Source organism: Perca flavescens, chromosome 17 (genome assembly GCF_004354835.1).
Source record: "Perca flavescens isolate YP-PL-M2 chromosome 17, PFLA_1.0, whole genome shotgun sequence".
NCBI lineage: Eukaryota > Metazoa > Chordata > Actinopteri > Perciformes > Percidae > Perca > Perca flavescens.
In genome coordinates this window covers 6,139,889-6,428,246 of record NC_041347.1, presented here as the reverse complement: position 1 = coordinate 6,428,246, position 288,358 = coordinate 6,139,889, and the positions used below count along the sequence as shown (strand labels likewise).

Genomic DNA, 288,358 nt, shown 5'->3' with positions numbered 1-288,358 from the left:
ACTTACAAGTGCAACAGCAAGAACGCCAGGTCAGCATCAGATTTGACTCCTCTCTCGGTCAGTCTGCCGTTTCTTCTTCCTCTGTTCCTCCGACAATGCTTTCCTAACTTTCTGCTTCTTTTTTGCCGGCTCAGATATGACAATAGTTTGAAAAACTCCATCGCTACCTTGTTCTTATAACTAGCCGGTTCATATATGTGTGCAGTGCCGTGAAGTTATTCGTTACATGGCGAGACCTGATATCACACGATACCTCCTGATGCTGAGGCCGCCAGATCGCCAGCCCAAAGTTGCAAGGGGGGGGTTCCGCTCACAGGCGCTAGGGGGGAGCGAGACGACCACCATTCAACCCGAAAAAAGTCATATAACCATTCCAATGACTCCGAAGCTGTTCAGTTAAGGTGAATTAAGCTAAAAAAAAAAAAAAAAAAACGGTATAGTTTCCCTTTAAACTTGGTTGAAATGTGTAGCATGGGCCCAGGAAGAACACATTCAATTTTTTATATTTTTTTTCCCATTCGTTAAAATTGCGAGATGGCCTTGGCGGAGGTCTTGAGGAATGCCCTTCTAGTTATGTAAATGTGATGTGATCTTCTATATGAATCCAAGTGCCAAAGTCACTTTTCTTCAAAAGTCAGAGCAGAAAGTAAGACCTAATAGTTCCACTGGGAGCCAGTGAAGGTGGGCGAGGGTAGGGGTGATGCGCTGCCAGGAAAACAAGGAAGTATTCAAATAAACCTCATAATATTACAGCAGTTTTCAAGATTAAAGGGCTTTTGTCTCGTGATTACACTTTTTCTCGTAAAACGACAACTTTATCTCATGAAACGTTACGTTTTCTTTTTATTCACGGTAGCCCTGATATGTTGTAATAATAAGTCAATAGGCCTACTTAATAATCAGTCTGCCTAAAGAGCCATTACAGAACGTTTACATGGAGTAAATGCTTTAACAGACAGATACAGCCAGCAATGTTACTGTATCATGTTTTAATTCTGTCAGTTTTCTGCCTTGTAGGAGAACCAGTTGGGTGTTAGCAGGAGTGAAGAAAATCAGCAACCCAGTGACCTACAGTTCTTGACCAGACCAAGAGAGGAGCTGACCCCAGAGAGCTACAGCCTCTCTCACAGTGACGTCTCACGTCCCTCGGCCTCAAGAAAAGACCCCGGCTCACCCTGGGGCGTCTCGGAGCTCGGGACCAGGCTGTGCCATGAAGAACCCAGTTTTGTATCCCCTTTCCCTGGCAGCAGATCAGCTCAGCGGAGCTTCTTAAACTCCACCGTGGAGGTCCAGAGACCGAACCCACCTCTTAGGCCACAACTGACCTCTACTGTTCTGTATCCTACTTACACCCCTCGCTCAGAGCACTCCAGGCCAGGCCAGACCCAGCTCAGGCTGGGAGGGAGGGAGCGGAGAGGCAAGGGAGAGACCAAACTATGCTCTTCTGGAGGACATATAAGAGGACATCCAATGTCTCCCCACCAGGCCAACTACTGGGCCTGTGCCATCCCTAAGGCTTTGCCTCCATCTCCAGACCGGACATCTGCAGGCTGGGACCCAAACAGGGAGTACCAGGCCCTGCTGGACTATACCTACCCTCTTAGACCGGGGCAGTTGCTCTGTGAGGGGGACAGCTCCAAGTTCCAGGAAGACTCTCTCTTCCAAACATACCCAAACCTGCAGGACTCAGGGATTGAACTGGACCATCTTTGTAGCTCCGCCAGCCTGTCAGGGTTGGACTTTTCTTTTAGCGTGGGTCATAAGTCCCCTGAATCCCCCGGTGGTCCGCCCTCTGGTGCCTTGCTCTGCCGAACAGACCCTGTGGCTTTGTCCTTGGACAGTTTGGACGATAGTAAGAACAGAGATGAAATCAATTTTTGCAAGTGTGACGGCTGCCATCATCAGCACCACGCACTGTCCTCCTCCAGCACTGCTCTCCCACAGTCCAGGTGTGTATGTGGGGAGGTGGACGAGGAGTTCTGGCCTCTTCCAGAGCAGCTGGAGGAGCTACAGCTGCTCCCCAGACAGGTCAGTGTTGTCGACACTCTTTACTGAAGGACCACACTGGTGCCTTTGCATGTTAAAACCCATTCACCTCAAATCACTCAAGCTGCATTATTGCTGATCATTTTCCAAAGTAATATGTTTTAAAATTGCGTTCATTTAACCATGGTCTGAAAATCTACCTGCAGAGACTTAAATGCTGGTTTAAGTAGCAGTTTTCTTCAAAGTGCCCCTCTCTTGCCGGCAGAGACACACATTATACAGTATATACTGGGTAATACAGTAACAGAATAATATATGTATGTGTTCAACAGCATACTGCAACAATAACATAATACCAAAAAAACTTGAACTTCAACTTGGGTGTTGAACGTCAAAAGTAACGTTACCTGAAAACAGAGTGTAGTTTCTTTTTAGCATCTCACATCACACTTTCAGTCACTATGCAGTGTTTCCTTTAGGATTTTTTTAGCAGTGGGGGCAGGTCTTCATTTAAATTTGCAAGACCAGGCTTAAATGAACTGACAGCATAAGTTATACGACTTACAGTTCTCAAGGACATACACACACGATCTCAACTGGCTAGTTATCCTCGTGTGTCCGCGCTTTTCTCCAACATGCACTCTAACAATGCATCCCTATTTCTGATACCGTGGGGGGGCAAAAATCTTTCCGTGGGCGGCCGCCACTGTCAAATCTACATAGAGGGAACACTGCTAGGAACACTACTACAGTCAGAAACATTGTGCCAAAATATGAACAATAACGTCGCTGTCAACGGTAGGGCTGCCACCTCTTAGTCGATTAGTCGACTAATCGGTCATTTTGGTCTTAGTCGACTAAGATTTCTTTAGTCGATTAGTCATTTTTTTAAGCTTATTCATGCTTAATTACTTATTTCCAAGAAACTTCTGAGCACATTTATGGTAAACACAAGATTTAAAGTGGTGCTTTTGCAGGATTAATTGTGGAGAAACTCAGTTTTACAGATGGTTAATTAACATACATTTATATTGTGCTTTTCTAGTCTTAACCACCTCTCAAAGCGCACAGCTCTGTCAATTAAATCAACTAATCGATTAGTTGACAAAATTGTATAAGTGTTAGTCGACTAAGAATTTCTTTAGTCGAGGACAGCCCTAGTCAACGGGCTTATCTGCTAATTTTAGCTACCGACCATTAGCTTGAAACCATCCAGCAAATAGACGGTACCATAGGGTGCCGTTACCTGAAACCCGTGATTCAACGTCACCGCTCATTTTACAAACAGTTTAACAACGAAACTAAACGCTGAGTGAACATTACTAGCTAAGTTTTTCATGTTGGTTTTGAGCGGTATGCACCCCCACTAACCTGGAAAACGGTTTTAAAACGGTAACGTTACTACAGCGTGTCGGAGGAATACAGCGCTCTCCTGCAACGGGAGTCCGAGGCAGAGGGACCGTCACCGCAGCGTTAGCTAACATTAACTTCTTGTCTCATCTGGGGTCTGATAAACAGTAAATTCATCAAATTCAGTGTCCACAATGCTATTTTCCATTAAACTGTAGCTGTCCTATTTCACGGGACCAGTGTGAGTGCGAATTTCATGTCGCTGCCAAATTGGGGTGCTCAAATGCCACTTGTTGGTGTAGCATAGTTGCTCCTTCACCTGTTTAAAGTTAATCAGTGTGTTGGTGATAATAGGGGCCATAGGCTAGCATACACGTTTTTGGACACACACCTGCAAAGGCAAGGTCTTGCAGTTTTAGACTTCCAGTGAGGTTTTGCTCTATTTCTCTCCATGGGACTGTAGATGAGGGGTCCATCCAAACTCTGAGGGCCATAGCTGACAGGCTCTGTGATACACTTTAAGGTTGGGGAGGGCCAAGCCTCCCGTGTTTGAGGTACGTTGTAGGGTAGAGTATTTTAGCCTAGGTTATTAATTATTACAAATATATTGCCGAATTAAGGTATCAAGTTTCTTCCAGAAATTTATTGGTGGGGCTAAGGGGATTGTACCTAAGAAATTCACACGAGGAACTATGTTCATTTTAACAGCAATCCTGGAGCGTAGTGATGCCGGTAGCGCAGACCAGTTGGCCAGATCTCTTTGAACACTACTTTATATAGTTTCATAGTTGTCCTGGACAACTCGCTGTAGGGATGCGTGTATGGTGATGCCCAAATATGTAATTTTGCTTTGGGTTGGTATCGTAACACTAATGGCTGATGCCACATTGCCTGTTGTTCAATAAAAGAAGACTAGATTTATTCCAGTTAATTTTATAGATTGATATAGAGATTGAGCCAAATTCATTGAAGATCTTAAGAATTTTTGGAATAGAGTCCTCAAGATCAGCAATGTACAACAAAATATCGTCTGCTAATAATGATACTGAGCTGCTACTGGAGATCACTGATTCAAGCACACTTAGCTGCTTCTCCAAGACCCCAGCGATTAAGTCCTCCATGTTAGAGAATGCGTTTACATCGGTTGCTCTGTTAGCTACCTCTCCATTAGCCGCCGCCATGCTAGCAACTTTCTCTGAACGAATAAATAGTTTTAGGCTACAACGAGACCTGCTTTTTCATGCCTGCAGGCGTTTCACTGAGTCACCGTAATAACAGAGAAAACAGTTTGGTGTTGAAGAAAAAGTAATAGACCTGGTTATTTAATGAAAGACGGAGGCGAGTGCTGGAGCTCTAGTCTCTTGCAACCATTGCGGGTGCTGGTCACGTGTAGACCCCCCCGTTTTGTTTTTGAAGTCCTCCTTTATGAAATATATACAGATACATATCCTGTTCAGAATAAAATAGCATTGATTGCCACAAACATGCCTACTTGATTCTGTTGGCTGAATAGATGAAAACTCTGAAACAAATATAGTGTCTAAAAGGTTGGAAAAATGTATCATACAGACACACCATCATCTTTTTAAACAAAAGTACACTATGGAAAGTGTGTACTTTTCATAGTTAAACAGAATGTGGAACAGTGTTTTTCAGCTTCAATATTTGTTAGTTTTTCTGCATTCCCCTCAGCGAAAGATGGAAAGTATTTGGTCCTTCTGTGCAGGTGAGGGAAGTAACAGCCCAGCTGAGCCGGCCTGTCACAGCCAGCTGGGAGTCTCTGGAGCCGGGCACCCCCTCCATCCTCTCCTCCATCACCCTGCCTGAGAAACAGAAGGCTGAAGTCAAAGAGCTGGAGGGCAGCAATCAGGACACAGGTGAAGGAAAACATGATCGGCAGAGAGGATGTATCAGTAGCAGTAGTAGCTCAAAGTCTTGAGACAACTGACAACTGCATGGCCTATTTCTCGCTTAAAATGTTTTCAGAAGCATGTTTCAGTACAATATGAGATCATATTCTGAACGGCAGCCATGACATGTCTGGCTTAGAATTTCCGGAGAAAACAAACCCATGTGACGCGTTCGTCCAATCAGCTGCCGGTTTTCATTTCTTGGGCAACAATACAGAGTAGCGCCGCCTGCTGCTATGGAGACGTAGACTCAAGCTCAGACTTGAGACTTGACTTAAACTCAAGCTCAGAGACTTGTGAGCATCTCTGAGAATGGGTAAATAAATGTGCCATTAGCTTATGCTTATGCCTCTATTGGCTAAATATTGGTGCAGGATAAAAATGGAAACATGGTAAAATAGTGATGAAACAATCACACTTTGGTGCAAAGGGCAACCTTAAACAAATAATATCCTACAAACAGTAGGTATGATGATAACTGAGGTATATGATCACTACTTAATATTTACAACACAAATTGGTCTAGTACATCATGCTGGACCAATACTTTAAACAGACCGCTACAATGGAAGGTAATGAATGGTAGGAATAAAAAGGTAAAAATACTGCATAAGCAGCTGAAATGGTTTGCTAAAAGTATTGACTAAACGGTCCAAATAGTTAGCTAAAAGTATTGAATAAACGGTAGGAATAAATAGCTATTAGCTGCTGAAATAGTAAGCTAAAACTACTGACTAAACAGTTGATATAGTAAGCTAAAACTACTGACTAAACAGTTGATATAGTAAGCTAAAACTACTGACTAAAAAGTTGATATAGTAAGCTAAAACTACTGACTAAACAGTTCAAATAGTTAGCTATAACTCCTGACTAAACAGTACTTCACGTATGTGCGCATACATGTCCATAAACAAACAAGCTGTCTTTAGTCATTTCAACACTGCCCGTATAGACCAGCTGCATTACTGCCACTACAAGGAGTGTCAAATTAGAACAGAACATATGTTCTCTCTTGCTCTCTGGTGATATCTCTCCATGCAGATAGCTTAGGTTTTATTGGTCCAGGTTTGAAGAAATCATTCTCTGAGATATCTGCCTCCACTCCAACGCAAAGGAGGTGAATGGAGTTAAGTTTGTGGTGCTTAATGCAGTGACAAATTACATCTCAAAGAATCCATCTCCTGTCCATCAGCAGCTGATCGAAGGGACTTTGAGACAGTGAGGAGGAGTTCTGGAGCCTGGGTGGAGCCTGTAGGAGGGGGACTGAGTCCATCCAGTCTCAGGGAGGTGGAGGTTTTGGTGGAGCAGCTGTGTGGCCTCACCCTGCCTGGCAACAAGAGGGGCAGCCAGGAGGACCAGGAGCAAAGTGACTCCCTGATGCAGCACATCCAGGTAGAGACATGATCTGACCTTCCACACAAGAGTGTGACCGCAGTATTCCTGAATATGACCGTATGATACAATGGAACACACTGCCTTCATAGTGACATACAGCGTTTTGACAATTGATTTGCTGGTTGACAATTGATTGCGATTTGAAATGTAAAATCTGCAGGGTTTTATTTTTGATTTACATTGGGACGTAACCATCATTTGTTTTAGGTCTTCTGCTCACACCTGGAGCAGCTCATAAAGCAGTTATATACAGTGTCAGAGAAGATGGAGCTGCTGGCTGCGCCCACTGTAGACATAGACAGTGTAAAGTCATCTCTGGCGGAGTATCAGGTGAGATGCAGACAGCAGCTGCACGTGTGCTTCTGTTTTTACTCCACTGGAGGTCTGCATAGGTGGACACACATTTGTGAGTGCGATTTCCCCTGAAAGAAACTGCAGATTTTTTTTGTTGTTGCCAGGAACACTTTTTCGGCTGGGTTTAATAATTCACTCGGTCCCTCTTCTGTTCAGAAAATAGGCTGTAGGCCGTCTGTCATCTGAGATGAACTTGACAGTGACGTATCTGTGCTGTACCTGTCATTTTCTATTTTAGGTGTTCTCTTTGTGGAGAAACACTGCACAAAAGTAAGCAAGAGTTATTGCATTTCGGTGATGCAGTTAGCCAAACAATTCAATGACTTTGAGTGGCTCAGAGCATCAATGCTTATCTATGAAGCATTAACAAGCATATAAAACTGAGAAAAGCAGTGGAATGTCAGTTTGGCTTGATAAAGAAGCTAAAGAATGTATTGTTTATTAAAATGGACTGTCAATGGGCTACTGAGTAGTGATTCCCAACCAGGGGTACGTGTACTTCTGCTGTTGCCAGGGAGTACTTGGAAAGATTGTAGAGCAGCTCAACTAATATGAAAAAAAATTAATGTATCAGCTGTAACACCTGAATACAGGGATTTTAAATAGACAGCTAAAATTGAAGGTAATGAATGGTAGAAATAAAAAGGTAAAAATACTGCATATGCACCTGAAATGGTTCGCTAAAATTAGTGACTAAACGGTCCAAATAGTTAGCTAAAAGTATTGAATAAACGGTAGGAATAAATAGCTATTAGCGGCTGAAATAGTTAGCTAAAACTACTGACTAAACAGTTCAAATAGTTAGCTAAAACTACTGACCAAACAGTTCAGATATTAAGTTAAAAGTATTGAATAAATGGTAGAAATAAATAGCTATTAGCGGTTGAAATAGTTAGCTAAAACTACTGACTAAACAGTTCAGATAGTTAACTAAAACTACTGACTAAAAAGTTGAAATAGTTAGCTATTATTAATTATTTAATTTATTTATTTTTAGTCAGGTAAAATCACTCCTGAGGTGAGCACATGTTAGAAATGGTCAGTTAATCAACACGCATTCTCATGTTTTCAATGTCATGATTTGGCCTTTTATTGAAGGACAAACTGCAAATTAATTATTTTAACTTCAAACAAAAGGATTCCTATTCTGAGCAACAATTGATTTTAGTTGTGCGGTTGGAAATATATTGCCCTTCATGAACACCTGTTCACCTGTCCTAAATCAAAGGGTCCATCACGCCTACAGATCCTGTCACCCTATCAGACAACCGATTATCATAATTGACACAAAAACAATACCTCAACAAAGGACATTCAACACATGATTCACAACAAAAAATTAATGTCTCAACATTGTTCTAAATCAATACATTTAATTGACCATTATAAGGCGATTCATACATGCATACATTTGTAAGGTGCCATGAACTCAAAAGTCCTTGGTGACAACATTAAAGATCAAGAGTCAATTGTCCATTTTTTTCTTCAATAAAATAAATTGAAGTCCTTCAAAGTGTCGTTTTTTTTTTTTTTTTTTTTTTTTTTTTTTTTTGACAAAAGGTCCATCTTTTTAAGAGTCAACAACAAGCGCTCACAAGAGTTAATTTCACAAATCACTTTCCTTTTGATTCATTCCAGAAGTAAATTCAGAAGTACGTTTCAGTCAATGCTTCATATCTGGTCATTTAGCTCAAGTTGTCTGGCTTGTCTGGTCATGTCTCTTACCATGTGTGTCATGTACACTCACCTAAAGGATTATTAGAAACACCGGTTACATTTCTCATGAATGCAATTATCTAATCAACCAATCACATGTGAGCTGCTTCAATGCATTTAGGGGTGTGGTCCAGGTCTAGACAATCTCCTGAACTCCAAACTGAATGTCAGAATGGGAAAGGAAGGTGATCGAAGCAACTTTGAGCGTGGCATGGTTGTTGGTGCCAGGTGGGCTGGTCTGAGTATTTCACAATCTGCTCAGTTACTGGGATTCTCACCCACAACCATTTCTAGGGATTACAAAGAATGGTCTTAAAAAGGAAAAACATCAAGTATGCTGCAGTCCTGGGGGGTGAAAATGCCTTGTTGATGCTAGAGGTCAGAGGAGAATGGGCCGACTGATTCCAGCTGATAGAAGATCATCTTTGACTCAAATAACCACTCATTACAACCGAGGTATGCAGCAAAGCATTTGTGAAGCCACAACACACACAACCTTGAGGCGGATGGGCTACACCAGCAGAAGACCCCACCTGGTACCACTCATCTCCACTAAAAATAGGAAAATGAGGCTACAATTTGACAGTTGAAGACTGTAAAAATGTTGCCTAATCTGAGGAGTCTCAATTTCTGTTGAGACATTCAGACGGTAGAGTCAGAATTTGACTTAAACAGAATGAGGACATGGATCCGTCATGCCTTGTTACCACTGGACAGGCTGGTGGTGGGGGTGTAGTGGTGTGGGGGATCCCTTTCGCCTTCAGAACTGCCTTCATTCTTTGTGGCATTGATTCAACAAGGTTCTGGAAGCATTCTGTAGAAATGTTGGCCCATATTGATAGGATAGGGTTAAACACGGCATTAGTATGGTGTTCCTAATAATCCTTTAGGTGAGTGTATATTAGAGTGGAAAAGAAAGATCAACTCTACTCAATAAGTATAAAAAGTCACTTCATCCACATTGTGTTCTAACGGTGTAATGTGACACTCTTGTTGTCAGAGTTTTCAGAGAGAAGTGAGTGGTCAACAGCCCCTGACCTCCGGTGTTCTGCACACCGGACAGCTTCTCCTCCGCTGCATCAACACCATGTCTCCACGTCAGTTTGTAACATGCAACATCACGAACACAAACTCGACCTCATTATCTCCTCACTAAGTGTTTTTGTATTCTCTCTGCATTTCCAGTTTTAAGAGACACCCTTCTGTTGATTGAGAGGCAGCGTGGATCTCTGGAGACCCACAATGAGCACTTGTTCTCCTCCATCCTGTCTGCCATGGACAGCCTCACCCAGCCCAGCCCGGTCCAGCACAACAGAGAGGAGGACCCGGGCCCTGTGGGGGTCCAAGGATCCACTTTGTAAACAGACTGCACAACGCGTCTGTGATATGATTCATCTTACTTATTTCGTTATTATCTTACTTTCTTCAGTTTCATAATACAGGGCTCTCATTTCTGTTTCTAATACATACATGTTCCACTCATAGTTACTCTCACCATTGTATTTATCTGTCAATTGAAATGTCTGTGTTTAAATGATAAATTACATTTCATATTCCACCTCACAGACTGTGAATATATTTGTTAGGTCCTTCATATGCTAAATTTAAAAAATGGATAATTATTGCAATGGCACACTGTGATGTCAGTGGACATAAACAGCTGTGTGTCTGGTCTACTTCATACACACCAGTCAGTCTGATCTCTGTCCAGTTGGCAGGTTACAGTCATACACCAATCCAGCCCTTTTTTTTTTTTTTTTTTTTGTCACATGATACAATTCCAGTGAAATGTAATCCCATTAGCTCTGATTTGTACTGTTCTGGAGGATATGGCTACTTGCACTATGATCTTAAGTTGTAGAAGAGGATTTTCTTACAGGGATCAATGACTTTTTAACGTTTTCTTCCCGGCTGCTTTAATTACCTGGACAGGTGGTCACTGTCCACGTGTCCTTGCAATATGTGCAATTGCTCTTGGGGGAATTTTTGGGTCTCTGTAAATTATAGTGTGGTTTTGGTCATTTGTGTGAACTCACTCTCTAAAAAAGCCTTTACAACCCGAAAAAACCCAACCTGTTCACTGTACTGTAATTCAATCAAAGTCATTGAATAAAGCGGTTTGTTTCAAATAGTGGTTTTAATCTGTGTTTGTCATATTGTGTGCCGTCTGTCTGGTGTGGACATTAAGAGGAAACTGGAAAGGTTGCTGCACTGACAGGCCAATCAGGTCAGACTAGTTTACGATTTCAAAGACTTTGGCATCGACCCCATTTTGGGTTAATGACAATTATGAGGGAAAACGGCTGTTCATGTCTTTTTTTTTTTTTTTTTTTTTTTTGGCTTTTATTGCCTTTTATTTGTAGGACACATTAAGACAAGAAAGGTGGGATAGAGAGGGGGAATGACATGCAGCAAATGGCCACAGGTCAGTACTGAACCCACGGCCGCTGTGACAAGGACTGAGCCTCTGTACATGGGGCGCGCGCCCAACCAGGTGAACTAACGAGGTGCCCCTCATTTCATAAAATAATTTTATTTGAAAATAATTCTAATAAAAACACATTGAAGAAAAACAAGGTAGGCTGTGACATCTTTTAAATAAAATAATGTTTTCTATATCTTTTTAGATGAAAGTGTCACATTTAAATTAACGGTATTTATATTGCCAAGGCCTTCAGCTGAATGATTGCTCTGGTAATGGCCATCCCATCATTACGTTTTCTGTCACATAACTACACACTCCTGTCAATCTCTTGGAAGCGGCATGTTTGACTTTGAAGTAGAATATGAAAGTAAACACATCATTATAAATCTTTTATTTCTAAACTTAGCACAAAAAGTAAGGAAATTTATGTTTGGTAGATTATTTCTCTGTGGTAACAATGCTTTTTGGCAATAAATCTTATACCGTTGGAAAGCCTGTTTAGTTCCCTTTCAAATGGTGCCCCATTTGTATGGAACACGCATTTGTGGGATGAGCAACAGCGCTGAGAATATGGGTGAAAAAAAAAGGACTGCTGGCAGGCCATTCCATCCTCTCCACTCCCACATCCTGGAGGTAGTCTCTGATAAACCCCGCCCTGTGGGGGCGAGCGTTGTGATCTTGGAGGATAGAGTTTGGTCCCAGACTGTGGAGATATGGGATTGAATCTCATCTCTATATCTCTCTGCATTGAGATTGCCTCCAATGATGACAAGCCTCGTTTTTCCAGTGAGGGAGATGGCGCCCACACCATCACACTGCCTCCACCAAAAGGTGTTACTCTATCGGTGCAGCAATCAGCATAGCGTTCTCCGCGTCTTCTCCACACTTTGACCCTACGATCCAACTGCCGTAGGCAGAATCAACCAATCCACCAAACACCAAACGAGTCAATGGCAGAATAAGCTGTTTGGCATTGGCAGAGAAGATTTGGTAAATTTTTCATGGGCGCAACCCACATACTGAGCTCCGCTGCTCATCCCACAAATGCATGTTCCATACAAATGGGGCACCATTTGAAAGGGAACTAAACAGGCTTTCTAACGATATAAGATTTATTGCCAAAAAGCATTGTTACCACAGATAAATAATCTAACAAACACAAATTTTCTTACTTTTTGTGCTAAGTATATGCTAAATACCACATCCACAGGAGGAAATTCAGTGGTTCTAAACCATTCTTTCCTGGTTTTATGACTGAGTTTAGAAATTACATTGATTAAATTATTAAGTACTCAAAAAATACTAAAGCCATAAAAACTCTGGTTCTATATGAGTTGCGTGTGACCTCAAAGGTTTATTAATAAGGTTTTTTATTTTTTCTCTGCCTACCAGACTGTCCACCTAGGCTGTAGGCCTACCCCTGTATGTTGTGTATCTGATGTAATGCTCTATGTAATTTGTTCTGTGTTGTATTTGACTGTAATTATTTGTATAAATAAAAAAAAAATAATAATAAAAAAATCTCTTGGAAGTGGCCACTTTGAGGACCGCGGTAAGATTTTCTCTGGCTGTTTGCATTTTTATACAATGTAACATCTCCATGACAACGCCTCGTTGTACTTCCGTTCTACTTATGAATGTGGATAGCGTTAGTGAAAATGTCAATCTGGGATATAATCAACAAAACAGAACTAAATAGTGGTACTGGATGGTAAACTAGCCTACTGAGGGCTGATGTAAATGCATCTGTGTGATGTCACTGGAGAAAATACCTGTGAAATAATACTGTTGAAGATAAGTACACATCGTTGAGAGGTTTTAGTATTTGTCCGGAAGTTGTGTATAGTGTGTAGTTTTGACACGAGGCACTGGCTGACTCGGCTCTGCCACGTTTCACTAAATGACGTAATCCCTCCCGGGGCTGACAGTTGGACACCGCACACTCAGCAAGAGGGAGAGCAAGGGCCGGTTAGCGGGACATCTCCTCACACCCCCCTGTTTATTCGCTTTATGTGTACAGCTGTAGAGTGTGGTAGCAGTCTCATTTAAAAGACAAGGCCTCCGTAAAACCAAGCCACGTATTTGGTGTTATTCCGGACTTTGGCTAACCAGCTGGCTAATGTTAGCTGTTTCCTGGTTGGAGTTGCAGCCATTTTGGATTTTTACTGAGGAACAGCTAGCCGGGTTCGTGGTTTCGGGAGCAGTAAACTAGCCACCACTCCCGTTTTCGTAACACCGCTGCTTATCTGCAGACAGGGACAAGGATACGCTTGACGAGAGGGGATACAGTACAACGAGTCAACAATGAATCCCGAATAGTAAGTATCATACTTAAGAACGTTGTGTTAGCTACATTCTGGCCAGCCAACTAGTTAGCTAGCTAAGGTTAGCTAGCTATGTGCTAACAAGCGTTTGCAAATAACTTGTCAGCAGTTGAACTCAATAACATCAGCTGACATAGCTAGCTAGCTAAACCTTAATGACCACCTGGCTGTACCTGCCTGAGACGCTGTTGACATTTTCTAGGGGTATCGGTGCAATGTTGTTTTGTTATCAGTTGATAGATAAATATAACAAGTGCTTATTAACACCTTTTAGCCAGTTGTTGTGCCAGCTGCAGTAACGTTAGCTTTTGTGACTGGTTTCGGTTCGCTGCGTTTTATGCAGAGATGTGACGTTAAATACGGACAAAAGGGGCCTTGTAGAATTTTGACTGCTAACGTTAGGGTTAGGATTAACGTCAACTGTTTTTGCCTGAACAATTGTTATTGGATTTTGATAGATTAACGTTACACAATGATCAGCTACGCTGGCTAGCTAAATCTAGTTATTCAATTCATACAATCTTAATGAAGATGACTTGACAACAAGGGTTTCCTTAATTCAAGCTTTTGAAAAACGACACATATTGCCCGGTTGCCGATGGTTAACGTAATAACTTTACTTGTCTGCGTGTGTCATTGTGAAAGCGTTATTTCCTTGCTAGTATGAGCACACGTAATGTAGCAGAAGTCATTTGATGTTTACATCCAGGTATTTATTGGTTTTACGCTTTACCTGGTGTTGAGCATGACTCAGTTATTAGCTAGTCATATGGTCTGGTATTGCTGAAGCAGCCTCTTAGTCATGTGTAGGTCACATGCTATACGACAATCCCTCGATTTCACCACAGCAGCGTTGAGCAATCACTTAGTTCAGCTAGCTTTTGATATTGCATTGATAAATGCTGACATGGATGTACTGTAGAATGTCTGGAGTCCAACTTTTCCTTGTTTGTCAAGCTGTTACACAATACTACTCTTAAAGCTAAAAATTGTATAGTACTTTTTTTTCTCGTCATTACACTAAATAGTGATATTCGATCACCATTCTGCTTTGTAGACACAATATAAGATAAAGCATCTTGTGTTAATGATTCACCTCTTTGGTATAGACTAGATCAGGGGTGTCAAACTCAACTTCCCGGAGGACAACACCGGGAAAAAAAAAGAATAACATTAAGGGCCGGACATATGTACATTTTACTGACATGCTTTATTTAATCGAAAAAAGTCAAAGATTTGTACAACATATTGTATTATTGCATGTCTCCTATAGTCTTCTCACTTACAGCTTGGTTGACATCAAGCCCCAAAAAATCTAACTTAGCCATCAAAGAAAAAAAACATCTGATAAAGTGGCAAAAAGTGTTGGCAAAAGTGATTTTAAAAACTACAGGTAAAGCAACAAAAAGTAGGTGGGCCAAAATGTATTATGAACCTAAATTGATATGCGGGCCGGATCAAAATCTGCGAGGGACCGGATTTGGCCCGCAGGCCTAGAGTTTGACACATGTGGACTAGATAGTCCATTCAAGGTCCAAGCTCTTTTATCTCAATGAGAGTCATTGTCAACATGAAAAGGAGGCATCTTTAAACCCAGAGAAGTCTGTAATTTTCATTAATGACATGGAGCGTGTTGTTTATACCCCTTCCACACCGAGGGCTCAACCAGGGTTGACCTTGTGTTTATAAGGGTTATTAACCCATGTCGATCGACTTGACTTTGCGACATTAGAAATTTGTGTTCTTCTGTTTAATAGTAGATTGCAGCCTCGCTGAGCATTATCGCCACCTATTGTCTCTCAACAAAATATATACTAACAAATCACTAACTAGGGCTGTTGGAACAAATACTGAAAGTCAAATATAATTTGAATAGTTAAAAAAATGAATACTATTCAAATGTGACTTTTTTAATTAAATATGTTGAACCTCTTCTTGCTTTGGCCTACAGTTCACTCATTTCACGTGTTATGAACACTAAGTTAGCGGGAGTGAGAAACACAAGGCATTGTGAGGTCTAAGCTAACGTTACGTACCGAGTAACGTTATTACAGGGGGAGTGACAGGCTGCGGAAGAAGGATGGAAAATAGTTTTAATATGACTTTAAAATCCTAACTGCATCGCGGGTTATAGTAACTTAGCTTAGCTGGGAGCTTCATGGAGAAAGCTGCCCTACAGCTGTCAGTTAGTTTCGACTTCATATAATACCTTCTAACAGCTGTATTCTCAGTAACGTGACAATCTGCAAGAAACAGATTGTTTATAAATCACTAATTTAGTAGTGGCAGCACCGTTTGGCCTAGTTATCAATCATTGTGCTAACTGAGCACAGTTAGCCTTTACAACAGAGCCGCTTCAATACACTTGTAGAAGTGTTTGTCGCTGTGTGCTCGTGGGACTTTCACCCAGGAGAGCCGGGATTGCGTCATGCGTGTGGCTTTTTTCAACCGTTTGACATGTGACGTTAGCGATGCACGGCACGTTCTCGCAGTAACACGCAACGTGGCGACGCCACGTGGTGTGTATGTTTACATTCACTGTATACAGCGTAGACATACACGTGGATAGCTCAAAATGCATACAGATAACACACCATTTGGCTTTAGGAAAGTGGCGTGTATGTTTACGCAAAGTCATGATGCCATGTTGCGCTTTGAGTAGTCGTTAAAGGTCCAATATGTAATATTTGTACTGTAATAAATCCAAAAATGACATCAATGCCTCATCAGATATTAAGGAAACATGTTAAACTGAAATACTATCTTTTCTGACAACAATGCTAATTTCAGTATTTTTTCTTTTTGAAATTTAAATTCCGTGAAGGAATTTATCTTTATGTTTTGATCTGTGTGTTGTTATCCACGGCCCAGTTTGACAGGCAGGCCGGGTTGCCAGATATACCTGTAAACACGTAAACCCAGCGCGCTACAGCCATGAAAGCAGCAAACAAACGAACAGGATCAACGGAGATAGATTCTACATGACATAAAAAAAAAGAAAACAGCATGTTTCTAACAGTTGCGTGACCAGAGACGTAACAACCCCCTGGTAAATATTGGAGATGTATTTGAAAGATGGAGACAGCTTAGACCCCAAAAGGACGCAGAGTTGGCTTATTTTCTCCTGAACAGGTAAGCATTAGCTTCAGGCTAATTTATCACAGCTACTAGGCATGGGCATTTTTTGTCATTTCAACATTTGTGTACTCACATTGAATTATATAGCTAGAGTACCCGAGTTGGTTACTCGCAAAAACAATTGAGACACAGCCAGTAAAGTGATCCCGACTGGTCCTGGCTAACGTCGCCATGCTAACCCTGCTAACTGTTAAAGTTACCGGGAGGACCAGGCATGCAGCCCATGGCTGTTTACAGCGTGTAGCCTCTTCAGCGGCTGGAGCCGACAACGGTGAGTTATTTTAAACCACGAGAGGGGGGCTGTAAATCGGAAAGAGAGGACTGTGAGTTTGCAGTGTGTTTAGCGATTGTTGCCGTAATTCTAAGCCAATGAAGTGTGTTCCGTCGGCAAGGTAGTGGTATTTTTAGCGTTTCGTATTGTAATTCTAAGCCGAGGAAGTGTGCCTGACTGGCGTGTGGAGAGGACAGTGAGGTTGTTGTGTTTTTAGCGGTTCATACTGTAATTTTAAGCCGAAAAAGTGTGTCTGTCAGTTGGTTACAGAGCTCAGCGTGAGCACGGGCTTTTATGACTGTCAATATAGCCAGCATCTACCGTTAGCTACTCCGCTGTGCTGTGGAGTAATGTCTGGCTATGTTAGACTAGCATCTAACGTTAGCTACTCTGCTGTGCTGTGAAGTAATGTCTGGCTATGTGAGACTAGCATCTAACGTTAGCTACTCCGCTGTGCTGTGGAGTAATGTCTGGCTATGTGAGACTAGCATCTACCGTTAGCTACTCCGCTGTGCTGTGGAGTAATCTCTGGCTATGTGAGAAAAGCGTCTAGCAACATTGTTGTGAATGCTGCGGTCTCAGCCTGGCAACCCCCGTGAACTTTGAGTCTGGGCAGGAGGGGGCGGGGGAGACGACTCTCCAGTATTTTGAATTGGTAGTGCAGTAACTATTTTAACCGCTAGCTGCCAGTATTACACACAATATTACATATTGCACCTTTTTAAGACTAGAAAAGAGCTATATAAATGCAGTCCATTTACCATATACATAAGGAGTAGAGGTATGTGAGACATGTGTCTCTGCTATGTTTTTCCTGGTTCTTTCAGTTGGCTTCATATCCAATCACATAATTGGAGTCCTGCACTTCCTTCTGAAAATGTGACTGAGCTCAGCAATAATGATGCCCCCAAATTGATCGAAAACCGATCATTATCTGCCCATATATACTAAAAACATGTGATCCGGTGCTCGGCATTAATCTCTTCAAGCCGCCAATAAACTACTACACACATAAAGTTAAGCACTCTGCCGAGAGCAACAACTGGATGCCTGTGCCTGATTGCCTGTTCATGTGAAGTCCTCCTGGGGCCTCCTCCCACCCACCTTATTGGCCAGGAGCCACACGTGGTCGCTCAGGCGCGCTCACGGTACTACAAACAAAACGTAGAAAAGGCTGGAAAGACGGCACCCAAAACGCCAGATAGTAACACAAGCAACGATGACTAGTCGTTTTTGGTCCCTTTTCCTAACAGTTATTGCTGGCTGATGCTCACTTTTTTTCGGCCAAAAGCTGTAGAGACAAATTCCACAACTGCATAGCCATTATGGTGTGTTTTGAAATCCGGGAACCGATGCGTTATTATGAATACCACTTTGTTTCTTGCAGAGCGACCGGTCGGAGAAGAGGAGAGTTTAACTTTAGTAGCAAAGATATCCACTGAATAAAGCACATAGATGCATAATAAGAACGGTACAGCACGGTTCGCAGTTTTGTGCACTGTAAGCTGTAGCAGGAAAAGTTAACAACACCCGTTTTCCGGTGCGTTCTGGACTTTGAATGTGACGCACCAGAAGAAATATTCGTAACGCTTATTTGTCTACTTGCAGTGGGAAAAAGGAGTCTTTCATTAGCAGAATTTCCAGTTCAAAAACTCTCATACACTCACTTAAAGGATTATTAGGAACACCCTACTAATACTGTGTTTGACCCCCTTTCGCCTTCAGAACTGCCTTAATTCTTTGTGGCATTGATTCAACAAGGTACTGGAAGCATTCTTTAGAAATGTTGGCCCATATTGATAGGATAGGGTCTTGTAGTTGATGGAGATTTGTGGGATGCACATCCAGGGCACGAAGCTCCCGTTGCACCACATAAAGATGTTCTGTTGGGTTGAGATCTGGTGACTGTGGGGGCCATTTAATACAGTGAACTCATTGTCATGTTCAAGAAACCAATTTGAAATGATTTGAGTTTTGTGACATGGTGCATTATCCTGCTGGAAGTAGCCATCAGAGGATGGGTACATGGTGGTCATAAACCGCTAGCGTTAGTTGGTAACTTAATGTTTGCAGATGATCTGATCTGCCGTACATGCAGATGAGTGGCGGCAGTACCCAGAGGTCCGTGTTTATCCGCCGGTAAAACTCCTTTGGATGACGCGCTTCAAAAGGGTTGAAAATTGGCAACTTTTCTTCTTTAGCGTTTAGCTTATAGCATCCATAAAGAATACTAGCTCTAGCTGTTTGATGCTTCCTGTTTGGTGCTGGAGGGAGCGCACCCATTGGTTGTTGACAATGTTCACGTGATTCACTTCACTACCTAAGACTTCAAACTTACAATAATTTCAAACAAGTTAGATTTTTTTGTCAAAAGTCAAGACGGGGAAAAGAAACTGACTCGGATTGAATTTTATGACCACCTTACAGTACGCAAAAATGAACTTAATGGGTTTTATTTCTATAAAAACAAAATGGTATAGGTGTACGCCAGGCCACCGGAAACACCGCCAAGCCTTAAAAGAGCTCGACTGTTTTAGTAGTACATGACCCATCACTGCTATGAAAGAAGTGTGAGATCTTAAATGTGTTTCCTGGCCCTTACCTTGGCAGACATTTATGTAATTTAACGAGTAAGCTGTAACTCTCTCACTTGGTTAACAATTTCTGAATCTCCTGTTTTTTTTACCTTTCCCTCACAGTGACTATTTATTCAAGCTGCTCCTGATTGGTGACTCTGGTGTTGGAAAGTCTTGCCTTCTCCTCCGATTTGCAGTAAGTTTCCCCAAAATAGCACGTTTATATTAACTCCTTTTTCACCTTAAGTGGGATTCAGTCTTATAGTATTTTGAGTTTTAACTATGCAATGATTTCATGCAGACAGACTGTTGAAAGCGGTCTTCAGTTGGACAACCATATATTATTGCTTTCTTAACTGGGTTACTCAATAACTCAGAAACTAAGCAGCTTAAATGTGCAAATTCAAGCAGTTAACCTGCCTGTAACTCAATAATTTACTGCGCAACATGCTCCATTTTGTATACTAGGGCTGGGTCAAAAAACTGATTAATTACTGCATTGCAATATGAACTTCCCCAATATATATTATCGATTTAGAAAATTCAATAACAATAGTTGTAACAACGTTGTTAAAAGTGTAGAATAAGAGCAAGTTTAAATTTAGCTTGTTATCAAGTTCCGCTCCTGTCGGAGTCACCCTGTGAAACACGGAGATTAAAGTGCTCATATTCTGCTTTTTGGCTTTTTCCCTTTCCTTTATTGCGTTATATATCTTTTTGTGCACGTTATAGGTTTACAAAGTGAAAAAGCCCAAAGTCCACCCCAAAGGGACTTACCATCTCCAACAGAAAACACTGTTCACCAACTGCTCCAAACAGCTCTATTGTAGTCCAGCCTTTACTTCAGAGACAAACGTGGTCACTTTGGAACACATGTTATAATGCTCACGTAGCTGCTAGCATGGCACGCCCTCATACTCTGCTTCTGACTGGCTAGTAGTCCTTACAGCACATGTGCGACTCCCAATGGAGATGGAACAGAAGTGAGATGTCTCACTCTGTAGCTAAAACACAGAGCTCAACACACAGGGTGAAAAGAGGAGCTGCAGCAATATGCAGTACAACAAAAATATGGTGTTTTCTGAAAATTAAACCATGTAAACCTATTCTGGTACAACCTCTAAGTACAATTATGGACCCGAAAATTAGCATAATATGAGGACTTTAAAGGAGAGGAGCTGAAGTGAAGCACTAGGCTGCAACATATTTCTTTTGGTTTAATGAAAGGCATTATTATTTTGAGGATTCTGTTATTACAGTGTTGAAGGAAAAAAGATATTCAAATCCCAAAATTGAAAATCGATCGTTGTGCATTGTTTACCTTGTGCTGCCAGATGAGCTGAGGCACATGTGTGTATGCACTTTAAATTTTATTTTAATGCAGACAGCACTGTAAATGGTTTATTCTTTGCTTAATAGAAAATAATAAAATCTATAAATTCTATAAATTTCTGTCACCTATGTGTATGAATATTGACTTCATGTGAAGTATTGAATTGATATTTAACTGTATCCGTATAGAATTGTGAGGTCTCTTGACAATACCCAGCCTTGGTTACCTCCCACTAGTGCATGTAGTGACTGATTGTGTGTGTGTGTGTGTGTGTGTGTGTGTGTGTGTGTGTGTGTGTGTGTGTGTGTGTGTGTGTGTGTGTGTGTGTGTGTGTGTGTGTGTGTGTGTGTGTGTGTGTGTGTGTGTGTGTGTGTGTGTGTGTATATAGTGAAGCAGGAAGTAAACGGGACATGTGAGCCATCTAACTGACTTTTTCTCTCCGCAGGATGACACATACACAGAAAGTTACATTAGCACTATTGGTGTGGACTTCAAAATACGAACCATAGAACTAGATGGAAAGACCATTAAACTTCAGATTGTAAGTAACCTACTACTTAACTATTAACAGTGTCCTTCAGTAACCATAGCTTACTCAGAAAGTCCGGTTTTCAGGACAGGAGAATTATTTGTCCTTCTCTGTACAACTGGAAACATTAAAGCATTAGTCTGCCCTTACTCTGGATTTTTCTTATTGTCAAAAAATGCCATATAAAAAGCCAAACCGACCATGTGTTGGTCTGTCCCTCAATACTTTCTAGCTTCTCTACTAGGCTTGTGCCGATTGGCGATCAGGTTGGTGTTTGGGTTTTCCTACGCATATATTAAACCAAGCCACTGTTGAGCGTTTTTTGCTCCTGTCACATTATAACTCACCGTGAGCTCATTTTTCACTTTATCTGCAAGTCTGGCATCTCAAATAAAAAAAAAACACAACCATGTCTAGGAGTGGGAATAGCTCCTAAATGTCTTTTAAACAGTATAACAAAGTGTGTTATAATGGCATAAAACAAAAAAAATGAAAAACGTAAGTTACGTTCATTTGATTTTTTTTAAATAGAAAAACAGTTGAAACGGATAATACAAAATTTCCCTAAAGGTACACATGCATATACAGTAATTTTGGCTGTGCATAATTCACACAAAGAATTATTTACATTTTTACAAACTTAACACCAGTGGTGGAATGTAACTAAGTACATTTACTCCAGTACTTAAATCCAAATGTTGAGGTACTTGTACTTTACTTGAGTCGTTTCTTTCCGTGCCACTTTCTACTTCTACTCCGCTACATTTCAGAGAGAAATATTGTACTTTTTCCTCCACTACATATTTCTGACAGCTTTAGTTACTAGTTTTGCATTGCATACTTTTACCTTTTACCTTTTCCCCCTCTATATATGGGCACCTGCTCTACCAACTGAGCTATCCGGACACCCTGTAATAGAGTATTTTAACATTGTGGTATTAGTACTTTTACTGAAGTAAATTATCTGAATACTTCTTTACCACTGTTTAACAATAGACTGTGCTGTGTTTTTGTGCTGAGGCTTGCAGTGTCAGTCACGGATTGGATGAATTTCCATCACATGACTGTGCTTCACACTGTAAAGAGAATTATTGCCCCTTGTAGGGGAAAATCCCTAGAATGTTATGCATTTTACAGCTTCTTGATCATGTAAATGGTTGCTTTTTTGCAATTTTTGAAGATGGACTTGTTGAATGCAAGTTTTTAATCCACTTAGGCCTTGTGGGGGGCAATTAAGGTCTGGTGGGCCACCATGCTTGCAATATGCTAGGGGAAACTATGGATACATTCACTGTTGGTTTGGATCTGCACATGGGATTTGTCAACAAGAACAAAAAATATTAAATATAATCTTTCTTTTTTTAAAGGGGTGATAGTATGCAAAACCGATTTTACCTTGTCATAGTTGAATAACGACAGTTGGGAGGGTAAATAGGATATGTAGAACCTCAAAATCCCATTGACACCTCTTTCCTCTGCAAATCTCACAATTTGAAACTGCCTCTGAAAACACGCGAATCTGAACAAAGCTAAAAGTTGACGTCAACTTCTCAACTCCTCCCTTATTTGGCTCTACCTTCTATCTAACGCCCCAAAATTTACATAGGCCACTAACTGATCTGAGGTCAGTTAGTCTTCTGAATAGGTCGCGCAGATCTCAGAAATTGTTCATCTGCTGTTTTACCACTAAATTCACTTCTGAGACTTTTTTATGCGAGAAATCAGCTATGTAGAGGTAAAATATGGGCCGTTTTATGAAAGTTGATGGCTAAACCGGCCTGCTGTGAGGTAGATGGAGCTCCGTCACGGCTGGCAGCCCATGGTGCTCGATACCCGCGCAAAGTCAACATTTCTGGGTTAGTGGACTACCAAACGCTGCTGCCCTCAATCTCTTACCACAGGTTCCAGTTAGTCTTATAATGGATATGTGTATTGAGTTATTTAAACAAATGATCGGGAAAATAAACGCCTCTTGTCCGCGAGTAAGCTGGATGGAGTTCTATCAATGAGAGCTAGCTAGCTTGCCTCCTCCTAACAAGACCTCTAAAATTCACAAAAATGTATTAAATTGAAATCGGATGTTGGCTTTGTTAAATTTCGATTTAGTTGATTCTGCTTCTTTGAGAAGTGGGGTCAAAACAGGTTGCATGCTTATTTCACAGATTATTTTAGAAATAAAATCTTCTATAATATTCATTCACAATTCCTTTCCTATAGTTTATGGAACCCATAAAACAAGTATGTACAGTTTAATTTGGTTGCTGGTATTAAATAAGATTCAATAACCTTTTCCCTTTTTTGGGCTTGTGATGTATTTTGTGGGCGGAACCCACATTCACTGTTGCAGTTACGCTTCAAGGATATACTGCTACATGTATGTTTAATATTAAAACAGTGTATAAATGTCAATAATTTAAATTTTAATAAAATTGAATGCACCATAAAAAGGTACTGTATGCCTAAAGGCAACTCAATTTAATAAAATATATAGTGGGAGGGTCCCTGCTCCTTCTCTTTTTCAGCTAAGGGGTCCTTGGCCTAAAAAATGTTGAAGACCCCAGCTTAATATATATTGGAAAAGTGGCATACATCGTTTTTCTCTTGCAAAAAAGAATTGTAAGGGCGCTGGGGAGCGCTTCATCCCAGCGCCAAGTTTTGTGTCGTTGACACAACTTAATGCAACGTGACCGAAATTAAGTCACAATCTTGAATTTCAAATAAAAAAAAGGAATCGTGGATGCTGCCACGCCCCCATGTCACGTCCAGTCGGCTTGTCTAGCGGAGTGCTGCGAGTCAGTCAACCTCCTAACGTAGCTACAGCCAGTCAAAAGATAGCATAGCAACTGCAGATGCAGGAGACCCATCGACAGATCTTGAACCCCCTCCTCTTTCACTGAAGTCGCCGGTGTGGAAGTATTTCACACATTTTGTAGCCCACACAGAGCAGCTTATAGTGGTTTTATTAGAGAGGGCAACAAGTTAGCGGACTGCTGAGTCACCCTCTTGGTCTGCTCAGCTGCTAAGACTGCTGTGCTGGCTCGATGGCGTTTTAAGCCCCCAACCAAGCCTTCAAGGCAGGGCTGCGACGGTCGTCTTCAAGGCACCTAACCCTAACATTGCCTAATCCTAGTGCCTTCCAAGCAGCGCTGCCTGGAAGACGACGTTGGGGGCTTAAAACACCAAACACTGCTGCGTCTGCCCTCAGCATTGTCGGCAAACATTTTTTTATTTCCTTTTTACTTTGACAAATTTTGAAGTTTCCAATTGACTGAAGATATAAGTTATTGTTATATTATGTTAATAACTGTTTTAAATTTGACAATGCAGTGTGGTACATTGCGAATAAACGTCAGATATTATATTGCATAAAAGTCTAGTCTAAAAATGGCATAGCAACCTGTGCTTTAAAATAAATAAATGTAAAAATCGAGAATTGAATCGAACCATAACCTTAGAATCAAAAATGTAATCGGATCGAGGATTTGGAGAATCGTGGCACCCCTAGTTACCGGTGGTTGACTACACAGCTAACAACAAGCCTACGGTGATAAAAGCCAATACAACGTTCACCCACAATATACAGTATCCAGCTGATTTGCTTCCACAAATTGGCTTTTCTGTCTTTGTTGTGATAGTTTTTGTCGGACATATCATCAGCTAGGGATAGACGGACACAGCCAGAACGTATATAATATCTCTTTCTAAAAAAGAGATGTTGCTTATTTTTGACTAGAAGCGCTCAGAGTGGCCACAAAAAAGCTTGAGCGCTCCTGAAAAAAGACACTCTTTCTTCTCGTTGGGAACAAGTGCAAAAAAAAGACGCTATATGGACACTCATTCTAGAGCTACTGGTGCTACTACTACTATTTAGGTTAATGTAAACATGTTATTTTTAGATATAAGCCTACAGGGTTAATACAGTATGCCCTCTATGAATTGCATATGTGAATATTATTGCTGACATCAAATTTTCGACTTTAATGTAGTCGATTCATCGCAGGTTAGGGTCGTGCTGCAGCCATGCAGCTGCTTTTTAAGGTTGATTTGTATGTCAGGATGGGAAGGACAGACACAGCACACGCATTGGGGGTCTGCATGTGGAAAGACGTGTTATGAGATGTTGCGGAGGTTTAGAATAAAAGCTTACTTGGGATCAATGTGAATCAAAATGCAGGGCCTGTCACACACAGAGAAGGCAGATTAACAAGCACAGGCTTTCACCATTTGTGCACAGATGGAGAGCCTACAGACAATGACATTTAAAAAACATGCATTACAATATTGTCTTATACAAGGCTGAACAACTCTTCCTCAACAATCTTCTGCCAGAGCTGTTGACCTGGAACATGGAGCCCCAGCCTCCTGGATGAACACACAATGTACTGATCAAACTGCAATAGTTCAGAATATGGCAAGCTGATTCACTCAAGTACAACCGTTGTTTTCACTACAGGTGTTCAGATCAAAAGAATACCATTTAAGTGGCTTTGCAAACATGCTCCACATGTATATAATGTAAACAGTTAAAAGAAGTACAAATAGTTCCTTTACAATCTGTAATTTTAGATTGGTGATCATCTTATCTGGGTATATTTGCTGCAGTGTTGCTCCTAACATCTATAGATTTTGGTCGATAGATTAAAATTTTAAAAACAAAATACCTAAAAGAATGTCCATATACCAAATACAAATTTGAACGTTTTCCATCCCAAACGGTCTTCTTTTGGAATAAAATGGTTAGTAAAAACTGACCCATTGATTTGTTTACATTTTAAATGTTTCATTATTTTGTCTTCCCACAAACTGCATATGAATTCATTAAATTGTTACAGAAATAAAAAGTTCACTACTCCAAATACATCCTTGTGAACTTCTGTTCCTACTGTTTAAGTCCAGGTTACATCGTTGTATATACAGTGGATGTATCGACTACAGTAAAACAGAATACAAAGACTGAGTATTATGTTTAACTATTAGAGCAATGTGGTAATGAGACCAGACAAGAGTGCAAGTACAACAAATAGTTCTTAGTATTTATATGTGTGACACATGAAATAGACTTTGTTAGAACTTAAATGCTCTGTAAAATGTCCATGCAGCACTCATTTAATTGTAGGTGTCAATATTAAAAGTCAGTCAAAAGCGACAAACAAGTTATAAAGAGAAAACCATACCAGTTAACCCACAATGAAACTGGTGTAGTACCCATCTCAGTTCAGCCTGCTATTTCCTTTTTCACATTGTGAATGATTAGCGGTCTCGGAGTGTGTCTAACATTTAGCTACACTTAGACAACCGTTTTTGATGCCCCGCACACTACACTATCATCTTATTCAGGGTGTCTACCTGAGTAAGTGGAATTACAGATGTTAAAAGCTTGAATTTCTTCCATCAACCAATGACTCTTTCCACAAGTATTCTCACATTTGAAAGTCTTCTCGATGTGTCCACTTCATGAGCAGAGAGCCGTTTCTGCCCTGTATGCTGCAAGGTCTTCCCTAATCAAAAAAGAGTTTGTGAGCCATTGATTTGTACTCTGTTACGAACAAGGGGGTAAGCTTCGCTTCAGAATTCGAACCTCCTATGGCGCCTTTTTGATGCTACAAAGCGATCACCTCCCGTTAGCATTCCATTGACTGCCATTCATTTTGACGTCACTTTGACAGCAAATAACTTTACATCTGAAGCGTTTAAAGACTCAATTTGTCCATTTTTTATTTCTAAAGAAACACAACAATGTATAAAAAGCTCCATTACCTTGTACCTCATGTTATGGCTCTGTAGCAGACGTTTTTATAAAAATAGGCTAACAATTGTGTCCTCACCAAGCGACCTACTGTCACATAGTAGAGGAATTACCGTATAGTACAGGAGAAGCTCACAGGCAGTTTGGACTTACATGAGCTGTTTAGGTTTAATTACTAATGTTAACTAGCATGTTAGTGATCAATAATTAGCCTGTGCTTATGTTATCTCCTTACATATACCTACGCTCTCCATCTCTGTAAGATTGGGAATGATTGAGATTTCTCTCGGCACAGCTACCAGAAGACTTCCAACTTTCAGACACGTTGCTCACTTCACATCTACGTTGTCTCTCTCAGTTGGAGGCTGCTCAGTAACGCTCAGCGCTCACCGGAAAAGTGCTTCTAATATCCTTCACTGGTCTCCGTCCAGAGACACGGGATCTGGTGGTCCAGTTTATATACTGTCTATGGTTACGGATGCCAACAGCAGTTTCAGTTTGCAATCAGCGCAACCGGCAGCTGCCGTCTCTCTCACGCACACACTACACACACAGTATGCACACATCATTGTCCACCCAGTGGTATTTTTCGCCAAGACACAATGTATGTTCTTCTTTGTTTTAGCTAGTATGTTGTTTATATTGACTACCATTCCATGTATGAAGTTAACAAGTCTGCCTGTGTCTGTCTGACAAAAGTCTCCAGAGAAAAGAGCAGACATATCAACGTTGCTTGTGAGGCTATGTCTAGAAATTTATTTGAATGAAATGTTTTTTACTTTTTGGGCAACTGGTTGATTGTATATGGCCGATGTATGTTGGACCCTGTGTCATTTCGGCGGGTTACAGTACAGTGAATGCAAAAAAAGAATAAACGGATTATAATTATTGAATCATGTTCTTTAATAACTGCAGCCAAATTAAACAGTATGAAAAATAATTTACAGGTTCCATAAACTGCATGAAGTGAATTGTGAATATGAATTGTGTAAAGATCCTTTTTTTTATATTCTCTGGTGCGCCCTGGTAGCTCACCTGGTTTGAGCGTGCGCCCTATGTAACCGAACTCGATTCTGACCTGCGGCCCTTTGCTGCCCAGAAAACAATCTTTAAAAAGTGTGAATTAAGTGTGTGATCTGTGAATTGAATTTTTCAATGACTCCTTTGGAATCGGAATTTTGGAACCGGTTCTCGATGCCCAAACCTAATCAGTCCCTCCAGGAGGGACTGCCTAATGCCACGATAAGTTATTGTGGCTTTTAGTGGAGAAGTTTAATGTCCCAGAAGGCTTTTAGACTAAGAATAAAACCACTTAAAATAAAACTATTGAGAGACAATACTTGAATTTGTGTTTGTCCAATGAATGGTCAAATTTAGATATTTAATATCTGGAAAAAATAACCGTTAAAATCTTAAGTGTGTTGCCATTGTCAACTGTCGAAGCCAGTCAACAGTATGAACTGTAATCATGTTTTTCCTCTGACAGTGGGATACGGCAGGTCAGGAGAGGTTTCGTACAATCACGTCCAGCTACTACAGAGGTGCTCATGGTATCATTGTAGTGTACGATGTCACAGACCAGGTCAGTATAACACCATACCCTTTCATACCTATTACACCTATTTATTTATACACTAAGAGATTACACCCCTGTGCCACAACTCCACCGATGCTCCACCACAAGTCCTTGCACATCAGACAGTAGTTCTGGTTTTTATTTTACAACCCAGAGATGGTTTAATAAGTGGTGGTGGAACTAAAATGAGGTTCCCCCTGAAACCATGGGGTGATGATGGTTCAGTTTAAACAAAATGACATACAGTTACTGCTGCCCAGGGCTAACAGTTTGGAAATTCTAAGTGGGGATGACTGTGTGGAATTGGCAACTACATGTGGTCTGCCCACATTGGTCAGTTAGTAAACACCTGCTTCAGTTAACTTCACAATATCCTGACTTGAGATCAGACACGTAAGATATGTAACATGGAGATTTCAAAAGTTATAAGGACCTGTGAGGCCATGCTGCGGCCACACTGTCCTCTGTATGTTCATTTGAAGACATGCAGGAGTATGCCCCACTCTTCTTCACTTGGAACTTGGAAGTTTGAAAGTTGCGCAAACTCATTTGATTGGATCCATCGCTTCTTTGTAGCGCTCAAAGTTCATAAGCTGTAACATCATGTTGTCTTGTATTGCTTTCTGTCCTTACAATGTTTTAAACTAACTTCCCCTCAAAAAAAGTGCCAAAACCAGTGAACACTGATCTTCTAGTGCGTTCCATTTACATCGGAACTTGGAAGCCGGTGCTGGGAATGACGTCACGCCGGAGTTGACCACGTTCCGTTAAAACAAGTCAAATTTTACTTTGGGGTTTGCGTTATCCAGGTTAGCCATTGTTAGTACAACCAGTTGATACCAATTCATTAGGCTGTTTTTTGTGCAAACATGTCCACAGAATTTGGCAGTACGATGTGTACGACTGATTTAATGATCCACAAATAAGACACGTGCTAATAAACTGTATATTATTACATTGTTTACTGCTGTTGATGCATGGAGCAGCCATGTTGGATTTCAAGGTCGACTCGTTCGGGGTACTGCGAGAATTCCGGTCGATTTCAACACGTAGATGTGTTTGTAAATTTGGAGTGCTGTCAGTAGCGAGAAAAACGAAAACAACCGGTGTATCCTACACCGAGTTTCCTCCTGCTAGCGTTAGCACCCTGGAGGCTGAAACGGGGCAGGTTTTAAATGTGCTTTTAGCCTCTTAACATGATCAAGATGTCATTACAAGTTCTTACCCATGTGAAGAGATTCCTTCTGAGTGAACACAGTGTTTAGTTCCGGTGTTGAGACGGCATTAAGTGCTTAGGGACCGTCTATAAACTACAACACCGAAAAGAGATGCAACAAAAATATTTATTAATTTAATGATTAAATAAGGTAGTGTCTCCAAACCTACCTCAATTATAACTTGTCTCCTGCTAGTTGTACTACAGCACTTACTTAAAAAAAATAAGCATATGCCTATTTTTGAAAATATTTTTGTATCCCTTTTCGGTGCACTCATCTTAACTGCCATCTCAACACCGGAACTAAATGGAGCTGAATTAGCACAACTTTTATTCATTTCTTTCACATCTACTGCAGTCAGATTCACTGTGTTCACTCAGAAGGAATCCCTTCACATGGGTAGGAACTTGTAATGACATTTTGAACATGTTAAGAGGCTAAAAGCACGTTTAAAACTTCAGGTTGCTAACGCTAGCAGGAGCATAACTCGGTGTAGGCGAAACCGATTGTTTTCGTTTTTTCACTACTGACAGCACTCCAAATCTACAAACAACAGAGCTACGTGTTGAAATCGACCGGAATTCTCCTTTTGAGGGGAGCGCGTTTCCGACTTGAAATTCCGACTTCAGAGTACAATTGGAACGCACTATTAAAATACATCCATATTGCATAAAATGTCCTACATTTAGCTCTGTGAAAGTTGCTGATGTCCTGTAGCAGATTTAGCTACATGTTAATGTTTAACTGCTCCCTGTCTCAGGAGTCCTTCAACAATGTCAAACAATGGCTACAGGAGATCGACCGCTATGCCAGTGAAAATGTCAACAAGCTATTGGTCGGGAACAAGTGTGACCTGACGACAAAGAAGGTGGTGGATTACACAACAGCAAAGGTAATGCACCTGGGTACTCACACACACACACACACACACAAGCTGTTGTGTAAAAATTGTCATGCTCCAAACTAGGGGTGGGCTGTGTGGCAAAAATATCACGATTTAACTAAGTGAGCACTTTAAAGGTTCTGTAATTGACATTTACAACAATAATGAACCAAATGAATCATTTATGCACTGCCTGGGAGTTTGATACATTTCACTACATGTACTTGTATGTAGCATCATCACGCAATTATTTGCATAAAGCTTAGTAGTTGCAGCAAGGGATAGGGTTGGCCAACTTACGTCGGCACTATTACAGAATTGCGTTAAATCAATTGTTGCCAAATGTCGGTACCTGAGAGCAAGCGAGCGTCTCTGTTCTCTCCTCTGCATGTTGACAGAGAGAGGGGCTCAGCTCTGACACAGACTCCGTGCAGAAGGAACCAGACTACTTTGACTCTGCAGCTTGTTCAAGTCACAGTGTGTCATGGCACTGCCGATGTGGTTACATTATTTACAAAGCCAAAAGCCTTCCCGGTGCGGTTAACGTTACACTTTTCTGAGACCGGCACAACAACCTTCTCTTCTCTATGGTGACAACTGGAGGTTGTAGGGCAAGGTGACTTTATTTGTAGCACATTTCACCAACTGTGTGTGTTTATATTATAAAAAAATATTTTATATATATATTTATTTATTTATATATATATATTTATTTATATATTTATATTTATTTTAGTGCTGTCAGTTAAGCGCATTATTAACGGCGTTAACATAAACCCATTTTAACGCAGTAAATTGTTTTTATTGCAAGATTAACGTTCTTTTTGGACTAGCAAACTTTGTAGTTTTTTTTTTCACATGCTATTGCAACAACTAGTAACGTTAGAAAAACCACTGTGTGTGTTGGCCCCTCATATTCAGCTTCCATTGGACCTATATTGTGTTGACTGACACCAAAGTGGCCCATACAGCGGACGTGACATGTTTTTGTGTGCCGGCTCTTTCTCTTCCCTGTCTTCATGTGATGTTTAGTATTTTCAAAGTAAGGAACCTCCCTACTACAAAAAAAAGATGCCTAAGCTGCCATGCTCTGTTCTCTATTGTGTCCAGGAGTTTGCAGACTCTCTGGGCATCCCCTTTTTGGAAACCAGCGCCAAGAACGCCACCAATGTGGAGCAGGCCTTCATGACCATGGCTGCTGAAATCAAAAAGAGGATGGGCCCTGGGGCCACAGCTGGAGGAGGGGACAAGCCCAACGTAAAGTTGACCCCCGGCACTACTGTCAAGCCTTCATCAGGAGGATGCTGCTGAGAGAGAAAGCTCTTTACCCCCCGTCCCCCCGTCCCCCCACCCGTCCCCTCTGCAGGCTCTGCATACCACTGAAACTCGACTGTGTTCCAGCAAAGCCCCACCACAAGTTGACAGGACAGGGAAGACATGGTTCACATGTCTGAGAACAAGAAGAAGAGGTTGCCTGTATTTGTACTGTACATAGTATAGCCACACTACCAAAAACAAATAAAGCATCCTTCTTGTCCTACTGTCCTGTTGTTGATGACTAATTCTACAGATAGGTGACCATTCAACCCGCCGCCCCCCCCTCCGGCTCCCCATCACCCCCTAACCTTGACATCTCGGAGACTACTCTTTTATTTGGCCCTCTGAATGCAGGTTAATGAGGTGTGTGTGTGTGTGTGTGTGTGTGTGTGTGTGTGTGTGTGTGTGTGTGTGTGTGTGTGTGTGTGTGTGTGTGTGTGTGTGTGTGTGTGTGTGTGTGTGTGTGTGTGTGTGTGTGTGTGTGTGTGTGTGTGTGTGTGTGTGTGTGTGTGTGTGTGTGTGTGTGTGTGTGTGTGTGTGTGTGTGTGTGTGTGTGTGTTCGTGCTCCTATAGCAGGGTTGGTAAATTAATCAGTTTCTGTTTGTATGGACCTTATCTCTTTGTTTCTCTTTTCCTTCTGTAATTATTTTTTGCTGTTTGGATCAGCATGTCTGTCCCCATTTTGAAGTGTTTTATTTTTAATTTTTCTGCCAACCTCTGCACAGCAGTGTTTCACTGTTAATTTCTAGTGCAACAGTATATGTACATAAACATTACGTGTGAGTGTGTGTGTATATATTATGTGTGTGTGTGTGTGTGTACACATACACACTCTCAAATCTGATTTGCCAGTTCTGTAGTGTTCATTATGTTATTGGGATAGTCTTGACTCTTTATCTCTGCATTACATCTGTGGCTGAAGACAACTGTAAGTTTGTTGCTCAACATGTAACAATGAAAATAAATATTGTACTACCAGACTGTAGAAGAGGGGAGGACCTGTCTGCGATTCTTGGTGAGATGTGTAGAAAATCTGTTTGAATTATTTATTCTACATTCATTTGGCATATCTATTGCTAGTTCCATAGGGTCTTTTTGCAAATCACTATGTAATATCAGTACAGAATCACATATATAACATAAAATGTTCTCTTTTTTTTCATAATAAAGGCAACTGGATTCAGTTTAAAAGAGGGCTCTGGGACGAATGTTTGCTGTGTGAAGAAGAATGTTAGAACAGTGCTCTATTGTACAGCTGTATATGAAAGTCAGGTGACAAAACAATGGCTGTGTGTGTGTGTGTGTGTGTGTGTGTGTGTGTGTGTGTGTGTAGACCTTCTCATCAATGGTTTGGTTTAGTTGACCTCAATCCTAAACTGCAACGGTGTGGTTCAGTTTCAAAGTTCTACAGAACTGATTGACGAAAGGGCCTGAATCACTGGAGCGTTTGGTAACGTTGGGAGAGAGGAAGCGTCTGAGCCAGCACTTCTATAAAACATGACATCTTGAATGTTGTGTGGAACGCATCACTAAAGAGAAACGCAGCTGACTTCCCAGAAACCTTTGAAACAAGCGTGGCTCACCCAGTGTTACGGTCCACGACAAAAAAAGCTTGTGGAAGTGAAACCTGTGGTGGTTACAATTCTTCCTGCATTTGGAATGCACGTTTAGTCAGATGGGAAGTGCAATTAATGCTGAACAGCATGTGTACCGAGATCAGATACTTCTCTAAACAAAATCTGAGACAGGAGTATTATTTATATGACTGGTATAGGTGGGTTATAAGTCCTTTAATAAGTATAAGGCAGAGCAAGAAATACTTCTCTCAGCAGCTATGTCACATCAATCACAAAAAGGAAGAAAGGCAAGAGGAGAACAAGGGATGAGGGGACAAAGGGAAGAAAGGGGGATGAAAAAAGAACATAGGGCAAAGAATGGCAACAAATGAAAGAACAAATAGATTGGGGAAGATGGGGTCAAGAGGAAAAAAGGCAAGAATGGAAGAAGGAAACGCAGAAAAGATACTCACAGGACAAAGGGAAGAAATAAATGAGGGGTTGGGGGGAAGAGGAGTGTATGATTCACCAAGTTTGTACATGGAAAAATCAAGCTGTGATAGCTTCGTCATGTGGTAGCCTACATCATAGAAAAGACATAATCTGTTACCTTAATGGACCTCTGTTGGCAGAAAGCAGACACTGCAACAACAGCGTTGGCTCACAGAGGATCCTCATTGGCTGAGGACTTCTGGTCCAGTTGGACATTACCCAACACTGAGGAAATATAAAGAATCTCACCTGTTGGTTAAGCAGGGTCAGTGTAACGCTTATCAGTTCAATTTTCTAAGCACAAACGGACATTTGGAAAAACAGAAAAATGGGTTCCAATTTTTCATTTTTTTCCACCTTGACAAATTAAAAAATTTGATCAATCAATCAATCAAGTTTATTCAAGACACTGAGGTCCATAGAGACAACACAATACAGATATATATAAATATAAAACAATACAAAAACATTTAAGAATGGTGCCGATGGGGCATCATTTATAAAACATATACAGGCTTTGAGTCCAATGTTTCCAAAAGCAAGATGTGTACCTTGTGTCACTCTTAGAAACATCACCTATGGACACAATGATCATATTCTTAGACCCTGTCAGTCTGCACATGAATCTATACATAAAACATTCTTAAAACAGCGTTAAAAGTGGGCACATTGTTCGACACAAACATGTCACTGGCACTACTCCACCTAGGAATTTTAAGCACAATTCTTAGTGCATCATTGTAAGCCACTTGAAGTGTTTTCATTTTCGACTCACTAAAATTACACCACAGGTGGGCAGTATACAGTGGAGTGCAATAGGTTTTGAAGAGTGAGATTTTAACCTCAGTGGTGCACATGTGGAATTTGCTAAGAAGTTGCTGCAGGCCAGCACTAGAGGGAGACAGTACCACCAAATCATCAGCAATAAAGCATATGATTAATCCCCCCACCAAGCAGCCAGCCCTACAGCCCTTTAACTCCCTAGATAAATCATCCATGTACAGATTGAATAGCAGCGGAGACAGAATTCCGCCCTGCCGCACTCCATTGGAGACATAGAAAGGGGGCTGACAAACTCAACCCCACCTGACTTGCATAGTTTGGTGAGAGTACCAGAATTGCAGTATCCTGATTAAGTAAGAGGGGACACCATGCTCATGTAGTTTACCAAACAGTTTTCTATGATTGATACGATCAAAAGCCTTTGACGCATCCAGGAAACACATGAAGACTGTAGTATTGCGTGATCTGTACCTATGGACAATTTCTTTAAGTGCATAAATACACAGATCAGTTCCATGCTTGTTCTTAAAACCAAACTGATTATCTGTTGACGCTATGTATTCTGCAAGCCTATCCATAAGGATCCCCTCTAGCCCCTTGGATAGTATACTTGCAAGTGCAATAGGTCTATAGTTATCTATACTAGTTAATTTACCAGTCTTATTTTTAACTACAGGTACTAGCAAGACAGATAACATGGATCCAGGAAGTATGCCATCCATCCATCCATCTTCGTCCGCTTATCCGGTGTCGGGTCGCGGGGGGAGCAGTTCCAGCAGGGGACCCCAAACTTCCCTTTCCCGAGCAACATTAACCAGTTCCGACTGGGGGATCCCGAGGCGTTCCCAGGCCAGGTTGGAGATATAATCCCTCCACCTAGTCCTGGGTCTTCCCGAGCCTCGTCCCAGCTGGGCGTGCCTGGAACACCTCCCTAGGGAGGCGCCCAGGGGCATCCTTACCAGATGCCCGAACCACCTCAACTGGCTCCTTTCGACGCAAAGGAGCAGCGGCTCTCCGAGCTCCTCACGGATGACTGAGCTTCTCACCCTATCTCTAAGGGAGACGCCAGCCACCCTCCTGAGGAAACCCATTTCAGCCGCTTGTACCCTGGATCTCGTTCTTTCGGTCATGACCCAGCCTTCATGACCATAGGTGAGGGTAGGAACGAAAACTGACCCGGTAGATCGAGAGCTTTGCCTTCTGGCTAAGCTCTCTTTTCGTCACAGCGGTGCGATAGATTGAATGCAATACCGCACCCGCTGCGCCCGATTCTCCGACCAATCTCCCGCTCCATTGTCCCCTCACTTGCGAACACAACCCCAAGGTACTTGAACTCCTTCACTTGGGGTAAGGACTCATTCCCTACCTGGAGAAGGCATTCCATCGGTTTCCTGCTGAGAACCATGGCCTCAGATTTAGAGGTGCTGATCCTCATCCCAACCGCTTCACACTCGGTTGCGAACCCGATCCAGTGAGTGCTGAAGGTCGCAGGCCGATGATGCCATCAGGACCACATCATCTGCAAAGAGCAGCGATGAGATCCCCAGCCCACCAAACTGCAACCCCTCCCCACCCCGACTACGCCTCGATATCCTGTCCATAAATACTACAAACAGGATTGGTGACAAAAGCGCAGCCCTGGCGGAGGCCAACCCTCACCTGAAACGAGTCCGACTTACTACCGAGAACCCGGACACAGCTCTCGCTTTGGTTGTACAGAGATTGGATGGCCCTGAGAAGAGACCCCCTCACCCCATACTCCCGCAGCACCTCCCACAGTATCTCCCGGGGACCCGGTCATACGCCTTCTCCAAATCCACAAAACACATGTAGACCGGTTGGGCATACTCCCAGGCTCCCTCCAGGATCCTTGCGAGAGTGAAGAGCTGGTCCGTTGTTCCACGACCAGGACGGAACCGCATTGTTCCTCCTCAACCCGAGGTTCGACTATCGGCCGAACCCTCCTTGCCAACACCTTGGAGTAGACTTTACCAGGGAGGCTGAGAAGTGTGATACCCCTATAATTGGCACACACCCTCTGGTCCCCTTTTAAAAAGGGGAACCACCACCCCAGTCTGCCACTCCTTTGGCACCGTCCCAGACTTCCACGCAATGTTGAAAAGGCGTGTCAACCAGGACAGCCCCTCCACACCCAGAGCCTTGAGCATTTCTGGACGGATCTCATCAATCCCGGGGCTTTGCCACTGTGTAGTTGTTTGACTACATCAGTGACTTCCGCCTGGGAAATCGGCGACAATCCCCGTTATCCTCCAGCTCTGCCTCTAACATAGAGGCGTATTAGTCGGTTTCAGGAGTTCCTCAAAGTGCTCCTTCCACCGCCCTATTACCTCCTTAGTTGAGGTCAACAGTGTCCCATCCTTACTGTACACAGCTTGGATGGTTCCCCTTCCCCCCTCCTGAGGTGGCGAACAGTTTTCCAGAAACACTTTGGTGCCGACCGAAAGTCCTTCTCCATGTCTTCTCCAAACTTCTCCCACACCCGCTGCTTTGCCTCTTTCACGGCAGAGGCTGCAGCCCTTCGGGCCCCGCCGGTACCCTGCAACTGCCTCCGAGTCCTCCGGGATAACATATCCCGGAAAGACTCCTTCTTCAGTCGGACGGCTTCCCTGACCACGGTGTCCACCACGGTGTTCGTGGGTTACCGCCCCTTGAGGCACCTAAGACCCTAAGACCACAGCTCCTCGCCGCAGCTTCAGCAATGGAAACTTTGAACATTGTCCACTCGGGTTCAATGCCCCCAGCCTCCACAGGGATGCACGAAAAGCTCCGCCCGGAGGTGTGAGTTGAAAGTCTGTTGGACAGGGGCCTCCTCCAGACGTTCCCAATTTACCCGCACTACGTTTGGGCTTACCAGGTCTGTCCAGAGTCTTCCCCACCCTCTGACCCAACTCATCACCAGATGGTGATCGGTTGACAGCTCTGCCCCTCTCTTCACCCGAGTGTCCAAAACATACGGCCTCAGATCAGATGAAACGATTATGAAATCGATCATTGACCTTCGGCCTAGGGTGCTCTGGTACCAGGTACACTTATGAGCATCCCTATGTTCGAACATGGTGTTCGTTATAGACAATCCATGACTAGCACAGAAGTCCAACAACAAACACCCACTCTGGTTTAGATCAGGGAGGCCGTTCCTCCCAATCACGCCTCTCAGGTGTCTCCATCATTGCCCACGTGTGCGTTGAAGTCCCCCAGCAGAACAATGGAGTCCCCACTGGAGCCCCATGCAGGACTCAGTCAAGGTCTCCAAGAAGGCCGAATACTCCGAACTCCTGTTTGGTGCATATGCACAAACAACAGTCAGAGTTTTCCCCCCACAACCCGCAGGCGTAGGGAGGCGACCCTCTCGTCCACGGGTAAACTCCAACACAGCGGCGCTCAGCCGGGGCTTGTGAGTATCCCCACACCCGCCCGGCGCCTCACACCCTGGGCAACTCCGGAGAAGAAAAGAGTCCACCCCTATCCAGGAGTATGGTTCCAGAACCAAGACTGTGCGAGAGGTAAGCCCCACCAGATCTAACCGGTAGCGCTCCACCTCCCGCACCAGTTCGGCTCCTTCCCCACAGAGAGGTGACGTTCCACGTCCCCAGAGCCAGCGTCTGCCGCCCGGGTCTGGTCCGTCGAGGCCCCTGACCTTCACTGCCACCCATGTGGCATCGCACCCGACCCCAACGGTTCCTCCCACAGGTGGTGGGCCCATGGGATGGAGAGGGAGTTGCCACGTAGCTTGTTCGGGCTGTGCCCGGCCGGGCTCCGTGGCAAACCCGGCCACCAGGCGCTCGCCGACGAGCCCGCCGTCTGGGCCTGGCTCCAGACGGGGGCCCCGGGCTTCCTCCGGGCAGGGTCACTCCATCTCTGCTTAGCTTTTGCATTCGGGTTTTTGAACCATTCTTTGTCTGGCCCCTCACCTGAGACCACTTTGCCTTGGGAGACCCTACCAGGAGCACAAAGCTCCAGACAACACAGCCCTCAGGTTCACAGAGACACACAAACCTCTCCACCACGATAAGGTGATGGTTCACGGAGAGGAAGTATGCCATGCTTCATTAACCCAGAAACGCATAGAGCAAGTTAAACTGAGATACTTTGACCAGCGTATTTCAGATGTTCTGCTGTTATTCTATCCCGCCCACAGGCTTTGTTCATTTTAAGTTTGTCAATAGCATAACATACTTCCTCCGGCCTGAACACTACACCATCACTGTGAGGTATCTCTCCTATGTTAAACACATCACTATTCACACAGTTAAAAATGATCTCATAGTGTCTCCTCCATAGCTCTGCAATGTTTTCTGGTTTAGTAATGCCATCAATACTAGAAGGCAGTGGCATTTTGCTGTTGTTAACCACTTTCACCTCCTTCCAGAACTCATAAACATTATTAGTTTGTAACTTTCTGGCCATTGAGTTCGCCCTAGTCTGCTCCTTTCTTTTTTATAAAACGCACAGCATATTTGAACCTAGCATTAGACCGTACCTTATGCTCACAGACTGGGCCATGCCTAGGTTTGTCTGCTAAGACCCATCTTCTAAATGTATCTCTTGCCTCCATGTGAACATCATGGACATAGTCATTCCACCCTGGTCTTACAATATGTTGTTTCACCACTTTACTTCTTAGTGGTTTACTTCCATCAACTTAACAGTTCTCAATTCTATCATACATTGCACATAGGTCATTATTGTGACTTACATTCTTACAGCTGTTATCCACACACATAATTGCATCAACAGGTAACTCAATATTTTTCAAGTCAATAACTTGTAATATTGCAGGTCATCTTCTGTGAGCCTTGTCCAGTCCAGTATCTCACCTGGTTTATGGCTGTCACTACAAACAAGCTCAGGTAGACCCTTAATATTTATGGACATAGAGACAGGAATATTGTCTGCTGTGGCCAAACCATCTAGGATCTCAGCCTCCTTTATACAATCATGTGCATCAGCTGTAGACATACAATGGTCCAACCAGGATGTAGTATGCCAAGCTTCACTCACATGTGTATAGCTATCAGCTGGCAGTAATTCCTTAATGGACAAAATAACCTTGTTATCTTTGCAGAATTGTGTCAAGTGTTGACCAAAAAGTGAATTGCTATCTGATATATCAGCATTCAGATCCCCCAAGACAAATATGGATGTATATTCACTTTCCCTTATGTAAGACCCTATAAAAGCAAGCTTATTCAAGTGCTCATTCTCATTTTTGTGACATTCATAAGGAGTGTATACATTTAAGATAATAAAAACATTCTTATTATCCACCACCTTAATTCCTAGGCACCAGTCCACATCTAACCTGATCACAGTGACCAAAGGGTCAAGTTTCTTGTGCCAGAATATGGCCACACCTCCTGGGATCCTGCCACCCAGGATTCTGGTGTTTAAGTCTGTCGTAGATTCCCCTGCCCCATGGAAATCATTATGCACAAGGTTAAGTTTATCCAGATCTTGAATAGCTAAAAAGGTCTCTTGCAAACACACCACATCAGCATTCTCAAAGAGCTTGTCAATAACAGTGCGTTGGGCTCTCGCTCCAGCATCCTGGCCAAGCTGCAGACCACGGGAGTTATAAAACACAACTCTCATAGCAGTTTATCATTTTTGGGACGCCCGTGGCTCAGGCTCACTCATCTCTGTGTCAAGTGGTACTTTAATACCAGCCCCTAGGCTTGCGATTCTCATAAAAGCGCCTTATAGGTCCCTTCTGGCCACTGCTGCGGCGCATACATCTCTGCTACTTCCTTGCATTCAGCTGTAACTTTGATAGAGCTATAGCGAGTATACTCAGTGCCAATCCTCTGACAAGTCACATCTCTGGAAAGTTGTTCTTTTAAATAACTAGCCAGAGTCTCTGAGTCTAGGTCAGGAGCAAGCTTTGTCACGAACACACTCACCAGCTTGGTTGTCACTGCATGTACAGTATGTTCTCCACTGCACCAGTTCCAACTATTCCATAGGTCTTCTTCTCTCTGGGAGGATTCATGCTGGTCTTCGCAGCAGATCGTTTTCCAGAACGTTGCTTGCGCTTGCCATACTTTAATACACGGCTCCATGCAGGGGACATCGCCACCTCAATCCCCCCAGCCAGCTGTCTCCTCAATGACGGGCAACGCTGAGGGTCCGGGTGCAGGCTCCCTGTGACTTGGTCCATGGAGCAGAGCCTCCTCACTGGCCATGGTTGTGGCTGTGTGTCCCTTGCTGGCACCGGGTTGCTCAATCACACTCAGTCGTTTACTAATGTCTGTAGTTATTCCACAAAGGGTCTCACATTCAGTCGACTGCTTACTCACAGTATTTTTCATGGAAGCCAACTCCACACTTAGGCGATCAATCATAGGCTACTAACCAGACAAGCGACATCGAGGCTATTAAAAGTCACTGATGGTAGATCATCCAAGTAATAGGACACAAACCGAGGAGCATAGATAGGCGGAACGAGGGAGAGAACACCATTGCAGTATTTAATAATTGGAGCCCAGACGCATTTTGTAATTTTCTAAATTTCTGATCCTCTGAATAAAAACAGAAAATTGGAAAAACAGTTTAAAGATCAAATATTTTTACTTTGTCAAGGCGGAAAAAAATTAAAAATTGGATAATGGAACCCATTTTTCTGTTTTTCCAAATGTCCGTTTGTGCTTAGAAAATTTAACTGATAAGCATTACACTGACCAAGCAGCATTGGACTGATCAATTATAGAACTTTATAGATACAGATTAGACAACATAAGTCTATTTGGTTTAGTATTAGGTTAAGCCTCCTGTTATCCTCGCGGTCAAATTGGACCCATTATCAAAATGTCTATATTTAAAAAATATATGGGTTTCTTTTCCAACCAAATTACCGAGAAAATAACATGGATGGTTTCAGGTTCGCAAGTCCAGTTAACAATCACTACTTTCATTGAATTTTGAGTTGTTTTATTCAATTTTATAGCATTTGCAAAAAAACTTAAACGGTTTCTAAACAGTATTCTGACTCAACTTTGACATACACTAGTCTGTGATTATCCATCAACATACATCCCTCTAATATTAGTCAAAATAATTCATAATTTCAGCTTTTTTGACTCCAAAATTAGGTATAATTAAAAAATCCAACGAGGTTTACTGACCATGAATTCCAAAAAATAAGTGTAACACTAGTGGAAATAAGTTGGTGTCCGTGGCGTGTATACAGTATGGTGGTAGTGGAAAAAAGCATCAACAGTAAAAAAATTAAATAAAATAAAATAAAATGAACATTGGGAAAAGTGTCAGAAAAAGGGTAAAAAGAAAGTGTCACAAAAGTGTTGGTGGTCAACACGAGGGTTAAGGTATTCCAGCTATTTAGCATTGCTCTTCAGTAGAATGTGGATACATGAGAAAGCTAGAGTCTTGTTTGCATGTGCCTTAGCTAACATTAGCTTACTAACAGCTAACTAGTCCTCAGATAGACATAGGTTGCTAAAATAATCCTTGGACACGTTCAAATCTCATGTTTTTAGCCAGCTACAGGCACGCTTCAGTTAGCCGTTAGTAAGGTTAGCTTGTAACATTATTAGCAAGCTAAGACACGTGCAAACAAAATACTATAGCTTTCTGATTGAAGAGAACCATGTTAGAGTCATGCTATTTTATACAAGTTGGCTACTTATCTCTATTTTCTTGTGTTCACTTGAAAAATGCAGCAGTAAAACAATTAGAATCAGAATCCGGTTTATTGCAAAGTATGTTTTTCGCATACAAGGAATTTGGCTTGGTGTTTTTGGTGCATTGACAAGAAATGGTTTACAGGACTTCTTAAAAACGATGCCTGCGGGCTCTGGATGGGAATAACCCTTGTATGATTGGTCACTAGAAGCCTGTCAGGTAATGCAACACCCGGTACGCTACTGTGGGAATTTTACACAACATCCTCTGATTTAAAGTGTTAAAACAAAAAACATGACAATTTGGAATTATTAAAAACAAAGCAAACATTAAGGGAGTTCTTCTGCCTGTGGGAGGGGTCCAAGTCACTTTACATGTTGGGAGATTATTTTCATACAGTAGATGCAGGAGGCCTGTTGCATTCAGCCTTCCAAAAGCAGGAGAAAAGTAAAGGCTGGCTGTCTTCTGTGGATAGTAAAGTCAGAAGAAGTCTAGTCTGTAAAATATCAACACAATTACCAATGTATTTCCTTCATTTACATTTCTGGCATTTTATTTAGGATTGACATAGGTCTGATTTATTTGCAGGGTTAAAATAATGATCACAATTCATAAATTCCTTGTCTGTTATTTAAATAATATTTGATGAATTGTAATAGAACGTTAATTGCTGTGATATATTCCCTATTTTTCCCAGCGGACCCTGGTGACCCTGGATCCAAACACTTGACTGAAGCGATGTGTAGTTTTAACTTAATCTTGACCCTACGCCGGACCCTACGGCGTAGCCTGACGTGCTCCTCTCCAACAACGTAAATACACACTGCGGCGACACAGACCGCAACACTGAACACACGCTGTAAAATCTACGCTGTGGCTACGTACGTAGGTTCGCGGAAACAAATGTTGAAAAGGACTAATTAAAATCTAGTTTTTAGTGATGTGTTCAAAAGTAGGCTACTTCGCAATGTGCACATTATAATTTATTTTCTAATGTGCTATTGTATGAATCCATGATTGTATAGAGCTCAACAGTGACGGCTCTGGTTCCTGAAGTGGTTTTCTCCATTCAGTTGTTCCATTGACATGCTTAGGGACCGTTTGGTATTTATGGAATGGACCACCGGAGGAAAATAGGGGAGAGTCATGTCTTTTTATTCTTTGTTGAGGGGAGGGTCACCCAACGGTTATTAGTCTAGGGGGGAGGGTCACCCAACTTTTGTATTCAGGAAAACAGCAAAATTTCAAAGTGCCTTGTTTGGTGCATACTTTTCCATGTAGCTCTCAGTCTCAGCCCCCCATCGCTAGCAGATGGGTCTGACCCAACAAAACGGCAACACGAGAATATAATGAAGCTGACTATCTCAAAGGTTTCACATTGCCTCGAGCTCCAGCACCCACGGAAAATACTGAGCATCCACTTGTGCCAGACTGCCTGTAGGCTACATTCATTTAAAATTAAACATTGCCGTTGGTGCAAAGTGAAACATGTGAGCGCTGATCGAGGTTATGTGTCAGTTAAACTTCTCATCTCCAATCCTATCTACAGAGCTCCAGCCAGCTGACAGCGGGGTCTGTGAAGGTGGACAGGCCCGGGCGGCAAGCCAGCAACCCCGGCAGGCACCCGCCGGCTGCCACGTCAGACTGTGGAGCTTCTGAACTCTGACACAGTCGGACCAAATTTGCAATTAGCCATCCACTTTCCTAAAAAGGACCATATTCGAGCTCTACATAGTTGATTTTTTGCATGAAAAAGTCTCAGAAGTGATTTTAGTGATGAAATAGCAGACGAGCAATGTATAAAGATCCCGTTGTTGGCCACAACAGCAATCCACGGCTGTTGTGATTGTTGCAGCGCTTTGCACACCAACACACTTAACTTTGAATTTCTGATTGAGCGGGCTAGCTGTCAATATGGGTTATTACCCAGTGTGCTTTGTTGAATGGTCTCAATGTTTGATTTTTTTTTATTTCATGTGAATACTAGTTTACTAGAGGAGTAACTTAGTATTTCAAGTAATGCAGTAATGCAGGAAGTGTGCATTAGAGTTTCCATACTTATTGTGTTTCCACAACAATGTTAGTGAGTAAATTTACTGAAATGGCCACCATAATAGTGGAGTGTGATGTGTAAGATGAGAAAGCAGAGGTTAAGTCATGTATGTCATGATTGTAAAAAAAAAAACAGTGCTTATCTGTACATCTTTGCCAAGGGCAAACCAGTACAGAAGGCATTAATAATTTGTTGGAGAGGGTCATGCTTCTTTTCCAATTATTTTGGAGGGTCTTGGAAAAATGTATTGCTGGCAAAGGGAGGGTCAAGTCTATTTTGACTAAAGATCCCAAAACTCCTCTGGTAGCCCTTGAAATAAAAAATGAACAGTCCCTTATATAAAGAGTTTTCAGCCTGGAACCAAGCCAACCAGCTAGGAGAGAAATCGTGACCATAAAATAGGTACAGGACTGTGTAAAGAAACTATCGCAGACTTCAATGGTAAAAGCTTGCTCTAGCCGTTCGCGGGTAAGGTGAACATCTCCATGGCAACAGTGAGTTGGACCAATCAGAGACATCGCTGTTACGCTTAGGATTGTGGGTAGTGTCATATTTTTTCCATAAGATTGTTAATAAAAGATGTTTTTCTCAAAACAAGGTTGATTGAGGAGCATCAGTAGCGTGTGGAAAAACTATACACAGCCACAACAGCCTGGCACTTCCTCCTCATGCTGGTCACCAGCCTGGTCACACACTGCTGTGGGATGGCATCCCATTCTTCAACCAGCAGTCCTGACCTCAACCCCATTGAACACTTATGGGATCAGCTTGGGCGTGCTGTTCGTGCCAGAGTGACCAACACAACCATATTGGCTGACTTGTGACAAATGTATGTCTTGTTTCTTCAAACTTCAATCAACCAATCCACCAAACACCAAACGAGTCAATGGCAGAATAAGCTGTTTGGCATTGGCAGAGAAGATTTGGCAAACTTTTCATGGGCGCAACCCGCATACTCAGCGCTGCTGCTCATCCCACAAATGCATGTTCCATACAAATGGGGCTCCATTTGAAAGAGAACTAAACAGGCTTTCCAACGGTATAGGATTTATTGCCAAAAAGCATTGTTACCACAGAGAAATAATCTACCAAACACAAATTTCCTTCCTTACTTTTTGTGCTAAGTTTATATTTTGCCTATATGGACCAGCCTCCTCTGATACTTATATATGACGGCAAACAGTCCAATGTCTGTTCTATGTATTCTATTTCTATGGGATAATGCCGGCATTCGCGGGAAAAATCTGATTAGGTGTGGACCATGTTTCCGCTCAGAGGGGTGGCTGTGATGTGAAATCGTTTTCTCTGTACATGAAATCCTCTGTAGTGTGTAAAATAGGTTTTTGACTTCATCTCTAAATACTCTCCACTAGTTATCTTCATTCTGATGTTCGCAGTTCCTGTTAAAATACTGCAATACCCATACTTTGTTCATACACCACCCTATTTTACAAGTAGTAGTTTCGTCAGAACTGGCGCGAAATGGAAACTACTAGATGCGTCAAGTGAGCCTAACTCCTGTAGAAAATAGCGGAAGTAAAGAAAGTTTGCCATAGAAATAAAAGATAATCACGCCCTCTCAAGGCAGCTCGCCAGCGTAACTAGATTTATTTTGAAAGGTATTGACCGGATGTAGATTCCTTATTTTTGCTGTGAACCGTGCTTCAGGAAACACGCTGTTCAGTGCTGCAGCAGAGTAAATGAGTGAAGTTAAGCTGTGCAAGACGTTTGCACAGTTTTAATAGCTAAGGCATAACGTTAGCTACATATTTTAATTTTATTGCGATAACTGCGGCCCTTCTCGCTCAGAAACGACCTCTAGCCAGCTAGCTAGCTAGTTAAGACAGAGCTTTACCGTTAACGGTAACTTTGTATTACTAATAACCTGCTTGTGTCACGTTAACTTGCGACCAGTTGCTATTTTGTCGAGCAAAATATAGCTACCTGTTCTATTAACGTAGCTAAATTAACGTGACGTTACCTCGAAACGTTAAATTAGCGATAAGTTAGCCACATTATCCAAGTCGGTTGCTTTGCTTTTGTCAAAGATGAGCAGGTAAGTTACATTTATATTTTTCATTGAGTGACTCGTAGTGAAAGTATCTCAACGTGTAACGTTTTATGCTAACCTTATCTGCTAAACATCACGGATTGACATGCATGATGGGTTCGTTTTTCTTTTACGTTAACTGTAAATGTGTTTTCCTAATACGGAGACCTAGCAAAATACTGAACGAACGCCTTCTCCTTATTGCATTCCAAGACTCTTTTCAAGCACATAAAAGGCTTTTCTCTCTCAAATGTTGTGCACATATGTATTTAAACGTCCGTAATTCAGTAACCATGGGCGTACGTTTCATCTAACAGTTTGGGGGTTGGGGTTTATGTAACATGGAGACCATTATCCTTTTTCAAGTTGAGTTAGGTTCATAGGTTTCCCACGTGGTCAAATTATAATTATTAAATTATCTTGCCAGTTGTCGTCGACATAAAGATTATTTTTTGTCTGGGGCAGAGGATGTCCCTTATTTAAATTCAACTGCAGTTGATCTGCCACTTAACACCCTATTGAGCAAAACCCTGTGCTCTGATCTACATAATTAGCCTAATACCAGTTCTTTTCCAATGGCTTGTTCAAAGGGAATATTTGTGTTGTGCCAATCGAGTGAGTTTGATGCAGGATCATATTTTGATCATTTGTTTACTCGCACTGCTTTTGTGTCTGGGCAAGAAAGTAAATGCAGGAAGGTGGTCCTGTGTTCTGGAATAGTGCATATTTCTCGCATCTATGATCAAACCAGCTCATTTAATTTAAATAAGAAGACATTGTCTCTGTGGCTCTCTGTGGCTGCTTTCTCCCCAGGGGACAGGGCTTCTGTGAGCCTTAGTTTGTTCTCTAGAAGAAACTTTTTTTGCCTTCCGCCTCCTTCTCTTATCTCAAACCCTCAGAGTTCAGCGTGATTTATAGCCTGATGTCGTCATACTCACATTCTAGTCAGAATATGAGTTTGATGGGCTGGGATTATGGGGCATGTTTCAACCGAACCAGGAAAGAAAATGCCTCTGCACTCAATTGGATAGACCTACAACCAATCAGAGCAACGGAGACAGATGTCACAGAAGCTGCAAGTCAAAGGCAGGCTTCGACAGAGCAAAGGCAGAGGAGGCGGTTTCTGTGTCGATCTGTTACTTTTAAAATGAATGTGCTGTCGATATCTTCTATAACAGATGCAATGGCGGAATCTACACATCTCAATTCTCCAGTGGAAGTCATCTTTGTTGTAAACAAATTCAACCCAAGCGCTCTTTGGTGACGTGGTTGATTACGTTACTGTTGATCATCTGTCAATCATCGTATAAAGCCCGCCTTTACGATTGGATTGGTCCGAACAGCTCTGGTTGGAGAATAGTTGCTCCACAACGGATCAAGTCCAGGCCGAACTTCCTGACCTCAAATGTTGTGGGCGGGGCTAAGTTCGGCTGGCATCCAGGCTGCGATATTACGAATCCCACTATGGCAACGCCAAGACCCGCCCTTCAATAGCATTCACACACTACTATTGGCCAGGCGTCCATTCTTACATGATTAGGTAAGCATCATGTAGTTGTAGTTGCTAACCCCATCCCCTGACCAATCCCCTAACCCAAACCTAACCTTAACCACTCAAGGTGAAATGCCTAACCTCAACCAACCAACCAACCAACCAACCAATCAAGCTGCTTCGTAGGGCGGGTCTTGTTGTGGCCATAGTGGGATTCGTAATTTTGTGATAAATAATTTTGTGATTTATGCGTCAGCGTAAAATCTACAGTGGTCAGAAAGAACAAGGGAGACACTTTGTTTCTCTCACTATGACTTTAGTGTTGCTACTTGCTCCGAAGGAGTCTCTCTCACTCGCTCTACCCCCCCCCCACACACACGCATACATCCCGGCCTTGCTATTAGATCGATGCACACACCAATGCACAAGTATGAACTTGTTAGACTTACGTAGGCTACTGCGAAAGCTCTGCGTGGAGCCTCCGCAGTACCATAAATCACCCTTTGCCCGACAGAGCGAGAGAACTCACATCCACCTACAATGCTGCCATCCTGGCACCATGAGCTGCTACAGTTTGCTGCTCTGCCACATCACAGATGGCAAAGCACACCTGACCACAGGAGCTGTTTAGCTCAGACTTGCGGAGTACAAGTAGAGCAGTTGGTGCGTTTTGAGGTTGCATCGCGTTCTCACCACAAACGAAACCGCTCCATACTTTTTGAAATTGAAAGCTACTGGGACCACCTATTCACGGGGGCCTCTGTATGCTTCTTTAGTCCGCTTTTGGTGTGTTAGTGTGGCCTTTTTTGTGACAGCCTGTGTAATAACGATGCGGTTTAATCAGCATCTTGACATGCCGCACCTGTCAGGTGGATGGATTCTCGTTGCCAAGGAGCTGTGGTCACTAACATGGATTTAAACACATTTGTGCACAACATTTGAGAGAAAAAAAGCCGTAGCTGTTATAACTTCCCTGGTTACAGACGTATAGGTCTCAGTCATGTTCTGCAAAGTGATTTTCCAACATGTGAATGGAGTTAGTCCTGCCTCCTGTAAAAGCAGCAAGAAAAAATTCACCCTCTGGTTTTGATTTTGTGTTCTTCCTCGTGCCGACAGCGTGAAGGAAGCAACTCGAAGTGGTTCCCCTCATTGCCCCAAACCTGATGAATCGGAGGAGCCGCTGGGCACCGCCATGGAGACTGGAGCTGCAAACGGTCAGTCACAAAGGACTCTAATGTGTGACTTCACGGGGCTCACTGGGGGATTTACTTGAGCCAATCCAACTTTAATAGTGTTACTGTCCTAACTTAAGGTTGATATAATGAGGAGATGATGTATTTTATTCAGTGTTACTAGTGATGCACCGATGTGAAAATTGTGGCCGATACCGATAACCGATATTAATATTGCTGTTATGGCCGATACCGATATTTACCGATGTCGATATCTCTGTATAGAATACATTTTTTTATGATAATCAAATAAGGAACTATTTTCCAAAAGGCATTTTTTTTTAACTTTTGTGATTTATTGTCAGAAATCACTGATAATAGGCACCTTTACCTGTGTGCAAAATATGACTGTCATCAGATTTTCAGAAGAAAATCTAAATATTTATATAAAAATAATTTTTAAAAGGATAGAAGTGTGTCCTGAATTCACACTATGAATAAGCCAACCCTGAGTATTCACAATAAACATCTAACTCACTTGAGACCAAGTCACTGTATTCTGTGAACATTGTACAACAGTTCAAAACTTTTAAAGTACAGTAGTAGGCCTTAAATGGCCAAAGCCAAAAGTATTAAAAGAGGTAAAATGTGAAAATGGAGCCAGAAAAAACTGGACTGAACAGACACTGGCTTTTGCAGTCTGAACTGGAAGTACAGTAACTGCCAAGTACTTAAAGGTTAGGCCTAACCCTTGAAATTATTGAAATTGGTGCCTTCTAGGCCGAGATAAGCCATAAAATGCGTTTTTGCTCATATGGATGAAAGACACCAAATCCCAGAATGCACTTGCTTCGCTGCTTAGACTCTATTCCCAAGCCACGCCCACCTACAGACCGACAGTGAGGCAGCATTCAACTCAACCCAAATGTGTTTTATTGTCATTTCAACCATATACACGAACATTTCACCGTGGCTGTAATGGTTACACATTTAAAATATATAAAAATGACATACAAAACAGGTGTTTACAGTCAACCAAGCGCTAATGCTAGTATGCATTAGCTGAACTTTACGTGTGTGTGTGCGTGCAATAGCTACATGTAGCAGATTATAAACACAGTTGTAAATTTGCGTGAAATGTAGAACGGTCGGCATTTACTAGTCACAAACTTCCCCAGCAGTTAGCATTTAGTTGGATACAAGCAGCTAATTTCTGCACAAGTCCGTGTTAACAAAATCTCCGCTCTTACCCGGCGACGTGTTTCCACAACAAGAAAAACACTGTAGTCTCTGAACTCGCGATGGGAATTTGGTTTAAGTTGGATGTACTCCAGTTTGTTGTCTAATGAGCAGACCCTTGCAACCAGGATTGATGGAACAGGTGGCTGGCTAGCGTTAGCTTTCCACCTAGCTAGGTCCAGCCCCCGTTTGCGTTTCACCGCTGAGAATGTCCCCCCCACACCCCCCATGATCGCCACCGCTGCTGCCCACTCCGGCGGCCGCCGCGGCTGCCCGCTGGTCAAACTAACCTGTACGGCGGACCACAGCAGCCTCTTACTTCCGTACATTCATCTCTCCCCCGCCCACCGAGAGCCGGTGGTCAACTAAAGTTTCCAGTGTCCCACTTCGCCGCAGATTCCGTCTGCAAAAACAAACATCCCCGCCCATACTTCTTCTTCTTCTTCTGATTTCAGCAGTATAGACGCTGTTAAGCGTATTACTGCCCTCCACAGGTCAGATTTAAATCTAAATTCTCACACACTCGCATCTAAGCCTACACACGTCAAATACACAGGAATGATTCATCGGCCCTTTTTTGACATCGGAACGATGTCAAAATCGGCCGATATTATATCGGCGGCCGATATTATATCATCGGCCGATATTATATCGGCGGCCGATACAGTGGGGGAAATAAGTATTTGACCCCTTGCTGATTTTGCAGGTTTGCCCACTTACAAAGAATGCAAAAATCTACAATTGTAATCATATGTACATTCTAACAGTGAAAGACAGAATCCCAAAGAAAATTCCAGAAAATCACATCATATGAATTTATTAAAATTGATAACCATCTGATGAGGATAAACAAGTATTTGACCCCCTGGACAAACAGCAAGTATTCTGGCTCCTACAAGCCAGTTAGTCTTTCTTTAAGACACAGCCCCAATCCGAACCAATTATCTACATCAAATACACCTGCCTCACTCGTTACCTGTATAAAAGACACCTGTCAACACCCAAACAACCAGCATCCAACATCACCACCATGGGCAAGATTGTTGATCTGCACAAGGCTGGGATGGGCTACAAGAGAATCGGAAAGCAACTTGGAGAGAAAAGATCAACTGTCGGTGCAGTTATCAGGAAATGGAAGAAGCACCACACCACCGCCAACCTCCCTCGGTCTGGGCCACCACACAAGATCTTGCTTCGTGGGGTGTCCCTGATCATGCGAACGGTGAGGAATCATCCCAAAACCACAAGGGGGGGAACTGATGAATCAACTGAAGGCAGCTGGGACCACAGTTGCAAAAGAAACGGTTGGTAACACACTACGCCGTCATGGATTGAAATCCTGCCGCGCACGCAAGGTCCCCCTGCTCAAGAAGAAACATGTACAGGCCCGCATGAAGTTCGCCATTCACCACCTGGACGACTCAGAAGAGGCCTGGAAGAAGGTGATGTGGTCAGATGAGACCAAAATAGAACTTTTTGGCCTCAACTCAACTCGTCGTGTTTGGAGGGCAAAGAACACAGAGTACAACCCAAAGAACACCATCCCCACCGTCAAGCATGGTGGTGGCAACATCATGCTTTGGGGGTGCTTTTCAGCCAAGGGGACGGGACAACTCCATCATATTGAGGGGAGGATGGACGGGGCCATGTATCGTGGAATTCTGGACCGACATCTCCTTCCCTCAGTGAGAGAGCTGAAGATGGGTCGAGGATGGGTGTTTCAGCACGACAACGACCCTAAGCACACCGCCAAAGCAATAAAAGAGTGGCTGAAGAAGAAGCACATCAAGGTTCTGGAGTGGCCTAGCCAGTCTCCAGACCTGAATCCGATTGAAAATCTTTGGAGGGAGCTTAAAATTCGAGTTACCAGGCGACAACCTCGGAACCTGAATGATTTGGAGGCTGTCTGCAGGGAGGAGTGGGCCAACATCCCTGCCGAAATGTGCACAAACCTTGTCACCAACTATAAAAACCGTTTGACATCTGTGCTGGCCAATAATGGCTTTTCTACAAAATATTAACATGCTGTTTGTCCAGGGGGTCAAATACTTGTTTTTCCTCATCAGATGGTTATCAATTTTAATAAATTCATATGATGTGATTTTCTGGAATTTTCTTTGGGATTCTGTCTTTCACTGTTATGATGTACATATGATTAAAATTGTAGATTTTTGCATTCTTTGTAAGTGGGCAAACCTGCAAAATCAGCAAGGGGTCAAATACTTATTTTCCCCACTGTATATCGTGCACCACTAGTGTTTACCATACATAGGTTCTACTTGGGCGCTCCGCCCAGGTAGATAAAATCTGTCTTACATTTTTTTTCCCCCAATTAACGATTTTATTTTTTTTACAGCTCACCCAGCCCCACCCCTTCGAAGTCATGCGTGCATGACACATTATCAACATTCACTTCAGACTCAGAGGCTTCATGTTGTTCAAAAGTTTTAAACTACAACTCAGTTGTTTGAGTGACAGGAATCTGTTCAGATGAGATCTTAATGGCTGCAACACAGACATGGATAGTCCAAAGTTTAGGATCCCACCAGACACAGATCAAAACACTTTAAAGAACGAACAATGATCTCTAATAAACAAAACAAGACCTAACTTTAGATGGTATCACTCTTACACGATTTAAAAGGCTTTAGGAGGAGACAGTGTTAACGTGTAGCCTAACTATGAATCATAGTATAGTTTCAAGGTTAAGTTGTTTAATATAGGCTACATAACATTTGGGCTCCGGGGAATCAGGTATTTTATCTGCTGAACCATGAAATTAGTTTGACAATACAACCAGATTTGATTTAAAAAAAAAAAAAAAAAAAAAAAAAAAAGCTACACATCTGTATTATCTTTTAATCTAGTTTGTTTAATATGTAAATAGTTAAAAATATCTGTTAATTTTCTTTTCAATAAATAGTTTATAAACCTTTGTTTGATTTAGTTTATTTACCCCTGTTATTACACGAGTAAACTTACCTGTGCAGGAAATTATGGGAGTTGGATGAAGTTTGAAAAGATATGGAACTGTTCTGAAAATAATGAGGCCATGTGGACTTCTTCAGGCAGTGACCCAGCTTGACCCTCACTGTTTGTTTCTCTAAAGATGTCAATGTGAAATCTGAGGAAATGACATCTGAAGTGGTCATCACTGAGGCAATGGAGGAAGAAGAGAAGCAGCTGATGGAGGAAGGGGAGAGGAAAGAAAAGGAGATGATGGAAAAGGTGTGTTGCTTATTAATTCTTCAGGATGTGTGTTCTGTCCCTTTTTTGTGTTTTACTCTACTTTAAAGTCTGCTGCTGGGTCTTGAGTCGTCCATACCACTAAGCATTACCACACCTCATTTCAGACAGCTGAGTTTAGGGAGTGTCCAAATCCACTTTTGCTAGTTTGACGGCGGAAAAAAGGGTCCGTGCGCCGGGCGCATGGTTCTAAAGGGTTGTACTTAGTGTCTTCATTAATCAGAGGTGTGTTTTGGTCGTGTTGAAGGTAGATGTAGGAGAGTCGTCGTGCGCAGATGGTGACACTCAGGGTAGTCAAAGATGAAGTTTGGAGTGATGGACTTTTATTAATTTCTGTCCAAATTAAGGCCCACAGGCAAAACAATTAATAAAACCAAAATTAAAGGAACAACAAAAAAAGAGAAAAAAATACTTTCAAGAAAAATAAAATAAATCGACATGAGTCAAAACTTATGAAATGGTTCCAAAAATACAGATAAAGCTGTATGTAAGTTGACATGTGAAACTAGTCACTAGAGCCTTACACAGACTTGCGTCCACCCTCCTCTAGCTCCCCGAGCAACTGAAACTGTCAGCCTATATAGGCCTGTAGCACACCCCTGAAATTGGAACATACCAACAACAAATAAAATACAGGGGTGGCTAAGGCGAACAGACAAAAAAAACTACAAACGGCAACAATAATAGATCTAGTAGACTAGAAATTTACTGAAGATTTATACATGACTCATCAAAACATTTCATTAAGCCATTATAAATTAAAATAAATGATTACTCAAAGTTACAGTCACTTCCTGTTACCCCGGATGTAGTAACGTCATTTAAACTCGCCGATGGCGGCAAACTTTCCTTTATCAACAAAAGAGCAGACACCGGTAAGCCATAAAGACTACCTGTTATACTGTTACCTTTTTAAACTAAATAAACAGTAAGTTAACAAAGATGTAAGTGTAATTATTATAAAAGATGTTTGTGACAAACAGTATGGTTTTAAACAGACTATGATGTATTGATGGATATAGCTATAGCCTATAAATCACCGCAGTATTCGCTGTAAATTTGTTCACAAGAACGCTACGGGATTACTGTGTGGAATTCAATAAATGGCAAGTTTAACAGATGATTTGAAACGGAGCATACAGTGGGGGAAATAAGTATTTGACCCCTTGCTGATTTTGCAGGTTTGCCCACTTACAAAGAATGCAAAAATCTACAATTGTAATCATATGTACATTCTAACAGGGAAAGACAGAATCCCAAAGAAAATTCCAGTAAATCACATCATATGAATTTATTAAAATTGATAACCATCTGATGAGGAAAAACAAGTATTTGACCCCATGGACAAACAGCATGTTAATATTTTGTAGAAAAGCCATTATTGGCCAGCACAGATGTCAAACGGTTTTTATAGTTGGTGACAAGGTTTGTGCACATTTCGGCAGGGATGTTGGCCCACTCCTCCCTGCAGACAGCCTCCAAATCATTCAGGTTCCGAGGTTGTCGCCTGGCAACTCGAATTTTAAGCTCCTTCCAAAGATTTTCAATCGGATTCAGGTCTGGAGACTGGCTAGGCCACTCCAGAACCTTGATGTGCTTCTTCTTCAGCCACTCTTTTGTTGCTTTGGCGGTGTGCTTAGGGTCGTTGTCGTGCTGAAACACCCATCCTCGACCCATCTTCAGCTCTCTCACTGAGGGAAGGAGATGTCGGTCCAGAATTCCACGATACATGGCCCCGTCCATCCTCCCCTCAATACGATGGAGTTGTCCCGTCCCCTTGGCTGAAAAGCACCCCCAAAGCATGATGTTGCCACCACCATGCTTGACGGTGGGGATGGTGTTCTTTGGGTTGTACTTGGTGTTCTTTGCCCTCCAAACACGACGAGTTGAGTTGAGGCCAAAAAGTTCTATTTTGGTCTCATCTGACCACATCACCTTCTTCCAGGCCTCTTCTGAGTCGTCCAGGTGGTGAATGGCGAACTTCATGCGGGCCTGTACATGTTTCTTCTTGAGCAGGGGGACCTTGCGTGCGCTGCAGGATTTCAATCCATGACGGCGTAGTGTGTTTCCAACCGTTTCTTTTGTAACTGTGGTCCCAGCTGCCTTCAGTTGATTCATCAGTTCCCCCCTTGTGGTTTTGGGATGATTCCTCACCGTTCGCATGATCAGGGACACCCCACGAGGCAAGATCTTGTGTGGAGGCCCAGACCGAGGGAGGTTGGCGGTGGTGTGGTGCTTCTTCCATTTCCTGATAACTGCACCGACAGTTGATCTTTTCTCTCCAAGTTGCTTTCCGATTCTCTTGTAGCCCATCCCAGCCTTGTGCAGATCAACAATCTTGTCCCTGTCCGTAGAAAGCTCTATGGTCTTGCCCATGGTGGTGATGTTGGATGCTGGTTGTTTGGGTGTTGACAGGTGTCTTTTATACAGGTAACGAGGTGAGGCAGGTGTATTTGATGTAGATAATTGGTTCGGATTGGGGCTGTGTCTTAAAGAAAGACTAACTGGCTTGTAGGAGCCAGAATACTTGCTGTTTGTCCAGGGGGTCAAATACTTGTTTTTCCTCATCAGATGGTTATCAATTTTAATAAATTCATATGATGTGATTTTCTGGAATTTTCTTTGGGATTCTGTCTTTCCCTGTTAGAATGTACATATGATTACAATTGTAGATTTTTGCATTCTTTGTAAGTGGGCAAACCTGCAAAATCAGCAAGGGGTCAAATACTTATTTCCCCCACTGTATCAACATGCTAACAAAACATACACCGGCAACATTCGCACTCCGTCTTTGTGAGCTAAACTAGGTAGCGCATCGCTACAGTGACGGCAGCTGTGCGCCCCGTCACAGGGCGTAACATGCAATAAACCAATCACAGATCATCTCCCATTTCCTTTAAAAGCCAGGCACGTTTGGACCTTGGAGCACTATTATGATGGAGGATTTGCACCGTAATATTTTTATTTCTAATCTTTTGCGTGTGTGTGCTGCTGTGTCCCTGTGTGTGTAACAAGCATAGTGTGCGCACGCTGTGCATAAGCCTAGTCGCATTTTACTAATGCGGAGAACATATTCCTCGAAGTTAGGTATTGAAGTCATTTAGGGTATTAGGTACAAAGAATCATATCGTATTGGCAGTAGTATTAATAAAAAAAAAAAAAAAAAAAAAAAAAAAAAAAAAAAAGTCATTGATGTATGATTGTTGTGCGACGCTTACCACAAGGCCCGAGAAGCGCGGGAGAAGGATTCTCATGAGCTGCGGTTCAAGAGACTGCAGCATTTGCTTCAGAAGAGCAACATCTACTCCAAATTCTTGCTGACTAAAATGGAGCAACAACATAATGAGGTACTGTGTGTGTGTGAATGCCAGTAACTACCTGCGCTGTGTCTGAAGGCTAAATCACTAACGCCTTACACTCCATTTTCTGTCAACTATTGCAGGAGAAGCTCAGGAAGGAAAAATTTGAAAAAAAGACCAAGAAGGTAAGGGAAATTTTACTGAAGCTTTTGTTTCAGCTGAACATTAGAGTACTCTGATTCATAGGTGTGTTTTTGTCTTTTAAAATGCAGAACACAAACTGTGCAGAGCCTGAGAAAGGTGAGCAGGCCTTCTATTGGCTCTTCTACTAAATACAACATGGACAGCTCCAGTACACACTGATATTAACAAACTAACAGCTTAAGGAATATGCTAAACCTTGCTCATGTAAACTTCAAATCCAAATATGTAAACATGTGTGTGAAGTTTTTGACTCTATTCCCTGTTGAACCAGCTAAAAAGAAGAGGAGGAGAGACGAAGACTACAAAATTGCAGATGTCATGTCAAAAGAAGTAAGCTCTCATTTGGCTTTTAGTCCGTCTTGGAACTTTCCATTTACTGATCTGCTCATTGGTTCTGCTTAATTTTGTCTTCCAGGAAATCCTGTCGCAAGCTAAGAAAACCAAAGTGGAGGAAATGGTAATGGTTCATTTTTCTTTTTACGAGATGTCGTGAGATGTCAAGATATTTTAATAATCCAGAAGGGTGAACATTGGCTATAGGAAACTAGGGCCGTTGAAGGCAACACATCCAACCGTACATGTGCGTATCAAACATTTGACCAGGCACCGGCCCAGAAGAAACTAGAAGCCGAGGATATCGAGAAGATGAGCGACTCCAACGTCGACATCAAGAACCGTCTGTCGGAGACGGTGCGTGACAACGCCAAGCATCTGCTCCATCCGCACAGGAAGGTGAACGGCCAGCCGGTCCCCGCCCAGCAGCCCGAGCTCTTCACTGGAGGGGTCATGAGGTCCTACCAGATCGAAGGAATCGAGTGGCTGAGGGTGAGTAGTTGATGAAAATGAGATTGTGGCAGGTGACGTTTGTTTGCTCGAGACTAGACACTAAGCCCTTCCCAATTCCAAAACTGGGAAAGGCTTAGTGGCTCGACGGTAAACGTTGAATTATGGATTTGATTCGCGGGGGTATTTTGCAGACTGTAATGTTAGTGTTATACAACATGGCATCTTTACTTTGCGTAAACATACACTTACACATTTCACTTTCCTAAAGCTAAGTGGCGTTTAATCTGTATGCATTTTGAGCTATCCACGTGTATGTCTACGCTTTATACAGCGGATGTAAAAGGGCGTCGCCACGTGCCGTACTATCGCGAGAACGTGCCGTACTATCGCGAGAACGTCACACGTGTAACAAAAAAAATTATAAAAAGTTGGGTTTAGGAAAAGAACATTGGGTCACGACTTTGACCAACGTCACGCGCTTAGGACAACAATAAACTGTTGGGTTTATGAAAGAAACATTGGGGAAGGCTTAAAAAAAATAAAGTTTGAAAAACGCCACGTGTGGGACGCAATCCCGGCTCTCCTGGGACAAAGTCCTTGCATCCTTTCATACTGCTCTCTACACAACACATAATGTTGATGGCTGAACGGCGTTGATAAACACGCTAAAAAGTGATTATGCGTCTTGATAACACGCCGCAATGGCATACGAATTGGCGTGTCGTACATACGCCACTTTATGAGATCAGTCTGTTATAAGTTAGCAGTACACTTAATTAACCGGACCCAGGGTGAGTCTGATGAAAATGGCTGTCTTTGCGTGGTCAGCTCCGAGAGTCTTTTTATTTATTTTTTTTTAAGATAATTTTTTTTGGCTTTTCCGCCTTTATTTGACAGGACAGCTAGGTGAGAAAGGGGGAGAGAGATTGGGAAGACATGCATCAACAGGTCTGATTTGAACCCTGGACCTCTGTGTCGAGGCATAAACCTCCAAATATATGTGCGCCTCCTCTACCCACTGAGCAACCCAGCCACTCAGAGTCTGCTTACACAGCGCTGTGGAGGAAGCTCCAAGATTAGGTTCTGTTCTGCCTCTGTTTAGAAGTTGTGACTGTACAGCTCACAGCAACTTAATACAATATAGTGTCTGGCTTTTGTTTTGATATTTAGCGTTGGCAAATGTTGGCTTTTCATGGAGTTTCATCTGAGTGAAATAATAGACACTAAAAAGCCAGCGTTACGTAGCACCAACCTTATTCAACACAACAGTTGCGATTTTTCCTGTCAGCTATCCGTTTGTGCTCCAGGAAAGTGAATATGAGTTTGCTTGGTATATCCAGCAATCATGTAACATTGGAAGCAGCAAAAAGTGAAGGGCGGTCCAAGCCGGTAAACCTCCCCCACCCCCCCCTAATGTCCAGAGCGTCTAAACGGCCTGCTGTGCCAGCAGTTTATTGTTTGGCTGTTTAGTTTTATTCACCAAGGAAAGGAAGGAAACTGAGTGTGAAGTAGACTAGATGAAGGGCTCGAGAGATTTGTGTGTAAACCAGCAGCCTGTGGTGTTCCCTCTGTGTCAGATGCTGTGGGAGAATGGCATCAACGGGATCCTGGCTGATGAGATGGGACTGGGAAAGACCATCCAGTGCATTGCTCACATCGCCATGATGATAGAAAAGAAAGTGCTGGGCCCCTTCCTTGTGGTGGCCCCTCTCTCCACTGTGCCAAACTGGATCAACGAATTTAAGCGCTTCACACCAGAGGTAGGAGGACATGTTATTATCTCACCAGGCGCAGAAGTCTGAATGACTTTCTTGTCTGACTGGTCCTTGGAAATGATACCCACCTCAGCGAGTTAAAGACGGACAGTTACATTTGAGCCAAACAAGGTCACACATTGCTAATCAAGCCTATCACCGCCATGGAAAGCTCTGTATTTCTCAGTATACCGGAGTTGTGGTGTCTAGTATTGTGACTCCAATTGCTTTTCTTAAACATGTCGACGGTGTTTGTGCAAATACTCTCGCTGGCAGAGGGGCGAGACAACGGTTCCGCCCTCTATCTTTAAGTCAAGTTTGCAGCTAACTTTCATTGCAGATTTGACACAACTTTTTTTGTTGTTGTGTGAAATAGTCTTGCACGTTGTCTGTTAATGTCTGAGCAGAGCCATGTGTTTGTCCCAGGTGTCTGTGCTTCTTTACCATGGTACCCAGCCAGAGAGGGCCAAGCTGCTGAAGCAGATGCGCAGGCCTCAGGGGCCCCTGAACATGTGTCCTGTGGTCGTCACCTCCTTTGAGATCGCCATGATTGACAGAAAATTCCTACAGGTAGGATCCATGCTCATCGTTTACTTTAAACAGTAATAGTCTCACATTTATCAACAGGTCAGTATTTAACTATAGAGATGCATAAGTTGAGTTAGATCCATTAGTTGATCAACAAAGTAATTTTCAACTATTCTGATAATTGATTAACCTTTGAGTCATTTGTCAAGCAAAAAATCCCAAAGCTTCTCAAATGTGATATTAGGCAAGGCAGCTTTATTTATATAGCACATTTCAGCAACAGGGCAATTCAAAGTGCTTTACATAAAACATGAAAGACCATTTAGAAAACAATTAAAAACAATTTAAAAACATTAAAAGACAAGAATTAAGAGCAGTTAAACATATAAAAGCAGATAAAATAGGTTATTTAAAGAAAGGCAACATTGAAAAGAAAGGTCTTCAGCTTTGATTTAAAAGAACTGAGAGTTGCAGCGGACCTGCAGTTTTCTGGTAGTTTGTTCCAGATATGTGGAGCATAAAAACTGAACACTGCTTCCCCCTGTTTAGTTCTGACTCTGGGGACAACAAGTAGACCTGTCCCAGACCACCTGAGAGGTCTGGGTGGGTCATAGTGTAGTAGCAGATCAGAAATGTATTTTGGCCCTAAACCGTTTGATTTATAAACCAGCAAAAGTATTTTGAAATCAATTCTTTGAGGCACTGGAAGCCAGTGTAGAGACTTCAGAACTGGAGTGATGTGATCCACTTTCTTGGTCTTAGTGAGGACTCGAGCAGCAGCGTTCTGAATCAGCAACATAGCTTGGATGGTTCCCCGCTTCCTCCTCCTGAGGTGGCGAACAGTTTTCCAGAAGCACCTTGGTGCCGACCGAAAGTCCTTCTCCATGTCTTCTCCAAACTTCTCCCACACCCGCTGCTTTGCCTCTTTCACGGCAGAGGCTGCAGCCCTTCGGGCCTTTCGGTACCCTGCAACCGCCTCCGGAGTCCTCTGGGATAACATATCCCGGAAAGACTCCTTCTTCAGTCGGACGGCTTCCCTGACCACCGGTGTCCACCACGGCACCTAAGACGACACAGCTCCTCGCCGCAGCTTCAGCAAGGGAAACTTTGAACATTGTCCACTCGGGTTCAATGCCCCCAGCCTCCACAGGGATGCACGAAAAGCTCCGCCTAAGGTGTGAGTTGAAAGTCTGTCGGACAGGGGCCTCCTCCAGACGTTCCCAATTTACCCGCACTACCTGTTTGGGCTTACCAGGTCTGTCCAGAGTCTTCCCCCACCCCCTGACCCAACTCACCACCAGATGGTGATCAGTTGACAGCTCCGCCCCTCTCTTCACCCGAGTGTCCAAAACATACGGCCTCAGATCAGATGAAACGATTATAAAATCGATCATTGACCTTTTGCCTAGGGTGCTCTGGTACCACGTACACTTATGAGCATCCCTATGTTCGAACATGGTGTTTGTTATAGACAATCCATGACTAGCACAGAAGTCCAACAACAAACAACCACTCTGGTTTAGATCAGGGAGGCTGTTCCTCCCAATCACGGCTCTCCATGTGTCTCCATCATTGCCCACGTGCGCGTTGAAGTCCCCCAGCAGAACAATGGAGTCCCCCACTGGAGCCCCATGCAGGACTCCAGTCAAGGTCTCCAAGAAGGCAGAATACTCTTGTTTGGTGCATATGCACAAACAAAAGTCAGAGTTCCCCCACAACCCGCAGGCGTAGGGATAAACTCCAACGTAGCGGCGCTCAGCCGGGAACTTGTGAGTATCCCCACACCCGCCCGGCGCCTCACACCCTGGGCAACTCCGGAGAAGAAGAGTCCAACCCCTATCCAGGAGTATGGTTCCAGAACCGAGACTGTGCATAGAGGTAAGCCCCACCAGATCTAACCGGTAGCGCTCCACCTCCCGCACCAGTTCCGGCTCCTTCCCCCACAGAGAGGTGACGTTCCACGTCCCCAGAGCCAGTGTCTGCTGCCCGGGTCTGGTCCGTCGAGGCCCCTGACCTTCACTGCCACCCGTGTAGCAGCGCACCCGACCCCAGCGGTTCCTCCCACAGTTGGTGGGCCCATGGGATAGAGAGGGAGTTGCCACGTTGCTTCTTCCGGGCTCTGTGGCAAACCCGGCCACCAGGCGCTCGCCGACGAGCCCGCCATCTGGGCCTGGCTCCAGACGGGGGCCCTGGGCTTCCTCCGGGCAGGGTAACTTCACCTCTTCTACGTTGGCTCATAGGGTTTTTGAACCATTCTTTGTCTGGCCCCTCACCTGAGACCACTTTGCCTTGGGAGACCCTACCAGGAGCACACAGCTCCAGACAACACAGCCCTCAGGTTCATAGGGACACACAAATCTTACCACCACGATAAGGTGATGGTTCCCGGAGAGGAAAATCGATTGTGCTTAATAATAAAATCATTTATTAAAAATGATTTACCTGCCGAAGACCTGACTTTTAGTAGTGTTAGTGTGTTTTCATTTTTTGGGACAGACTGTGGCTGACGAGGAATGGATGCTAAATTTGCAAAGTTTGCAGTTAAGTGCTTATTCGCCATTCTTTGTGGAAGAATCTAATACACAGGGCACAGGCTTGTCCTGGAAAGAGTCATGAGTGCCACTAGGCATGCAGCCTGGACCCAGCACATATCCGTTAATGTTTGCTGCATTTTGCACACAAGCATTCTCATTAGTCTGGGGAGACGGTTAGCTGCTGTCCTTGAGGGGGCAGAGTTGCCTGGCGTTTTGCTTTTGGCCAGGGGAGAACGATGGGAGAAGGAAGGGGGGCATACTTGGTTCCAGCATCTACCAGCTGCTTCATCTGTTCAGTGAACTCCAACATGGGGATGGGGGAAAGGGGGGAGAACAACGGATCCTCAAAGGCGTCCTCAAAGGCTTCAGGGTTGGTACAGGGGTTTGAGGAGTGTTTGACAGGTGAAAAGGGGGGTTGAGATTTCTCGTCTCAGCTCTGTGGTCTCCCATGGTCAAATCTTTGCTTAGGTGGGGGCTGTGATGGATCACTGCCGCACTTTGTGTCTACCTCTTGTTTAGATTCCTCTTGTCTCGTGTCCTTGGTTGAGGGAGCAGATGTGTGGCGCAGAAAGTAAAGTAGGCTAGAGGTGCACAGCTTTACTCCTGGCTTGTTAAGGAAGAGTCAATCTGCTTTAAAAAGATTTCTGTGGTTCCAGAAAATGTTAAAGTTGTCAATAGTTGCCAAGAGTCTGCCAAATCTCTCAGCTCCTCTTCTGACTGGTGGTATAGGGCCACTGATAAACACCTTGGCGTTTATGGAGCTGACTGTGTTCAGCAGATTCATAAAGTCACAATTCAGCACTTCAGACTCTTGCTTTACAACACCATTTGACCCTATGTGCAGTATAATGTTCTTAATAGTTGGGTGTGCTGCCACGATATCCGGGATTCTTAGGGCCAAGTCAGACACCATATCTTTGTGAAAACATAGTATTTTGGTGCTTTTACTGCTTTTTATATCTTTTTACAGCAGTCACCCACAATCAGAGTTTTAGGCCCAGTTGTTAGCTTTCCTTGTAGTTTTTTACTTTTTGAATTGCTCTGTCCTTACTCTGCTGTGTGACGATGAAACGCAATCCAGGCCATCAGATGGATGTCCAGGGTCCTGCAGCAGAGGAGCAAATCTGTTCTCCACCTGTACACTCAGTTGTTGGGGAGGCATTTTGTTGCTAATTTTTTCTTTTGCAGCTGTCCACGGCTGTTTCCTACTAAGTACAGGGGTTGAATGGGCCTGGATGATAATGCAGGCCAGCCGGTCATATCACAAATCTCAGGACGCTGTGCCCTGCCCGTTGCTCGTCCTCCCATTTCCCAGGAAAATGATTTACTCTTAGGCTTTGCACCAAAAGAGTTCCAGGGAGGACTACCACTTGTTGATATATTACCTGTTCCACAGCCCTCCTGTTTCTTTGTAGTCTTGCTGGTGCTAGTTAGCCGTGTGTTAGCATGCTTTTGTCCATTGTTTTGGGTCCATGGTAAAGTGGTGTCATTTTCACATGATCAGTTCACTTCCACGTTTTAATTCTAACCGGTGAATTTTGGTTTCCAGAACTGCAATCTTCTGAAGTAGTCATCAACTGAGAAGGGAGGCATCTTGCTGCTAATTAGCTTTAGCTACAATCACTGTAGAACAGGCTTGGGCTATTGGTAGGCCACGCTCCCACAGAAAAATGTTGAAATATGGTAAAAGCCTGTCTACAAAAATATATAGTCCAGTGATTTATAAGTATCCAAGAGCTGTTGCTCATAGGTTCTCTCAGAGGAAAAGCAAGATTATCAGCAGAAATATGCAAGCAGAGGCAGGAGCAAGCAGCAAAACATCTGCACTGTAAGAAGCAGGAAGCAAGCATATTACTGCTTTTCATTTACATATCTCAGAGGTAGATCAGAGTATATTACAATGGCACTTTTTCAAATAGCAAGGCGTTAGACTGTGGTGTTCCACAGGGGAGTTGCCTAGGGCCCCTTCTTTTTGCAGTTTTTACCAATGATCTGCCGCTTGCAATTGGACAAGCAAGTTTAACAATGTATGCAGATGATTCTACCCTCCATTATGCTGCATCTACATGTTTGGAGCTTAATCAGGTTCTATCTAGGGAGCTCAACATGGTACTAAATTGGATAAATTCAAACAAACTGCATGGTATTTGGCTCTAAATATAAATTAGCACAAGGGCCTAAATTGAATCTTGAAGTTGCAGGCCAATCTATAAAACGAGTAAATAAAGTTGGCTCTCAACAAAGGCGGTCGCATTTCTCTCCCTCTCCTCCCGTTGCCTACCCTGCTTTGCTCTCTTGTCTAGTCTTTGTCTCTGTGTACTTCGAGAGTCTCCCTCTCTGCACTGCTCCAAAAAAACAGAATTATGGATTTGATCAACTGGTCTCTCAGCGCAATTGACACCATCTTCTCGACTAGGAGAACTGGGTTCGGGGGAACTTGACTGCCCTGCCGGAACGTTTGCAGCTGGCTACACGATGGACGCGTGGGACAGGTGGCGGGTTGTGTTCCTAGCGGCTCTTTCCGTGGAGGACATTGAAGATATCTACCTATTCGGAACCATGATAACCGTTTTTTTGCTGATTGGTTCAGACATTACCCTGGTTTATCGAGAAATTAAGAAGACGGGAGCCGAGCAAAGTCCGAGGCTGCCCGTCATGGTCGAAGCTGTGGGCAGAGCTGTCGGAACTCAGATTGTGACTATGAACACCGTGAGCCACAACTTGGATACCATCTTGGTGAAACTGACAGCTTTGGAAAGTCTGGACAACATCTTGGAGAAACTCACGGCTTTGCAAAGAAAAATTGATCGGTTTGGAGACCAGAATGGACATTTTAGAGAAGACGTGTGTAACTAAATGCGCCTACTCGCCCTAAGACAAAACAAATTCCAATCTTATCTTTCGACTCCCCTGCACCAGCACTGGCCTTGGCCGAGGCCAGTGTTGTACAACACTTCCCCCTGGAAGCACTGCAGCGAGGCACACTCTTGCGTTCCTTCCCAGATTCCCACGGACACCTGCTGATTGTTGACTCGGACGTGGTACTGTTCAAGGTTGACTCCATGGCAACCGGCTATGTATCGCTATGACAATCGTGCGGACTGAGACAACGAGATTACAGGGCCAGACGTAGTTTGACTACTCAGGCCTACACACACACACACACACACACACACACACACACACACAAACCCTTAAATATATACAGACATGCAATCACCCACCACACCCCGTATCTCGCTTTCGCCGCTTAGTACCCCCAGTCAGGCGGGTGGGTCTGTGACCAGCGCCTTGCATGGCTGCAGGACCAGATGGCTGCTTGCCTGTGCTGGACTACCTTCACCCCCACACTCCCCTTCCCCATTGCGTGTCTTATGTGCTCTTGTATTGATTATGTGCTTATGTTGCTGAGGTGTTTTTTTCCAGTTCCCACACTGTACCCCTATCAGGGGCAAAGTCTGGGAGTTGCCTTTTTCTCCTCTCCTCATGTCATGCTGTATTTTCTTCCTGCCCTGTATACCCCATTGTCACATTGTATGTTTGTATATGTATGGTCAGGTTGATGTGTTTGTATCTTGTAAAGCGCTTTGTTTTTTTTTTTTTTTTTTTTTTTTTTAAATCTGTGAAATGCGCTCTATAAATAAACTTTACTTGCTTAAGCTTTTAAGACTACGGCTTGATAGTGCATTGTCGTGGTCCGATCACATTGACTATACAGTTACTATAATGGGAAGAGCTGTTGCCACTACAAGGAAATGCTCACCATTTCTACCATCTTCTTTACTAAGGCAAATTGTTTGCACATTAGTTCTATGTCACTTAGATTATTGCTCAGTAATCTGGTCATCTGCTTCAAAAACCCTAATTAGAAAACTTCAAGTAATACAAAATAAAGCTGTAAGACTTGTTTTAAAGTGTAATTTTAGGTCCAATGTAGTTAAAATACATGAAAGTCTTAAATGGAGTGTTGAAAAAAGATTATTAGCAATTGTGCTTAATTTGTTTCACTCTGTTCAAAGTCAGACACAATAATTTATTTTTGATAACATGACATACAGTTCAGATATCATACTTATTTAACAAGAGGAGCCAGTATGGGGCAGATGTTACTTTTACCAAAATCCAGTAACTTGAAAAAAACTTATTTACAGAGCAAGTTCTTTGTGGAATAAAATCCCTACTAACATTCCTTTTATCACAGGAAAGGACTATTTTAAAAAGAAAATCAAATCTTACCTTCATTTAAATTATGAGGTTTCTGATTGTCTTTGTCAATGTAAGCAACCTTAATGTTAGCTACCTAATACATTGAAATATGTTTGTTTTTAAGATATTTCTCTATTTGCTTGGTTAGTTACTTTCATTTAATTGTATTTGTAATTTTTTTTTTTTTTTTTTTTTTTTTTACTTAGTTTTGTTGACAGATATTGTTGCATGTATTTTATTATTTTTTGCTATTTTTTTCTAATTTCTTATCTGTATATGTTATGAAATGTTTCAATATTGTTTTGACTAAATGTGGTGTTTGACCCCAGGAAGACTAGCTGGTCGTCAGCTAATGGGGATCCTAAATAAACTAAACTAAATATCTGATTGTAAACTGAATGTTTGTTTGTTTTGGACAAAATACAACATCTTAATTGATATTAAGCCTTTTTTTTTTTTTTTTTTCTCCTGTTCTCATGTCTGCGTTGTGCTCTAGCGCTTCCAGTGGAAGTACCTGATAGTGGATGAAGGCCACAGGATCAAAAATCTCAACTGTCGGCTGGTGCGGGAGCTGAAGTTGCTGCCCACTGACAACAAGCTGCTGCTGACTGGCACACCGCTGCAGAACAACCTGGCTGAGCTCTGGTCCCTCCTCAACTTCCTCCTGCCAGAGGTCTTTGATGACCTCAAGAGGTATGGATCCATGTCATTTTTCTAGTTAATTACTGAGTGATTATCACAATACTGCAACTGCTCAGACGCACTGCTGAGTTAGTCTGTGAACCCCATCACAATGTTTTTGGTGTTTAATCATTATTGCAAGCGCTGACTTTTTTACAGCAAAACTAGAAAATCTTAAAGTGCTCATTATGTTTTTGGGCTTTTTCACTTTCATTTATATATATATATATATATATATATATATATATATATATATATATATATATATATATATATATATATATATATAAAAAAAAAATCTCTTTTGTTGTGCATGTTATAGGTTTACAAAGTGAAAAAGCCCAAAGTCCACCCCAAAGGGACTTACCATCTCACACAGAAAACACGCTTTCCTTATCTCTCCCACTTGACATTTCTGCACGTGACCTGCTGCAGCACTCCACTTGAGGAGCAGTCGGCTCGGCGCCTCTCAAATCTGACGAAAATCTTTTAAACTGACCTTTGTCGATCAAAAAACAGACCGATTCAGCAACTGTATGGCCTATTTCTCGCTTAAAAGTTTTTCAGAAGCACATTTCGGTGAACTATTTTCATAAAAATACGAGATCGTATTCAGAACGAGACGCCATTAGATTTTAAATTCGGGAGCAATAAGACCCACGTGATAGGTTCGTCCAATTAGCTGCCACGTGTTGCGTTCGTCACGCTCATCCCCCTCATCATTTCCAGTAAGTGTTTTAACATGGGTGTCGAAAGTGGGCGCTACGGCAGTAAGTAATTAACAGTGTACTGACGAACTGTGCAACACACACAGAAACCGAGACAAGAGAACCGAGCGGTTCGGATGTTTTTTCATGAACCGTACCACCCCTACTAGGTACTGTCAGGGCATGCCCTCATACTCTGCCTCTGACTGGCTAGTAGTCCTTACCTAGGTACTGCACATGTGCGACTCCCAACAAAGATGGAACAGAATTGAGATGCTTCACTCTGTAGCTAAAACGGAGAGCTCAACACACAGGGTGTCCTTAGCTGTATAATGGTAGGGAATACCCTGTATATGCAGTTAGATGTGACATTTCTCTTACCAGTTGTTCAGTATTAAGTCAATGCTCAGATTTAACCTTTTGTTGACATGTTTGCTGTGTAGCTTTGAGTCGTGGTTTGACATCGACACCATTAATGAAGCAGAGAGTGTGGTGGCTACTGAGCGCGAGCAGAACATCCTAAGCATGTTGCACCAGGTCAGTCCTCCAAACCATCACTACACAGTACATTCATTAGAGAGACTATTGCACTTATACAAGTATTTAATACGTGTTTTTGATAGAAAAAGTAAATGTCTTCTAATTCCATTTATAAAGTGCAAATTGGTGGAGGGAAGTATTCCCAAGTTCAGTATTTACCCAAAAGGTAACTTTTGTCAAACTGTCTGAATCAGAGATCTGCTCTCATGAGAAGAGAAGTGATGTACTGGTTCAGCTTCTGCAGGAGATTATTATTATTATTATTATTATTATTATTATTATTATTATAAATGATAGAATGTAGTTCTGTTCTTGTTGCTCATAAGGATCAGCCTCATTTTTCATTTGGTACACCGTCATGAAATGAATCACAAAATCAAGTTGTTTTGTGTGTGTGTGTAATAATTGTTTTTGTCTTCAAGACATACTTTAATATATATGTTCTTAATATAGGAAACATACACTATATCCCATCATTTATTGTATCATTTTACACAATGGTGTTGCTAACACTCTTGGATTGACCCTGTAGGGGTTTTGTGCATTGTTCTAAAGGTTTTCTTTGTTTCAGATTCTGACTCCGTTCCTTCTGAGGAGGCTGAAGTCGGACGTTACGCTGGATGTTCCTCCTAAGAAGGAGATCGTTGTTTTTGCTCCTTTGACGGCCAAACAGGAGGCCTTTTACACTGCTGTGGTCAACAAAACCATCGCCAAGATGCTGGGCAAGGAAAAGGTCTGTCTGTACTATAAATTGGTCTGTTTGTTTATTTTCCGTGATGGCACAGGCATTATGCAACATGACCTCACACAAATTGCAACATAAACTTTCATCTAGTCTCATAAAAGTCTTATTACTAGATTATTATTCTAAGTGTCTGACAACATTATGGAAAGGATGCCTACAGAGAGGGATTTCTTTGTTAAAGAGTAACATCCTTTTTGTTTAACATGAAACGGCCCCAAAATCACCATCACCAAACCCACCAGACTCCATTTAACAGAAATGTTAATCAGCATGAAAAAAAGAGCCAGTAAAAGCTGACTGTTGGAAACCGTCTGCTCTCTTGGTTTATTTAGACGGAGGCTCCTGTAGCGTTGACGTCAAGTGGCAGGCCGAAGCGTGGCAATCGAAAGGTGGTCAACTACAAAGAAGCGGATGGATACGCAGAATTTGACGAAGAGAAATATCTGGAAGCGCTCTACAAGGAGCAGGGGGAGAGGTCAGCACTGCCTACACACACCTTCACTTGCTTATTATTTAGTTTTTGGCTGTTTTTGTTCTCAGCGGTATATATACAGTATTTGCAACCAGGGTGTGAGATTTTATTTTAATTTTTTTCCAGGGAAGGCAGATTTCCCCCCTTTCTGGTCTTTTTCATTCGTTCGTTTTCATTTAAAATATCACTATTATCACGGTGGATTACCACGGTGTGGAAACCGCATGTTCCCAGCTTCATCAGAGTCTCCTGTCAGTTGCGCGGCAACTGACAGGAGAAGAGGACAGGACGCTGCAGCTCAGCTGTAAACAGACTTTTTTGTTTATCATTCCTTTCCCATTTTCGGACTTGTTGAAGTGAAGTGTGTAGCCCAGAACCTAAGTTAAAACTATTGTGTAGCTTGCTAAACTGTCATGGGTTTTACTGCCTCGTTATCTGCGTAAACGTTAAAGCTTAAGTGTTCTGCTACGATGTGGATACATTTAGCCCGTGTTACGACGAGACATTTATTTGCCACGTGTTGATATTCGGGTTGTGTTGGGTTATTTGCTCAGTTATGGATGTGTGCCGTAATAGATGTGGTTTATTCTCAGTTTGTGTTACTGAGCAATATGTTACATTTTTTAATTATTACAGAGAAATGAATATAATTCTTAGTATTGTATATTGTTATATGCTGGTGGCTATAAAATTTAGTTTTGGTAAATGTTCATAGTAAGTTAGATGTTTATTAGTCTACATTATTTACTTATATTTCAGAACCACATCCAACTTCACATGTAACGTCAGATACAACTTCATAGTTAACTTCATGTTGGAGTTGTAAATAAATCGGACATCTCTGGTTCAAGTCCTTACCGGACCCCCTACAGCGGGCCAGTGTCTCTGTAGCCCGTTTTCAATAGTTTTTACATTTTTACTATTTCCTATATTTTTGTAATATAATAAACACTATTACTCTTTTTGAAACTATGTCAGCTTGTGTAGGCCTGTCGGTGCTTTCTAAATCTATTGAACACACTTTTAAAAATACCGGATAATACCGAAAACCGTGATAATTTTGGTCACTATAACGTGAGGTTAAATTTTCATACCGTTTCATCCCTACTCTGCTGAATTATTTTCATCACCATTGGGGACAAAATGTACTCTTTAAGTACTGGTTGTTTGACAAACCTTGCCATGTTTTGAAAGCATGTTCTAGACCAGCATTCTTCAACGTTTTTTTTTTTAAGCCAGGGACACCTTAACCGAAAGAGACGGATCAGGGACCCCCCTACTGCATACTTTCAAAGAAATAACAATAATTTGGTGGTCCTCCTGCTGTAACTCTGAGGACCCCTCTGTTGAGGATCTCCATTCTAGACAAAAAATGATCTCCGACTTGTGGCTGTGCGTCAGTCTAACTTTAATCCTCCTATTTCTTCCAGGCCCGCCCCGGTGCTGGAAGTCAAGAGCCCGCTGGATGCCCAAATCAACCTGAAGCTGCAGAACATTCTCATGCTGCTAAAGAAATGCTGTAACCACCCCTACCTGTTGGAGTACCCCCTCGACCCTGCCACACAGGAGTTTAAGGTAACGTACAGTCACCTGTACTGGTTTGGTGTAGTAACGTGGAGCTACAGGTGCTGTTTCACTTGAGAGTATATGTTTTTTTATTTATTTTTTTTATTCAAAGAGGACGAAGGTACATGTGGATGACAAACCGGAATTGCGTAGATGAACAGAATGCGTTAGGGCTGGGACAATATGCTTTTGTCCCGGTTTGATTATTTCACGATACATAGGTGGCGATTTTTAAACGTCGTCGCAAAAAAATAATTTTTTTTTTATTTCTAGAATGTATTTAGTAGTGAAATTGAAGAAGCACAGTTGGTATGCCAGTTTGTGACATGTTCCCTGCTTGACATACTGTCCATCCTGCTGTCCTCCCTGCAGATTGATGAGCAGCTGGTGCAGAGCTCCGGGAAGTTTCTCATATTGGACAGACTGCTGCTTGCACTGAAGAAAAGGGGACATAAGGTGAGAAGGACCCCAGTAGCTAAACGTCAGCCAAAATGAAGTACTATAATTATCTTAAGTAACTATTTATCAACTATTAATGATGAATAGATCTAAGTTGGGGTCCCAGTACTTGCATTTGACCTCTGGTGCTTCAGGGTATATCTACTGTAAGAGAAATCACCTGCTGTGAACCACCAGAAAGTCCTTATTTTTTATTTTTATTTTTTTGTGAATAACAATGTTTTTTGTTAATCCAAAAAAACATACAACTCGCTACATGAACACCCCAGAGATCTAACCACTGACTGTCCGATTAGTAGATGACCACCTAGCCTCTACCACCTGAGCCACAGCCGTGCCAGTATTTACAGTACATATGCATACACGTACATACATATACACACATAAACATTGGTTTTATGAGTTGTGATTGTTGAGAAGCAGCATCTTGCCCATCTTGGTTGCCAGACCACGAACGTTCGCCAGATGAGTTGACGGGAGATAAATTTGAAATTCCTGTTTTGGCTTGTTTCCCCCGTCTGCCTCTCCTGGTTATCCTATAGAGAGCTGCTGCTCCTCCAACTGAAAGTTCTGCTTAAGTAACGAGCAGTGAGAAAGTTGAATCAGTGGGTGGTCAAAGGTTTAGAAGTTCCTCCCTGGTGCATGTGATTAGAGCGAGAGGGAGAGCTAAACAAATAAACAAAAGTGCGAGAGAGCATGTAGCATGTACAGTATTAGCGCAGTAATCTCAGCTACACCTGCTTGATGCTGCTGCTGGTGTGTGAACAATCCTCTGCCAATGCTGTTTGTTGTCCTGTTACATTCTACAGTATGTCAGCGTATTTCTGACTTATGTATGTATGTGTGATGGATTCGTTGTTGTGATCCAGGTTCTGATCTTCAGTCAGTTTACGACCATCTTGGATCTGTTGATGGATTATTGCTACCTGCGGGGCTTCCAGTACAGCCGACTTGATGGCAACATGTCCTACCCCGAAAGAGACGAAAATGTGAGTTTTGAACAACAATTTGAAGAAGGCTGTGCAGAAAGGCTTGGTGTATATTTTATATTGGCTGTCATTTTTTTTTTTTTTCACACATTTTAACGGACACGGGTTCATTGATTTGGTCCCACCCACCGATCCATAGTTTAGGAAATCCGAAAGCGATGCAGCGCTACACCTACGCACGGCCTGAGGTTTTTCTCAGTAATCAGTTACCTCGGGGTCACGGCACATTATTTTGACCAACAGTGGGAACTTTGGGTGAATGCTTTGACTGTTACGTCGACCACTTACTACAAGTAGCCAGACAAAGTCAGCACAGAGCCTCCACCGAGCAGTTCATCAGCTTTGCTCACACTTCATTTAGATTTATTTTTTTGTATCACCCTGTTCCGAATAGAAGGGGATTTTTTCTGAGCTTTTATCTCCATATTTATTTTGAGGTGAGGTTAAACACAATGACAATAGTTGCATGACATTGTTCCATTTAGCTGACCAGTGTACTTTACAATGCGTCTTTTGCTGTAATGCATGAGTTCCATTGCTTTTTTTATTGTGGGATTAACATTTTTTATTTTTTAACAACATACAAAACATACAACTGGCAACATGAACACACGAACGTGGCGTTTGCATTTACGGTGAGCAAGCTGACGATAACGTTAGGTTCGTACTAGTCAAAACTCGGCAACAGCTCAAACATGACACTGACATTACCACCTACCATTACTTAACTTACTCCTCTTCACCCCCTGTGGGACATAAGGCTGCAAAGAGATCTCTTTATCACACAATGTGTTGCACATCTCCCTGGGACAGGTGCATCTTGTCCAGCAGCTCCTCCAAGTTTTAGACACACCAGTTACTGTACTGTTGCCAACTTGACCTGTTTGTGGTGTGAATGATTCATCTCTAGTCTCTGATCTTTTCAGATGAATACTAATGATTTGACGATTGATTGTATAATAATTTTTAAAACTATTACTGTTGTTTCAAACAGCACATTAAAATCTACAGTGTTCATGTAATGTCATACATTAGCAGTGAAATTAATTAATGTATAATCATCATGAAACTGATTTATTATTCAGACTATAATCGTACCAACAATGTATAATCGTGGCGTTGGTATGCTACTTTTGTAACAGGGTTGCTGTTAACAGACATATCGCAGTGATGTGTTGCTGCTTCCACAACATTCCTAGCGTCACAGCCCTAGTGTTCAGTTAACCTTTCCAAGTGTAAAGTGGGACACTACATTGTGTTAGTTATGTTACATTAATGTTAATATATCCATCTCTTGTTTCTTGATGGGCAAGAGTTGAGTTTGCCATATTATGCGCTTAGCATATTTTTTGAGCATATGGTACGTTTGGGGTTATTCTGGACGATAGTGATGTGTTGCTGTAGTATTTGTATTTGTTGATGTTTTGGATTGATGCAATAATGGAGATTTGCATAAACCAAGCATATTTGTTCGCTCCCATGTTGTAAATGGACTGTTCTTATATAGCGCTTTTCTAGTCTCAACGACTACTCAAAGCACTTTAACATGGTACAGGAACCATTCACACACATTCATACACTGTGGCCGAGGCTGCCGTACAAGGTGCCACCTGATTATCAGATAATCAGTCACACACATTTACACTCCGATGCACAGCATCGGGGGCAACTCGGTTCAGTGTCTTGCCCAAGGACACTTCGACATAGGACTGCAGGGCCAAGGATCGAACCAACAACCTTCCGATTGGCAGGCAACCGCTCTACCACTGAGCCACAGCCGCCCCTGTAACAGTATTAAAAACCTAAAACATATCCCTTTTTTAAAGTACACTTGGAACCGATAAATGTGTGATAAATTTGCAATTAATCGCAAGTTACTCTGGACAATCATGCCGATTAATAGCAATTAAATATTTTGCTCTATTGACAACACTGCTATATTGTAGTAGCATTTTTTGAGCAGGTTACTGTTGATGGCTCGGAGTATATTCAGCTCATTAGGAGAGGTGCAATTCTTAAGAATTCGCAACACATTGCCCTCAGTAGACTTTAGATTGTGTCCGTAATTACTAATCATTAGGGCTGGGCGATATGGACCAAAAGTCATATCCCGATATATTTAGGCTGAATATCGATATACGATATATATCCCGATATTCTTTCCGCAAAGTGAGAGCAAATGTTCAGTCAAAGGCAGATATGACATGTCACAAGTAGTTTTATTGAAACCGGCTATTTCAGTGAACAGTTGCAAAATCAAATGAATAAATAATAAACAGGTTTCTTCACCTGGTTCATTATTAAATGCTCAGCTGTTCAAATAACAATTAAATGTAAACAAACACTGTATAACGACAGGAGTCGTTTTTTTTAAATCAAAGCTCCATAAGGTGCACATTTAAATTAAAAAAAAATATCTTAAATAAAAATAGCCTATAAAATAGGCCAATCTTTTTCTGAAATAAATTTGAGAAAAATACAATATCAAAATGTTTTTAGTTTGACAACTATAAATGGCTTATTAAAATCAAATTACAGATTTCCTTCTCTTTTCTTACAAATCCACAGATGGAAATAACGAACATTACAAAAGAATATGACAATCCCTAGTGAGGGCAGCATTTATATATATAAAGACAGAACAAAATAAAGTGCTCAGTTTAAGATTTTTTTTTTTTTTTTTTAAACATCAGCTTGAGAATAACCTTTTACTTTTTGTTAACTCAATTTCTTATCTGAACAGTCTCAACCAGTTGGACAAGAAACAGACTATCAACTCAATAAACATTTCCCCCCTCTTTTTTTACTTTGATAAACAGTAATGCTGTCTTGAGGTAGACATTAGAAGACAGACAAGCGTGTCCTCCTTTGTTTAAAGATTTTGTGCGAGAAACACCAGCCCGTCGACGGCATCCGGCTTCAGAGATGCTCTGTGGCAGGTCACGATATTGCCACTGCAGCTGAAAACCCTTTCGGAGGGTGAACTGGTAGCTGGTACCAAGAGATACTTTTTTGCCTGGTGGCTCAGAGCTGGAAAGACAACTTCATGATCCTTCCACCACTTGAGGGGATCAGTGTCACTCTCCACACTTGCTGACTGCAAGTAACTTGACAGTTCGTTTTCAATAGCCCCTCTCTTGGTTGGTGCAGTGGTGGTGGCTGTGCGCTGCTTGAAGAAGCTTGCCAGTGTCTTAGCTTTTGGTGCTACTGCTGCTTCTCCATCTGCAGGCTCAGGCACAGTGGGCACATGTAGGTAAGGCGGTTGACAGCTGCTCTGATCAGCCAGTAGCGTCTCCACTTCCAAGACAACTCTGTGCTTCAATGCATTGACTTTTTCACTTGGGATGTAGGTGGCCCTGAACCGTGGATCCACAAATGAAGCCATCTCTAATAGGTCAGTAGCGGCTGGGTCAGAATACTTGCTGTTGAGGTACTCAACAATGCTGGTGCAGCACAGGTTTCACATATGATAGAGTGACGTACTCCTCACCTGACAAAGCATTGGTAAAGTCCTGGAGAGGTTTCAGGACCTTTTGGACTGCTTCTAGGACCTCTAAGTCCTGCCAGGTAGGGACAAGGTGCCTGGTCTTTTTGTCATTAGACAGGACTTTGGCCAGTGCTCCTTCCTGCTCCAGGACTCTCTCTATCATCTGCTGCCTTGATCCCCAGAGTGTGGCAGACTCTGTTATGAGTTGGTGACTTGGCAGACCCAGCTGAAACTGGACTTCAGCAAGATGTCTCCTTTTCTTCCAGCTGTATGAAAAACCGCTTACAATTCTCTTGCACAGAGAAATGGCCCGGGTGACGCGCTTGTCATTCATGCCATGTCCTGTCCGAATCATAAAAAAAACTATTAAAACAATGTGCTAATGTGAGAAATTTGACTCTGGTTTCAATTTAACACACTCATACAACTAAGTGCTTTCCAAAATCAAGCTTTAGAAATATTCTACATTGATATTATTTTCTCATTTATTTTTTTAATCAACACAATTTACTCATGTTTCGTTCTTGTTGTTGTTCTTAGTATTTATGCTATTTTTTTTAATGCTACTTATATTTCTACTCCACAATGTTTAGGCCTACGTGTCAACATTAGTTTCTAGTTACTATGCAGTTTGCTCTTTCAATCCAGAGAAAACACTATAGTCTAGTTAATAGCTAAATATGTTACCTTGATCATATCAACAGGCTAACCAACATTTTAAAGTCATAATTACCTCACCTTTACCAGCTGTAACATTAAAGTGGTAAACACATCAATACATCACTAATTCTGATCCAATAACCTAATAAATATGGTTCTGAAATATACCATTCTGTATTGTAAGTGATTTTACTTTAAGTACTTTAAGTTTTGTGTTTTATTAATCTATTTAACCTCTATTTAACAATACATTTTTCAACGGAGACCTGGTCAAGACAGCAGCATAAAACACAAAATTGCAGACTGACACAAAGGCAAATAAGGAAAAACTAACATTTTCATGTTTTTGTTTCAAGTAAAATATCTGAATACTCCTTACAACGCTGCACTCACCAATAGCCAAGTGTAGTCTGTGACCGAAGCACTGCATCCTCAGCCACTCGTTCAGCTCAACCGCTTTGACGATGTTGCTCCCGTTGTCGGTTGTTATAGCAACCAGATGCTTTTCTTGGAGTTTCCAGCTTGCAATTGCGTCCTGCAGGGCCTCGGCTATATGCTCACCGGTGTGATCCTGGGGGAAATAACTTGTTTGGAGACACGCTGTTTTCATCTCCCAGTCTTGAATGAAGTGAACTGTCACGCTCATGTAAGGCTCACACGTCCTGCTCGACCACATATCGCTGGTCAACGCAAAATTGGTCACGTTAGCGAGCCGGTCAGCAAGGTCCTGCCTGACTTCAGTGTACATTTGTGGCAGTGCTTCTCGTGCAAAGTAGTTGCGACTGGGAAGCTCATATCTCGGGTCCATAGTTTTCAATAGCTTTTTGAACCCGACTTGTTCCACAGTTGCAACAGGGACCATATCTTTAGCAATGTGATAGGACACCGCTTTAGTTATAGTACACCACTTGTCACTTTTCTTTTCATAAGGCACACTGCGGGAAAATGAAGTTTGCAGTGAGCTTTGTTTCGGGGCTGGAGCTTTTTCGGGTTGTCGATGGCTTGCGACTGGGGCTTCTGCAGCGCGAAGTTTTACACACTCTTCGTATTGCAGTTTGTGCCGCTGTTTGAGGTGGTGAAAAAGATTTGTAGTGCTTCCACCCCTGGCTGTAACTTGTTTATGGAACTGCTTACATATAACGTGATTTTGTTGCTCATCTGATACTTTGAATCCGAACCACCTCCAAATTACTGAGCCACTGCTTTTTCTTTTACTAACCAATTCCTCCTCCGCACGCTCCGCAGACGTTGTTGCTTCCTCCATGTTTGTTGAAGAGTGAGTGTCTGTCCCTGCCCCTCCCCCCTCTGTGCAAGAAAGAGGAGGGGCGGAGGAGCAGTGTAGAGAGCACCGGGTCAGCAGCTTGCTTGGAGCAAGGATCACAGCGCAAATTTGAACTATATCGATATATGCGATATGGTCTAATTCCATATAACATTTAAAATTATATCGATATATTTTTTTAATATATATATATCGCCCAGCCCTACTAATCATCAGGTTCTTCTTCCCCAGATGACCAAATTCGCCAAAGATCCCGAGGTGTTTCTGTTCCTGCTGAGCACCAGAGCAGGAGGACTTGGGATCAACCTGACAACTGCGGATACTGTTATCATCTTCGACAGTGACTGGGTAGGGGGCAGATTTAAAAAATTCAGAAAAGTATAGTAAACCCGTTTTCTGAAGCCAAGTGTTCCCTGTGTGTGCGTTTTGTTGGTCAGTGTGTGTTTATGCTTCACTCTCCTCTCAGAACCCCCAGGCAGACCTGCAGGCTCAGGACCGCTGTCACCGCATCGGGCAAACCAAACCAGTGGTGGTGTACCGCCTGGTCACAGCCAACACTATCGACCAAAAGATCCTGGAGAAGGCCTCAGCCAAAAGGAAACTGGAGCAGATGGTCATTCACAAGAGTGAGTGGCTTCACTTTAATGGGATACCTAGGTGTAGTACGTTTGCCAGATGCACAACTATTTCAGAAGCAGTCGTTGTTACTGAAAATCTGGAGTCTCCGGCTCCCTCAAACAACGCTAATTCAATTTGTATAAAACAAAAAAATCACAAGTATGCCTAGGGGGCATCTTGAACCACCCGAACCACCTCAACTGGCTCCTTTAGACACAAAGGAGCAGCGGCTCTACTCTGTTCCTCACGGACGACTGAGCGTCTCACCCGATCTCTAAGGGAGACACCAAGTAAATACAATCTGAGACATAAGCCATAAAAAGTGCAGGGTAAAATATATGGATAAAAATATACGTAATAAAATGTGAAATAAGCTCATATAAAGGACAGTAATTGCAAATGAATAAGCTGAATGTAAACATAAACGTAGTACATGCATAAGAAGTAATAAATGTGTGTTAATTTCACATTTCTTAACTGTTCTAAATGTACTTTAAGCCAGTGTGTACTTCTTCTCTACTACTTCTGCTTATTCACATGCGAGTATAACCTCACGCCACTTTCCCACTCGTTAAGGCATCAGTGCTATATTGGCACCGGGTTTCGGTACCCAACCCTAGGTGGAAGGTACACCACTGTGAGGAAAACCGATGTACGCTCTTTGCAAGGGTGGTCTGAAATATATTCCAAATGTGGACTTTTGATGATTTGATTTCTTTTGTTGTTTTTCTCCGCAGATAAGTTCAAAGGTGGGAGGGCAGAGTTGAACCAAAGTAAATCCTGCATTGATCTGGATGAGCTGAAGGAGCTGCTTAAAGCCAGAGGCACGGAGAAGTAAGAAATCCTCCTCTACTCGATCTAGAGAATGGGAAGAATAACTAACACTGGTTCTTTACTGGGACAAACGTGTCGACGTGAGTGGAGAGTGACATTTGGCTGTAACTTTGTTCCACTCAGAGAGGTGAAAGCATCAAGGGGGAAGGTGATCAGCGACCAGGACCTGGAGCTTTTGTTGGATCGCAGTGACTTGCTGGGTGAGGAGATGCACCACTTGTTCAATTTTCAGGGGGGACTTGCAGAAGAACTGATTGCTGGGCAACAGAGTTTCTACTTATTTAGGTTCCCCTAACGGGCTTGTGCCTACGACTATGCTGGAACCAGAAAGCATAGTCATTCCACCAAACTGTTGTCTTCATTTAGTTTTCCACCATCACAAAAGCTTAAAGGGATTGTTAGAAGTAATTTCACCCTAGGGTTAACCCCCCCCCCAGTACTGTAATGTGTTGACTGTGTTGTCCCTTCAATTGACTGTCATAGTACACTTTCTATTGACATTGACTCTTCTGTGTATTGACTACTTGCAGGTATAAATTGTGATTTCATCTCTTATCTGAATTGACCATGGTTTAACGAGTGAGCTGAAGGCATGTATCTTTTCTTTTCAGACAAAGAAAAGGGGAGAATGAAGAAAGAGAAAGTGGGAGTCTTCAGAGTGATCGATGCCGAAGAGACGTCGGAGATCACGTTGACCTGAAACACTTCAGACATGAACTTATGACCCCAGTCCTTAGACGGCTCTCAGCTGCTGTCAATTGTTGTATAGAAAACCTCCTAAAAACTGTTTGTAGACCTTTTTTTTGTCTTTTACTTCAACTGCCTTTTTAGTCTTTTGTTAAATGAGCTTTTTGTGTAACTACTGTAGAATTTTTATTTTACTATCATTTGGGTTTTTGATGGCCGTCAAGCTATTTTGATAAGTTTCTTTAATATTGCCCCTACGCTGGCAGTGGCATTAGGACTATCAGAGGACATTAGAACCTGCCAGTGAAACGCACAAGGCAACCTTTTCATTTTTTTTAAAGCCATCCAAATGTAAATTAGACCAGTAGACTGACTGGTGTAGATCCTGTCTTCACTTTAGGATGCTGTTTTTTTTTTGGCCTTCACGCAAACTGTCTTCTGACTGTTAGCATGCTTTTCTATGCATCGGTTTTAAGACAGTTGTACTGACTTGATCAAGTCCTGTTTGCTTCAAAAACCGTCAGCCAATCAAAATAGAACTTTATTATCTTTAACAATGTTGTAATCTAAGCACTTTCCTGCAGGTTAAGCTTAACATATATGTTCTTTTATATAAATAAACTATAACTTTGTGTTTTTTCCCCAGCATTTGCTGAAAACCATTGTCCTGTCAGGTTCTGTTTCTAGCATTGAGTAGAAATGCTTGACTTTAAAACTTCCAGAAAACGTGATGCGTTCCTGGAAGGCCTTTTCCAGTGCACTTTGAGTCCCATTGGTTCTTGCCATACATCTCGGTCCCACCTTTAAATCCATAAAAAGACCCTTGTGACATGTGAAAGCTGAACAGAAACAGTTTTTCAACAACTCGCTCGCTCAACTAGAATTGTTTTGCTTGAGTTAATTCCTTATTTACTTTGAATACATGTGTATTGGGTTGTAACGTCCCGCATATTCGCATGCTCTCCACGAGTGTCCGAATTTTAACTCTATTGTTTGCTCTAAAATATAAAGACGTCACCCTAGGCTGTAGGAAACTGTGATGGGAAAAAAAAAAATACAAAACTTATTTACAATCAGTTTAGGACAAATATTAGAAACATTTTTAGAAAAAAACACAGGACATATGACAACTTAACAGCACCACAAACCACCCTACAAATAATCAGAACATTGAATTAAATAAGCTTCATGACAAAACAATACAATGCATACTACACAAAAAGAGTCTGGTTTGGGGGTGTGGATAGAGTGTGGGAGGGGGGAAAAAATAAAGTTTTTTTTAATTTTTTTACATCCTGCAACCACAGCTCCTTGGGAACAGCCTCCACAGAAGGGCAATACACAATGCCCCTGTATTGGCTGTGTCCCGTCTCGGCTGTCCTGAACTGCCCACGTTTCCTACACGTGTTGTGCAGTACGACACACACGGGGCATGTATACCATTATGATTATTCATGCCAATTTTATGTAAATATTGGTTGGAGTGTTTTCCCTATCATTGTATTGGGGGGGGCGCCCTCTGTGAAAGAGTGGAAAAAATGATATTATGGTATGTATTGAACAAATTACCGGTATATAATGTTATATATTCAACAACCACTAAACGGATGCGTGAAATAAAGCTGTTTTCACACATACAGGTAATTCACTTCTCGTTAAAAGTTCAATTTATTTTAACTTTAGTTGCGCAACCTTGCTCCTGTTTTCACCTGTTGCTGAGTAACGTACATTAACATGCCATGGTCTCATGAGTGTAGCATACCTGTAGCAAGCTCCTTCGTAGTAACTAGCGGTAAAAACAAACGTCGAAGAGTAGCTCCGTGCTACAGAGTGGCGATTGCTAGTTGTAAGCCGCTACAGACCTCCGTCACAGCTCGTTCGTGTCAGCGGCTTTTAGCTAGTAGAGGTGTTGAGCCGCCATTAGGGGGTGCTATAATGAACGTAGATGCGTTTTGGCAAATAACTCCATTTAAATGGGAAATTTGCAATGGCAATAACTCTGCCGCATTAAATGCTATCATCACAAAACTTGAGATTTTTGATCGACATGCCACTCTGCGGCTCTATACCAGATTTGGCGATGATCGACCTTTAGGGGGCGCTATAATTGGGGTAGAAGCGCTATAGTCAGCGACCAGTTTTGGCCCTTTTACTCAATGTTAATGGGATATTTGCTAGAGGTGTGAATCTTTATTGATCTCCCGACTCGATAGGATGCATCACGATGCGTCAAATAAATTTTTCTATTAAAGCCATATAGGATATTTAATTAATACCTTTTCAAGCTTCAAAAACAAAACATTCTGCTGTGCTCTAATACTAAATAAATTGGATACATAAAATTACTGCACTGAGCACATGGCACTTCCTGAATGTGCGAAACATAACGGAATATTGTTTCTTCTGCTTCTGCTCTGCGATTCTCTGCATTTCCCGGCCGCATCCTGCTGCGTCCTGCTGCATCCGCAGCATCCACCCGTGCTCTACAGCGCCACGTTACATCCCGCAACGCCCTGCTGTGATGTTCCTAGGCACAGAGTAGTCCCGATCGGGTATAGGAGACTGCACTACTCAGTATGACACGATGTGCCCTGCTATGACATGAACTTCCACGATAACCTTCGAAGTCACTGTGACTTCTAATGTGACTGTTATCACCACTGTTCATCACCCCCCCAACCGGCCCGTCAGACACCGCCTACCAAGAGTCTGGGTCTGCCGAGGTTTCTTCCTAAAAGGGAGTTTTTTCTTGCCACTGTCGCAATAGCCACCGCTAATGCTTGCTCTTGAGGGAATTACTGTAATTGTTGGGCTTTTGGAATTTATAGAGTGTGGTCTAGACCTACTCTATCTGTAAAGGGTCTCGAGATAACTTTTGTTATGATTTGATACTATAAATAAATTGAATTGAATATGTAAACAGATATGTTGTTAGGCCTACATTAAATTGTAAACAGAAATAATCAATTATGGCCCGGTCGATTATCGGTGCAGCATCATCCATGTCCACGATTAAATGCATCAAATTTTTTCTTAATTTCATCACCTCTAATATATGCAACGACAATGAGACCTTGCGGCTCACACCTCTTGATATTTCCTGATGTTTGCCTCCCACACTCAACACACTAATTATACTAACGCATTAATAATGGCTCAACCTGCCTGACTATCATGCTAACAGAAACCACAGTCCTATAATCTGTAATCTGTCAGCAAACTTCTTACCAAATGAAAGGTTTATCAGTTTCACAGAAATGCAGTTCAGAGAAGCTGCTACAGAGTGTTTAACCTTCATCCTACCAATAATAAAGTACTGTAAGAAACCATCAGAGCAAAATGTTATTTCTTCTTAGAACGTTAATTATGTAATACAAGTCATGTGAAAATAGATTTTTATTAATTTAGGAAAGTTAGGGTTAATTCGCATATTGTGTAAAATGAAAATAAATACCTTTGTTTAATATAGGATTCAGATTTTATCCCAAAATACAATCCACTTTAAAAGCTTATTTATCATCCTTTGATTCTGGTATCATCGTTTTCAGTCATTTCAAGTGAACATTATTTGTGATCTATTAATATGGTGAAAGCAACTACTATAAAATAATTTACAAGAAAAAAACAATTTTTATTTTGTCTTTCAATACAAAAGTAGAGAGAGACCTTGGTCAAAATAAAGGTTGAATAATTGTAATTTTAATTTAGATTTTACAATTTTCATGTCTCATTCTGATAGTGTGTTCCCATGGCAAACATGAACTAAGTAAATAGTTACATATATTAAAACTTCACCCAACTGCGAATTTAGTGCTTTTTGCAAAAAACACTAATTAAAACAGAAAACAATGATTTATTAGCCTGACAAGCCAGACCCACATGAGACCCCCAGATGTAGGGTCTGGGAACTCACCATTGACGAAGCTCGATCCGAGGGGCGGGATAAACAGTTGTCTTTCAAATTCACTCTGCACGTAATAGGATAGCGCTACAACCAGGCAGAGCAACGAAGAAGGTAGCGGAGCTAGTTGATAGATTAAACTTTTGCCGTATCCGGTCGGCAAAACTCCGAACACATCTTTTTTAAGAATGATTTCAGTGCTGTTCTTTGATCAAAGAAAAGCTGAACTCCAAGTCTTCCAGAAGTCCGCTGTTCCCAGCAGCAGCAGCCATAAGCCCCGCCCACCGACTCTATACACAATGTGATTGGCCTGACCAAAATTTGGTTTTTGCAGCTTGAAAGTCAACGGAGAGTGCCTAGACCCCCCCTGGCTGCCAAATAAATTTGCTGCCACTAGTGGGAGTCTAGATTTCTAGGCTAATGATTTATAGTCATTAGGAATAAATTGATTGATGAAGTCATGAAACACTGGAGTGATAGAATAAAGCACCTGTGAGATATGTTAAAAGGTTTACCTCTGGGGTTTGCAGGTTAATCTTCTTTAATAAAACAATTTAACAAAGATGCAAGCAGTGACAAAGAGTCTCAAAACCAGTTTTAATCACTACCTTCTGGACGTGAATTTCGATTTGATCCCAAGGGCCATTTGGAACATGAGAAATCTTTTATTCCTTATGCAGGCATTGAAAACAGAATGACTGCATCATGAAACACTTTTATAAGATGTACTCTCTTTTATTAATTATATAACTAATTTGCTGCTACCTGCCCATTTGCACTATTGTACCGTATATTGTATACTTTTTAAATAGTGTGTTATTTGCATTGTATGTATTTTTGATGTAAAAGCCGAAGAAAATTTTCCACTGAGGTGGACAATAAAGTTGATCAAATATAATCTGCTTAGCTAGGAAAACCTCATCAGATACATAAATATCAGTCTAGTTTATAAGGTTATGCATGGGTCAACTCCTCCTCTTCTGTCTGGGTTCATTAACTTCAAATCTACCGCAAACCGAGCGACTCAAAGTGCAGCTAGGGGGGAAAAACTGCATTTAGCCTTTAGCGCGTCAGTGGAATTCAGTACCACAGTTAATCAGAGAGTCATATTATTCATTTAAGTGTAAGAAGATTGTTTATTGAAAACTAACAACCTCAACACTAATGCTATTTTAAGTTTGAACAGTATAAAATGCAGTGTTATCCTAAAAACAATGTATAGACCTGCTCTCTTTTCTTTTTATGGATGTTTATGGGCGACAGCAAAGAGCCTTTGGGCCGTACATTGGTATGTAACCCCCAGCCAACAACAGCTGCAGGGTGTGCAGTGCGGTAGCCGACTATGCTTTTTTTCTCTTGGATCCTTATTTTGGAATATGGTCCGGGAACCTGAAATGGTGTCTTTTATTCCTAAATTCTCGTTACACAAACGGCAAATATCCTTTACCGACACGTTGCTTGCATGCTGAGCTAACGAGCTATGCTGGGCCTGCAGCAGCAAGGGCGGGCTTGTGGTTGTATTTTCATACGCTTTGTGGATCTGATTGGTTGATTTGGCCCGTCTATCACCAACATAGGTGATAGACAGATGGTTCATCCAATCAAATAACCACTATTCCGCCCCTTCCCAAAAGTTCTCCAACGGAAAGTTCCCAGATGGATATGCCGAGCAAATGCGAAGCAATCCATCTGGCGGAGTCAGGTTAGCAGTGCGCTGCAGCCAGTGGCGATTTATTTAAGACTGCAAGGGAAGCTCAGCTTCCCCTAAAATGTCTAAAATTTAAATGGTCAAATATATACTATTGTGTTAACATTTTATTGACTAAAATGCGTTAGAATACGTTCATCTCGAAGACGAGTTGGTTCAGAATTGGCTGACTCGATTTCCGTCTCATACATTCCGGTAGCGTCTCAGTGCATTTCCCCGTTGAAGCCTAGCGTCCGGTGACTTCAAAGGGGCTGCTTTGAGCAGTTTTTTTCAGTGCTTTGAAACTAGACGGTCATTGGATAAATGCTACGATTATGTCCCGCCCACGGACGCTCAGCGTCTCTTCGAGTTTAATATCATTTTGTTAGATCGTTTGTTCATTCATTCATTCATACAGTAGGCTAGGCTAGTGTTGTAGGGGTGAACTAGCCAGCTAGCAAACTGGACACGATGGCAGACAATGCTAATATTGTCGACCTGATTTTGGTGAAGCCATTTGAAAGTCTTCCTTATGAGGAGAAACTTAGAATTAAACAACAGGGTTAGATCAACACTTCAGATTGATTTAGTGCAAAAGACAGGGCAAAGTAACAGGTATGTTCAGCTTTCCTGGTATGACAAAGTTAGCTGGCTGTGCTGTGACAAAGAAAATGTACTGCTGGCCATTCCTCTTGATGAAACCTTCCCATGAATATTATAAATTATTATAATAATTATATTATTTATTATTATTATATAATTAAAGTATTGCATTACTATTATATATATTATAATATTAACATAAATAAATGGACAATTTGTATGATGTAGGCCAAAAATGAGCTTCCCCTCTTTGAATGACCAGCAGCCGCCACTGGGTGCAGCCCATTCTCATTCCCAACCGCTGCTTTCCCCTTCAGCGTCTTATATCGAGGCACAAGTTTAACTGCCACAGACACACAGAAACCAACAGGATGAAGCTATACATTCACTCATAATAAGACACTGTGGCAGCTTCCCGCTGAGGTGTTGGTGTGTTTATTTGTGATTTAGCAACACATTCTCATACCTAAACAACATTATAGGTTGAGTTCCAAAGACTCACAAAATGACGCATATGACCGTTCTATTTACAGCCACACGGTGGAAGTTCAACCTGATGAGCCAGATAGTTTGTAACACAGAATCCAAGAAGCTGTCATTGGAAACTGTTTAAAGAAAGGGCAGGCACTTTCAAAAAATACCTGGCAGGTGATTGGATGAACCATCTGTCTATCACGTCTGCCAAATTTTCTTCCAAACACATTTTCTCCATGTTTTTAGGAATAACATGTTGTATAAATCAGGCTATAGTTGATATATGAACAAGCACATAGGGTTTCTCGACTGTGGAAAAATCATTATCACAATTATTTTGGTCAATATTGAAATCATGATTATTTAACACGATTACTCATTAACTTTTGGTGTAACATTGTAATTGTGATTAAAATTTGATTAATTGCACAGCCCTAAAAACCCCTCTGCAAAAACTTCAGAATATAGATAGGAATAAAACTGGAAACATTGTTGCATATGTGGCACTGAAGTGAAGATGTATGGTTTCGAGTATGAGAACAAAACCTTTAAAGAGATGGATTTTAAAATTCCATACATTTTGAAGACACCACAGGTGAATATGTAACTAAAATGTACCACCATGAAACCCCAGTTGATTTTCTTTAAATTAAGACAATTATGTTTTGTATTACACAGTCTCTGAAATGTAATGTTATCATTGTGAACTACCGTATTGCATTTGTGTTCCCCTGGAACACAAGGGTACACAAAGGAAAATACTTTTTATTAAAGTTGTTAGTATTGGGGGGAAGGGGAGGGGTGTTCTGTATCATCTGCTGTAATAGGACTGTTTTGTGTCTTTTGCACTCGTTCAATTGGTTGCTTGTTGGAGATCTTAGAAAAGTATTAACTCAACTGCAAATGCCCAGTCCTATTGTCATCTGAAAGAACTAGTGCACCACCATGGCGTAACTGTTCCCCCAGTTGCATTTCATTTGGCTGTTCACTCAATCAGTCAGTCAGTCAGTCAGGTGGAGAACGACAACAAAATAAATGGAGAAGTGGAAATGTACCTGAGGGAGGGATATTCTGGTGAAGCTCCACCTCTTCCTGTGTGCAGATATACATTAAGGGCAGCACATATTGGAGACAGACAGACAGAAAGAGGGTCTAACTGGACATGGATCACCTGTTGCTGCTGTTGCTGTTGAGCTCAGGTAAGGCTCTGCTTTAAGGCAAGACACTACAGACAAAAACATAGGTTTTTCATGCACTGGTCAGTTTAGAGATTTTGGGCTATTAAGCAGAGTCTTCTTTCAGAAAAGTGGAAAATAGTTATTTTACTACACTTTGTCTCTGTTTCTGTATTTCCTAAATTCACCAAATGTTAGCATTTCATAATGCCTCATTTGCATATTTAAACAACATTTCAAAGACCGTGTAAAACAAAAACATTTAGTGTAAATAATCAACGGGGGGAAGTGTCATGGTGATATCCATTAGTTAAAGTTGTAATCCCTATTCAGCTGTAACGTCTTCAAAATGTATGGAAAAAAAACACATCTTTAAAAGGTTTTGTTTTCATATTGTAAACCAGATATCTCCACTTCAGTAGTACATACACCAATGTTTCCAGTTTCATTCCTATATTCTGAAGGTTTTTGCAGAAGGTTTTGTTTGTATATCATTTATAGAGCTGCCAAATTCAAAACTTTTATGGCACCAACCGAATTGCCTCCTTAGTATTTGATTTGATTTATTGGGATCTCCATTAGCTGGGGCCATAGCCACAGCTATTCTTCCTGGAGTCCATCCAAAACTTGTGCAGCTATACATTGCCGTATTGAGTATTGAGTATTGAAAATGCCTCATCATTCAATACCAAATTTCAATACCTAAGGAGTAAATCTCATCAGCGTCAGTGAGCCAATAAGCATTCAGCATGCTTCTACCAAGATCGAATAATGTTTGTGATTGGCTGTCTAACATTACACGTCAGAGACACGCAGAAAAAACTCTACTTTAGGCACAGAGACAGGACTCACATAGTAGGAGCTGAAAAATAAATAAAAAGATTTGTGCCATAATGTGTAATGTTGTATTTCTTTTTGTTTGATAAAATTGGTATCAATAAAAGTATCGTTTGGGACTCAGTATCAAAGTCACGGTATTGGTATAAAATTTCTTTTAACGATACCCAGCCCTAATCATGTATAGCCTGATTTATACAACATGTCATTCCTTCATTTCAAAATTTGTTTTTTTTCACTGTTCAGATACCGGTACCAATACTGTGACTTTGATGTTACTGTGACATTTCTATTTTTTTTTTATCTCTGTCCCTATACATTTTAATTATGCTTGTTTGTGTTTGTGTTCCTCTTGCTTGTCGTCACTGTAAATGAGGGCAACCTCAGTGTCTCACGAGTTGAAATAAAGGTAATTTATTGATTGATATTTGCCTATTTAAACATACAATTTCAGAACTTGTAATACAAAAAGTGATTGTCTTAATGTAAGTAATCAACTGGGGAAGTGATTCACAGCTTCAGACCAATTTCAAAATAAAACCAATACAATATGAGTTGTTATGAATAAAGGAAGCAGCAAAGCAAAGACATCCTGCAGCTTTATGAAGAACAAATTAAAGTCAAACAACACAGAAATGTGGAAACATGATGCCATTTTGCTTTCAGTTTGATGTATTGTCAGGAGTAGCAGATATATTATGAGACAATTGCTACAGATAATATATTTGAATCAGAACATCATTCTATATAAATCTTAATCCAAACATCATAGTATCGTTATATTTATTTCAGGCCCTCCTAGATGTGTGTAGGACGGCTGATTTAACCCGCCAGTCCTCATCAATATAGTGGTATGTGTCACAGTTGTGGTTAAGGCTACACAATATTAGAAAAAACTGACATTTTTGTTTTGATATTTTTTTTCCTGCGATATATATTGCGATATGAAAAAAAGACAAATTTTAACAGGATGACATAAATAGCTCCATTTGGAAATAAATTTTTCTGAACTAGGGTAATTTTGTAGGGGAGTGCATCTACATAGAATATAAAAAGGGAACTTTTCTTTTGTGAACCATTCTATGTTGAACTTTAATGCTTTACAAACACCAAAGCAAGTAAGCACTTAGTAGTTGAATACACTGGTTGATTCATATGACACCATTGTATTCATATAATAGAGTGTTTCCTCTATGTTGATTTGGAAGTGGCCCGCCATGGCCAAATTTCTACAATAGTGTAGGAGGTTATTGTGAAGTGAATCTCAGTTTCTGTGCTCTGTAGGCTATGTGCATTTAACCACCTCGTGATTTATTCAACACCCCATGTAGCCTACTCATTGGTAACAGCTACAGCTAATATCATTGTGCACTGTAAGTTTATAGGTGCTGCTTTTAGTTCACTTTGTAACTATATTAACCACTGGTGATTCCTATAACATTCATAATTATTAGTAGGCTATAGCTCCTTTATCATTGGCATCATTATACTGCAACTTAAATTTATATATATTATTGTATTTATTTTTGTTTCTTGTAGGCATGTTTCTTCCTCTAAATTTCAGGTTTTTGTCGCCTAGCAGGGCCTGCTTTGTTTGACTGATAAATTGATCAACACTGATTGTAATCGGTGGTTCGCTGTGCATGCAGAGCCTGCATGTCACGCACTAGCAACAAACTGTGTATCTAAGAACACTTAAATCAGTGTAAATTACGTTATATCAGACATAGACTTCTGTTGTAGATGAAGGTTACGTTTCCAACTTTGTGGCTCTGAACCGTAACTTAGTTGGGACAGACCCCTTGATTCTTAAGGCCAACTATATTAGCTTAAAACGATGCATTAATCAGGTGATTTATATTGTCTTTGCAGCGAACGTAAAACACTGACTACTGTAGGTTCACTGCCCATGGAAAAGCATGTTCATCACTGTGTCAGCGGCAGCTACCGCTTACGGTACTTTTCTACACGGGAGAACCTCACTTCCCATAACAAACCACTAACGTTACGTCACATACACATGTTGCCCACATGGCCACCTGACTCAAGGGGGTAGTGTTGACCGGTAACAATCATGTTAAGGAGAACATTGAACATTTCTCTATTAAGCAGCAAAAAAGTTCTAGCGTTAACATCGCACGTCCTGCGATGTGACTATCGCACATTTGCACATTGCGATGTAGACGATGAAACAAAATATTGTGCAGCCCTAGTTCTGGTACCATAATGGCCCCAAAGTTCTGAGACCAGAGAAACCTGGCTGTGCTCCAATCATGCTGCTTTATGCTGATGTTTATCTTCTGATTTTCTCTTTAGGACTCCAGGCTGAAGGAAAACTCAACTCAACAGGTAAATTAAAAAAAGAAAAGAAGAAGGGAGAGACAGAGTCCGTTCCGGCTGCTTTGCGGGGGTTCTGTCTTTTTTGTGGATTAATAAAGCAGAATCAGCAGTCAACTTTTAGTTTAATCTTTTCTTAATTTAATTAACTTCTTCTCTCCTGACTTTCTGCTCAGAGTCTGTCAGGTTGGTGGGAGGAGATAGCCGCTGTGCAGGATCACTGGAGCTGAAACATCAGGGAGACTGGAAACAAGTGAGTGACACTCACTGGAACCTGAAGAAAGCAGCGGTTGCCTGTAAAGAGTTGGACTGTGGCTCTGCTGTTTCTGTAGGATGGAGAGATGAGTCCTCAGACAGATCTGTGTGGAAGATCAAATATGACTGTGTTCAGTCTGGATCTGCTCTGAGGGAGTGTGCAAGATCAGATTCCTCGTCCACCATTGTGGATCTCAACTGTTCAGTTAAGCCAATCAGTGACATCATCTTTGACATAATCTATGATAGTTACTGTTTTTTCTCAGGTTGACACACACATGCACCAGCTAGAATGGTAGCAGACTATCTCCAGCTTTGATGAGCTGCTGTCTCAGTAAATCAGGTGCTGAATGCACCAAGATATATATCTGTTTATGAAGGAGTCATAAGGAGTCCCCTTGGCCAACCACCAACTAGCCTGAAAGAACTCCTCCTTCAGTTTGACAGCTTTCTGGTTTCTACCAGCAGGTTCTTTGGTTGCCAGCGTAACAGGCACCAATGACCTACTAGTCACAACTTTGACCAGCTTAGCTCAGCTGGGGGCTGTGCAGTATATCCACACTCAACTTCCAAAAAAGGAGAAAAACAGCCCCAGGGATTTTGAGGCAAATTACAATAAATTCAGTTCTGTCTGTAAGGTGAACATCAGGAAATTGAAGGTCACCTAGGTTTTTATGTTTGTAAGTCTTTTATCTCTCTCTATTTTATCTTCTGTCATCTCACCAGAATCTGTCAGGCTAGTGAATGGGACTAGTCTGTGCTCAGGCAGACTGGAGGTGAAGACTAACAAGTCTCCCCAGCGGTGGTCCTCGGTGTGTGAAGCTGACTTTGACCAGCAGGATGCAGAGGTGGTCTGTAGGGAGCTCGGCTGTGGGGCTCCTTCAGTCCTTCAGGGGGTGCACTATGGAGAAGTGGAAGCCCCAATGTGGACCAAAAAGTTCCAGTGTGGAGGCCAGGAGTCTGCTCTCCTGGACTGTGGAAGCTCAGGCTCAGAAAGAAACGTCACCTGCTCACCTGGCAAAGTAGTTGGACTCACCTGCTCAGGTAGAAGAGGAGCTGCAGCTTTGATTTGGTTAATTCCTGTTCTCCTGAAAATGACATTATTTTAATGAAGACTCTTGTTTTTTTTCAGAGCCTGTTAGGTTGGTGGGAGGAGACAGTCGCTGTGCAGGAATAGTGGAGCTGAAACATCTGGACTGGAGAACAGTGATTAACTATGACATCACCCCAGATACAGCAGCTGCCATCTGTAAACAACTGGACTGTGGCTCTGCTGTTTCTGCAGATGGGAAAGAGGAGTCTTCATACAGAGATATGTGGAGGGTCAGCTCTGACTGTGTTCAGTCTGGAAATGTTCTGAGAGACTGTGTAACACCACGGCACTTTCACATCGCTCTGAATCTCACCTGCTCAGTTAAGCCCATCCGTGACATCCTCTATGACAGTAAGGTTTCAATTGTGCTCCTTCCTGTCACTGTGACAGTCAGTGGTTTGGGTATATATACACGTTGCCGCTGATTGGTGATACCACTGACACACCCACCAAACAAAATAAAACTTATCTCAAAGGCAGTAGAACACCTTTCCGGGGAAACATGTTGTTCAACCCGGAAACTGAAGCAAAACGGTGCACACGTTTTCAGACTGAACGCTGTTTCAGCCAATCATCTCTCTGTGGGTCCGCACCATTAACACGCGGGCATACGCCTGCGGGGCATCGGGTAGGCAGAGTTGCATACCATTCAAACTAATAAATACAAATTATTTAACAACTGAATTAGCAAATGAATGAATACAAAGTGTTAGAGCATTCAGAGCTCTGTGGAAATGCCACACCAATTAATGTCAATCTTTCTGTGCTCTCACGATCATTTAAATATTTTAATTTAAAAGAAACAAGAAAACTGAGACATGCTGCTCTTGCAAAACGTTATCAATATCAAAATCAATGATGCTAGGCCTTTACATTATAAATATTTATAATATTTATGAATTTGAAAAAAGTACCACATCTAGTTTGAACTTATTTGCGCTGCTAATGGCACTTTTGCCATAGTGCCGTAATTTATTACATAAACTATTAAAACAAACTTCAACATATCATCACAAATGAAACAGAAATTACTTAGGCTTACATTATTACAATAGGTTGCAGCTGCGCTGCTCTCTCTCCTCTCGTCCATCTGTTATTTTGCCCTGTGATGAATTGTGGGATACTTTGAGTCCACTTTAAAGGGTATAACAATTCTCACTATACATTCAGACAGCACTACAATAGCAGACTATAACAAGTAGTGAGTGCATGATTTAGGACACATCCTCTGTGTTTACAGATCTGTTTCAGCCCAACATTTCTGTGTCCTCGTCCATGGACGGGGCCTCTGAGGCCCAGCAGCAAAGCTTTCGGGTGTTCATGGGCTCCACCTTCAACGTCAGCTGTTCCATTCAGCCACAGTACCCAGGAGGCTCCTTTCAGCTTACCTTCACCTCCTTAAACTCAGCACACAACTACACCCAACCAGCTGTTAATCACTCTGCCCACTTCCTGTTTCCTGCTGCAAAGGCCGTCCACCACGGAAGCTACAGCTGTGTTTATCACTACTCTGTTTTATCTCATAACTTCTCCTCCGAGAGCCGTCTGCTCTCTCTCACTGTCTCAGGTAAGCTGACTGTTCACAGGTTTTCAATCAGTTGTATGCACAGTAACATCCATTTTCTATCTGTAAACATGTTACGATGGTGTTTGTACACACAAAATAGGCTAGTACATAATGTGTTGTTATCAACTAGTATTGCCAACAATTGCAAACTTGGCTAGAGTCCCCCACCCTGTTACATGTAATGGTTTTTCCGAGTTGTTCCTGGAGCGCGGTCAACTCAGGTGTAGTCTTGCATTGCCAGACATTCCTCCATAGCGCTGCGGAGGAGGGTCTGTCTAGTCCACACAGCATTCCCGGATGGAAGAAAAACGTGCTCTGGTTTATTGGCTTTTCTTTAAACCAATCACAATCATCTTAGACGGCGCTTAGCGCCAGACGGAACAACGTTTCCTGTGCAAAATAGCCTTGGGAAGGAACTTGTTTCGCTGGAACATGTGTACATTCAAAGGTTTTAGTTGTGCAACAGAAAACTCAGATTGGACAGACAGTCTAGCTAGCTGTCTGTATTTACCCTGTAGAGATCTGGGGAGCAGTTAACCATAGTCCTCATAAATCCACCAGAGTTTAAATTCCAAAACAAAGAAAGTGGAATGTGTGGGACATCCGTCCGAAATGAGGGACAAGAGGCGGAATTTCCGGCGGCACCTGAATATAAACCAACTGAGGTGTGACGTCAGAAAGGTGGGGAAACAAGTGGGATACACCTGAAAGCAGCATGGAGGAGAACAGAAAGAAGAGTGAGGGTGGCTAAAGGAGGAGATCATTCAAAATGTAAAAGGTTCTGTATATGACATTCAGAACATTAATATAGCAGTAAACAATATATTTGCTATGTAAAGATATAATTGAGTAAATGCGTCCTGAGCAGAGAATTAAGTCACACTCCCTCTGTGTGTGTTGTCTGGGGCCCAACTCTTGCTTTGGATGTTTGGTGATGAACCTGTAACAGACCTGCTTCAGCCATTCATCTCTCTGTGTTTACAGACCTACTGTTTCCACCCAACATCTCCTTGGACGGGGACTCCGAGGCCCAGCAGCAAGGGTTTCGGGTGTTCAGGGGCTCCATCTTCAACATCAGCTGCTTCATTCAGCCACAGTACCCAGGAGGCTCCTTTCAGCTCACCTTTACCTCTTCCAACTCGGCACACAATTACACCATGCCTGCTGTCAATCACTCGGCCCACTTCCTGTTTCCTGCTGCAGAGCCTGCCCACCAAGGAAGCTACAGCTGTGTTTATCACGTCTCTGTTTTATCTCATAACTTCTCCTGTGAGAGCCGTCTGCTCTCTCTCACTATCATAGGTAAGCTGACTGTTTACAGGTTTGGAAAACATGATTTGTCCAAACTGAATGAAAATGATGAGCTGACAACATGTTTCTGGAATGACACTTTGTGTTACACATGTCAACTAGTAACTAAACTTATACAAAGTGTATAAATGGCAACAGCACTGTATACTGTAGGATAGAGCATGTTTGGTTACCAGGATAAAAGCATTGTCACACCAAGGATGTAACAAAAAACAGGTTGTATCCTTCTCCCCTGTGCCTGTATAATCCATCCTCCTTGCCTAGAAAGTTTTTTCTGGTACAGTATCTCTCTCTTGCGGATTGAAACAGCATGGCTAATCCATTCATTATTTCAGTTTAACTGTTTTAAATTGCACTTGCTGTCACTGTGGTTGATGACAAATGTGCATCAGCTTTGCAGATTTGTTGTATCTAGCACAATAAAGCTAACTTGTTGACTGTTTATCACCTTTTCACAGTCCAAAGAAACCACGCTTTTTCGGAAGTTATTAGCAGTAAGTTTGGCACACTCGTCGGAGCTTAATAATCAGGAAAACAGTTCACAGTCATATGTAGCTTTATAAAATACACATTAAAAGTTAGGCAAAATGGTTTCTGACAACTCACTGCTCTGCTCTATAACTTTAGTTTTATCATCACCTCTCTCGCGCGATTACCCAGAGGTCAACAGGAAATCAAACTTTCCAGGCGTAAAAAAATACATAAAAACATCTATACTTCTGGTCATTAATTCTCTAAAGTAAACAAGAATTATAATCTTTGAAATATGCTAGTTATCAATATCTATCAAAATATGCTACAGTATCTTATCAATAACCCACAAATTTAAAAATACTAAATAACTGGTGTAAATCAGGCAATTACATCTAAATACATGATACATTTATTCTAATCCTGAGCTCTCAGATCAGGTGCATACATATACACAAACTAAAATATGAAGTAGCCTACATATAAAGTTTAGTATGTTTAAGAAATAAGTATCCATGTTGATGTAATTTTAGATTTTAGGTTGTGTTTAATAGGATCTGTTGGACGTTTTATTCTGTCTATGTGTTAGACTCATGATGTTGTGTGATGTGATGGGATGTCCATGTGTTTGATCAGATCCGACACTTATCATCAGAGCGGTCGTCCTGCCGCTGACTCTGCTGTTGGTGAATGCTGCCCTTTATCTTTACTGTAAGGTACTGACACAATGTCTGTTGTTTGGACCCCTGACTGAAATGAAGCACGCAGTCTGTGTTTATTGAGCTGAAGAGAGGTTGATGCAAGAAGTCACATCTGTGTTCTGTCATGTTTCTCCAGGCTAGCAGGGGACAGAACCTGGGCATGCAGGAGAACATTGAGCTGGATTATTATAACCTGGGTGTGTCTGCACCTGAATGAGGGCCGACTAAAGAGGAAGGAGCTCATCTACATCCAGATGGATTTCTGACACACAACCAACCCCCAGCTCTTTCCTTTAAACAATAAGGCTGTAATTATAATATTACATTATGTAGCGCCTAAATCTCAACATGAAAAGACTAAAACAACAATGTGTTAGTCTCTTCATACTTTGACTTCCTGTCTGTGGCCCTCTGCATCATTGGTTTCTACTGAAGATGTAATCTTTAAAAACACCTAGAATATACAGTTTAATTTGAAAACTAGACAGAGGAAGCAGGAGTACAGGAATCCAAGCAGCCGGTGACATTTGAAACATCATGTTTGTGAACGAGTATTGCCATTTAGTATACTTTTGCCATATCCTGTCAGAATTACGGCAATCGAGAAAAGCTTTAAGTTCAGTTAATTGTTTTGCAAAAATGTATTGTCAAGTTTGTTAAATACTGACCAATAAGGGGGACCAGACGCATTTGCCAAAGCAAATAGAACATGAGCTTTTAGATTCATCTGGTTCATAGGCAAGGCTAGTGAAACATCTGCAGGCTGTTGCACCAGCTATGTGTAAGTTCTCTCTTAGGTTAGGGTCTAAAGTCATTAAATGATACAGTGAAATTAGTTAGTTTGATACTAAACTTGTTTCGATGTTTGGTTGCACAACGGAGACATAAGGTTAATCCTAGTTACTCTGGTATAAAGGCCACGCTAATCAAAATGTTGTCGCAGAGAATGACATTCTCACTTCCAGTGACCAGTCAGGGAAAAGCACTATTGTTGATGTAGTGTATTAATGTCCTGTCAGGGTTGTCTCTTGGGCCCAGTCAAAGCCTGTCTACGGAAAGCGTTTTCACTCCCTGTTTAGCCCCATTGTACCGAATTTGGTTGCAGTTCCGTCAGAGTTCCACTGGGGGTGATCGCAGGAGAGTGCAAAATGAATGGGACTCTATGGAGCTAGATGGCTAAATTGTCACCTGATTGCTGTTGAGAAATCTCAGATTTGATTGTAGTTTTTGCAAGTTCAACATGGATTATAGGTTCGAAAGTTGAATGAACGAGTACTTGCGTCCTTTCGATTTCTTACAGGTTGAGTCGTTGTTGCCCATAACACGCTACCATTCTGCTAATGAATGCTGATTGGTCAGTGAAGGACTGATTACAACCAGAGATCCTGTTTGACAGCATCCGAAGTGGAACCAGAATGACAGAGTGAATATTTCGGCATGGTCTTTAAAACATTAGCAAACCTCTTTCTAGCACGTGTATGTTGATGCCTTGAGAGAACAAAGGAAGTTACTCAGAACTTGCCATAAAGCAGTATCTCTGGCCGTATATGTGTATGACGTCATTAACATTTCAAAAGGCTTTTTAGAACAAAAAAGCGACTCAGCAGTGTATATTTTCTTTGCTTCCCCTTGTAAATGCAACATTCAAATTACTAGACAAAGAAAATTATATCCTGAGGAAATTGGATTTTGAGGGGTATAGCTCCATAGAGTCCCATGGAGCTCCATAGAGGGCCCATGAGCGCCCTATAGTGGAACCAGAGTGGAACTGCAACCAGTTCAGAAGCCGGAAGTATCGAGAGAGTGGAACTTCTTCCCTTATTAGAAATTATTTGGCCCAATTGTCTTTGAACACTTTGCTAGAAATATCGAAGCTAAAGCTACAAATAGCTAGCTCTAATCACCAAACAACGACAACAAGGTATGTAAAGTACGACAAAGCATTATAATTATGTGATAATCCAACCCTAACCTACAGGTAGTGCAAAACACTGACTGTAAAAATAGTGCACGGAGCAGCAGTGACATCAGCCATTGGTTTGTGGACTATAGTTTTGTAGCCTTGAGTTTGGCAAAAGGAAGGATGACCCTGCCAAACCAGAATTGTTTATGGTTGCATTGGTAAATGCTAAAGAGTGAAAGTTTCCATCATTTATTAATCATTAATTTCTTATTTATCTTTCATTTGTTTGTTTATTAGTTTAATCTGTAGTTATTAATTCAATAAATCTTCATTGATAAAGAACTTGGTTCCATGGTTTGTGTGTATGAAATATCTAGTAGTACTCAAGTAGCAGCCATCAAATTATGGGGCTATGATTAACTATCGCTATCAAATTCTTATTTTAATAGGTGCTGCTTCAAGGTCATGAATTCTGTTAATTTGTATACCACTCATTGTTCCTGATAGTCAAAGTTAAACCCTATTACTCTCCTTCACCTTTAATGCCAATTGATTTGTTTATGGGATACTTTTAAGTTCTCAATTATCGTTAGGTATTTTGGTATTGATGAATTAGTAAATATTAATAATTGTTACTGTACTGTGACAGTTGACAAAATCAATTCAAGACTCACCACATAGCTAGAATTGTGTGTCAGTCAGTAAACTCTTTGGATATAATTGTTTTTCGAAAGCTATAACGTTTTGTAAGGCACACTGAGTCAATTTTAGTGATTTTAATCACCAAATAGATACTAAATTGTTTGGTTTTTATCATTTTGGTACACATACAGAGTGAATGAGGTGAATATAGTTTAAAGAGACTGAAAACTACACCCCATGGTGAACTTCATTTTAGCAACAGGAAAATATACTGTACTTTTGATCAAATGGCAGCGTATAAAGTGAATGCAAGAAGATCATTTATTTTTCCATAAAATATACTCAAGCATATACCAGTATGCAGCTCACATTATTGTTGAAGAACACCCTGCCATCTTTTTTAGAGCTGCACTCGTTCCTGAGAAGGTCTAACATGCCTGCTCTAATCTCTGGGGTGAATGACTGGTAGACATTATTTTTGACTTTAAAGAAATTCAGCAGACTGGACAGTCTGGCTGCTTGGATTGATTGTGATGTTGAAGGTGTTGGCAATCACGTGCTCCTCATATTTCAGACCCTGGCTCTTCAGGCAGGAAATAACCTCTCTTGATAAGCGCCACTCTGTGATGGCACCAACGCAGAGCTCCTTTGTGTAAGTCCACAGGACGTCCCAGCCACTGTTATCTGGATAGGATGAGATTGAAGAAATACATTGATTCCAGAATAACTTATTGGTAATAATAATTACTATTTATAATGTTACAGTTTAGAGAGACTCTTGGTCATCTTACAATCTCATAGTCAAGAGGTCTGTTAGCTGTAGCCTCAACAGTCCTCAACACACCATTTTTCCTTGTGTGCCTGAACATCTGCTAAACACAAAAACCCAAGAGAGCATTGTTTTTCCAGCGCAAACAAAAATATCTGCATATGCAGACTGATATATCTTTTGGCATTTCAGTAAAGATTAAGACACAGGTTAAGAGGGTGAAGGACAGAAAGCAGTATGGAAAACTTAGTTCTACTTACCTGCTCCAATGATGATCATAAGCCTGCCATTGTTCTTCAGAAGGCTATGGTAGAACTTGATGGTGTCAGCGAGGTTATCCACATAGTAGATCATCTGTTAAGGAGAGAGTTGTGGGGAACCTTTAATTTAACCTTTTGGATTGAAGTTTACATCCACTCAAACCTACAGTTTGAAGTGTCTTCTAGTCACTGTAGCTGTGTCATGGAGATTTAGGCTATGTCAAAGGATACAGTATATAAGATTATTTATAACACTGATCTTTGTCCACTTTTGTTTGGCAGAAAAGGTTCCGCTGATTTGCTCTCCAATGAATTAAAGCATCAGTTGAGGTCTTCGTTGGGAGCTAAATAAATTTCATTGCGTACACAAAGTAAGACTGCATGACATTGTACCAACAGTTCACAGTAATCTTAAGTCCACCTCACTTTAACCCAGGACAACATGAAGAGAACATGCAAAGCTCAGAGGCCAGAAAGTGAACTCAAAATCATAATTTTTAAATTGAATGTTCAAAAAAGTCATTAGCCTGGCACTCATTCACAAATGCATTTAAAACATGAGCTCGGCAGATTTGTCTGGTTCCCAGGCTACAAAGTCATAATACCTGAATCATGTGTATGAAGTCAAAAGTCTTCATGTCTCCTTTTTCTTTGACTTGCCCCTCATAGTCCTCACTGTGCATGATATACCAAGCAAATGGGATCGTCTGAAGGTTGGTGGTCTTTGCTACCAAAGCTAAAAGTTGGACATAAAGAAACAGAGACAGCGGACAATAACATTGAGATATACAGTATGTATATAGTATACTAGTACAACTAATAAGAATGTTTCACAAAAGGTTCAGAAGTAAGAAGGCAAAAGGACAAGAAAAATACAAATCTAGAATTTATGACACATGACCGCATGTGATGCCGGCTGAGTTGCTGGTGCGGCCAATGCCGGCTGGTATTGCCAATGCAATATATATATATATATATATATATATAAAATGCACAGTGACACGCAACAATATACTTTCAATTTATATATATATATATATATATATATATATATAAAATGCACAGTGACACGCAACAATATACTTTCAATTTATATATATATATATATATATATATATATATATATATATATATATATATATATAAATATACCGGCGTTTCATTTCCATTATTACGAAGTGCTGCAACCGCGATACCTGCTCCTAATGAGCAGGTATCGTTTGTTTCGTTTAGTGAACTATTATCACAGTGTGCACGCGAGTCAGGCCAAAAGGATCCTAAATAAGGACTAAGACTAAAATTCTTGACCCATTGGATCATTACCACAATAATTTAACTATGAAATTAAGGGAATATCCTTAAATAATAACTAGATTTTTTTATAACAGCAACAGAAGTGGTTGATCTACTGTACAGTCCCATATGCGTTGAGTTACAGCCCTACCAGGAACTACTGCTGCGGCTTCTTTTCTGTCTGTAAACCTGTGATGTGAGGCAGGGTGTGGTCACACAAGCCCAGTCACCTGCTCAGGTGTATTCATGCATTTTCAGACTCGCGCTGGAACACTGCAGAACTCACTCCTTAACTGATCTCTTCCGACAACAGCTGAGGTTGTTTGCTGAGACCGATTTAAGACTTTTCTTCACAAAGGATTGGTAGTGTGCGGTAAGCTTTGATTTACTTCATGTAGGCCACAGATTTTCTTCTTTTTTTTTTTTTTACAGAAGCTAAAACATTTTCGAAATTACTACTTGAACAATTTCTGTTTTTGAAGGAAACGGCAGCAATTGGATAACCTTTCTGTTTGTACTTCTACCCTGAACATTACCTGCTGTTAAGTCATGGAGCGTCTGAAGTTAGTCCTGCAGTACTTTCAGTCCAACTCTGAGTCCATCTCCAATGGGATCTGTATCATCCTGGCCTTGGTCAGTGTCAAGCTCTACACCAGTTTTGACTTTAACTGCCCCTGCCTTCCTCAGTATAACAAACTGTACTCTTTGGGAGTGATGATTGTCCCGCCAATCATATTGTTCTTCCTGGGGGTCCTGGTCAACCGACATGCGGGTGTCATGATGGACGAGTGGATGAGACCCAGTGGAAACAGATCCAAAAATCCTGCTGTGGTTAAGTGAGTCAAAGATTGACTTTTTAAATTTACTAAATCAGTGTAACAGAGGCATATTATGGAAAATAAAAATCTTTAGTTTTTCTACATTGAAGCACTGACTGTAAACTAGTATTATTATTTTTTTTATTATAATGACAACTGGGCCTATGTCTTTGTGCAGGTACCTGTTCTCCTCCATGATCCAGAGGGCCCTGCTGGCGCCGATGGTATGGATCCTGGTCACTTTGCTGGATGGAAAGATCTTCATTTGTGCCTTCAGTGTTAGTGTAGACCCTGTACTCTTCTCAGGTATCGGCAAACATGCAACATTCTACATAGGGAAATACATATTCAATGAGTATATGATAGTATACCAGAGTATATCATAGTACAAGCTATACTGTTACTGTTGGCACATTATTGGTCTGTATGATGTATCATGTGGTATGTTTCCTCAGGTTTGCCCAACAATACAGGTCTGGATATGATCAAAATCATGGCCAAAGTGCCTTGCAAGGAGGACATTATCTTTAGAAACAGCTCTTACCGCAAAGCAGTCTCTCGTTACGTTCGCTGCTATTCACAAGTAAGCTGTTACAACCTGAGCTGGATTTTGTCCCCCTATTACTTACATTGGAATTGCTTTAGGAAGGAATTTCTTCACAGCCAGTATGGACGGGAGGAGCAATTACAGTAACCAATTACTCTTTCAATTGCATGTGAATATTGTTTTAAGTTATACTTAAACAAATGTGAAACCAATCCTTTGAAATTAGTGAGTACAATGTTGTCATGACTGATAGATTAAAATAGATGGGATAAAAGTATGGGAAAACACATGTGCATAATGCCAACCCTGCAAAAACTGACTTTCACATTAAATGTTGTGGATTGAGGCTACATGGTGATAGGTCTTCACAATACAAAACAACACACACACACACACACACACACACACACCCACACCCTCTCCACATGTGGGAGTATCATGAATAACTGGTGCCACTACTGATGGCTCTTTGTGCGCTCATCACAGTCACTGCAGCAAATGACTGAAATCATTTGTTGGCTTTGTATATCTAACTTTCCTTACCCTGTCTAGGCAGTTGGCTGGTCCATCCTCCTCTTCCTGATTGTACTTGGAGCACTGGGACGCCTCATCAAGCCCTGTTTTGACGATCATGCCACCTCCCTGCAGACACGCTACTGGAGCAACTACCTCGATGTGGAGCAAAAGCTCTTTGATGAAACCTGTGTCCTGCACGCTCGCGACTTTGCCCGCAAATGTGTGGTGCAGTTCTTTGAGGACATGAGAGAGGACACCGTACTTAGTCTTCCCCACCCGCTTTTTATCACAAACTCTCAGATGGAGTGGGAGGATGAAGAAGAGGAGAGACTTCATGGGATATCAAAGCAGGAACAGGTGGACCAGTTGCTCAACAAGTGGTACTACAATAAACCTGAATTGGACGTCACCAGGATAGCCCACAGACCCAGGATGTGTGTTACCTGGAAGGACCGTGATGGGAAGACTTTATACTCTGATGTCTAGGACACACTCAGTGCTGTATAGTTGCAGGATGAATCATGTCATGATGATCGGTTCACTAACATTAAGCTTTAGAAACAGGTTAGATGTAGGCTACCTCAGAGTAAGAGCATGCTTTGCTAAAGTCAGACTTAACAGGTGGTTGTATATGGGTGGACTGCCAATGCAGTCAGATGTGTATGACTTACATCTGACTTTATATCATTATTGAGTTCTTTGACTTAATGCTTTATACTCTTTGGAGCAAACCATGTTGCTAGGGTAATTTGGCTGTTGGCTGTGGTCTGGCTGGTTTGCATTTAGGTTGTTGCCATGGGTCTCACCCACATAGATGAATGGAAAACATGCAAATGGACATTTGGAACCAAATCACAGACTAACAAAGATTCTATTTACTACTTTATTTTACGTAGTTTACTAAAGATGCACTTATAAATATTTACATTGACAATGTGTATGTATTACAACCACAAAGAATTATACCTACTCTATCCAATAGTTGTAAAGATATTTAAGTCTGGACCAACATTGCCATCTCTAAAGCTAGCTAATTAACAAGGTCTCATTCTCTAATAATTTGTTTGTGGAGATGTATATGATAACTCCAAAAACCTTCCTTGTTTGTTTTTGAAAATAGAATAAAGAAGAATAAATCATAATAATTAATAACATTTGCACCATAAATGGATGCAGAAAAAGGACAAGTTTGTTACATAGAAATTCACTAGAATGCAGGAAATGAAGTGTTTGAAGCTCAAATTTTTTGAGGGGAGGAACCCCAGACCCCCCTTGAGAATGTGTCCATTCAAAAACATTCATACACTGTGGCCTAGGCTGCCATATAAGTGGCCACATGCTTATCACATAAACATCATACACACATCTTTATCAGATTTTAACGAAACCTGGTATGTACGTTCAGGTCAAGGTGTCAGATGTCTCCATCAGTTTTAGGCAGGACTGATGGGAAGAACCTGAGTTATAGGCAATTCCCTGCTAAGCCCAGTTCTTTACAAAGTTCTTTGATTGATGGTGGCCATGATTTATGACCAATCTTGCTCGTTTATAGTAGAAATATGTTTGCAAGGCTCTTTACTAGTTTTGGTGTTGATAGAATCAAATGCACAACGTTTTAGTCATTTCACTGATTTTCACATTATGCAAATTAGCAAAAACATATCATGGCGGAAGTGCATGGTCCAAGAGGTCTTTTGTAGAGCACATTGAGCTGGACTTTTGTGAAAAATATCAAGTGAATCGGACTCACCGTGTCCCGTAAGGGGCGTGGCCTTTCAAGATTTTTGCATCACCATCACGCCAAATGGCATCATATTTTATGGGAAGCATTGCACATCACCATGGTGACAATTTCCATGTCTCTAACTCGTTCTAGCCAACAGTAACTTGAGAAAAGGCATAATTTATCATATAATGCTAAATAGGCTACGTCCACATGCACCAATCAATATGACACTTTAGACCCTGGTTATTGCTCGCCCCCAGACTGTGTACCAATTTTGCAGAAATTCCGTCCACCAGGTTTTGCGGTACTTGTGGTGTTTCTGGTGCCCCCAATGGGTTAAACACTAAATCGTTGCCTAGGCATGAACATATGTTACAATTTTTATGATTGAGTTATGGCCAATTTCCTACTAAGCAAAAGTCTTTAATTGATGCCATGTTTTCTTTTTTTTTTTTTTTTTTTTTTTACCAATCTTGCTTTATTATAGTAGAAATGTGTATCTTAGTCCCGCAAGGCTGCATACCAATTTTGGTGTTGATAGATTCAGAATTGACAAAGTTCTGTTAATTTTACAGTTTTTCACATTATGCAAATTAACAAACAATCCATCATGTTGGACCTTTAAGTTCCAGAGACTTTTATTGTAGAGCACATTTAGCTGCATTTGTGTGAGAAATTTCAAGTCAATCTGATTTTTAAGCCTTGATTATACCGTGTGGCCGATTGGGTTCATATTTTTAGGGAACCTCATGCACATCATTTCCAGGCATTGGGCCAAGTTTCTTGTTTCTAGCTCATTCCAGCTCATGGTAAATTTAGCCACGGCGGAAGACAGCGCATAATAATAAATCGGAGCAAAACCATTAGGGTTCTACCCCTTTGGGGTTTGAACCCTAATGACTTAACAGAAGTAAGCATGACAGGGCCTGCTCTACGTGTGTTTTATGACTTTCAAGGGATTACTAAGACCTGCAAGGTGATGTTTATGTAACTAACAGGAGTAGCCAAGCTACTATTGCTAACAACCTGCATGTTTACTGAACTTGTACTACCTGCTGACCACTGTTGTCTGTGAGAGCGAGTTTTACTTTATCTTCGAAACCACACTGGGTTGGTTTTCATTTGAAAAATATAACAAAGAGCACATACCAGTGGGAATAAAGCATTGAATCATGTCTTTTCACTGCAATGACATTGAGCTGTGCCCTTTTCCTTATATTCGGAACAGAGTTGGATGAAACACATTATAGAATTTAAGGAGAAGGAAGTGTAGTACAGAAGATGGAAAGTAACTTCCCTTATTATTACCGTCTAATAGTACATGTAAGCTAGCAAGGCTATAAGGAAAATCTGCTTATTGGTGCTTTTGGTTGTCCTTTCAAGTCAACAACTGTTTTTAAAGAAAATTCAAAAACAGTTTTTGAAAGTTTGAATGAAAATTAATCTGGATCAATCACTGTCCTCACAGTTTAGTTTCAACTGAGGTGTACACTATTCACAAAAAGTCAGGGATATTCAGCTTTTGGGTGAAATTTCATGATGAACCTAAAATCCACTATAACCTTTACAGGTGAACTTAATGTGACCTTCTCTAAACTTTTGAATGTGCATGTCCAACAGTTCAGTGTTTCACTACTTTCTGCACAACTCGCTGTTCACTAACAAGGAGCTTAACGGCAAAATTCACAACAGGTGTTTGATCCATGCATCGACCAACGCATTTCCTGGTTCAATTAGAATTGGTATTCAAACAGTCGTCCTCATCATGCTGTTCACATTTTGACATCATGAGACCAAGACGACGCCTAACAATTGATCAAAAGTACCTCGCTATTGCGAGGCTTCAAACAGGATGTTCTCAGACGGAAGTGGCCACTGAGCTTAGAGTGTCACAGAGTGTCATCAGCAGGTTGCAACAGAGATACAGAGAGACTGAAAGAGTCACAGAAAGGCATAGAAGTGGACGCCCAGTGGCCACATCCCACGCTGATGGCCGCTTCATTGTGAACAGTGCCCTGCGGCACATTTAAGGGAGGTGAGAGGTACCCAAGTGTCAAGTTAGACCATTCCAAACTGTTTACATCAGCGTGGTCTGCGTGCTAGATGACCTGCAAGGGTACCTGACCACACCACCAGGTGTCATCGTCTTGCTGGACGAGGGACCAGTGGGCCTCGGTGCTGTTCTCAGATGAAAGTCGATTCACGTTGAGCAGAAATGATGGCCACCAACGAGGTTGGAGACGTCAAGGAGAGCGCTATGCATCAGCCACTCTTGTCACCAGACGACCCTTTAGTGGTGGTGGTGTTACAGTGTGGGCTGGTGTGTCTAGTCATTACAGAACTGCCCTACATTTTCTGAATGGTACACTGACAAGCCCATACTACCTGAATAAAATCATTAATCCAGTCATTGTGCCCCTGCATGAACAACACAGGCCTAATTTCATCTTCATGGACGACAATGCTCCAGCTCATTGAGGTCGCATCATTAGGGAACGCCTGCTGGAGACTGGGGTACCTCAAATGGAGTTGCCTGCACTTTCTCCAGACCTGAATCCCATAGAAAACCTATGGGATCAGCTGAGTCGCTGTGTTGAGGCCCGTATCGCTGTGTCCCAGAACCTCAATGACCTGAGGGCTGCCCTTCAAGAAGAGTGGGATGCCATGCCTCAGCAGACAATAACTCAACTTGTGGACAGCATGAGACAATGTTGTCAAGGTGTAATTGATGATCAAGGGCACATGACAAGTTATTGAGACATTGACATTTTTTGTTGAGCTATACCCACCACTGTTGTTGGCTATTGTTTCAATACATTTTTTGAGATGAGGAAATCACCATTGCATCCTTCTACTTAAATGCCCTACTTTCATGATATAATACTACTGTAGCTTGAACTTTTTACATTTTCCATCAATTTCATCCGAAAGCCAGATATCCCTAACTTTTTGTGAGTAGCGTATGTTCCTGATGTGTGTATTCATCCAGGCTCTCAGTTTCTGGGCTGTCCTGCTTTTTTTCGTCATATTGCTCTGTGATCAGAAGCACATGTTTTCACTTGCAGACCACATTCTTTTTCCACTGGGGAGGAAACCGGAGGGCAGTTCCTGACTGTGACTGTTCACTGGTGCCCAGACTGCTAACACAAGACTCAAAGTTGTACGCAAAAAGAGGTACTTCTCTTTCCAGTCTTGAATACAGTAGCATTTTATGTTTCGGACTGGATTTTTTCCTAGTTTTTCCTGAGATGTTATTACACTGGAGGATGTTATTGGATTACAAAGGCTGACTCACAAGCCCCGCCTCAGGACACTGCCAGAGCGTGAGTTTGCATGACTGCATTCCATTGTTACTGTTTTAAATCAAGTGGTAGGATTTTTTTTTTTTAAACATCAGTGTGGGTATGTTTTCCACGGTCTCTGGCTTCTTTTTTGATTGACTAAAAGTGCTATAAGTGTAACACTTATTTGATGCAACTAAAGTTATTGCAAAACAGTCACGTACACTTTAGACTACAGTAATAATCAATACTATCATAATTCAAAATAGAATAGTTCAAAAACCCCAATGAAGAAGCAAGGTAGAGATGGAGTGACCCTGCCCGGAGGAAGCCCGGGGCCCCCGTCTGGAGCCAGGCCCAGACGGCGGGCTCGTCGGCGAGCGCCTGGTGGCCGGGTTTGCCACGGAGCCCGGCCGGGCACAGCCCGAACAAGCTACGTGGCTCCCATCTCTCCAGCCCATGGGCCCACCACCTGTGGGAGGAACCGTTGGGGTCGGGTGCGATGCCACATGGGTGGCAGTGAAGGTCAGGGGCCTCGACGGACCAGACCCGGGCGGCAGGCGCTGGCTCTGGGGACGTGGGGCGTCACCTCTCTGTGGGGGAAGGAGCCGGAACTGGTGCGGGAGGTGGGCGCTACCGGTTAGATCTGGTGGGGCTTACCTCTCACGCACAGTCTCGGTTCTGGAACCATACTCCTGGATAGGGGTTGGACTCTTTTTCTTCTCCGGAGTTGCCCAGGGTGTGAGGCGCCGGGCGGGTGTGGGGATACTCACAAGCCCCGGCTGAGCGCCGCGCTGTGTTGGAGTTTACCCGGTGGACGAGAGGGTCGCCTCCCACGCCTGCCCGGGTGGGGGAAAACTCTGACTGTTGTTTGTGCATATGCACCAAACAGGAGTTCGGAGTATTCGGCCTTCTTGGAGACCTTGACTGGAGTCCTGCATGGGGCTCCAGTGGGGACTCCATTGTTATGCTGGGGACTTCAACGCACACGTGGGCAATGATGGAGACACCTGGAGGCGTGATTGGGAGGAACGGCCTCCCTGATCTAAACCAGAGTGGTTGTTTGTTGTTGGACTTCTGTGCTAGTCATGGATTGTCTATAACGAACACCATGTTCGAACATAGGGATGCTCATAAGTGTACCTGGTACCAGAGCACCCTAGGCCGAAGGTCAATGATCGATTTCATAATTGTTTCATCTGATCTGAGGCCGTATGTTTTGGACACTCGGGTGAAGAGAGGGGCAGAGCTGTCAACCGATCACCATCTGGTGGTGAGTTGGGTCAGGGGTGGGGAAGACTCTGGACAGACCTGGTAAGCCCAAACGTGTAGTGCGGGTAAATTGGGAACGTCTGGAGGAGGCCCTGTCCGACAGACTTTCAACTCACACCTCCGGGCGGAGCTTTTCGTGCATCCCTGTGGAGGCTGGGGGCATTGAACCCGAGTGGACAATGTTCAAAGTTTCCATTGCTGAAGCTGCGGCGAGGAGCTGTGGTCTTAGGATCTTAGGTGCCTCAAGGGGCGGTAACCCACGAACACCGTGGTGGACACCAGTGGTCAGGGAAGCCGTCCGACTGAAGAAGGAGTCCTTCCGGGATATGTTATCTCGGAGGACTCCGGAGGCAGTTGCAGGGTACCGAAGGGGCCGAAGGGCTGCAGCCTCTGCCGTGAAAGAGGCAAAGCAGCGGGTGTGGGAGAAGTTTGGAGAAGACATGGAGAAGGACTTTCGGTCGGCACCAAAGTGTTTCTGGAAAACTGTTCGCCACCTCAGGAGGGGGGCGGGGAACCATCCAAGCTGTGTACAGTAAGGATGGGACACTGTTGACCTCCACTGAGGAGGTAATAGGGCGGTGGAGGGAGCACTTTGAGGAACTCCTGAATCCGACTAATCGCCCTCTATGTTAGAGGCAGAGCTGGAGGATAACGGGGGATTGTCGTCGATTTCCCAGGCGGAAGTCACTGATGTAGTCAAACAACTACACAGTGGCAAAGCCCCGGGGATTGATGAGATCCGTCCAGAAATGCTCAAGGCTCTGGGTGTGGAGGGGTTGTCCTGGTTGACACGCCTCTTCAACATTGCGTGGAAGTCTGGGACGGTGCCAAAGGAGTGGCAGACTGGGGTGGTGGTTCCTCTTTTTAAAAAGGGGGACCAGAGGGTGTGTGCCAATTATAGGGGTATCACACTTCTCAGCCTCCCTGGTAAAGTCTACTCCAAGGTGCTGGAAAGGAGGGTTCGGCCGATAGTCGAACCTCGGGTTGAGGAGGAACAATGCGGATTCCGTCCTGGTCGTGGAACAACGGACCAGCTCTTCACTCGCAAGGATCCTGGAGGGAGCCTGGGAGTATGCCCAACCGGTCTACATGTGTTTTGTGGATTTGGAGAAGGCGTATGACCGGGTCCCCGGGAGATACTGTGGGAGGTGCTGCGGGAGTATGGGGTGAGGGGTCTCTACTCAGGGCCATCCAATCTCTGTATGACCAAAGTGAGAGCTGTGTCCGGGTTCTCGGTAGTAAGTCGGACTCGTTTCAGGTGAGGGTTGGCCTCCGCCAGGGCTGCGCTTTGTCACCAATCCTGTTTGTAATATTTATGGACAGGATATCGAGGCGTAGTCGGGGTGGGGAGGGGTTGCAGTTTGGTGGGCTGGGGATCTCATCGCTGCTCTTTGCAGATGATGTGGTCCTGATGGCATCATCGGCCTGCGACCTTCAGCACTCACTGGATCGGTTCGCAACCGAGTGTCAAGCGGTTGGGATGAGGATCAGCACCTCTAAATCGGAGGCCATGGTTCTCAGCAGGAAACCGATGGAATGCCTTCTCCAGGTAGGGAATGAGTCCTTACCCCAAGTGAAGGAGTTCAAGTACCTTGGGGTTTTGTTCGCGAGTGAGGGGACAATGGAGCGGGAGATTGGTCGGAGAATCGGGCGCAGCGGGTGCGGTATTGCATTCAATCTATCGCACCGTTGTGACGAAAAGAGAGCTGAGCCAGAAGGCAAAGCTCTCGATCTACCGGTCAGTTTTCGTTCCTACCCTCACCTATGGTCATGAAGGCTGGGTCATGACCGAAAGAACGAGATCCAGGGTACAAGCGGCGAAATGGGTTTCCTCAGGAGGGTGGCTGGCGTCTCCCTTAGAGATAGGGTGAGAAGCTCAGTCATCCGTGAGGAGCTCGGAGAGAGCCGCTGCTCTTTGCGTCGAAAGGAGCCAGTTGAGGTGGTTCGGGCATCTGGTAAGGATGCCCCCTGGGCGCCTCCCTAGGGAGGTGTTCCAGGCACGTCCAGCTGGGAGGAGGCCTCGGGGAAGACCCAGGACTAGGTGGAGGGATTATATCTCCAACCTGGCCTGGGAACGCCTCGGGATCCCCCAGTCGGAGCTGGTTAATGTTGCTCGGGAAAGGGAAGTTTGGGGTCCCCTGCTGGAGCTGCTCCCCCCGCGACCCGACACCGGATAAGCGGACGAAGATGGATGGATGGACTATCATAATTAACTTCTATCAAATTGAATAATGCCAAGATACATAGTATCATATTTATTTCCATTTTCTTTCTCTCTCTCTGCAGCCTGACATTGCTAAAACCAAACTCACAACTCTTTGGTGTTATTCTCAGTGAAGACTGGACATCCCGACATGGCTGCACTCATCACAGAGAACTTTAAGTTTGTGTCACTCTTCTTCAAGAGTAAAGATGTGATGATCTTTAATGGGCTGATCGCTCTGGGCACTGTGGCCAGCCAGACTGCATACAATGTTTTTGCTTTTGAATGCCCATGTTCCTCTGGGAGGAACCACCGCTATGGCCTGGCTGCCATTGGTGTACCAGCGCTGGTATTTTTCCTCGTCGGAATAATGATGAACAGGAGCACCTGGGACCTGGTGTCTGAGTGTCGGCTCAGAAAGTGCCGGAAATTGTCGGGAGCCGCAGCTTTTGCTATACTGGGAACAATCATTGGTCGAAGTGTGGTGGCTCCACTAACCTGGTCAGTTATCTCTTTGCTGCAGGGCCAGGCGTACACGTGTGCCCTCAGTGAGTTTGTTGACCCCAGTACAGTGGAGGGCTTTCCCTCAGATCAGGGGCCAGAGGTAATGGCGAAATTCCCGTGTCGAGAAAGTGTTCCAAAAGAGCTGCAAGGCTTCTGGGATGAAATTAACCGAAGACTGAAATATGAATCTCAGGTATTGAATGTACTTTTTTCTGTTTTGGCGGGATTGTCTTAGTTTTGTCCCCTTGTGTATTTGATAAACATTGGTCAATTATAGTTATTATAGCAGCGCACAAGTATTAATGTAAAATATCAATCAATTATCAAATCAAATTTTCAAATGCCAGTCGCTACATTTGATCGTATTTGCCATCAAAACCCATTAAAGGAAATTTTGGAAAGTATGTTCATTTGTTCACACACGTTATAATGCTCGCCTAGCTGCTAGCGTGGCACGCCCTCATTCTCTGCTTCTGACTGGCTAGTAGTCCTTACCTAGGTACTGCACATGTGCGACTCCCAACAAAGATGGAACAGAAGGGAGATGTCTCACTCTGTAGCTAAAACAGAGAGCTCAACACACAGGGTGAAAAGAGGAGCTGCAGTAATGGTGTTTTTTGAAAATTAAATCATGTAAACCTATTCTAGTACAACCTCTAAATACAATTCTGAACCTGAAAATGAGCATAATATGAGCACTGTCATCTAACAAAAGTTAGATGACAGGATTGATACCATTAGTACAGAGCTTGAGTCAGGATGTAGTTAGCTTAGCTTAGCTTAAAGGATGCAGGTGGAAACAGCCAGCCTGGCTCTGTGCAAAATTCCAAAATACACCTAACAACAGCTCACTGATTAACTTGTGTTATGTTTGTTTAATCCGTACAAAATGCAAAAACAAAAAAAAATTGGTTTTAGAGTTTGGAGTTACTTGCTGGAACTATTTCTTGATGAAAAACAGTGAATCTCCATCGAAACAGATGTCGAACTATTTCTTTACCAAAATGAACTGTATTTCTAGCACATGTGGACCAATGATTCATGAGTGTCCACTTAGTATGTAGCAGTATGTAATCGCTATGATTAAACTTATAAATTAACCTAAAAAATTTCAAGTTGCAGTTGTGGTGGGGATTACATGATGTCACTGTGTGAAGCCCACAGTAAGATCAATATCAGTTTAACCTTTGGGTCCAGTTGGTCCAGGATATATTTAACCTAGGTACACAAAGACTTGAAGCAGGAGGAAGCCAGCTCATTCAAAAGTTAAAAATACAATGTCAAACAAATCTGAAAAAGGTCTGATTTACATTTACTTCTATTATAAATATTGTACTCTTTACTCCACCCCTTTATTTGACAGGTTTAGTTAGGCTACTAGGCAGATTTAGATTGTTAATATAAAATATAATAACTGATGATGTATTATTATAGACAGTGTGGTGGAAATTCTAATACATAGGGTGAGAGCTGAAATTAAGGTTCGATCAACAAGTCTTTTAAGTATTTATTCTTTGCGCAAAGAAGGTTTAGGTTTAGTCCATCAGTAGAGTCTTAGAGAAATGAACCAAGAGTTTTGGGAGAGCAGCATCCCTATCTAGTTTCTACAAGGCTAAAAGCTAAGGGTGGGGGGGAGGGGGGGGGGGGAGAGTCTTGTCTAAACCTATTCTGACTATGAGGGAAGAGCAACTTGTGGAATTCCACGGTCAAGCACAAACACATCATCTACTTCAGGGGTCTCAAACTCAACTTCCCTAAGGGCCACACTAGAAAATGAGAATCACATCAAGGGCCAGACGTAGAGTTTATTGCTTTTATGTCATTGGAAAAGTCAAATATATTTTACTGTATTATTGCATGTTTCATATAGTCTTCTCACTCACAGTTTGGTCAACAAAAATGACGAAGAAAATGCCAAAAACATTTGGAAAAAGCGCCAAAAATGTCGAAAATATATATTGTGAACCTAAATATTATACCTAAGTATATAGGGGCCGGATCAAAATTAGCAAGGGGCCGGATTTGGCCCGCGTGCCTTGAGTTTGACACGTGTGATCTACTTGATTTTAAGCAGTAGAGCAACAAACTTGTAATTTACCAATAATGAATTAACTTGTGGACAGCATGAGACAATGTTGTCAAGGTGTAATTGATGATCAAGCGCACATGACAAGTTATTGAGACATTGACATTTTTTGTTGAGCTAATTAATTTATTACCACAGCAACCCGTTCTCACTCCGAACTCATAAAATACGGACGTTTGGACAGCGGCTATCAGCGTCTGAAGCGACGTAAAAAGCGCCCTTCAGCGTGTTTGTATAACATACCAGGGAGAGCAGCAGCTACACTGGGTTTGAAGATGACACACTAAGAGCGACTACGGTGGCAAGTAGTATGAAAAGCCGAAATTCCGCGTAAGGAGATTGTTTGGGGGGGTGTTGGATGGGTCAAACAACACAGGACTTTCACCCAGGAGACCGGGGTTCGTATCCCGCGTGTGAAGTTTCCTAAAGTCGCTTTCTTCTTAAACCCAACCGTCCCATTATTCCCGCGTCACGGAAACGTAAGCCCACCCACGACCTTTTCATTAAGATAACTGCATCAAAAGGGACGCCAATTATAGTCCCGACTAAGCGCGTTTGGATAAAGCGTGTTATATGACGCTAAAGGAGACTTTTAGCGTCAACAACGACAAAGGCACCTGACCAAGCGTCCGTATTTTACAAGATGGGAGTGAGAATCTGTTGACCACAGCTATAACATTAAAGTGATTAACAGACAATAGTCTGCATGGAGTGGTGCACGAGTGTGTAGAAAGTGTCACTCTGGTGCTCTTCAGTTTTAGGATCCTACTAGTTTAGAAATGTTGAAGGAATCTGAGGCACGTTAGAGGATAATGATTTAAAACCTTTAATATATCTGCATCACAGTAATATCATTTATATGATTCTGAAATGAGCCATTCTGTATAATGAGTCATTTTAGATCCTGATACTTTTGTACCTTTAGTGTGATTTTAAATGCACAACTTTCACTTGTAACAGAGTATTTTTACTATGTAGTGTTGTTACTTTGACTTAAGTCAAAGAAATTGGAATATTTCTTTCACCCCTGATTCTGGCCATCCAGGTTTATTTTTTTAAACAGCAGTGAATGGAGTGAACAATAAGCCATAAATGAATTTCTACATTTTGGAACAAAACCAAGTACTACCAACGACCATACCCATTAGGACCTTAACTAATGTTGTGTTACAAGTTATATTGTCAAAATTAGAAAAATTAAAGGGGCGCTAGGTTGAAAAAAACGAAATCTGAACGGACTGAGCAAAAAGTGGAAAAAGTAGGAAAGATGAACCTTAGCTATGATCCCCCTACATTATATGGACAAGCAAGACCATCTCTGTTTCCATTTCCACATCTCAGGAGGCATCGAGGCAGGCGTGTAGAGAATAAACACCATGGATATCTAAAATTAAAATTATGACCACTAACAATTGGATTGTAGATATCTGAAATTTGAGTTCTTCTTAGAAAGAATTCTAGGTGTTTGTCTTGAGGTCATGGTGCAAAGGACCCTAGGGTGAAATTACTCCGAACCATCTCTTTAAAGATGGTGGAGCAGACAAACTTATTAATAAGCAAACAGCAGAACGTTTAGTCAAACGATTAAAATTTGTAATCGCGATTAATTGCATTAATGTCATAGTTAACTCGCAATTAATCGCACATTTTTATCTATTCTAAATGTCCCTTGATTTCGTTTTGTCCCATTATTTTTTCTCATTTTAATGCTCTTATCAACATGGAAAAGTTTATCTGCTTGCTTTGTGCGTTTGTCGCCTAGCTTTGACGAGGGGGGAGAATTGGCATCAGCTGTGTGCTTGGCCATCCGGTGATATTTCAGACTGGACGTGCTGCGATGATAGCTCAGTTCACAATGACAAAACACACAGATCACTTTGGTCTTGTCAATGGAAACATTTCGCAACTTTTTTAAAGTAAACTTTCCGTTCAGAATCTTATTGGCATCCATTTTGGCTTCTCGCACTCGCCATCCACTCAAAACGTAACGTTAGCCTGCTACTCTTTGGCCAGCTCGCAATCCCAAACAAGTTTGTGCGCTGTGCCTGTTGTTTAGTTTCCGGTCTAGCTAGATCCGGTGTGCTGTTGTAGTTTTTCTAACGTTACTAGTTGTTGCAACAGCATGTGGAAAAAAACTACAAAGTTTGCTAGGCCAAAAAGAACGTTAATCTCGCGATAAAAAAATTGACGCCGTTAAAATGGGTTTGCGTTAATGCCGTTAATAACGCTTTTAACTGACAGCACTAATTCAATTTTAATTTAAAAAAATTTGTATTTATAGTATCAAATCATAACAAGAGTTATCTCGAGACACTTTACAGATAGAGTAGGTCTAGACCACACTCTATAATTTACAAAGCCCCAACAATTCTAATAATTCCCCCAAGAGCAAGCAGTGCGACAGTGGCGAGGAAAAACTCCCTCTTGGGAAGAAACCTGGGACAGACCCAGGCTCTTGGTAGGCGGTGTCTGACGGTGCCGGTTGGGGGTGTGATGAACAGTGGCAATAATAGTCACAAGACACAAATGTATCTGATCCAGTGCCTTAGGTGTTAACATCAAGATTGTCTGTTCTTTTCAGCTGATAGGCTGGCTACTGGTGGCAGGAATATGTCTGATGGTGTTCCTGATGCTGTGTATGAAGCGCTGCTCATCTCCACTTGGCTACCTCCAGGAGGACTACTGGTCCCAGTACCGCTCTAATGAAAATGCCCTCTTCCAAAACACGGCAGCCATCCATGCCCGCCTCCTGGCTGCAGAGAATGTTAAGAGCTTCTTTGGCTTTGTGGCAGGCACTGAGGAAGATAAAGCGCAACTGGCTGAGCACCAGAAGGCTAGTCCTATCTGCAGCACTAACTGGAACAGAGTGACTGGTGTCTACCTCTACAGGGAGAAGCATGGACTGCCTCTGTACAGCAGGCTCAATAAATGGTCCACATACAGCCTGGAGAATAACGAGGAGGCCATGGAGAAAGAGATGGACATGCTCAGCTGACAGTATTGTTCTGGAAGATGATCCAGTGACTGCAACCATAATGCTTCAGTATGCTTCAAACTGAGTGCTTTTTTGATCATCAAATAGCCAGCAATACAACCCCCTCCCTCCACTCCTTTACTATTTCAGAACTTTCTCTTTTACAATTTTAGTAAAAATCGTACAATCACGAACACTATTTCCGTCTTCAGACTCGTTTGGACGATACTTCATAAGACCCAGTTTGAAGCATACTGAACCCTTTATTTATCAATACAAAAGCAGCAAAAGAAAGGTCAAGCAGCAGCGGAAGAGCAGATAAAGGACCACAGGTTTTAATTGATGTGTTAGCAGGAGCTTACCATCAGTAGTTGTGATCCAAATTATAAAATAAAAAAATCCTTTTGTACTGGGCATTGAGGTGGTAGGCCATTTTCAGCTGTAACTAAGATAGACATAGATCCCATTTACAGCAAGTGATTTGTGTTTTGATATTTTTGCCATGTATGTTGAGAAGCCCGTCTGCTCTGAAGATGTTCCATTTGAGATACTTTCTGTCAAATGCTTTTCTCTAAGTTCCTTTGCAATGTTCCTTTTAAAAGCTAACATCCTTAATTAATGAACTCAAAACCAAAAGTGTGGCTGTATACTGTCTCTATGAATCTGTCAGAGTACTCTGTACAGACCCAGTCCAGACAAGATGTGACACTTTATGTGATCCTGATCAAGTCGCATATTCGTCCTTTATGTGATGTGTTGGAAGTGTTTCCAGGCAAAATAGAATACAAAAAGATGTGTATATGTAAGGCTGGGCGATATGGAGAAAATCAGATATCACAATATTCTTGACCAAACACCTCGATATCGATATTGTGGCGATATTCTAGGGTTGACAATTGGTGCTTTAACAAAATATCTTCACACTTAGATTTTAGATAAATAATTATCAGTATAGAACAGTCTGGTAATTTCAAAAAAGTACATCACTTTGCTGTAATGCAGCCTTTAAAACCAGGAAAAGACACCACTTATGTCTTATCACGATATTACGATATCCAAAATCTAAGACGATATCTAGTCTCATATCACGATATCGATATAATATTGATATATTGTCCAGCTCAATGTATATGTAATTTTGACACAAATACATTTAATAAAGGACATGTTGATGTTTGCAAGTATCTAGGTTTCTACAAAAATGCAAATATAAATGTAATTTAAAAAAATAACAATAAATAATTATTGATATTATCAAATATTGCACCAATCAATACAGAACGAAATATTCTGTAGCCTATTTTGATGTCAATACTGCCGACGTTGTCTTTGCTGTAATCAAATCAGTATATATTTATGTTTAACATGAAGTATACTACTGCTTGAGCAGCAGCGTTTCTGGCACGCAAGGACATAGAAAACGCCCTGCAGCCGCCGCGCAACTGACACGCAACAGAAACGCCACGCTCACGCCACGCTCACGCCACGCTCACGCCACGCTCACGCCACGCACGCAGTGTGCAGGAGCCCTTAGTTTTGCGCTCCTAAACTTTGCATTAATGGCATCAATGTATTAGACTGATTTGGCTATGATTCCTCCAAAAATTACACATTTCACAACTTTCCTCACGTAGAGGCACATAGATGCCCGTTCTATTTGCCTCGGAAAAAAAATAAACTGGACAAAGTTACAGTTCTACCGTGAGTTCTACAAAAAAAAAATGTTCTTCTTAATTTGCATGTGCCATTCTGTTTTTTTTTTATTCTATTATACTTATTTTTGTAAAAAATTGTTATTGACATCTTGAGTGTTATGTTTTTTTTGAATTGGGTTTATTTGTAATATCCACTTTTGCTGCACACTGGGTGAGGTGGGCCTCCTTGCATAATGTATCATTGGGGAGAGTGGAACTGAGAGAAGGAATTAAAGAGGGCTAAACAAAAGAATGGCAGCGAGGGTGGGAAAAGGAAGTCAGGGGTAGACACTGGAGTTAACCTGAAGTTAGGAAAGATGTTTCTTTATTTCTCTAGGGACTCAGTGAAATTGTGTAGATTGAGGTTGGGGCACTGTGGGTTAAATAAAAAAAAAATGTTTGGCTTATGTGAATGTGGAAGTCTTGAGACAGTGAAACATGTTTTCCTAGAATGTAAAAAAAAAAAAAAAAAAGTATAGTGCAGAAAGAAAAGTATTCTTTGTTAGACTGGCGGGACTTGAGGCTTTTTCTGATTTGTCTTGTGATTTCATTTCTCTGATTTAATACAGGAATGTATATAAGAATCTAGTTCAAACTTTGACCTGTGGAGGCCAGTAATACAATAGTTTACACTGCCGGAATCCTAGAAGAAGAAGAAGAAGAAGAAGAAGAAGAAGAAGAAGAAGAAGAAGAAGAAGAAGAAGAAGAAGAAGAAGAAGAAGAAGAAGAAGAAGAAGAAGAAGAAGAAGAAGAAATTTTCACTGCGCATGTGCGAAAGCCTGTAGGTTCGGGCGGGCTGATTCAAAATATAAACAAGATGGATCTAATATCTGCGCTGCAGTTTCTGAAGTTAAATGAACTTCCAAAAGGTAAATTGTGTATGTTGTAAACGTCCTTTTCTGTTATAACGTTATCGACTGACAGGAATTTAATAAATTCGGATATTTCAGGCCGCCTTGGCTGTTTGTCAAGCAAAGTTGATTGCTAACGTTAGCTATTTCCCGGGTTAGGCGACCCGAGTCCCAGTCCCATATCTAGTAAATGACCTATCGCCGCCTGCTTTGGAAGCAAAACGACCTTAGGATCTTATACTTGAATCGTTGCGAGCCGGTTGCGATTTCGGCATACAACTGTCTAGCTAAATGTTAATATTAAGTACTTCTCTTACAAAATTCCTTCACTGTGTCCACGTTCGGACACTTATTGGTTATCTAGCTACCTATCTATCTATAACCGGACACCCCTAATCCTCGCTGTAAAGTTAAACACTGTCCGTTGCTGGTTTTTCAGGGCTATTTGGTATAAGGTCCCATCAAGGCTGTCAAAACTACCGGATCGTACTTCCGTCCTTCACAATAAAATGAAATGCTTCAACAACTCTGAATTATGCAATAAAAGCTCCTTAATTTCCAGTACAGTAAAAATAGAAACTTTTAAGAGGGAAAGATCGTCGCTCGAGCGTTCTTACTTCTATCCCTCATCAAAGTCACTTTTATATACTAATTAGCTAGCTAGACATGTAAATGTCCATGTACATATATGAAAATTCATATGTAGCTAGATTGTAAGATGGGTATGGATTAGAGGTGTGAATCTTCACTGATCTCCCGATTCGATTACGATTATCATGTCAGCGATTCGATATCACGATGTGTCAAATACATTTTTCTATTAAAGCCATGTAGGATATTTAATTCATAGCTTTTCAAGCTTCAAAAACCAAACATTCTGTAGTGCTCTAATACTAAATAAATTGGATACATAAAACTATATAGCCCTGAGCACATGGCACTTCCTGAATGTGCAAAACGTAACAGAATATGTAAACTGAAATGTTAGGCCTACATTAAATTGTAAACAGAAATAATTGATTATGGGCCTGCCGATTATCGATGCAGCATCGTCCATGTCCACGATTCGATGCATCGATTATTTGATTAATTTCAACACCTCTAATATGGCTCAATTCTGCTAAAGTTTTTGGTGACGGTCGGAAAACGTAAAGTACCACGAAAAGACTGGTTAAGTGAGTCAGGTCGGAAGTGTCCGAATATGGCCAATAGCACTAGCAGCGGGTGGTGTCCTAATGTGGACACAGTGAGCTAGCTACTGTATTTGGGACACGTGCCGCGGTAAATTAGCTTTCATCAAAAAGCACAACCTTCATTGTTCTGAGGGTGAATATGTCATAAAAATTGGTTGTTTTTTTTAATTATTAAAAGCAATATTTTTTGCCCTCAAACACTTACCAGCTTTTAATTTCCCACAGAGAACAGAAACTTTTGAAATTACGCAATAATGTCTGTTGCTGTATTGTATCACTTTAAACATTTAGGCAACATTAACTGTTGTGATTTCCAGCCTGGGTGGACGCAGTGTGGGACTTGGAGTTCACAGAGAGAACACCCCTGGATGAAAACCTAGCGGAGGAGCTCGCAGGCAGTGGAGACAAGGCCTTCATAACCCTGTACCAGTGTTTACTGGCCCATGCTGCTGACCAGCAACAGTCTGCAGGCAGAGATGCAGCTTCGCAGGTAAAACTTTCTGTCCTATGCTCCAGGGAACACAAATCACGATGCAGGGACTTCATTGTCAATTTTTTATTTATTAAGCAACACTTAAAATACAACATGAACCATGTTCTTTAATGACAATTATAATAGAAAATACATAATTGTTGCCAGTTTAAATACATAACAAAATAACCCCTCGGGTTTTTAAGTTTAATATGGTGCAAACCTGTAAATAAAAAGTATTATAAACAGGGGGTTTCCTGGCTCGGAATTAGGCCTGCACGGTTCGGGAAAAAATATGAATCACTATTTTTTAGCATAGAGTTGATATCACGATTCTCTGCCACGATTTTTTTCTCACTAAGTGTAATGTTTATTGCACACATGAACCATGACAAAAACAAATTGACAGTACCAAACAGATTTTTTTTTGGCATCTATAGGACATTGTGCATCACCACATGCCTGTAAACATAGAGGCTTCAAAGAAAATAAATTACATACTGGCCATTTAAGTACATTAGGCTACCAAAAATAGTGACGGAGTTTGTCAGTTGCCAATTTAAGTACAGTATCAAAAACAGAATGATTTTTTTTAGCACGCTCTTTAACTGCATGCTTTTACTAGAATTAACATTCAACTGGCCATTCAAGTCACTGAAAAATAATCTTAAAAAAATCGAAGTCATTTAAAAATTAAATCGCGAACAGGGGTGAATTGAGATTGTGGTTTTATAACGATTTATCGTGCAGGCCTACTCAGAATGGGCCTTAGGGGGGTACACATTGAGCAGGGGGGGTCTGGTGGTCCTCCCCCAAGATATTTTGAGCGTAAAAGACTTCAATTCCTGCACCCTGATACATTTTTAGGCACAAATGTATACATATTTTTAGGCACAAAAATGTAACAATTCAAAATACAAAATATAATGGAATATCCTTATTCAGTATTTAACTGCACTAATTTGACCCCGAAAGTCCAGTTGTTTAATAATAGGGCTTCAATCCTGTTATGGATACAATAAAAATCCTGTTATGGATACAAAACGTTACGAAGTGTAATTTGGGGAGGGGGGGGGGCATCCTGTTGATGCTAGCTTCACAGACGAGCGTTCAATTCCATTCAAAACAATGCAGCTGTCATATCAGCGCCAGACGCATGTGTAAAATATTTCAGCTGTGGATGATAGGGAGGCTGGCTGCTGGCGATTTTTCTTTGGCGCTGGGTATAAACCTCTTTGGGGGGCGCCAACACTTTCTATATGCAGAAAAAACCCTGAAAAATAAATATATTGTCCTTACTGAGTAAAAGCTGAATGTCTAGAAGATTTCAATATATAACTTTAAGCACAACTGCAATTTCTGTAATTGCATTAGAAAATACACAACTAAAGATAAACATAGAGGTATCTCTATTACACAGTATCATACTGTACATGGTTTGTGTGTTGATGTATGCCAAACAAAAATGTTTTGGCCCTTTTGTTTGCACATTACACTTTGCTATATTTTGGGCTGTCACTGTATTAATTTATTTCGTACCACACACATTTTATAACACATTCAAACTACCATGGTTTCTGCCATGAATTTTGAATCTGTTATAAAATAGTTCATAAATAAACTTTTCCAATGCATTTATTCCTGTAGAATTCTCATAATAGCCCATAGAGAGCTGCTGTTCAACCAACTTAAAGCTATGAAAAACTTGCTGGTAGGATGAAAAAAGGTGAAAATGTTTGACAACTTAGTTGTCAGATATTCAAAAGTTCCTCCCTGGTGAATGTAACCAGAGTGGGAGAGCAAATAAACGGAAAAAGAACTAGAGAGCGCATCACAGAGGCTGCTATCTTCAGCTTCTTACCTCTCTCACACAGGCTTTTGTGTACTTTTAATTCACGTTTGTCTGAGTAGCTGTACGTGTCGTTGGCTTTTTAATGTGCAAATAAATATTTAATTTTTTAGATTTTATACTAAAATGTACTGAAGCTAGTGGCTCCCTGAAATGTCCCCTGTCTGGGCAGTAAGCACAGTCTGTCTGCCATGTTGCAATGCAGAGTATCTGGGCAATTCTGGGGGAGAACGAGGTGTCGATCGAGTCTCTGGTGGCTGTGCTGTCCTTCTTTGTCCTGACGGGAAAAGCCAAAGCGGCCAACGTCCAGCAGAGGGTGAGCGGTCTACATGCTGCCTCACTCTACCTGCTGCTGCTAGGAATCCCAGGTGAGGAAATCTAAAAATGGTCACACTCAGCAGGAGAACTGGCAGTGCTCTAGCCAGGACTAACTTCCATCACATTAGCAACAAAGATTCTAGCATCCTTGAAACATCAGTGTGATAAGAACTACCTAAAATGACAGAGACTTATCTTTTGGGGGAGATTGATGTGTGCACTGATTTATTTTTTTAAAGTTTGGCCCATGTCCCATCTGCTAACATGGAGGGGGTGGGTGTAATGACCTATACCATAGCCAGATACCGGGGGGTGCGGTCGAGATGTTTTGGCACACTTATACAGTCAATGCATCAAGAGTTTGGGTTTTTTCACTCGGATGCTTGTGGGTGATTCAGTACCCTTTGTATCATATATTAACAGTTGAGTAATGAAAAATACTTTGAACAAAAAACACTTAATTTTAAGGATTGTATTGTTTTTGCCTAAATGTCATACTAGAAAGCAGATTGGATAACTGTTAGGACTTAATCTTATGGATAGTTCATTGCAACTTAGTAATCAAGTACCGATCAAGTCTATTGCTGAGATCTACGAACATAAAATCAACAGGTCGCTAGAACCAAGAGCAGAAGGAGCCGGAAATAAACCTATCGAGATCATTGAAACCCCTTTTATTTTGAAGTGAAAGTGAGAGAGAGCTCTTTCGAAATGTTACGGTGAGTGCGGTGAACTACAGTGAGTATAGCAGGTTAAAGGTCTTCTATTGATGATGCATGACCATTTTATTGCTTACAGGGAGCATCGCCAACAAGGTTTTCCATGAGGTTTTGTTGGACACGTGTTCAGACTTGACCTCTCACTGCTGGCCTCAGGACTGTGGAAAGAAGCGCAAGAAGGACGGCCTGAAGAGTTCTCAGGCAGAGGGCAAACGCTCCAAACCGCAGCGACCAGACACTCCAGAGGTAAAGTCCTGTATCGGATATCACTCAAACCCGTAGAAGTTGAATTTCTTTTTTTTTGTGGTTCAGATTGAAATGGCTTCTGGCTGGATTGCCATGATGTCCACAAAGGGTGGATTTTAAAAATAGCCCTTCATACAATAAACCATGAATCTGGAGGGAGTCCAATAGAAGCGATACATAATCTTGAGCTGAATGAGGCACACGCTCACATCGCGTGACATAGTTTTAATATTCCTACAGATTCTGCCCCACTCCTACTAACACTTCTTTAATTTCCTCTATAGTCAAATCCACATCAAAGAGTTCTCCTTGCTCCTCTGTCAGTTTGGGAAGCCCTAGTGGCTCTATGAATTGACACATTTCTTCATCAGTATAGGTAGATAATGACCTATAGAGATCAGTGTAAAAATCTTGTTAATATTTACAGTGGCTGTAACATCTCCAGAATATGATCTAACTGCAGAAACCGTGGAGGCTGATTCCCTCTGTTTTATGTATCTAGCAAGCAATTTTTGTCTTTGCCTGAATACACTGAATTCAACCTTCTGATAATATTATTATATTGGTATTTTAATTAGTCAGGTTTCTCAGGCCATCCTGTGACATTCTTTGTTTAATCTCTGTTTCAGAATGTTTGATTTTCCTTTCTATTTGTAACATTGTTTTAGCACTATTCCTCTTACGTAATGAAGCATGTTGTCACATCAGGGCACGCATTCTAGCTCGCCCCTGATAACAGCCTTTTAGGCCTCCCATGCCACCCGTGAACCTGACACTGAGGAACAATTGATCGCCAAGTAATCTTTTAGCTCAGATCTAAGCCATTCTATATTTTCTGGCTCCTGTAAAAAGGAGGAGTTAAGGCGCCACCTATAAGAGCACCTTGTCTCACTTTGAGGCAGCAGGTGTAGGCACACAACGCATGGTCAGAGATTACTATATTTCCTATCACACATCCTATATCAGAGGGAGCCAGTGATTTGGACATAAAAAAGTCCATCCTAGAATGTGTTGTGCGAAAAGAAATGTATAGTCTCTCCCAGCTTGGTTTAAAATTCTCCAGATATCAACCAAGCCTAAAATCTTACTCATCCTCTGTAATGCGAGAGAGGCTGTGGCTGGCCCTGCAGGATGCAACCCCCTAGAACAATATTGGTGCTTCCCTACAGCTTGTAATTGTTTTTCCAAATCTATAAAAAGGCCTGATCATCTACATAAGGGGCATATACAGTATGTTAGCCAGAATTTGTTCTTTTGTTCTATTTCAGCCAGAACGATAACTTTTCAGTATTTCCCACAGGTTGATATTTTAATTAGGGTAGTGGGTGGCACAGGATGTGACGGTGCGGCTGTGATGGCTGGGTTCAGTAATAAACTAGTCAAACAATGGAAAACAATGACTAGGCTCCATAATATAACAAATAACTATTTCCATATCAGACTGAAAGATGATAAAAATAAAGATACAGATGAAGTGTAACCATTGTGTGCTTTGTCAGTTAAATCTGGTTGGTTTGTCAGATGTCATGGTTCAGCAGATAAATTACCTGATAACCCGGAGCCCAAATAGGCTATTATACGTATCGTTAGGCTAACTTAAAGGTATAGTGGAGGATTTCCCTGAATTTTAGAAAAGAACCGCCCTATGTACTTTTTGAAAAAATGCACATGCGCAACACTCTGCCTGCTCCCAAGAGGGAACGCCTATTAAACGTGTGCACGAGAGTGCACTGTTTACAAGTTGCTGTTGGCATGGCTAATACAAGCCTACTTTCCAAAAGAAGATTTGCACTTTTTCACAAATTGAGATGTTTACCGTGTGTGCGCGGTGCATGACTTGTGCCAGGGCTAGCATCGCTAATCATAGCTTACATCAACTTTTACTAGCAGTGATTTTAAATGGATTTCTCCAAATAGCATGCCAAACTTTACCTGTGGAGTAGAAACTTCACAACTGAGGCATCAGTGGGAAGCCCAACCTGTGCTTTTAGCGCATGCCAGCGTGTGAAATATTCTCCCAAAAGCTTCAATGCTTCAATGAATGGCTGAAACCGTAGCTCAAACTCACCACACATACACACCTGAAAGCTAGGGACATGCACGTACGACGGCCTTACGTAACCATATCACCAGAATGATTGACAACTAGGAGGACCAATAGTCTTGATGATCCACCCGGAAAAAGAAAATCCTCCACTATACCTTTAACATTAATGCTATAATTCATACAGAAAGTTAAGTTATTAAACAAGTAACTTTCTGTATGGATCACAATATTTCCTACTAAATCATATAAGACTAAGGCTATCTAAAGTAATATTTTTTTGTTTGGTTAAATCATTGTTTGTTTTTTTTAAGTGTTTTCATCCTTATTTTGGGGATCGTAAACACTGTTTTTTAGGCTACTATACATGTCCTTGTTGTAAGGCTGGGCGATATCTGAAAATCAGATATCACGAAATTCTTGACCAAATACCTCTATTGATGTTGCGGCAATATTCTAGGGTTGACAGTTGGTGCTCTAACAAAATATCTTCACTCTTAGATTTTAGATAAATATTCATCAGTAATGTCTAAGTGTGGATAGGGCAAATAATAGAACAGCTAGAACAGTCTGGTAAGTTCAGAAGACTACATCACTTTACTGTAATGCAGCCTTTAAAACCAGGAAATGACAACACTTATTTCAGAGTAACACAAGGAAATATGTCCAATAGGATCCCAGCCGGTGTCACATTAGCGTCAGTCCGTGCAACAAGAGAGCCGTCAAATCACTCCATATTTTCTATAAATGCAGTTGCCTTTCGGGGGCATTCAAATGTCTTAGCTCCAGCCTTGGCTTCTATTTGAAATTTGGCAGGATACAGGATTTGGAATCTCACCTCTCTCATGAAGCTTTTTCTTACATTCCTTGAACCTGTCAAGCTTTATCTGTGTCGCTCAGGAAATAGCATAATGTTGTTATTCTGTCAGGATAGCTTGCCCTTGCCTCGCCAGCCACCGTCTGTGTGCACGCGTGACCCCGATACAATGTCTGGTTTGCAATTTGGTCATTAACAACTGAGTATGTTGCTTTTGACATCGAAAACGTCATCAGTGATTGAGTGGACACTCCGGGTGAACTCTCTGGACGGCCAGCGGTGCTCAATCGAACATCACAGACCAGGAGCGGAACGTTTAGGGAGCAGCGGCTGTAGTGCTACTAGAGAGTAGGGGGTGTCTGGAAATTATAGTGTACATGTCTCTGTTACCTTCAGATGGACTTGGATGAGGAAGAGGAGGAGGAAGAGCCGCTTCATTTTTCTGGCCATGACTTGATGAAGATCAGAGATGCTGTGGTTCTCCTGGTCCAAAGCCTTCTCAGACTCCTGCAGACATTTTCACTCAAAGACAGACCACAGAGCGCCAGCAACTGCACACGGGTAACTAATGATACCATCATCACACCCACTCCATACCACACTAGTGTCTTAATGTGTGGGCAGTTAACCGTTGCTTTTTTTTTTTTTTTCTCCTGCAGATCTTTAGCAAGCTGCTTTACTTTGAGCCGGTCATTGGAGAGGTAACCTTTGCTGCTGAAAAGTAAGTTTTCTTACTTCTCTCTTTGTCTTGTTAAATAATGTATCCAGGATTTTGGAAGAGTAGACAGTTGTGTTTAGGGGTATCACAAAAATTGATCAAAATTATTTTTACATTTTGTCATGGTTGGCGATTCCCCCAGTATTTTTTTTTCTCTCTCCACACCCAGTACCTGCGCAGGTCTGAAGAGACAGAGGGTAGCTTGCCGGCTGGTAGCCTGTAGCTAAAGACACAGGGTATCGTTGGCTTACATTTTTTTTTTTTCAAGGCTGATACCGATTATTAGTAGTTAATGAAACCAATAACTGCTATTTGGAACCGATATGCATTTACAGTAAAACTGAAACGTAAAGTCAATTAAGATTTTGGAATGTTAGGTATCTGTATGTATGTATTGAAGTTTTTCCATTACATGGTACCTGCTAGACTCGGCCGTGGTGCCCCGTCCTGCTTTTTCCATTGCAGATTTAGTACTGTGTTGGATACTCGTAGGGTACAGATTTGATCATTGGCAAATTATCAAAGATGTTTTATCAATATTAATAAAGTTATAAATATGGTTATTAATAACTATCAAATCGACAAACAATCAAAACGGGGCACCACTCTGCAAGTCAGGGACCAATAATCAAACTGTGGAACAGTCTCATTTCTGTGGAAATCCTTTAAAAGGAAACAAAGGAAGGGGTGATTTTGAGCAGGGACCTGTTCAGCCAGCAATCAGATTTAACACCACTGGTGGTCCCAACAACTGCCTCTTGCGTGAGGCGAGCGTGGCTGGTCGTCATAGCGACGTAGCAGGAAACTGCCATGACCTAATGCGAAACAATATAACAATATTGGCATATATTGTAGTGTTCAATTTCACACTAACATCCATGTGCTTCTGTAGGAAGTCGTCCATTGTTGCCTGGCTTTGACGAGGGGGCGGAGAATTGGCATCAGCTGTGTGCTCGGCCATCAAGTGGTATTTCAGACTGGATGTGCTGCGATGATAGCTCAGTTCACAATGACAAAACACACAGATCACTTTGGTCTCGTCAATGGAACCATTTGGCAACTTTTTAAAAGTAAACTTTCCATTCAGAATCTTATTGGCCCGGCCTGGAAAAGCCCGTCTCGGGAGACAACACAGGGATCGTAAACGTCAAACAAACGCAAGGGTCACAGGCTGTGCACCAAAATACAACAAACTACTCCAGCCAATTACCGACAAGATGGTTGGGGGAGGGGTGGGGGTTAGTGACAGTCAGTTAGTCATGACAGTTACGGAAACATGGGGAATTGTTTGGAAGTTACTTGGAACGTCAACAGAAGTGACAGTGCCGGAACTCATAGTGAACCTTTTAAAACTGAAAATCAAATTGTGACCTTTAAAGCTATAGTGGGTAGTTTCTGTCGCCCCCATGAGGAATATTAAGTAATGACAACACCACTGGCTACAATAGCACATCATTTAGGTCGAGTAAATGAAATGGCAATAATTCCTACTCCTTAAATGTTACCAAACACATTACTGTTCACGAACAGTAAGGCGACATCTGTGTGTGGCCTCAGTCACTTTACTTTTTCAGCGCTCTCCAACTAAGAAAAGCCACACCAATAATTTTCCATATTTGTCTTACTTTTTTGGATTTTAGTCCTTCTGCTGAATGTGTAGGTAATTTCTTAGTTCAGTTCAATTTTATTTATATAGCACGTTTAAAAACAAACTCAGTTGACCAAAGTGCTTAACATGCTCCAAAAGCAACGAGACAATAAACACAAACAAAGCACAATGTACAATAGAAAACAAAAACATAACTGACAGTAGAAAAAGAATAAGGTCAATAAGGTCAAGATATCAAAGTTCAACGTGAACTGAAAGCCAATGAATAATAGTGGGTCTTAAGCATGGACTTGAACGTTTCAATGGTCCGAGCTGTTCTTACATGAATAGGTAAACTATTCCAGAGGTTTGGAGCAGCCACTGAAAAGGCTCGGTCACCTTTGGTTCTTAACCTGGATCTGGGCACATCGAGGAGCATCTGATTGGACGACCTCAGTGCTTTGACAGGCGTGTGGACATGTAAGAGCGCCGATAAGTAAGAAGGCGACAACCCATATACGATCTTAAAAACAATTAATACAATTTTAAATTCAATCCTGAAACAAACAGGAAGCCAGTGGAGCGTGGCCAAAACCGGTGTAATGTGGTCACGCTTTTTAGTCCCGGTTAAAAGTCGAGCTGCTGCGTTCTGGACTAACTGTAACCGACGACGGGATGACTGATCCAATCCAACATACAGTGAGTTACAGTAGTCTAAACGGGACGTAATAAATGCATGTATGACTCTTTCAAAGTCTTAGCGTAGCAGGTAAGGCTTGACCTTTAGCCAAAAGTCTCAGCTGGAAGAAGCTAGTTTTAACAACAGAACTAATCTGTTTGTCAAATTTAAAAGCACTGTCAAAGATCACTCCCAGATTTCTGGTAAAAGGACAAATCTGGGAGCCTAAAGTACCGAGAGTATCTACACAGGCACTGAAATGTTCAGCACGTCCAAACACAACAACTTCGGTCTTATTGTCATTAAGACAGAGAGAAAATTTTGATCCAACCATATTTTGAGAACACTCAAGCAGTTTAACTATGGCTCGATAGTGTCCTTCTCATTGTTTCTTACAGGCAAATAGATTTGTACATCATCTGCAAAACAATGGAAAGAAATGTGTTTTTTTTTTTTTTTTTTAAATGGACCCTAAGGGCAGCATGTACAGAGAAAATAGCATGGGTCCCAAAATGGAACCTTGGGGGACCCCACAGGAAAGAGGGGCAGCAGATGAAGAGCAGTTACCAATGTGGACAGCAAAACTCCTATCTGTCAAGTAGGATTCAAACCATTTTAAGGCAATGCCCGTAATGCCAACACTTTGTTTGAGTCGGGATAAAAGGATAGAGTGGTTGACAGTGTCAAAGTAATAAGTCTTTTAAAATTTGAAATGACACTTGAAGTTTGTCCTTCTTCCACTTTTTCTCAGCTGTTCTGCAGGCCCGTCTGAGAGAGCGGGTATTGTCATTCAGCCAAGGTTCATTAAGAGTTTCTTTTTGAATTCTTAGCAGTACAATCACTGACTAAAACATTTTGTGGGTGCTTCTTCAGGTTTTGCCATGCCTTCACCTTTGGCAGCAGTCCAAAGGTCAACGCTGCTGTTGCCTGTTGTCCTTTCTTAGCGGTGACATAAAAATAAATCGCTCGAGATGCTGCGCGCAAAAGTCGCCGGACTACACCATTTTGTGAACTTAGCTGAGAATCGTGAAACCCCTGGTTGTGTTATTTTTGCAGAGATATTACCAAGCTGAGGAGTGTTCCTGAGATGTCTTTCTATGGCTTACAGCTGCTTTGCTCGCCAACACACGGAGACCAGAAAGACGTAAGATCCAATAATCATGGTCCATAGTATGCACACTACTTACTTACTTACTCCTCTAATCTCACTAAAAAGTAGCAGAGTTGATTCTTGATGTTTTTATCTGATGTTTTTGCAGTCTTTGCGTTTTATTGTCAAATACTGGAGAGTATTAACTCCTCTGGTCTCTAAAAGTATTCAAAAGGATCTCATAAGACCGGTTCAGAAGAACAATATTATTAGTTTTAATGCCAAATCGGAGATATGTCCAATCCTAACTGGTGTATCTGTTGTCCAGTCTCTGCGAAGGGTTTTCCACCAGCTTCTCTACGTGATCCTGATGATGAATAAAGGCAAACAAGGGAAGCCCTCCCTCCTCGTACCCAGCCAAGCCATCCTTTCCACCCGTGACCAGGCCATCCATTTTGTTTGGTGAACAGATGTTTTGATCAACTGTAGAATGACTTGTGTATATCTTAATGTGGTGCATAGCATTTTTGCTGAGATTTGAACCAAGTGAAGACGTTGAACATTTAAGTTAATTCAATTGAATTTGATTCAGTTTTTTTTATAGTATCAAATCATAACAAGCGTTCTCTCAAGATACTTTACAAATAGAGAAGGTCTAGACCGCATTCTATAATTTACAAAGACCCAATAATTCCAGTAATTTCCAACAAGTCCAGTAATTCCCCAAAGATCAAGCATTTAGTGGAGAGGAAAAACTTCGTTTTAGGGAGAAACCTTGGACAGACCCAGGCGGTGTCTGACGGTGCCGGTTGGGGGGGTGATGAACAGTGGCAATAATAGTCACAATAAAGATGATGGAACTATGACTAGAAATAGTTCATTGAGTAGCAGGGCACTGCAGGGCATAGCAGGACGTAGCAGGTTTAGAGTTTTACATTTGTTAAATAAAGTACTGGACTTCATCTCCACAACATGCAATGAATGAAATATTCTCCTCAGTTGGGCCTACACATTATTGCATGAAATACTTCATGTGTGATTGGTATAAAATCATTAGCCTTATTTCAGAGATTGGAGCCAGATTGGTAGATTTATTAGCCTGACACCTGAGATGCTTTGTTAACCAAGAACTATCTGAGAAGCTGTTTGGGAAAACGCAGGCACTTTCAAAAAAAATACCTGGCAGGTGATTAGATTAACCATCTGTCTATCATGTCCGCCATTGTTGTTTTAATAAACCATTGCCGCCGTCCCACACACCTAATCCGAGCCCGTAGCTGCCAGTAGCTCCTCACCGGAAGCTGATTGGTGCGGTGAGCCAGTAGTTCAGACACAAACGCATTAGGCAAGATGAATTTTCGTGATATGTGATCCTGTGTGATCTTTTTATATTGCGAGAATCCAGCTGCTGTGCAAGGTATTTGATCTATAGCTACAAGAGAAATGTGATGCTTAACATTAGGGATGTCCTGATCAAGTTGCCTTGTCCCGTTCCTGATCTGAGCCTTTGAACATTAAGTATCGGCAAATACTGAGTGTGATCCAATATTTCTATTTACTTTAATGATAAAATATCTATCGGAGTTATTGAAGTAACAGCTGTAGATTACACCTATGACTTCTGTAATGGTTAAATTGGGAAAACTGACTCAGGATTAGAAGTAAAAGGACTGTAGCAACCAAAGTCACATGACTTCAAGGAAAAGGGCTGAAAAATGTGGCACTAGATGAGAAGAAAAAAGCATTGCTAACTGGCTTACCATATCTGAAACAATGTGAGGGAATTGATGTTTTTAGATACATTGTTTATTACAATAATGTAAATGCACTTGTTCATCACAGGAAGTTTGTTGCATGGATGTAGAATCCTGATTGCCATCTGTTTTTATTAATATATCTACCACATCAAAATCTTTAGATGTTACTAATCTATAGAAATGTATAATTGCTTGTATTTTTTTCAACATGATCTCTTTATGGTACCCACATCCGTCCTAATTTATTCAGACAATTGCATCTTAAAATGCAGCTGTCAAAAGAATAACGTACAAATGGTGACATTAAGCAACTCCATCTCATAATAATTCCTTTATTTCTGTTGGTAGAAGGATCACTTCACATCAGGATATCTTGTTTGTTGATTACATGGATGTATATCTAGCCATTTAACTGTAGACAATGTTACAAACAATATAAGACTTTGTATGTGATTTATGTGTTTGTGATTGCAGTCATCTTGTTGATGAGCTAAAAGAGCTGGCGCTGCCTTTCCTGCATATCATCCTGCAGCATATCTGCTTCCAGGTAAATCCTCCGGCAAACACTCAGCAGTGATGCATTTCCTGTTTGTGTAAAGTTCAGAGTCTATGTCAACTGTTTCTCTTAAAGGTATGAAAGCAGTCACATCCCTGGCTATTTACAGATGTTTTTTGCAGTTTATAGTTTGATGTTTGCATGTTTTCCACCATGCTGATGCATCATCATAGCTTATAGTGTTTCTGCTGTGGATGTTTAGATGGTGGAGAAGAGTGAGTTTCGAAGCCATGGAGCCCAGGCTGTGGGTATGCTGACGTCTCCGATGGCAAGTACGGACTATGCCTGCTTCATCAAGTGGCTGTTTAACTACTCCAGACACACAAAGGTAACTAGTCCCAATTGTCACCTCAAATGCTACTTGTTGATGTAGTCTGTATTTTATATTTTTGTCATGGTTCACCCGTCACACCCCAATATATGATGACTGCAGGTTTTTATACATGCTCTGTTTGATTAGGACCTCTTCCTCTGCACAATTTGAATTGTGTTAATATAGGCTACAGTGATTTTGATATATTTTGTTCTATTAAAACAATGAACAATCATATTTTTTCCATTAAGAAATGCCTTTAGACTGCAGCGTATGCAATAAAGGAAAAACTACATGTTGCGTTCTCGCTCTGATTGAATACAGAAGACAGATTTACAGCAAACGGCGACAAGCAAGCGGGAAAGTCAAAGCCCAAGCCCTGGCGAAAAAGGGAAATATTGTGAAATTACTTAATAACACCAAGCAGCGGCCGGGCTAATGTTGGTGGAAGGGAATACAGTTTTGGAGAAATTAAAGCAGTATGAGGATGGGAAATACTGTCACCAATTGGCTACCTCAGGGCTCCAGACTGCGACCAAATGGTCGCATTTTGCGACCAAAATTTGAGTGTGCGCGACTGAATTTTACATCCAGTCGCACATGTGCGACCAGTAAATTTGCCCCCTTTTTTTACACGTTAAATGTCGAAACGTAGGTACCTGAGCGCGTAAGCGCAAGCTTATCTGTCCTCTCTGAAAATTGACCGAGAGCGGTGCTCCGACACAAACACACACTCGCACACACACGCAGAGGTGCGATCGGCGCCAACTACGTCGGCTGTTTTGTTGAAGTCACAGTGAGTGATGCCGATAAAGTGGTTTCAAGTATGGTTACAGTTTTTAAAAACTTCACGCAGACAGCGTTTGCTGCGATATGATATTAAAAACAGTCACGGTGCTGTTGACGTTACACTTCCTCTGAGACAAGCAGCAGGCTCAACAGTGTGCAACTGTGCCCTGGTGACTGACTGACAGGCTGAGGTTGTAAGGCAAGGCAACTTTATTTCTACAGCAGCTTTCAGCAACAAGGCAACTCAAAGAGCTTTACATGAAACATTAAAGAGCAATTAAAAACTGTCATGATAAAAATACAACAGGCTAAAAAAGTTCAAAGAAAAAAATGTACCATTATAATTTTTGTATGAATTGGTTCAGATGCGAAAGGTACCCAACCCTAAGGGTAGTAGCCTAAACGATGCATGTTTAATTTTAAGGTGAATTCATTGTAGTTGTAGACTAGAGTTGGTATATTTTTTAAATATTTTGTTTACTGTCATGACAGCGATGGTGCCTTCTATGTTGCATCTTCAAAAGTGACACTGAATTTGAAACGGCACATTGTTATTTCTGCATCTATTATCAAAGTATTTATTAGTAATACAGTGGAAATTAGTAGAAATGTGAACATTTGTTTAGCATGTTGATTTACGGTGTGTGCCCCTAAAATTTCTGGTTGCGCCCCTAAAATTTTCAGTAGGGGGCCACTGTGCTCCTAGAGAAAAAAGTTAGTCTGGAGCCCTGTACTTTTATGGTCCCATGGCATGAAAATTTCACTTTATGAGGTTTTTTAACATTAATGACTTCCCCCAGCCTGCCTATGGTCCCCCAGTGGCTAGAAATGGAGATAGTAGCCAAAGCTGAATTGAGTGGGCAGTAATAACCTATCCATGCAATCACAATCACCACACATACGGCCTCTAGTTTTAATATGGAGCATAACCATATTAAAACTAGAGGCTTGAAACTCCTTTGACTAGATTATTGCTTTAAACAACAATCTAATAGGTCTACTCAATAAGTAAGACAATAAAAGACAGGAAACTACATATTAAAGCAGGAGGCCACTGTGGGGAAACTGAAAGGTAAAATTGCATGAAAATTAACAGGCAATGCTGCTTTTCTTCCTCAGTGCAGCCTTAAAGTACACATAGACAAACAGGACCATCGGGATAGCTGCAACAATGATTTAGGTGCCACCCTAATCCAAGGAAACATGCTGGGCAAAAGAAACCCGTAAGGACTCCGGGGAATAAGCTCCCCAGAGCTAGGTTAGTAACAAGCATTTCTGGGACAAGGATGCACACAGATGAGAGAAGAGAGAAACTCATTGTTTCAAAGGAAGTCCCTTGCAGTCTAAAACTATAACCGCATAACTAAGAGAGACAAGTTAAGGAGAGGAGCCTGGTTGGGCTAGAACTCTCCCCTGCCGGATCGGGCTGTACTTGCCTGCCTTCCTCTACTTTGATTATATCATTGGTTATGTGGTAGATTAATCTGACGACTATGAAGAGAAGCAGAGAAGAGAAGTGGTGCTGTGTCTGAAGATATACACCCTCCCCCGCCGGGCTAGGCGAAAGCTGCAACTCCTCACTATGACACCCTAACTATGACCTTTATCAAAGAGGAGAGTATAAAGTTTACTTTTAAATGTGGTGACGGTGTCTGCCTCCCGAACACAGACCGGGAGCTGGTTAATGCCAATAAAAGGGCTGCAAATACCCCCCACTGCATATAAACTATCAGTAGCTGTAATCTAAGGCCTGGGCCCCATTGTCCACCTCTACCTGTATGTGCCGGCTACCTTGCTGAACTGCATGTGTGGTGTCCATACAGACAGTGTTGCTTTTGTGGCCCTGCTACGGCCTGCCCTATCTTTTTACATTGAGTTTGCCTTCGATAATGGCCATCAATAATAGAATGTTTTGTTTAATTAATATGTATTTTAGACAGAACCACTAAAGGGCTTTTAATTTGAAAGAAACCGGAAGTTTTTTTTTTTTATGTTTGATATATTGTACAGATTCTACATTGCAACTCTTGTGAACGGTGTAATGTTGCTGGTATGATGTCAATATGACTACCAACAAATCTATTTTTGCTGAGAACCGCACGCATAAAATATAGGGGACGCTGCAGATCTCTAGTTCAGCCGAGCCGCGCTGCTCACACAGGCAGCGTGGCTGCTCTAACCTGTTAAAATGGGCGTTGCAATGAAAAGCACAAGTGCTGCTCAGGTAGGCGGTTCAGCCCAGGTCTAAATTTCAGTCAGGCTTCATTACATCCTGTCAGTGGTATCTGTGTGTGTACAGTCTGTTTTGCTGCCTTATTTAGATGGTGTGCCGGCTGTTTTCCGTGGACGTGGTGATGGTTTTGCTGGAGCAGCCAGAGAGGAGGCTGGAAGAGTGTCAGGACCCAGAGCTCACCTGCTTCCTGCCACACAAGTTCTTGATCCAGAGCCTGCTGTTCGCTCGGCGGATGGACGACTCGCCCACTGTCCAAGGCCACGCCCTTGCCTGCCTGGCCCAGTGTCTGGAGCTGCCTTCTTTCAACGTCACGCGGGCTGTCCACAACCTCTTCTCTGCTAGTGAGAAAATGCACTCAATGGAATTGTAAAAACATCTGTATTTGAAAATAGACGTTATCTTGTAAAGCTAGTGTCGATATGATGAATTCGGGCTAATTTTGCATCTGAAACCAGGAGCACTTTCAATAGACCACATTGTAGAGCTGAAGTATGAAAATACATAACTCTTTGAATTATTAGAGAATGTAAGGGGAAGTTTGTATATTTTTAATTTGTATGTTTTTATAGAACTGTTTTCGTGGACACATTTCCACTAAAGTAACTTGTCTACTTTCTCTGTTTAGCTGGAACCCAGACAGTATTGGAAGGTGAAATTACTGAAGGTACACTCTTGTTTCTTCACTACAGAATTTGACAGTGCAGTACACACTCAGGCATGTTTAGCGAGTAGGGCTAGGTATCACTTCAAAAAAATTGCAATACCAGTACCAAGTGATATTAATATTATACCATATAATATTTTACCATTCCATATAAATGTCTTTGTTATCCTGTCAAACCATTTAAAATATGACAGGGAAACCACCAGAGGAAGAGATTGGACAAGGTAATTCAACTTGGAAACACAAACCATGTAACATTGACCTTCGCTGCTATTGAGAGAGTCGCCCATCTATTAATATCACAAGAGATTTTATTAAATAATGGATCCAAATTAACTTTAACTAGGTCTTTTAACTGGGGATGGAATAAGATACCCATATAAACAATACCTTGCTTTGGCCAGTTCAATTGCAAAAGTCTTTAAAAAATTCTGCTGTGAAGCCGTCGGGCCCTGGGGCTTTACTCACAGGCAGGGCCCCCATTTAAGTACCTTTTTTTTTTTTTTTTTTTTGCAGTTTGATAGCCAGGCCTGGTTTACTCTTGTGCATGTGTTTGAAGTGTTGGTGTTTTATAAATATGACTGTATGTTTCAGGGAGTTCCCACCAGAGTCAGAAAACCTACCGCACTCTGCCGTTCAGGACTGTGGAGATAAGCGCCGCGGACGGCTCCGACTGTGACGGTGAGACAATCCAACCTCTGCTACCATTCAAATTATTTTAATGACATGCATTGGGTATTGGGCGGCATTTCGTAAATATATGGGCATGAATTGTTTACAAGCTTGTGTATTTAGTATTTTTGGGTATTTATACCCTCAAAGTCTGACGAGAGATGTTACCATATATTTTTGATGCAGCAAAAGAGAACCTGGCTCTTCTCCTGAGGCGTGTAAAAGACGTGAAGACTAACGTGAGAAAATCGGCATTGCAGGTATTGGAAACTTGGAAACTGAGCTTCACCAGACAGCTTCATATTTCAAATCCAAATAATGATGAGTACAATAACTGATACGTCACCAGTATATGAGTTTCACCCTAGCTTTCTGTGCAGTATACAAAGAGATGCACAGATGATCTTTAACCTCTGTGCTCTGCCGTCCCTCCACAGGCCCTTTTGGGTCTCCTGAAACACAGCGTAATCCCCATGAGCTGGGAGAACCTGGCTACGTTGTCAGAGCGCTGCAGAGACCCAGCGGTTTCTGTGAAGAAGAAGGCCCTGCAATGTTTAGGAGAGCTGCTTACTGTAAGTCTCAACCAGCAGCCCTGAGAGACATTTTGCATTTTTTCCCAACAATCTAGTGACGAGAGAAAAGGGGTGAAGAAAATGTGTTATACAATTTCCAATACACCTTTTTTTTTTTTTGTTATTTTCTCTGACCACCAGGCTAAACCAGAGTGCAATGTGGTGCAGAAGGCATGGCTGCAGGGCGTAGTGCCAGCTGTGGTAGACTCTGAAAACTCAGTGCAGGACAAGGCCCTGGAGGCTCTGGACCAAGTGCTGCTAAGCCAGGTCAAACCGTACTCTGCCAGTCGCCACCTGGATGCCAGTCAGAGGCTGACCTGGGACCTGCTAGGCCTGCTCTGTCATGATTGCCAGTACCTTGGGTGGGGAAAGCTACATTCAGTCCAGTTTGTGTTTCGTACAAAATAAGAACATGTCATACAGCAGAAATTATGTGAAATACTAAATACTTTTATTTTTGAATTTAGATTGAAACTAGTCAAAACACAATGAATACTGAATATTAGCACAAAATATTAGGTATTAGCAGTCATTTCAATCATTATTTCTCTCTTCTTTACTGACCTACAAATAGTGTCATTGCTGGGGAAATGATCACATCCCCACTGCGGTTGCTAATATTGTTTTTTTTTGTCCCCGGTGTGCAGCCGATATTTCAGCAGGGCCTTCACCATCTGGTCCAAACAGAACAAGTTCACGCAGACGTTCATCACTAACCTGATCTCGCACACGGACGCTGATCACGCCGCCGGGGCCTGGCTGCTGCTCTCCAAGGTTGTTACTTCGTCCCCCAGACTGCCCTACGGGAAGATCCTGGATGCCTGGGACAGCATGGTCAGGTGAGAGGGACACACAATATTTATTGACATTTTTACAATTGAGGTCACGTTTGATCTTCAGCTAAGAATTCAGTGTTACCTAGATGGTTTTAATATATTTACTTTTGCTCTTAGTTCAAAGGATGTAAATGTGACAACCTGCTGTCACATCCTGTGTGTGATGGGAGACATTGCCGCACATTTGAACGAAGATACCAAGGACAGGATAGTTGGTAAGTAAATGAAGTGTGGGATGATGGGAGAAATGTACAGGATGAGTCTGGAATTGTCATAATCTCTTTGTCTCTCAAATTGAAATTCAAATTCAAAGGCTTTATTGCCATGAAAGTTTCAAGCACATTTGAACCAGTCCCTCACATTGTACTCACAGCTGTGCATCGCGGCATTTCACTGCTCTTGCAGAATGAAACACAGATGTATGAAACCACAAATCTGATTAATTTACTTGTTAATCGAAGTTGCCGGAACACAGTTTTGAATCGTCCTGGCCCACTTGCCGGTCTTTAACCCCTGGTTAATACCTGAAAAACGTCTTGTTATATATTAGGGCTGGACTCAAATATTTAACTATTCTGACATTCGTTCATTGGGTAGGTTGTTGACTTTCAATTCTTGGATTCAAGGATTCGTTTATTTTTTGTTTTTTTGTAAGAAGAAAAAAGAGAATGCAGGCTGAAATTCACCATGGTGTTTGTCGTGATTATTCTGCTAACTAAATGTCTAGCCACTGGCTAAATCATGCATTGCTATTTCGTCCATCTCAGCCAAGAACAGAACAATGTTGAGTTACAAGCGAGCAGTGTGATGTGTGTAGATGTCTGTATGGTCCTACTGTAGCCGCTTTGTGTTTATTTCAGGCAATTTGATAAAGGTAAAGCTAGTACGGCCGTGCATAATGCCAAGGCTCTCATCGGCGCTGCACCTGCAATGAATGAAATGCAGAGGAGGAGAAAAGAGCATCTGTCTCCACAAAATCATGCCCAGTACCTTTTTTTTTTAATGAAAGTCTGAGATGGCGGGAGGGATAATTTTCTAAAATCAGTTATCATGTCCTTGGTCTTTGTGGTGTTTAATTTGAGAAAGGCCTCATCACACCATTGGACAAACTTAGGGTGACCATATTTTGATTTCCAAAAAAGAGGACACTTGGCCCGGCCTCGAGACAAAAATTCAGACAGGCTTAATTAATGGTTAATGAACATGCTTTATTATGCCTCAATGGTGCAAAAATAACTTTTGTAATAAAATAAAATCTGTAACAACCTGTAACAAAATATCTCTCTTTTAAAATAAATAAATAATATGAAATAATGTTCTAAATATGACCTCTTCTGTGTTAGAAAATCCAGCTACAACAAAATATCTCTTAATACCTTAATCTTAATAAAGACACTGAAACATATGTGCCAGCTTTGCACACGGTGCACTCTGCCTCCCACTAGTCCGGTCCTTACCGGGACGGTACGTGGGACATTTTTTTTTTTTTGTTAAGCTTCACTAAGTCTTGTTTTATGGTTGTACGCAGGCTCCACGCAGAGCTTTCGCCGTAGCCTGATGTTAATACTTGTGCGCTGGTGTGTGTGTCGAGCCGGCATGTCTGTGTGTGTGGGGAGTGGGTGATAGAGCGAGGGAGAATTAAGTGAGAGTAACGGCGAGCAAGTACGACTCTAGAGTCATAGTGAGAGAAACAAAGTGTCTCCCCTGTGTTTTCTGACCACGGTGGGAAATCTTTAGCAGGAAACACTGCGTCATTTTGTGTGCAATGCTGCTCCGCTGTCTGCTCTGGTCCCTGTGTATGTGCGCGTTGCAGAGCTGCCCACAAAGCAGCCGCTCGGGAATTACGTCACACAACAAAGTACCGTAGTACTGTGTGCAAAGCGCCAGTCAATTTAAGTACACGCTTAATAGTCCCATGAAAAAGAGTGAAAACCGGACATTTTCATGAATTTATAAAAAAAACAGTTGTTATGAGGCCAACCCTCACCTGAAACGAGTCCGACTTACTGCCGAGAACCCGGACACAGCTCTTGCTTTGGTTGTACACAGCTTGGATGGTTCCCCGCTTCCCCCTCCTGAGGTGGCGAACAGTTTTCCAGAAGCACCTTGGTGCCGACCGAAAGTCCTTCTCCATGTCTTCTCCAAACTTCTCCCACACCCGCTGCTTTGCCTCTTTCACGGCAGAGGCTGCAGCCCTTTGGGCCCTTCGGTACCCTGCAACCGCCTCCGGAGTCCTCTGGGATAACATATCCCGGAAAGACTCCTTCTTCAATCGGACGGCTTCCCTGACCACCGTTGTCCATCACAGTGTTCGTGGGTTACCGCCCCTTGAGGCACCTAAGACCCTAAGACCACAGCTCTACGCTGCAGCTTCAGCAAGGGAAACTTTGAACATTGTCCACTCGGGTTCAATGCCCCCAGCCTCCACAGGGATGCACGAAAAGCTCCGCCGGAGGTGTGAGTTGAAAGTTTGTCGGACAGGGGCCTCCTCCAGACGTTCCCAATTTACCCGCACTACCCGTTTGGGCTTACCAGGTCTGTCCAGAGTCTTCCCCCACCCCCTGACCCAACTCACCACCAGATGGTGATCAGTTGACAGCTCTGCCCCTCTCTTCACCCGAGTGTCTAAAACACACGGCCTCAGATCAGATGAAACGATTATAAAATCGATCATTGACCTTTTGCCTAGGGTGCTCTGGTACCAGGTACACTTATGAGCATCCCTATGTTTGAACATGGTGTTTGTTATAGACAATCCATGACTAGCACAGAAGTCCAACAACAAACAACCACTCTGGTTTAGATCAGGGAGGCCGTTCCTCCCAATCACGCCTCTCCATGTGTCTCCATCATTGCCCACGTGCGCGTTGAAGTCCCCCAGCAGAACAATGGAGTCCCCCACTGGAGCACCATGCAGGACTCCAGTCAAGGTCTCCAAGAAGGCCAAATACTCCGAACTCCTGTTTGGTGCATATGCACAAACAACAGTCTGAGTTTTCCCCCCCACAACCCGCAGGCGTAGGGAGGCGACCCTCTCGTCCACCGGGGTAAACTCCAACGTAGCGGCGCTCAGCCGGGGGCTTGTGAGTATCCCCACACCCGCCCGGCGCCTCACACCCTGGGCAACTCTGGAGAAGAAAAGAGTCCAACCCCTATCCAGGAGTATGGTTCCAGAACCGAGACTATGCGTAGAGGTGAGCCCCACCAGATCTAACCGGTAGCGCTCCACCTCCCGCACCAGTTCCGGCTCCTTCCCCCACAGAGAGGTGACGTTCCACGTTCCCAGAGCAAGCGTCTGCTGCCCGGGTCTGGTCCGTCGAGGCCCCTGACCTTCACTGCCACCCGTGTGACAACGCACCCGACCCCAGCGGTTCCTCCCACAGGTGGTGGGCCCATGGGCTGGAGCGATAGGAGCCACGTAGCTTTTTTGAGCTGTGCCCGGCCGGGCACCGTGGCAAACCCGGCCACCAGGCGCTCGCCGACGAGCCCGCCATCTGGGCCTGGCTCCAGACGGGGGCCCCGGGCTTCCTCCGGGTAGGGTCACTCCATGTCTACCTCGTTTATTCATTGGGGTTTTTGAACCATTCTTTGTCTGGCCCCTCACCTGAGACCACTTTGCCTTGGGATACCCTACCAGGAGCACACAGCTCCAGACAACACAGCCCTCAGGTTCACAGAGACACACAAACCTCCACCACGATAAGGTGATGGTTCACGGAGAGGTGATGGTTGCTTAATTTAATATAATTTAAACACCTGAGTCATATAAAACTTCACCCCCCCGTACAGTTGTCATGAAGGGTTATATTAGCTGTAATGACAAACTGTTTCTTGTACCAGCTCTAAACCTGTTTATTCTGCTGTGAAGATTTTTTAACTTAGGCATTGTCTGACACAATTTCCGGTCTTCTGTATGTAAACAACTGTCTCTCTCTCTAGGTGATCTGATGTCTTGGTTGAAGACTTTTACTTTGTCTCTGGAGGTGATCTGTGCTGCTGTAGAGACTCTTTATCAATATGGACGCAGTGAAAACATCAAAGAGACTCAGGTTGGTGATCTTGCCTTTTCACTTTAAAATTGCTGACATGCAGTAGGACAGCACTGGAATCAAGCTTTTTTTTCTGCATCGTTTCATAATTAGAAATGTTAGGATGCAAAATGTAAACTAAAGGCCATAGTTTGGAAAACAGCTCTGTTAAGAAAGTTTGGGCCTTAAAATGAAAATTGTGGCAGCTTTTAAACTATTAAATAGCATTTTCAGGTTCATATGTATTTTGTGATTCTACTAGAACATGTTTACATGCTTTAATGTTCAAAAAACACCTTGTTTCTCATACTGCCCATGGCTTCTGCACCGGTATTCACCCTCTGTATGAGATGCTCTGTAGGAGCGCCTGTCTCTTTAATAACCCCGCCCGAGAAAGCCCAGTCTGCTCTGATTGGCCAGCGTGTTTCCTCAAATCTCCGCTCTGCTCCAGTTTTGTTTCACTAGTAGCAGCTGGAGCTGCTGCAAAGGAGTATATAGCAGAACTTTGTACCGTGAAAAATCACCAATAAAGGCTTCTAAACCAAATACTACAGAACCGGATGTCCCAGCAGTAATGTGACCCGAAATTGACCAGCATGGGCCAACAAGATTTCAGCTATCTGGCGTTAGCATGCAGCTACTTAATAGTTAGCAGTATGCTAATGTTAGATTGTAATGGAACGAAGCAGCACTTTCTACTTTCTATTGGCAGCCAAGATGACTACTATTGTTACCAGTGAACACTAATAGAGTACATTTTCTACAGTCAAAAATAATCGCAGATTAAGGCTTTTAAACCAAATACTACACTGTATTACATACAAGAGTAATGTGCCCCGGAATTGGGGAGAATTTAACAACATTGGCAGCTAAGATGACATATTTTACTGCCGCAACAATGTTAAAGGCTCTGACACACCAACCCGATGGTCGACCTTCAGCAGAAAAGCCAGTTGGACTGACTGCCTCCCCAAGTTGGTCAAAAAAATGCCTCAGAACACACCGAAGCGACGCCGACTTGAGCGTACGTTCTGCGCGTGCAAGAGACGTAATACGTCTCCATAACAGCAGGTGCCGCTAATCTGTATTATCGCCCAAAAAATTAAAACCGGCAGCTAATTTGCCATAATGGCGGCTCGTTCGGAATACGATCTCATATTTTACGAAAAATGTTCACCAAAACGTGTTTCTGAAAACATTTTAAGCGAGAAATAGGCCATGCAGTTGCTGGATCTGTCTTCATTTCAGATCAACAAAGGTCAGTTTAAAAGATTTTTGTCAGATTTTGAGAGGCGTTAGTCACGCTCATCCCGCTCGTCATTTCCAGGTTACGCTCCACCAATCAGATTGGTCATTGTGTATGACTGCCCGCCTTCCGATTCATTCATCAATCCATCCATCTTCGTCCGCTTATCTGGTGTCGGGTCGCGGGGGGAGCAGCTCCAGCAGGGGACCCCAAACTTCCCTTTCCCGAGCAACATTAACCAGCTCCGACTGGGGGATCCCGAGGCGTTCCCAGGCCAGGTTGGAGATATAATCCCTCCACCTAGTCCTGGGTCTTCCCCGAGGCCTCCTCCCAGCTGGACGTGCCTGAAACGCCTCCCACACCCGCTGCCCAGGGGGCATCCTTACCAGATGCCCGAACCACCTCAACTGGCTCCTTTCGACGCAAAGGAGCAGCGGCTCTACTACGCCTTCCAATTCAACAAGTCAAATTGGCCCAAATGAAGGCCGACGGTACGGAACAGACTCGAGTCACTGACCTCGCCAGACTGTCAGGCGGGCTGATAATCGGGTTGATGTGTCACTGCCTTTACACCGCAGTATCTTTAAAAAAACAAACAAAAAAAAAACACTCTAGTCCTGCCTACCTTGAGCTGATGACCAATCAGAGAAGTTCGGCTAAGTGTTGCGTAACACTCAGCAGAGAGTAGAAAAAAACTGTTGAAACCGGAGTGTTCAGAACAGTTGGAATTGTGAATGTTTTAGCTCACTGGGATTTGTCTAAAATATGTTTACCTAATTATTTGAATTTGAATATTGGTTTTGGCCACGTTTAACATGACATTGTAGATATGACATAAAATACGGAAAAGTATAATATGTCCACATTAAGTATTTATGTTCTGCGGCTTGACCAGTGTCAATTTGATATCGATATGTTTTAAATTATGACTCAGTGTAGGGTTTAAACTTTAACTGTTTTAATGCTCCTCAAATGTTTTCGGTTGCTTTATACTTGTATAATTTTGGATATTCTGCAGAATCTAAATTTGTAAAATTCCAGCACGGAGCAGGCATAACTCATCAGCCAATATTCATATTCTCTCAATATGATGTCCATCACATCAGCGTCTGTCCTACATTATGATTTAACCAAAATATAACTCAACCCCAATTCCCACTTGTAGTTTCTGACATTATAGATAGATAGATAGATAGATAGATAGATAGATAGATAGATAGATAGATAGATTTGTATTGATCCCAAAAAAATGGGAAATAACGGTGTTGCAGCAGCAAAATATCACACAGCTCACATACAGAGTATACATTAAATAATAGGAAACAATATACATTAAATAATTGAATACTACACAAGCAATATATGTGATTTATTCTGTTTTCTTCAGGCTTTTCTGAACCGCCACTGTGGTGAGCTGGTGTCGGTCTCTGAGGCCTATTTAGCTGGCATCATCCTGAGTGAAAATGGAGCCCAGAACTTCAATGAGGAGCTGATGGTAAGATCTTTCCCATGCAGGTTCAAAGTCAGCTTTAAAGGCCCATTGCCCTAGTTTTTGCGATGTGTTCCGCACTACCATATGTTGGCTATTGGCTGAATAGCTAATCCATCTAAAAACTGTAGTAAAGCAAACGACTATGAGAGCACCATTTAAAATTTGACAGCTGTGAAAGCTATTGGGTTTCTGAGCTAGACTTTTGAGAGTACGCTTATATAGTTTCAAGTGGCTTCCTTGTGAATTTGTTAGCCTGAGCCCAGCTAGTCAAGCAATATGTAAAATGCAACATAATCATGGCATTCATATATATCATAGTAGTTTCAAAGCTGGGTGATTGTCTGACAAATCTAAAGTTACTTAAATTAAATCTAACTCTTTTGTATATACTTTTTAAATGACATTTGAAGGAGAGATTTGAATCAATGCAGATACCCAGATACTTGTATTTAGACAGAACTTACAAGTTTTGCCCTGATATAATTATATCTGGCTCTGGATTGCTACATGGTCGCTTTGCAAAGAACATAACAGTTTTACTTACATTTAACTTAAGACATGATTTGTCAAGCCATCTTATGATATGGTTGATTGAACTGATACGTTTTGAAGCAGCCTGCTGGTTTGTGCACCTGTGTATCTACAGCTACAGTTATGTGCTGCATCTACATCATATAACTGGTTCTTTACGTCAGGACAGGATCATTAACATAAGGCTGAACAGTGGCCCAAGTATAGAACCTTGTGGAACACCACAGGGCTCAACACTAACTTTTTAAAGTGGTTGCCGGCTTGGCAACCAGGCATCAGCTTTTGGTTGCCAAAACTGACAATACGGTCACCGACCCAGAAGCTTCTGCCATTATTTTTTACAGCCTATGGTCCAGACTAAATTACTGGAATTTTTGGATCTTTGTAAATTATATTGTGGTCTAGTCCTACACTATCTGTAAAGTGTCTCGAGATAACTCTTGTTATGATTTGATACTATAAATAAAATTGCATTGAATTGAAAACAGCGGTCCATGAACCAAAGGGTGACGTCACTGATGCTACGTCCATTATTTTTACAGTCTATGGTCTCGACGGAGGACTGAAACTAAGAGAAAAAGTTGTTTGCAAATTAGTGTGGATGTGCACATCACTCTTTTATTTGTCTTAGGGTGCTGCACCATCTCCGGTGTGGGATAGCTGTGCTTGTAATCTAACTGAAAATGCTCTCTCTTCAAGGTGAAACACCTCCACACTCTGGGTGTGGCGTCACTTAACTGTCCTGCCAAGGTTGGCAAGAGGACGGTGCTGCTGGTGGAATCTGTCCTCACAACACATTCTGACAAACTGGCAGGTAGGAAGGATGGACATCTAAGAACAGAGATACTGTGTGTTATCCTGGTTTGGAGGTTAGAAGAATGAGAATTGGTGAGAGTAGTGGTGTTATCAGGTGTACTCCTATTACAGTCAATTGTGGTAAAATCGTGTCAGGTGTTTGCAAGCCCTTTTTAAAAGTCTTTATATGGCCCAGGTAGAGTTATATTAAGCCGGGATTCAGACTAAAATCTGCCCTGCGTTTAAACACCAAGGGATGTGTTGGTAGGGATGTGTTTTTTAAGGTACTGGGAGGACAATGAAATTGAAATATAATACAGGAAATCCCGTTTAACAAAACCAAGTTATGTGTTTAAAGCATATGCCCCTTTCCGACCGGAGGGATTTTTGCAGTTCCTAGAACATAATGTTCCTAGAACCCTTTTTTCTCGTGTTCCGACGGGACCAATTCGGGATTATTAAGTTCCTGTAACTCTTTCAGCTCCTACTTCAGGGCAGGGTCTTTTTCCCTTTTCCGCATATGAACCCTTAGTGACCTAGCAACGTATGAAACACAAACAGTACATATTATTCACTCTCTGTTGCAATTCGCCTACGTATGCTAACTCATAAGACAAACTTTACGCATTCAACCAGCTAATTGTTAATCCTCTTCCAATACTAATGTTCTTCTATCTTCTTCCATCATATTAATTAGGATCATATTACACTGGAGCCTTCGTCTTCTGTGTTTCTCTGTTAAGTACTCCAGCCTAGTCTTTAAACGCCTGGTTGTATGTGGCGCTAAAGTCAAGTGACGACGCTATAAAGACCGTTGCCGTGCTTGCGTCACTCCCTTACCCCTCCTATAGTCCCTATGGCAACTTGGCCAGCGCGAATGCAAATGGAAAAACCTGTATGTGTATGGGTTTCAAATGCGCAAGATGACAGCGGCCGCATCCGGGATATTTTGGCTTTATAGCGGGAGAAAGTGGAGACGCAACTTCATCTTTATATATATAGTTTTGGGTTTTATTTTAAATTGTGACCAAGATGCATATTAAGCAGCTAAGCATTAGCTACTAAGCATTTTGCTGTGTAAAAATCTGGTTGAAAAACACGGTTTTAGCTATTTCTAAATTACCTCAAACCTTGTTTACATTTCTGTACTTTGTAGGTAACTTGTTGGTAACATGGCTGACTTGTTCTTTATGTTGGTCATTGACAGAGTGCGGGGATGAGCTGCCAGCATCACTGCCTCTGTCCCAGTTCAAAGCCAACTCTCTACCTACCAGAGTCAGAGCTCACGGAGTCATTGCTTTAGGTAACCTGTTCTTCTCTGTTTATATCTGCCTCCTCTATATGACAAACATTGTTAATAGCCCTAACTTCCATGCATTTCTGCTGTCTCATACATTGAAAACATCTGAATCAGTAATACTTTGATCCCCCAGATAGAAATCTTTTGTTTGTTTCACACACAAAAATACAATTCACATTGAAGAAATATAACATGCATGTGAGAGTGTGGTCGAAACCTGTTATGGCTTGGATTTATAAAAAGAAATGGAAAAACAAAACAAAGGACATACCTATGTAGAAACCAATAAGGAAACTCCAAGGCACTCTCTTTTAGAAAAATACAAAGCCTTTATTTATGGCTTAGTCATCATAAATCTTAAAGTACTCCGACGCGTTTCGGCATACAAGCCTTCGTCAGGGAGTCAATCAATTTCCAAAACAGGAAGAGACCTTCTTATAAGCTTTCAAACAGACCAATCAAAAAACACAACCAGTCAAAAGCCTCCATTTTGGTAGAGGAAAGTTCAGAGTTGTAGGATTATAGAAAGACCACTAGATGTCCTCCTTGGTATTAAATAGAGCAGTGTATTAGACTACACCCCAAGGTTACATTCAAAACATGCACAGTACAAATAGAAATAGAAATATACCCAATTGAAAAATAAATAAACAATGTGGTTTTAGAGAAAAAACACTGAGATCAAGTTCTTCATTTAGGTCTGGATAACTAGTAGCCTGCAGTTTATCAATCCAGAAACTTTCTCTCTGGTTTAGTTGTTTTTGTCTGTCCCCTTACCTCAGTGACAATGGAATATGATCAATTCCACAGATCTGTACAGTCGATGGATCACTATTATGGTGTTCCTTGTAGTGCCTTGCCATAGGATAGTTCATGTTGCCCGTGCGAATTGCATATTTATGTGCCCAGAAATAGACCTGCATATGATGGGCTGTAACAGGCCCACATAGCACAGCCTTTTATCTGTTTAAAGGTCTTATCCTGGAAGATAAAGATATTATTATTCAATGTCCATTTAGTTAATGACAATAAAAAATCAGTGGGTGGCATTTCCGACTCAGGTCTCCTGCTTAAAAAATGTGTCAGAGCTGCAAGACCCTGCGTCTGTTCAATGTTCGTATACAATGCTTCTACATCCATAATGACTAGATATGTATCAGAGCCTATGTTTTGTAGTTGTGTGATCTTATTCAGAACATCTGTGGTGTCTTGGACAAATGCTGGGAGTGAAGACCGACACGGTTTAATAAAATAGTCAATATACTTACAGACTGGTTCATTCAAACTATCATTACCAGAGATAACAGGTCTCCCTGGAGGGTTATCCACACACTTATGGATTTTGGGTATGTAGAATGATGCCACTCTTGGGTTTTCATTCCACAGAAAATCAAGTTCAGATTTAGAGATCCAGTCGTTGTCTTTGGCCACATGTAGTAGTTGTTTCAATTCCTCTTTAAGAGACTCAATAGGGTTAAATGTCAGTGGTTGGTAAAACTCTGTGTTGTTTAACTGACGAAAAGCCTCTTTTATGTACATATCCTTTCCCCAAATTACTATGGCACCACCTTTATCTGCATTTTTAATTACTAGATCACTGTCTCTGAATAATGCTTCCAACGCCTTCTTTTCAGTGTGAGACAGATTACTCTGCTTAGGTGATCTTTTCTGGTTAGACAAATTTTCAATATCATAATTCACATTTTTAGCAAATATATGTAATGCTGTATTCTGAACCAGTGGGCAAAAAGTTGATTTAGGCTTAAAAAGTCGCCTCTGGGAACAAACAACTGTCTGACCTGTGTCCATGGAGCTTGCAGGTGTGGCCTGTGACTTACCAGTGTAAGTAATAATAATGCTGAAAAATAGGATCTATGATTAATGTGTCAAAATGCAAGAACAGTATTAATAAGAATATTGATTTAAATGTACAGTATTAATGCCAAAGTGAACAAGATTATTGCACATTGAATGATTATTGCGCAGACATAAATTATGGGGTTATAGCTGCTGACAGGAGTGAAATAAGTCCAAGGCCCATTGATTCCTGTGCTTGACTCACACGTCATGGAGTGGGTGGGCGACATTGTCCAAGATGACACCTAACGTTGGACAGTAACCTCTAAGCAATGCTCTCTTAACATTACCTCTCCGTTGGCGTCTGGTTTAGGTAAACTGTGTCTGCAGCATGAGGATCTCGTCCAAAAGTACCTGCCGGTGTTTGCCAGAGAACTGGAGATTGGCACAGAGGTTGCCGTGCGCAACAATGTGGTTGTGATTATGTGTGACCTGTGTGTTCGATACACCAACATTGTGGATCATTACATCCCCAACATCTCTGCTTGTCTGCGGGACAATGAGGCTGTCATCAGGGAGCAGACCCTCATCATGCTGACCAACCTGCTCCAGGTGGGAACTCTTCGACACATTCTTCTTCACTAGGCTGTTTGAAAAATGTATTTCATTGTAGTAAAACAAAAGGGATGATATCAACATATATAATAGTTGTGTCCAAAGCTGTTTTTGCACACACAAATACAACAGTTATGGTTTTTTTCCTTCAGTTAACTTAATGTACCAACAAACGCTAGCGGCAATGAGCACGGTCCAAGCAGATTGCGATATTTGAATGCTTGTTTCCTCTCTAATTGACAAGAAGCTAGGGCTGCTTGAAAATGGAAAAAATAATAATCACGATTATTTTGGTCAATATTGAAATCACGATTATTTAACACGATTACTCATTAACATTTGGATAGAATGGATAGTGTCCAGGGTATAATCTGTTAGTGTCCTTTATCTCACAGAAAGAGTCTTTGGATCAGAATAAAATCTTGGGGGGGGGCAAAGGCAGAGGGACCGCAGGGTTAGCTAACGTTAGCTGTTCCCAGACAACTGAGTTGATTTTGCCTTTTTTCTTCTTTTTTTTGCTCACCAAATGCTGCTGCCATCTTTACTCACGCTGAGTTTTTAAATTCCAGCGGATAATATGCACATGACTTGCCTCCCTGACTGGCTTCGGGAGGGGCGGATGTGCGCGTGCGGATGTCATTCAGAACACAAGACAAAATAAGAGTGTTCTTGCAAAACAAAACATGGCAAAATAATCTTTTTTTTCTCAATTATACTATTTTGGTGATCATTGGGAGCCAAAATTTAAATTTAAATTCAATTAATTGCACAGCCCTACAAGAAGCACAACTTTTGCTTTTCTTTAAAATAATTCATCAGGGTCACAACTATATGCTGATGTTTGGTTCAAGTTTATACATCTTTGATGTAGCTTAATACCTTCTGGGAAGAAGTGTCAGAACTTTACCTGAAAAATGCAAAGATCCAGACCACGTGCAGAATCTAGCATGTTTTCACATGACCTATGACATCATTGTAAAGACTATTCCTTTACAATTTAACATCACATTAGTCTGAGGGTTATGCCAACCAAATTTGGGTCGTAATGAGAACAAAAACAATAAGGCTTCAGTAGCGATCATTGATCGACTCTGCATTCCTCCTTGATGCTACTAGGCTGCTCTGGGAATCTTTAAGCAGGGTGTGTTTTCAGTGTTTATCTATAATCGCCTTTCTTATTTATTTCTAGGAGGAATTTGTGAAATGGAAGGGCTCCCTCTTCTTTCGCTTCATGGTGGCGCTGGTTGACCCAGTCCCTGCCATCGCCAGGTAAATCACACTGCATAGATAGAAAGGTGATAAATAAGAAAATAATTTTAGGACTTAACATATAATCCTCTGGTTTTAAAACTGTGTTGACTTTAAGATACCTGTAGGCAATGTAGTGTGCAGTGTTTGGGAAATCAGCAGCAACATCCTGTTGGGGGCTGTAATATCACAATGGCAGTTTTGAAGGATATCCATGACATGATAATAAGCAACTCTTTCTCATGAACAAGTCTATGCACACCAATTCGTATGATATCCTACGAAATTAGGCGACCAACCCGTCACGTGACGCTGGCAACAGAGCTCCATGTTGGTCGTATCAGCGGCCGTTGGTAGTTTAGCCGACACTAGGTTACTGGGAATGGGCTATAAGGCATGCACTATTGGCCGTTTCAGAGGCTGTTGCTAGCTGGGTTTAGCCGACAAAAGGTGACTTTGAGCCAGGTGCAGAACACCGTGAGATGGCGGTACATAAAGTGAGTGTCATGCATACGATTTATACGATGGACAGATGATCAACAGTAACTTAATCGACCGCGTCACCAAACAGCGCTTTGGGTTGAATTTATTTACAACAAAGATGGCTGCTGCTGGAGAATTGAGATGTGTAGATTCCTCCATCATGTCTGTTATAGAAGATATCGACAGCGCGTTCATTTTAAATAAGGAACAGAGAACCGCGATCACGTATGTATACACATTCCCACAACCATCCGCACGACACGGAAACCGCGTCCTCTGCCTTTGCTCTGTCGAAGCCTGCCTTTGACTTGCAGCTTCTGTGACATATGTCTCCGTTGCTCTGATTGGTTGTAGGTTTATCCAATTGAGTGCAGAGGCGTTTTCTTTTTCTGGCTCGGTTGAAACACGCCCCATAATCCCAGCCCAATAGAGCAGCATCAGACTCATATTCTGACTAGAATCTGAGTATGACGGCGTCAGGCTAGTTAATGTGGTTTATACAGTAATACATTTGTTGAATACATACGAATAACAGTGCTTTACTTTTCGTAGCTACAGTATATGTATGAATGGTTCATGAGAACAGCCTGTAATAAGGAGCAGGAGCATATGTGTATTTATTTTTTGGGGTCTAGGTAGAATGTACAACAAGCACAGTGACCGTTTTTACCATTGTAATGTCCAAGAAAAAGAATATAGTACACATATATTCTCCGTGTTATCTGCAGTGCATACTGTGATTTCCACAGGCATTGCACATGAACAAATGAGCAAACACACAGAGCTCTGATCTAATATTGCTCTGAGCAACTACAGAAATCCACCATAATATCAAACCTAAGTGCCTCCTGTTTCCTGTCCCAGTCTGTGTGAATACTGCCTGGTCCACCTGCTGCTGAAGAAGAACTCCGAAATGTTCAGCCAGCACTTCATCGAGTGTATCTTTCACTTCAACTCCTACAACAAACACAAGTCCTACAACAAGTTCCCTCAAAGTGAGAGGTAGGAAGCTGTGTGGATATTGTTTGTCATCCAGTTCAAAATTGACTTCATTTTGCTTTGATTATTTTCCCAGATGACACTCTTTGTATGTATTATTTTTTTTTTTTTTTTTTTTTTTTTTTGCTTATTTTTTTAAATCTATGTAGAGAAAAGGCTCAGTTTTCCCTGAAAGGAGCTCAGCACCGCGAGAAGCGTTTTCGGATCTACCGCTTTCTTTTGGAGCACTTCACGGACACCCAGCGCTTCAACATCAGCATCAAGATCAACCAGACCATTCTAGGTGAATATGTGTGTAGATTGAGAAGTAAACCAAAGCTAGAAAGCTTCTCATGCATAAAACCACCAATTCCTTTTCCAGTTCTGTGTGGTCTAAATGTTTTTCTTTCTTTGGTGATGATTTTTTTGAAGTGATAAAAATTAAAAAAAGAATTTAACAGTTTAACCCATTTTCTTTGTGAATTCTAGACTATTAACGACCACCAATTTGCTCCTAGAAAAAAAAACTTGTAACCTCTTTTCCTATCCCAGCATGCTTTGCAGACGCGGAGCTTCCTTTGGATGCAGATGGGGCTGAAATTTTATCAGAGACCTTCAACATCTTGAGTCTGAAGGAGATGAAGCTGCAGGCCATATCTACTCCAGCAGGGGGCGCTTCAGGGGAGGAACCTGAGGAGGAGAACATGGCCACTATGGCTAAGGTTGTCCTGCAGGCCGCGCAGAAGAAGGTGGTGTCGCAGGTAAGCAATGTTGGCCAAGTTACTTGTAATCAATTACTTATACATTTTTTTATTTTATCCCTTTACCATAATTACTTAGCAGCAAAAGTAGCATTACATGACTCGTTACTCTACTTTCATTTCTTAGCTCAGCTACGTCAAAGGTGCCTACTACAACTTCAAATCCTCCACACCCACACATAACATCTTCTCTATATAACACGTGTTGAAATAGAAAACAAGCAGCCAACTTACAATTTGGGGGGATTTACTGACCATCCAGCCACAGCTAGCTTAGCCTTGGTGACGGCACACAGCCCTTCAGTAGTCGGACCTGCTGCTAGGCTCACACACTCTCCACATCTTTTAAAACAAAAAAACTAGGTGTGAATGTAGGCGTACCGGTAGCTAATGTTAGCGAGCCAGCTAAGATCACACAACATTTGAGTAATACAACTTTGGAGATACCAGGAGTCACGTGTCTCCTCTTTTGCTAGAAGCACTCTACCTCCCTCCACCTGAAGCCCCTGTGCAAAGTTAACATTAGCACGTCTGGACCGGTCTGCCCACCGAACGCAGAGAGACCAAACTAATATTAACCCTACATATAGCTCTTGGTTAGATAGCAAGGACGTCATTTACGGCAGTCAACTTACGATTTTTGTTACGATTCACGATTTTAAGTTCAAAGAAAGATTTTCTCAGGATTTTTTTAACAGAATGAGCTGCACAAAAATGATTGAAAATATTCCTTTATTTATATAAACTGCTTAAACATGTGTCCTCTTATCAAAAGTGTAACTGAAATTGTATTCTATCTTAAGGTAAAATAATTAACATTTCTGCTATTTAAATGTCTAAAAACAACTAAATCTACAGTATGTTATATATTTTGTTGAGTTTTGTACTACATTATCCCAAATGTTTTCAACAATGTTCAGACCCCAGAGAAATCTGTAATTTTATTTCAATGTCCTGGAACGTTTCGTTTGGTTGCCAGTCAGTGGCGTCATATAACCTTTGACCCCTCTAGTTACTAGGGGTGTGTCAGTACCATAGGTCAGTGCACGATCCGATCTGCGCATGTGCAAGATGTTCACGTATGCCATGACGTATGCGCAGATGATAATACTGTTTTACCACCTGCCCGATCTGTTCCACGCTAGCCTCCACCGGGATAGCTAACAGCTAATTCGGCTAACCGCTAGCCGACAGCTAGATTCAGTCTAAAATAACGCATGCGCAGAACGGATCCTGCAGGCAGAACGGACAGCTAGATTCAGTCTAAAAATAACCTTAAGTCAAACATAATGGGAAAAGCAGGCTACAGCTAAATTAAAGGTGTGATAGAATGCAAAACCGATTTTACCCTGTCATAGTTGAATAACGACAGTTCGGTGGGTAAATAGGACATACATAGAAGCTCAAAGTCCCACTGACACCCCTTTACTATGAAAATTTCATATTTTGAAACTGCCGCTGAAAACTGGCGAATCCCAACAAAGCTGGAAGTTGACGTCAACCTCCCAAAAACCGGAACCTTTGTCAGCCCATGGGTGTATAAAGAGAACGGTCACGCCCCAACATTTACATAGACTACACAACTGACCTGAGATCAGGTAGTCTTCTGAATCTAGGTCGCGCAGATCTCTGCTATTCCATTACAAAATTCACTTCCGAAACTTTTTTATGCGAGAAATCAACTATGTAAGGCTCAAATATGGGCCGTTTTACGAAAATGGATGGCTAATTGCAAATCGCACTCCATACCCGCTCAAAGTCACCGGTTTTAGGATAATGGACTACTAAACGCTGGTGCTCTGACAGAGCTCCAGGGCCTGCAGCTCCCCTCTGCTAGCTAAATGCCCAGTGTGTGTGAGTGAGAGCACGGTCAGCGAGCTTGTTACGCCAGCAATCTTTTACCACAGGTTCCAGTTAATCTTTTAATGTGTGTAATTATAATGTGTTGAATTATTTAAACAAACGATTGGGGAAATAAACGCCGCTTGTCCGAGAGTCTCATTGATAGAGCCTGCGGCTGGATGTAGCTCTATCAATGAGAGCTAGCTCCTCCTATAATTCCTCTGAAATTCACAAATATTCATTAACTTGAAATCGGACACCGTGTTAGCTTTATAAGACATTTAGGGAGATCTTGTATAAGTGGCGTGATGAAATTCAAACTGTAAATATACAGAAATTACGCCAGAAATGAAGCTAACTATCCGTGATTTGTAGCTAGCTACACATAGCTAGGATTGAAGGCACAGTCATAACTAACGAAACCCCCACTGTTCACAAAAATTCATCAATTTGAAATCGGACACCGTTGTTAGCTTTATAAGACATTTAGGGAGATCTTGTATAAGTGGCGTGATGAAATTCAAACTGTAAATATACGGGAATTACGCCAAAAATGAAGCTAACTATCCGTGATTTGTAGCTAGCTACACATAGCTAGGATTGAAGGATCAGTCATAGCTAACTAAACCCCCACTGTTTACAAAAATTCATTAACTTGAAATCGGACACCGTTGTTAGCTTTATAAGACCTTTAGGGAGATCTTGTATAAGTGGCGTGATGAAATTCAAACTGTAAATATACAGAAATTACGCCAAAAATGAAGCTAACTATCCGTGATTTGTAGCTAGCTACACATAGCTAGGATTGAAGGGACAGTCATAGATAACAAAACCCCCACTGTTCACAGAAATTCATTAACTTGAAATCGGACACCGTTGTTAGCTTTATAAGACCTTTAGAGATATGTTGTATAAGTGGCGTGACAAAATTCTAACTGTAAATATAGCTAGTTATGCTGACAGCCAGCCAAGATTAACTGGAACTGTTGTAAGAGATTGCTGGTGTAACAAGCTCGCTGACCGCGCTATCACTCTCACACACGGGCCATTTAGCTAGCAGGAAGAGGGGAGCACAGTCTTACCAAATTTGCAATAAGCCATCAATTTTTGTAAAATGTCCCATATTTGAGCTTTATATAGTTGATTTCTCGCTTAAAAAAGTCTCAGAAGTGAATTTAATAACGTAATAGCCCGACAAACAATGTATAACTTTGCAATGAGACCTGCTGTCGAGTCTCCCATGTGTTTCTATGTAGTTTGCTCAAACCAATCAGCGCATAGCTCATTCTGAATATTCATGAGCATACCATATTTGGAAGAAAAGCTCTTGTTCCAAATAGAGCCATATTCACAGGGTAGTTAAGGGCCTAATAAAATAGCATTCGGGCAATTTTCAGCCCAACCAATGTTACATACCCCATTAGGAGACCTTAAGGAACAGTGTAAAATACCCTATATAATCATTCTATCACCCCTTTAAGACTTTACAGTAATAACAATAAAGACAAGTATTGAGTGATTGTATTTTAAATGAGCACAAGTAAAGTAGAACTGACGTAACAGTTGTTATATATGTTAATGTTTATTTTCAAGTTTTATTTTGAGGGTATTTTAAAGTTAAATGCTGTCTCAGCTAGCGGTTAGCCGAATTAGCTGTTAGCTAAACTAACGTTAGGTTAACTGTGGAGGCTAACGGCAGACCGCTACAATCAGCTAGCGGTTAGCCAAATTAACCGTTAGCTAAACTAACGTTAGCTTCCTGGTGGAGGCTAACGGCAGACCGCTATAATCACCTAGCGGTCCGCCGAATTAGCTATTAGCTAAACTAACGTTAGCTGGGAGCAGATTGGGTAGTGTCGTAACTCCTCGTACCACAGCGCATGCGTGAACATCTTGCGCGGAACGGATTGTGCAGGTGGAACGGATCGGGTACTGACCAGGTACTGACAGGGTTGTTGATGCACTACGATACGGACGTAGGGCTGGGCAATGTATTGATATTATATCGATATGGTGATGTGAGACTAGATATTGTCTTAGATTTTGGATATCGTGATATGACATACGTGTTGTCATTTCCTGGTTTTAAAGGCTGCATTACAGTAAAGTGCTGTACTTTTCTGAACTTACCAGACTGTTATAGCTCTTCTATCATTTGCTTTTTCCCCACTTAGATAGTATGTCCACATTGCTGGTGATTATTTATCTAAAATATAAGTTTGAAGATATTTCGTTAGAGCACCATTGTCAACCCTAGAATATCGGCGCAATATCGATATCGAGGTGTTTGATCAAGACTATCGTGATATCTGATTTTCTCCATATCGCCCAGCCCTATACGGACGTGGATGATTCTGCATCGGTGCAGTAACAGACCATAATCATTTTTTAAGGGCAGATACAATAAAAAGGGGAGTTCATATCTATCTATCTATCTATCTATCTATCTATATCTATAGATATAGATGGATGGATGGATAGATGTATCTGACTGCTTGAATGTGTTGATGAAAACCATGTGTAGCAATTAATAAATAATAATAATAATATTGAGGAGGTGACACATTCGGATATTGAATCAATTTGTTCACAGGATAATCGACATTGAATCGTGAGACCAGTAAAGATTCAGACCCCTACTAGTTACTCTAACTTACGTAAAAACACAATATACACAATATGATACGTTCGAGAATAATTGTAAATCATACAATTTTACAGAATTGTACTCGTAATACAGCTTTTTTTTCTGCCACATGCATCATTTTTTCACTAATGACACGCCACTTTGCAGCATAGTATTACAGCAGAGACCTGATTCATTGATACATTTCCTTATCGATCGATCCAGTTTATGGGATTAGAGCAGACAACGGCCTGGGGACACATAGTTAACGTTAGCCCCCAGCCAGCTAGCACCCAGCTAGCACCCAGCCAGTATCATTACAGCAATCCGAATCCCAGCCAACACAAACTCCAGCGCTGGGTGCTAACGATGCTGACATTTTAATGTTCACGTTTAGCTGTCTTTACAGTTAAATTTAGCCGACAAAAGGTAACTTGTCCACCAAAACAACTAGTTAGGATTACAAAAAAGTGAAGGGGGAGAGATTTCCGAGAGGCGGGGAGATCTACTGCACAACATTGGCCATTGGATATCTCCCCCGCCACGGAATTTCAGCCAGCCACCGGCACCCGCGAAGTCTCTTGAGTAACGTTACAACACACCCCTTTGTGACATGTGAAATATATGGTGATATTGTGGTTTTAGCTGGTGGCTAAGGTTAGCTTGCTCGCTTGCTTGCTAATTGGTCTGCTATCAATACTAATTAAGCTAACTGCTCTAATCCACAGGTCCAGAAGAAGGCCTTCATAGAGAACACAGTTCCTCTTATCATCAGTCTGAAGAGCCTGCTGGAGCAGAAACGCTCTCCTGTGCTCAGAGACCTCATGTCCTACCTTCAGGTAAGACCACATCATGGACATGTGGATGCTTTCTGCATATTCATTTGATTAATACAGTTCTGTTTAGTCATATTATTATACCAGATGGGAAACTTGATCTGTAGTCAGGAGTGCAAGACAAACATACAGAATGTACAAATAAACAAAAAGACAACAATACAAAAACATGTTTCCTGTACATACAATATACAAGCACAATTTTACACAATACTACAGCAGCATATCTCTAGAAAATTCAAAAATTACATGCGCAAATTAAGCAGTGTTATTGCACAGAGAACAAAGGATTTTTTACTTCTATTTAGGGCTGTGACATAACCGCATTACCGGCGGTGACGTGACACTGCCGCGGTGATGACATCATCATCACAGGTTTTATTTATTACATTTTTTGCTGGTGAAAGTTACTGGAGTACATATGTCATATGATGTGAAATATAGTGAACACAATAATCGTTGTTTAGTTATCATTGGCTGTCTTCTAGCCTACATTCAAGAGATTATGGAAAAAAAAACTTATCTTTGACCGTCTATTAAATATATTAGGGAATTTCTTTTGTGTGTCCGATTATTATGAATTATTTCTATGCTTGAGTACTTGTGATATCTACAGGTAATATTTAGTATAATACACGGTGGGGAAGGACATTTCTCACTTCTCAGCTGAGGTGGACACATTACTGCTTCAGTGTTTTGCCATTGCACTTTACACTGTAAACATTAGCCAAGCAGCTAGCGGAGTTTACTTCTGCTTATAGCTTAATCCCGACAAAACAGCATGGTTGAATTTTCACCTGCATGCACTTTTTGTAGCCTAAAATAAAGCATCTTAATTCAAAAGCTTAATCAATTTTGTTTTATTTATAGTATCAAATCATAAAAAGAGTTATCTTGAGACACTTTACAGAGAGTAGGTCTAGACCACACTCTATAATTTACAAAGACCCAACAATTCCAGTAATTTCCACAAGAGAAAGCATTTAGTGTGGCGAGGAAAAACTTCCTTTTTAGGGAGAAACCTAGGACAGACCCAGGGCCAGGCTCTAGGTGGGCGGTGTCTGACGGTGTCGGTTGGGGGTGTGATGAACAGTGGCAATTATAGTCACAATGAAGATAATGGAACTAAACTCCCTGATGCCATTGTTCCCATCAGGTGACCATGCAAGACTACCATAACAAGGTCAAGGACTTTTTCCCTGGCGATGAGCAGCTGGCAGTTGAGGTGGAATTTGCTCTGAAGATGGCTGAGAAGGAGAAAGAGATGGAGAAGCAGATGGACAACTGTAGCTTGACAGGAGACTCCAGGGCTCCAACTACACAGGTCAGTTCACACTACATACAAAATGTGTATTTATAATACAGGGTTCCTATGCAGTATGGAAAAGTATGGAGTTTGATTTTTAGCAATTTCCAGGTCTAGATAAGTATGGAAAAAATAATGAAAACCAAAAATCCTCTTGACCAAGATTATACTCACTCTTAATTTAATAAAAGGACCCAGGATTTTGATTCCAGATCTGGCCCATTTAGACATGGGTAAGATATGGACTAGCTTTTATCGACTGGTGAGACCTCCAATTTCATTTGACAAAACATAATACAAGATTTTTAAAAGGTACCAGTCTAACCATTTGAGTCAGAAGTACAAAGAACGTAGGGCTAGGTAAACTTCTTTATCTCAAATATGAAAATGTATTGCAGAAGTACAAAAAACTGCATTAAAGATTAATTTAAAGTGCTCACATTATGCTCAATTTCAGGTTCATAATTTTATTTAGAGGTTGTACCACAATAGGTTTATGTGTTTTAATTTTCAAAAAACATATTTTTTTTGTACTGCACATTGCTGCAGCTCCTCTTTTCACCCTGTGTGAGCGAGACATCTCACTTCTGTTCCATCTTTGTTGGAGTCACACATGCTCAGTAAGTACTGCTAGCTTGTCAGAAGCAGAGTATGAGGGCTTGCCCTGACAGTACCTAGGTAAGGACTACTAGCCAGTCAGAAGCAGAGTATGAGGGCACTAGCAGCTAGGCGAGCATTATAACGTGTGTTCCAAAGTGACCACGTTTGTCTCTGAAGTAAAGGCTGGACTACAATAGAGCTGTTTGGAGCAGTTTGTGAACAGTGTTTTCTGTTGGAGATGGTAAGTCCCTTTGGGGGGGACTTTGGGCTTTTTCACTTTGTAAACCTATAACACGAACAAAAAAAGATATATAACACAATAAAGGAAAGGGGAAAAGCCAAAAAGCATAATATGAGCACTTTAATACAAATTAAGGGTGGTAGTAGCTCAGTTCCTTAGGGAGTTGGGTTGGGAACTGGAGGGTTGCTGGTTCAAGTCCCCGTACAGACCGAAGTACTGAGTGTGGACTGGTAGTTGGAGAGATGCCAGTTCACCTCCTGGGCACTGCCAATGTGCTCTTGAGCAAGGCATGCAATCCGGCCCATACTCTGAATGACGTATATACTGTAGCACCTTTTTAGATTTAATAAAAAATAAATACAATACATGATAATATTACATTCACTATTGTGATTTATTTAGTTTTGTTTCTGGAGGCATTATTTTTATGTTTAAAAATTATTGATTTTCTTTTCTTACAATAACCAGTGTAGGCCAGTGTATCGGAGCTCCCCACAGTCAGTAAAGGTGAACTGGTGATTTTGCTCTTTCCTCAGTGTTCAGTCCAGGGCTCGCCCATCAGGTCCAGACCCCTCCTCCCGTTTAACTTTGCCACGCCACAGCTGCCACGTCCAAACCCCATGTCTACCAGGCTGGTACACACTGACAGGTAGGTACCCATCCCAGCAGCTGGTCGATACGAAGGATTCACTGCAGGCTTTTGTTGTCCTTTGATTGATGACCATTGATTATCCATTTTCTTTAGTGACTACATGTGTACAATAATCATTACATAATTGCAGATTGAAGCATTTACATTTTGCTCAAACTGAATCGGACTTCAGTATTGTATTCAGGTGTAGTTGAACAGTTCAGCTTGGATATACTAAGGAAGTTAAAGGACTACGCCAGATAGTTCATAGTAGGGGTGTCACAAATTAAAATTTTAAGTCATTTTTATTTCTTATCTAAAAAAAAAAAAAAAAAAACGACGTGTAGATAGCGCAACGTAGCTTAGTTATAGCCTGCTGCTGCACTTTTGGAATACCATGGCCTTCTGCTTCCCTGAAATCCCCGGTGTGGTAATATTTTGCCTTACTGGAGAGTTATGCAAACAGTACAGTTTGTAGGCTATCCTAGAGGTACCATATGCCCTCACAGGCAACACGACAAATATGGTAGGACATATTCACAGGCATCATAAACAAATCTATTTGACTGGGAACATTAACAACTCTCAAATATATGCCGGTTATATCACACTTGGAAACTTATAGCCTATCTTTTTAAAGAATTATGTAAATGACAGTTGTCATAAAAACAACAATCTGTTAATCTTTACAAAGCAAGACCAAGCAGCAACCTCTGGTGCTTAACAATGAAGCCAATGCGGAAGTGCCAAAAACTTCAGCTCATCGAGTGACAAATTGCAGCTGGTTCCAAAAGGAAGTCAATCCCCATTGACCCCAATTATAAAATAATACAAAAATCGGTTTTGTCTCCATAGCTTTACAAGTTCCCCCTTCATGACCACTATATTTACGGTTATATGATCAAAATTGCATAGTCTAACAACAATGTATCCGTCAGGACTGAAAACAAAGGTTTAAATCGAATCAAATAGTGACCTTAAAATCCAAAATCTAATTGAATTGTGGATTTAAAGAATCGTGACACCCCTAGTTCATAGTGCAGATAGAGACAGGAAACATTGGAAGAGAGAGGCAGTATGACATGCAACAGTTGAATCAGGGACATTGCAGTTATAGGCGTCTACACTCAGTCTCCAGGGTGCCCAGTCCACTTCCACTTTGTAAGATTCCTTTTGGTTTCTCTTTATTTATTTCATGCATGCACATGGCATCAGTGAGCATGGGAAAAAACAAACTGTGTGTGTGTTTGTGTTCCATCAGGCATGTGCCCAGATCCAGGCAGGAGGAACACGTTCAGTCAATCGCTCTGGAACGAACAGGTACGGCACTGGAGGTTAAAACTACAATTTACATGTTTAAAGAAACTGAACTTTCATGAGTACAGCAATGGTGTAACCTTTAGTCAGGATTTAAAAGGTCAGAGGTCAGAAAAAGAATAAACCAAACATTCCTGTGATTTTAAAGGTGCTTTTCACTTCAAAAACCAAATCAATTGAATTAAACATCATCATCTCATTCTAATCCAGCGGAATTTTTTAATGGGTTTGCTAACATATTTGCAATATCACAGGTTATTATATCAATTTTGTGTTTACACATCTTTACTTCTTCTTCTTATACATAATTTATGAAAGTGGGTGGGTGGGAAGACAACTGGGTTCCGTTAAAAAATGCCAATGCTCTGATCCGATACTGTGATCAGGACATCCCTACTTGTTAATATCTACAGTTGCTGTAAAAACATCTACAAAATTGGAACTAACTTCAGAAATAGTGGAAGCTGATTCCCTGCGTTTTATGTATCTAGCGAGTCATTTTCCTGCTTTGTCTCCCTATTCAAAATAATTTTGTATTTCCCTGAATAAATTGAATTCAACCTTCTGAGAGAGAATATTATTATATTGGAATTTTAATTGAGTTTCTTAGGACATTCTTTGCTTAATCTCCCTTTCAGCGTGTTTGAGTTTACTGTCTCATTCTAACAGTGTGCCGTTTCTTTTTCTTTTTACTTTCCAGTGATGCCCAAAGGAGCTGTGAATGACCGAGCCATCAGCACACCAAAAGGTACGATTCCACAGCGCCCACTGAACCTCTTCAACACATGCATGCTGTCATCCACATAAATGCTCCCAGTTGGAATTGAACACACAACCATTGGCTGTGTTAGTGTCTTGTTCAAGCCATGGAACTCAATTATGGAACAGTTTTTAAAAAACCAACTGCTAATCCTAACTGAAAAATCTATCTTAGTCCTACTTCCATACTGCAGACTCCAGACAGTATTTCGTCTAGGGCTGACACCTTCTGGTCGGTTGGTCAATGTGCTCTTGTCCAACCAAATCTCCTTGGTTGAACAAAAGCTGGTGTTACTTTCATAAGGCTGTATAAAAAAATAGTTTTCACACCAAAAAACAAACAAGAAATGTCCAGCTGGCATTATCTGGTTGCTATGATACTGAATATCAGTGGAAGTAAAAATGCTGGCACAAGCTCTGGATAAATGGAAGGCTGAAGCACATAGGGAGAAAAGATGGACACGCCGGTCAATTTGGCCAGCAATTAAAAAGATTTCCCACCTCCCCCTCCACTGTGATTGGACAGCTGAGTAAAAAGTGAAAAGTGCAGCATTTAACTTAAGTAAAGTATTGATCAGCGCTCAGTGACCAGAAAACAAAAACCATTACAAGACATTACAGTCAGCGCTCAGCGCAGGATAGACGCTTAGTGCCTTGTCAAGCTGCTGCATCATGCCAAAAAAATATGCTGGCCTGAAGAAAAAATGCTTTGGTGGACACACAATGCAGATAAGCGTGCATTCTGTGCTCTGTGGCTGATTTAGTAAATCTAAAGAGAAGTATTTTTCCCCATTGATCGTTTGGTCGATGGGTTGAAGCGGTAGCTAGGTAGAAGTAGGAGTGATTGCGTCCGAAGCAGAGTCCCACTCCCTGTCTGTGTGTCGTAATCCGAACTTCTCTATTCTTTGTTTTGAAAGCCGGGCCACACGTTGATTTTAGTGCATGGGAGTGCCTTGAGTGTCAAGTCAACTTTATTGTCCATTCTACGATACGTGCTAGATAGGGTTAGGTACCGAAACTCGGTGCCAATAGGGAACCGGTGCCGACGTAAACGGTAGTAACGAGAGAGACCGAATAACAACGAAAGTTTCGGTGCCTCATTTCGGTGCCTGACTTTACACTACACCTGACAGCATGTAACGTTAGCCTACCTTTAGCTAGCAGCTGGATTAATCACGGTTAAAATGCTGACAGCTAACGTTAAACAGTGTAAAGTGTGACTGTATTTCACTGTGGAGGACTTCAACAGCGGGATGTAACAGTCTGCTCTGCAGCGCAGCAGCTGCCGTTGTCGCAATTCATAGATATACAGTATGTTTATATGGTCGGAATTAAACAACACAGACGGTGCGTTCACTTGCAGCTGCCATTGTCGGAATTAAACAACACAGATTCACCTAAAACAGGTAGCCTCGTGGTGCATTGACAGTAATTGTAAAATACCCTTTTCCCATCTGGGGTTCAACAGCAATTTACTGGTGAAATAAGTTATTGTTATAGTTATGACGTTATTATTAAATCTTTAATTTTGACCATGGCCTTAGCAATAAACAAGTCACTGACTGTTGTTTACTACTTTTTTTTTTTTTTTTTTTTTTTTTTTTTTTTACTTTATTGAAAAGTACCGGTTCAGGCACCGTTTAGGCACCAGCACCGTTTTAAAAGTATCAATTTAGCACCAAAATCAAAAAAAAAAAAAAAAAAAAACGATACCCAACCCTAGTGCCAGACATACAGAGCAATTGAAAATACGTTTCTCTCTGACCCACGGTGCAATAAGGACACGTGCAACAAATATAAAAGATAAGAAATGTATACAAATAGGATAAAAAAGTCTGAACTGTGAAAAGGCAACCCCAGCCCACTTTTTCTTCAGTACTTCAAGTACAGCCCCCTTGAAGTGCATTTTTGTAAATCATTGCAACATTTTGGGAAATATACATATTTATTAACTTTCTTTTCAAGAGGGAGATGTTCAGATGGATATCAATCTCATGTCTGTGTGTTAAAAGTCAAGAGATAGTTATCCTAGCTTAGCATAAAGCAGGAGGAAACCGCTAGCCTGGTTCTGTTCAAAGTTGAAAAATACACCTACCAACAGCTCTAAAACTCACTGATTAACACGCCGTCACGTTTGTTTAATCTGTTTACAAACCGAAATCTAACATTTCAGTTCAATCTTGATGTGTTGCAGATTTTGTTATGTTTGTGGTGTTACTTCATTGAGAATATCGTATCTGTCCTCCCTGTAATCCAGGTGTCAACGTCAATTTAACTTTTGATGAAGGATTCAGCGCAATCTTCAGTGACAGAGGAACAAGTAAGTATTTAAGTCAGAAATCAATTCCTCCAGAATTATAGAAAGTCTGTCAAACTATGAGGTACACAGGTTTTAAGTTTGCGTTTGCTTACAGGTGATTTTAGGTTTACGTGAATCTGTGTCTACTGTGTACTTACAGGTCTTGTCGGGGAGCCCAGCGTTCTTCATGTGAGGTCAAATGAGCAGCAGTGAGTGCTTTTTTAATCACAGTCACAGTTGTAGTTCTGCAAACACTTGAATGTAGTTTAAAATGGTATATTAAACATTTGTGATGCCATCCTTAAAATAAAACTATGAATGTATCTACTAGTACTCTAGAGTTGTGTGTTTTTCACAACCTGATATACAGTATGTTCTTCCTCTGTGCCATAGAGCTCCATTGTTGTTAAAAACACATCAATGAGCCACACTGTTGCACTAGGTGACATGCACTTTTATTACCATGAACACACACACACAAACACACACACACACACACACAGTAGTTTATTTTTTCTTAATCCCACATACACCCTGCCCAAAATACTCACTTGAGCCCCAAATGTGAATGAATCTGCTGCTTAACACAGTCCCCAATAATTACTCTTTTTCCTCTTGTTTGAGTAATGTTAGTTACAACTACAGTGACCAGCAGTTTTAGGAAATTACAGGGCTCTTTTCAAAAAATAAGGCTATACATTTGCGAGCTGTTTAACGTTTTTTCCCATTATGCAAATTAGCACCGTTACAGTAGTCAAGTCTACTAAAGATAAAAGCATGGACAAGTTTTTCCAAATCCTGCTGAGACATAAGTCCTTTAACCCTTGATATATTTTTAAGGTGGTAATAGGCTGATTTTGTAATTGTCTTAATGTGGATGTTGAAATTCAGGTCTGAGTCCATGACTACACCAAGATTTCTGGCTTTGTCTGTTGTTTTTAACATTGTCGTTTGAAGCTGAGCGCTGACTTTTAATCGTTCCTCTTTTGCATCATAACCTTAAGAAAGTTCTGGCACATCCAGTTGTTAATTTGTTCAATAGAAGTCTAATAGAAGCGATGCATAATTTTAATCTGAAAGAGGCGCACCCTCACATTGCGTGACATAGTTTTAATAATCCTACAGATTCGGTTCCACTCTTCATCATCCAATGTAATACTCAGATCCCTTTCCCATGTCTTTTTTAAGGGCTGTCCAGGCTCCATCCCCCAGGTTCTGCATAAGCATAGAATAATACCCAGAAGCCTCATGACCTTTTCCATATTTCAACAACACTTTATTAAAACATTCTGGTGCATTTAGGGCTGAAGAACTTGATCTAAAACTCCCCGCTAACAGATGGTGAAGTTGCAAATATCTTAAAAAATGTAGCCCTAGGGATTCCAAGTTGCTGTTCAATATTCCACCGAGATACAGATGCCCCAGTGTGAAAATTCCCTTTTCCAACCAATTCCTCAAAAATAAAAGGGGGGAGATCTACAAATACATATTTTTGGATTTTGTCAAACACTTGATGAAGTATTTAGATATGGATCCAGCTCAAATAGGCGGCCCACTTTGCAAAACTAAGCCTGTATGGAAATGAACACATCTGCTGAAGTGTTACATTCGTTAACGATAATACAAGACAACACAACACCGGCGTCATTACACACTGACTGTGTATCAACATACAACATCGTTGACGAAAAAGACAACATTAAATGTTTATTTGCATTGCCTTCAACATTTTCTTTTTGTTTTTTTGTGATTGTTGTGGGCAAAAATCCTTGATTATGCGGCACTTTTTCTTAAAAAATGCAATGGAATATGCAGGATATTTATGCAATTTTATGCGATGAAATTGCGGGAACTTGCAAAAACTGCAGTTTGATGAAAAAAAAAAAGGGATTTTTACTCCCCCAACACCCTGCTTTTCAATGATGTTCACGTCACGTAATTACGTCACTTCATAACGTTCCCATGGCAACAGGGGAAAATAGCTGCTCTTGTGTGAAGTAAACGCAACATTTTTCAACTTTCTGCTAAGATATATGTAACTTTTTTGCAAGGAAAATGCGGGGATTATGAAATCATGCAAGCCCCGCATATTTTGCGCGGAATTCGGCAATTTATGTGGCGAAAGTGCGGCGTATTTGAAAAAATGCAGCCCCCGCATAAATATGCGGACTTTGGCTGATTATGCATTGAATTATGCGATCGCATAATCGCGTTTTTCTGGAGGGACTGATTTACATTAGACATTTTAATTTTAATTATTTTTTTTTTTTGTATTGTTGTACCTTGATTTAAATGGTGACGCTTGTCCAGAATTACATTGCATTAATATGATGTTTTATATTCCATGTGTAAGGTGTGTTTAGGAGTTTTTCTGCAGAAAAGGTAAATAAGCTCTCTTGTGTGTGTGTGTTGCAGAGCTCCTGGACTAAGGCAGTGGAACGTGCAGTCTCCTCTCCATAAGAAGAAAAAACCATCCAAAGTTTAGTTAACAAACGGCTTCATGTCTTTGTTTCTGTTTTTGTCTTCATTACAACTACTCTTACTACTCCTGAAATATTCTTTTCCATCTATGTGATGTTGATTGATAGTCTCTCATCTTTGTCATCTTTCTCAATCGTTGTTGATATGTTTGTGTTACCGTTTGTCTTTTATCTCTTTGGTAATAAAGGTAATAATATTTTTGTGGCCAGATTCTTGCACGTGTACACTTTGTTGTCAAAACAAGATTTGCTGTACTTTTTTGCCAATATATTATTCCTACTGTATGTTTAGTTTTCAGCTCCACGACTTGGGTGAGATTCAGTGGAAATGTTGCCCTATAACTCCTGATGAGTTTCTAAACTCATCCACAACTGGGCAAAGTGTCCTCTAAAAACCTTGAGAGGACAGGAACTCCTCTTTACAAGCTCTTTAACCCCTAACGCCCTGAGATCTGCTAAATGCTCTTGCATTTCAGAAGAGTAAAGACTACATCAGAGGACACTACTGAAGATTCAAATTTAGATCCAAAAAGACACTGATATTTACATTTTTAAAGTAACGTGTATGTTAGTTATCAAATGCCTGATTAAAAAGGACAGGAAAGCTTTGTTGTGAGGAGGTGGTGCTTCAACACATTGCATCCTAAACCCACTGTGCTCCTCAGGAGAGGAAAGTGGAAACTTTTCACCAAGCACCCAAGCAAGCATGTGATTTCATCAAAGTATATCCTTTATTTTTGGTTTATATTCTAAATACACAGATACACTCTATCTCTCTATGTATGTGTGTGTGTGTGTGTATGTATGTATATGTGTATATATATATATATATATATGTATATGTATGTATGTATATATATGTGTATATATATATGTATATATATGTGTATATGTATATGTATATATATATGTGTATATGTATATATGTATGTATATATATATATGTGTATATATATATGTATATGTATATATATATGTGTGTGTGTGTATATGTATGTGTGTGTATATATATATGTATGTATATGTATGTATATATATGTATGTATGTATGTATATGTATGTGTATATATATATGTATGTGTGTATATATATATGTGTATGTGTGTATATATGTATGTATATATATATACATTTATATATATACATATATATATATATATATACATACATATGTGTATATATATATACATATGTATATATATGTGTGTATATGTATGTGTGTGTATATATATATGTGTGTATATGTATGTGTGTATATATGTATGTGTATGTATATATATGTGTATAAAAAATGCTGTAAACTAAGAATGCTTTCAGAAATGCAAGTGTTAATAGTTTATTTTCATCAATTAACAAAATGCAGTGAATGAACAGAAGAGAACTCTAAATCAAATCACAGGACTTCTTGTATCTTCTTTACACTGAAGATAGTTCTTAATGACCATGACTGGATGTTTGGGGTCGTGATTCTGCAGAATAAATTTGGGGTCACTCATACGCCTCCCTGATGGTATTGCATGATGGAGAAGTCTCTGCCTGTATTTCTCAGTATTGAGGCAAAGGGTAGTAACACCAAATATTGATTTGATTTAGATTTCTCTTCTGTTCATTCACTGCATTTTGTTAATTTAAGGAAATAAACTATTCACACTTCCATTTTTGAAAGCATTCTTAGTTTACAGCATTTTTTCAGATGTTTTGTTTTGGTTGCTCACTTTGCATTTTGTAAATTGATAAAAATAAACAATCATTATTTATATTTTTGAAAGCATTCTTAGTTTACAGCATTTTTTCCACACCTGCCTAAGACTTTTGCACAGTACTGTGCAATATATATATATATATATCTACATACATAAGTTCTTCCTAACTCTTTTCCTTCCTCCTGCGTGTTTGTGTCTGCGTCCCCTGTCCATGTGGCTGAGCCCCCTGCCACACCTTTTTCTCAAGACTTTTTTTCTATAACCCCATCTTCTGTAACGCACGCCTTTGCGGGCCTGTGCACACAAACTTAACTTATCCATTAAGTTTAAAAGAAGCCATGAAGAAGCTTGTAAAGACTTCAAGAAACTGCTCCAGTTCAACAAGGCCATTGTGCTCTGACCTCCTGTTCCACCTGTCCAAAAGTTGGAGCTGAAGAAACCGTGATAACACGTCAGGTTATCATATGCTGCTGACCCAAAGCTTAACCTGCTGCTGAAGAGAGATAGAAACGGACCAACCAAGCACCTTGAGGGAAATAACCAGCTGAGGAAACTGTGTGTCTTCATCCAGCCATCCATCAAGATTTAATAATTTTGCCTTCATCTTTGTGGTATAATCTCCTTTAGAGCTCAGCTGCTGTGCCGTGTTATCTGACTCTGTCAAATACCTCATTTACGGTTTGCTGTAAGGTAAGGTAAGGTTGCTGTAAATTTATTCTATTTTTTCATTTATTTATGCTTATTTTAATTTAGAAGTTAAATAAATTATTTATTTATAAAGAACCTGATTATGTGAATCTTGTGTGTTTCAAATAAATGATGCCCATAGACTTTTAATATTAATTACGCTGCTGTGCACTGACTTTTGAACTTAAATTAAGCAAGCCCATCGAATGGCAACTTGCAGAAACCGCAATGTGGAAAAGACACTCAAGATAACAATCTTTCACTCAAATTTTTAGATGATACTCCACTTGTACAAGTTGATGAACTTAAATATCTGGGCCTTTGGCTTGATTGACAACTCACCTTTAGGTATCATATTAATTCTGTTGTAAAAAAGATCAACTGTAATTTACGAATATTGTATCGCTCTATTAACTGTTTCACTCAAGTGATTAGGTTAAGAATTGTGTCATAGTTAATATTTCCTATATTAGACTATGCAGATGTTTATCAAAACACATCAGAATCCAATCTTAAACCATTAAATATTGCTTTCAATAATGTATGCAGATTTGTGCTGAGATGTCCTTTTATTACTCACTACTGTGTAATGTATGACTCACTGAACTTATCACCAAAAGCCAGTATCACTGGTACCAGGTTATTTTTAAATGTGTGTACTCTGATGATCCTCCTTACCTGAAGGAATATTTAATTCCATACAGACCCAGCTATAGATTGAGACACACTGAATATCCCTTATTCACTGTGCTAAACATCTATAAAGAGAGTGGTAGACTTACCTTTAAATTTAAAGCCCTTTCAGACTGGAATAGCCTGCCTGGGTCTCTAAGATCTCTCACTTCTTTGCACTCCTTCAAAACATCACTCTTTACTTATGTGTATGCAAACTGTTGCTGTAAATGTTTTCCTCAAGTATAAATGGACTTTTCTTTTATATATATCCCAATATTTGGGATACTTTTTGTCCTTTTTATTTATGCGTATACATGCGAGTATGAGTGCAGGTGTGCGTATAAATTATATATATATATATATATATATATATATATATATGTATGTATGTATTGGCCAAACGTCATGCCTCCTAATACTGCTATATGTATTATACACAAATTTGTTTTCAATAAGAAGTTGTTGTGGCGGGTGGGGTGGGGTGGGGTGGGCGAGACGGGATGAGGGAGAGCTCTAGCGAGTGTGAATGTACATGTGCTGTGTTGTCCTTGTCTTATGTCTCGAGGACCCCCTCGAAAACGAGATGCTTCATCTCAAGGGGTTATCCTCTTACCAAGTTTAATAAACAGGAAGTATTTTTTCTGGGTCATGTGATCACAGTTCATGGCAAACCCATCTCACCCAAACATATAGAAGCTAACTGGAACTTTCCAAACATATCATTATGAAATAAGTCTTGTCCTTTTGGGAATGTGCCCCTATTACAGAAAGTTTATTTGTAATTATGCAATTATGGGAGCTCCATAATCCATGGTAAGGGTCTCTGTTCACAATAGGCAATCTCTTGGACCCCCAAAGCTGATGAAGTGTTCGTAAATATGCTAAGTGCCTAGTTTCAACAAGGCCTTGATTAAAAGACTATCATTTATAATGTCTGCCTATATCCTGTATAATAATCAAATAATCAATTAGTTATAATGACTCTTTAAATATAGTTGCATGTATCAGATCTTGACTTCAGTTAGAAGAGACAGAAATGTGTGTAGAGAGGTCAAGGGGGTCAAAATGCTAGGGGACCTTATGGAATGGATCACCGGAAGAAAATAGGGGAGGGTCATGTCTTTTTATTCTTTGTTGATGGAGGGTCATCCAAGTCTTTTTAGTCTAGGGGAGACGGTCACCCAACTTTTGTATTCATCAGAACAGCAACATTTCAAAGTGGCTTGTTTGGTGCATATTTATCCATGTAGCTCCATATAGTTCTCTCAGTCTCGGCCCCTATCGCTAGCAGATAGGTCCCAACAAGGAAGCGCCAAAGTTTAAATCATGGTTGCCTCCCGCCTTAGTATTTTGTATTAGCCAATCTCAATAGACTGCACATTTTTCATATTTTGTCTGTAAATGCTAGGGGACCTTATGGAGGAAAATAGGGGAGGGCCATGTCTTTTTATTCTTTGTTGATGGGAGGGTCATCCCTTTTTTTCCCCCCAACCATTTTGAAGGGGCATCCAAAATGTATTGCTGGTGAAGGGAGGGTCAGGTCTATTTTGACTAAATGGGGTAATAATGGGGCCCAAATAAAAATTCACGTGGATGACATTTTCATTCAAAACAGCGATTTTCGCGACTAGTTTGCAGGTATGAGTTAGACTGTTAGACATAGTTTGAGTTCCTCTTGGAGTAAACTGACACCCTCTGCTAGACAAGTGAACAGTACCTGGGGAAGAGAGAGCGGGAAAATGTCTTAGGGTGTCAACTTCTCCCATTGGATGGAACATGTGCCAAGGGGCTGGGACCAGACTGTGCACCAACAAGGAAGCACCAAAGTTTAAATCATGGTTGCCTCCCGCCTTAGTATTTTGTATTAGCCAATCTCAATAGACTGCACATTTTTTATATATTGTCTGTAACTGTTGAATTGGCATTGTTTTTGGGGCGTGGAGAGAGAGGGTAACAGCGGCCGGCTGACAAACCGAAAATATCCTTGTACAAGTTTTTTTATTTTACTTATACTTATTCCAGCTTTAATAAACCATAAGTATTTTTTCATCTGTCCTGACTGATCATTGAACCGCAATACCTCCATGCTGTGGCTGCCACTGAGGAAGTGTTAAATGCGGCCAGAAACATTGTAGACTCAGACGTAACCTTTGTTCCACATTCTGTTTCACACATTTTGTGGGAACAAAAGACTTCTCAGTTATCTGTGGCCAGGTACCTTAGATATCACTACTCTGTTAGATATGCCAAATGTCACTGTAAAAAGATGCACTGTTCTTAACCCTGCTTCTCTTCTCCCCACACCAGATGATGGAGAGGAACACAATTGTGTTGCAGAGCTACAGGTGGTCTGCATACCACGACCTGACCCTGATTTCTTTTTCTATGTTGATGGTTCTGCTTCCAGAGACCCTAACACTGGCCTGAACCGTGTAGGCTTCTCTGTTGTATCTGATTCTGATCTTATCCGATCTGGACCTCTGCCATCTCACCTCTCAGTACAGGCAGCAGAGCTCATTTCCCTAACAGAAGGCTGTAAGGTAACAGAGGGTAAACTGTGCCTGGCCAGCCATTTCTTTCTCATTTTGCAAAAAAAAAAAAAAAAAAAGGGGGATTAGTATGATGGAACAACACTGGTTCACAAAAGGATTTTCTATTATTGCTCAAAAATGCTGTCAGGCATGTGTCATGTCAAAACAGAACCAACCAAAATGTTAAGTATAGTGGTTTGCATTTTGTGAATGAAGCCATACAACATACAACAAGCTAGCACATACCTAGGCATAGACCTGAGATCACATTGGCCCTCATTTATGAAACGTGCGTACGACCTAAAACAGGCGTACGCCGATTCCTACGCAAAGCTCGGCATTTATCAATTTGCCATCAAATCTCACGTCTGGTCTGAACTTGTGTACGCAAGTTTCTGAGTCAGTGTGGCCTTGCAGTGCAGCATATAATCAGTTTAACAGGAGAAGGAGAAATCATCAGTTGATCACTTATCAGCAATGGCAGATCTGGCTCTTTTAGAAGACCTCTATGAGCCGGCACTAACCCTATACACGGCAGAAAAAGTCTGCAACATTGTTTTAGCCTGTGGGGTTCTGCACAACATCTCGCAGGGAAACTGGGTGCCATAAATGTAGCGATGGAGCCAGATGAACCGATGCCCAGAGAGCAGTGTCCAGAACAGCCCCAACTGAAGGAGACAGGATATTATTATTCCTCGCTTTTATAAGGTAGCCTATAGTGTTATGTTTGGCAATGATATTCATAGGCTACAGGAAACATGACGATGCACAACATTTTTATTTATTATTCAGGTTTTCATTTTTATGTCGTGAACGATTTATTTCTGCCATTGACCGAGTTATTTCGGCTTGTTTTCCCGGCCCCTCTGCTGTCAGGAGACAGGGTCGTGGTGGTGGTCCAGCACTCGTTCTGACTCATGAAAAAATAAAATAAAAAGACACTGCATAAACTCCGCTACCGTGCGTTTATTTAAATATAGGTACACCATGTAGGCCTAAGAGATTGCAATAAGCCTGTATATTACTATTAGGCAGATAGAAAATGCGTCAAGGATGTATAAATTAAATAGGCTAAACTTCAGCTGGAGTCCGATTTACTACGGCAACATTGTTGACCGCATCAGTGATCTCTTTCCATTCCGCATTCTTTCTACAACCTTTAATACGAGTTTTTAGGCTGCCAAAAAGTCCACACGTTAGATACCAGAGATATCAGGGTTTCAATCTCCACCTCTGAAAAGTGCCGCTTCTCAGCCGGATTATGTCTCGCCATGTCGTAAATTTTAGGGGCGAGGCCTCAAAACCCAGAATATATTGGGGCGTGATATTTAAATGACGATCGTTTCCAGCCGCCGCATTTATCAATGTACGACCATTCTTACGCTCTGATTGGTGTGATACGAACGTTTCATAAATCACACGTGAAGCCTGTCGTAAGATGATTTCTGCGCTCATATCTGCGCTGGTTTCTACGTTAGGTTGATAAATGAGGGCCATTGTGCCTTTGGTGTGGGAGACCCGGGTTTGATTCCCACTGCGATACATCAACCAATGTGTCCCTGAGCAAGACACTTAACCCAAAGTTGCTCCAGAGGCATGCAACCTCTGATATATATAGCAATTGTAAGTCGCTTTGGATGAAAGCGTCAGCTAAATGACATGTAATGGGAGCAGTGGAGAAGAAACAGGCCTACCCTTGATAAAAGCTCAGCCTCTGGTTCTGATGTACATGAGAATGAGGAAAAGATCGAGATCTTACCTAGATCTCAATACCTGTTCTCTTTAAAATACAGATCTTAATTAATTTGATTAATTTATCTGGTATCCTTAAAAGGAACAAAAGAAGGGTGAATATCGAGCACTGACCTGTATAACTAGCTGTTATTACAACATGTATACAAATAACCATGTCTAATAGGATTTATTTAACTTCAAAAATACTGATGGTCAATCATTAATAATTCAATCATCAAACTCTATCAACTTGTTACAGTTCTAGAAAACAAAGCAGCAAGCAAGCTTGTGTGTGTAGAACAGGAGGATCCAAGATGACGGTTGGGTGACAGCGTGATTTGAGGCTATTTGTAAGTTCAGTACCAAAAATCGTTACTCCTATAGCTGAAATGGCAGGGAATGCCGCAAGATTTCAACACGTGTTACAGACAAAAAGGGACAAACCACGGAGCGCTATTATGGTGCCGAAATGGCAGTTGTAAAGCTGTGTTATGCTCTCACATGACTACGACTATGGCGGCTTGCGAGGCCAGCTGTTCAAAATGTTTTTCATGTGTGAATGTGTGTGTGTATAGAAAAGGGAGGGAAAGAAACAGGAGGAAAACACAATTGAAAATAAAAACACTTGAAATCTTGATGCTCGTGGAAGTGACAATAACCACTCTCCTCAGTCACTCAAGGCTCTGGCCTAAAGTGCAGTTATGGCAAGGTCTGATAATTTATCTAACAGGGGAGTGTCAGGGACTGCGTCTGGTGAGCTAACCGCTATAATACACTATACCCTAATACCCTATTATAGCTAGCACTATAATACCCACCCGTTCGCCTAACACAGGGCTATGGCGCAACGGTCTTGTTACGTCGCAGCGCCGTGGTTTGGAGTGGTCAAAATTAGAGTCCAATGACTTTTGTTGGTGCTACTCCTTTTTTGCCTCCAGATTGAGCTCATTCAGCAGTAGAAAGCACCAGTTAGCACTGAATATCTATTCCAAAGTCACATTCCTTTCTTTATTTAGCTATTTGTGGGAAAACTGGTGAAATAGACTGTCTCTGCATTTGTAAGTGCCTGATGATGAATTCACTACCAAGACAACCCCAATAAGAAGCACTTATGAACACAATAATTATCAGTGTCTCAATTTGAGGTGATCTGAATATGAATCTAATGACATCTGTCTTCAGTTTTAGCCTGTAGCATTGTCATGTTCAACTGCCCCAACAAGTAGCACTTACTGAATTCAACAGTCAAGTCAATGCTAAAGTTAGGGTAATACGAATGACTTATAAAAGTTTTCAGCATTGTTTCTCCAGTAACTGGGGAGAACAGCATTTTAAACATGTCTTTAGGGAGGAAATCCTGGACTTCAGAGGCCAGCAAAACTACCCCAACAAGTAGCACTTACTGCATACACAACTCAAGTCAGTGCTTGTGTTTGGGTAGTTTTGGTGCCAAATGAATGTATTTTGCAAGTGTTGGGAAGATTGGTGAAATGGATTTCTCTTCATTTGTTCATATGTCTGATGATGTCTCACAACCAAGACAATGATAAACTTATGAACACAACCAAGACAACTCCCTGAAATTCCAATGAATCTATCTTCAGTTACAGTCTGTAGCATGATGTTCAACCCAACAATAGCATTAGTGAATTCAACAGTCAAGTCAATGCTAAATTTGAGATGAATCTTGAATGTTTTTCCAAGGGAGAACAGCAGTTTCTATTTCTTTTCAGTTGGACAGTCTGTAGCAATTGTCATGTGTTCAAAAAAAGCCCCAACAAGTAGCACTTACTGAATTCAACAGTCAATATGTCAATGCTAAAGTTCTACAGTGATTCAAGAATGACTTAGATAAAACATTGCAAGACATTTTTAATCAGTAACCAACCTGGGAGAACATCAGTTTCCAATGATCTGAAATTTTTATCCTGGAGTTTTTCACTGTAGCAAGGTCAGCAAAACTACCCCAACAAGTAGCACTTAGAATGCATACACAACTCAAGTCAGTGCTTGTGTTTGGGTAGTTTTGGTGCCAAATGAATGCATACACAAGTGTTGGGAAGATTGGTGAAATGGATTTTCTCTTCATTTGTTCAGAAATATGTCTGATGATAAACTGATGATAAACTCAAACCAAGACAACCCAAAGAGAAGCACTTATGAACACAATAATCATCAGTGTATCCATTTGAGATGATCTGAATGTGATTCCAATGACATCTATCTTCAGTTACAGTCTGTAGCATTGTCATTTTCAACTGCCCCAACAAGTAGGACTTACTGAATTCAACAGTCACGTCAATGCTCAAGTAAGGGTAATAAGAATAACTTACCAAAAATTTCATTTATCCAGTGAGACAACCTAGAATGACTTGGAACACATTTTAGTATTCTTCAACTAGTAAACCTGAATTTAGAATAGCTGTTATTGTCAATAGGAAGATCATATCCTGGGATGTAGATGTCTGAAAAACTACCCCATAGAGTAGCACTAACTAAAATGTCAAAGTCATCCAGTGAGGTTCTGCATAGTACAGATGTTTCTTGCATCTTCTGTCTTGTGATTTAGTAGCAGTGGAAGTGGTTCCTTATACAGATTTACCCATCTTAAATTGAATGCAGCCAATTCCACTGAATCCACCTTCTTTTTAATCAAGTTTCAGTGGTCTTGACTATTGTAAGTAATGAATGGATGCTAAAAAGACAATCATCATCCCAATGTATGCATGCCATTAACAGTCTATGAGTGGTCAATTAGAGTCCAATGATTTTTTGTTGGAAATCTCCTTTTTTCAGATTTAGCTCATTCAGCAGTAGAATACACCAGTTAGCACTGAATATCTATTCCAAAAGTCACATTCCAAATTTCTTTATTTTGCAATTTTGGGAAAACTGGTGAAATGGACTGTCTCTGCATTTGTAAGTGTCTGATGATGAATTCACTACAAAGACAACCCCAACAAGAAGCACTTATGAACACAATAATCATCAGTGTCTCCATTTGAGATGATCTGAATGTGAATCCAATGACATCTGTCTTCAGTTTTAGCCTGTAGCATTGTCATGTTCAACTGCCCCAACAAGTAGCACTTACTGAATTCAACAGTCAAGTCAATGCTAAAGTTAGGGTAATAAGAATGACTTATAAAAGTTTTCAGCATTGTTTCTCCAGTAACTGGGGGGAGAACAGCATTTTTAAACATGTCTTTAGGGAGGAAATCCTGGACTTCAGAGGTCAGCAAAACTACCCCAACAAGTAGCACTTACTGCATACACAACTCAAGTCAGTGCTTGTGTTTGGGTAGTTTTGGTGCCAAATGAATGTATTTTGCAAGTGTTGGGAAGATTGGTGAAATGGATTGTCTCTTCATTTGTTCAGAGATATGTCTGATGATAAACTCACAACCAAGACAACCCCAAAGAGAAGCACTTATGAACACAATAATCATCAGTGTCTCCATTTGAGATGATCTGAATGTGATTCCAATGACATCTATCTTCAGTTACAGTCTGCATTAGCATTGTCATGTTCAACTGCCCCAACAAGTAGCACTTACTGAATTCAACAGTCAAGTCAATGCTAAAGTTAGAGTAATAAGAATGACTTAGAAAACATTGCAGCATTTTTTAATCAGTAACCAGGGAGAACAGCAGTTTTAACCATTTTTTAGGGAGGAATCCTGGACTTCAGAGGTCAGCAAAACTACCCCAACAAGTAGCACTTACTGCATACACAACTCAAGTCAGTGCTTGTGTTTGGGTAGTTTTGGTGCCCAAATGAATGTATTTTGCAAGTGTTGGGAAGATTGGTGAAATGGATTGTCTCTTCATTTGTTCAGAGATATGTCTGATGATAAACTCACAACCAAGACAACCCCAAAGAGAAGCACTTATGAACACAATAATCATCAGTGTCTCCATTTGAGATGATCTGAATGTGATTCCAATGACATCTATCTTCAGTTACAGTCTGTAGCATTGTCATGTTCAACTGCCCCAACAAGTAGCACTTACTGAATTCAACAGTCAAGTCAATGCTAAAGTTAGGGTAATAAGAATGACTTATAAAAGTTTTCAGCATTGTTTCTCCAGTAACTGGGGAGAACAGCATTTTTAAACATGTCTTTAGGGAGGAAATCCTGGACTTCAGAGGTCAGCAAAACTACCCCAACAAGTAGCACTTACTGCATACACAACTCAAGTCAGTGCTTGTGTTTGGGTAGTTTTGGTGCCAAATGAATGTATTTTGCAAGTGTTGGGAAGATTGGTGAAATGGATTGTCTCTTCATTTGTTCAGAGATATGTCTGATGATAAACTCACAACCAAGACAACCCCAAAGAGAAGCACTTATGAACACAATAATCATCAGTGTCTCCATTTGAGATGATCTGAATGTGATTCCAATGACATCTATCTTCAGTTACAGTCTGTAGCATTGTCATGTTCAACTGCCCCAACAAGTAGCACTTACTGAATTCAACAGTCAAGTCAATGCTAAAGTTGTTTTAAAAGTTTTCAGCATTTTTTCCAGTAACTGGGGAGAACAGCATTTTTAAACATGTCTTTAGGGAGGAAATCCTGGACTTCAGAGGTCAGCAAAACTACCCCAACAAGTAGCACTTACTGCATACACAACTCAAGTCAGTGCTTGTGTTTGGGTAGTTTTGGTGCCAAATGAATGTATTTTGCAAGTGTTGGGAAGATTGGTGAAATGGATTGTCTCTTCATTTGTTCAGAGATATGTCTGATGATAAACTCACAACCAAGACAACCCCAAAGAGAAGCACTTATGAACACAATAATCATCAGTGTATCCATTTGAGATGATCTGAATGTGATTCCAATAACATCTATCTTCAGTTACAGTCTGTAGCATTGTCATTTTCAACTGCCCCAACAAGTAGGACTTAGTGAATTCAACAGTCACGTCAATGCTCAAGTAAGGGTAATAAGAATAACTTACCAAAAATTTCATTTATCCAGTGAGACAACCTAGAATGACTTATAACACATTTTAGTATTCTTCAACTAGTAACCCAATGTAGAATAGCTGTTATTGTCAATTCTTTAGATCATATCCTGGGATGTAGATGTCTGAAAAACTACCCCATAGAGTAGCACTAACTAAAATGTCAAAGTCATCCAGTGAGGTTCTGCATAGTACAGATGTTTCTTCTGGCATCTTCTGTCTTGTGATTTAGTAGCAGTGGAAGTGGTTCCTTATACAGATTTACCCATCTTAAATACTGAATGCAGCCATTTCCACTGAACTCCACCTTTTTTAATCAAGTTTCAGTGGTCTTGACTATTGTAAGTAATGAATGGCTTTATAAATAGACAATCATCATCCAAATGTATGCATGCCATTAACAGTCTATGAGTGGTCAATTAGAGTCCAATGACTTTTGTTGGTGCTACTCCTTTTTTGCCTCCAGATAGAGCTCATTCAGCAGTAGAAAGCACCAGTTAGCACTGAATATCTATTCCAAAAGTCACATTTTCTTTATTTAGCTATTTGTGGGAAAACTGGTGAAATGGACTGTCTCTGCATTTGTAAGTGTCTGATGATGAATTCACTACCAAGACAACCCCAACAAGAAGCACTTATGAACACAATAATCATCAGTGTCTCAATTTGAGGTGATCTGAATATGAATCTAATGACATCTGTCTTCAGTTTTAGCCTGTAGCATTGTCATGTTCAACTGCCCCAACAAGTAGCACTTACTGAATTCAACAGTCAAGTCAATGCTAAAGTTAGGGTAATAAGAATGACTTATAAAAGTTTTCAGCATTGTTTCTCCAGTAACTGGGGAGAACAGCATTTTTAAACATGTCTTTAGGGAGGAAATCCTGGACTTCAGAGGTCAGCAAAACTACCCCAACAAGTAGCACTTACTGCATACACAACTCAAGTCAGTGCTTGTGTTTGGGTAGTTTTGGTGCCAAATGAATGTATTTTGCAAGTGTTGGGAAGATTGGTGAAATGGATTGTCTCTTCATTTGTTCAGAGATATGTCTGATGATAAACTCACAACCAAGACAACCCCAAAGAGAAGCACTTATGAACACAATAATCATCAGTGTCTCCATTTGAGATGATCTGAATGTGATTCCAATGACATCTATCTTCAGTTACAGTCTGTAGCATTGTCATGTTCAACTGCCCCAACAAGTAGCACTTACTGAATTCAACAGTCAAGTCAATGCTAAATGCTAAAGTTAGAGTAATAAGAATGACTTAGAAAACATTGCAGCATTTTTTTAATCAGTAACCAGGGAGAACAGCAGTTTTAACCATTTCTTTAGGGAGGAAATCCTGGACTTCAGAGGTCAGCAAAACTACCCCAACAAGTAGCACTTACTGCATACACAACTCAAGTCAGTGCTTGTGTTTGGGTAGTTTTGGTGCCAAATGAATGTATTTTGCAAGTGTTGGGAAGATTGGTGAAATGGATTGTCTCTTCATTTGTTCAGAGATATGTCTGATGATAAACTCACAACCAAGACAACCCCAAAGAGAAGCACTTATGAACACAATAATCATCAGTGTCTCCATTTGAGATGATCTGAATGTGATTCCAATGACATCTATCTTCAGTTACAGTCTGTAGCATTGTCATTTTCAACTGCCCCAACAAGTAGGACTTAGTGAATTCAACAGTCACGTCAATGCTCAAGTAAGGGTAATAAGAATAACTTTAAAAATTTCATTTATCCAGTGAGACAACCTAGAATGACTTATAACACATTTTAGTATTCTTCAACTAGTAACCCAATGTAGAATAGCTGTTTTTCAATTCTTTAGATCATATCCTGGGATGTAGATGTCTGAAAAACTACCCCATAGAGTAGCACTAACTAAAATGTCAAAGTCATCCAGTGAGGTTCTGCATAGTACAGATGTTTCTTCTGGCATCTTCTGTCTTGTGATTTAGTAGCAGTGGAAGTGGTTCCTTATCACAGATTTACCCATCTTAAATACTGAATGCAGCCAATTTCCACTGAACTCCACCTTCTTTTTAATCAAGTTTCAGTGGTCTTGACTATTGTAAGTAATGAATGGCTTCATAAAAATACAATAGACTTAACAATCATCATCCCAATGTATGCATGCCATTAACAGTCTATGAGTGGTCAATTAGAGTCCAATTTTTTTGTTGGTGCTACTCCTTTTTTGCCTCCAGATAGAGCTCATTCAGCAGTAGAAAGAAAGCACCAGTACTGAATATCTATTCCAAACTGAATATCTATTCCAAAAGTCACATTCTTTCTTTATTTAGCTATTTGTTGGGAAAACTGGTGAAATAGACTGTCTCTGCATTTGTAATGTCTGATGATGAATTCACTACCAAGACAACCCCAATAAGAAGCACTTATGAACACAATAATCATCAGTGTCTCAATTTGAGATGATCTGAATATGAATCTAATGACATCTGTCTTCAGTTTTAGCCTGTAGCATTGTCATGTTCAACTGCCCCAACAAGTAGCACTTACTGAATTCAACAGTCAAGTCAATGCTAAAGTTAGGGTAATAAGAATGACTTATAAAAGTTTTCAGCATTTTTCTCCAGTAACTGGGGAGAACAGCATTTTTAAACATGTCTTTAGGGAGGAAATCCTGGACTTCAGAGGTCAGCAAAACTACCCCAACAAGTAGCACTTACTGCATACACAACTCAAGTCAGTGCTTGTGTTTGGGTAGTTTTGGTGCCAAATGAATGTATTTTGCAAAGTGTTGGGAAGATTGGTGAAATGGATTGTCTCTTCATTTGTTCAGAGATATGTCTGATGATAAACTCACAACCAAGACAACCCCAAAGAGAAGCACTTATGAACACAATAATCATCAGTGTCTCCATTTGAGATGATCTGAATGTGATTCCAATGACATCTATCTTCAGTTACAGTCTGTAGCATTGTCATGTTCAACTGCCCCAACAAGTAGCACTTACTGAATTCAACAGTCAAGTCAATGCTAAAGTTAGAGTAATAAGAATGACTTAGAAAACATTGCAGCATTTTTTAATCAGTAACCAGGGAGAACAGCAGTTTTAACCATTTCTTTAGGGAGGAAATCCTGGACTTCAGAGGTCAGCAAAACTACCCCAACAAGTAGCACTTACTGCATACACAACTCAAGTCAGTGCTTGTGTTTGGGTAGTTTTGGTGCCAAATGAATGTATTTTGCAAGTGTTGGGAAGATTGGTGAAATGGATTGTCTCTTCATTTGTTCAGAGATATGTCTGATGATAAACTCACAACCAAGACAACCCCAAAGAGAAGCACTTATGAACACAATAATCATCAGTGTCTCCATTTGAGATGATCTGAATGTGATTCCAATGACATCTATCTTCAGTTACAGTCTGTAGCATTGTCATTTTCAACTGCCCCAACAAGTAGGACTTAGTGAATTCAACAGTCACGTCAATGCTCAAGTAAGGGTAATAAGAATAACTTACCAAAAATTTCATTTATCCAGTGAGACAACCTAGAATGACTTATAACACATTTTAGTATTCTTCAACTAGTAACCCAATGTAGAATAGCTGTTATTGTCAATTCTTTAGATCATATCCTGGGATGTAGATGTCTGAAAAACTACCCCATAGAGTAGCACTAACTAAAATGTCAAAGTCATCCAGTGAGGTTCTGCATAGTACAGATGTTTCTTCTGGCATCTTCTGTCTTGTGATTTAGTAGCAGTGGAAGTGGTTCCTTACACAGATTTACCCATCTTAAATACTGAATGCAGCCATTTCCACTGAACTCCACCTTCTTTTTAATCAAGTTTCAGTGGTCTTGACTATTGTAAGTAATGAATGGCTTCATAAATAGACAATCATCATCCCAATGTATGCATGCCATTAACAGTCTATGAGTGGTCAATTAGAGTCCAATGACTTTTGTTGGTGCTACTCCTTTTTTGCCTCCAGATAGAGCTCATTCAGCAGTAGAAAGCACCAGTTAGCACTGAATATCTATTCCAAAAGTCACATTCCTTTCTTTATTTAGCTATTTGTGGGAAAACTGGTGAAAAGACTGTCTCTGCATTTGTAAGTGTCTGATGATGAATTCACTACCAAGACAACCCCCCAAAAGAAGCACTTATGAACACAATAATCATCAGTGTCTCAATTTGAGGTGATCTGAATATGAATCTAATGACATCTGTCTTCAGTTTTAGCCTGTAGCATTGTCATGTTCAACTGCCCCAACAAGTAGCACTTACTGAATTCAACAGTCAAGTCAATGCTAAAGTTAGGGTAATAAGAATGACTTATAAAAGTTTTCAGCATTGTTTCTCCAGTAACTGGGGAGAACAGCATTTTTAAACATGTCTTTAGGGAGGAAATCCTGGACTTCAGAGGTCAGCAAAAAAACTACCCCAACAAGTAGCACTTACTGCATACACAACTCCAAGTCAGTGCTTGTGTTTGGGTAGTTTTGGTGCCAAATGAATGTATTTTGCAAGTGTTGGGAAGATTGGTGAAATGGATTGTCTCTTCATTTGTTCAGAGATATGTCTGATGATAAACTCACAACCAAGACAACCCCAAAGAGAAGCACTTATGAACACAATAATCATCAGTGTCTCCATTTGAGATGATCTGAATGTGATTCCAATGACATCTATCTTCAGTTACAGTCTGTAGCATTGTCATGTTCAACTGCCCCAACAAGTAGCACTTACTGAATTCAACAGTCAAGTCAATGCTAAAGTTAGAGTAATAAGAATGACTTAGAAAACATTGCAGCATTTTTTAATCAGTAACCAGGGAGAACAGCAGTTTTAACCATTTCTTTAGGGAGGAAATCCTGGACTTCAGAGGTCAGCAAAACTACCCCAACAAGTAGCACTTACTGCATACACAACTCAAGTCAGTGCTTGTGTTTGGGTAGTTTTGGTGCCAAATGAATGTATTTTGCAAGTGTTGGGAAGATTGGTGAAATGGATTGTCTCTTCATTTGTTCAGAGATATGTCTGATGATAAACTCACAACCAAGACAACCCCAAAGAGAAGCACTTATGAACACAATAATCATCAGTGTATCCATTTGAGATGATCTGAATGTGATTCCAATAACATCTATCTTCAGTTACAGTCTGTAGCATTGTCATTTTCAACTGCCCCAACAAGTAGGACTTAGTGAATTCAACAGTCACGTCAATGCTCAAGTAAGGGTAATAAGAATAACTTTAAAAATTTTTCTTTATCCAGTGAGACAACCTAGAATGACTTATAACATTTTAGTATTCTTCAACTAGTAACCCAATGTAGAATAGCTGTTATTGTCAATTCTTTAGATCATATCCTGGGATGTAGATGTCTGAAAAACTACCCCATAGAGTAGCACTAACTAAAATGTCAAAGTCATCCAGTGAGGTTCTGCATAGTACAGATGTTTCTTCTGGCATCTTCTGTCTTGTGATTTAGTAGCAGTGGAAGTGGTTCCTTATACAGATTTACCCATCTTAAATACTGAATGCAGCCAATTCCACTGAACTCCACCTTCTTTTTAATCAAGTTTCAGTGGTCTTGACTATTGTAAGTAATGAATGGCTTCATAAATAGACAATCATCATCCCAATGTATGCATGCCATTAACAGTCTATGAGTGGTCAATTAGAGTCCAATGACTTTTGTTGGTGCTACTCCTTTTTTGCCTCCAGATAGAGCTCATTCAGCAGTAGAAAGCACCAGTTAGCACTGAATATCTATTCCAAAAGTCACATTCCTTTCTAGTTTTTTATTTAGCTATTTTTTGGGAAAACTGGTGAAATAGACTGTCTCTGCATTTGTAAGTGCCTGATGATGAATTCACTACCAAGACAACCCCAATAAGAAGCACTTATGAACACAATAATCATCAGTGTCTCAATTTGAGGTGATCTGAATATGAATCTAATGACATCTGTCTTCAGTTTTAGCCTGTAGCATTGTCATGTTCAACTGCCCCAACAAGTAGCACTTACTGAATTCAACAGTCAAGTCAATGCTAAAGTTAGGGTAATAAGAATGACTTATAAAAGTTTTCAGCATTGTTTCTCCAGTAACTGGGGAGAACAGCATTTTTTAAACATGTCTTTAGGGAGGAAATCCTGGACTTCAGAGGTCAGCAAAACTACCCCAACAAGTAGCACTTGCATACACAACTACACAACTCAGTCAGTGCTTGTGTTTGGGTAGTTTTGGTGCCAAATGAATGTATTTTGCAAGTTTTGGGAAGATTGGTGAAATGGATTGTCTCTTCATTTGTTCAGAGATATGTCTGATGATAAACTCACAACCAAGACAACCCCAAAGAGAAGCACTTATGAACACAATAATCATCAGTGTCTCCATTTGAGATGATCTGAATGTGATTCCAATGACATCTATCTTCAGTTACAGTCTGTAGCATTGTCATGTTCAACTGCCCCAACAAGTAGCACTTACTGAATTCAACAGTCAAGTCAATGCTAAAGTTAGAGTAATAAGAATGACTTAGAAAACATTGCAGCATTTTTTAATCAGTAACCAGGAGAACAGCAGTTTTAACCATTTCTTTAGGGAGGAAATCCTGGACTTCAGAGGTCAGCAAAACTACCCCAACAAGTAGCACTTACTGCATACACAACTCAAGTCAGTGCTTGTGTTTGGGTAGTTTTGGTGCCAAATGAATGTATTTTGCAAGTGTTGGGAAGATTGGTGAAATGGATTGTCTCTTCATTTGTTCAGAGATATGTCTGATGATAAACTCACAACCAAGACAACCCCAAAGAGAAGCACTTATGAACACAATAATCATCAGTGTATCCATTTGAGATGATCTGAATGTGATTCCAATAACATCTATCTTCAGTTACAGTCTGTAGCATTGTCATTTTCAACTGCCCCAACAAGTAGGACTTAGTGAATTCAACAGTCACGTCAATGCTCAAGTAAGGGTAATAAGAATAACTTACCAAAAATTTCATTTATCCAGTGAGACAACCTAGAATGACTTATAACACATTTTAGTATTCTTCAACTAGTAACCCAATGTAGAATAGCTGTTATTGTCAATTTTTAGATCATATCCTGGGATGTAGATGTCTGAAAAACTACCCCATAGAGTAGCACTAACTAAAATGTCAAAGTCATCCAGTGAGGTTCTGCATAGTACAGATGTTTCTTCTGGCATCTTCTGTCTTGTGATTTAGTAGCAGTGGAAGTGGTTCCTTACACAGATTTACCCATCTTAAATACTGAATGCAGCCAATTTCCACTGAACTCCACCTTTTTTTAATCAAGTTTCAGTGGTCTTGACTATTGTAAGTAATGAATGGCTTCATAAATAGACAATCATCATCCCAATGTATGCATGCCATTAACAGTCTATGAGTGGTCAATTAGAGTCCAATGACATTTTTTGTTGGTGCTACTCCTTTTTTGCCTCCAGATAGAGCTCATTCAGCAGTAGAAAGCACCAGTTAGCACTGAATATCTATTCCAAAAGTCACATTCCTTTCTTTATTTAGCTATTTGTGGGAAAACTGGTGAAATAGACTGTCTCTGCATTTGTAAGTGCCTGATGATGAATTCACTACCAAGACAACCCCAATAAGAAGCACTTATGAACACAATAATCATCAGTGTCTCAATTTGAGGTGATCTGAATATGAATCTAATGACATCTGTCTTCAGTTTTAGCCTGTAGCATTGTCATGTTCAACTGCCCCAACAAGTAGCACTTACTGAATTCAACAGTCAAGTCAATGCTAAAGTTAGGGTAATACGAATGACTTATAAAAGTTTTCAGCATTGTTTCTCCAGTAACTGGGGAGAACAGCATTTTAAACATGTCTTTAGGGAGGAAATCCTGGACTTCAGAGGTCAGCAAAACTACCCCAACAAGTAGCACTTACTGCATACACAACTCAAGTCAGTGCTTGTGTTTGGGTAGTTTTGGTGCCAAATGAATGTATTTTGCAAGTGTTGGGAAGATTGGTGAAATGGATTGTCTCTTCATTTGTTCAGATATGTCTGATGATAAACTCACAACCAAGACAACCCCAAAGAGAAGCACTTATGAACACAATAATCATCAGTGTCTCCATTTGAGATGATCTGAATGTGATTCCAATGACATCTATCTTCAGTTACAGTCTGTAGCATTGTCATGTTCAACTGCCCCAACAAGTAGCACTTACTGAATTCAACAGTCAAGTCAATGCTAAAGTTAGAGTAATAAGAATGACTTAAAAACATTGCAGCATTTTTTAATCAGTAACCAGGGAGAACAGCAGTTTTAACCATTTCTTTAGGGAGGAAATCCTGGACTTCAGAGGTCAGCAAAACTACCCCAACAAGTAGCACTTACTGCATACACAACTCAAGTCAGTGCTTGTGTTTGGGTAGTTTTGGTGCCAAATGAATGTATTTTGCAAGTGTTGGGAAGATTGGTGAAATGGATTGTCTCTTCATTTGTTCAGAGATATGTCTGATGATAAACTCACAACCAAGACAACCCCAAAGAGAAGCACTTATGAACACAATAATCATCAGTGTCTCCATTTGAGATGATCTGAATGTGATTCCAATGACATCTATCTTCAGTTACAGTCTGTAGCATTGTCATGTTCAACTGCCCCAACAAGTAGCACTTACTGAATTCAACAGTCAAGTCAATGCTAAAGTTAGGGTAATAAGAATGACTTATAAAAGTTTTCAGCATTGTTTCTCCAGTAACTGGGGAGAACAGCATTTTAAACATGTCTTTAGGAGGAAATCCTGGACTTCAGAGGTCAGCAAAACTACCCCAACAAGTTTTTACTGCATACACAACTCAAGTCAGTGCTTGTGGGGGTAGTTTTGGTATAAATGAATGTATTTTGCAAGTGTTGGGAAGATTGGTGAAATGGATTGTCTCTTCAAGAGATGTCTGATGATAAACTCACAACCAAGACAACCCCAAAGAGAAGCACTTATGAACACAATAATCATCAGTGTCTCCATTTGAGATGATCTGAATGTGATTCCAATGACAATCTTCAAACAAGTCAATCTGTTTTAAGAAACTTAGAAAACATTGCAGCATTTTTTTTTTTTTTTTAACCATTTTTTAGGGAGGAAATCCTGGACTTCAGAGGTCAGCAAAACTACCCCAACAAGTAGCACTTACTGCATACACAACTCAAGTCAGTGCTTGTGTTTGGGTAGTTTTGTGCCAAATGAATGTATTTTGCAAGTGTTGGGAAGATTGGTGAAATGGATTGTCTCTGCATTTGTTCAGAGATATGTCTGATGATAAACTCACAACCAAGACAACCCCAAAGAGAAGCACTTATGAACACAATAATCATCAGTGTCTCCATTTGAGATGATCTGAATGTGATTCCAATAACATCTATCTTCAGTTACAGTCTGTAGCATTGTCATTTTCAACTGCCCCAACAAGTAGGACTTAGTGAATTCAACAGTCACGTCAATGCTCAAGTAAGGGTAATAAGAATAACTTACCAAAAATTTCATTTATCCAGTGAGACAACCTAGAATGACTCAATCCAGTGAGACAACCTAGAAACACATTTTAGTATTCTTCAACTAGTAACCCAATGTAGAATAGCTGTTATTGTCAATTCTTTAGATCATATCCTGGGATGTAGATGTCTGAAAAACTACCCCATAGAGTAGCACTAACTAAAATGTCAAAGTCATCCAGTGAGGTTCTGCATAGTACAGATGTTTCTTCTGGCATCTTCTGTCTTGTGATTTAGTAGCAGTGGAAGTGGTTCCTTACACAGATTTACCCATCTTAAATACTGAATGCAGCCATTTCCACTGAACTCCACCTTCTTTTTAATCAAGTTTCAGTGGTCTTGACTATTGTAAGTAATGAATGGCTTCATAAATAGACAATCATCATCCCCAATGTATGCATGCCATTAACAGTCTATGAGTGGTCAATTAGAGTCCAATGACTTTTGTTGGTGCTACTCCTTTTTTGCCTCCAGATAGAGCTCATTCAGCAGTAGAAAGCACCAGTTAGCACTGAATATCTATTCCAAAAGTCACATTCCTTTCTTTATTTAGCAATTTGTGGGAAAACTGGTGAAATAGACTGTCTCTGCATTTGTAAGTGCCTGATGATGAATTCACTACCAAGACAACCCCAATAAGAAGCACTTATGAACACAATAATCATCAGTGTCTCAATTTGAGGTGATCTGAATATGAATCTAAAGACATCTGTCTTCAGTTTTAGCCTGTAGCATTGTCATGTTCAACTGCCCCAACAAGTAGCACTTACTGAATTCAACAGTCAAGTCAATGCTAAAGTTAGGGTAATAAGAATGACTTATAAAAGTTTTCAGCATTGTTTCTCCAGTAACTGGGGAGAACAGCATTTTTAAACATGTCTTTAGGAGGAAATCCTGGACTTCAGAGGTCAGCAAAACTACCCCAACAAGTAGCACTTACTGCATACACAACTCAAGTCAGTGCTTGTGTTTGGGTAGTTTTGGTGCCAAATGAATGTATTTTGCAAGTGTTGGGAAGATTGGTGAAATGGATTGTCTTCATTTGTTCAGAGATATGTCTGATGATAAACTCACAACCAAGACAACCCCAAAGAGAAGCACTTATGAACACAATAATCATCAGTGTCTCCATTTGAGATGATCTGAATGTGATTCCAATGACATCTATCTTCAGTTACAGTCTGTAGCATTGTCATGTTCAACTGCCCCAACAAGTAGCACTTACTGAATTCAACAGTCAAGTCAATGCTAAAGTTAGAGTAATAAGAATGACTTATAAAAACATTGCAGCATTTTTTAATCAGTAACCAGGGAGAACAGCAGTTTTAACCATTTCTTTAGGGAGGAAATCCTGGACTTCAGAGGTCAGCAAAACTACCCCAACAAGTAGCACTTACTGCATACACAACTCAAGTCAGTGCTTGTGTTTGGGTAGTTTTGGTGCCAAATGAATGTATTTTGCAAGTGTTGGGAAGATTGGTGAAATGGATTGTCTCTTCATTTGTTCAGAGATATGTCTGATGATAAACTCACAACCAAGACAACCCCAAAGAGAAGCACTTATGAACACAATAATCATCAGTGTATCCATTTGAGATGATCTGAATGTGATTCCAATAACATCTATCTTCAGTTACAGTCTGTAGCATTGTCATTTTCAACTGCCCCAACAAGTAGGACTTAGTGAATTCAACAGTCACGTCAATGCTCAAGTAAGGGTAATAAGAATAACTTACCAAAAATTTCATTTATCCAGTGAGACAACCTAGAATGACTTATAACACATTTTAGTATTCTTCAACTAGTAACCCAATGTAGAATAGCTGTTATTGTCAATTCTTTAGATCATATCCTGGGATGTAGATGTCTGAAATATCCTGGGATGTAGATGTCTGAAAAACTACCCCATAGAGTAGCACTAACTAAAATGTCAAAGTCATCCAGTGAGGTTCTGCATAGTACAGATGTTTCTTCTGGCATCTTCTGTCTTGTGATTTAGTAGCAGTGGAAGTGGTTCCTTATACAGATTTACCCATCTTAAATACTGAATGCAGCCATTTCCACTGAACTCCACCTTCTTTTTAATCAAGTTTCAGTGGTCTTGACTATTGTAAGTAATGAATGGCTTCATAAATAGACAATCATCATCCCAATGTATGCATGCCATTAACAGTCTATGAGTGGTCAATTAGAGTCCAATGACTTTTGTTGGTGCTACTCCTTTTTTGCCTCCAGATAGAGCTCATTCAGCAGTAGAAAGCACCAGTTAGCACTGAATATCTATTCCAAAAGTCACATTCTTTTTCTTTATTTAGCTATTTGTGGGAAAACTGGTGAAATAGACTGTCTCTGCATTTGTAAGTGCCTGATGATGAATTCACTACCAAGACAACCCCAATAAGAAGCACTTATGAACACAATAATCATCAGTGTCTCAATTTGAGGTGATCTGAATATGAATCTAATGACATCTGTCTTCTTCAGTTTTAGCCTGTAGCATTGTCATGTTCAACTGCCCCAACAAGTAGCACTTACTGAATTCAACAGTCAAGTCAATGCTAAAGTTAGGGTAATAAGAATGACTTATAAAAGTTTTCAGCATTGTTTCTCCAGTAACTGGGGAGAACAGCATTTTTAAACATGTCTTTAGGGAGGAAATCCTGGACTTCAGAGGTCAGCAAAACTACCCCAACAAGTAGCACTTACTGCATACACAACTCAAGTCAGTGCTTGTGTTTGGGTAGTTTTGGTGCCAAATGAATGTATTTTGCAAGTGTTGGGAAGATTGGTGAAATGGATTGTCTCTGCATTTGTTCAGAGATACGTCTGATGATAATCTCACGACCAAGACAACCCCAAAGAGAAGCACTTATGAACACAATAATCATCAGTGTCTCCATTTGAGATGATCTGAATGTGATTCCAATGACATCTATCTTCAGTTACAGTCTGTAGTATTGTCATGTTCAACTGCCCCAACAAGTAGCACTTACTGAATTCAACAGTCAAGTCAATGCTAAAGTTAGAGTAATAAGAATGACTTAGAAAACATTGCAGCATTTTTTAATCAGTAACCAGGGAGAACAGCAGTTTTAACCATTTTTTTAGGGAGGAAATCCTGGACTTCAGAGGTCAGCAAAACTACCCCAACAAGTAGCACTTACTGCATACACAACTCAAGTCAGTGCTTGTGTTTGGGTAGTTTTGGTGCCAAATGAATGTATTTTGCAAGTGTTGGGAAGATTGGTGAAATGGATTGTCTCTACATTTGTTCAGAGATATGTCTGATGATAAACTCACAACCAAGACAACCCCAATAAGAAGCACTTATGAACACAATAATCATCAGTGTCTCCATTTGAGATGATCTGAATGTGATTCCAATGACATCTATCTTCAGTTACAGTCTGTAGCATTGTCATGTTCAACTGCCCCAACAAGTAGCACTTACTGAATTCAACAGTCAAGTCAATGCTAAAGTTAGGGTAATACGAATGACTTATAAAAGTTTTCAGCATTGTTTCTCCAGTAACTGGGGAGAACAGCATTTTAAACATGTCTTTAGGGAGGAAATCCTGGACTTCAGAGGTCAGCAAAACTACCCCAACAAGTAGCACTTACTGCATACACAACTCAAGTCAGTGCTTGTGTTTGGGTAGTTTTGGTGCCAAATGAATGTATTTTGCAAGTGTTGGGAAGATTGGTGAAATGGATTGTCTCTGCATTTGTTCAGAGATATGTCTGATGATAAACTCACAACCAAGACAACCCCAAAGAGAAGCACTTATGAACACAATAATCATCAGTGTCTCCATTTGAGATGATCTGAATGTGATTCCAATGACATCTATCTTCAGTTACAGTCTGTAGCATTGTCATGTTCAACTGCCCCACAAGTAGCACTTACTGAATTCAACAGTCAAGTCAATGCTAAAGTTAGAGTAATAAGAATGACTTAGAAAAGTTTGCAGCATTTTTTCTCCAGTAACTTTTTTAACCATTTTTTTAGGGAGGAAATCCTGGACTTCAGAGGTCAGCAAAACTACCCCAACAAGTAGCACTTACTGCATACACAACTCAAGTCAGTGCTTGTGTTTGGGTAGTTTTGGTGCCAAATGAATGTATTTTGCAAGTGTTGGGAAGATTGGTGAAATGGATTGTCTCTGCATTTGTTCAGAGATATGTCTGATGATAAACTCACAACCAAGACAACCCCAAAGAGAAGCACTTATGAACACAATAATCATCAGTGTATCCATTTGAGATGATCTGAATGTGATTCCAATAACATCTATCTTCAGTTACAGTCTGTAGCATTGTCATTTTCAACTGCCCCAACAAGTAGGACTTAGTGAATTCAACAGTCACGTCAATGCTCAAGTAAGGGTAATAAGAATAACTTACCAAAAATTTCATTTATCCAGTGAGACAACCTAGAATGACTTATAACACATTTTAGTATTCTTCAACTAGTAACCCAATGTAGAATAGCTGTTATTGTCAATTCTTTAGATCATATCCTGGGATGTAGATGTCTGAAAAACTACCCCATAGAGTAGCACTAACTAAAATGTCAAAGTCATCCAGTGAGGTTCTGCATAGTACAGATGTTTCTTCTGGCATCTTCTGTCTTGTGATTTAGTAGCAGTGGAAGTGGTTCCTTATACACAGATTTACCCATCTTAAATACTGAATGCAGCCATTTCCACTGAACTCCACCTTCTTTTTAATCAAGTTTCAGTGGTCTTGACTATTGTAAGTAATGAATGGCTTCATAAATAGACAATCATCATCCCAATGTATGCATGCCATTAACAGTCTATGAGTGGTCAATTAGAGTCCAATGACTTTTGTTGGTGCTACTCCTTTTTGCCTCCAGATAGAGCTCATTCAGCAGTAGAAAGCACCAGTTAGCACTGAATATCTATTCCAAAAGTCACATTCCTTTCTTTATTTAGCTATTTGTGGGAAAACTGGTGAAATAGACTGTCTCTGCATTTGTAAGTGCCTGATGATGAATTCACTACCAAGACAACCCCAATAAGAAGCACTTATGAACACAATAATCATCAGTGTCTCAATTTGAGGTGATCTGAATATGAATCTAATGACATCTGTCTTCAGTTTTAGCCTGTAGCATTGTCATGTTCAACTGCCCCAACAAGTAGCACTTACTGAATTCAACAGTCAAGTCAATGCTAAAGTTAGGGTAATACGAATGACTTATAAAAGTTTTCAGCATTGTTTCTCCAGTAACTGGGGAGAACAGCATTTTTAAACATGTCTTTAGGGAGGAAATCCTGGACTTCAGAGGCCAGCAAAACTACCCCAACAAGTAGCACTTACTGCATACACAACTCCAGTCAGTGCTTGTGTTTGGGTAGTTTTGGTGCCAAATGAATGTATTTTGCAAGTGTTGGGAAGATTGGTGAAATGGATTGTCTCTGCATTTGTTCAGAGATACGTCTGATGATAAACTCACAACCAAGACAACCCCAAAGAGAAGCACTTATGAACACAATAATCATCAGTGTCTCCATTTGAGATGATCTGAATGTGATTCCAATGACATCTATCTTCAGTTACAGTCTGTAGCATTGTCATGTTCAACTGCCCCAACAAGTAGCACTTACTGAATTCAACAGTCAAGTCAATGCTAAAGTTAGAGTAATAAGAATGACTTAGAAAACATTGCAGCATTTTTTAATCAGTAACCAGGGAGAACAGCAGTTTTAACCATTTCTTTAGGGAGGAAATCCTGGACTTCAGAGGTCAGCAAAACTACCCCAACAATCCATTAAACAATTGACTAGCAGATAATGAATCTTTGGTTAGGGATTAGGCCTGGATTCAGGAAAAAGTAGGCTACATTACTCAGCGCATGTGGTTGATCCATTGAAATGGGACAGGGACTTTGTCAGCCTGCTAGAATGTTTAGTGTAGCAACCCTTAAATTGAGAGAAACCAGTTTCTCAAATTCTGTTGACCAGTACAAGCTATTCTGATGTAACACTAATGTACAGTATGGCTGTTCCACATGCTTGCTTTGTAATTTCAAACACACCTTTTACTTTGCTCCATAATTAGCAAAGAAAGCCAGAAAGAATATGTTATGAGTAGATGTGATAAGATAAATTCATGCACCATATCTATATATTTTTCTGTGTATTTATTAGTAACGATTGTTTCTTGCTCATAAATAAGAGAAGACAGGGATTGAAAGGCTTTTACTGCTGTAGTTTTGATTGTAGGCTTTGCACTACTGGAATTTGAGTGTGTTTGTGATAATCCATGAACTACATTGGGTTAATAAAGATGGTTGCAATATGTTCATTCTAATCCTTTCAGTCATGTTTTGTTTTAATGCAATTGGAAATGCAATTAAAATGAATGAGATAATACAAAAGCAATAATAATCTTCTCTCTGTGGCTTAATTTTGTTTCAGGCAGCCCGTATTCTCTTCCTGCCTTTCTATTTATTTCAGTCTGAAATATTGAAGACAGAGCAGATAATTGGCCAGTGTTGACCGTGTTAATACCAGTGAAACATATCTCACCCTCTCAGTGCGTCCCACCCCCTTCTCCACAAATGTCACATTCCAGAAATTAGTTTTTAGTGAGCTGCACTGGCAGCCACACGGTGGCAAACGAATGCCTTGACATTTTAACGCTTGACAATCACCTCCATAATGCACTCACAGGCTAAAATGCTAACAAAGTGCCTGTAGCTAGCTACACACATTTTAATTAATTAATCAATATGATTAATCTTTGCAGCTTAAGTCTCTATTGGCCTTGGCATTTCTATGATAAAGAATGTTGGTGTAGAATTTGATCAACATGCTGCTTGTAAAAATCTATTCAGCTTACGTGCTTTCTATTGACAATCAACGTAGCTCTAATCAGTGTTGCAGTAAATATGGAACCAATCAAATAGCATCTTATGAATCCCTCCAGAACTGAAGGTACCTGGCTAATCTTTAAGAAAAGGTTCAGCAAGCTGCTACATTATATCTAATAAACCCACATGTACAGTAAACATTTCTGTTTATCATTAGCATACAGTAGAAGAGCCATTTTATGCACACACACAGGATTTCCAGCCTGTTGGGTAAATGACTGATGCTTCACTCTGGATACTCTTTTATTCCTTTATCAACATCCTGGCCGAGGGACACCCCACCCAGGCAGCTGTTTGCCAAATGGGAAATTGTACCAGGGTAGGGGGTTTCCGTGGTGACCAGCCTCAACTTCTGATGTGTCAAGCTTACACTGCACACACAGATGCAGCCACACACACACACATGCAGATAGGTGTGAAGATGTACGGCACGGGGGGGTGGTTGCAGACACAGCCGTGCATTTATTCCTCATACTCTTGCTGCCATCTTGTGATATTATGTGCACATTACAAACTAGAAATTTTTAATTTTCCACCCAAGGTTTGTGCAGGTGAAGGGTATACTGGTCAGGCTGAGTTTAACACCAAAGATCTTCTTTAGTTTTCTGCTTTGCAGCTTGGACGCTCATCCTATGTTGGTATTTGTCAACTCATCAATGGCAGCCAGGATATTACTGTGGAAGTCAAACATCAGAATCAGAAAAGGATTTATTCCCAGGTAAGTTACACTTGTGCCTTGGTGGTTCGTGCATACATAAACAAACATTTTAAATCACTTTTTATCACTGTTTAAAACCCATTTTTATTGACTTTCTTTCATGTGATGTCGTCTCTTTTTATTCTCTTTTCATTATCTTTTCATTCTATTTCATATTCTTATTTTCTTTTTACTGTTTTGATTGATTTGTATTGCTATTGATCCTTATTCTATTTAATTGCTTATATTTATATGCTTATTTTTTCTTCTCATTACTATGTTTTGTGTTTATTGCCTCTTGTTTATATTTACCCAGTTATGTCTAGCTAATGTTTCAATTAGCTAGACAATTAGCATGTTTGGCCCCACTGTTTATGTGTCTTTTGCCTTGATTGTCTTTCAAAGCACTTTGTAGACTTTATAATTATTATTATATATAAAACATTAGATAAAAGCAAAAACACTTAAAGTGCCCATATTATGAAAAAAAACAAATTTTTCTGGGATTTGGGGTGTTATTTTGTGTCTCTGGTGCTTCCACACTAGAGTCCGGATCAACAGAGCCGTGACCGAACCCGGCCCGAGCCCGACAGGTATTAAGAAATTTGTGTCCGAGCCCGACCCGAGCCCGACACAGTTAAAATCCAATTTTTTTTCCTCATACTAATGACACATGTAGGCTATGTTTGTTTGTGTGAAAAGCCCGCTTTTGTTAAGCAGCTGTAGGATGGCATTCGGAAATGTCAACAGATGAGCGCATCAGCGCACACGGGGCAACAAGCGCACGTTAATAAGCTGTTGCCTTATCGTGCTGATGTGACCGAGCCCGACCCTGGTTCGTGCATACATAAACAACCATTTTAAATCACTTTTTATCACTGTAAAACCCATTTTTATTGACTTTTTTTCATGTGATGTTGTCTCTTTTTATTCTCTTTTCATTATCTTTTCATTCTATTTCATATTCTTATTTTCTTTTTACTGTTTTGATTGATTTTTATTGCTATTGATCCTTATTCTATTTAATTGCTTATATTTATATGCTTATTTTTTCTTCTCATTACTATGTTTTGTGTTTATTGCCTCTTGTTTATATTTACCCAGTTATGTCTAGCTAATGTTTCAATTAGCTAGACAATTAGCATGTTTGGCCCCACTGTTTATGTGTCTTTTAACGTTTAAGCGCACGTTAATAAGCTGTTGCCTTATCGTGCTGATGTGACCGAGCCCGAACCGACCCCGACCATAATTTCTAAATATCTGTCCGAACCCGGCCCGGCCCGTCGGGTACCGTCGGGACCCGTCGGCCTCGGGTCGGGTATCCATGCCTTATTCCACACGCATATAAACTTGAAAAAATGCTGTTTTGAGTGAGATACGGGTTTCTGAATGTATCCCCGTTTTCTGGGGACAGTCTCCGGTTTTGGTGACCTGTCCCCGGCTGGAGCTGTCCCCGGTTTTCACTGTGACTGACAGACCCGATATTGGAATGAAAGAAAGAAGAACATTGACCAAACGTATAGTCGCACTACACGCGCAGGCTCAAGGCAGCCAGAGCGCTGCTCAGAGCTCAGAGATGTTCTAGAATGCTCATATTTTACAATATATATATACACATATATATATATATATATATATATATATATATATATATATATATATATATATATATAAGGACTCAGTGGATGAGGCATATGAGCGAAAACAACTACGCTATGCTGAGCTGGCTGCTGAAGCACAATATCGCGGATGGAAAACTGAAGTCCGTCCAGTGGAGGTGGGGTGCAGGGGGTTCGTGGCAGTGTCTACCACCAGACTGCTTAGAGACCTGGGAATCAGAGGCCAGAACCTGCGTCAGGCCATCAAAGCAATGTCAGAGGCCGCTGAGAGAAGCAGCCAGTGGCTCTGGATAAAGAGACAAGACTCCTGCTGGGCTCCGGCTTGATTGGGGGGATACGCTTCGGGGACTTGATCATCCCCGTAGGGACTTCCTCAGCCGAGGATGTCTAGTTATAATGGCCGAAACATCCAATGAGGCCTGAGGTGTACTACTAATGATGTGTCCCTCGGATCACCCATCAAGGGGGATGCTCACCTGAAAACTTCACTGTCAAATACACTGCCAAGGTCAAGGACATTCTCTTAGTACGCGCTTGCACTTGTATTACATCTCGTCCTGTGTTCCCTGAAAAAAAAAAAAAAAAAAAATATATATATATATGTACACTCAATTCAAAACATATCAAAATAAATGCTCATGTACTGCATGTGAAACTGTGCCCAACACACTGAAAGGAGCAAATGATATCACTGGAGCTGAGTGCACTGATTGCCTTGATTGATTTGAGGTGTGGGCCTACACCAGGCAGCAGCAGGGCTGGTGGCAGTCTGCTGGAGGGAGACAGGAGCTTCCATCGTACACCCGCAGCAGCAGTGGACACAAGCTGACTTTCCTATTGTTGACGGCTTGGAAATGGCTAGCAGGTAATGTTACTTCAGGTCACATCACTTTCAACTTTTTAAGAGCTAGGGTCGACAGTATGCTGTGGCTTTTTGGACTATGAATTTCTTGGGGTTTTCATACTAGGTCATTTTGTATTCAGGTTAACCCAACAAGTAGTATGAATCAGTGGAAGTACATTTTCAGTATAAACCTTGTGTTGGCTTCCCGTCAACCTTTCAACGTTTTTGACGCCTTTGTTTTTGCTTTTTCCAACATTTTAAATTGTCTTCTTTACATTTTCAGCACTTATTTCGACGTCCCATATTTTCTGATATAAAACAAAAATTGAAAACGGGTCAATTTGACCCTAAGTCAACACAAGAGATACAGTAATTGCTGCCTTCCACTCTCTGTGTGTTGTCGTTCTCTAACTCCCTTTGCTTCGAGAAACAACAACAAACTTCTAGCTTGTAGCTTGTAGTTTGTAGCTGCCAATACACAATACATAATTACATATCTGTAATTATTTCATTATCTTTTTATTGTTTCTTTATGTTGATGCATTCTGATTCTGTGGCAGAACTGCTGATTTCAGAGTCATTGGTGCCAAAATGTTCCAGTTCATGCGGAGCCTGACTCGTAAGAAACCTCTGGAGCCAGAAGGTGAGGAGTCCAACTTCTGCCGATGCCTGACCACCTTGGACCTGGTGGGTCTGGGTGTTGGCAACACACTGGGAGCTGCTGTCTACATGCTATCACGAGAGGTGGCCAGGGAAGTGGCCGGGCCCAGCATAATCCTCTCCTTCCTGGTTGCAGCGTTGGCTTCGGTCTTTGCTGGGTTGTGTTATGCTGAGTTTGGAGCCCGGGTGCCCAAGACGGGCTCAGCTTACCTTTACAGCTATGTGGCTGTAGGAGAGGTGTGGGCATTTGGCTGGAACCTGCTGCTCTCCTACGTCATTGGTAAGTAAAACACACAATAATGAAGAAGTTGTTCAGATGTTGTGGCTTTAGTCTATTGTTAAAAAAACTTTTCGAGTTTTAATTATTTTTTTTCAGATTTCCCCCTTATTTTAGCAATGCCCCAGACATTAACTATGCATTTTCTGTATTGATATGACAAAATTATTATCCATTCATTGCAAATACTGTGCCCAGTGGTGGAAATAATATTCCGATTCTTTCCTTAAAGGGGCTGTACTCGAAATACGGATACACAGTGGGCTGGGATTGCCCGCACACGGCTGAACTACCTCCGTTTCTTTTTTCTCACAGCCACATTAACATGCACGCATGGACCGGCAATCAAAACAAATTGCGAAGCTCAGATTGCAACACGCACAGAGGGAGTGCGCCTTCATTTTCTGCTCAGGATGCCATTACTCCAATTTATCTTTACATTTGCTGCTATATTAATGTTTTCAATATCCAGTAAGCCTACAGCCCCTTATGTAAAAGTACTAATACCACGCTGTGAAAATACTCCACTACAAGTAAAAGTCCTACATTCAAAACCTTACCTTACTTAAAGATATACTAAGCTTTTTCTAAAAAAAAATAAATACAATGTATAGACTCAGACAAACACAATCTCTCTCAATCAACACTCATGACCCACTAGAAGTGTGTGGTAGTGTCGGTATACACCACTGACAACATTACCTGAAAAAGGCAAAGTGAAATGTAGTCCTTTTATATCTAGCAACAACCGCTAACTAGCCAGTTAGCATGTCCGCTAAAACAGTGTCTGGAGTGACTACATTTAAAATATCTTTTATGCCGGGTCTTCCGACCTGTGAGTTTGTCCACCAGGTAAGGTGACATTCCAGCGGAGCCTCTGCAAAACACGTCCTACATCTTTTCTGCTCAGCAGGGAGCCCAAAAAGATATCCAAATTGAATGGATATGTTGTGATATTGTAAGTGCACACTATTTTAATTCTCAACCAACCAACTCTGTAATCCATATACATCCAATATACATTAACATGAACCTGGTATTAGACAAATTTAGTCCTGAAGAACTGTGTTGGAAGGTTTTGATTGTTAAATTTTCTAATTGTCAATTTTTTGAGGCAATGGTTCGAGAGCTCTGATAAAGCAAAGCCAATAAGTAGTTACAAAAAAAAAGCCAAATCAAAATGTGTATATCCTTTTTTTTTCTTCTCAGGGACATCTAGTGTAGCGGTAGCCTGGACTGGGACCTTGATGACCTGATAGACAACGTTATTGCTAAAACTCATACGTCAATGGACTCACCTGGCTTGGCTCCATACCCAGACTTCTTTGCTGCTGGGCTCATTATGCTGCTCGCTGGTAATATCTGTGATTTTTATGTGAAAGTTAAGGATATAAGATGCAGAATATTCCGCAAGCTGAAATTCTTAAAATTGTACACTTTATTTTTTTTAAATGTCAGGGATTCTTGCACATGGTGTGAATCAGTCAGCAGTCATGAACACAGTTTTTACTGCAGTTAATGTAGCTGTATTGGTTTTTATCATCATCGCTGGCTTTATAAAAGGAGACCTCAACAACTGGTACATCAGTCAGGAGACTATCCTGAATGCAACTCTACACAAGGAGTAAGATTTCTCCCTTATTTGGGCTTCAAATTATTATCATTCTCTTATGGACTTAAATGTTTAGCTCATCTACATTACAAAAAATATGTTCTCACCTACATCTAGTTAAGGTCTTCTAGGGTCTACTCAGTTCCTAGAAACCCAGCCTGGGTCGTGAGACAGACCAAGTCAATTTTATATTCAGTCTAATCGGGTTTGACTATTGCTGCAGGTCTTATGGTCATTGTAGTGCTGGGCGGTAAGACCAAGAAGTTGTATCGTGTGTGTGTGTGTGTGTGTGTGTGTGTGTGTGTGTGTGTTCGTGCAAATGTAAACTCTGCAGAGATGTTCCCAGAAGATACTCTATAAAGCTCTGTGTGTACTTCTTGAAGCTGTAAACATGAACTGATCTCTGGCTTGTGTTTGTAGTTCAGATCTGCAGCACATAGACACACAGACACACATAAACCATGGACTATCACCGTGGAGAGTGGGGATCACATTCAGAAACAGCATCTCTGAGCTGGTGAGTGACATCATGGCGCCCTCTGGTGACATCAGCAGGAACTACAAGCAGAGCACCACCAGACATATTCACACATGAAAACATGTTTATAGCTTTTATTAGTTTAATTTCTGTGTTTTTATCTTGCACACTCACCACACTTTTTAAATTACATTTTATGTATTTATTTGGTAATACTTCATCAATAAATACTTGAATTCTCTGTGTACTCTCAACATGCCATCCTTTGTTAAAATCAAAACATACTTTAGATTTAAAAACAGCTCTATTACATGTGCTTTTGGTACGTTTAATGGATATTTCTAGCCTGGTTGACACCAGACCCTTGTCAGTTGTAACTGACAGTGGGTCTGGGGAAGGTTCATTGACAGTTCGTTTCCAAAGGGCCGTCATCAACGGACGCCGCTCAAATGCTTCTGGGCGCAATTTGATAGTCCTTCAACCAATCAGACGATCCAGGTGGCGTAGCAGCGACGGGTTCGGTGGCCGTGTTATGTTTAATGTAAACAAAAAGCTGCTTGCTGTCGCTGCGCTATCGTCATCGTGTAAAGCCCGCCTCAGCGGTTGTGATTGGTGCCTCGATTTTGGGGACATTGGAAATGGGTTTGAATGGGCTCTTGGCCAGACTGACTTGCAGAGCAAATCTCAAATTTGCCGGAAGTCCATCAGGGTTTACCCAGGCTAGGATATTTCTGCATTTTAGTGAAATGATTTTACTAGCTATGACTGCTTATTTAGGTGTTAAATATTTGAGCAGTGGCAGTGGCCGCTGGGCCTTTGTGTGTGTGTGTATGGTGACGTGTGTGTTAAGCCACCGCTGCTTGGCTGGAATTTGTGGGGAGTCCTGTTGATCTCTGATTGTGTTATTTGTGTTTTTAAGTAAATATGAGATGAGCAGTTGTTGTGGGTTTGTTTTGGTTTCTTTGGTAATTGCGTTCATTTTGATTATATGTGATGCAGCATCCTGTCATACTGCGTGAAAGAGATAGCTTCAGTCAGTGTGTGTTCATGTCTCTGCAGTAGTGTATTAGGTGTCTCACACAGTAATGTCCTAGTGTGATTTAACTTCTGTAGGATAGTACTGAAGGCCCAGTTGTAAAATACACGGCCCACCACTGCTGTAGATAATCTCTCTCTCTCTCTCTCTCTCTCTCTCTCTCTCTCTCTCTCTCTCTCTCTCTCTGGAACCCTCTCTAGAACCCTCTCTCTATCTCTCTCACGTGGGCTTAAAGAAGTCTCTTGTTTTAAAGTTGTCCTCATGTTGTACTGCAGCAGCCTGGTGGTGTTGTCAGGAGGTGTGATGAAGGTAAAGATAGTTAAGGCCGTTCATAACGCTGATACAGGGAGCCGGCTGGCTGAACATTCATTCACACACACAGAGTCAGACAGTCCTGCAGTAACGCAGATGTTTCTGATTGGTCTGAATGTCTGCAGCACAAACTTCAGACTCAATCAACTTTTAGAGAAAATCATGTAACGGTAACCGTCTATCAGACTCCCAGTATCACGGCGTGCTGTGTTTAACTAGGGCTGCACAATTAATCACTATTGTATGGAAATCACAATATGGACTAGTCCAATATCCAAATCACAGGGGGGGCAATATTTGTGAAAGGCAAAGTGTGTGTGTGTGTGTGTGTGTGTGTGTGTACGTGTGTGTCTGTCTCACTGTGTGTGTGTGTGTGTGTGTGTGTGTCTCTGTGTGTGTCACTGTGTGTGTGTGTGTCTGTCTCACTGTGTGTCTCTCTCTGTGTGTGTGTGTGTGTGTGTGTGTGTGTGTGTGTGTGAGTGTGTGTTTGTGTGTATGTCTGTGTGTGTGTGTGTGTGTGTGTGGTGTAAACGTGTTTGTGTGTGTTTGTACGTGTGCCTTTGTGTGTGTATATTTGTTAAAGGGAGCTGCAGAGACGTCCCGGCCTACACCTCCTCTCCTCCAGACTACACCTCCTCTCCTCCAGACTACACCACCTCTCCTACAGACTACACCACCTGTCCTACAGACTACACCTCCTCTCCTCCAGACTACACCTCCTCTCCTCCAGACTACACCTCCTCTCCTCCAGACTACACCTCCTCTCCTACAGACTACAGAAAACATCTTTGTTTGGTACAGATCCTCACAAAAATCACACTATAATCATTTTAATTTCTTTCAATGTTAATAATTTTTAATGAAAATGAGAATGACACAAAAAACGATCATTCCCTCCAATATCGTGAATCATATTGAAATCGCAATATCAGTCATAATAATCACAGATATTTTCCTCATATCGTGCAGCCCTAACGGAGACACACAGTATCCGGCTGAAGGAGCGACAGATCGAGATGTGGTTGTTTTTTGGGTCTGATCTTTATGCCAAATACAAATATATCTGGTTGTTTTATTTGTTGGAATATGAAAGTATTTGATCTTTAAATGGTATGTGTGTGTGTTTGACTCAGCAGGCTGGTTCTTCTGAAGGAGAATCGGAGGATAACAACCTGCCGCCGTCCTTCTTGCAGCTGGACTTCACCTCGCTGCACACCGGCCTCACGCACGCCCACGCCAACAGAATGATCATGGTGAGTACGGCTCTCAAATATCGTGTGTGTGTGTGTGTGTGTGTGTGTGTGTGTGTGTGTGTGTGTCTGTGTGTGTCTGTGTGTCTGTGTGTGTGCAGAGAGAAAGAGAGAGATGTCTCGTGTTGTATGACCGTTAACAAATTCAACATTTCAGCAGAGGAGTTAATTTCCATACAGGTTTAGTGGTCTGACAGTTAACGGTGAAGTAGGGATTTGATTGGCGGGGGTATGGTGACGGTAATGTTATTAGTTAGCAGTAGACTTAATGAACCAGAGGTGAGTCTAATGAAAAGTTCTGTGTCTGCCCGGTTCAGCTCTGAGATTTTCTCACATTGCACAGCGCTGTGGAGGAATAATCTCTGAGATTAGGTTATGTTCTGCCTCTGGTTAGAAGAGGTGAATGTAGGCTACAGCTCACAGCAACTTCATACTATACACTCCCCTAAAGGATTATTAGAAACACCTGTAAGATTTCTCGTTAATGCAATTATCTAATCAACCAATCACACGGCAGCTGCTTCAATGCATTTAGGGGTGTGGTCCAGGTCTAGACAATCTCCTGAACTCCAAACTGAATGCCAGAATGGGAAAGAAGTTGAGCTACCCGAAAATTGGACAGTTGAAGACTGGAAAAATGTTGCCTGGTCTGATGAGTCACAATTTCTGTTGAGACATTCAGATAGCAGAGTCAGAATTTGGCGTGAACATGGATCTGTCATGCCTTGTTACCACTGGGCAGGCTGGGTTGGGTGTAATGGTGTGGGGACTGTTTTCTTGGCACACTATAGGCCCCTTAGTACCAATTGGGTAAATTGTTTAAATGCCACAGCCTACCTGAGCATTGTTTCTGACCATGTCCATCCCTTTATGACCAACATGTACCCATCCTCTGATTGCTACTTCCAGCAGGATAATGCACCATGTCACAAAGCTTGAATCATTTCAAATTGGTTTCTTGAACATGACATTGACTTCACTGTACTAAAATGGCCCCCACAGTCACCAGATCTCAACCCAATAGAACATCTTTGGGATGTGGTGGAACGGGAGCTTCGTGCCCTGGATGTGCATCCCACAAATCTCCATCAAATGTAAGATGCTATCCTCTCAATATGGGCCAACATTTCTAAAGAATGCTTCCAGCACCTTGTTGAATCAATGCCACGAAGAATTAAGGCAGTTCTGAAGGCCAAAGGGGGTCAAACGTGGTATTAGTAGGGTGTTCCTAATAATCCTTTAGGTGAGTGTATATTATAATATATATATTAATACTATATAGTGTCTGGCTTTTGTTTGATATTTAGTGTTAGCAAATAGCTTTTTGTTGAGTTTCCTCTTAGTGAAAAAGTAGACATGGAAAGGTGTGACACCTTTTTTTCGCCAACCTTATTCCACACAACAGTGGCAATGTTCCTTTCAGCTATGTGCTTGTGCTCCAGGAAAGTGAAGAAAAGTGAGTTTGGTATATCCAGCAATCATGTAGCTAACGTTGGAAGCAAGAAAAGAGTCAAAGGCTACTCAGCACGTTTGTGGGTCTGAGGTGTATTTCACATCTTAGCTGCCAAAGCGCCACTGCTGTCTTCGACCCTCTCTGACTCTGGTCCTGGGCTGAGATCAGTCAGTCTGCCAGGTGAGGGGGGGTGGCCAACAGCTTGAGCCGCAAAAGCCAATGTGTGCTTCTTTTATCGATATATATTTAACGATATCTTTTGCATATCTAATCCAAACAACGTCAAACTTGACACTGAACTTACTCGTGCCTGTTGCAAGACACATGTCAAGTCAAGTTTAAAATCAATTGTACAAACGGTTCAAGAGATATGTGCATAACACACAGACACACACACACAGACAGACAGACACAGACACAAACACACACGTTCCTGCAATTTATAGATGTATGTATTCCCATTCAATGTATTCACTGTTACGTGTGTGTGTGTTATGACGCAAAAGTCTTTATTTATGTGAAGTAAATTCTATTTTTTGGGGGGTTGTAACCCCTCCCCCCCCTCTACAGTTGGACTTCTTTCTGAGTGATATCTGCTCTAGTTTTTCCAACGTTTCAGACACAGATATGGAGATAATAACGCTCCAAAACCACCTTTTTCTGAACTATTCTGACTTTTTTCTACAATATTTCATCTTTATTTCTGTGTAATATTCTCCCAGGTGCCCCCCTGTCTCGGCCACCACTTCCTGTTGGAGCTTCAGATCCGACGATGTATCACCCATCAGACATCCCGGCTCAGGTACATGCTGATACGCAGATGTATGGAGTATACCCACTAGGAAAGGTCCAGGATTTCAGTAAACCCACTTACAAAAACGTGTGTAAAAAAAAAAAATTACACGTTGCGTGAATGTTTTGTGAGAGAATTTTCAGTTACACTTTACTTGAAGTTAACTACATAAGAGTGACATGACACTGTCATGTGTTCATGACACTGTCATGTCACTCTTATGTACACTACTTTTAATGAATTTGGATGTTTTATTTAATTTCATAGCATTTGAAAAATTAAAAAAGAACGTTGAAAAAAAGTGACAAAATATGTTGGAAAAAGCTTAAAAAACGGAATAAATAAATCTACAGAAACGTGTCGAAAAAGAACAACAAAATGTTGAAAAAAAAATGTTGACCCACAAAAGAAAAATTATATATATAAAAAAAATTATATAATAATTACATATATATATATATATATAATATTAGGGCTGTCAAAATAACTCGTTCATTTCGATTAATTAATCTGAGAAAAAATAAGGCAGATTAATACATTCCATATTGACCTTTGACCTGGAGCTGTTCTAGCCACCATTCAACTGTAAAATGAAGGAGGGAGACGAGAATGAGCTTTGGCTCAGTTTGATGCAGTCTATGTATTGCTAGATGTGGTAATGCTGCTCCTCTCTGCACATTTCCTCTTGTTTCCTGTTCAACGTTTACTTTCACTTTACAGAGTTTGTGAGCTTTTTCTCTCCGTGTGAGAAAGGTAATTTAACTCTAATGTCTATAAGCTGCAGAGAAACCAACACAACTGGACTTGTGGTTAATTAAAACTGGCGTCTTCACAAAGATCCACCGCCACATGGTCTGGGTATCTGGTTACTGTCTTATAGATCCTTTATTTTTGTCTTATAGATCCATTATTTCTGTCTTATAGATCCTTTATTTCTGTCTTATGTAGATCCTTTATTTCTGTCTTTTGTAGATCCTTTATTTCTGTCTTATGTAGATCCTTTATTTTTGTCTTATATAGATCCTTTATTTCTGTCTTATGTAGATCCTTTATTTCTGTCTTATGTAGATCCTTTATTTCTGTCTTATAGATCCTTTATTTCTGTCTTATGTAGATCCTTTATTTCTGTCTTATGTAGATCCTTTATTTCTTATGAGAACTCTAGCACTATCAACCTGTACAGACAAGTGGAAGGTCCCTTGTGTTGCTTTCATGGGACAAAGGAAGAACAAACACACACTGACAACAACAACCACAGTTACACATAGAGAAGAAACAAAGCTCTTATTGTGAAAATTTCTCCGGCTGTCAGAAAACAAAGATAATGATTGTCATAATGTAGTCTTGTCTCCATTAGAGGACAGAAAGATGACATTAGTCCTGGAGTCTTTCCAATGTTTCTGTTCTCCAAGAAAAATAATGAATGACAGAGCAGGATGAGCAGAGAGCAGAACTCATTCAGTGAAAAGCTTCAGACTTTATTTTCTGCTTGATATTTTCTAGTTTCTCCAGCAGCTTCTGTTTCTGGAGATTAAAAAGTGTTCTTCCTCTCTTTCTAACAGGACCCATCAGAGACCAAACCCTGCTGAACCTGAACCTGAACCCAGCTGTGTGTCCATGAAGAGTGACTGGTCCATGGAGACACCGCTACTTTAAAAAAGGAGGCGACCTGTAAGGGACAGGCCAATTAAAATGGAAGAGATGAGAAGGAAGAGGCAAGGACAGAAGGAAAGGGAGGAACATATTGAAATAAAGAGCCGAAGACCAAGGTGAGTTGTTCTGAAACCTCCAACAAACTAGAAATAGTGTTGTCTCATTGGGTGTGTGGTCTTCTTCTAGAAGGTCTCTGTGTTTCCAGCCCACTGTAGCCACTGTAGTCGTCCAGGTGAACTCTGGGATACTTATGGCCCTGTTTTCACCTGGTATTAAAATCTGATCTGAGTGATCTCTCTGTTCCCCGCTGGTACCTGGAACAGGTGGCCACGGCTATATAATGACCGTATTATTAGTTTCATAAAATTTCCCCAAATTCACCAGTATGTACAATATTACTACACTTCACTACTACACAGAGATAGAGATATATAATCTCTTGTTGTTCCCAGAAACTAGCTAGTGAGCATGCGGGGGGCAGAGATTTGGACATATTGGAGTTTATTGAGGATCTTGTTGGGTTTACCATAGAGGATGCTATAGCATTAGGCGTGTCTGGAGGTCATGAGGGCATGGATAAGTGTTTTGGCAGCAGAAGAGGGCAGGGACGGCTGGAGGTGGTCAATGTTCTTGAGGTGAAAAAGGCAGATTATGTAACCTGATTAACTTGGGGTAGAAACAATAGGGTGGGGTCAAGGGTGATTCCGAATTCATGGACCTGGGTGGAGGGTGAGGATGGAGCCGTTAATGTTGACATCTGAGTAGAGTGGGTAGTTTGGACCAATGATCAAGATTTCAGATTTAGGTAGTGATAGTGGAGTGGGTAGCTGTTGTTTTGGAGGAGAGATGGAGTTAAGTGTTGTCTACCCAGCAGTGGATACAGAGGCCATGAAGGTGGATCTCTCCCAGGATGTACATAATGAACAGGAGGGAATGTGAGATACTGGAACTCTGAATTGAATTGAAATCTGGGGCAGTAAATCTTTTTGAGGCCAACTGAAGGGATTTCACCATTGGATAATGTGAGCTAATTCTTCCTGATTCCTCCACAGAGAGGACCAGGAGATCTCAGAAATTCCCAGTGGTCATTCTGCCCAGCAGCATCAAACACACATGGACTCCATATGTGTGGTCTGTACATGTACAACAACAACTACTTTTACATCTATCTTGTTCACACTCATCTGGTGCACTTTATAGACCAGAGGATTGTCATTGTTTTGTTTTTTATGTTGCACCAAAGAGTAGTACACAATTTAGTTCTATCTCCTGACAATGACACTAAAGTCAATTGTGATTCTGTGGCGATATCTTTTAAATTACTTCTTATTTTATCAATAGAAAGCAGAGCTGAATGTATAAAGCAAACAGCATCGGACTCAGGACAGAACCTTGAGACATAGATTTAGATGACGGAGCATAGTAATGAACAATAACTGAAAAACTCCTGTCTGAAAGGTAATAAGATAACCACTCCAGAGCTGATCCAAACATTTCCATCCACTGCGCGAGCCTCTCAAGTACAATACAGTGAACCACTGTATCAGATGAAACACTGAAGTCTAATAGAATTAATGCAGAATCTTTACTTTTGGTTTATCAATTACCATTATATAATGATCCATGAATGAATATAGAATTATTTGTGTACACAAATGTCATCATAACATAATTTACAAAACTGGTCTGTTTTGATAATCCGAGTATTTTAAAACTCCTCTGTTAAGTGACGGTTTAGTTTTTGGTATCTTTTGGATCTTTGCAGGGACAAAAGATGGCGACGCCTCAAGAAGTCGTCTTAACAACTTTTGAAGACTTGGAAGCTGAGGACTTTGAAAATTTTAAGTGGTACCTGCAGCAGAAAGGGACCCTAAAAAAATTCCCAGCAATCTGAAAGAGTAAGCTGGAGAATGTAAACAGGCTGAACACAGTGGATATGATGTTCCAGACCTACAGTATAAACACGATTAATGTGACCAGAATAGTTTTAGTGAAGATCGATCAAAATGATCTAGTGGAGAATTTATCAAACATCGTCTATGAACCTGCAGGTAAGTCAATATTTAATATAAAAAATGTATGTAACAAAGATCAAACATATACGTCTTCAACAAACACTAGCTTTGTTACCAATGTCTCCCTCTTATCTACAAACGCACGTATGTTTTGTTGACAACAACAGAGCAAGCTACCAAACATCCACAAGAAAAATTAAATTGAAAGTGTCTCAGAGAACCAAAAGTGATGAAACAAAGTCAGACTGTTTTTTTTGTTTACTGGTTAAAATTGGCACACACTGATGTCAGTTCATAGATGTATGACTGAGACACCCAACATATCAGTTGTTTTTGAGGAATACTAAGTTATTTTACAATAGTTAACATATTCAGGACCTCGTCGTCGAATGGGCTGAATAGATTTCATGAATACAGAAATGTGCACACTCACATTCACCAGAACAAACCCTCATTGATTTCATCGTTTTATTCATTCAGAGATTCTTGCTGCGTGCCAGCGAAAAGTCAAATCCAAATTACATAAGACATTACAGCTTGTGTTTGAGGGGATTGCTAAAGCAGCAAACAAAACCCTTCTGAATCAGATGTTCACAGAGATCTACATCACAAAGGGAGGGGTCAATGATGAACATGAGGTCAGACAGATTGAAACAGTATCCAGGAAACCAGACGGACCAGAAACAACAATCGGACGTGAAGACATCTTTAAAACCCCACCTGGAAGAAATGAATCAATCAGAACAGTGATGACAAAGGGAGTGGCTGGCATCGGAAAAACAGTCTTAACACAGAAGTTCACTCTGGACTGGGCTGAAGACAAAGCCAACCAGGACATCCAGTTCACATTTCCATTCACCTTCAGAGAGCTGAATGTGCTGAAAGAGGACAAGTACAGCTTGGTGGAACTTGTTCATTTGTTCTTTAGTGAAACCAAAGAATGAGGAATCTGCAGGTTTGAAGAGTTCCCGGTTGTGTTCATCTTTGACGGTCTGGATGAGTGTCGACTTCCTCTGGACTTCCTCAACACTAACATCCTGACTGATGTTACAGAGTCCACCTCAGTGGGTGTGCTGCTGACAAACCTCATCAGGGGGAATCTGCTTCGCTCTGCTCGCCTCTGGATAACCACACGATCTACAGCAGCCAATCAGATCCCTCCTGAGTGTGTTGACATGGTGACAGAGGTCAGAGGGTTCACTGACCCACAGAAGGAGGAGTACTTCAGGAAGAGATGAGGTCTTTCACTGCAGACCAATCAGAATCTCCTACGAGGCCTGATGACACAGACAAAAAATAGCTCACAGACCAATCAGGAAATAGTGGAATACATCAAGTAGAAGATCAATGACAATCTGTCTGCAGAGAGAAGCATCAATCTGTTCCACTGTCTGAATGAACTTAATGATCATTCTCTAGTGGAGGAGATCCAACAGTCCCTGAGTTCAGGAAGTCTCTCCACAGATAAACTATCTCCTGCTCAGTGGTCAGCTCTGGTCTTCATCTTACTGTCATCAGAAGAAGATCTGGACGTGTTTGACCTGAAGAAATACTCTGCTTCAGAGGACGCTCTTCTGAGGCTGCTGCCAGTGGTCAAAGCCTCCAACAAAGCTCTGTAAGTGGGATTCATTAATAATGAAATACTCTGCTATCTTTCAACAGGAGTTAAATATAAATAACTTGTTTCCTTCTTGTTGTCTCTCCAGACTGAGTGACTGTAATCTGTCAGAGAGAAGCTGTGAAGCTCTTTCCTCAGTTCTCAGCTCCCAGTCGTCTAGTCTGAGAGAGCTGGACCTGAGTAACAGGATTCAGGATTCAGGAGGGAAGTTGATCTCTGTTGGACTGAAGAGTCCACACTGCACACTGGAGACTCTCAGGTCAGGATTCATTAACCCATTCAACTGATCACCATTTAAACTCTGATTAACTTTAGTTGATTATACATCTGACGTGTAGCTTTGTGTCTGCTGATACGATCAACTTCGGCAGTAGTTATTAATTATATAATTATTAATTTTTAGACTCAATTACTTTACATGAGGATTTATCATTGTTTACATTTGTTGTTAAATAATTAATTAGAACAGATTATTTAAAAGGTTTATTATAAATCTGGACCAAAATGTATCAAGTCAACAAACAAACATAAAACAAACACATGGCTCCACGTGTTGACAGAGGGTTCCTGTGTGTTGTTCCGTGTGTTTGCAGTCTGTCAAGGTGTTTGATCTCTGAGGAAGGCTGTTCTTCTCTGGTCTCAGCTCTGAGCTCCAACCCCTCCCATCTGAGAGAACTGGACCTGAGCTACAATCATCCAGGAGACTCAGGAGTGAAACTACTGTCAGCGGGACTGAAGGATCCTCTGTGGAGACTGGACACTCTCAGGTACAAACACTGATAAACAAAAAGGAGATATTTATGTAGGAAGTTTTAAAGGAGAACATCTCCAAGAACTAAAATGATAACTCCCTATCTGCCCGAGCTTATCGTATATGACAAAAAATGGCATCTCTGATTCATATTTTTAATAATTTTACAGCAATAAGAGCTAGTGACTTACTGTCGTTTCCAGCTAAAAGCTAACACTCTGGCCGTCACAGGGGTTTCTTTGGGGTCTTTGTAGCCCCTACAGGAGGTTTTCTATCCCGCCTGGAACTTGTGCCTTTTTTTTGGGGTCTTTGAGCAATAAATCCAAACTCTTACTTACAAGATTTATCCACTTTATGTCCATAATTTATGAATTTTCGGCCGCTGATTGCCGCTAGTTTTGATGGTAACCATTCATTTTGTTTCCCATGATGCTTTTGGAGACGCTTGTTTTTGTCTTGTAAACCAATGGAAGGCAGGTCCGTCACACATTAGGCCCATATAAGGCTGTCAATACATCATCCGAGGGACAACAAAGATTGTTTAATGTGTGTGATATCAATACATATCTGTTTTTATTTATTTGTCTTTATGGTCCCACAATCTTGTTTTTCACTGCAGCACAAATATTCTAATAGCCCAGTTTGTCCTGAAGAAACTGATGTTTAAAGATTGACTGTGCATAATATGATGTTTTACAAGCCTTTTTAGAAAATAAAACCAGACGGACCATGAGTTGTCAAAAATGCCTCAGGCTGTGGCCGGGTTGGTTCAGTGGGTAGAGAACGAGGACATATATTTAGAGGTTTATGCCTCGAAGCAGAGGTCCAGGGTTTGACTCCAACCTGTGACGATATCCTGCATGTCTTCCCCCTCTCTTTCACCTGTCCTGTCCATTAAAAGTGGAAAAGCCCAAAATAATAATCTTGAAAAATAAAATGCATCAGGGTGCAGAGGGTTAATAATGTATGTAGTTTGGACAGATATCTGTATGGTAAAGGACCATTTTTCCTCTTTCCCGGGATCAAATCAGTTTCATCTCGACAGAAAAAAGTCCAGTACAGGTTTAGCCTAGCTTAGCACAAAGCAATGCACTTTCTACACAGTAAGAAGAGTGTGTGGATGAAGCATTAATCTACTCTTTTGGCAGACTATACCAGCTGTTTAAAATGTCCGTTGCTGGTGCTGCATGGCTCATGTGATCGATCAGAGACGTACACTGACGTCTGGACCAGTTATTGTACAAAGTTCCTCTTGTGCTGGGAGAGTACCGACTCTAAGTTCAAAAAGTCCATCAAAACACTCTTTCCTAGTCGCTGCGGTGCAAACACTATATACTGTATTTCTTCTTTGTACTAGATAATAATCCCTCCTGAGTCCTTCACTCTTTTAACAGTAGGGAGTTTGACTGATGACAGCATGATTTCTTTGTAGTTTGGGGTACAGTGAGTGACAGAGCTGGGTCTACACCAGGTCTCTTGGAGGATCTTGGTGATTTTTTGTGTGACATGTGAGTCAGGATCCAGTATTGGAGACTGCACTATTCAGTATGAAATGATGTGCCCTGCTATGACATGAACTACAAAGACTACCTTTGAAGTCACTGTTCCGTTATCCTTATTATGACTATTATTGCCACTGTTCATCACACCCCCAACTGGCCCCATCAGATACAGCCTACCAAGAGCCTGGGTCTATCCGAGGTTTCTTCCTAAAAGGGAGTTTTTCCTCGCCACTGTTGCGATAGCCACTGCTAATGCTTGCTCTTGAGGGAATTACTGTAATTGTTGGGGCTTTGGAAATTATAGAGTGCGGTCTAGACCTACTCTAACTGTAAAGTGTCTCGAGATAACTCTTGTTATGATTTGATACTATTATTGAATTGTGTCTTTGGTGTTGTCTTTGAATTCAGGGGTTTCACTTTTACATCCAAACAATGAAGAGTTAAGGCCCTGAATATTCAACATGGAGACAGTAAATGGCTTCATTGTTTGCAAATACAATATACAATATACAATATATAATACAGGCCGGCTGGGTGGAAGCTGCTCTGTCTGTTGGTTCTGTGGGGAGGTTCCTTGGTTGCGTCCTAAAGCCACATCTTTTAATTTCTTTGCAAAGGTGCTGACGGTATCTTTGTGGAGGTGGACATTGTGGTAAAGGCTGTGGATGTTGAGGGTAGGGTGGTGGGCCAGGGGGACATTTGGCATGAGGGCACATCCATATGACATTTCAGCATTTATCTGGTGGATGGTGTCAGGATGGAAGTCTCTTCGTGGGAGGACGGTAGAGATTATAATCTTTGATGAGGGGAAGGTCTGTGTGCTACTCTCTTCACAGACTCTACTACCCTCTCCTGCTGTAGTCTCAGGTCATTAGTACCTGTGTGGATGATATGGCTAGGCTGACCCAGGAGGGGCTCAGTGAGCAGCTGGAGGGCATTGTCAGTCCTGGGGCATTGCATTTTGGTCTTTCAGGTGCAGCTCCTCTCTTATAACAGTGAGATATCTGCCCATGGCCTGTCTGTCCTGCTGTAGCTCCTCTCTTATAGCAGTGAGATCTGTTCTCAGAGCTTCTCTGTCCTGCTGCAGCCCCTGGACCTCTCCTCTTAGCTCCTGTATCGAGGCCTTCATCTCGTTCCTCACCTGGCTGAGCTGGTCTCTTAGTTGCTGTGTGGATTCAGTGGATGTCTGTTGGGAAAGCAGTAGCTCCTTCAGTTCCACCAGCTCTACTTCTTGCAGAGACAGACTCTCTCTCATATCGGACACTCTGCTGTCCAGTTGACTGCTGTGCCCTTAACGGTCTCCTAAAGGCTATTCCTCTTCCAGCTCTTCCCCTGGTGGATATTCTGTGGGGTTGAAGTTGCTTTTCTCCTCACTGCTGATCTTCTCCTGTCTCTGTTTCTCAGTCTCTGCCAGAGCTTTGATGGTGTTGAGAAGTCCTCTTGGACAGAGCTGAAACTGGCCTCATTGCCTTGAAACATTATGGTCCCATTGTGTTAGACATTGATGTAATGCCCCCCTCCTCCTTTTAGGGTGGAGCCTCATCAAACTGTGACATCACTCATTGAATCCTCTGATGTCATCATCAAAGTGCTGATTGGTTAATAACTGCAGCTGTGTTGTGTCTCCTCTCCGTCAGGTTCCTGTGAACTCACACTCGACACAAACACAGTACACAGAGTCCTCAAACTGTCTGACAACAACAGGAAGGTGACACGTGTGGAGGAGGATCAACCATATCCTGATCATCCAGAGAGGTTTGAGTCCTGGGAACAGCTGCTGTGTAGAGATGGTCTGACTGGTCGCTGTTACTGGGAGGTCGAGAGGTTAGGAGAGGTTAATATATCATTGAGTTACAGAGGAATCGGGAGGAGAGGACACAGTGTTGACTGTTTGTTTGGATGTAATGATCAGTCATGGAGTCTGTTTTGCTCTGGTGATGGTTACTCTGTCTGGCACAATAAGAGAGCAACATCCATCTCCTCCTCCTCTGTCTCTCTACTCACAGAGTAGCAGTGTATGTGGACTGTCCTGCTGGCTCTCTGTCCTTCTACACAGTCTCCTCTGATTCACTGATCCACCTCCACACCTTCAACACCACATTCACTCAGCCTCTCAATCCTGGGTCAGGGTTAGGGTCTGTTTCTGGTTCCTCAGTGTCTCTGTGTCGTGTGTAGGACGGAAAGTCTCCTCCTGTTTCTCACTGCTGATCAGTTGAGTCTGTACATGATCACACTTATTGTTATGAAGTAATGAATGCACTTTGTATACAATAATCCAGAATGATTGAACAGATTCCTGGTGAACACTGTAAACTTCTTCTACTTCCAGTCCTTTAAAGATGGAAGCTGTGATCATCAAATTGTAGAAATGCCGTTGACTTGTGTCATGTTTTGATTTCTGTCTCTTTTCACAATAAAAGCATAAAGATACTGCGAGAGTGTTTGTGGTTTTTCTGTTTTAACTTTTACACACAATAAGATGTCTCGGTGTCCCAGAGGTCTTCCAGGTTGAGCTGCAGCGTGAGAAACCCTCCAATCAGAGCAGTCGAGTACGTAAGTCTTTCACTTTTTCATTTTCATATTGTGTTGAATTCAGGGAGCAGAGAGTCTGTCTGTTTTCTCTCCACGTTAGTTATCTGCTCAGCCAGCTGCTGGAACTTCACACTGTGCTATTAGTACTTTTACTGCAGCAACATGTCATTAATGTGACAGAAAAGCTATTTCATTGGGTCTGTTGGAGGTTTGATTCACTCCCACATTAATATGTTTGTGTTAAAGACTTGACTGTTGGTATCAGTGAGGAAAGAAGACAGAGGGGGTGGGGGGATGGATTTCATATTTTAGGAAACATGTTCAGCTTGTGTAATGAGTAGTCGGTGTCTACAGTCATTAAATCTTTCAGTCAGTAACTGAGCATCGACACAGCAGTCCAAATGTACTTTCATTGTGAAAATCTGCTCCTGCTGCAGCCCTTCCTGCCTGCTTCCTGACAGCTTCCTGGCTGGGACTCCTTTCAGGGAACAGTTCACCTGTGTCAGAGATTTCTCTCCAGGTGGAGAGTGACCCTCTTCTTTATCAACTCTTCTTCATCAACTCTTCTTCATCAACTCTTTGGACTGTTTGAAGAAACTGTAAATTGCTGTTTGATACTTTAACAACATGTTAGTCTTTGGTCTCTTCAGGGTTAGTTTCTGGCTCTGTAATGTTAAATATAATGTTTCTACTTCACTTCTTATTTCCTGAGAAAGTGTGGACCACTCTTGTGTTGGAAGAAAAATCTACATGTTGGTGATTTACTGGAATCAAACAGCTGAGCTTTATTTCCTTTCTCCAGCTGTCAGAAAACAAACGGTCGTCTCCATCAGAGTAACTTGAGACCCAACACAACTCTAATGTTTCTGCTAAAAGTTCAAGGTTCAGCTTTATTGACATAACAGAATTGTCCAATGAAATGCAATCATCATTTACAGCTGGCTCTGATGAAGTTAAGTTACCAACCAAGCTGCCTCTGTGGACTTTGGGATAAAATATCAGAAAAGTTTCAAAATATATTCCATAAAGGCGACTAAAAGTCTGAAAAAAGCAACAAATACATGGTTTGCGTGCAGTTTAGTGTCCCAAATTCCACTATGGCCACGCCAAGACCCGCCCTACAAATTCTATTGGTTGGGGTTAGCATTTGACCTTGAGTGGTTAAGGTTAGGATAACCTTTCTCCAGCTGTCAGAAACAATCAAAATTGTTTTGGGTCATGGAGAGCTAGGGGCACTACTATGATCACATCAAAATCACTATTTTTAAAACACTAAGAAGGCTCGACGCAACATAAAACTTTGCTCCAAGTATCACCAGGGTCTCTACACATGAACTCAGCACTGAAAACATGGTGTGTGTTTACAGAGTTTACTAAAAAGAGGTTTTGAATGTGTGTAGAGGTGTAGGGATCGACCGATACCGATTAGCCGATGACCGATACGGGCTGCCGAATTCTTTAAGCTGATATTTGGAGCCGATACTGCTTTTGCTCCCTCAATTTACATCCTAAAAATGACACGATGAAGATAACAAATGTTACAAATCTCAATTTTAAAAAGGAACATTTAGTGAACTTAAAAAATTATATTTAACAAATAGTAAAAACATGAGGTCGAAAAAGTAAAAAATGCCGGAAAAAAACTATAAACTTGACTGGCAAACAGTTTTCTTTGTTCATCAATCAAACTTGTTGAAAACTGTGTCTTTTCTTTGTGTTTTATTTGACATATAGGCTTACTTGGCTCAACAACTGACACATTATAACATATGCAGTATTTCAAATTTGACCACTTTTCATAAATCATAAATTTGGGTTTCTTTTAACCAAATTGCCCCAAAATAACATGGATGGTTCCATAAGACGCTCTTCACAAAGGAAATTAAGGATCCGATCTATATTTTCATATAATTTTGGGTGTTGTATTAAATTTTATAGCATTATTATCCTGACTAAACTTTGACAGATCTGTGATTATCCGTTACCTTCATAAGTCTGATCTTAACTATTAGTCAAAATCATTCATCATTTCTGCTTTTTTTCTTACACAAAAAATAGAAAAATGCATATAAATGAGGTTTATTGACCATGAATTCCAAAAATAAGTGTAAAACCAGTGGAAATAAATAGGTCTAGAGATGAATATACTGGTGTTAATGGAAAAACGTGCCAAAAACGTTGAAATAAGCAACAAAAAGGTAAAAACTGTGTCTAAAAGGGTTAATTTTGACCCGGGAGGACAACACAAGTTAACATGTTAAAAAAGAAATATCAGAGACTAAAAATATCAGAGACTGAAGCATGTGGAAAGTGTGTTTTAAATGCAGTTATAACTTGAGTTTAAATCTCTGTTTAGTTTCTTTTGGAATTAGAGATGGCCCGATACTGATTCTGATTCCTGAGCTTGTGTATCGGCCGATACCAGTGTGACATATATTTTATTATGTTTTAACAGCTGTATAATGCTATCTCTGTATGGATGTGATATGATGTATAACAGCTGTATAATGCTATCTCTGTATGGATGTGATATGATGTATAACAGCTGTATACTACTACTGTATCTCTGTATGGATGTGATATGATATATAACAGCTGTATACTACTATCTCTGTATGGATGTGATATGATACTGTATATAACAGCTGTATACTACTATCTCTGTATGGATGTGATATGATTTCTACGTTTTTTGTCTGTCTGGCTCAGGCAGCTCAATACCTCACACACACACACATACACACACACACACACACATTCAGAGACACACACACACACACACAGTCAGAGACACACACAGAGACACACACACAGACAGAGAGAGACACACACACGCACATACACACACAGACACACACAACTACATACAGGCACACGCACAGACACACACACAGTCAGAGACACACACACAGAGACACACACACACACACACAGACAGAGAGAGACATACACACGCACATACACACACACACACAGAGACACGCGCACACACGCACACACACGCGCACAGCTACCGTAGCTACCGTAGTCTGGCTGTTTCTCAGCACGTACTCGGAGCCCTGGGCCTCACGTTTATTTTTATACTTTTATTTCAGGGTCATAACTTAACTTGACTTAACTTTTAAAGAGAACAAACTACTACCTTACCTCACTGATTATCAGTTGGCTGATTGTTATTCTGATCCTCTTTTCCTCTTTCCTTAAGCAGTCGTTCTGCCCAGTGAAGAAGAGGAGGAAGGAAGAGGAGGAAGGAGACGGAGGAAAGAGGACGACGCAAAGCTCAGAGCAGAGACCGGTAGGAGACTCGAACTACAGTATAGACTAGTAGGGTGTGTGTGTGTGTCTTTGTGTGTCTCTCTGTGTGTAGTTGTGTGTGTGTGTATGTTTGTGTAACTCGGTGTGTAGTTGTGTCTGTGTGTGCGTGTGTGTGTGTGCGTGTAGTTGTGTCTGTGTTTGTAACTCTGTGTGTAGTTGTGTCTGTGTGTGTGTGTGTGTGTGTAGTTGTGTGTGTCTGTGTGTGTGCGTGTGTGTATCTCTCTGTATGTGTGTGCATGTGTCTGTGTCTTTGTGTGTGTAACTCAGCGGCGGCGCCAGGGAGGGGCTAGGGTGTGCTGTAGCTACCCCTAGGATTGCCATAGCACCCCCTTCGCACCCCCAATAAATTGCTGTGGTTGATTTATAAATAAATAAAAAATTGTTAATGTGTAAATAGTATAATTTATATTTGGAAAATGAATAAATACATTAATAAAACAAACCGATTATTTTTAGGCTAAAAAAACACAGGTGATCGTATTCAACCAAAGGGTGCAGCGCCGCAGCACACATTGAACTTTTGACCTTACTTCCGTAACGTATTCTCACAGAAGAAGAAGAGCTCAATATTTGGAGCCGTTAGGGTTAGAGAAGTGAGTTTAACGTTAGCAATGGATACATTTTTACTCCCTCAACGTCAAGGTGTGGAGACTTTATCAAAACCTGTAAATGAGACTGAGAGATATGGTGAACCTGTCACCAACCGGGACGAAGAAAAGCAGCCGGAGGAAGATGAGCTGACCGCGGCCGTGATTAGGCTGAGGATGCTTAACGTCACCCTGCTGTACATGACATTAGACCAGGAGATCGCACAGCCAGGCCACAGTGGGTGAGTCAGCAGATAGGGGTCCATATAAGAACTTTACTCTTATCTCTGTCTCGTAGAAGAACATTACAATAATAAACATGTCCCAGCAAACATTTGGACGTTTAATGACCGTTGAAAAGACGTCCGTCCGAGACGTCCCGTCATGGTTGAAAAATAGTTCCAAAATGAAAGTTGAACCGACGTCTTTGACGTCACTTGGCCGTGAATTCCACGTCTTTTCTGGCCGTGAATTCCACGTCTTTTCTGCGCGTCCCTGGACGTCAGAATTAGTCTTCTTCTGGATGTTTATAAGGTGTGTTTCTGCAAAAGTGTAGGCTATATATAAGCCTGCATATAAAATAATCATACACCCATTGTGTTAAATCGTGAACGGCGATCTTGACGTTTACACATCTAAACTTGACAAAGGTTCTAAAAAGGTCCAAAATCGGTCCAGCCATACCTGAACGTCTATAACACGTTATAATCACGTGTAGATCAAACAACACTTATACATTTAAGTTCTTATTAATATAATTAATTGCATCTGAATATAGGGTTAAGGTTTGTTGCATGTAATTATGCATAATTTATAGTTCTTACAGTAACTACATGTAACAAGGACACTGTAAAATAAAGTGCTATCTTATTTTCATTTTAGTAGTTCATTACAAATTATAATAAAGATAACGGGATGAACTAAAAAGCCACAACATTCCAAATCACATTTATTTATTTTACGGTTTATACTATACAGATTCACCCGGTAAACAGGAAAAACGTGTTCATTACAAAACAAATTCAGTTTTAGCTCAATTCCGTTAATTTAGTTCAGTTCAATAACACTGTCACAAATATCTCCCTTTGTGTAGCATCTTTTTGCAACATCATTTACACCAGAAAAGTTATTTGTTATAACCACACCCCCAGCTCTTCCCGGAGCATGTTTCAAGTGTTCCGCCATAGCCGCATCAATTTCTGATTCAGTTGAATTTGGGCTCCACCTCTTCACAGCATCTGAGGGAAGAAAATATTACAATAATAATAAATAAAACAAACAGTAGGAAAAAAATTACATTGAATTATTTTCAAAATGTTTTTATGGTCCTATAGCTAAATTAAAAAAATGAATGAAACAAGATTTTGCACCCGTTTCATGAATGAAAAGTTAGAAAAAGCTACACATATATACATGTTAGCTAGCTAATATAAAATGGGTTAGGGTTATATATATATATATATATATATATATATATATATATATACCCATTCTATGAAAAAAAATGTAGGATTACTTCACCTTAGAAAAAATATAACCAAATAAGGTAAAAAAAAATCACAATTAACAGTACAGTGCAGCGTAGCAATTGCATGCAATGTTAAAACATACACTTTCACAACTTTGACTGTAACATTAAACATACTTTATACTATGGTATACTGTTGTATAAGTTCAAAGTAACTTTTAGCCTACTAACGTTTGCTAGCTAGCTAATTTTAGCCAAACTCAGTACATTTCAGTTGACAATGTGGGCATCATTTCTTTCGGTTCATTCATGTCAAACAAGTAAAACTCAAGCACGTTAATTAATAATACAAAATGTACTTACCCAACAGTAGATTTTTAATAATATTATCGATACAACTCAATTCCTCCTCTCCTCGTGGTTGTTCAACGTTCAAGTTACTGGTTCCAGAGTCTATGGGGAGAACGCGTTAACATCTCGCGAGATAATCTATCCTATCGCGGGATTTTGTAATACCGCGAGATCTTTTGTTACTACATCTTGGCAGCAGTTTCCCTGTCAATGGCAATTACATTTTATATATGTCAATGATTACATCCAACTCAGACATAAATGGTGACCGGATATATTTATGTTTTACATGTATGCATATATTCATTTAAAAACAAACAAACAAAGAATACAGGTTGAAATAATGACTAAAATGCAGTGGCTTTGCAATCACTTAACCACACTGGGCACTGTGTAATTATAATTTATTTAAACAACATAAAGTAAATGTACTTTGTATACAAATCGTGTTTCTTTTTCTGTTTTGCTTGACTAGACGTGTAAAAGACGTCAGTGGACGACTATCCACAGCCTTGGAGCCTAGACGTGTAAAGGACGTCAGTGGACGTCTTCACAACCTTTTAAAAACTTGGCGAATTAAATTAATTATTGCAGTATTAACCATGCAAGGGTTTAGCGCAGCTTTATCACAATTGATTTCACAGAGGGGCATGATGGACTATAAATGCACGTGTAAAGGACGTCACTTAGTGGACGTCCACTTACAACTGATTCACAACATGGTATATGTTGAAGTACACGTAGCTAAAAGTAAAAATAACAATTATACATGCAACCCCACAGAACTGTTGACATGTACAAATGTATCTGAATGCATTTTTAGGAAATGTTCTGTGTAACATCTTTTTACCGATTTATGCCGTCCTACCGCAACTATTTTTGGCCAGGGACACAACGTTGCCGTCGGACCAATGTTTGCTGGGGTGTTTTACAGAAATGTGAATAAATGGATCACCGAATCTAAACTTATACAGCGCACTGGACATCGGTTTATTTTTAGTCCAGAAAACGTGTTCGCCCTCTGTGGCTTATTTAGATATATTAAGATATGACTACAGTATTTTGACCATACGTGCAAATGTGAAAACTGTGTGAGGATACATGCGCGTGTGTGTTTATGTGTGTGCTTGGCTGTGTGTGGTGTATTTGGCCTGCTGCATTACTCTTCTGAGCCAATGTATGAGAGCTGCAGTAATGATTGTTTGAACCTGGCTTGTTGGCTGGTATTTGAAATATGTTTGGTGGGCTAATCAGAGTTCTATGGTGCTGTTGTATCGGCAACTTTAAATCAATCTCTCTCGTTCGCTCGTTTAGTAAACCGTGGCGGAGGTAGGTGGGCATCTGCGTGAGTGTAACGTTAGCCTATTTGTGTCATGGGAAACTCAAAATTTCAGAGCACCCTCACTGAAACATCCAGCAACCCCAAAGCACCAGCAAAAGAACATCTCTGGCGCCGCCACTGGTGTAACTCTGTGTGTGTGTGTGTGTGTGTGTGTGTGTGTGTGTGTGTGTGTGTGTGTGTGTAGAGAACGGTTAGTAGATTAAAAGATGAAACACACACTGGAAAGACAAGTTGCCATTGAGTTTTTCAGTGCTTTGAGGGGCACAAACCTTGTTCGTTAGTGTCAAAACCACAGCAAATTAGATGCAGAGTATCTGCATGACTAGATACCATTAGGTCAAAGCATAAAAATGCCCTGATGTGACCCATTACTGTATGTTCTGAATACTTTTTACAGGGGCTACAACTTTTCTTTATTGATTATTTTCTTAAATAATTGATTAAGCTCTATAAAATATATGAAAATTGTTAATCAGTGTTTCCCAAAAGCCCAAGATGATGTCCTCAAATATTTTGTTTTGTCCATACCTCAAAGAGATTCAGTTTACTGTCACAGAGGAGTGAAGAAACTTAAATATATTTACATTTAAGGAGCTGGAATGTGTATATTTTTATTAGGGCCCGAGCGCCGACAGCGGCGAAGGCCCTATTGAAACTGAAGGAATTATTTTCTGCAAGTAAATTGGCTTTTTGAGGGGCTTAACATATTCAAAAACTCACCAAATCTGGTGAAAATTTACGTATTTTAAGGGTTTTGGGAATAGCGGCCCAAAAATGGCTCGCTAGCGCCCCCTAGAAAGTTAAAAGAATTGAGCCCTTGCAGTGCGTTTAACGTAGACTCACGAAACTTGGTAAACATATCTAACATGTCAAGATGTACAAAAAACCTCATTAGAGCCATACCCTAAACCCAACAGGAAGTCTGCCATTTTGATTTCAAAGTTCGAAATTAGTGCGATTTTGGCCATTTCCACATGTCGTACTTTAACGAACTCCTCCTAGAGATTTCATCCGATCAACTTCAAACTCGGTCTGTGCCATCTTAAGATGTTAAAGATGAAAAGATGTTAAAAGAAAAACTTTTCGTCATAGGGTGTGGCCGTGGCGGGGCGGCCATTTTGTGCGTTTCGCCGCCAAAACAGGAAGTGGGTGTAACTCGAGTGTACGTTGTCCAACTGGCTCAAAACTTTTCAGGATTCATAAGAGTTCAACCCTGAGGACAAATAAAGGCCGATATTTACTTAAAGCCATAGCGCCCCCTGGTGGCAAAAGGAAGTAGGCCTAAAAGTCAAGGTGCTATACTTTAACAAACTCCTCCTAGAGATTTCATCCGATGGACTTCAAACTTGGTCTGTACCATCCCAACACCTTAGAGATGAAAAGTTATTAAAAGAAAAACTTTTCGTCAGACGGTGTGGGCGTGGTGTGGCGGCCATTTTGAGTGTTTAGCGATGAACAAAGATGTTGTTGTAACTTGAGTGTACGTTGTCGTATCTGCCCGAAATTTCTCACGATGGACAAAGGTCCAGGCCTGAGGGCACCTACAGGCCAAAATTGACTTTTGGTCATAGCGCCCCCCCCTGGCCACAGGAAATGCGCCTTATATGACAAACATCATCCGATTTACATGAAACTTAGAATGTGTGGTCTACATGTGATACTGAGACGCCCCCTATAATATGATCATGCCCACTTACTCAGGCCACGCCCCCTTTCATAACATTTGAACTGTTTAAGGTTGACCTTTGTGTGAGGTATCAATGAACTCAGCAGAGAGTTCCTTCTTCATTGGTGATGGTTTGGCCCGCCCCCTATGCTTTAGCCACGCCCCCTTTTATAAATAATGACCCGTTTCATGTAGACCATTGTGTTTGATATCATTGAACTCAGCACAGACTTCCTTATTCGTTGGGGATGGTTTGGCCCACCCCCTATGCTTAAGCCACCCCCCCTTTCATAAAACCTTACCCATCTAAGGTAGAGTCTTATGTGAGGTATCATTGAACTCAGCACAGACTTCCTTTTTAATTGGTGATGGTTTGACCCGTCCCCTACGCTTTTGCCATGCCCCTTTTCACAGCTAATGAACCGTATGACGTAGAGTCTTGTGTGAGCTATCGTTGAACTCGGCAGGGAGTTCCCTTTTCATTGTCAACGATTTGCGGTGTCTGAGTGCCAAACTTGCCGGGGGCCGGGAAGCTACGATACCCATTAGCAGCATTAGCAGCACTTGTGAGTTCATCATGTGACAGCGAAAACGCGAAAGGCGGAGCAGTATGTCCTGTATGTCCCTTACCGGCTAACTTATTTCAAGATGGAGCACAAATATGGAGCGTCTACCCCAGTTCATGCAAATGCAAATGTAAAATTTCAAGCCAATAGGAATACTTGGAATTGATGGTGGTGGTAAATATTCATGACAAAGGGCAAGTTTGTGAACGGGCAACACAGATTTTGATAATGAACAACTAAACACGTTACACACTGGACTTTTAAGTAAAGTAACAAAGTATTCGTACTTTGTAACATTACAACACTGGTTTGTAACAATTTTTTTTTAACCCTGCCAGAGCGAACCTCTAGCTGGCGGCCACGGGAGATCATTAAATGGATATTTACATGATCCTGTTTAAATCGATCTAAATAAATGGCTACAACATTCATTCTTTTTGCAGCAGAAAGCTAAGGCATCTGTCTTGTGCGTCATTACATTGTACGCCTGTGATGGCGCTATCATGTTGCACAACGTCCGGTGCAAAACCATGTGACTAATGCAGATGAAACTATCCAAACTCCTTTACACTCTGCTCATAAAAATTAGCATATCTCAAAAACTAAAAATGTTACATAGTTCAAATAACTTATGGAGTGTTAAGAAATATTTTGTTCATGTTTCTACATGTCAGTTTGGGAATAGGGTCACAAAAATGGCTCGCTAGCGCCCCCTACAAAATTAAAAAAATGTAGACCCTGCAGTACATTTAAGGTAGATTATGGGTATAATAGGTTATGTAGCATGTCAAGATGTACAAAATTGGAGCCATACCCTAAACCCAAAAGGAAGTCCAAAGTTCCAAATTAGTGTAATTTTGGCCATTTCCACATGTCATACTTTAACGAACTCCTCCTAGAGATTTCATCTGATCAACTTCAAATTTGGTCTGTGCCATCTTAAGACGTTAAAGATGAAAAGTTATTAAAAGAAACTTTTCGTCATAGGGCGTGGCCGTGAAGGGGCGGCCATTTTGTGCGTTTCGCCATTGAAACAGGAAGTGGGTGTAACTTGAGTGTACATTGTCCAATTGGCTTGAAACTTTTCAGGCTTCATAAGAGTTCAACCCTGAGGACATCTACATGCCGATATTGGCTCAGATGAAAAGTTATTAAAAGAAAAAGTTTTCGTTAGACGGTGTGGGTGTAGCGTGGCGCCCATTTTGAGTGTTTAGCGATGGATGAGAAAGTGGCTGTAACTACAGTGTACATTGTCATATCTGCTTGAAATTTCCCACAATCAACAAGAGTCCAGGCCTGAGGTCATCTACAGGCCAATATTGACTTTTGGTCATAGCGCGCCCCGCTGGCAACAGGAAATGCACCTTATATGACAAACATCATCCGATTTACATGAAACTTATAATGTGTGGTCTACTTCTGATACTAAGCCGGCCCCTATACTTTAACCACGGCTATGTACTCAGGCCACGCCCCCTTTTATGGCTTTTGAACCGTTTAAGGTAGAGTCTTGTGTGAGGTATCACTGAACTCAGCAGAGAGTTTGTTTGTCATTGGTCATGGTTTGGCCCGCCCCCTATGTTTAAGCCACGCCCCCTTCCATAACTGGTGAACAGTGGCAGCTGCTGGTCATTCAAAGAGGGAAGCTCATTTTTGGCCTACATCATATAAATTGTCCATTTATTTATATTATTATAATATTATATATAATAATGTAATAATTTAATAATAATTAATACAATAATAATATAAAATTATTATAATGATAATTTATAATATCTGTGAGGTTTCATCAAGAGACCTGGCCAGCAGTACATTTTCTTTGTCACAACACTTCCAGTCAGCCAGCTAACTTTGTCATACCAGGAGAGCTGAACAAACCTGTTACTTTGCCCTGTCTTTTGCCTTGTCTTTTGCACTAAATCAATCTTTAGTGTTGATCTAACCCTGCGGTTTAATTCTAAGTTTCTCCTCGTAAGTAAGACTTTTTCAAATGGCTTTGCCAAAATCAGGTCGACAATATAGCATTGTCTGCCATCGTGTGTAGTTTGCTAGCTGGCTAGTTCACCCCTACAACACTAGCTTAGCCTGATGGATGGATGGATGAATGAATGAATGAATGAATGAACAAACTGAAACAAGGAATGTGGTGTATAATTGTATGAAATGTATGATGAAAATTGGCTAGCAATTTTGCCAACCAAATACCAACAAATAGGTTGCAGCAGTTCGTCTTTCAACAACACTTGCAAAATCCACGATGGGACTGAGCTGAGCTCTGCTTGAAGTCGAACAGCTTTGGCGACATTTTGTAGTACAAAATCGCTGTCAATCAAAAGGAGATACAGTCCTTCGACAGACCCTCAAATCATCACGCAGAAGCCCTGTGTCCAGGCCAGCCTACTTCTCCATTGACCCCCAGAGACGTTGAGCATCTGTGGGCAGGACATAATCGCAGCATTTATCCAATGACCGTCTAGTTTCGAAACCCTGAAAAAAACTGCTCAAAGCAGCCCCATTGAAGTCAACGGATACTAGGCTTCAACAGGGAAATGCACTGAGACGCTACGGGAATGTATGAGAAGGAAATCAAGTCAAGAAAATAATCAATAAAGAAAAGTTGTAGCCCCTGTAAAAAGTATTCAGAACATACAGTAATGGGTCACATCAGGGCATTTTTATGCTTTGACCTAATGGTATCTAGTCATGCAGATACTCTGCATCTAATTTGCTGTGGTTTTGACAATCAGCTAATTCTGAACCAACTCGTCTTCGAGATGAACGTATTCTAACGCATTTTAGTCAATAAAATGTTAACACAATAGTACATATTTGACCATTACATTTTAGACATTTTATGGGAAGCTGAGCTTCCCTAGTAGTAAAGAAATCGCCACTGCTGGTGACCCATTTAAGGTAGAGTCTTGTGTGAGGTATCATTGAACGCAGCATAGAGTTCCCTTTTCATTGGTGACGATTTGCCCCGCCCCATATGCTTAAGCCACGCCTCCTTTAATAACTAATGACCCGTTTCTTGTACACTATTGTGTGGTATCAAGCAATTATAAAAGTTTTAGCCCAGTGCTCGTTGAAAGTTTGTTCATATTGGACCATTCTGCACCTTATGGTTCCTCCAAAGCCAATGCTGGAAGTAGTGTGCCCTTAATGTAACGAGGGAGAAAGGATTGTGGAAGTCAGGCAGGTGGATTGGCATGCAGCACATCTGACTTTCCAGCATTCCCATCTCATCACTGATCTGCAATGTGTAATGGCAATCTTCCCCTAATGTGTTTTAGTGAGAAAAGCCTCCGGCACGACCCACCCACCGCACCTCAAAAAATGTCAACATAGTCATCATTATTATTTGTAAGTAATCCCTCACTGTACTATTTAATAGTAGTGATGGCCAAATATAGCTTTGCCCACTAGATGGCGCTTTTGGTTTAAAGAAAAAAGGCTCAAGTGTTCAAATTCAGTGTGCTTTCTATTTTATTCATAGTATCAAATCATCAAGAGTTATCTCAAGACACTTTACAGATAGAGTAGGTCTAGACCACACTCTATAATTTACAGAGACCCAACAATTCCAGTAATTCTCCCAAGAGCAAGCATTTAGTGCAACAGTAGCGAGGAAAAACTTCCTTTTAGGGAGAAACCTCGGACAGACCCAGGCTCTTGGTGGGCGGTGTATGACGGTGCCGGTTGGGAGTATGGTTAACAGTGGCAATTACAGTGGGGGAAATAAGTATTTGACCCCTTGCTGATTTTGCAGGTTTGCCCACTTACAAAGAATGCAAAAATCTACAATTTTAATCATATGTACATTCTAACAGTGAAAGACAGAATCCCAAAGAAAATTCCAGAAAATCACATCATATGAATTTATTAAAATTGATAACCATCTGATGAGGAAAAACAAGTATTTGACCCCCTGGACAAACAGCAAGTATTCTGGCTCCTACAAGCCAGTTAGTCTTTCTTTAAGACACAGCCCCAATCCGAACCAATTATCTACATCAAATAAACCTGCCTCACCTCGTTACCTGTATAAAAGACACCTGTCAACACCCAAACAACCAGCATCCAACATCACCACCATGGGCAAGACCAAAGAGCTTTCTACGGACATCAGGGACAAGATTGTTGATCTGCACAAGGCTGGGATGGGCTACAAGAGAATCGGAAAGCAACTTGGAGAGAAAAGATCAACTGTCGGTGCAGTTATCAGGAAATGGAAGAAGCACCACACCACCGCCAACCTCCCTCGGTCTGGGCCTCCACACAAGATCTTGCCTCGTGGGGTGTCCCTGATCATGCGAACGGTGAGGAATCATCCCAAAACCACAAGGGGGGAACTGATGAATCAACTGAAGGAAGCTGGGACCACAGTTACAAAAGAAACGGTTGGTAACACACTACGCCGTCATGGATTGAAATCCTGCAGCGCACGCAAGGTCCCCCTGCTCAAGAAGAAACATGTACAAGCCCGCATGAAGTTCGCCATTCACCACCTGGACGACTCAGAAGAGGCCTGGAAGAAGGTGATGTGGTCAGATGAGACCAAAATAGAACTTTTTGGCCTCAACTCAACTCGTCGTGTTTGGAGGGCAAAGAACACCGAGTACAACCCAAAGAACACCATCCCCACCGTCAAGCATGGTGGTGGCAACATCATGCTTTGGGGGTGCTTTTCAGCCAAGGGGACGGGACAACTCCATCGTATTGAGGGGAGGATGGACGGGGCCATGTATCGTGGAATTCTGGACCGACATCTCCTTCCCTCAGTGAGAGAGCTGAAGATGGGTCGAGGATGGGTGTTTCAGCACGACAACGACCCTAAGCACACCGCCAAAGCAACAAAAGAGTGGCAGAAGAAGAAGCACATCAAGGTTCTGGAGTGGCCTAGCCAGTCTCCAGACCTGAATCTGATTGAAAATCTTTGGAGGGAGCTTAAAATTGAGTTGCCAGGCGACAACCTCGGAACCTGAATGATTTGGAGGCTGTCTGCAGGGAGGGTGGGCCAACATCCCTGCCGAAATGTGCACAAACCTTGTCACCAACTATAAAAACCGTTTGACATCTGTGCTGGCCAATAATGGCTTTTCTACAAAATATTAACATGCTGTTTGTCCAGGGGGTCAAATACTTGTTTTTCCTCATCAGATGGTTATCAATTTTAATAAATTCATATGATGTGATTTTCTGGAATTTTCTTTGGGATTCTGTCTTTCACTGTTAGAATGTACATATGATTAAAATTGTAGATTTTTGCATTCTTTGTAAGTGGGCAAACCTGCAAAATCAGCAAGGGGTCAAATACTTATTTCCCCCACTGTATAGTCACAATAAAGATAATGGAACTATGACTAGAAATAGAAGTTGTAGTAGATCATGGCATTGCAGGGCATAGCAGGGAGCTGCAGGGCGTACCTGGGCATAGTAGGGCTTAGCAGAGCGTCAAGCAGGACCAAGGTGCCACCCTAATCCAAGGAAAACTGCAGGGCGAGAAAACATAAGGACTCCGGGGAATAACCTCCCCAGAGCTAAGTTAGTAACAAGTATTTCTGGGACATGAATGCACGCAGATGGAAAGAGAGGAGCTCAGTGTGTCAAAGGAAGTCCCCTGGCAATTTTAAACTATAACAGTATAACTAAGATCTGGTCCAAGGCAAACCTGAGCCAGCTCTGTAAGGGTTGGTGGATGAATCTGACGACTATGAAGAGAAGCAGAGAAAGGGTGCCGTGTCCTTACACCCTTTCAACCCTTTGTTCAACAGAGACTGCATCTATTGGGTTAAATTAATACAGAAAATGGTTCACAAAGCCTCACACAGCTTCATTTAGCCATCACTACTTAACAGACATGTACTATAGTACGATGGAGTTTTCTGCACTTACACGTTGCCATATTTACTGTGCCACTTTCCAGAGTTAGTGAAACAGAAATCCACAAAAAAAAAACATTTCACCCCTTTTTATTTTTTTTAAATGAACAAAATTTCACATTTTAAAGTTTTTCCTGACCGCTCGGATTCCTCTCTAGTGTTCCTGGTGATCGTTTTAAGCGTGCTACTGTCCAAGGCTGAGCATTCCCTCCAAATTCGAGAGTTGTGGTGTGTGCTGCTCATCTTTGTCCTCGTGCTGACACTGGTCCTCGCTGTCGTTATCATCTGGAGACAGCCACAGAGCACAATTAAAGCTGCTTTCATGGTAAACTGGAGGGGTGATGGTGGTGGGCACAATTTCATGCATCCTGAGGATTTGCACCTTTTTACAGTTCCAATGGGGATATCTTGTTAGGTGGGACAGTTAGTGGGCCTTACTGAGGGGCTGTTGCAGGTCACCAAAAGTGTATGGCCAAGACTTGATGTGCCCATTGAAGGGAGGCCATCCCAGGTTAAACCTACACAGAATGACAGCTGTTTGAATAAAAAAAAAAAAAAAAAAAAAATTATTTTTGGACCGAGATATTCAGAGTTTTGCTTGGTAATTATATATAGAAAGTTATATCGATGTTAATAAAAGACCATTAGACGTGCTGGTAGGCGAATTCTGTCCCCCCTCCCGTTTCCAGTTTTTATGCTAACCTGCTGCAGGCTGTAGCTGCATATTAAGCTTTGCATACAGATATGAGAGTGGTATCAATCCCCTCATCTAACTCTCCCCAAGAAAGCAAAAAGTATAATTTTCAAAATGTCTATTGGCCCAAACCAGTCATGAGTTGATGTCTTTTTGTAGGTTCCCGGTCTCCCTGTAATTCCAGTTTTAAGTATCTTCCTTAACACTTACCTGATGGTTCAGCTGGATGGAGAAATTTGGATTAGCTATGCTGTCTGGATGGCAGTAAGTAAGGATATGCTGGTTTCAAGTGCCCTAAATAACCAGATTATTGTGGAGTATCTTTAGTCTTTCTAGTTTGTGCATCATTTATAAATGGTGGAGGGATCTAAATAAACCAAGCTGTCCTTTTTTATATCTACCCTAAAAAGCCTCAGAACTCTTTTCCTTGGAGTCATCTACTTTGGCTACGGGGTTCGTCATAGTGTCCAAAAACAAAGGCTCCAGGAGGCTCGCACCCAACAAGATGTTGTTCATGTAAACAGTGTTGTTGCTGCTGCTTATTCATATTCATGTATTCAATATGTTATATTATCAATTATGTCTTATCAGTCTTTCAAGACTATGCAATCTAGGATATTGTTTTAATGTCTGTATCTAAAAAAATGACAAAATGTTTTAAAAATATTGTGGAGGTCATTTAAATCAGTAACAATTGTTAATGTTAATAAATTGCCGACATTTTTTTTCACTTGAGTGGCTAAGAGTTATAGTGTCTTGTTTTTTCCATGCTTTTATATTAACTTAAGCAGCATTTTGTTTTCTGCTTGGGGACAGCAGAAAAAGCAGATGACACATCATTGACAATATATCAATGACCTTATAAGTTAATGGCAGTTAATAGTTGACTTCCCCAAATTATATGGCGTACAAATTACACGTGCATTGATCTGAAGTATATTGATAAAATTTGACTCTACTAACACACAAAATGGACTAATCATGTGCCGCCTATACTTCTCATCTATGAGGAATGAAATATATAAAAGCAACATTGTTATAAGACAAGAAAAGGATTCAGAAATGTACTTATTGTGTAAATTTACAAGTTCATATATACATTTTACCACTCAATGCACTCTCAGTGCCTATCATTTATTTCTATAACATGACTTAGGAGATCAAGCAGTCATCCACTAATCAGAAGGTTGGTGGTTCAACTGCTGGCCACTGCAGTCTACATGTCCTACATGTCCCTAAGTGTCCTGCCGCACCCGGTACCACAAGGGGGCAAAAGGGGGCTTTTCCCCCACAGTTGTATTTTCGGCCCCATATTTTCAACATCATACATCCATAAAACGTACAAACACAACAACACAATTACTTTTAGGTGACTTTACCCCTTGAAAATAATGCTATGCTGCTCAGACCACCGCCGGTAGGCTAGCAACACGTATTGCTTACATGTCTTTTGACAAGGCGGCTGTATTATCAGAAACTAGAGCAAGCTAGATCTGGACATGAGTGATAGAGAATCTGATCAGGGAGAGATAAATGACTCGCCATTTTCATCAAATGAGGAATCTTCACACAGCTCTCCCATGTCATCGCAGCGCAGCCGCCCTCAGACCCTGATGTGGCAGGTGCCTCACTTACAGTCAGGTGATAGCCTACACATCCTAGTTAGACGTAACTCCTGTAACGTTAGCAGTTTCTAACGTTACTAGTACTGCACTAGCTAAACCTTTTATAAATATGTTATTCTTAAGTGTCGGCTCAACCATTACTGGAGCGGAAACGTCTACAACTGGGACCACGCACTGGGAGAGCTCAGTCACAGCCGTGTGTTCAATCTGTTACGTTAATGAAAGCCTAAAGCTCATAAACAGACTTTTAAATAGCTACTTTGTCAAGTTGTACTTATTATTTAAAAGAATTTATACAAATGGACAACTAAACTGCTTCAAGAAATGCCATATTTGCGAGTTCTGACCCTATGGCGGAAGCGCGGGTAAAGCCTGGGTAAATTGGTTAATTTAATCCTACTTTATGAAAAGAAAATCGCCCCCTTGCAATTTTTACCTGCCTCCTTAGTCATTTTACCCTGATGCCTGGCCAAGTCCTTGGGCAAGATACTAAACCACGAATGGCTGAGACCTTTATCACGCCTGATGAGCACCTAGCGTATGTGTGTGTGTGTGTGTGTGTGTGTGTGTGTGTGTGTGTGTGTGTGTGTGTGTGTGTGTGCGCGTGCGTGCGTGCGTGCGTGCGAATGGGTGTATGCTGGCTTGTGTTGTAATGCGCTTTGAGTGGTCACTAAGACAAGAAAAACGCTATATGAATGCATTTACCATAACTGCACATTCTACGGCTCTGAAACTTTAACCTTGATGCAGCAGATTTAAAAGTTATACTTTTAGGTCTGACACTATCCCACAATGAAAGATATGTGGAAAACACTTTAGTGTTTTGGTCAAGTTAAACTAAAATTAATTTTCCAATACCAAGGCTACCAATAATTCAATTCAATTCAATTTTATTTATAGTATCAAATCATAACAGAGTTATCTCAAGACACTTTACAGATCTAGACCACACTCTATAATTTACAAAGCCCCAACAATTACAGTAATTCCCTCAAGAGCAAGCATTAGCAGTAGCTATCGCGACAGTGGCGAGGAAAAACTCCCTTTTAGGAAGAAACCTCGGCAGACCCAGACTCTTGGTAGGCGGTGTCTGACGGGGCCGGTTGGGGGTGTGATGAACAGTGGCGATAATAGTCACATTAAAGATAGTGGAACAGTTACTTTGAAGGTAGTCGTTGTAGTTCATGTCATGCAGCGGACGCAGCAGGACGCGGCTGGACATTGCAGGGAATCGCAGAGCATGGCTCTGCAAAGAAGAAACATAAGGACTCCGGGGAGTAAACTCCCCAGAGCTAGGTTAGTAACAAGCAGTTCTGGGACAGGATGCATACAAAAGGAAACAAATGAAAACATTGATGAGAGGCTGTACTGGCCTGCCTCCCTCTACTCTCACTATATTATTGATTATATGATAAATAAATCTGATGACTACGAAGAGAAGCAGGTGGTCCGGGTTAGGCGGACGCTGCAACTCCTCACTCCTTAACTATAAGCTTTATCAAAGAGGAGAGTTTTCAGTTTACTCTTAAATGAGGTGACGGTGTCTGCCCCCCGAACCCAGACTGGGAGCTGGTTCCACAGGAAAGGAGCCTGGTAGCTGAAGGCTCTAGCTCCCAGTCTACTTTTAGAGACTCTAGGAACCACAAGTAACTCTGCATTCTGGGAGCGCAGTGCTCTAGTGGGACAATAAGGTACTAAGAGCTATTCTAGATAGGATGGTGCTTGACCATTTAGGGCTTTGTAGGTTAGGAGAAGGACTTTAAAGTCAATCCTGAATTTTACAGGAAGCCAATGCAGAGTAGCTGCAATAGACTAATACAGTTTTTTATTCTGTGTTCTATTTGCTCTAATACCAGCAGTATTAAACTTACTTCAACAAATTAGGTGTTAGATTGATTGTTAGTTTGGTTCCTGGGTATGTCTAGGGTAAGGTCATTCCCAAACATAAAGTGTGCATTTCAAATGAAAAATTAGGGTGGCAATGGGTTGCGTGGGCTGACCTCCATTCAGCAACAGCAGATAGCTTTGAACGAGAAAAGAACTGGAGCAGAGCCTCAGCTATTGTCTTAGCCTTGGCATTTTTAGATACAGCTTTTTTTGTAATTTGGGTGACTTTTACCGTTTAAGTTTTGTTCAGTTCTTTGCTATTGGATGTTTGGCTAGTTAAACTCTTAATTTTAATGTTTTATCTAAGTTACACATGAAGCTGACTGCTGTTTCAAGGCACTGTTCTTCATAAAGTTGACCCCCTTACTTAGAATTGTGTTCTTCCTGCTTTCAAACTCTTCACTATATCTTCATCACATTTCTCAATTTCTCATCCGCACATTGCCTAATTCTCTTAATATTCCATTCTCCATCCAGTCTTTTGTTTTAGCCCATCACCCCGCTCTCCCTCAATCACAGCCATGATCGATGTTGTGATTGCTGGGCTTCAGTTGTTACAGGGTGACTATACGGAGAAGCTAATTTATGTAGCCAATCTAGTGTTCATTTGTCAAGCATCACTCATCATTTGTGAGCCTGCAGGACACGCTGCTGCAGTCTCTGAGGGCCTGACATATGTTGTTTTGTTGTTTTGATTGCAATTAGAGGATGTGTCTGCGTATTAAAGAAGCAGTGAAACGTGACCACTGCAATATGGCGACACCTTAGTGCTACTGGAGAGAGAGAGCACAGCAGAGGGAACAGGGGGATGGGATTACTATGTTCTCCATGGCTGTGAGGAAGTTCGAAGACATTTTAAAGATTTAAGATTGTCATTATACGCTTGCACAGAAAACATAATAGTATTTTTATACATTTTGTAGTTTATAACAGGACTAAGATTCTATAGCCATAATAGCAGCTCTGTGAGGCTTTACATGGGCACAGTGGTGCTTTGAGCTAAATGCTAATGTCAGCATGCTAACATGCTCACAAAGACTATGCTAATGTGCTGCTGGTAAGCAGGCATAATGTTGACCATGGTCATAATTTTTTGTTTAGTATGTTAGCATGCTAAAATGAGCTTATTTGCACTAAACAGAGAGTACAGCCGAGGCTGATGGGAAACTCATTCATTTTTCTATTAATTGTGGCGTCTGTGGCTTAGGAGGTAGAGTGAATGCCTCCCACTCAAAAGATTTGATCGGTTTGATCCCCGGCCCCTGCAGTATACATGTTGAAGTGTCCTTAAGCAAGATACTGAACTTCTGGCTGTTTCATCTGTGTGTGCATTTGGCACCTTGTGTAATAATAGAAATAGGACTAATAATAATTATAGCAGTGGGTATGATAGAATGATATGAATGAACAGTAGCAATAATATTAGCAGTAATTGTAGTAAAAAAATATGACTAGTTAAAATGATAGTAGCAGTGGGCTTCAAGCTGGACCACGGCAAGAGGCGCAACCAAGATCCAGATGCTCCCACAATCCAAGGAAACATGCAAGAAGAAAAGCTCTGGATAAGAAGCTTAGTAAGTGTGTAGTACATTAAGTACTTTAATGGAACATGAATGCATATAGATGAAGAGAGAGAGAAGCTCAATGTACAGTTTACATTGAGACTTCACCGTGGCTTCAGTATGCAAGCACAATGTTGTGTGATCTTAAGAGAAGTGGGTGTGGTTAGCTGATTGACAGGGTCAGAACTATCACGTCACATGAGGGGGTGTGACTCTGATTTAACTCAGCCCTGTGCAGGCAGTGCGGCAGAAGGTCACGCTGGAGGCTAACTAGTTGTAAATACAACCTGAACTAACAGCCATCTTTCGACCGTGAACAAAAGCAGCGGCTGGGTGAGTCAGTTAACACAGCACAACCCCTCTAGAAGTAGGTAAGACATACAGTCATCCAGGCCAGCTTAGGTCTCATTCTCACATTAAACGCAACATGCAGGAAGAGGAGACAATATAATTAATGTCATCTGCTAGGTTAGCCTTTAGTAGCTATGATTCTTTGTTCTACAAGTCCAGCATAGCTTAACTAGCATGTTATACACAAAAACAGAAAGTACACACACTAACCTACAATATCTTGTATGTCTTATCCAGCAGTTGGTGTGTTTTTTAAATCCTGGACTATTCCTGTCAGTCTCTGTGGCTCACCTGAGCAGCTGCCACCACCAACACTGAAAATGAGTCCATCAGGGACACACACACGCACGCACACACACACACACACACACACACACACACACACACACACACACACACACACACACACACACACACACACACACACACACACTTGTGCAAACTCTCCTTATTAGCTGTTCCAGATTGGCCATCCTGAGGCCCAGATGCCTGTGACCTCCCCAAACTCCCTAAATGCAGAGTTATTGTGATTAAAGCATGATTGGCAGCGCTGGTTATTAATTCTAATCTTGGGCACATATGCGGGGTGGTGGGCAGAGGGCAGGCAGCAGTGTGTGCCAGGCGGACGCCACACGGAGGCTAATTCACTCTGACACGCTATCAGAGCATGGTCACACACACTCCACATTCCCCCGACACACAGACAACGCCTATAGGTTACACACACTTTTCCACTAATGCACAGAAGAGGGGTGGCGAGGAGAGAAGGTTATCCTTTAACAAGACACACACACACACACACACACACACACACACACACACACACACACATTTCAAAGCACTCCAACACAAAAGTGGCATTTTCTGAAACCAATTAAGGCGCTCTGTACCTTCAAGTACATCATTTGAAAGTAGAAGCAGCGTGTGTTAAGCAAATCTTTTCCATCTCAAGACTTGTATAAAGGTCTTACATTTAGCACTACTTAGAGGCAGAAACTCAAGTGATGGCCAATTTTGTAAATATATTTTCTTTCCTCGAGGTAAAAGCTTTGAAGCAAATGATGTCTCATCTGTCGTAATAAGTCTCTTCTTGGTTTAATATGTCTCCTGAGTGGCTGCATTCGTCCTGAAATTACAGCAGCGGTATTACAGAAAGAATGGACTGAGTCAGATCATTCATCAGGGTGATTTTGGCATTATAGAGCCTGATAAAAATAACAGAAACACAAAGTGCTTTAAAAGTATGCAGCTTTAATTGATATGCATGACTAACTATACTTGTAATTTAATAAATAAGCCATTTTAAAGAGTGACCAAATGCAGTGGCAGCTTTACTAAACTTTATCTGACCCAAATATACACTGATAGAATGAGGAAGAAAGCTAGGAAAATCAATGCAGATAGTACACACCCTCTTTCAAGCCAGTTTGAGCTCATGAAGTCTGGGAGGTGCTTCAGAGTCCTCTGGCAGAAAGTGTTTTAAAAAAATCTTTTATTCCAAATGCCATCAGTATCCTCAACCAAACCAAGTGACAACATCAATTTGAGCTGCTATCTTAATGAATTTAAGCATATTCATTCTGTTTTTATCCGGATATCTTTTTTATACTCAACTTACTATGTCTGAGATGTTGTCTGTATGTTTATTTCTTGTATGTCTGGTGAGCCAAAGGACAATTTCCACCCTGGTGGACAATAAAGATTTATTCTATTCTATTCTATCACATGTTACGAAAAAAAATCAATAGTTTTCATCAAATTCAGTACATGAACAGGCATGTAATGGTTTTAGACAGAACCCTTAGCCGACTGTTAAGTAAAGGAAAGCATGAGGTACTCCTGTTTCTCCTGCAGAGGGCATTGCAATATCATGCAAGGGAAAGAGCTCTCATACCTTTCTTGGGGATGACATGGCTGCATATTTATGTTGTGGTTTGAGGGAGGGTCACAATTATACAATCTTACAATTAATTAAATCAAATCAAAGGAAGTCAGTATTCACTTTATCAGCACATGTACCACATTTCAAAATACACATATGTCATATAGTAGTGTTGTACAAAAACACTGAGTTTTAGTTATGAACTGCATCCTGCTTGCTGATGACAATAAGGGGAAAACCTGTTCCATTCACCACACATTGCATCATATGAAGAGCATTTGTCCACAAAGTGGTACTGACTGAGGTAATTAAATATCATGAGAACCCCTTAAAAGTATATTACATTACAAATTTTGCAAGTATCAGCAGTGCACTCACAGAATTTATTTCCCAGAGGCAGCCCTGGGGGCAAAGATAGCAACTGGTAGAGTTAAAGCGAGGGTATGCTTCAGTGTCCTTCCCAGTCGGCAATTGGTCGGGTCCGATCCCTACCACTTCCTGCTTGGAGCTAGAAAACACAGATTGGAGCAGCATTCAGCATCACCCTCCAATCCGGGAGGAGCAATAAAGCTATAAAGGGTGTCAAATGGTTACTGGAGGTGGCTGTGATTCACTTGACCAGCTCACGATCATAACTCTAGTTGTGCTCTTTTTAGCCAAAATACAAGTCAAATACTAGTTCTGTGCTGACATAGGGGTACTTGTGAGACCTACCTGGGAGACTGGGCCAGGCTTTTGAATCCAAAGCTGCTACTGACTGTCACACTAACCCATATTTTTTGTGCAAGAAGGCAGGCATGCTTGGATCTTTCAAGGAATGATTGTAAAGATTTACAAAGATAATGTTTACAGCATTTACTCTCTAACTGGGACTTTTTGGGAATGATTTGTGGAGTGCTGTTTACCATGTCTCCAGTTAATATATATAGCGCATGTTACTGTATTGTGTCAACAGTTATCTTCATTTAAAATTGTATGTGGCGTTTTCTTTTGCGGGGTGCTAATGTTACACCAAAACAAATTCCTTCCCGAGACTATTAAGCAGAGCCACCGTCGCTGCGTCCGGAGCTTAGCACCGCCCAAAACGACTGTGATTGGGTCAAAGAAATGCAAACAACTCAGAGCGTTTTTTTTTCTCCCAGAATGCATGTGTGGCGTAGCCAAACCTTAATCCACAGCGCTGTGGAAGAAGGTCTGGCAATGCGAGACTAGTCACACTAGTTTAGGGGTGTTGCTCTGCTTGTGTTGGTTTTAAACTTGATCTAATTAGTGAGGTTATGTTTCTGTTTGTTTATGTAGTGTAGTAATTAAGCTCTTCTTTCAAAGAGTTGTCTAATAATAATACATTTTATTAACGCACTTTATATTTAAACAAATCTCAAAGTGCTACATAAGAAATAAGGAGAAGTGCTAGGGGAAAAATGTATCAAAACTAAAAGAAACAACAACAGGGGTAAGTAATCAGCCAACAGTTCTGCTGAAAAGGTGGGTCTTAAGGCCGCGTTTAAAAGCATCCACAGTCTGTGGTGTCCTCAGGTGGTCAGGGAGCCATCAGCCATAGTACGGAGCTTGATCCTCGGGGGTTTTAGGAGAAATGCTGAACCAGAGCGGTGCGAACGTGTGGAGGTTTGTGGGGCGAGGAGTTCACCACGGATGCATGGGTTGGTAAGAAGGGAAACCTTGTACTCAATCCTGAGTGAGACCGGAAGCCAGTGGAGTGATCTGAGGATGGGGGTGATGTGGTCATGTTTGCGCACCCTCAATAAGATCCCGGCAGCGCTGTTCTGGATGTACTGCGGTTTCTGGAGGCTTTTGCCTCCCAAAGAGGAGTCTCTTTCAGTTATATCTGTTTCTTTGTTTAAAGCAGCACCGACAGGCTTTTTTCCTTTGTAGTTTGTGTACCTGATTTTGTTGATTCACTTTAAGTTCTTACCGATAAATAACTTTAACCGAAAACACCTGGGTTTATGGTGCTTCCCTTTCCCCTCACGAGCTGGGTCGTAACAAGAAGATCAAGTACAGTGTAGGGATGGCAAAAACAAAATATTTTCTTGACCGATCACCGAGCCTCGTTAACCGGTTGAAACCGGTTAACCGTTTAGATTAAAATATGCTACGCTATTTGAAATAACAGCCATTTCGAGCCTGCGCCTGCAATTTCTCAACTCTGTAGCATCTCTCTCTCACACACACACACACACACACACACACACACACACACACACACACACACACACACACACACACACACACACACACACACACACACACACACACACACACACACAGCCCCGGCACCGCCCTTCCACTCACGTCACGTTTTTTAAATCCCCTACAGCGCGAAACAAGTCCCGCAAATGCGGCGCAGAGGAGCTTGTATGTAATCGGAGGACAAATGGCTCCTTAGTTTCGAAATAGTTTGGGTACAAGCCAGGTGATCGCGTTTAAAATAAAGTTGTTTGTCTAGCGTTCGAAGCTCATTAGAAACATTGCCGCGGCTCATTTGAGAAAATGACAGCTCCAAAGAGACGCCACTTTAGTTTGAGTGTAGTGCTAACAATAATAAAGAAAGATGATGATCATCATCACCTTATCTGTTACCACTGAAATGCAGATGTAATGTGTTTCCAAATATAAGCCCATTTTTTGCGGAATATTGCCTAATAGACTGCAACAGGATACAACCAATGGATAAAACAGGCACCTTCAGAATGCGTAAAACAGGCGATTAGGCCTAACAAAATTAATTGTTTGGTTCCGGTTTCCGACCGACCCTGTCAATTAATGTGCGACCCAAATTTATTTTATGAGCTTGGGGAAGAAATTATACTAATTAAACAAATACACAAATAAAAAGTTTAAGGCAAACTATAATTACATTTTTGTACAGCACTCTTGCGATGCAAGATGCCCATTTTCCTCCAGCACTGCTGGAAGAGGACCCGATATCGCCGCAGTGGCACTTAACTTTGCCGTGTCCCGTTTTACGGCAGCAGCAGCATGAAGACGGCGCCTTCAACCAGCCCTCACCGGCCACGGCGGCCAGCTACAGCGCTACTGCGCCGCCGTGGAGCTTCAACACGTTAAACAGGGCAGATGAAACCACTGAACTATATGTTGTGTTTAATGTCGTTCAAGAGGATGGCAACGTAGCAAGCAAACCCGATCAAATGAAAGGTAAACCCACTTTAGAGTGCTCTAACGTTACAGCAAGTCCCTGGGGCTCAATGGAGGTGGCTAACAGCAGTGAAGCTAATGACAACTTCACAACACAATTCATTTGGATACAAGCGTTGCATTATGGAAGATTCTGAACAGCGATGCGCGCGCACACACACACACACACACACACACACGCGCACACACACACACACGATAGCAGAAACGATTACGTTAGAACATTATTTACTTCCGCTGGCGCAGATGAACTAACGGTACACTCGTTAACTGTAAGAAGCCTACAATAAACCCTCCATGATTAAAGAGTCAATATTTATCAAAACCCACCTACCTGTTCTACAGGCAAATTTAAACATGTAGAAACCCATATTTCAGTCTGCTCTTCATGCGCTGTCCACTCTTGTTCACTGCACGGTGCAAACAAAGCTCTACTCTGCAAATAGCGACTTTACAAACAAGCTAAAATGAAAGATGTCAGTTTGTAGTCTGTTTCTTAGTTTGCAACGAATCTTGATTTTTGGACAAACTCTTGTAAACGTAGCTGCTGTCTAAACGAACCATCCTTTCCGCTGGAGCGGTAAACCTGTGGCTGTATTATAAGACCAAAACAAATACACGTGGCTACTTAATATGCACGTGAATTACATGTTTTCAATTTATTAAGCAACAACTTTACATGTAGTAACAGGTAGGCTATGTTATGAAAATATTGAGTATCCATCGCTACTGTAAAGGCAAAAAAACAAATCCTACTTATCCTTTGCTGCCACTGGCAAACAAATAAAAATAAAAAATAAAATAAATTCCCTATCGACCCATCACCTCAACAGACAACAAACCGGAACCAAACAATTTTTTTTTTTATGCCGTATGAAAAATTTTGCGTGAGGGATTATTTCACTTCACAAAAAAAAAATATTGGAATGAGATGGCTAACTGTAGTAGCGTTTATTCCAATATCTATAATTGCCTAATTTAGAGATACCGGTTAACGTTGAAACGGTCAACCACCGGTCAAACGGTCATCGGTTAACATCCCTAGTACAGTGCAGGTGGAAACTAAGAGTGACAGGAGTTGGTAAAGTAAGGGTGCATAGACTCTGTGGAGAGGCTGCTGATTATAATTAATAGGCGGCAGTGCATTACGGTGGCTGGTCATAAACAGTATGGAGTCGAGGACTGAGGTGAGAGCGCTACCACCATCTAGACATCAACGCAGAAAAGGCAGCCCTTCTCTGCATTATTAAAGACACATACACATTAAAAACATTTACCTTAATGTTAAAAGTTATCAGGGTTCTCTCAGTAGTTCCCCGGGGCTTGAATTACAATAAAAGAGTAATTTATTCTTATCTTCTTATCATTATCCTTTCCAGTCCTTTTGCATGGTCTGCTTGCAATTTTTTCTTTGTTTCCTCTGTCTCCTTCACTCTTTCTCCACTCACTCCCTCTGCCCCTCATCTTTTCTCCACTCCTTCCTTTCTTTTCCTCTCCTCTCCTATCTTCTCGTTTCTTGCTTCGCTAAAATCAACTCTTTTCACTCCTCTTCTCCCCCACATCCTGTCTTTCCTCCTCCCCCCAGCACATCTGGAATTGTCATTTGAAACACCCATCCCTTTAGGACCTGACACACACACACACACACACACACACACACACACACACACACACACACACACGATCAGCATGGACACACATTACCTCTGCCATTACTATAATGTTATTTTTATGCGAATTCAACATGAAAATAGGCAGGGGAGGACAGAAAAGACAGGAAGGAACACCAGGCGAAAAAGAAGAAAAACACAAAGCCGAAGGGACACACAATGCTAAAGGAGCAGAGAGCAATCTTTCATTTATTCAATTAGCTAACGAGGCGAGGGAGCCAGACACCGACTGAGGATTGATGGCGGGGAAAAACTTCCCTCAGCAGGCGACGCTTACTCAGGACTTTCACTCCTGTCTCTCCTTGCTTCTCTCTGTCTTCCTCTTAATTCAGGAGGGAAGTTCACCAGGGGAAAGAAAGGAACTGAAGGGAGGAGAGGAATAGGGTGACCTTGAGCAGCTGTTTTCTGTCTTGAAAGGGGAAAAAAATAAAAAGAATCAAGGTGGTGGGACAGAAAGAAAAACAGAAGCATGTTTTACTAGGCTACTGTATTTTTTGTCTTTTGGGTTAAAATTGAATAAATCCTCAGAAAACCAGACCCCTATTTTAATCTGTGACTCTAGAGTTACCGTATCATTAAATATGGTATATCTATTCACATGAGGTTAGCACTTAATGGGCTGATAAAACTATCCATGACTATATTTAAACTGATTGAAAACAAACATACACACATGAGGATTCAAACATACCCTCTCTGATTTTCCCTGCACCGTGTCCCTTATTTGTTAGTGAGAAAGTTGACAACCCTATCCTGCTTTCACCCTTCATGCTAAGCTAAGTTGAGCATAATTTTAACTCTGGCTAGCTGTTTCCCCTTGATTCAAGTCATGACTCTAAGCTTAGTTAAAGCTATAGTGCGCGTTATATTAATGGAAGGCCGTTACAGTCACGGCATTGCCAAATGAGTTGATCCAAAGCTAAGTAAGTCTATCACTAGGGCTGGGTATCGTTTGGATTTTTACGATTCCGATGCCAAACCGGTACTTTTAAAACAATTCCAATTCCTTACCGATTCCTAAAACGATTCTTGAAAAACTGAAAAATGACATCAAAGAAAGTCTCTTTTATGGAGTTTTTTATATTAACGTTTTAAAGTACTTCAATATATAATAAGTAAACCTAAGTCACCTAACATGTAACTACAATAATTTAAGAAATAACAGTTACACTATTAACAAGTAACAAAAAAATAAATGTTGAGTTGGTATGCCAACCAGCTTCAAACTTTAACAGTTCTTTAGCAGAAAATGTATCATATTTGCCTTCTCTGGCAATATACTACACCTCTCCTGACTAATGGCATGTCCTGCACTGGAGAAAACTCTCTCAGATGGTGTCCAAGAGGCCTGTACACACACAGGTAGAAGTTTGAAAGGGCAGACAATTTGGGGAGGCTGTCCTGCCTCCCCCACCACTAGGCTACAGGGTCTTGTCCTGAACGATAGACTAGCAGAGCAAGTGTAATGTTTACTAGCGATCAAGTGCAGTCAGTGAATGGTTAATATGCTTTCATGTCCGTTTTGGTGAGCCCCGAGGGAAAATATGGCATTTTAAAAGTAGCCTACATTTACAATAGCTAGCTGGTAGACTACGGAGAAAGTGTGATATTTTTATGTCCGTTTCGGAGCATGTACAAAAAGCCGTCTAAAAAAAATATTTCAGTCGGAACCGAAATGAGGAACTGAAATTTGCGTTCTAATCCGGTCCGAATACTACAGTTTCCATAGGAACCGGTTCCATAGTGGAACCAGGTTTCGGTACCCAACCCTACCTATAGCATTGCTATGTTTACAAAATGGTATAGTCCGGCGACATTTCGCGCAGCAGCTTGAGTGATGCGTTTTACATCACCACTGAGAAAGGACAACAGCAGCGTTCAGCTTTGGAGACGAAGAGGATTGCTGCAACAGGTGAAGGCATGGCTGAAAACCCGAAGAAGAAGAAGCGCCCGCGAAATGTTTTGGTCAGTGATTATACTGCTAGCAAAAGAGCTACATGTACCTCTCCTGAAGAGTCCGTTTTTTTTTTTCATGCTCTGTGTCCTCTTCGATTTGACGGGATAAACGCTACTAGCAACTACATTGAGGAGGGGTGGGGGTGGTTTTGGGGATGCTTGTGTCATGTGGATGCTCCGACACTGTTTGTCTGTTGTCATTACTTAATAAATCCTCATGGGGATGACAGAAACTATGCCCCTAACCCTAACCCATTTTTTTGTCAAACTCGGCCGATCTAACATAAGCAGGGGAGGTGGATGAGAATGGAGTTCCTTCCATATTAGCTTTCACAATCAAGTGGAACCATTAAGTGGTCACTGATAATGTAGTCGACTCACTGTCTGAAGGTGGACTGGCCGCTTGCCTGGCTGACGAATGTCAAAAACTGCTTTTTTTAGCCACAATCCAGTGCTTTGGGAGTGAAGTGTTGACCCTTGGCCTGAGGTCATGCCTTGACATTCAGCTTGACATTTCAGAAAGACTCCGCTTCCATCACGTGTAAAGGTCAGCATATCTGTCCTGTCAGCAGGAGGTTATGAACTCTGACCCTAAGGGGACACCAGGATAGAGACTGGACTAAAGAAAGGGGGGAAAAAACAGTGTGCACACCCATACTGTTGATTAAGAGTTAGTCTCGCATTGCCAGACCTTTCTCCACAGCACTGTGGAGTAAGGTCTGGCTACACCACAGACACATTCTGGGATAGGAGAAAAAAACTCTCTGGGTTGTTTGCATTTCGTTAAACCAATCTCAACCGTCTTGGGTGGCGCCAAGCTCCGGACACAATGGTGGATCTGCAAAATAGCCTCGGGAAGGAACTTGTTTTGGTGGAACATTTGCACCCCACAAAAGAAAACGTCACATACAATAGGCTATGAAATAAAGTTAACTGTTCACACAATACAGTAATGTGAGCTATTTAAATTAGCTGGATACATTGTTAAACGTAATTTGCTCTTACCAATGTATCACCGTGTGTACTTCGTCCACAGCAATCCCACCAATCAGTCCCAAAATGTCCCAGTTAGAGAGGAAATGCCGTAAACATATTCTTTGTAAATCTTTACAATCATTCCCTGAAAGAACCAAGCACGATCCAAATATTCTTCAAAACTTGCCATTTTCATTTACTTCTTAAACTAAGTTGGCACAACAGTTGGCTCTAAAGTTGAATAAACTCAAAAAAGATTTTGTAGCGTGTTGCCTTATTTCTTTGTCAGTGTCCTGAAAGTCCTACTGGAAACAGGATGCAAACTGCAACCTCCTGGAGGTCCATCTTACAGGCATGAAAATAGGACAGGGGTGAAAAAGGTGAGAAGCATATTACCCCTCTAGGAGGGTCCGGGGGAAGAAAATTTTAAATATTCCATATTTTAAAGCATGAATCTGATGCATTTTGAGATGCATTTTTTGCATGAGCAGTGATTGACACGCAGTTAGACACCCCCCCTTGGCCTTGATTGGTGCATCTGAACAGGGAGGAGTGGATTTTTGCAAATCACACTACAGGCTGTAGGTGGTGCGAGAGGAGCCGGATTTTTGTTTTAATGACCTGCCTCATGTAGTTCTACTGGAACATAGGGTTAGTTTCAGCAAATATGACAGAAAGTTAGTTTTATAAGTCTTACCTGCTACACCTTTAACTTTTCTCCCTCAGTTGATCCCGGAATTTCTCCCATCTCCTTCCCTTTCTCTCTCCTTTCTCCCACCCCCTCTTTCTCACAACATACCATCTCTTCCTTCTTTTCATCACACTCACTTCAACCCATCCCCCTAATTTCTCGCCCTCACCTCTCTCTCTCTCTCTCTCTCTCTCTCTCCTTCCACTTAACTTTCTCCCCTCTGTCTCCCCATTAGTTATTTTCTTCCCATACCTGGCTGTATTATTTTCCCTTCTCTCCCTTTCGTCTTGTTCTATCCCTCCCACCATCTCCTCTCTCCCTCCCTCCTCCTCTGTGATCCTGCTGTGTTTCTTCTTTATTTACCACAGGAGCTGCTGAGTTCTCCAGCAGGCCCTGACACTTTGGGCTCTGATGGATAGGCCTGCCAGCGGACGGGTGTGATAAACGGTTAGGTGATGGATAGATCTGCCGGGGCGGTGGAGACATCACAAAGCAGTTTCACAGTATCGCAGCTCCTCGCCAGGCAGCGGGAGGGCCTGAGGGTGGCCATTTTGTGCCAAGCCACGGGCCCCTAATGGCGGAGATGGGGCCTAATGAGGCCAGATGATTAGACAGCAGAAAGACGGGGGAGGGAGGGGATGTAGGGGGGCCAGTAATCTGACTCTCGTAGGAGTAAAGTGACTTCACCAAAGCAGTATAACTCGTGGTAAAATGTAACCTATTGAAAACTGAAAACACTTACCGTCAAAATGTTATTTATGTAAGTAATAAAAACGTTAATGATACCGAATGAGACAGGACTACCAAATGACATGACAGATCAATGAACCCAACAACACTACCTGCATTTCCAACATAGACTGTAAAAATAATGGATGAAGCTTCCAGGCCTGAAAAGCATAGACAGTTAAAGAAATGGACCAATAGATCCCGTGTCTCTGGACGGAGACCAGTGAAGGATATTAGAACCACTTTTCCGGTGAGGGCTGACCGTTACAGAGTCATCAATCATTCCGAATCTTGCAGAGACAGAGAGCGTAGGTATATGTAAGGAGATAACATGGGCACAGGCTAATTATTGCTAACTAAAATGCTAGTTAACATTAGTAATTAAACTTAAACAGCTAATGTGAGTTGAAACTGCCTGCGAGATTCTCCTGTACTGTACGGTAATTCGAACCATGCGACAGTAAGTCGCACAATCGTTAGCCTATTTTTATAAAAACGTCTGCTACAGAGCCATAACGTGAGGTACAAGGTAATGGAGCCTTTTATACATTGTCGTGTTTCTTTAGAACTAAACAATGAACAAATAAAGTCTTAAAACACTTCAGATGTAAAGTTATTCGCTGTCAAAGTGACGTCAAAATTAATGGCAGTCAATGGGATTCTAACGGGGGGGTGATGGCTTGTTAGCATCAAAATGGCACCATCGGAGCTACGCGTTGTGGAGAGACACTTGCCAACTTGTCAAGCCAATGTAGAAGTGCCTTAAACCTGCATTATTTCCAGCAGGGGGCGACTCCACTCACTCCAAAAATAAGTCTGTTTCTAGAGAAATCTATGGAGAAATGACACTACTTCTCACTTGATTTCATACCTCAATAAACATTTTCATAATGGATTTATGGTCTCAGTTACTACTGTCAAGTCGTCTTCAATAGAGCATGATATTTATTTAAATGATGGTCCCAAAAGTGACGATAACGATGTCACTGTGTACATTAAAATAGCTGTGAACTTGTTTTTGTCTTTTTTTTTAACTGCAATAAAAGCTTGGAAACTTGAAAAACAACTGAAAATGCCTATCCACACATTTAATAGCAAAAGCCTATGACATTCTTTTTCTATCAGCTTTTGAGCTAGCTTGCATGGCTAAAAGATTGGCTGTTGATGGACCAACATGTCCCCCTATCTTACTTTAAAAAAAAACACTAGGCGAGTCAAGTCCTAAACTTTGTTTCCAGTCCCAAACAACGTCCTTACTGTATGCAATGTTTACCAGATTTACTGCCATTTAAAATGTAGTCAATTTGTAGGGAATTATAGAAATTATTAATGCTTTATAAACTTTATAATGTGTGAAGGTTTCTTTGTGAATGTGCCGTAGGTGCTTCTCAGAACAATGACAGCCAACTTCAGAGGGGCAAAAGGACTGGAGCACACTGACTGATTTGCAGCCTTTAATAATGCAAACTAACACTATTGTGTCTTCATCAGAGTGCTCCAGGTCTTTTTTCTCTGTAAAACATGTGGTGTGGAGGTGTGCAATGGTGTGTTATTTCTGTTACACAAAATAATGTGTGACATCTGGGCTGTTTGTTTTTTTTTTTTTTTAGGTAAGGGGAAACACTTTGGTCATGCTTTAAAGAAAGCAACATTGACAGGTGGAAGGAGACAGGAGGCAAAAAGGGGTATCTGGTGGGTAAGTCACCCACTTTGTTGACAGATACACTTTACTTTGTTCTCTGAAGTCTAACATGTTAAATCGAAATCTAAAGACCCATGGTGATCGATTTTATGAGGCCTCAGCGCCGAGACTTTGGGATGCTCTGCCTCCACCCTTCTGATCTGCTGTTTCTGTGGACTATTTAAAAATCAGATTCATTTCACCTTTTTAAACAAGGTTTTGGTGTACCAGTCTGCACTTTATCTTTTATGCATTACTTTGTAATTTTAATTGTTTTGTGCTTTTAATATGTATCATTTTACATCATTTTACACGTTTTATGTAAAGCAGAGATCTTCAACAGGGGGTCTGTGACCCCTAGGGGATCCTTAAAGTCACTACAGGGGTCCTCCAATATATGTCTTAACATAATTCCAACATATTATTAGCAAATATATAAATCCCCATTGATGATAGGCTTACTGCCCTATAGGTAAGGTAGTCACTAAGATACACACAAATATAGTTAATCCTAAGGATTCACTGTGCCACATGTATGTGTAACATTACAAGATGATTTAAAAAGTCATGCCAACAATTATTATTTTAATAGCTTAGTATTCTATGCAAAAAGGTATAAAGGCTTTAGGCTGCCCTACACTTTATTGTACGCCCAGTTTAATATGCAACTTAATTTTATACAATATAAGTATGTAGTAGGGACGCCCTGCTCCACCTTTAAAAACCTTGAAGACCCCTGATGTATAGCAAAGCACTGTGATTTTTTTATAAAGCGCTCTATAAGTACATTTTCCTTACTTATTCATTTGCTGCTGACAGACAAGAGTCATTATTCACAAAAGGTCCCTGTCATTTTAAGTGTTTTAACAAACACCTGCCAATCAGTTTACTTTCTTCCAAATGCTAACACAGGTTTAATGCAAATGCAGTTTATAATAATTATAATATTTTTTACAGTAACTTTAGGAGTTCTTTTTGCAATCTCTAAAAACATACATTTCCCCCTTTCTAAAACCACATTTGTATTGTCACTCGATTTCTGTCATTCATTGTCATTCCATGTAACCTCTATTGCTCATTGAAATGTTTTTTTTCATCCCGTGGTGTTGTAGTTTATTCTTTCGCTAGTCCAAATATAATTTGCTGTACAGATCATTATTACTCTGTGTCGCTTTTATTCCATTTTTAAGTACTTTTGTGACCATGCTTTTCATTGTAATTTTATGTTGCTATATAGGTCTTTAAAGTTAATTCATAAAGGTCTTGAAAAGGTCTTAAAAAGTCTTACATATGACTTGTTGAAACCTGCAGAAACCCTGCCTCTAGTCTGATTAGTCTTATTTCCAATATTCAATCCCTAAGCATATACATTAGTATTGTCATTGTTACAACCATACCATAATAAACCATAATATCTGTATATGCATTTTGGCGGAAAATTATATAAGATACAGTCTCTATGACATTTATTAAGATTTTAAACGATTTTCTGTGCTCTCTGAGGTCCACTTGTGCTTCTCCTACAGCTAGTTGTATTGACACCGAACGTCCAGAAGAGATCACTCTTGTTCTGCATTTGGACTGGAACTGTGGACTTCACTCGGCTTTTAACTGAGGCATCAGTCAGTGTATCTTTGTGCTTTTTATGTTTTAATTGCAGAGGTATGAAAGAGAGAAAGAGAGAGACCATTGTGACTGAGAAAACAAAAAGCAAATGTCACCTTGCAGGTGGAGTGACAAAACTGTCAATATTTGAACGTAGGAGCCAAACCTCAGAGATGTCTAATTGCCTGATCCAGCTAGACCAGCGAAAAGAACCCCATTCAAATTGGACTCACCCTGTTTCTAATCACATTGAAGATTGTAGAAGAAAATACAATCGGCCCATTCAAAAAGCAATCAAATTATAATTCAACCTATTATGATGATCAATAAACAATTAACATTTTTTTCTGAGCAGAGCCTGACTCAGCCATATTGTAAATGAATCTCCATCAATGAAACATCTCAAATCTAGAAAGTAATGTTCTAAAATGATCCAATTTTATCAAAAGCTTGAAGAAATAGCTTGATGCCATTGAAACGCTGGACCCGATTTTCATATAAAAGTCACACTAGAACAAACATTAGAATAATTTAATGCTCAATAACTTTAGCTGATTGCATTTGATGTAGAGACAACGCATTCTTAATAAACCTCCACTACTTTGTGGACAATGGTGTCACTCAACATGCTTTATACATCACCAACTCCGCCTATAAAAAGTCACTTTTCCAACACTATGCTGATATCATTCCTACCTCTATGGATCACTTATGAGATTGAATGTTGGTAATATCTAATAGCACTTCTTACATGTGACAGTCATAAACATGTCAGTCACAGGATGCTTAATGTGATGATAGCTTGGCTGCTGTAATAGGACACTACCATTAGCCTTCTAGATTTAGCATTCATGTTCTCAACTGGCCACTTTAGTAAATAAGCAAACCTTAACTGTTTCAGATATATTTTACACAGTGTGACCTTTTGCTAATGAAAGGAACTCTTCAAGCGCTATGTCATGTCATCTGGGAGCTCTTCTACTACAGTCTACAATATTGCTGGCTTCCAGTGCTGGAATGTAACTAAGTACATTTACTCAAGTACTGTACTTAAATACAAATTTGAGGTACTTGTACTTTATTTTAGTCTTTTCTTTTCATGCCACTTGCTACTTCTACTCCGCTACATTTCAGAGAGAAATATTGTACTTTGTACTCCACTACATTAGACTGACAGCTAGGTTTCCACTATGGAACTGGTTCCTACACAAACAGTAGTATTCAGACCGGAGTAACTGTTATTTGTTAAATTATTGTAGTTGTGTGTTAGGTGACTTAGGTTTACTTATTATATATTTAAGTACTTTAAAACATCAATATATTTTGTTAAATTGAAATAATTTTCAATTTAAAAAAAACTACATAAAAAAGCCTTTGTTTGATGTCATTTTTCAGTTTTTCAAGAATCGGTTTAGGAATCGGAATTGTTTTAAAAGTACCGGTTCGGCATCGGAATCGTAAAAATCAAAACGGTACTCAACCCTACTAACAGCTTTAGTTACTTTACAAATTAAGATTTTTGCACACACAACACATGTAGTATAATATATATATATATATATATATATATATATATATATATATATATATATATATATATATATATATATTTATTATAAAATATGATGTTTTATTATAAATTAAACTACCCAACAATATAACAGCCTACAAGTCCAACTGAAATGATTCGCTGATTAGACGTTAATCATCGTCTGTTTTGACTGTCGTTTCTAGTTTCTAAAATGTGAGGATTTTTCTGCATTTAGTACTTTTACATTTTCAATGTAGGACTTTTACTTGTATCAGAGTATTTTTACAGTGTAACATCTAAGCTCACACAAAGCTTTGTCAATCATTTTCTTAATTTTAAGATCCCAATAGATGGCGTTCTCTGTTAAGCACACTGAATTGCCATTCCTTGAGCCTTTTTCTTTAAACCAAGAGCGCCATCTAGTTGGGTTGACAAGTACAACTGTAATGGTTCATGAAGCCTCATTTGGACATCGCTACTAATTCTCAAGATTTATATTTTTCTGCTGCGCAATCACATTTTTGAGTGGCTTTAGGATGATCGAAAACTCACGAAAAACGGCACAAACATCAGAAAAAGTTGCAAAGTTCTGCAGTGATTGGGCTTGGCTGTGACCGAGGGACTCCATAGTGCCCCCAACAGCACGCCAGGGTTAGGATGATTGCTCTCATCTTTAAGAACATTTTCACCCGACAGGAAGTCAGCCATTTTGTATTTTGTGAGTTAATATTCATTTTAAGACTACATATTTGAGCATTTTAGGATGCACAAAAATTCAGGAAACTTAAGAAAACCATCAATTTGTAACATAGTGGAACTGGGTGCTGTGCGCAGCTATACAGAGTCACTGAGGTTGCTAAGTTTGGTACCATCATGACTGCACCGAAACCTTAATTGAAACCTACTCAGTGCGCATTTTCAGGTAACCCACAACATAGTCAGAGATGCAGCACTGTGCTGGAGGAAAGAATAAAGAAAAATAAATAGTTGTGTGACGAATACCACTACAAGCTCAGTTGCTAATTTTCACAATTCTGTAGCTTTAGTAGACATTAGGTGTTACACATTCTTTGGGGCTTAAGAGAAAGCCCCTGTGACTGTCTGTTTCCTCCTGCCTCCAGTCTTTATGTTAAGCTAGGCTAAAGCGCTCCTGAGTCCAGCTCCATACTTAAAGGTATAGTTTGATATTTTTTGACTTCCTGGAGCCCTGCTGGTTGCCTGGCAACCTCAAATTGATGACAAGACTTTAAGGCACATAAACCCCCCACAAAACATGATGTGTTGTTTTTGCGCTGCGGATGTTAATTAGTGAGCTGGTAGGTAGTGTTGGTTACCTCTTAGACAGAGTCAGGGGAGCTGTTTCCCACTGTTTCCAGTCTTTTTGCTAAGCTAAGCTAAGCTAAGCTAATCAGCTGCTAGTGGTAGCTTTATATTGAACTGTCAGACATGGAAGTTGTATCTATTTACTCTCCTCAACCTCAAAAAGAAAGTGAATGAGCATATTTCCCAAAATGTTGAACTATTTCTAGACGTGGTATCGATACACTCACCTCACCAAATACATAGATAGATAGATAGATAGATATATAGATAGATAGATAGATAGATAGATAGATAGATAGATTAAAGTAAATTATCATTCCAACACCTTTCCTTTATTCTTCTTGCTGTCACACTTCTCCTTCCTTTTCATTATTTTTTCTCCTACCAACCCCCTCCCCCACATGAGCACTTGAGGACTAAGAACACACACACACACACACACACAAACACAGTGTGTGACGAGAAGGTAACTTTTTGTGGCGGCTAGCTGTGAAGAGAGCCGCCTAATTAAAAAGATCATGAATATTCATGAGACACTTGTACTGCTGCAGCTAATTACATATTCAGAGAGGTTTGGTCGCCGGCGCTGGTGTGAGTGGTCTGATTCAACTCCGACACACTGACAACTCAATAAAACACAAGCAGCAATGTTTCAACCCATTGCAGATGTCATTAGTGTCTGGACATAAATGAAATATGCTGGCTTAGTAATAGTATTAATATAAAATCAATTGCTATTTTTTACTTCAAATGTTTTGTTTGTCACACTTTTAGAGACATATCAGTGTGTGTATGTGTGTGTGTGTGTGTGTAGATATCCTCTTGAGACCCGGTAATTCATTTTTGTACACTGTAGTGTGCATTTAACATGATTTTGAGTGTTATATGTTGATTCCTTTTAGTAAGTAAACATCTAAGGAGTAATTTTAGTAAGTTTTCAGAGCTGAACTTACTTAGTTTCATAGTAAAAATCACTGATTAATTAATGTACACTTTAGTGTACATCGGGACTTTGTACTCATGATTATTTCTCTTTTTTTTTAGTAGACAGCTCTTTGTTAGAGGCAGAGAAAATACTTTACAGAATCATTGAGGGAGATTCAGACATAGAGTTCTCTGAAGATGAGAGTCCAGTGAGCAAGACAGGAGAGGGTGAGAACCCAGATGAGGAATCAGATGAAGATGACCAAGACACAGAACCAGCGGAAGTCGACCAAGACCCAGGGCCAGCTAAAGTGTGCCGTCGTCCTCTATGGGCCAAAACTACCATGTAGGGATAATCAGATCAAAAAAGCTGAAATAACCTACAAAGATGTTTTGGGAAAATTGATTTGAAACATGTTTAGACTTAATGTTATAGCCTAAATGTGTTGTAAGTGAACCATCCCTTTAACGCCCCTGTTATGTTGTGGGTCAAATTGAGCTATCTCTCTCTCTCTTTTTCTCTCTCTCTCTCTCCCTAACAGACACCATTGCTGTTCCTGAGAAACAAATATAACGGGGTTTAAAAATGTAACATGTTAATTTTGCCTTTTCTTTCTCTTAGGTTCATACCTGTGTTAGAAGAGCACAGAATTGCAGAAGATGGTCCCCCTGTAACCCGTAGTAATTGGAGCCCACAGCAGTATTTCCAGCAGTACATTGACAATAAACTAATCCAGGACCTGTCCTTCTTCACCAACCAACGTATGGTACAGGATTCAGGCTTTAGCTTGAGCACAACACCCGAAGAAATCAAGAGCTTTTTAGGAATCTCGATGTACATGGCATGCCTTGGATATCCAAGAATCAAAATGTACTGGGCTGCCAAAACAAAAGTTCTGATAATAGCTGACTCCATGACAAGTGATCGTTTCTACAAGATCAGATCTTTGCTGAAAGTGGTCAATGATCTAGAAGTGCCAGAAGAGGTAAAGAAAAAGGATCCCCTCTGGAAAGTCAGACCAGTTCTGAAGAGAGTCCTGCAAGGTTGCCTCAACCTACCTAGGCCAGCCAAGGTCTGTATTGATGAACAGATTGTTCCATTCACCGGCCGGTGTCTAGTTCGTCAATTTGTGCCTGGGAAGCCAAATCCAACAGGATTAAAGGTGTTCGTTCTTGCAAGTCCAGGTGGATTAGTGCTGGACTTTGAAACCTACATGGGAGAGAACACCTTCACTCAAGTCCAACAGATGGGGATAGGTGGAAATTCGGTCTTGCGTTTGACTGAGACAGTTCCGAGAGGAACACTGGTCTACTTTGACCGGTATTTTACCACCATCAGTCTCCTGGATGCTCTTTGGGAAAAGGGCCTGCCTGTTACAGGAACAATTCAAAAGAATCGAATCCCAAGAGAGTGCCACTTCACTGCTGACAACATCCTGAGCAAAAAACCAAGAGGGTCATCAGAAATGATCGTAAGGAGACCTGATGAAATAGCAGTCACCAAGTGGATGGACAACAAGCCTGTTGTCATGGCATCGACCGCCCATGGGATTGATCACCAGGATACCTGCATCAGATGGTCAAAGAAAGAAAAGAGGCAAGTTGAAGTCCCAAGACCTACAGTGGTTGCAGAATATAATAGCAACATGGGAGGGGTTGACATGTGCGATCGGATGCTCAGCTTCTACAGAATGTCCAGCCGGACGAAGAAGTGGATGGTCCGCACGATGCTCCACTTCACTGATTTGGCCATTACTAACTCGTGGCTTCAGTATCGGCAAGACAGCCAGGTCTTGCAAAGACCTGCAAAGGACACTGCCCAGTTCAAACTCCTCGGCTGAGGAACTGATAACCCAGGGACAAGCATGTGCACAAGTCCGGAGTGACTCAAGTGATGAAGAATTCACTCCAACACTGAAGAAAAGGAAGCCACACCCAGATGAGAGAATCCGAAAAATATGGTGCGATCCACTTGCCTGAAATGGTCGCCAGTCCAAGTGCTTCCAGATGCAGAATGCCTGGGTGCACTAGTAGAACCTATGTGAGATGTGTTAAATGTGACATGTTCCTGTGTGTCTCCAAAAAGTCACAGTGCTTCCTCACATATCACAAATGAATTGGTATTTGTGAACTGGCAAACCAAATGTTCATCCTAGGCCTATGGCCAGTGAAAAGTTGAATGAGTTGTTTTTGTATATTGACCCTGACTGAGTGTATCCCATGACTTTTGTGATGTTTTTATGCAGTTTGTGTGTGTTGTGTTGATATCCGGCCAGATTTTAAATTCTGTTAATGTTGTAGGGTCGAGATAAATGAAGTCCCGTTGTACACTACAGTGCACATGTTATAAAACATGAATGAAATTTAAATCTTTGCAATGTGTTTTTTACCACCCCAACACTTCATTTATATGAAAAAAAATCAAAATCAAAACACTTTTTCCCCCGGGTCTCAGGATATATATATATATATATATATATATATATATTGGTCTCTTCTTGTAATGTTAAAGCACCCAAAGGATTTCAGGTGATAGCCAGCTGTGGAATCAAAAGTTCGATCTTCACCAAAGAGCACTTTGTAGCACATGATGTCAATGTAAAGTGTTTCTTTTGTTGTGAATGGTCACAAACAGTAAAGCCGCGGTGGTACAGTGCTAGTGCTTTTCCACTAGACTGCACAGCAAGGTGAAGTTGTTAACCTTGACTTGTTGGAGGTGTGCTGGTCACAAACCACTGTAAGAGCCTGTCACCTGCAGCCCTTTTCAGCTCACTGTGGCTCTTACTGTTTGTACTGTTCTTACAGTACAACATCCATATCTGGCTGATTAGACATTTTTTATTGAAGAATAGCCAAATAGCGCATAGTGAAGTTCCGCTTACTTGTTGACTATAAGAGCATCCTGCTGGTTCACCAGTGGAAAGCTTTTAATGTGAAGCAACAACATCAGGAAAGGGTCGCTTTCCATCAGCAGTAGTCTATATCGACGACGTTTCATTTACGGGATTATTCTCGTATCGCCGGATGTTCCACTGGATGTCCATCATTTACAGCCGGATGTCCCTCACCATCCTCTTTCTTTGTGTTGTCATTCTAAACTCCGGTGGATTTATGAGGACAATGGTTAACTGCTTCTCAGATCTCTGCAGGGTAAATCCAGACAGCTAGCTAGACTATCTGTCCAATCTGAGTTTTCTGTTGCAAGTGTAAAACAATTTTTTAATGAACATGTTCCACCAAAATAAGTTCCATCCCGAGGCTATTTTGCGGCGGTACCTTAGTTTGGTCTGGCTTTTGGCAGCGCCCAAGACGATTGTGATTGGTTTAAAGAAATGCCAATAAACCAGAGCACGTTTTCCTCCCATTCCGTGAGGTTGTAGTCTCGCATTGCCAGACCTATCTCCACAAGGTCTTGCAATGCGAAACTACGTCAGCAGTAACTTGACACAGCTCCAATACAGCTGCGTCCATGGAAAAACCCTGACCTTTTACAGGGCCAGCTGGCAATCTACTGTAGCTGGCGACAGGGTTGAATACGATGGAAGTTCATCGTCCATCGCCGATGGCCGACAGCCATGGTGATGTCATGACAGACGTCATGATGCCTCTTCCCCCCCATTTATCATCGGTGCACCGATTGATTTTGAGAGTGCAAATGCAGGTGGACACTCGGTCGCTGTCACTTTTTTACTCAAATCATCAGTTTGGATAGTTGTAATTGCCTCTGAACTGCATGCACCCGAAAAACAGAAAGACAGAGAGAGGAAGAGAGTGTGAGAGAGAGCGAGAGCTATTCTACAGTCACGAACAAACACAGTTGAAACGCACTCATTTCTGAAAAAAAAAAAAAAAAACGTCACGATTGATAAAATGACAGACGTCCTTTTATTCCGAATGGTGGTGGATATAGCTCCTGTAGCGGGTTTTGTGTCCATATGATTTCAGGTTCAGATTCAGTTTAGATAACTCGTACAGCTCTTGTCCACAGTCCGATAACTCAGTACTCAGTCATATTATTATATCATATAATAATTTCATATACCCCAGACAACGATTTCATTGTCCATAGTGATGTTTCACCGTGGACACCAACCATAGCTGGCGAGCTAATGTTATATATGACAGATTTTTTTCTGAAATCCAACATGGCATCTAATTATACAGAATTGCTTGAAAACCAAACATGGATGCTTCATGTCAGCCGAAGTCCGGTGATCACGGTAATTAAACCTAAATGTAATGCCATAGTGTCAATGCATAGTGTTTTTACCCTAATAACTCTGCTATCATAGGCTAGATCTGTCTTGTAGTTGTCTGATAAAGATGGTAATCTTTCACATTCACCATCCCATACGACATAAGCATGTGTTATCTGTGAACCATGCCTTTTTGAAGAGCAGGGAGGGAGGTAATGTAACTTATAGAATGTACAATGTTAAATAGGTGGGTATAACAAGGTTTATGAGCTCTAACTTCCTATGTTTTTGACTCACTCAAACGTCAGCACTGTCAAGATGGTTGACTGTTGGTCAATGGCGCTAATTCTGAAGTTAATGTTTACACATTCATGGTCATTTTGTAAAATGAATTGATTTGCTCTGAAATGTCACTGCTTTAAATGCTGCTGTGAGCAGGACTTTACTGTTTATACTGCGTGGGGAGGAAACTGAAGATGATAAAATGAAGAAAAAAAATAAACGAATCATTGTTATGCTGTTAATATACAGAATTGTAGATTAAAAACATAAATGTAGCTATATATCTTTTTGCTGAAAAAAAAAGAAGGAAAAAAGGCTATGAAATGTTGTAGAACCTGTGTTAGACCCACACATGACACATTGGTCCAACTCCAGTCAAATCTACAGCGCACAGTTCATGTTTCCATTAATTCATATCCACACATGTATCACAGCATACTGTATGTTCAGTTTCATACAAATATTGTCAAAACATCATAAGACTGCGCTGAACTCAATGTTGAGTTTCACGGACAGTGTGAGCCTCTGTGGGAGGATTATATAACAGCATGAAGAAAAATTGAACACATTACCCATTGGACAACTGCTAAAGAAGGGATGATAAAAACAAGAAGAGAAAAAAAGACAAGAATTCAAAGGACTACAGAGGGAGGAAAGAGGTAGAGAATTACAAAAAAGGGGGAGTAAAACAGGAAAGATGGAGGAAGTAATGATGGGAATTACAGTACAGAGTCTGATGGGTCGGCTAATCACCACTTTGCCCTGCCTAATGTGGAGCCCCTGTGGCAACAGAACATGTTTTATTCACTAACTTATTACATCCCAGTCCACACTCATTGATAGTTAGCACTTAGCACAAGATAGCACTGGTGCCAAACAGGAACGGCTAAGCCCAAACTGGAAGAAATCTTAAGATAATAAGAGCCTTGGCCTACATGTACAGTTTTGGTTGTAATAAATAGTAACATGCTTAATTATTAAAGTATATAAATAAATAAAAGCTTTGCAGTTGCACCCAGATGAGGCAATTATTGGCCGGCACAAAAAAAGAGAAGTTTTATAAAGTGACATATGGTAATAGAATTTATACTGTTGGTATTTTTAAAGAACGTGTAAAACCTCCGTTTGTAGTGCCCCCGTAAGCTTGGCCCTCCCTCTGGCGTTCCTATTTGTAGTGCATATTTGTACACATTTAGTATGTTTATTGTTATATATCGATAGTCTTTTGGAAAACTAAACCTAGGGGGTGGTGGTGGTATGTTACAATGGTACCCCTAAAATCATATGTAAACCTGTACCACCTAAGGCTTCTGAAGTCCTGTTGTGAAGTACAGTGCTGTACCCCATACTGTAAGTAGGCCTACTTTACAACATATACAGTAACATATGGTGAGTAGTGATGTCCAAATGAAGCTCCATGAACCATTAGTTGAATTTGTTGCCCAACTACTGCAGATGGCGCTCTTGGTTTAAAGAAAAAGGCCCAAGGAACAGCAATTCAGTGTGCTTTTAACCCTTTTGTTAACCCAGAGAGCGCCATCTATTTGGGCTTAGAAAATAAAGAAAATGCTTCATGAAGCTTCATTTGGACATCACTAACATATGGTTAAAATCACAGCCAATTTATAATGTGGAGAACTCATTATCCCATCTTCCCCCAAACACCTAATGGTCATACTGTACCCCTTACTAATATAATCAGTATCTTTCATTCGTTAAAAAATACCCATTTTATTAATATTTTTTAAGTTCCGAGATTGTTACCCCCTCGTTCCCTAATTTCACATCTTGTTACCTTGTTCCCTCGGGACGTACTGTACTCTGGAACATTGTTAGTACACAAACGTTGCAAGTCATATTCTAGAATTAGACAATATAATCTAACTATTGTCATTTTAGCTTTATACCATTCAGCTTTTTACTTTACAGTTTCTAAGTGTTAAAGTGACAAGTGTGAAAAGTAATTTATGACTTAGCATGTGTTGTTTTGAAATGGAACATTCTTATCTTTTTCTTGGCACAAAATAAATTTTCCTTTGCATCTGTCTTCAGAATAGGTACTCAAAGCTTCAGCATTAATAAGCCAATACTGCCTTTGACTCCGTTTTTTAAATAGCCTAAAGTCCTAACAGGTGCATTCAGTGCTGTTTCCTTTGGATCGTCTCCACGAGCACACCAACAAAAAAAAGAAAATGGAGATCTTGTAAAGTGACCCACAAAGTTGAAAAATGTCTAATCTAATTTACAGACTCAGAAAAGGTACTGAAGGGAGGTACAGGTTGAGCTCAATTATGTTCATTTTTTAAAACCCTTTGCAAGAGATGCTGGCTGAAAGCAAAGTCCCTGACGAACAGAAATGTGCAGGACAGGAGAAAAGGAGTGGAACATGGGGAACTCTGGATTTAAGATGAGTCCTTACAGAGCAATTCACATTTGAGCATGCACTAATGATTTAGGCTGTTAGTGGTGATGTGTGTGTGTGTGTGTGTGTGTGTGTGTGTGTGTGTGTGTGTGTGTGTGTGTGTGTGTGTGTGTGTGTGTCAGAGACTGCATGTCTGTGTGCTCACTGGGCATTTTGAGGGGGGACATGCTGGCCATATGGAAAAGACAACGAAGGCGAGTAATTAAAACAGAACAAAGAAGAGAAGCGCCGGCACCATAATTAGAACACTGATTAATCAGCTGATAATTTTATCTTGATTAATGTGACTGATTTTCTCTTCATTTTGACCCCAGCCAGTCAGGCCCGCTCCAATTAAATTTAAATTATGCGTCGGAATCTGTCCAGTCCACCTCCCCCTCCTCCATCTCACGAATACGCCACAAACACACAGCCACCTCAACACATCCACAAAGCACTGCACGGAGTAAAGTATTTACAGACACACACACCCTTGCGTACATGCATGCACAAGCACACACATCACTTAACTTGCACTAAAGAATTCATTTTAGGCTGCAGCTACATCTCACTGTTTAATAAAGGAAATGTGTAAGAAAGGAGGCTAATGTAAGTGTACAGCAATGAAAGAGCAGGTGTACTTTTTAAATCGTTATGTTAGGCGTAAAAACAAATGATCCTAGGTAGAAATTCCAGCAGTTTGAGCATTCATAAATATAGCCCCTTTCATCAAAACAGTCACAAAAGCCTCAGCAGTAACGGAGTCAGAGTGATAGTAGCAGACGAGTAGAGCTGGGCAATATGGAGAAAATCAAATACCACGATATTTTTGACCAAATACATCAATGTTGATATTTCAGCGATATTGTAGGGTTGACAACTGGTGCTTTCACGAAATATTAATACAATGAGAGTTTTGATAAATAATCACCAACAATGTGGATACAATGACTTAGTGGGTAAAGGCAAACAATAGAACAGCTAGAACAGTCTGGGAAGTTCAGAAAATGACACCACTTACTGTCATGTAGCCTTTAAAACCAGGAAAAGACATCACTTATGTTATATCACGATATCCAAAATTTAAAAGGATATCACTTTACTGTCATGTAGCCTTTAAAACCAGGAAAAGACCTGTGTCATATCACATTACCATATCCAAAATGTAAGACGACATCTAGCCTCATCGATGTCGATATAATATTGATATATTGTCCAGGCCAACATATAAGTGGGCTGTGAGGAGAAAAGCGAGAGGAAAAAGAGACAACAAAGACAATCTAAAACGAGTTAACGGTGAACAACTAAACAACAAGCTTCTCAAGACACGCTGGCTTCATCTGTTGTTAAAGGAGAATTCCGGCCAATTTACTTAGTACTTTCGATAGAAAAAACCCCGACCCGAATCAGTGCAGGTAACACGGAGAAGCTGCAGCTACGTACTACAAGCGTCCCCTGAGCTAAAACGGCAGTGCTCGGGGCAAGTTTTAGAGTGCCTTTGTGCCTCTTAACAGACACAAAATGCAATTAATATGTCTGTGCCACAAGAACAGGGCCCTTACGTGTCAACAAGATGCGTTTTCAACTCAGACATTGTTTAAATTCACCTACCCTGGTCCCTGTCTCGATCCTGCCAGTAGCTAGCTTGCCCTGCTAGCTGATAGCCGTTAGCTGCTAGCTGCCGTTTGGTGAGTGTATTCAGACAGGCTTCTGTGATAATCATCCCAAAAACAATCCACGGAGTGGTGGTGGTGTGGCTATGTCCTCCAGAGGACAGGTCATGTCATGTCTTGAAGTGTATTCCCCCCTAAAAAAAACAATAGTGCGGTAGTAGCTGTTAGCTGCTAGCTGCCCTCCGGTGAGTGTGTACAGCCAGATAGCTGTTAGCCATTAGCTGCTAGCTGCCGTCCGGAGAGTGTATTCAGCCAGGCATCTGTGCTAATCATCCCAATAAAAATCCACGGAGCGCCTGGAATTCCTGGGAATTCAGTTGTAGCAGAAAAAGGTAAACAGTAATTTGCAGATTGGAGCGTAGTGTGTGTGAAGAGTGAAAAGCGGAGTTGTTTATAAGGGAAGAAGCTTGGAGTATGAAGAATATAGCAGATATACAACACACGGAAGAGCCTTTTGAGTTTGATGGTCATCCTTATTTATTCGAACCCGAGTATACAGACGAAGAACTAGCCTCAAGAGTTGGAAAGAACAAGACTGACAGACAGAGGGGAAACAGGCAGATGAACTTGCTGCTCCAAGCACAAGCTAAAGGTAGCTTTCAGTAACTGGGGGACATAGCCACACCACCGGGCGCTCCGTGGATTTTTATTGGGATGATTATCACAGATGCCTGGCTGAATACACTCACCGGACGGCAGCTAGCAGCTAACGGCTAACAGCTATCTGGCTGTACACACTCACCGGTGGGCAGCTAGCAGCTAACAGCTACTACAGCACTATTGTTTTTTTTAGGGGGGAATACACTTCAAGACGTGACATGACCTGTCCTCTGGAGGACATAGCCACACCACCACCGCTCCGTGAATTGTTATTGGGATGATTATCACAGAAGCCTGTCTGAATACACTCACCAAACGGCAGCTAACGGCTATCAGCTAGCAGGGCAAGCTAGCTACTGGCAGGATCGAGACAGGGACCAGGGTAGGTGAATTTAAACAATGTCTGAGTTGAAAACGCATTTTGTTGACACGTAAGGGCCCTGTTCATGTGGCACAGACATATTAATTGCATATTGTGTCTGTTAAGAGGCACAAAGGCACTCTAAAACTTGCCCCGAGCACTGCCGTTTTAGCTCAGGGGACGCTTTAGTGCGTGAGCTGCAGCTTCTCCGTGTTACCTGCACTGATTTGGGTCGGGTTTTTCTATCGAAAGTACTCGCGTAGCTATAGCGATCAAGATTAACGTAAAAATTGGCCGGAATTCTCCTTTAACACTGCCGGTAAAGTGACGGGTGTTACCCCCAAAAGAGCATCGCCCCTGGAGGGAACACCTCCCCACATATGCTTCACATAGGATAGGTGTAACACAGTGGTGTAGTACTCAAGATCGTTCTCGAGAGACCACTTTTTGAAGGTCTCGGTCTCGATAAAGAGGACTCATGATTTTATTTCAAGACCGGTTAAGACCACAACTGCAGGGAAATCACAAAATTGCCTGTGCATCGTCCGATTTATGTGTTAACATTATTACTGTGACTGGATGTAAAACTTCCGGCTTCAAATGCAACTAATAACTTCACTTATTTCTAATTTAAAATGTGTTCCTGTTTATCTCCCCATTCATGGTTATACAGTACATACAGTTTGGAAGTCTTTAGTTTTCAAAAAGCATTAGACATATGACCCACTATGTTCTGCTTCATGTATCCATGTACCATGGACAATTTTGACAATGTGACATGACAACACTTCTGGAGTACTTTTGGGACACTGAATAACTGGAAAGAGTTGCTTCTGGGGTTTCAATGCAAATACATTCCTCTTGAATGGAGAGAATGATTCCTACAGATCAGGGGAAGTTTTCAAAACAGAATCTGACAATCCTTGAGAAAGACAAACACAAAGCAAAATTCCCCGGCTCCTTGGAGATGTGTAGGGAAAAAAAGTTTATCCGAAGTTAGAGTGCAAGTGAGTGGTGTTGAAGTGCGAGCAGGCGGCTGAGCCTACGCACCGTCCCGTGGAATAACGGTGCAGGCGCTTCAGTCATATTATGCAACACGATATTTGTACTTCTGCACCACAGAACAGCTGTGTCTGTGCCTGCCCTGTGGGGATAGAAATGTTTGTGTCTGTCGCTCAAGAATGATGTGTTATGAACTTTTTTTTTAACTAAATTGAGCTTGAGGTTTTCCAAAAAAAGTGGTGGGTACAAAATGACTCATGACGAAATCTGATAGGTACGCATACCCACCGTCCCCACCAAAATTGACGCCTATGCCCCCATTAATCTTGTAGATAAATTTGAGCAGTGCCTATGGTTAGCATTTTTGCCGTTCCCCACTAGTTGCTCTCAGAGTGTTCCCCACCAATCCCAGGAAACCTGATCCCCATTTGTTTGCCCTCACTCACCGATTACCTGTTGCAGAAAACTTCTTTGAAAGTTGAAAATATGTTTCGCTTTCAACTACTCAACCTCTGAGTCCTGCTTGTGAGTCCACATCTCTGTGTTCAGAACCATTACAGTTACTCCACCTCACAGCGACTGACTCAGCCACTATCTCTGTCTATATATCTCCAAATGTACTTGTCATTTTAAAGTAAAGCAGAGCAAACTATAAATATTAAATACATACTATGGTAGAAATTGATAAAAGTTATCCTGTAATAAAGTGTAAAAGGATAACCTTATTAAGCAGATCAGAGATCATGAGAGTTTAGAAATTAAGCTCACTATAAGTTATTTAGTAAAACAACTGTATTGTAGTTGTAGAGTTAGGGAAATGAAAGAAATATTGGATGAACTGGAGCAGTTGACCCTTGATTTGTTCTCTTCCAGCTAACTTTCGCCCTCTGACGTCTCTATCATAGACTTTATATAAAGATGCATGACGTGTCTCCGCTTCCTCCCACTGTACAAAAGTGAAGCCAAAATATCCCAGATACGGGCGCTGCCATCTTGTAATTTTGGAGCCTGAGTCTGAAAAGTATTGATGGTTAGTGGAACCGCGGTATCGAAGTACACCTGCCTGACCAATAACCTCGTTTTTATAGCATAAAATAATTAATAAAAACCAAACTTATGAGAAAAAAAACTACTTGAACAAACATCAGTGTGATAAAAAAAAAAAAAAAAACCTAAATTGACTTTCTTACTTACTTAGAAACAATCTTTGGGAAAAAATGTATTTGAAGTGTAGCCTACATTGATTTTTTTTAGTTTGGCCCCTGTCCGCTAACATGGAGGGGGCGGTATTTATGACCTGTACTGCAGCCAGCCAACAGGGGGCGATCAAGGTGTTTTGGCTTCACTTTTACAGTCTATGCATCAACCTTTGGTCTCTTTACTGGTGCCAAAACTAATTTCTGTGATGCCCCACAATGGCAGGTGCATTTATTCTGTCAATTAGAAGAAGAGGGAGAAAACAGTGGGATGGCTAACTGAAAGAGAAAATGCTCCACTACCTTTCTCTCTCTTCATCCGTCCCTTGTTCCCTCCCCTCCTCTCTGGCTGTCTTTTTTATTTTTGGCCTTGGCTCAACTGACTGGCTCGGCGCCAGGGCCTGCCGAGTGACTTTGGGCATGGCTGCCAACATGTGCGAGCCCGCGCCACACAGCGCCGCCGCGCCAATCCTCATATGCCAATGCTGGCGGGGGCACTGCGGTTGGAGGGCAACGCTGCTGTCGCCCATGGCCCAGGTCCCATGGGAGAGAGCACACAGGGCGAGGGTGTTAATGCTTTCAGATCTGGTTAAGAGCAGGGTGACAGCTCTGTTACCTGGGTGGAAGGTGGTTAGGAAAGAGGGGACGGGGGGAGTAAAGGGCATCTGCTTCCTTTCTAACACTCAGACATCCAACAAAAACCGCCACACAGGAGACTTAAGTACAGTTTTATTCAACACTTTAGAAGCATGTGTTAAGACATACTGAATGCTTGGAACTATATGAACACATTGCAGGCTAAGTTTGGTGCCAATGTGCTGTATACAGCAGCCTGAGTGCAGTGCTTTCAGTATATTAACTGTTTCCGTATCTGATGTCTTGTCATATAAAATATAAGAAGGTGGAGGGGAATAATTCCAATCTACCTCTTTGGTACACTTTGTAATTAGTAACCCTTGATGGAGGGTTTATACATTATAACTAATGTTTTTTTTTAGTTTTCAGCAGTGATGCATAATGAAAATCTGCGGAATTTAGCGGACAGTTTTTCTGCTTGGGGTGGAGATGTGTTAACATGTTGAGTTCTATTTTTGAGTTGTATTTGTTTAAATTTAAAATCTGCGGCAAATCAATGGAAAATTCTGTGGAATTCTGAGTCTGTAGGTTCAGTGTAGGCCTGCTCATGAGCCACAATTACAAACAAACTCTGGTTTGCCAGGCTATGAAAAATCCCTTTGTGTGGTGTTTATTCTTCATATGTTGTAATAACGTAGTTATAAATGTTGATCATTGGTTGGTGGTTGATGATGGCTGATGGGTCATTTCTATAGTACTTTGCTTTATAAACAAGTAACAACTCAAAGTTCAAGGTCAAGGTTTAGCGAAAAACTTAAAACTTCTAATCAGCCTCAGGAGCACTTCTTGTTTTGTAAAAAAAAAAAAATAGCAAAGGTTAGCATGCTAATGCACTAAACTAAAAGTGCTAAGCATTGATGAAAACACTGATGATGTTTAAACTGTACAGAAATGACAACCAGTACCATACATATTATAGAACTTTATGTCTGAATGACTACAGACTATATTTCTTACATCTCTTTCACCAAACAATACATGTGATATCATGAAACAGTGGTTATCAAAATGGGGTCCGGGAAACCCCAGGGCTCCTTGCCGGGGTTCCAGGGGTTTCCCAGCAAAAAGGGAAATCATTTTATTTTCACCATAACTCCATCTATAAGTAACACAATGAGAGAATGTATGACTATTTTGGTCATGGGTTTAATACACTTTTTGTAATAAAACATCTAAAATCCAAAATCTTTTCAGATGGGGGACCCTAGGACAAAATGGGGGTCCGTGGTCTAATTTGTGTCAGTTTACGGGTCTTTCACGTGAAAAGGTTTAGGAACCACTGTCATAAAATGTAGTTCCTTAACATTATGCTTATGCTAAGACCGTATGTAATACTGCCACACACTTTCATGCTCACAACATGATAAACCACTCTGACATAGGTTGCCAAGGGTGTTCATTCTGACTGGCATCAACCTCTGACTGATTATTTTACTGACTACAACTGATTATCTAACAGTTTTCTTTTTTACAATGGCCATTCCAGCCTCACAGAGCAAGTCTTGTTTAGACTCGCACCATGCTACCAATCAACCTAAAATCCAATTATCATATCAGCACGGAATAAAATCAGATCCAGGAAAACGTACCGACACGTCTTCCCTTTACGTTAAGAATGTCTCACAGTTATGAGTGGCTAGTTATGAGAATTTCTGTGGAAAAGTTTGCTTCTCCTCAGTGGCTGCTACCTTCACTGTCAGTGGTCAGCGGGTTTTCCAGATAAATAATGTTATCTTCTGTCAGCCCCTCCATATCTTCCTGTCTGTGGTCCTAGTGTTAGTGTGCCAGCCAGGCTAGGCGATAAATAAATGATGAAATGTGAAATGAATAAAAACATGAATGACTGTGGCGATGACACTGTGTGACAGCCCAGAGATGGGAATTAGGAGCCAAAGCAGTGCTAAAGCTGGGTTATTGGGCAGGGGCCCCGCTAACGAGCCGTGAGATTGAATTTGACACGTCGAAGAACAGGTGCTCATTTATTTTCCCAAATAAAAGGACTGCGCCAAACTCGCCTGTCCAAAATAACACATAACAACGTAAAGCCATCAACCGCTAAGGTTTTGTGTGATTACAAAGTAACCTAAATTAAAAGTTTTTTTTCTTCCTGTTTATATCTCTCGCTATACTCTGGCTAATCTAGCTTGATGCCATTCTTGACATTCTTCAGATGTTGTCGGACGCCTTCCGGCGCTGTACCGGCATTTTGCCGGGCGCAGGTGTGGTAGCGTGGGCAATAACAAGCGCTGAGTAATTACCAAAGCCATATCCATAACAGCCCTAAACCCCTAAAGTGTGGTCAGGGTACCCCTCTACCCCCTCATCTCCTCCACCACCTCCCTCCATCCTCTCATCTCGCTATCACTCTCTCTCCAGCTAAATCATAGAACTGGGCTCGGGTCCAGGGGCCTTGCTGCCGCTGCCCGGTTTCTGGCGGGCAGGGAAATAAAGCCGGACGGGCCTCTAGGGATGCTCTAATGTCAGCGTTAATTATGAGTTATGGGGAAACATGCAGAGAGCGCAGGGGTCAGGCCTGTCAGCAATCACACTCTTCAGGCGGAATTTACCATAACGCTTCCTGTTTATCCCCCCATCAATGGGGAAGAACTAAAGGAAATTAGCATTAGCACACCGATCTGTTTCTATCACACCCCCCCTAACTCCCCCTCCTATTTTGTCTTGCTCATCTCAATCCTTCCTGGCTGGCTATGTCACCCTCTTGGTTACAGTATGAGTTGGAGTGGACCAAAATTTGACAGCGAGTCCTTTTATTTCAGCAGCTTTGGGAAACATAAGATTTTATAATACCTCTGAACAGGGTAATACTGTGATGTTATTCATTTAATGAGAAAAACTAAACTCTCTGGCTCAAAGGCAGAATGAGAGCAGTAACGGCTCTCATGATGGGCCATTTTTCTCTATGAGTCATTGCACACTCTGAACCCGGTGTCGATGTCCCAATCTCTCATTAGTGTGTCGGTACAGAGCCAGACGGTGTCAGACCGTGCAGAGAGCCAACTTTCATGTCATAGACATCAGAATGAAAGCCAGTTAAAAAGCCAATACGTGAGCGATATTCTGTTTTAAAATAGAATCTATTCAAAGAGCGGTGCAGATGATAGAGGGAATCAGAGCTGGCAATATTGCTGTAATAAATTCTCCATAATTTACAATTTCAGTAATCCTGATAGGCTATACTAAGTATTGGCTCTACTTTAATGAGAAATGGTAGAAACAAGTCACTTGGTGGACTACATAGTGGTGTGTGACTGCTTTAATTATATTTTTAATAATAATGTCTCTTTTGGGCAGAATTACAAGGAATTTCATCTTTTCACGGCAAGGATTACTATAAATTTAATATCAATAACAAGTAACAAGTACAGAAAGCAACATTATGCAACTTTTTTACCTTAAAGCTGCAGTTTAGGCCTACGTTTTGGCTACTTTGCTAAGCAAAACAAACTTAAAACATAACATCTGACAGTAAAGTTGTTATGTCAACCCTGACCATTGTTCTGCAACATTAGCTTTCAGGTTGTGTTTAAGTTTTGTTTCTCATCCCCTGACAAATGTAAATCCATTTCGCTCTGTTTTGGTCTCCGCCAACTCCCAGGAAACGTACACCTCTTGTTAGCTTGCTAAACACTCACCAATAGAGTGATGAGAAGGTTGGAGTGCTAAAAGTAGTTCTTTAGAAAAATTAAATGGTTGAGGAAGAATGCCAAAGCTAAAATAAGCAAAATACACTTTGAACAAGATTTTTTTTTTTGTATTCATTACAATGGGAGGACTAAATTGATGAGAGCCTCAGGAGGACAATGTGTTATCATCCTTGCAGCTTGCAGGCCCTGCAGAGGAATGAGGTAGCATTACTTTAACAGCTGTGCAAACACAGCTAATGCCTGCTACTGCTGTTTCTCCTCTCAGACTAAAACAATGCTAATCATAGCACATAGCCCCTTTGACTCTACCTAGAAGCCAACAAAGGCAAACCAATGTGCACCTCCAAAAATAACATCCTCCTCCAGCTCTCACCAAATGACTCAGGCGTTACAGAGAGGATTAGATAGGCCTAAACCTGAGAGAGTTTAACTGGAGGGGCTCAGTTGGGAAGACGGCATTTGAGGTCATGCAACAAAAAACACAGATACCAACATCAGATCTACAACCCTGACCATTGTTCTGAGGTTATGCTATAAGCACATTTTAGTTTTTCAAATTACATGTTTGTAAACCTCATTATCTAAAGCAATGGTTCTCAAAGTGGGGTCCGGGGACCCCCAGGGGTCCTTGAAGGGGTTCCATGGGGTCCCCAGCAAAAAGGGGAATCATTTTCACTATAATTTTATCCATAAGTAACACAATGACCGATTGTATGACTACTTTGCTCATGGGTTTCATTTAGTTTCTGTAATAAAACATCTAAAAAAAATTCTGTCAGGTAGGGGACCCCGTGACAAAGTCAGATGGGGGTCCGTGGTCTAATTTGTGTCAGTTTAGGTAACCTTGATGTGAAAAGGTTTGAGAACCACTGATCTAAAGGATGCAATGTGACATTTTTGACCCTGGAGAGGTAGAGTTAATCAGTATTCTGAGATCTGGTTGTTTTCATGAACTATTCGTACATATAGCTACAAAAAGTAATGCACTGTAATTCGTATGTATTTCACATATTTATTGCTCTATGCACCACTGTTGATTGCTGCTGTATAAAACCGTTCTGCTCAGTTAGATGGGTGGGTCATAAAACACAGGACTTTCAAGCTGAGGAACGGAATTTGTGTACTGGTTAAATCAAAAGATTTTCAGCCAGGAAACATGTTCCTGTCCTGGGTCTACTAACCCTAAGGGGACCGGTATTTTCATCCAATCTTTTTTCTAATCTTAACTAGTCGTTTTGGTGCCTAAACTTAACCGTCGTCACCACATGTCAACTTTTGCTCCATCCTCCTTTCCTCTTCTCCTCTCTCAACCTCCAGTTCTTCCCCTTTGCTATTTTCACTTCACCTATGTCTTAGTCTCTGTGTTATTTTTTCGTTCTGATGCCTCCTGTTGTTGCAGTAACAGCTGTCCGTCACCTGCTCTCTACTCGTCGCCTGTGTGCTTCGCTCTGACCTCCTAAACAATTCCTCATGTGCAAATTAGCTTTGGTGCTTTAGAGATATTAGAATGAAAATGTCTGGGGTTGAATATATTGGAACATTGTGATGTGCTCCTTGACCTGTAAAGCATTATTTCTGATCGTCATCTGAACGTCACAACCACACCCCAGGAATGGGATTGATCCAAAGATAAGAATAAAGCTGCCTGTGTCCGTCTGGGCAAAAAGTAACACCTGGAAGTTTTCACTTAGAATTTCACGTTGGTTTTGACTGACGTTAACGTGGCTGACCAGGTTGATCTAATCGGGATGATGTTCGATGACTGAGGGTATTTCTGAACATGTCAAGGAGGTGGAGCTCCTAATGATCAGTGTAGAGTTAGGAATGTTACAGTAGCACTTGTCATGTCTTGTTTTCTTCCCCTTAAGCCTGAAAATCTCTCTCTCTCTCTCTCTCTCTCTCTCTCTCTCTCTCTCTCTCTCTCGCCACTGCATTTTCATGAACCTCTTCAAAACTTGCTATGCCATACCTGTCCACCAGTTGCTTTTACCAGTTGTGTGTGTATATATATATATGTGTGTGTGTGTGTGTGTGTGTGTATATATATATATATATATATATATATATATATATATTAGGGGTGTCACAATTCTCAAAATCCACGATTTGATAGGACTTTTAATTTTAAGCTCACAATTCGATTACTTTTTCAATTTAAATTTTGTTTTTTTCAGCACTAGCAGTTATACCCCTATAAGAGCCACTAGATGGCAGAAGGATACTTTACAGAAATAATGAAAAAGACACGCACGTCCCTAGTGCCCAAATGCGATGGGTGCTGGATCAAAACAATAGCATGGAAAAACAGGAAGGATGATTATGCTAGTTACAGACATTCAAATCATTCTAGAAGGGTACTTTACAACAACAGCTTGAGTTCCTTAGAGTTCATGAGGTGCACCTGAATTTACAATGAGTTTACAAGGTGCACTTGAATGCCCTATAAAGTCATGGAGCACACATGCTTTACTGTTTTTTGTTTGTTTACATAACTCATGGGGAAGGCACAATTTTGCCACACCAGTGACTTAAGGGAAGCAAGAGGATTTAAACGTTTAGTTGTTTCTTCGACATCTCCGACTCCAGTGGCCATGGTGTCTGCAAAAGCGCATACGTTGGGGGAATGAGATCTGTTTTTTTGGTCATGACATGTCAATCCCATGGTGCGTCTAGATTGGTGGCTAGGAGGAGGTCGGGCCAAATTAAGTAATCCCCACATATGTCTGTATGTACCGTAAATGGTATGTGTTATGTATATATATTTTTTTCTCAAAATAAAAAGGTAGGAGAAGGTAACAGGTATAGTGATACATATGTAGGGATTTCTGATGGATAGAGCAACATTTGCCTTTGATCAAAAATCAAACATTGTCCAATCAGCACATTGTCCATCCCTCATATGATGAATACAATGCTGTTTGATATTTCTATTTGCATTGATCGATACACTCAGTAAGGAGACCTGAATTTGATTCCTCCTGGACTCTCACTGATCAGCGGCACTGAGTGAGTCTTGTACGCAGAGATACAGTATGTTAACCAGACAGAGACGCTGCAGCAGTCATGAATAATACACAAAGGACATCATAGACAATACTGCACACACAACTCAGCTGCCCCCCCATACCCAACACCACCTCCACCTCCTCCCTCTCCTGTTTTCCATAAATAATGCATTAAAAAGGAGAAATAGCTTGTTTACTTGTGGTTTGTGTGGTTCTTCTCAGGCAAATTATTTTCCTCTGTTTGACTGATGGGTCAACATAAGCGAGGAGGAGACTTCATTTTCAATCTTCTTCCCTTTTTTTACTTTTATGGTCCTGTGTGTGTGTGTATATGTGTGTGTGTGTGTGTGTGTTTACCATACTGCAAAGAAATAAAAAATGAAATGAATATCCAACGGAGACTCCTCTGTCGTTCACATATGCAGTGGTGCATTGTAGGAGGCAGATCCACATGCAAGACTGTCAAACTAACAATGCTAGACTTTTTTACAAATACTTTGAATGTGCATTCACTTTGCAAGTTCAGAATGCGAGAGAAATGCCCACACAGCCATACTGGACTTTTGGTGTAACAATCAGCAGGCTGTCATTCTCAAAAAAGCGAACACTTTGTCAGTTTGTTTACCTCACCAGATGCCATATCAACTAGTGAGAAAAGTCCTTTTTCAAGTAAATTCCGCCATTTGTCTCCCAAGCAAAGTGTTGACACAAAGCAAAACGCAAATCAGCCAGAAATGCAATATGTGTACAGTACCTAGAGACAATTAAAACCGCAATCCATAATGAAAAGAAATAGGAGTCTAATGAAGAGGCTCAGACAGAGCATCGCTGACCCTCTGACCCTCACATGAAAAGAGAAGCAGTAGGCAGAATGCCTACAAAGCGCCATCCCTGCCTTTTTGAAGTGACATGGAAAACTCGCCATCTGGCGTGATCATCACATTTTCACTTTGTCAATCCTCAAATTCTCGCACTTAAACGAACGGGCTGCAGCAGCTCCTCTCTGCCTCGCTTCTTCTCCATAACGCCTCATCTGCAGCACAACACAGGCCTGCTGCTGTATTTCCTGGCTATACAGTAATTTGGCTTTTTGTGCTGTAAGGATAACATTTTTTTTGAAATAAGTGTTTTTTTTTTGTGAACAGCTAATCTTTTCTGTCATAAGAGACTGCAGACTTCAACCAAGGCCCTGTTAGTACTGAAATGTCATGTTGTGACTTGCAATGAAGTGGGATTGTTGAATTGCAAATAACTTTAAAGCAGTGTTGGGACTACGCATTGCTTCAACTCGTAACTTTTGGCAGAACCTATTAGTATTACGCAATTATTTAACTACATACCGGCTCGTTACTCCGTTATTATCGCTGCTATCTGACAGGCGTAAGCGAGAAAATCATGCGTTCAATCGTGTTTGTGCATGTTTGTATCTCTCAGTGTCCGCAGCTAATCAGCCTATTATTTTTTGCGCACATTTCTGTTTGCCTATTGGGTTAACAGGCCCCGGGGCTAAATGAGTAAAGAAGACCATAGTATTGATAACCTTGGAGGTTACGCTGCAGCATCTCCCCTGCTCTCTGTGTAGGGACTGAGCTCCTCCCCCTACACTCGTTACTGTAAGTGCAATAGACCTTAAACCTTTCCATGTAAAATGCCAATACTTTATTAATACACCTGTTCAACAAGCATGAACATGTAAAGCAATGTAGAAAAGCAATTTTTCAATCTGCTCTGTCCTCCGTCTCTCAATCACCGTTGTTATGCTTTACATAAGCACAGGACGCTAGCTCGGCCAATAACTAGCTGAAGCCAAAGCTGTCTGTATGTAGTTTATCTTAGTTTGTAATGTCTTAGTCTTAATCATAAAATTTGGCAAATTCTTGTAGGTGTAAAGTAATGGATTACTTACTGTAAAAATGAAATAAAGCACAGTGAGCTACAGTGCATATACTGTAAGTTCAAATGTAGCCACATTAGCGTGGACACGACCAAGAACACATAGTAATCAGGGGGAAATAGCAGCTCATATGTTCTCTCTGCCCCTGTTCCTGTGAAAGTATAAACTCTGCATCTTAAGTGTGAATGATGCCACACCTCAGTGCATCTAAATATGGCTTGGAACTGTGTTGAATCTAGTAGTGTTAAATATGCACAGCGAAATCCATCTTACACTGTTAGTGTAGGTGCAACCGCCACCACCACCACCCTGTCCACCCAACCTGGCAACAGACAAGTGTGAGCCACATCGCCAAGCCCTCAACCTGGCGAAACAGACGTGTGATCCTCACTTCAAGGTCTATAATTTATTCAGGTCAGACGGTGGTTCTTGACAGCGATGCTCGATGTTAAACTCTGTGCAGGTCGAACAATGACGTCAGTGGTGTTACAGAATTGTGGAGTGCTGTTCCTTTGTCAGTGTGAGGTGTTTACCGCATCCAACTATAATTGCGACTTACTGTGATCACCTGTAAAAGCAGGACTAAAGTGAATAAGATGAGCAGGCCACTGGATTCATATAAACATGCAGAGAAAAAAAAGCGTGTACCAGGTTTCAGAAAACAGCATTCTTAGTGAAGCGAAAAAGATCATGTTACACACAAATGAAGGCAAAGTTGGCTGAAACAAGTCAACAGCTGTACTAGAACCCTTTTCTTGATTTATGTGGAAGGATAAGGAAAGTCTTTCAATTAATTAACTTGCACATGTGTGAAATGATCTGTAGAACCATCAATACCCCTGTGTTTGATAGGTCGTCGTGCAGCAAGAATTTCCGCAAATCTAGGGTTACCATCTAGACTCAACCTTTTTCAACGTAAGGGGTTCAGGTCAGACCCATATTGAGGCTACTAAATGCCTAAAATGTGACAATATCAGTTTTTATAGAATGTGTCTTTGTCTTTTCTAGATGCTTTTTAGAAAATAAAGTCACTGAGAGGGTCTACAAAGTCACTTAATCTAGCGAAAAAGTCGCCAAGTTGGGCAAGTGTGTGTCAGACATCTAGCTTCTAGTACCTATTGCAAATGGACACATGGATGAGTTTTGCTGTGCCATTTGGTGGTGTGGTTTGTGGTGATATTTTACCATTGCAGCTGCTCTTTTTAATTTATCCGTAATGTTGCTGTTCCGAAGAAATGGCAAAATGTAGCTTGCTGCTGGTTCAATTCTAACATATCACCAGCACCTCCATTTTGTTCTGTTGAACCATCTATTAATAATGCGCCATTAATAAGTTCACCAACCATCCAATAAGGCATCAGAGACTCTGCCACTCTGAACTTCCTGCCATTAACTATCTTATAATTCCAGTAAATGGGTGTGGTTGTAATTCATGAGAACTACATCCATGTTAACTGGCCACAGCTAAAAGATAATAAAACAGCTTATCTCTGGGATGTGCAGCACAAATACACCACAGTACGCTGTACTGTACAGTGTTCCTACTGCCACATTTGATCACACACACAGGATGCCAGACTTATATTCACTATTTTTCATTGCGAATGTGAATGTGCTCTTCATATTTTACTGATATTTTACTTGCCTACTGGGTGTCGTTGGAATATCAATGTCTCTGGCCATCTTCCAATAGATATTACCAGAAGGAATTTGGGGATTAGTTAGGAAATAAAAAAAAAACTTGGTGACAAGTGATGATTGCATACGTGCATGTGAAAGTGCGTGTTGAGATTTCTCTAATTTCCTGGTGCATGTGCAAGTGTGTGTGTATGTTTAAAACCTAATATCCACGTTGCTGAACACGTGGCTGCATGCATGTGTCATTGTGCGTGTGTGTGTGTGTGTGTGTCACATACGCCGCCGGTCACAGGTGAGTGTCATGTGTGATGATCATTATTGCCATACACCTGCTCCGCTCCCGCAATTAACTTTGCCGATGCAAATGAGCCTTATTGCATCACGAGGCCTAGCCTCCTCCCCAACAGACTAGACGATGTTCATCTGCTGGATCTAATTAAGGTAATGAGAGAGGGAGGGAGACGGAAGGATGGATGGATGGAGGAGTGGAGGAGCAACAGAGAAAGATGGAGGGGGAGTGGGAGAAAGGTGTAAGGTGGAAAAACAGGGAAAAGGGGATGAAAGAAGTTGGCACAAGAATAGAAAATAGAGTGAAACAGTAGAGGGAGGTTTAGGTGTGTGTGTTTGTGTGTGTGTGTGTGTGTGTGTGTGTGTATGTGTGTGTTTACTGTCTGTTTTGGATGTGACAATGTATGTTTGCAGAAGTGTGCTGATTCCATCTAACTATATACAGTAGTGACATGACAACAAGGGAAGTCCCTTGCAGTGTGTGTGTGTGTGCGTGCGTGCATATATGTATGCAGAATGACATGTTCTTGTGTTTACAATAGTATATACTGTAGAATCTTTTTATAGCGTGTGTGAGTGTGTGTGTGTGTGTGTGTGTGTGTGTGTGTGTGTGTGTGTGTGAATGATGAAGTGTCGGAAGAAAGGACGGAGAAGAGAGAGGAGGGGAGGAGACAGCAGGTGTTCTGACAAGGACAACAGCCGTCTCACACACACACACACACACACACACACACACACACACACACACACAGTACAATATAATTTTGCACATGAATATACAGACAAACTGCAAAACAAATGCAAGGAAACACATGCAGAAACACACCTATTAACAAATGTGTTCACTCCAGCACACACCTCCATACACACTCAAATACAGACACACATTCATACATTTGACCTCCATACTGCACTGGTATGTTTGTTTACACACACACACACACACACACACACACACATACACACACCTGACTGTTGCAAATTCTCACCATTACTCCCAAAATATCTTCTTTTCACAAATATTGCACACCTTAGTAATAATCTCGAAGATTGTCGAAGTGAACCGAACCAATCAGGGTCCTGTGAGGAACTACTGGCAGCTACGGCCGTGGTTTAGGTGTGTGTGACGGCCGCAACTGTTGATTTAAAACAACAATGGCGCCCGTGATAGACAGATGATTCATCCAATCACCTGCCAGGTAGTTTTTTTAAAGTGCCTGCCCTTTTCCTGACAGTTTCCAGTGACGGTTTCTCAGATGGTTCTGTGTAACAAACCATCTGGTGCGTCAGGTTAGAGTCACTCTACTTTCATGTTTAAACAGTTAAGTAGTGCTCTGCAGCCCTGAAGATCCATGGGGCTTTGTAACTTCAACATACAACAAGTCATTTCGGGGGCACACAAATTAATGATGCTGTCACTCTTCTGCGAAGGACCGTCTGGGTTGAGCATGTTTTGAGTGTCTGTGTAGCCAGAAACATACCCAGCTTCATTTCAACAGGTCAGCACACGTTTTTGTCTAATCCTGTCTAATACTGTCTGTCTCTGATGTCACTGCACTGTACTAAGAAACAAAAGGCTTCCAAATTATAGATCTACAAGTACACCCTATTTCCAACTGCAATTCAAATGATTTAACTTGATTACATTTACAGCTGGTATTATTATGTGTCTCCGGTGTCCACATTGAGATCTAATTAATCCTCCTATTGTCCTCGGGTCAAATTTGACCCGTTTTCAAAAAGTCCGAAATTTGGGTTTCTATCAACCAAATTGTCAAAAAAATAAATAACGTTTATGGTTCCATACAATGCGCTTCACAAGTAAAATAAATGATCAGTTCACTGCTTTCATTGAATTTGGGTGTTTTATTCAGTTGTATAGCATTTGAAAAAAATGTATGAAACAACGTTGAAAAATTCGACAAAAACATTGCGAAAGGTGACAAAAAAATTGGAAACAAAGTGACAAAGGGCTGAAAACGTCGAAAAAAGACAACCAAATAATTCTTTTTAATTTTTAGACCCAGAAAAAACTAAACGTTGCATGGTCGACGGGAAGACACCACAAGGGTTAACATCCGATCACTCTGTCCAGCATAAAGAACAGAACTTCTCTTCTTAACCGTCTGCTCCTGCTGTGGCCTATTGGTTGTTTTCGAGACGAGGCGGCCGACCAGCAGCTCATGCTGCTACTGTACCGAGGAGCTGCACCACCGCTCGCAGGACGGGTACCCAAACCTGATCACTATAGACTTATACTCTGCACGTGACGGACGTACACCTCATCAATGTATTCAGTTATTATTTGGAGCTATCCGTTTTCCAGTAAACAACCACCGGTAATGATTTTTGGCCGTGCCTAGCCCTTGTACTGTACCCAACTGCTTTTACTTACAGTAATGATGAAACAAAGTAGTCCCTACTAAGTTTACTAGTTTTATACACAACAGGGACAGATTTAGCAGATGTGATTTCAAATGATTTTGCTTTCAGTGTAAAGGTTTTCTCATTTCAGATATCGTTGTGTCCTGTCATTACAAACAGCATTGTGCCATCATAAGTTCTAAGGTCTTAGTATGAAACACTGCAGTGTATGACCCACCAGGGAGTGTTCTCATCATTTATCTAGTCAACTGGACCAAATATTTCCACATGTATAGTATTATTGTTTTTGTTTCTTTGTCTCAGCTGTCCTCTCGGTTTCTCCTTTAAACCTCTTTCCCCTCTGGTTTTCTTTTCCTTCTGTCAACCTCCGCTGGGTTTAATCTGACTTGCCGCTGTGGTGACTGATTGACCGGTGAATGAGCTGTTTATTGGATGCAAGGGAAACAAATTGCAGTTTGACGTATTCCCCGAGTTGTCTAATGAGAGCCAGGATGAAGTATATCACTCTCTGCTTCTGCTCTCCTCTCAGTATGGGCTAAACCCAAAACAAGGTTTGGATCTCTGCCAGGGCAATCTCAATCATTCTGATGCACCAATGAATGTGTGTGTGTGTGTGTGTGTGTGTGTGTGCGTGCATGCGCGTGTGCACGCGTGCGTGTGTGCGTGTGCATGTGTGAAGATGGAGAAATAGTCTTGTGTAGTGTAGGCCTACATGCCTTCTGAATTAGCTTTGTTCTGCACGCTCATCTATAGAATGCCTTTTGATGCCATTGCTTTCTCATTAAATAGGTTGGGATTTCTTTATTTTTTTTTCTAGGATAGTACTTTATCACCCGATCACTCCGAACAAGGCACACTCAAATCACCGTACACTTAAAAAAATTATCTGACCAGCCATCTCTAACACGTGCAGATTTCTTTCTCATTTAAGGCGTTTTAGCTGTGACAGAGACACAACTCATTGAATGAATGGATGAGATAAATCTCCAAATTATTCCAATTCTTTGGATCTAGTTTAAGTATCCTGCCTCAAGTGAAAAGTGCACATTTACATTTCCTTTACAAGACATTACCTACTCAGTGCTCCACCAAAACAAGTTCCATCCTGCAGCGCCACCACCGCTGCCTCTGAAACGTCTAGACGATTGGGATTGGTTTAAAGAAAGCATTTCGCTCCTATCTCAGAATGTATGTGAATAGGCAGGTATATTCATAAATAGACCATATTGAGCCCAAGCATCATTTACATCAGAATGTAACACACATAATTCACAATATTACAAAAACAAATTCCGTTCAAAGGCTGGCATTCAAACATAAACTAACATATCTATCACTATGTATATGTATATGCAATATAACAAATCAATCTTTGCTCAGAAAGGTATAACTCAAAAAGACTAGTTTACATATATTCAGAATTCAATGCTATATGCAGTAAGTGTGGAAAGCAGGGCTACACAAAGGAAAGTTATTACAATCACTATGCCACTATGCAACAATATATAATCAATAGGGTGGAGGCAGAAATCTCAAAAAGGGATACCACAAAACCCAATAAATAAATAAAGCATGTCCATATGACTAAATAACGCTTAAGTGACAAAATGAGAAAATAGATTTTTTTTTTCAAATAATCAAATAACCCTTTAATCCAAAAAGTGTTCATTTTTCCTTTGAATCCATGTCCCGTCCCGTCATGGTGACCATGCTGAGCATGGCTATTTAACAGTAAAGATTTAGTATTCATGCGGCGTGCTGCAGGATCGGAGCACACTCATAAAAGCTCAGCCTGAGTCCATCACCAAACAAACGGGAGCTGCGTGTTTTTCTGATTTATTAGAGGAGCCCTCCCTTCTTGTTCTCCATCCCCTCCTCTTAATCTTTCATTATTGTCTTTTCCTCTCCCTCTCTCCCCTCCTCTCCTTCTGTGTTACAGTCTGAGGGCAGCACACGTCTACTTTTCTGTCTGTGTGTGTGTGTGTGTGTGTGTGTGTGTGTGTGTGTGCGTGTGTGTTGCTGTCACTGTGATCATGTGTGCATGAGTGCAAACATGACAAGTGTGTGCATGTGCGAGGATGTCACATGACGTCCTTAATGACAATCTGTCTGTGATCTCACATTTCTCCCTTTAGCTTCTCCTGTTGATGAAGCGTGATGCTTTCCCTTTGTTGCCCTTAATGGAGGCTTAATGTCTCGACTCACAGATCAATATGACTTTATGAATTATTTGTTTCCCGGCTGTTTTCTTCTTCCCTTTATTTTTATTTTTTTTTAAGTTAACAGGGGCTACACTTGCTCATTAGCATGCTGTCTTTATTAGCCAAGGCCACCAGTGTCTACTTCTGCTCACATGTGTGTCCTTGTGTCCATGTGTGTGTGTGTGTGTGTGTGTGTGTGTGTGTGTACTTTAGGTGTTGTGTGTATAAGTCGCAGTGTAATTAATCTGCTTGCCCTCAGCTCTGATTAAGCTCAGATTTTTCCACACAGCTGAACACTCTCCACCTCCCCATCTTCCTTTTTGGCTTCTGGTCATCAACACGCTGCGAAATACACAGTCAAATGGGATGGTTTGTGTTTCTGTGTGTCGAGAAATACAAAGACTGAGGCAGAAACAGAGGGGAAGCATGTTTCATTTTTCAAAAACAAGCTGTGAACTCAAGATGATATTCTCATAATTTGTCTCTTTGAACTGTGTGAGTATAGTGAAAAGTGAAAGAAGTAGCCTAATTCATTTTCCCTAACAGCTTATATAAAATTGTGTGTAAAATTAGCAACGAAGGAGAAAAGGGGGGAAGCAATTCCCACATGCATACTCAATAAAAAAACAATAGAAATATAATTCCCCTATTTCATGGGTGTTGCCCTTTAGGTGATATGAAAAGTCAATACGCGCTATTGTACAGATCTAATAAAAAGCTGCTTTGTGTGTGT

General features: G+C 41.1%; 8 protein-coding genes, 1 long non-coding RNA gene and 1 pseudogene across 11 annotated transcripts in view; 9 read left to right on the top strand and 1 right to left on the bottom strand.

The window, feature by feature from the left end:
- cep68 (centrosomal protein 68) overlaps positions 1 to 10,840 on the top strand; it is a 13,046-nt gene extending 2,206 nt beyond the window's left edge. For 2 of the 3 annotated variants that reach the window (XM_028603966.1, XM_028603967.1), the window contains exons 4-9: positions 1,018 to 2,028; positions 5,063 to 5,213; positions 6,439 to 6,638; positions 6,849 to 6,971; positions 9,712 to 9,808; positions 9,897 to 10,840. In XM_028603966.1, the coding sequence (XP_028459767.1) occupies positions 1,018 to 2,028; positions 5,063 to 5,213; positions 6,439 to 6,638; positions 6,849 to 6,971; positions 9,712 to 9,808; positions 9,897 to 10,072 (1,758 nt within the window). In that variant the 3' untranslated portion in view covers positions 10,073 to 10,840. The remainder of the gene's footprint in view (positions 1 to 1,017; positions 2,029 to 5,062; positions 5,214 to 6,438; positions 6,639 to 6,848; positions 6,972 to 9,711; positions 9,809 to 9,896) is intronic. The other variant, XM_028603968.1, reaches the window with a different exon arrangement.
- Positions 10,841 to 12,774: 1,934 nt separating this feature from the next.
- Positions 12,775 to 32,076, top strand: LOC114571979 (ras-related protein ORAB-1). The gene is made up of 6 exons (XM_028603323.1): positions 12,775 to 13,454; positions 19,569 to 19,641; positions 21,224 to 21,319; positions 28,540 to 28,635; positions 30,607 to 30,738; positions 31,840 to 32,076. The coding sequence occupies exons 1-6, from the start codon at positions 13,441 to 13,443 to the stop codon at positions 32,038 to 32,040; spliced, it is 612 nt and encodes a 203-aa protein (XP_028459124.1). The 5' UTR covers positions 12,775 to 13,440; the 3' UTR covers positions 32,041 to 32,076.
- A 14,163-nt stretch (positions 32,077 to 46,239) lies between these two features.
- hells (helicase, lymphoid specific) lies at positions 46,240 to 81,261 on the top strand. The gene is made up of 23 exons (XM_028603337.1): positions 46,240 to 46,645; positions 49,248 to 49,345; positions 53,652 to 53,770; positions 57,013 to 57,135; positions 57,231 to 57,272; positions 57,360 to 57,387; positions 57,563 to 57,621; positions 57,707 to 57,748; positions 57,895 to 58,116; positions 59,655 to 59,837; positions 60,258 to 60,401; positions 67,596 to 67,792; positions 68,931 to 69,024; positions 69,599 to 69,760; positions 70,105 to 70,247; positions 71,675 to 71,819; positions 72,183 to 72,266; positions 73,139 to 73,258; positions 78,919 to 79,035; positions 79,154 to 79,313; positions 80,043 to 80,139; positions 80,263 to 80,339; positions 80,751 to 81,261. The coding sequence occupies exons 1-23, from the start codon at positions 46,638 to 46,640 to the stop codon at positions 80,837 to 80,839; spliced, it is 2,553 nt and encodes an 850-aa protein (XP_028459138.1). The 5' UTR covers positions 46,240 to 46,637; the 3' UTR covers positions 80,840 to 81,261.
- Positions 81,262 to 88,653: 7,392 nt separating this feature from the next.
- On the top strand, positions 88,654 to 97,916 carry LOC114572502 (uncharacterized). Its single transcript, XM_028604168.1, has 9 exons — positions 88,654 to 88,690; positions 91,820 to 91,852; positions 92,017 to 92,313; positions 92,822 to 93,139; positions 93,228 to 93,539; positions 94,429 to 94,755; positions 95,740 to 96,057; positions 97,174 to 97,253; positions 97,375 to 97,916. The coding sequence occupies exons 1-9, from the start codon at positions 88,654 to 88,656 to the stop codon at positions 97,453 to 97,455; spliced, it is 1,803 nt and encodes a 600-aa protein (XP_028459969.1). The 3' UTR covers positions 97,456 to 97,916.
- A 2,351-nt stretch (positions 97,917 to 100,267) lies between these two features.
- LOC114572501 (histamine N-methyltransferase) lies at positions 100,268 to 102,696 on the bottom strand. The gene is made up of 4 exons (XM_028604166.1): positions 102,642 to 102,696; positions 101,418 to 101,548; positions 100,813 to 100,906; positions 100,268 to 100,467 (listed from the first exon to the last, which is right to left on the bottom strand). Exons 2-4 carry the CDS (start codon positions 101,493 to 101,495, stop codon positions 100,268 to 100,270), a joined length of 372 nt encoding a protein of 123 aa, XP_028459967.1. The 5' UTR covers positions 101,496 to 101,548; positions 102,642 to 102,696.
- Positions 102,655 to 104,472, top strand: calhm3 (calcium homeostasis modulator 3). The gene is made up of 4 exons (XM_028604165.1): positions 102,655 to 102,941; positions 103,102 to 103,229; positions 103,379 to 103,506; positions 104,023 to 104,472. Exons 1-4 carry the CDS (start codon positions 102,655 to 102,657, stop codon positions 104,470 to 104,472), a joined length of 993 nt encoding a protein of 330 aa, XP_028459966.1.
- Positions 104,473 to 112,619: 8,147 nt separating this feature from the next.
- LOC114572499 (calcium homeostasis modulator protein 2) lies at positions 112,620 to 118,053 on the top strand. Its single transcript, XM_028604164.1, has 2 exons — positions 112,620 to 113,165; positions 117,640 to 118,053. The coding sequence occupies exons 1-2, from the start codon at positions 112,620 to 112,622 to the stop codon at positions 118,051 to 118,053; spliced, it is 960 nt and encodes a 319-aa protein (XP_028459965.1).
- A 2,432-nt stretch (positions 118,054 to 120,485) lies between these two features.
- Positions 120,486 to 171,122, top strand: ncapd3 (non-SMC condensin II complex, subunit D3). Its single transcript, XM_028604304.1, has 35 exons — positions 120,486 to 120,595; positions 122,088 to 122,260; positions 124,297 to 124,459; positions 125,208 to 125,374; positions 128,632 to 128,796; positions 128,895 to 128,956; positions 132,277 to 132,364; positions 132,639 to 132,772; positions 134,542 to 134,614; positions 134,826 to 134,951; positions 138,047 to 138,299; positions 138,584 to 138,622; positions 139,217 to 139,303; positions 139,481 to 139,554; positions 139,732 to 139,866; positions 140,008 to 140,228; positions 140,514 to 140,705; positions 140,820 to 140,917; positions 144,642 to 144,751; positions 147,364 to 147,471; positions 148,699 to 148,813; positions 150,002 to 150,097; positions 152,265 to 152,503; positions 153,696 to 153,775; positions 155,102 to 155,239; positions 155,386 to 155,519; positions 155,768 to 155,976; positions 161,173 to 161,283; positions 162,437 to 162,604; positions 163,964 to 164,076; positions 165,320 to 165,378; positions 166,076 to 166,123; positions 168,392 to 168,454; positions 168,594 to 168,642; positions 170,849 to 171,122. Exons 1-35 carry the CDS (start codon positions 120,544 to 120,546, stop codon positions 170,916 to 170,918), a joined length of 4,212 nt encoding a protein of 1,403 aa, XP_028460105.1. The 5' UTR covers positions 120,486 to 120,543; the 3' UTR covers positions 170,919 to 171,122.
- A 32,286-nt stretch (positions 171,123 to 203,408) lies between these two features.
- On the top strand, positions 203,409 to 210,737 carry LOC114572497 (cationic amino acid transporter 2-like; annotated as a pseudogene).
- Positions 210,738 to 224,793: 14,056 nt separating this feature from the next.
- LOC114572168 (uncharacterized) lies at positions 224,794 to 257,370 on the top strand. Its single transcript, XR_003694740.1, has 3 exons — positions 224,794 to 224,903; positions 254,749 to 254,834; positions 256,346 to 257,370. It is a non-coding gene; the product is annotated as an uncharacterized LOC114572168 (long non-coding RNA).
- The last annotated feature ends 30,988 nt before the right edge of the window (positions 257,371 to 288,358 follow it).

Bases quoted from the DNA above. Each gene is read 5' to 3' on its own strand.
- LOC114571979 (XM_028603323.1), top strand. The intron at 19,642-21,223 runs GTAAGTTTCCCC...TTCTCTCCGCAG, and splicing joins GCCTTCTCCTCCGATTTGCA to GATGACACATACACAGAAAG. The intron at 21,320-28,539 runs GTAAGTAACCTA...TTCCTCTGACAG, and splicing joins AGACCATTAAACTTCAGATT to TGGGATACGGCAGGTCAGGA.
- hells (XM_028603337.1), top strand. The intron at 69,025-69,598 runs GTCAGTCCTCCA...TCTTTGTTTCAG, and splicing joins TCCTAAGCATGTTGCACCAG to ATTCTGACTCCGTTCCTTCT. The intron at 72,267-73,138 runs GTGAGAAGGACC...GTTGTGATCCAG, and splicing joins TGAAGAAAAGGGGACATAAG to GTTCTGATCTTCAGTCAGTT.
- LOC114572502 (XM_028604168.1), top strand. From the start codon at position 88,654: ATGGATCACCTGTTGCTGCTGTTGCTGTTGAGCTCAG. The intron at 91,853-92,016 runs GTAAATTAAAAA...CTTTCTGCTCAG, and splicing joins AGGAAAACTCAACTCAACAG to AGTCTGTCAGGTTGGTGGGA. The intron at 97,254-97,374 runs GTACTGACACAA...ATGTTTCTCCAG, and splicing joins CCCTTTATCTTTACTGTAAG to GCTAGCAGGGGACAGAACCT.
- LOC114572501 (XM_028604166.1), bottom strand. From the start codon at position 101,495: ATGCACAGTGAGGACTATGAGGGGCAAGTCAAAGAAAAAGGAGACATG. The intron at 100,907-101,417 runs GTATTATGACTT...TCTCCTTAACAG, and splicing joins ACTTCATACACATGATTCAG to ATGATCTACTATGTGGATAA. The intron at 100,468-100,812 runs GTAAGTAGAACT...CATCCTATCCAG, and splicing joins TATGATCATCATTGGAGCAG to ATAACAGTGGCTGGGACGTC.
- calhm3 (XM_028604165.1), top strand. From the start codon at position 102,655: ATGGAGCGTCTGAAGTTAGTCCTGCAGTACTTTCAGTCCAACTCTGAG. The intron at 102,942-103,101 runs GTGAGTCAAAGA...GTCTTTGTGCAG, and splicing joins AAAAATCCTGCTGTGGTTAA to GTACCTGTTCTCCTCCATGA. The intron at 103,230-103,378 runs GTATCGGCAAAC...ATGTTTCCTCAG, and splicing joins AGACCCTGTACTCTTCTCAG to GTTTGCCCAACAATACAGGT.
- LOC114572499 (XM_028604164.1), top strand. From the start codon at position 112,620: ATGGCTGCACTCATCACAGAGAACTTTAAGTTTGTGTCACTCTTCTTC. The intron at 113,166-117,639 runs GTATTGAATGTA...TGTTCTTTTCAG, and splicing joins GACTGAAATATGAATCTCAG to CTGATAGGCTGGCTACTGGT.
- ncapd3 (XM_028604304.1), top strand. From the start codon at position 120,544: ATGGATCTAATATCTGCGCTGCAGTTTCTGAAGTTAAATGAACTTCCA. The intron at 132,773-134,541 runs GTGAACAGATGT...TTGTGATTGCAG, and splicing joins CAGGCCATCCATTTTGTTTG to TCATCTTGTTGATGAGCTAA. The intron at 147,472-148,698 runs GTAAGATCTTTC...TCTCTCTTCAAG, and splicing joins ACTTCAATGAGGAGCTGATG to GTGAAACACCTCCACACTCT.